The sequence below is a fragment of the Elgaria multicarinata genome, chromosome 16 (genome assembly GCF_023053635.1).
Source record: "Elgaria multicarinata webbii isolate HBS135686 ecotype San Diego chromosome 16, rElgMul1.1.pri, whole genome shotgun sequence".
Lineage (NCBI taxonomy): Eukaryota > Metazoa > Chordata > Lepidosauria > Squamata > Anguidae > Elgaria > Elgaria multicarinata.
This window is the reverse complement of record NC_086186.1, coordinates 12257385-12504110: the sequence shown is the minus strand read 5'-3', so window position 1 is coordinate 12504110 and position 246726 is coordinate 12257385. Positions and strand designations below refer to the sequence as shown.

The 246726-nt window shown below is 45.0% G+C and overlaps 11 protein-coding genes and 2 non-coding genes across 20 annotated transcripts; 11 read left to right on the top strand and 2 right to left on the bottom strand.

Moving 5' to 3' along the window:
- The first annotated feature begins 20065 nt into the window (after positions 1-20065).
- Positions 20066-66453, top strand: AP3B2 (adaptor related protein complex 3 subunit beta 2). 4 transcript variants are annotated; one of them, XM_063142888.1, is made up of 28 exons: positions 20066-20583; positions 27103-27178; positions 28182-28256; positions 29409-29504; positions 31847-32007; positions 36108-36174; positions 36734-36916; positions 37745-37921; positions 39985-40082; positions 41843-41897; positions 42149-42220; positions 43852-43914; positions 45161-45293; positions 46214-46323; positions 46437-46613; positions 47604-47790; positions 47900-48018; positions 48286-48342; positions 50828-50939; positions 52336-52519; positions 53238-53406; positions 55143-55218; positions 55821-55927; positions 56262-56493; positions 58303-58387; positions 59357-59454; positions 64006-64144; positions 65793-66453. In XM_063142888.1, exons 1-28 carry the CDS (start codon positions 20348-20350, stop codon positions 65941-65943), a joined length of 3495 nt encoding a protein of 1164 aa, XP_062998958.1. In that variant the 5' UTR covers positions 20066-20347; the 3' UTR covers positions 65944-66453. The 4 variants fall into 4 exon arrangements, with proteins under 4 accessions (XP_062998958.1, XP_062998959.1, XP_062998960.1 ...); XM_063142889.1 differs by lacking the exon at positions 48286-48342; XM_063142890.1 differs by lacking the exons at positions 20066-20583; positions 27103-27178; positions 28182-28256; positions 29409-29504; positions 31847-32007 and adding an exon at positions 32825-32842.
- A 14943-nt stretch (positions 66454-81396) lies between these two features.
- Positions 81397-114796, top strand: CPEB1 (cytoplasmic polyadenylation element binding protein 1). The gene is made up of 11 exons (XM_063142339.1): positions 81397-81568; positions 81852-82040; positions 96614-96831; positions 97328-97574; positions 99123-99236; positions 101511-101600; positions 104549-104685; positions 109108-109306; positions 110589-110683; positions 113157-113237; positions 113386-114796. Exons 2-11 carry the CDS (start codon positions 81887-81889, stop codon positions 113494-113496), a joined length of 1446 nt encoding a protein of 481 aa, XP_062998409.1. The 5' UTR covers positions 81397-81568; positions 81852-81886; the 3' UTR covers positions 113497-114796.
- A 12720-nt stretch (positions 114797-127516) lies between these two features.
- On the top strand, positions 127517-133787 carry RPS17 (ribosomal protein S17). Its single transcript, XM_063142371.1, has 5 exons — positions 127517-127608; positions 129569-129720; positions 130107-130212; positions 132976-133041; positions 133660-133787. Exons 1-5 carry the CDS (start codon positions 127606-127608, stop codon positions 133738-133740), a joined length of 408 nt encoding a protein of 135 aa, XP_062998441.1. The 5' UTR covers positions 127517-127605; the 3' UTR covers positions 133741-133787.
- LOC134409905 (small nucleolar RNA SNORA71) lies at positions 129771-129902 on the top strand. Its single transcript, XR_010026226.1, has one exon. It is a non-coding gene; the product is annotated as a small nucleolar RNA SNORA71 (small nucleolar RNA).
- Positions 131066-131197, top strand: LOC134409904 (small nucleolar RNA SNORA71). The gene has a single exon (XR_010026225.1). It is a non-coding gene; the product is annotated as a small nucleolar RNA SNORA71 (small nucleolar RNA).
- Positions 133788-136666: 2879 nt separating the features above from the next.
- Positions 136667-144465, bottom strand: LOC134409665 (zinc finger protein 239-like). 3 transcript variants are annotated; one of them, XM_063142519.1, is made up of 4 exons: positions 144418-144465; positions 143943-144015; positions 139475-139564; positions 136667-138239 (listed from the first exon to the last, which is right to left on the bottom strand). In XM_063142519.1, exon 4 carries the CDS (start codon positions 138220-138222, stop codon positions 137113-137115), a length of 1110 nt encoding a protein of 369 aa, XP_062998589.1. In that variant the 5' UTR covers positions 138223-138239; positions 139475-139564; positions 143943-144015; positions 144418-144465; the 3' UTR covers positions 136667-137112. The 3 variants fall into 3 exon arrangements, with proteins under 3 accessions (XP_062998589.1, XP_062998590.1, XP_062998588.1); XM_063142520.1 differs by lacking the exon at positions 143943-144015 and having other exon boundaries at positions 144418-144457; XM_063142518.1 differs by lacking the exons at positions 143943-144015; positions 144418-144465 and adding an exon at positions 143141-143216.
- A 447-nt stretch (positions 144466-144912) lies between these two features.
- LOC134409747 (zinc finger and SCAN domain-containing protein 20-like) lies at positions 144913-151522 on the top strand. Its single transcript, XM_063142646.1, has 6 exons — positions 144913-145265; positions 145721-145793; positions 146199-146325; positions 146989-147269; positions 147411-147543; positions 151476-151522. Exons 1-6 carry the CDS (start codon positions 144913-144915, stop codon positions 151520-151522), a joined length of 1014 nt encoding a protein of 337 aa, XP_062998716.1.
- LOC134409662 (zinc finger protein 558-like) lies at positions 151476-157236 on the top strand. 2 transcript variants are annotated; one of them, XM_063142513.1, is made up of 6 exons: positions 151476-151646; positions 152740-153263; positions 153459-153582; positions 153899-153984; positions 154477-154603; positions 155748-157236. In XM_063142513.1, the coding sequence occupies exons 2-6, from the start codon at positions 152940-152942 to the stop codon at positions 156704-156706; spliced, it is 1620 nt and encodes a 539-aa protein (XP_062998583.1). In that variant the 5' UTR covers positions 151476-151646; positions 152740-152939; the 3' UTR covers positions 156707-157236. The 2 variants fall into 2 exon arrangements, with proteins under 2 accessions (XP_062998583.1, XP_062998582.1); XM_063142512.1 differs by having other exon boundaries at positions 155745-157236.
- A 2544-nt stretch (positions 157237-159780) lies between these two features.
- On the top strand, positions 159781-170238 carry LOC134409658 (general transcription factor II-I repeat domain-containing protein 2-like). Of its 2 annotated transcripts, none has more exons than XM_063142507.1 (7): positions 159781-159868; positions 163383-163902; positions 165138-165255; positions 165575-165660; positions 165920-166046; positions 166428-166625; positions 167857-170238. In XM_063142507.1, exons 2-7 carry the CDS (start codon positions 163489-163491, stop codon positions 169698-169700), a joined length of 2787 nt encoding a protein of 928 aa, XP_062998577.1. In that variant the 5' UTR covers positions 159781-159868; positions 163383-163488; the 3' UTR covers positions 169701-170238. The 2 variants fall into 2 exon arrangements, with proteins under 2 accessions (XP_062998577.1, XP_062998575.1); XM_063142505.1 differs by lacking the exon at positions 159781-159868 and adding an exon at positions 162895-162960.
- A 3293-nt stretch (positions 170239-173531) lies between these two features.
- LOC134409661 (zinc finger protein 3-like) lies at positions 173532-181172 on the top strand. The gene is made up of 6 exons (XM_063142511.1): positions 173532-173608; positions 175281-175756; positions 175939-176065; positions 176916-176998; positions 177245-177371; positions 178340-181172. Exons 2-6 carry the CDS (start codon positions 175325-175327, stop codon positions 179470-179472), a joined length of 1902 nt encoding a protein of 633 aa, XP_062998581.1. The 5' UTR covers positions 173532-173608; positions 175281-175324; the 3' UTR covers positions 179473-181172.
- A 3649-nt stretch (positions 181173-184821) lies between these two features.
- On the top strand, positions 184822-187459 carry LOC134409746 (zinc finger protein 213-like). Its single transcript, XM_063142645.1, has 2 exons — positions 184822-185336; positions 187448-187459. The coding sequence occupies exons 1-2, from the start codon at positions 184923-184925 to the stop codon at positions 187457-187459; spliced, it is 426 nt and encodes a 141-aa protein (XP_062998715.1). The 5' UTR covers positions 184822-184922.
- On the top strand, positions 185542-191184 carry LOC134409660 (zinc finger protein 883-like). The gene is made up of 4 exons (XM_063142509.1): positions 185542-185661; positions 187448-187527; positions 187787-187913; positions 189354-191184. The coding sequence occupies exons 2-4, from the start codon at positions 187459-187461 to the stop codon at positions 191162-191164; spliced, it is 2007 nt and encodes a 668-aa protein (XP_062998579.1). The 5' UTR covers positions 185542-185661; positions 187448-187458; the 3' UTR covers positions 191165-191184.
- Positions 191185-203483: 12299 nt separating this feature from the next.
- On the bottom strand, positions 203484-242539 carry RBPMS2 (RNA binding protein, mRNA processing factor 2). The gene is made up of 8 exons (XM_063142892.1): positions 242022-242539; positions 219817-219894; positions 218139-218177; positions 216603-216665; positions 214830-214980; positions 213675-213823; positions 205151-205218; positions 203484-204897 (listed from the first exon to the last, which is right to left on the bottom strand). The coding sequence occupies exons 1-7, from the start codon at positions 242073-242075 to the stop codon at positions 205156-205158; spliced, it is 597 nt and encodes a 198-aa protein (XP_062998962.1). The 5' UTR covers positions 242076-242539; the 3' UTR covers positions 203484-204897; positions 205151-205155.
- Between the last annotated feature and the right edge of the window lie 4187 nt (positions 242540-246726).

Sequence of the window (246726 nt, the reverse complement as noted above, 5' to 3'; positions counted from 1 at the left end):
TATCTCTCATTATACGGAGAAGTCATAAGCTTCCCCCTCTCCCCCCTGGAAGGGTTGGTAATTAATTGCTTATGCTGGGAGTTGGGTGAGGAGAGTCATGCTCTTTAATTACCACTTTGCGTTGTGCTTCCTAAAACAACTTAACCCTGGGGCTTATTGCATCCAGGGGCTTTATCTGGAGACAGCGCCCTCCCCATATTTTCAGTTTGTTTTTCAGGAGTCTGCCCATGTTCTCATGCATAGGAATGAGGTGTTCTAAAAAGTAGTGGGTGAGTGGAGGCAGAAATGTGCACAGCAGCCAAGTCAATATGTAATTTGCTCCCCACCACCAACCTCCAAAAGATGTTTTGACATAATGGGGAGATGTAGAATTTTCCAGAGACATTTCACTCAGAAACGTGGAATTATCACCCCAGAAGGGTGCTCGAAGATCATCTAGTTCAGGGGAGGCCGATAGTTCTGATGTCAGAACTCTAAAGGAGCTATGCAAGGTCAGTGGGGCAGAATTTCAGTCAGAGCCAGTGCCCTGCACCTTGGATAGCTTCTTTAAAGACCTGACTGGATTCACTGCCCCACTGACATTGGATGTGACGTACCTTGAATAGCTCCTTTAGAGTCACTGCCCTACTGACATTGGAGCATGTGACGATGCCACCTCACACCTCACACACAAGGCTTTGATGCATGCACCTCCTTCAGGCTAAGCACCACCACTTAAATACCTGAGGAAGGGGTAAAAAGAAAAATATAACTTTTCCCTTTTAGCAGAGGGAAAAGGTAAGGAGTTTTGGAAAAGGCTTTTCTGTGAATATAGCAGGCTGAAGGTTTAATGTGTTTATGAACTAATAGAGCAGGAGGGGATCTACACTAGTATATGAAATGTTTTTACAGTCATTGAATGTTTTGTTTTTGAACGATTTAAAACATAGCAGTTTTTAAAATGTTTACTTATGTTTTCTCTTTCCGTGGGAATGCATTCCTTTTGGCCACACTAAGAAAATAAATCCATTTGTTCTATTTCCCCGTCTGCCAATTTCCCCTCCCACTTCCTCTTCTCTCAGAGACAATCCTCCACCTACAAACAATCCACCAAGTAGCCTCCCAAGAGTGAAACTGGAAGTGGCTGCAAAAAAGAGGCTTGAAAGAAAAAACGGCTCCAACTTTGGGCGCGGAAATTACATAAACATGCCCCCCCAGGAATGCGATTGGCTAATTAAGAAATACAGGAAACCCATTTAATATGATGAAATCAGCCGCATCATACCAAATAGAACAACTTATTTCAGATAAGTTCAAAATAAAATCCAGAGAAAAGACAACAATAAAACATCACAAACATCATGTGGCATACTACTACGAAACGGAGACTTAAAAACGGTAAGACACGTTCTAACTTGACTAGCGTAGATCCCCTCCTAGAGACACAGCCAAACTGACATGTGGTTTTGTGGTAGCAAAATAAAGAAAATGTTTGTGATAGTTTACAGTTTTTAGTTCCTTCAAATTCTATTCAACTCCTGCCTATTCTTAAGAATACTGGTAGAAACAAACCTAATAATAACAATCCTTTGTCCTTATGATCTTATTTTCACTCACTCCTCACACAACTCCTGACAAGAAATCACACAGCTAAACCCACCTACCCTCCAAACCCAATCACCAACCGAACCACCCAGACCACTCAGCTCCCCAATATATAGACTCCTCCCCCCCTTTCCACAGCATCACCAGCCACACCCACTCAGTCCAACATTCCGCACTCTCTAGACATACACAGACATAAGGGAATATAAATGTGGGTAACGTCATGGAGCCCCACCTGGCTCCACTGGGTGGTGGGTAGGTAAACCCATTGTATATCTCTCCCCATCTGAAATAGCTGCATTCACAAACATATTAAGGAGGGTCTGAGCTTTACTGAACACGGTGGGTCTCTCTTCTGAATAAATATGCATTGGGTTGGGCTGTAGTGGTGCTTGGCTTTGGCATTCAGGTCTGTGGCATTCGGTGTTTTGAAATGCGCAGACCCAACAGCACGGCGCAAAGGTGAATCAAAACCAAGCCCCAGCAGCCCTGAGCCCCACCCACTTGCAAAGAGCAGCAGGGTTTGTTTCCAAGACACTAAAGCTGTCAAAGCCCTCCAATCTCAAAATGTGCTAGGCTGTCAGACTGAGGGTTACTGTCATAACTCATTACATAATCATCAGGGACACCCAGGTGTGTTTGCAAGGGTTGGGGTTAGAAGATGGGAGAGAGGTGAAGACGGATCAAGCTGGAACAAAGTGCTGGTGTCAGCGCTTTGGACACAAACAAGGCACTCTATATATACACCAGCTTAATTTCACCAAGTCTGTGGCTGTTGATAGCATGCTGGAGTGCAGGTGTTCACATTGATTCTCATTATCATTAAAGCAGAGTTGCAGGTTCGTGAGCAACACGCTCCTGCCGCTGAAAATGGAAACTCTGCGTCACGTTCTCCATTCTGTGTGTGTGTGAAAAATGCAGAACTAGTTACTCCATCTGGATTTTGAAAACTTTCTTCTTTTTTTACATTTCTGTGCTGACCAATAGCTGAAGCTCTCTTCACAGTCTGCTGCGGGTGATATTGCATCATGTCATGACATCACAACTTGCCCAATGGAGTCTTCATTGCAGGAATAGGGAAAGGTGAAATCCCTAACAAACAAGAATACAGTGCTCAACAAAAAGTTAAGGATATATATGCACAATGAAACCATAATGTTTAATATACAAAAATAAAAATTAACAATGATATTGCATTAAATGTGCAATAACATATTGCAGAGACCAATGTGTGCAATAGGTTATTGCACTTTTAATGCAATATCATTAATTTTTATTTTATATTTTTGTATATTAAACATTATGGTTCCATTGTGTATATATATCCTTAACTTTTTGTTGAGCATTGTCTTCATTGCAGGGCCACATCAGTCAGATCCAAGGTGAGACAGATGCTAGAGCTGAGCCAGTCTAGCAGCAATTTATCCTAAGGCTGCCTTCTCCAGGCTAGTGCAGTCCGGATGTTTTGGGGTTTAACTCCCAGCCAACATGCCCAATGGCCAGGAATGCTGATAGTCATAATCCAAAACATCTGGAAGACACCAGTTTGGGAAAAGTGGAAGCCATCCATAATGGAACAAATGCTCTAAAATCCTTCTTGCATAGTGTTGGGCACAGAAGATCATCAGTGGCCTCTTTTGCTGGCTAATTGGGGCCTGAGACATGCTTATATAATGAATAATATTAGAGAGGGGGAGAAATCAGTACCAATATTAAGAGGGTAATCCTATGGTCATTGTCAGCAATGGGCTTTTGAGGGACCTTGAGCAAGACGCCCACAGTGGGCACCTTCCGATTGTCATTGTCACCAGCGGCTTCGGAATTCTTGCAAGGTCCAGTCAAAAGCCAGGAGAAAACGCCTGGACAATCCCATTCCAAGAAGCTCACAGGATGGTTAAGGAAAGTGTCTAATGGTCCAGCCACCATCCAAACTGGTGAAATTGCACTATATTGACAACACTCTCGCCCATATGTTGGAGAAGATGTGGAGAGGAGGACACACGCATATGCTTGCTTCTGTCGCAAGTTTTTGAAAGTCGCTTTTATACTACATCTCAGAAATAACACGAGCTACTCCTCTTAATCCTTTCCCAGCACTCTTATCTCCCTCTCTCTCTTTTTCTAATCTCGAAACCATTCAAACCATTACTTTGTTTTGCTTGCTGCGGTCAGGATGGAAATCGTGAAGAGTTGGAAGGTGTCATCAGAAACACGGACTCCTCACCGCAGATTAGTTACAGGGATTGTGGAACGTGATTTGTTCTCAGAGATGTGGGTTTCTACTTCTTGCTTATGTAGGTGCAGAATCTCCTTGTGGTCACCTTAAATTCTGAAAGAACTGGCTCTCCATAAGCGATGGAGAAGACCGGCTAGGCGATCTGTGTGCCTGCAGTCGAGGTTCTGATGATGGGCAACTTCAAGGTGCCAACTGCTCTCCCTCACCCCCGCCATATGGTTCCTTGACTTTAAAACACAATTGGGCTAGGCAGGCAGCCCATCAAATATTTTGGAGAGCTGGCATATAGTAAGACACGTGGCCGCCCCATCGTGCTGATATTATTATTATTATTTATTTATATAGCACCATCAATGTACATGGTGCTGTACAGAATGGGATGGGGGGTGGATATCTGTATCCACCCCCCATCCCAGCAGTGACTGTGCCTTATCACACAGTAAACTGGGTGCGCCAACCTCGCCTCCTCAATTAGGCCCGCTTGCACCCTATTTCTGACCTACATCCCTGGCAGTGGCCATCTGTAACAGCAGGCCACCACTCCTGTCCTTGGCAGGACAATGATGGCGCATTAATTCAGAGAGGAGTCAGCTGTCAGCTCCCTCTCTCCCAATCCCTTTGATGGGGCTTAGGCACTCTGAGATCATTTAGCACATCCAAGGACCCACAACTCCTCCCTCCCTCCCTCCCTGCTCCGTTCTGTCAAGACCCCGGGATCAGATGCGGGAAGGGCGGAAGAGTCGTTTCTCTTCATCTGACATCAGCTCTGTTTCAGTGTTTGGGAACCACCACTCACTGGCATGAGGATGAGGCCAGGCACGAAGCCTTTGGTCAGCTGCATCCATTACTTCGTGGCACACTTTGTCATGCTCTTTGCCTAGCACAAGCTCACGTTTGGAAGGGCAGCCTAGGCTGGATGAAAAAGAGTTGCATTAAAACAGCGGTTGGGGACCGCAGGACCAGAGGGGGCAAATTCAGACCTCCGTGGTTCCTCAGATGGCCACACCCCCTTTCTCCCAACCACTGATCATTTATGGTTTCCCAGAATTTGTGCATCTACCACCACTGCACCCATTCACTAAGGTTTAGGGACTAGCAGTGCTTTAAATGACAACATGGTGGTATTTTTTTTGGGGGGGGTATTTTGGCTCCACCCCCTTTGCTCCTGGCTCCTCCCACCCCTGAAATGTGTCCCCCCCCCCCAAGAACTTCTCCAAAACTGAATTCGGCCCTCCGGCTGAAAGAGGTCTTCCTTCTCCCTCCTGAATTCCTGCGCTGACCACCAGCAGCAGAAGCCTTTCGCCGTAAGACGTCCGGCTCCGCATTACATGCTGACTTGGCTAATTTGTGCCCTGGTTGATCTCACCTCCGCTCAGTCAGTAAAAAGCCAGCTCGAGAGTGGGGATTTGGAAGGGGGGCCTGGGGATTAGCTTGGCTACCATCTGTTACTAGGCCAATAATCATTGCCTGCAGCAAATCCAATCATCCCGGGGAGGGGGGGGAATAAAATATACAGGTGTCCTTTGCTCCCTCCAAAATCATTTCGTTCACACCACTCGGTGGAGACTTTGAATCTGGTGGGGCAAAGATGTGAGGGGAAAGCAGAGTTGCTGCCAGTCCTCACATGGGATGGGCCTCTTGCGTCCCTGAATGAGTCGTAGTTAATAATGGGACCACTTTATCTAGGGTGACCCTATGAAAAGGAGGGCAGGGCTCCTGTATCTTTAACTGTTGTATTGAAAAGGGAAGTTCAGCAGGTGTCATTTGTATATATGGGTGAAATTCCCTCTTCATCACAGCAGTTAAAGCTGCATGAGCTATACTAGAATCACCAGATTTAAAAGAGGGCAGGGCTCCTGCAGCTTTAACTGTTGTGATGAAGAGGGAATTTCACCCATATATACAAATGACACCTGCTGAAATTCCCTTTTCAATACAACTGTTAAAGATACAGGAGCCCTGTCCTCCTTTTCATATAGTCACCCTACTTTATCTGAAGGAGTGCCTACATCTGTGTGAGCCTGCCGCCCAGCATTAATTAAGGTCAGTGTTAGAGGCCTTCCTCTGGCCCGCCAGCAAGACTCATTAGACTGGCACGTACTAAGGGTAGGGCTTTCTCAGTGGTGGCTCCGCACCTTTAGAACTCCTTCCCCAGGATTATCTGTATGGCTTCATCACGTCTTGCTTTAAAAACAAAAACAAAACTGAAGTCACATATATTCCAGGCTGTGTCTCTCCCCAGCGCTCCATTTTCACTGCAAGCCCGGCAAACAGAGCTGTGCGGTTCAAGGGCTCCTTCCAGGATGCAATACCTGAGTTTGCATCAGCTGACCCCCAAGGGCCAATCCCTGTCCATCAGATGCTATAAAACTCTGGCACAGAGCTCCTTCTTTAGCCTGAGCAACTTCTGGAGGCTGTTGTTGAAGGGCTGCACCTTTCCTGGGTGCTACCTTGGTTCTTGTCTGGCTTTGATGACACAACTGCCTCTGGCCCCTTTGATTCCCTATCATTGCCTTGGACCTTGGCCTCCACCTGGTTTTAACTATGCAACTGCCTCTGGTCCCTCCCTCCAATCTGGACTGTGACCCCCTGCCTCTTTTAGATGGGGCCAGTGTCAAGGGTAGGTATGGTTAGGCGCCTGCCAAGGGACCACACCCCAGAAGGGGCCCACTGACAAGACAGCTGATAGCCTGGAGGCTGAGCCTTTCTGGTGCCTGGCACAGGAACACTGGGTGAGGACTTGGCACCTCTGCTAAGAGTAGAAAGCCAGGACCTAGGTGGGCAGGTTCTTACGAGAGCTAAGTGATACAAAAGGCATTAAAGAAAATAAAAGCTGCAAAAATGCCAGTTCTTTTACCCTAAGCTGCACCTAGACTTCTTCAAGCTGCATCTTTCTGCTCCTTCTTTCTGCTCTGATTTTCCCTGACTCTCGTCGTCTCTGGCCTCTCACTCTTTTATACCCTCTTTCCCCCAAAACTGAAAGTACTGTTCCCACTTTGAAGAAATGCAACTTAACTGGAGAAATGAAACAACAGGAGAAATGAAATGACTCCTCTTACGGATACCCCCTCCTAACCAAAAAATTCCAGGCCTCACCTTTTTTAGTTTGCCTCTGTAGGCCTCAAACCTTCACACCCAGCCATTCTGGTGGTGAAGACAAACATGCATGCCTGTAAGATGTGGTTCCACAGTAGGCAAACAACAAACTCCAGTCTCCTATCTGCTAAGAAGAAAAGGGTTTTGCAGGGGCCATGTGGAGCCCTGGGAAATTCTTGTATGGGAGGGGGAGGTGTTTCCTAGTGGGTGGGTGGGTGAGCTGAGGGTGTTTGAGAGGAGTAGACCAGCATAATCCAAGGGTGAGGCAAAGGAGCAAATGTTAATTCCAGTGGTGGGGGTCACGGTGGAGATTTGTGACAGACTGGAGCAGATGCCGCAGGATTACGGAGCCTAAAACTTCCGAATTGGCTCCTCCGGCAGGCGGAGGACATTTAATTACTAATTTACTAATTACCCGAGGACACAGCCATCGGCTGTTTCAGCACTCACTGCTTGGCCCTGGTGTCACCCTAACTTCAGGATCAGAGAGCAGCAGAATGAGAGCCAGTCCCTGCACAGTCACGGCTGCATGTCCTCGAAAAGCACTTCCTCTTGACTTTGACTTGATTTGTTAGTCTGTAAGATGAGTGGGCAACTTCAGGCTGTCCAGGAGCCGATTTCCAGCCTCCAGAACCACCCAGGGACCAGACTCCTGCGCCCGTACTGCCTGCAGTCAACTTTTCACCAACGAAATTTGATGGCAAACTGCTACGGAGACCCTAAGGGGCCACATTTAGCTTGAAAGCAAGCTAACTTCGGCACTATTGAGTCTCACTGTAGTGATTTGCTGGCGAATTTAGGCAGCAAAGCACTGGGGGGGGGGCAGTTGCCATTTTACTGCCAAATTTCAGCAGGGTGGTGTGGCAGGGAACCACACTCAAGGCCTTGGGGGCTGAATGTTCTCTTCCCATGCTTTAAGGTGCTTCTAGATCAGGGGTCTGGAAACAAAGCCCTGTGAAGAGAGACTGAAAGAACTGAGCACGTTTAGCCTGGAGAAGAGAAGATTGAGGGGAGACATGATAGCACTCCTCAAATACTTGAAAGGTTGTCACACAGAGGAGGGCCAGGATCTCTTCTCGATCCTCCCAGAGTGCAGGACACGGAATAATGGGCTCAAGTTACAGGAAGCCAGATTCTGGCTGGACATCAGGAAAAACTTCCTGACTCTAAGAGTAGTACAACAATGGAACCAATGACCTAGGGAGGTCGTGGGCTCTCCCACACTAGAGGCATTCAAGAGGCAGCTGGACAGCCATCTGCTTCTAGGTAGATTCCTGCACTGAGCAGGGGGTTGGACTTGATGGCCTTATAATCCCCTTCCAACTTTACTATCCTATGATTCTATTGGACTCCTTGTTGCTTTTGCTGCAGTGGACATACTGTATGGTGGCCATGTGTCCACATTTACAGAGGACAAAAGTTTTGCTACGCCATTCAGATATCTGTTCTAGCCTGTATCTATTTCCTTCAGTTCTACTGCCCAAAGCAGCTGATTTGTGGACGGAGCCCTGCTAAGAATTACCCCTCCCTGTGAGAACCAGGAGCAGGGCTTTCTCGGTGGTGGCTCCTATTATGTAGAATTCTCACTGGTGGCCCCCATTCTGTAGAATTCCTTGCCAAATGTCAAACATTCCTCGCCAAAAAAAGAGAGACTTGCCTCAGCCCTTCCTTGCAGATCATTAGGAAAATACACAACCCCTTTTTTCTTTAAAAAAGAAAAAAACATTCACCAGAATATTTAAGTTTTAGACATTTTTATGAATTATGTCATTTGTTGCCAGGGTTTTTTGTATAACTACCAAGGGGCAAAAACAGCTTCCTCCTCCTTGTCCTCCTTTCCATTCTGAAGAGTGGAGATGCCCTCGGTCACCCCAAGCCGGCCCACATGTCACCTGGCTCCTGTTTCATAGATAATTAAGTCTCCCTGATTGCTGGGATCCTTTTCCTTTTGTGCACCTTGCTGTGCAAGAGGCGCTCGCTCCCTGATGTGACCAACGGTGTCTCCTGCACTCCATGGTCACGGAAGTACAGAGGACTGAGGACGGCTGCGGTCAGCTTCGCTGCTGTCACTTCTGGGATCATCGGCTGGGATGATGCCTGCAAGTGCTTGGAATTAAAGTTTCATGTGGCCTCGGCCACGACCCGGTTTCATGCAAACCCAACCTCTGAAGGCAAAGGTCGGCCGGGTGCCGACGTTCCTCTCTTGACTGTATGACCCGGGCCCCGCACAGCGCTTGCTCCCTGCGAGGTGACGAGGAAACGTAGCTGGGCCTGCCGTTGGGTTGCTGCAAAATGCCGTTGGGTTGCTGCAACGCTGACTCTATTCCAGCACCCAGTAAAACCATGGCTTTTAAATAAAGCCTTTAATGGTTACATTCACCTGGCTTGCACATAGTTTTAACTGTTTTAGTTGTTTCTATTTCTTTTAAATTATATATTGGTTTTAACTTGATCAATGGTTTAATTTGTTTTGTGTATAGTTATTGTTTTACGTTGTAGGATTTTCTCTGTACGCTGCCCTGAGCTCCTAGGGATATATGGCAGGATACAAATGTTTTAAATAAATAAATAAAATAATAAACTTAGTAGAAGCTGTAGGGAGCTCAGCAGAGTTGCATGCAGGAGGCTCCAGCTTCAATTCCTGGGAAAGACCGCCAGTCTCAGAGGCTGTGGAACATGGGTGGGAAAATGCTGTTGCACTCATTCCCAGCTTGTGGAGTTCCCATGGGCAGCTGGTTGGCTGCTGCGCGGACTAGATGGAGCCTAGGTCTGATCCAGTACAGATCACGTTCTCAAGCCTGTCATTGGTATCTCTGGAGTGCTGCTGCCAGTCAGTGAAGCCCAGGGGTATTTTCAGAGTGTCATGGGCACTCTCACAAAATGGCGGTCATGGGGGTGTGTGTGACCATTCACAAAATGGTTGCCATGGTGGGCATGACACCCAGAAGGCAAATGGGTGAGATGAAAAGATAAGTAACTTGTCCAACAACCTAAGTGCAAGGCAAAGCTGGGCTCTGAAAAACACTCTTCTGAACCCACAGTTTTCTGTTCCAACACCCATTTCACAGAAGGCCACCCGGGGAGGCTCAGAAGCAATTAACTTTGACCAGAAACTTGTTGCAAGGCAGAGTAAGCTGTTTGCCCCTATTTCACAGACGGCAAATTCGTAGTACCCTGAGCTCCACCAACTGGAGCGAGGCAGGGAATAGTGGTCTAGAGGCATGGACACAGAATTAAGGAACAGGGTGCCTCTGAGCATATTCTTTTCAATCTCATTTGTTTGAATAGGAGACATTTGGACACATGCTCTCTCCTATTAAAAATTCTTAATTTTTGCTGGATTGTTTCCTAAATATATCATTTCTCCAATGGTCTGAACCAAGGAATGATGTGGGTTACCCTTTAGAACACGATGTGTTACTGGAAATTAATCTGGCTTCACACTTGGCTCTGAAATGCGTTGGGATTAGAACTCGGCCGGTTCCAGGTTTTTGAGGGCCTTGGGGCAAGACACCCCCCCTCCTCCCTCAGTGAGTCGATCTTCTTACAGCCGCTGCCATGACCTGTTCCTGCTCCTTCTCTTCTTTCTCAGAATTGCTCCCACTTCCTGGCAGGCACAGAGCCAGGATAGAAGTGGGCAATGGTTACAACAACTGGGATTGTTTAGCTTGAAAAAAGGAGGCTATGGGGAAACATGATAGAGGTGTACAAAATTATACCTGGAGTGGAGATTGTGGATAGAGAGAGATTTTTCTCCTTAGAGCCCAGTGGTGTCATCCCATGAAGCTGATTGGTGGGAGATTCAGGACCAATAAAAGGAAGAACTTCTTCACACAGCACATAGTTAAATTATGGAACTCACTACCACAAGATGTAGTGATGGCCACCAATTTGTATGGCTTTAAAAGGGGTTTGGATAAATTCCTGGAGGAGAAGGCTATCCATGGCTACTAGCCCTGATGGTTGTGTGCTACCTCCAGTATCCGAGGCTGTAAGCCCTGTGTGCACCAGTTGCTGGGGAACATGGGCGGGAGGGTGCTGTTGCATCATGTCCTGCTTTGTTGGTCCCTGGTCAACAGCTGGTTGGCCCCTGTGTGAACAGAGTGCTGGACTCGATGGACCCTCGGTCTGATCCAGCAGGGCTCTTCTTATGTTCCGCCTGCTCACTTCCACAGTGGTCTGGGCCAGACTGAGAGGCAGGTGAACAAGTAGGTTGCAGTGGTGGAGAGGAGGAGTAACTCCAAGGGGCCCTTGCCAGTGTGGGCCTCAGCAGATGCCTGCCCATGACGACGCTTGGTACTGGCCCTGAATTGGAAAGTCATAGCACACATGGCAGAATATGTGATGTGCTTTCTTTCGGCCCTGTGAACTCCCACTTGCAATCTGAAATGGTAAAATCCCCAAAGGGGTTTATTGAATACATTTTATTCCCTCCTCTTCTTCCTCCTTCTTGGCTGACAGCCATGGCGATAAACCACCACTGACTTGTAAGCAACGCCATACCACAGCAGCGAAGGGGTGAAATCTTGGGCCTTTTAGGTTTGGATAAACCTTTTGTCAATGGAAGAAGTTATTGATGTTATGGTGGCGAAGCCTCCCTTGAAATGCGCATGAATGAATGGATCCGCCAATGTGGGATTAGTGGTGGACAGCGCCCTCTGCTGCTAAGGATAGCAATGACCACAATACTTGCTCTTGCTTTTTGAGAACTTGCAAAGCATAATTTACATGCAATCGAGGACCGCTCCCCCGCCCACTTTCTACTGGGGCCTCTAGTGAAACCGGTTTGGCCGGTCTCTGTACCACTTCAAGTGGTAGCTGAAAAGCCCAAAACTTGCTCCCAACATCCAAAACCGACAGTGCTACAACAGATGTGTGCACATTTTGTTGTGCTGGTCACATCCTATGATGGGGTGGAGAACCTAGAGATGTTGTGAAGACCTGGAGAGAGAGAAACGCACGGGCGCGGGGGGGGGGGACGGGGGACGGAGGGAAGAGAGATCAGGGATGGGCCTTTTTTCTTTTCCTTTTTCCTTTTTGCTGAATCTGGGTTCAGTACCTTGGAGAGCTGGTTCTGACTGGAACCCGGAATGGCTTCGCAGCCCCACCAAAACCGGAGCCACCAGGCTCCGCTGCGCGCGCATCCCGGCACACACCGGTGCGTCTGAACGCAAACTCGGCTATCCAGATTTGAAAGGCTTGGCTGGATCTCTGGCGGGCCTTCGCAAATGCCACTTCTCCCCCCACCCCTTTCCCCCACGTCATCACACAGACCCACACGAAGCCCCCCTCTAGGACCGGGGAAGGAAGGAAGGAAGGAAGGAAGGAAGGGCGACGTGGTCCTGTCTCTTTAAGGGGCGGGGGGGGGAGGCGTTTCCAATCCTGGCCGCACCAGCCGCTCCCACATGACACTGACATCAGCCGCAGCCGCATCCAGGACCCGCCGTCGGGGCTGCAATCGGTCCCCCCCCCTCCACCCCGCCGCCGCCATAAGGCGCGCAAGCCAACCCGGCCTTCCTCCGCCTCGCAGCCATGTCCGCCGGCCAAGCCTACAACGAGGAGAAAGGCGGCTCCTTGGGGGAGCCCGAATATGGACACGATCCGGCCAGTGGAGGGATCTTCTCCTCGGATTACAAAAGGTGGGGCTTGGGGGGGGGACGCTCCCGGGGAAGGAGGGGAGGAGCCAATTGGGGGCGGGGGCGTCGCCATCCTCGATCCCAACCTGGGAATGAGCCCCCTTCTCTCCGATGCGTGGGGCGTGGAGAAGCAAAATTGGGAGGGAGGCAGGGGAGGGACCTGCGCGCCCTGATTCATTGCATTGATGCTCAAGCCCAAGGCGGCGTTTTCAGCGGGCCTCTGCTTCGTCCTCTCCCGTCTCTGGGGGAAGGGCTGTCCCCCACCCCCACCCCCACCCCGCCTGCAAATGGTTTTGCTTTGTAAAGGGTGGCCCAGATTTGGCTTCTCCTCCACGGAGCGCCTTTAGTCTCCACCTCCATCTCGAGGGTGACGTGACCAGCCCTCTAAGCCAATCTGGGCCCAAGAAGCGCAGCCTACAGGCCCAGCGGCCACCAAGCGGGACGAAATCCGTGCAGAAGCGGCTTTCTAGGCCAGGAAAGGTTCTTTCCCCTCAAGCCTTGTGAAAGACGGGGAGGGGGACAGAGGCGGGCATCGGGTTGGGGCTTGCACCTGTTTGAAAAGAAGCTCCGCCCCTTTCAAGCCAGGCGCGTGAGGGGGTGGCATTGGGTGGAGCAAGGCTTTCTGCTCATGCTCAGAGTTGCTCTTCCACTGACGGCCATTTCTTAGGCTGACCATATGGAAAAGAGGACCGGGCTCCTGTATCTTTAACAGTTGTACAGAAAAGGGAATTTCAGCAGGTGTCATTTCTATGCATGCAGCACCTGGAGAAAGTCCCTCTTCATCACAATATTTAAAGCTGCAGGAGCCCTGCCCTCTTGACCAGACACAAAAGAGGACAGGGCTCCTGCAGCTTTAAGTGTTGTGATAAAGAGGGAATTTCTCCAGGTGCTGCATGCATACAAATGACACCTGCTGAAATTCCCTTTTCTATGCAACTGTTAAAGATACAGGAGCCCGGTCCTCCTTTCCATACGGTCACCCGACTAGTATGCCACACCAAGCCATTGTGGCACTCAACTTTCTGCTCAGGTTGAACCTGGGGATGAGCTTGCTGATGCCTGCGTGGGGCTTTGCTTGTTAATATCTACATCCCAAGTGCCTGCGTGGGCTTTGTCCATTCATAACTATGGCCAGATGTACACCAAGCAGGATATGACACCTTGAAAACGTTTTGAAAACCGTCTATGGAGTGTGTCCTGGGCCCCAACAGTTGTCACTACTGTTATAAACCGTTTTAAAGCAGTAGTGTAGAGCCTGCCTACATCCCAAATCTCTGAATCCTTACAGTGTTGGCCTACCAATGTATCCCTGACACCCACCTCATGGGCACGGCTTGTGGAGGAGGCTAAAGATTTCAGCTAACTGGTCACAGCTAAGGCTGCAGCACACGTTGCTCAGCCCATGGGGGTTTCTGTGTGGAAGATGTCCTGGGCCGACTAAAAAATGGATGAGCTTCAGAAAAATTGAGTTTCCCTTGGTCTGCTGTGCATGATAGCAGCAGGAGTCTGTAGACATTGTGGCGAGAAACTGTTAATTTGATTCCTCCTGTAGGAAGCTTCCGCAGATATGTGTTTGTGAATGATGACTGGTGATGTGAGCAAAGGAGCAAGGGAAAAGAGAACCGCAGGTTGTCAAAGCTAAATAGCACTGAACTGGATTGCCATCTACTTACAATCTAAACATTCAAAGGTGACGATGCGATTGCTGCACATCTAGATGGACTAGCAGCATCAGCATGCAAAGCAGAGCGACAGCTGTGCTAAAATGGCAATTTAGCTGTAATGCCCAAAGCACCACTTCAGTGATGTGCTCCCTCTTTGTTTCTTGCTGTTGCAGACTCAAACAACAATCTGGGGTCTGCCATAGCTGCAAAAAGTGCTCGGTTCAATCCCTGGCATCTCCAGGGAGGGCTACCTGAAATCCTGGAGAGCTGCTGCCAGTCAGTGTAGACGATACTAAGCTAGATGAAACAACGGTCTGACAAAATATCCGGCAGCTTCCTATGTTTCTCACATGTGGAAGCACTCTTAAATTTAAATTGTGAAGAGCACATGATTGGGGATTACATGTTACAGATGACACAGAGCTGCTGCAGAAAATGGCATCCCTGTGTTGATACCTCTCAAAAATTTCCTACAATGTGTAGGATTGTTTATCCACTCCCCTCATTCTGATATCATGATGTTGTGAGCTTCCCTGTCTGTACCACCAGCAGCAAAAATGTGTGGTGATGGGTGAAGACCTGCACAACGTGATGATATCACACAGTAAGGGTAGAGATCCTACATTTTCTGGGAAAAGCTTGACATAGGGATGCCATTTTCTGCAGCAGCTCCAAGTTGTGCTTAACATGGAGCTCTACTCTGGGGTGTCCTGTAAAAGTTTTTTTTTCCCCTTTGGAGTAGCTAGACACTTCATCTGAAGCTCTGGAGCTCTCCCCTATAAGGGCCCAGTGTTTGGAGTAAAACTTTTCAACATCCATGTTGTATTATTTGTTAGTTTGATTGATACCCCCTAGGCAACATACATTGTCTTCTTCCTCTCCATTTTATCCTCACGATGACCCTGCAAAGAAGGTTAGGCTGAGAGTTAGTGACTGGCCCAAAGTCACCCATTGAACTTCATGAATGAGTGGGGAACTAGAACTCAGATCTCCTGGATCCCAACTAGCTCTTACTGTGTCTGAGCTCCTGTATTTTAGAAGACTTAGGCATTGTCATAGTGCAGCAGCAGCATTTTAAAGCATCTAAGCATCATCATAGTCTTACAATACACTTTATAGCTCATGACAGGGGCAGCAGAGGCTGTGGATAACCCTTGGCAGGTGACATCTCCCAGTGCTGCTCAAAATTTTTCTAGATATGATAAATGCTTTCCAGTCTGGATGTGCCACCTTTAATGGCTTTTCCAATTCAGTTTGATTCCAGCCAGAAAAGTACAATCTCTACAGTTTGCATCCAGGACAATTAGCGTGTTAACAATTATTCAGGATTCGGTGTTGCTTGAACCCAAGTCTGATAACTCTGTTGATAGATGGTTGAAAGAGCAGGAAGACAATGTTGTATTTGGGTTTTAGTGGAATTGCTCTCTGGAGATTTACAGCGGCCTTCTTGAACAATGCTATCCTGCCAGATATGAGCAGCGCTGTTGGATTCTGTGCGAATAGAGAGAGAGATGGAGGTATCAGCACCCAGTTTCAATGGGCTGAATATTGTGAACTGTTGTGATTGCTGAAATTAAATAATACTTAATTTGGCTTCTGGGAGTCCAAGCGTGGAGCAAATGGCTGTGCTTTTGATGTTGTAACTGCTGCACTTGGAATGAAGGCTTCTGGGAAGGAAGGAAGATGCTTTGTATCAGGCCAGGCTATTGGTCTACCTAGGCCAGTGTGGACAGTGCTGGCTGCAAGGGAATCTTCATAGTCTCAGCCAGAAAAGGGTCTTTCTCATGACCTCAACCCAATCTTTTTTTTTGGGGGGGGGGCAGGTATTGAACCCAGAACCTTCTGCATGCAAAGCACATGCACCACCACTTTGCCGTGGTTCTGAGATTTCGTTAACAATTACCTGCACACATTTCTTCTCCTTCTTCCTTCCTTCCTTCCTTCTTCTGGCAGTATTGAGGACTAGAAACTTCACATTGTTTTTAAATAAAAGATGGGGCAGTTAGGGACTCTGAATTTTGCTGCCAGTAACAAATCCTGCACCTACACCAGGAGGAGGCAACCTCATGCCTTCAGATGGTTTGAACTACAAGCCCTAGCCAGCATGGCCGAGCGTCAGGCGTGGGCTGGTCCATGAAGTCACAAAGAGTCGGAAACGACTGAACGAATAAACAACAAGTTCAAAACATCAGGCAGGCACCAGGTTGCCTACACTGTGGAATTTACTCAACATGTGCAGCTTAGTAATATTACTTTGAGTTTAGTAATACGTAATCACCCATTTGTGGGAGGCTGGTTTAGTTAGCCACACTGTTTTGCGTGTGGCACCAGGCTGTTTGTGGTCTGCCTTAAAAAAAAATCCCCAACTCAACCCTTCCAAAATCCCATTCCCGAGTGTAGATTTCTCACCTTTAATTCCCTCGGAGGCTACAGCTGCAAGAGCCGACTAGCCCTTTGCATGGTGTGGGTGAGAGTAACTCTGGTACATTGGACAGCTCACTGCTCTGGCGTGATGCTTCCTTGTTCTACAGCAGCTAAGAAGCTGGCGTTTCCTTTCCCTCCGGCTCTTCTCTTCACAGTTCAGCAATTGAAATACCGCTTCCCTTATGGAACTGAGCTCTGATCCCTTCTGCAGCAAGGGAGGGGGGCATTTGCCCCCCCCTTTCCCCACAACCTGATCTGATTAGCTTTGGAGGCGCTCTGGAGCGTGTGCAACTGCAGACGGATCCGCCTTCATCAACCCCTCCAGGTGGTTGTAGACCAGCCTCACCAACCTGATGGCTCCAGGTGCGTTGGACTGCAACTCCCAGCATGGGATGCTGGGAGTTGCAGTCCAACGCACCTGGAGGCTGCCAGGTTGGGGAAAGGTGTTATAGACCAATGATGTTGAGATCTCTTATTCTTTCACTGGCTAGCAGCATCACCAATTTAGCTGTCTTCCTGTAATAGAAAGGGAAGGAGATACGGGCAGCTCTCCAAGGGCCATCCTCCCCCATGTGGATGCTGCAAGGACACATGCATTTATTTTCACATGGGGGCCAGTGCCATGTAGTGCTGTTACTGCATGGCCCCTCTGCATTGCAAAGAAAGTTCTCCGACCACCATCAGAGGCTTGGATGCGGATAGGGATGTTCTTAGGTCCTTTAAAGATCCGGGCCAATTCAGCCACACCACTGCATTATAAGCAGCATGTGCTAATTTATAGCTGTCTGTGCAAATTTAAAAAATAATTGCTAGGATTTATTTACATTTTACAGGAATCAAAGCCAGCCAATTAATTTCTCAGCCAAACTATCTTGAATAAAATAAATGCTTTGGTTAATTTGCACCTTGTCCCAGATCATCCCAAACCAATAGGAAAAGTACCCCCCCCCCAGCTTAATTACCATGCAGGGGGAAATTTGGGGTGGGTGTTGCAGTTAACCCTTCCCTCCCCAGGGATTTGGCCATTGTTCCCCTCTCCCTGCCCCAAAATAGAGTGCTGCTACCATGTGGCTATGCTATCCAATCCTTACAACAACTCTGTTAAGTACGCAAGTATCATTACCCCCATATTAAGAGTCAGTGTGGTGTAGTGGTTAGAGTGTTGGACTAGGACTTCGGAGATCTGGGTTCTAGTCCCCACTCAGCCATGAAGCTCAGTGTGTGACTTTGGGACACTCACTGACTCTCAGCCTAACCTACCTCACAGGGTTGTTGGCAGGATAAAATGGAGAAGAGGAGGGCTATGTAAGCCACCTTGGGTTCCTTGCAAGAGGAAAAAAAGTCAGGATATGAATGTGATGATGATGGTGATGATAACAATAATAAAATACTATAAATTGAGACCTAAGGTTAATCGAGAGAAGGTGGCTTTCCTTGTGAGTGCTTTGCATAGGAAAGATGTGAACGTCTGGACAAACATTCTCTGTATGAACCATAGTGCCAGTTCAGCCACTTTTTGTGGGTTCTTGCCACATGCCTGTACAGTGTGTTGTCCCATATGAGACTTGAAGAACATTGTGCTATGAACATTTGAGCATATTCGTATGAGTAGATGAACTCTAGGAAGCTGTTTTATATCAAGACAGACTATTTGTCCATCAGGCCTGGGATTGTCCACTCCTGGGGGCAAAATTTGGTTTCAGAGAAGGTCTGTGGGCCTGCCTGCTTTCCAGTTGTGGGCGGAGCTGAAGGCAAAAAGGGGTGGAGCCAAAATCCCAGCAGATTTTACTTTAAAGCTCTTTAAGCCTTAGAAGAGAGGAAAACGTTCCAAAGCTAGAAAACCACTTAATAATCAAGGGTCATGGGGAAGGGGCCACGTGAGGACACACAGGTGGACCAGATTGGGACTCCAGGCAGGCCAGATGTGGTCCATGGGCCTGAGGTGCAATACCCTGGTTTACTGTCCTTCAGGGTGACCCTATGGAAAGGAGGACAGGGCTCCTGTATCTTTAACAGTTGTATAGAAAAGGGAATTTCAGCAGATATCGTTTGGATGCATGCAGCACCTGGTGAAATTCCCTGCAGTTCAAGCTGCAGGAGCCCTGCCCTCTTGACCAGATACAAAATAGGGCAGGGCTCTTGCAGCTTGAACTGTTGTGATGAAGAACATCATAAATAAATGAAGAGGAGATTTCACCAGGTGATGCATGCATACAAATGACACCTGCTGAAATTCTCTTTTCTATACAACTCTTAAAGATACAGGAGCCCCCTGTCCTCCTTTCCATATGGTCACCCTACTGTGTCTAGGAGCATCTCTGCAGGGTTTTTCCCATCAGCTGCTCTCTGAGCCTTTTAGCTGGAGGAGCTGGGCATTGAACCTGGCTGAGACCTTCTGCATGGGAAGCGTCCACTCGACCTCTGAGCTGTGATTCCCTCCCTTATTTTCTGCACCAGCCTTCTCAACCTGCTGCCCAGAAGATGTGATGTTGGACTACAGCTCCCATCCGCTAACATGGATTTTGGCCATGCTGCTAGGCACAATGGGAGTTGTAGTCTGACACAGCTAGAGGAGGCTGGGGTGGGAAAGGCATTGTTAAACATGGGTTCAAATCCCCATTCAGTTATGAGGCTCACTGGGTGATCTTGAGCCGCTCTCTATCTCTCAACCTAGCCCTACCTCACAGGGTTGTTTTGAGGATAAAATAGGGCTGGGGCTGCTGGGAGTCCAAAACATCTGGAGGGGCCCAGGTTGGAGACAACTAATGTGTGCTGCTTGGAGAATATAGTGCGGGATATAGGAATGCAATAAAAACATAAATAAGGCCTGTCCTTTTTTTCAGAACTGTCCTGTTTTTGAACGAAGGCGCGTTCTGGTTTGTTTATTTATTTATTACATTTCTATACCGCCCAATAGCCGGAGCTCTCTGGGCGGTTCACAAAAATGTGATGTTGGATTTCTCCTCCTACTTAAGGGAGGGCACGATCCTATGACCGTTGAAACAGAAAGAAGTCCTACAACTCCCAGCATGCCCCAGCCAGACCAGCATTAGGATTATGCTTTGAGTCCTTTTATCCATGCCGCCAAGCGAGGTCAACTCCTATCCTGCTCCTTGGGTGGCTGAGCGTAGTAGGCGCCTCGGGTTAGATCCCCTCCCTCCGGCCCTTTTCCCCCGCGGTAGCGCGGCGTGAGGGAGGCGGGGAGCAGCTTCTTCGCGCGGCCACCGGGCGGCGCCGCTCCCGGCTTCGTAGCCGGCCGGCGGGCGTCTAGTATCGCCGGCTTCCGCGGCGTCTGGTTTCAGGAGCCAAGGGGGCGAGGCGAGGGACGGCGCTTGGCGGCTGGCTGCGGGCGGAGTGGCTGGGAAGGGCCCCAAGACACGCCCCCGCCCCGGCAAGCCAGCGAGTCGAGCGGGGAGGCGGCGGCGGCGGCGGCAGCGGAGGGACTTGCAAACGTGGCTGGCCGGGCTGGGCGCCTGAGTCCAAAGCGGCCACTTGGAGAGCGCCTCCGGCAGGACTGGACCCGGCACGGTGTTCCCCTGCCTCTCGGAACCGGGGGCGCTCCGCCGGCCGCCTTGCCTGGGGAGCCTCCTCCTCCTCCGCGCCGCCTCGCAACTCCGCCTTTGTCTGGGTGCGCGCGGGCGACCTGCAGCGCCGAAGACGCGCCGCCGTCGGTGGTGCCTGCGCCCCCCGCGCTCGCCTCCTCGGCCATGCAGAAGCTGCTGCAGCAGCTGCCCGCCAGCGCGGCCAACTTGGTGAAGTCCCAGCAGGCGGCGGCGGCGGCGGGCCAGGAGGCCAAAAGCCCCGTCCTGGTGCCCGATGGCGCGCAGCAGACGTGGTACAGCACCCTGGAAGGCGACGAGTTTCGGCTCCTCAAGGCGCCCGACCAGGAAGCCGCCCCCCGCCAGGAGAGCAGCCTCGACGGCGGCGTGGCGCAGCCGCTACGGTAGGGCGGGTGGGCGCAGGGCGCTGCCCTCGACATGACCCTCCCGGCGCTTTTCCCGGGTGCCTTTATGGATTTTGGATTGGTCACAGTTATAGCCTGCCTTTTCCTCCAAGGAGCCTAAAGCGTACATGGTCCTCTTCCTCGTCTCCGTTTTATTCTCACAACAACCCTGCGGAGTAGGTTAGGCTGAGAGCCGCTGATTGGCCTGAGGTCACCCTGTGAGCTTCCGGGCCAAGTGGGGACTAGAACCCGGGTCTCCCGAGTCCTAGCCCAACACTCCAACCACTACACCGCACTGGCTGCCTTTCAAGTCAAAGCATTCAAGATTATTGTTATGGAGTCACCAAATGTGTGTGGCGCTTTAAGGAATGCAGCGGGGCAGCTCTTGCCTTCGGTGCAAGCTCTCTGCCCCAAGCAGTTTACAGTCTAAAAAATTGACCCAGAAGAGATGGAGGCTAGGTTAATCAAGGAAAGAAGACTCATTCCTTTGGGGAGGGGGGTCATTTAAACCAGGTTAGCCACCTCTTAGCTCTCTTTAGGCTGCAGTCTCATGTACGCTTACCTAAGAGTAAGTCCCATTGGACTCCGTGGGGTCCAAGTAGACATACATAGAACTGAGTTGTTAATCACCTTTTGTGGGGTTTTTGTAAAAGAATGGACTCCCCCCCCCCCCTCCTCCATCCCTTTCAATGCATACTGAGTGGTAGTATCCTGAGTGGTAGTATCCTCAGAGTGCATACTGAGTTAATGCGAGGACTGTTGCACCCAATTAAAGAAATCTTAGTCATATGAAAAAGGCAGTAGTTCTACAAGAAAAAAAAGAACGTACTTAGTTTTTTGTGACGGATGCGTCTGTCACAGCAAGCAGCATTTTAGTATTACCGTTCTTTCTCATGTGAGAGAAAGGATGCTTCTTCTTAGATGCACTTTGCCACCTGCAGTTCTTATTAGTACTTGTCTTGATGACTTTTTTTTAAAAAAAATGCTCCCCAGTTAATTGGATGCACCATTTTCATTGTTCAAACTGTTTTTAAATGGATTATGCTGACCAATTGCTTGACTAGGAATGCAATTCTAAACTCACTTTACCAGGGAGTAAATCCCATTGAATGCATTGGGATTCACTTCTGAGTAAACATTCTTAGGATTGTGCTAAATATGTCACAGCTTTAGTTCGTACCTTTTCTTCTTCTTCTTCTTCAAAGGAACAGGTTCTTGTCTGTTTTCTGGAACAGGAGAGGGGTGATTTGTAGAACTTTTTAAAAATTTGTTTTGATGCCTTCCTCCAGTCATTTGGAGCTGAGACCATTAGCTGCCTTCAAAACCTCATTGCCCTGCGTTTCTGTGAGATCACTGGTTCATATCTAGTAGCTCCCTTTTGAGTTGTTTTAGGTTTTTAATGCAGGAGGTACCAGTTCAAATCCCACTGCTCAGCTATGACACTCTGGGTAGCTTTGGCAGTAATTGCTGCTGGTCTTGCTGGTCTGAGAACAGAGTTCTGAGGAGAAATGGAATACGAAACATGAAGCCATTTTGTACCCTGAAAAGTGCTGTAGAAATTAAGACTGCAACAAAACACCAGATAGGTGGTAGCATTGCCAAATGGCGTGAGGTTTTAAGCAAGAACAGACTTGGGATAATGAGAGGATGCACATTAAAAGTCACATAACGTTGCATATGTGCAACCCTTGGCAAATGCAAGGGGAACATGGCTCCGTGGACTTGCAGTCATGAAGACTACAAGAATGGATTTCTGCCTCCATTCATCCCGTCATTCAGTGCATGCCTCTAAGCAGAGAAAGGAATCTAAATGTCCTGATGGATGGTTCACATCTGATTTCTCTTGGCTTGAGATACTTCGCCACTGAAGGTGTGAACAGACTCGTCTCAAAAGGATTCCAAGTGCGCCTTACATTTGTAATGGTTGATTTCACACATTTAAATTATTGGGGCTGTTCACACAACATGCTAAACCACACTCCGTGGTTGAGTGTGGGTTGTTTTGAACCATGGGTTAGTGTGTTGTCTGAATGCAGCACGTTTTCTGCAGGGTGGCTTGTTAAACACCCTGAACAACCCAACAACAGTCAAAGGTTTCTCAAATTGGCTTGTTTGAGAAAATAAGCCACACTGCATGGTTAACAAGCCACCATGACTGTATTCAGACAACACGCCCACAATTCAACAAACAACCCATGATTCAAAACAACCCACCCTCAACCACTGAGTGTGGTTAGTGTGTTGTATGCGAACAGCCCCACTGTTTGATGCCGCACTCGTCCAATGACGAATGTGTGTGAACCGGGCCTTTGTGCCTACATGGAATCAAAGAGCCGGAGCTGTTGTTAATGAATGTCAAGTAAAAGTGAGTGACTCTTTTTGTTTTGTTTAGGGTGCAAGCAGCATTGCTGGGAGTTGTAGGAATTCTTTCTGTCTAAGCATGAATAGAATTGCGTCCTTTACTTTTAAAGGGTCCCGTTTCTGTCCGTAATCCGCTAAGGTTTCCTGTCCATCTTCCATCTTGACTAGGCATTACTTCCAGAGGCGGACTGGGGAAAATGGCAAAGCCAGCCCTACCGTTAGGCAGAGTGAGTCAGCTGTCTCAGGCAGTTGCCATGAAAGGGCAACAAACTGTTGGGTATTGTGGTATCTCTATAGCCAGGGACGGGAGAGATGCTTGTGAGATTTCATGTTTCAGCTGCCAAAATAACTTGACCAGCCTTGGGTACTATGTACCTTGATGTGGGGCGGGCAGCAAGGAAGCAAAATGTCTCGGAGTCACCCCAGCCCTGGGGAAATGCATTGGCATGGATCAAGCATAATGGAACGCCGTCCCCTCCATCACCATCCAAAGGAGGTGCCAAGGAGATGGAGTCAGAATCTGCAGCAGGCATATAGAGGCTGAAACAAAGTTGGAAGGCTTTAATGAGGAAATGGTTGCCACCAAGGCATGCAGCCCACCATTTTGCATTCCCCACCCCCACCCCCGGCTGTGGCTGGCTGGACATTGGCAGCTTCCTAGGGGAGATTTACAGCTGGCTGCATGTGGTCGCACCTAGGTGTTGAATGCCCGGCGTGGACATGTTGGCATGGCTGAGCGCAGGGCAAGTGAAGTGCTTCGCATTGACGTTGCTGTGGCAACTGCCTCTGAGTCACGGCGGCTTCTCCCTTTCATGCGGCAGTGAATGAATTCCTGATGGGGATAAATATTTCACAGGCTGCTGTGGGTTTGGGTTCCATTTGTACAGACAACTTGTCAGGATCAAGTTTCCTTTTGTGTCCCTGTCTTTCTTGTGTCTTCGTTTCTTTAATCACCCCCCACCCACCCTGTGGTGGGGAGCATCTTGTGGAGAACAGAAGAGCCATTACTCTACACCAGGCTTGTACACCAATGACCATGCTGGCTGGGAATGATGGGATTTGTAGTCTGACACATAGGGAGGGCACCAGATTTGGGAAGGGGGCTGTATGCTCATGAGATGTGGCCTACAAGGGGTGTGCATATATGTGGATCACCAGCCGTGTCCCCACCACCATAGTATGTGTGAGAATGTAGCTAGACTTGCCTCCTCCCATGAGCCTTTTGGGTTTTCTTTGAAACTCTTCAATGGAAAGAAAAAGCTGGCTTGGGATTTGTTCTTTTCATACTAATCTGACATTAGTGACAAGAGTATCATGACTGTAGTCTTCATCTACAATTCAAAGTGCCAGATACTACTCATGAAGCCATATTCAAATCTTTATTAATAATAATGATGATAATAATAATAATAAATAAGGCTTGAGTTCACATTATCTGAAAGACCGCATTCTCCAATATGAGCCTGCTTGGGTTTTAAAATCTTCCAGGGAGGCCTTTCTCTCTCGGTCCAGCCAATGGGAATGTGACACAGGGCCTTTTTGGTGACTGCTCCCTGGCTCAGGAACTCCTTGCTGTGGGAAGTTAGGTTGGCTTCCTCTCTGTGGTCTTTCCATTGGCTGGCAAAGATTGTCTTTATTCAGGCAGGCCTTTGACATGTAAGCTTTCACTGGCTGAGTGCTGGCTACATCTTTTACTGTTGCGTTTTTAACTGACTTGTTTTGATGCTATGTTTTAACCAAGATTTTGTTTTAATCTGGATTTTATTTGTGTTAACTGCCTCGGGCACCATTTTTTGGAGGGAGGGCAAGCCATAAATTTAATAAATAAATGTAGGGTTCCCATGCCTTGTTCATAGAAAATTATAGCTTATGGTTTCAACACCTGCCCTCTTCTGTATCTGGTCAAGAGGGCAGGGGTCCTGCAGCTTTAACAGTTGTGATGAAGAGGAAATTTTACCAGGTGCTGCATGCATAAAAATGACACCTGCTGAAATTCCTTTTCAGTACCGCTGTTAAAGATATAGAAGCCCTGTCCTCTTTTCCAAATGGTCACCCTACTCTTCACTCCTGTGCCAAGTCCTGACCAAAAATGACTCACTCCACCCTCCACCCCCATGGGTAGCTTGGAGCTCTAAGAAAAATGTTCCTGTGTAGCGGGGGTGAAAATCAACACCCACACCCACACACCGCATCTGTAATTTATCAAGAAACTGAGACATTGCTAAATGCTACAATAGACTTCCTCAGCTTGGGGCCCTCCAGATGTGTGGGACTACAACTTCCATCATCCCCAGCCATCATGTCCTACTGTCGCGATGGCTGAGGATGATGGGGATTGTGACCCAACACGTTGTGAGGGCCCCAGGTTCGGGAAGGCTGAGCTACACGCTGGTGTTGTTCAGGCCTGAGATTCGTTTAATAAAAGTGGGATCTGGGAGTCTCCATGGAAACCCTCACGGAGCTATAGGGGACGAGAGGAAGAAGGGTCTGAGCGATCCACTGTGGGATAAGATCTTTCTCTCCCCACCTCACCCCGGTCACCATAACAACCACAGATAAAACATTAGGTTTTGAAGTGTGGTAAAATATCCCTCAGGATTTTTGAGGCACAGGAGAGTCATAAAGTTTGTCGTTGAGCCAGTAGGCTCTTCCTGCCAGTTAGACCGATTACTTCGGAGGATTTCTCCCCCCTTTTCATTCTCCCTTCCGTTCTTGGGCCTCTGGTTCAGTGAAGGAGGTCTTTCTCAGAGCTTGTAAGGAAGCCAGGAGCTGCCCCAGTTTTCTTGCGGCTTTGGGTTTCCCTGCAGGCTTTTCTTTCTCCCCATTTGCTTTAGCACCATCTGCTGTTGTTTGGAGACAGCTCTCGTGTATGTGTGTGCTTGCATGTATACGCGCAAACACAGACAAACAATATACCTATATACATACGTACAATCCTTTACCCTGGCCTTCCCCAACTTGGTGACTTAACAGAAGTTTTGGACCAATCCTCCCCACCAGCCCCAGTTTGGTAAAAACGGATATACAGATTGGGATGAGGATGACGGACATTGTAGTCCAACACATCTACTGTGCACCAGGTTCAGGAATCCTTTCACGGTTTGGAAGCTGTGCTGAAGCACAGGGAAGTTCTATGGCTCTCCCACACCTGTATGAGACCCCATAGTATCTGCGCGTGCATTAATGCTTCGGCTATCAGGCGGTATAAAAATGTAATAAATAAAATTTGCCAGGAGTCCCTGAAGACTCTGCCCAGGAGACCACTCAGGGAAGGCCAGGGTCAGAGTCTATTGTTGGGGTAGGCCCAAGGAAAGGCCTTTAAGTCAGGGGTGCTGAACCTAGGCCTCTTCCTTTTTCTTCCTTCCTCTTCGTCTTTCGTTTTCTTCTTTCTCTTCCTTCTTCCTGTTCTCTGTACATAGAATCATAGAATAATAGAGTTGGAAGGGGCCTATAAGGCCATCGAGTCCAACCCCCTGCTCAGTGCAGGAATCCACCCTAAAGTACTCGGAGGTATTTCTTCTTCCTCTTCCTTTTTCTCCTTCCTCCTTTTTTCCTCCTCTTCTCTGGACTCAGATGTATGTACGTATCTCCACGTCATTGTCTATTACATGTATCTAGCAAAGCGGCTCTCCAGCCCATGAAAGCTTCCAAAGGAAGTGAGGCAGGTGGCTACTAGAAGGAGGGCTTTCTCCTCTGTGGCACCCCGGTTGTGGAATGAGCTCCCCAGAGAGGTCTGCCTGGCGCCTACACTGTACTCCTTTTGTCACCAGCTGAAGACCTTTTTATTCTCTCAGTATTTTAACACTTAATTTTAACTTAAATTTAAATTTTACTGTTCTATCTCTGTATTTTAATCTTACATCAATTTTGCTGCGTGGTTTTATCCTGGTTGTGCTTTTTATATTGTATTTTGTAATTGTGCTTTTAACACGTTGGTTGTTTTATGATGGTTTTAATTTTTGTGAACCGCCCAGAGAGCTTCGGCTATTGGGCGGTATAAAAATGTAATAAATAAATAAATAAATAAATAAAGCAAGCTTCTGCCATAATAAACTTGTTTAGTCTCTAAGATGCTGCAAGGTTCTGTTGCTGCATCAACAGACTATCGTAGCTCCCCCTGTGGAATTCCTGTGACGAGAGCCCTTTGTCTTTATGCAGGCATGACGATCTAAAGGAGATGCTGGACAGTAACAAGGATTCGCTGAAGCTTGAGGCCATGAAGAGGATTGTTGCGGTGAGCACCCCCTTGCGACTAGGCTGTGGCACAAGGTTCAGGAGCCTTCCTCTTAGAGGCAAACGTGGAGCCACCTGCCCGGTTTTGCCACTGACAGTCCTGAGTTCAGACAACACGCTAACCCATGGATCAACAAATAACCCATGGTTCGACAACAGCCCACACTCAACCACTGAGTGTGGGTTAGCGGGTTGTGTGAACCCAGTCATCATATTGTTGCTGGGGAAATCTATCCCTGCTCCACCCCAGCTACTGTGAGGATTACAGCAAAGCTGAGAGGGAGCAGGAAAATCCCACGGGGTGGCAGATTCCTCCTCATTAAAACCCACCAGCGCGTCAACCCTATAAACCCTGGCTCCACTGCCCCATTGGACATGTCTTCCTTCATTCTTCATTAACCCCTCCAGACCCATGCAGCAACCAGTACTTCCCCTAGATGTTTAAGGGAATTCAGCATGTTGAGTCCTCCCTACCCAGCTGATGCACTCTTAGAGGGAATGCTTCTTACCAGGAACGCTTGATCCTTTTAATAAACAGCTTTGGTGGTCGGGGTGTTGTGTGATCTACATTTTTTTGTTTACTAGCATCCTGAGGTCTACCAACTGGCACCAGGTGCAAAATAGTGGCTCAAGCCGGTCGAAGTATGTTCTGAATCAAGGAACAGGGTGCCTCTGAGCATGTGCTCAGCCTAGGAAGGAAGCTCAGAGCTCCTTACACACTTCTGGTTTCCTTCCAAACATTCTTTTTCAGAAATTTAATTTAAGAAGAGGGAGACTTTTTAATTGCACTTCAAAGTCAGAAACCCTTACCAATTTGCTGCAAATCACAGAGTTCTACCAGTAAACCGTCTGCCCACCTTTGACTTTAGTTAACGGAGCTGAGAGGATGCCAGCATATACCAAGTGGCAGTGCGACCGGGAAAGAAATGGTTGGTTAATTAAAGAGGGAACCTACGCAGGGAATGCAGACTGGTTACCTCACTGCTTCTTTTCCTAACCTCCAGATGATTGCTCGAGGCAAGAATGCATCTGATCTCTTCCCTGCTGTGGTAAAAAATGTCGCTTGCAAGAATATAGAGGTAAGCAATTCTTTGCCGATGATGATGACAGTTGCCTAGGTCATTGCCTAAGAAGAAGGCCTCTTTTTGTAGGGGTTGCTGGTAGCTTTTAGAGATGGTCTCAGCCAGCTGCTAAGGGAAGAGGGCCTTTTTTGTGATGGCACCCTTGTTGTGGACTGCCATCCCTGGAGAGGCTCACCTGGTGGTCTTTTCAGTGCCAGCTGAAGACATTTTTGTTTCTCCAGGTTTTTCAGTCCTTCAGTTTTGTTTTTAAATAAGTTGTGGTTTTTTATCTATCCTGCTGGTGGTTTTTACTCTGGTTTTGTTCTATTTTAAAATTTTCATGGTTTTATATTCTGTTTTATCATGTTGTATTTTAGGGGTTTAATTTTTGTGAGCTGCACAGAGAGCTTTTGCAATTGAGAGATGTAGTAGTAGTAGTAGTAGTAAAATAGTAGTAGTAGTAATTTTCCCAACCTAGGCGCCCCTGTATGGTGTTCCACAATTCCTGCCATCTCCAGCTAGCATGGGCAGTGATCCGGGATGATGGAAATTGTAGTCCTAGGCTAGAAATAGCTGCCCTAGGTTGAACAGCTACCTTGCCTGTATGAGGTGTTTAGCGAATTAATCTTGTGAATAATAGAAGTGCTCTCTCAGAGGGCTCATGCTGGTTGCTGGAAGAAAAGTTGCAGGATTATTTAAGCTGATATAGCACTGTGGTTAGCATTCAAGCCAGGAAATTCCTTGGCTTGGAAATTCCTTGGTTCAAATCTTGGCTCAGCCATTTGTGTGGCATTGGATGAGCTGCTATTTCTGACCCACCCACCCCAAATCTGTAATAATACTGGCCTACCTTACAGCAATGTTCACTGCAAGTGACTGGTTAGTGAATTTGTGCTCTGGCGGAGAAACGTTTTGGGCCAGCTTTGTATGTAACAAAGTTAATAGAATGGAAACACCATGGCTAGAAGCAATTCTGGGAGCGGGGAGGAGACAAAATGGCAGCCAGTCCTGTCCTGGCCATTGGGAGGTGCCTTGCTGTTTCAGCTCACCTTTGGGTGCAGCCAATACTTCTGTTGTTCAGTAGTGCCGTAAATGTCGGGGAGACAAGAACCAGCAAGTGTTGTGTGAGCTCTGAGAAGGCCCTGACTACTGGTGCTATATCTCTGGCAGGTGAAGAAGCTGGTGTATGTCTATCTGGTCCGATACGCAGAAGAACAGCAAGACTTGGCCTTGCTCTCCATCTCTACCTTCCAGCGAGGCCTCAAGGTGGGTGTTGTGATGCATTCAGGAGGGCTGGTTCACTCTTTTCCTTGGCATCCAATGAGGCCCTGTTGCTCCCAGGGTGAGTGGCTGTGAGATGGACTGCTTAAGTTGCTTCCGGAGGGCCAGATGAGGTGGAATACAGAGGGCCTGGCCTCTCCTACCCTGTAAAGCACCATCCACACCAGTGGAGTGGTATAAATGATACTCTCCTCTGTGGGGCGTTTAGTGGGAGATGCTGGGCTTTTCCAGAGGCAGGAGAGTTGCAGGAGAGAAACCAACTTGACTCCCACCCTATATAGAGTAGCTTTCCCCCAACCTGGTGCCCTCTGGATGTGTTCTACTACAACTTCCATAATCCTCAGCTGGCTGTAGTCCCACAGATCCGGAAGGCTGAAGAAGAGGAAGGGAGGAGTATTTTTCTTTCCCTTTCTTTCCTGGGCTGGGCTTTTCTTTCATTTTCTGGAGGCAGCAGCAGCAGCAGCAATGTGCACCTTGAACCTTCTGCATAAGCAAAGCTAGTGGTGGGTGCCACAACACAGGCTCTGAACACCAGACCCAGCCGAGGCTACTCCCTGCTCAAGCCAAGCACCACCACTTGATACGCCTGAGGCAAGGGATAAAGCCCACCTTCCTCCAAACTATGTGGAGAAAGGGGTTTAAAATGGAGAAGGATTTTAATATATATAATAATGCGCTGTGAGTTATATCTGCAGAGGTGAATGATTGTCAGAGTGGGTGCTGAATGTGTAAACTTAAGATGATAAATGCCAAACAGACACGTGGGACTTTTGTGGTAGTTTAAAAACAAAACAATCAAAATTTATTTTTAAAAGTTCATAAGCTTTGTTTCAAATAACAACATTTAAAAACCTTTTTGAAACCTTTCATACAATCCGGTCACTCATTCACATTCGCGCTTTCCTTTCTCTCACACAATCACTCTTGAACTTTCTTTATTATCAGTATTGATTAATATACTTCCACTACGTGCACACCACACCCTAAAGACACCACTCATTACACTGACTCTCAAATTTCCCAGAACTTAAGTACCATAAACACAGAGAGCACTACAGACTCTAAGAGTCCCTAACAAGTCTCCCTGAAAAGGTTTCCTGAAAAGAACAAGAACAAGAACTCTGAAAAGAACTCCCAATCCTCTCCGTCATTCCCTTATATATACCACTCCTCCCCACTCCCAAGACATTCTAACTCCGCCCACTCAGGCCAACATTCTACAAACCACAGACTTACAAACTGCAGACATACATTTGGAATTCACTTGTGGGGTGTAACGCCACAGTGGGGGAAGCTCCCCTCCTGTCCCTGAGCCTTCTGCACATGTCCCAAGATTCAGCCAAGGGGGGCGGAGTCAGTGGTAACACAAGTACCACGGTTGGCTGACCATTGGGTTGAACCCTATCCTCCTGTGTCCTTTCCTTGGTTCATATATCTTGATGTTGCCTCCTAGCAGATCCACATGAGAAAAGAACCAGATACATATGGTGTATGGATCATGGACAAAGGGGGAAGGAGTTGAACCTACAATTAAAAAGTTCAGCATCCTGATTATTTGCTTCTCCCCTTTTTTTCACCTGGAAGGAGTTGAACACCTCTTCTTTGTGCTGCTTCCCCTGTCGTCGAGGCAGAAACAGGAGGAAACTAATTAGTAAAAGAAAGAGAGAAAGTAAAAAAGGAGAGATCCTAGTCAAGGATTGCATGTGTCATACCTGTTTTGGCCTTGACCAGGGTCAATGCCAAGTTTGACAGGGTCTTGGACAAGGTGCCCTCTGGGGGGGCCAAATCACTACCCTGCTGGACAACCCCCAAAGTGGGTTTACTGAGTGATGAGCGGTGCTCTCTCAATCCGTGTGAAGTGACCACAGCATCTTCATTCCCCCAGAATGCTTCTGGGCCCTGACATAGTGTATGTTGGAGGCAAGGCCCAGAGGCATTGTGGGTAAGCTTGCCTGGCATTTCTCATCTAAAACAAAGAAATAACTGGATGCATGCTCCAGCTGCCACATGCGCCAGGATTTATCTGACCATGCTATTCAGTGATCCCGACAGCAAGGAATCCTCTCTCCCAGGAATTGTCGTATTCATCCATTTAAAGTGGTTTTATCCCTCTCCCCAGCCTAAAGAGGTTCCTGGAGCAAATTATATGCAGTCAGTAAAATGGCTGCACACTCCCCTCTCATCTCCCTTGATACAGCCTACTGGTAAGACTGCTGGTATTGATGCCGCTGTTGCAAAGGAGTGTGGAGGGGAAAGAGTTTGAGCTTTCCTGCTGCAAAACTGCCCTGACCTTTGAGTGCCTGCTCTAAACCTCCCCTTTGCTGCAGGATCCCAATCAGCTGATCCGAGCCAGCGCCCTCCGGGTTCTCTCCAGTATCCGCGTGCCTATCATTGTGCCTATCATGATGCTGGCCATCAAAGAGGCAGCGTCGGACATGTCCCCGTATGTGCGGAAAACGGCAGCTCACGCCATCCCCAAGCTATACAGGTAAGTGGGAGCAAAGGCCTGCTTCTTCTTCCTCTTTAAGAACATCCGATGAGCCCTGTTGGGTCAGGCCAAAGGCCTGTCTCATCCACCGTCCGCTTTCCCACAGTGCCCAACCAGATGACCTCATTTGCTGCTGTTCCCCAGCATACTGCCTCTGATCCTGGACACAGCACATAGCCATCATGATTAGTAGTCATTTGACAGCCCCGCCCCCCGAATTTGTCTTATCCCCTTTCGAAGCTGTCCAAGTTGGTGGCCACTGTGGCAATGAGTTCCGTAGTTTGTGCACTGTGTGACAAGGTACTCCTTTTGGTCTGTCCTGAAATTCCCACCGTTCACCTTCATGGGATGACCCAGGTTCTAATTTTATGGGAGATGGAGAAAAACATCTCTATGTCCACTTCCTCCACACCATGCATGGTTTTACACACCTCTACCACGCTTCCCTTCACTTGCCTTTTTGCTAACCTAAAGAATCTGAAATTTTGTAACCTTTCCTCATAGGGGAGTTTCTCCCATCCATGGATCATTTTGGTTGCTTTTTTCTGCACCCTTTCCAGTTCTACAATATCCTTCTTGAGTTGTGGATCCTCTAATGCCCTTTTACACAATAGAGTAACTTGTGACATGATGTTACAGTTTTGAGTAGCCTTGGGAATTGTTTCTCCTGCAGTTCAACTGGTAACGCACTAACCCTCGTCAAACTGCCTGCAACACTATGTTCAAGTGGTCTCCGCATCACGGTGTGCTTTTGTATCTTTCTGTCCTGCTGTTAAAAACACAGTGAGGCGCACAGGGATCAAGCTGGTGTTTTTATCTTCAAACCGAGAAACATGTAAGCATATGTCTCTGGGTTCACTGTGAGAGCCAGTGTGGTGTAGTGGCTAAAGTGTTGGACTGGGAGTCAGGAGATCTGGGTTCTAGTCCCCACTCGGCCATGGAAACCCACTGGGTGACTTTGGGCCAGTCACAGACTCTCAGCCCAACCTACCTCGCAGGGTTGTTGTTGTGGGGATAAAATGGAGAGGAGGAGGATTATGTATGCCACCTTGGATTCTTTGGAGGAAAAAAGGTGGGATATAAATATAATAATTAATAATAATATATCATCTTAGTGCTCGGGACAGATGTTGTATTGCCCCCCCCCATTAGAAACAGTGAACTTCATGACTCAGTGGGGATTTGAACCTGGGCCTCCCCAGTCCTAGCCAGACACTAACCACTACAGCACACCAGCCATGTTAGTCTGTGGTATGAAAACAATAAAGAGTCTGTGGTACCTTAAAGACTAACATCATTTTATTACTAAGGCATGAGCTTTCATGGGCTAAACTCACATCATCAGATGCAGGAATGGATAGAAACACAATGGAAAAGTCAGTTGCAGGCAGATAGAAAGCAGACATTCCATTTCAATTTAAAGAGACATCTACAAAAACACAGTAAACTACAACGTGGGACTCGAACTCCACAGACTGTAATTTATTTTTTTAAAAAAAATTTATTTAAGGATTTTTATGCCGCCATTCAGCCAAAAAAGGCTCTCACGGCGGCTTACAAAAGTATTTCTTGACAGGCCCTGCCCACAGGCTTACAATCTAAAAGACATGACACAAAAGGAAAGGGGATTGGGAGGGAGGAGGAGGAGGTAATTCTATGGGTTCGGTATGCCAACACGCCACGTACCCTATGTCACTACTTACCCTACAACAACATTGGTGCAACTTGGTTGCTATCCTTAACTCGCCCAGCACAAAAGGGGACTAAAAAAACAACAAGCCATGCAAAAAGCCCATTTGAGCAACATCAGTCACAACTCATTGCGCTCGTTACTGGCTGACATGGCCACGGTGCCCCCTTGTTAGCCAGCTCATCCCCGCACGCTCGCCCCCCCCCCGGAGGAGGCTGCGAGGGCCCCCCGTGCACACTTGAGAATAAGAGGTGCCCAGGTCAGCTGGGGAGCACTATATGGGTGAATAGCTCCTCTGTGGATCACTTGGCCCTTTGGGCTCTGGTAGACCCTCTGAGCAATGTCTATACTGTTTTGCTGCTGGCCTAGCAGGCCGCCCTCTTACCAACTGGCTTCCTCATGAACCATGGTAGCAGCATGTACCCCACTTGTGCCCTCTGAGAGGCTTATCCCCTTACGCTCCCAAAGTTTCAATGAGCAGACAGTGGAGGGAGGCCTTGAACAACCACACCCCTCCCATTCTCTACAGCAGGGGTGTAGTCTTAATGACTAAGCCATTCAGGCAATTGGTTCAAGCCAAGTTCCAATGTGTTAAACTTAACAATGAATGTCAACTCTGAGGTCTCACCCTGAATTCTGTCTTTTTGAGGTCTGTTACTAAAGGACCTGGAAGGTTGAAACTAGGGTGACCAGATGAAAAGGAGGACAGGGCTCCTGTATCTTTAACAGTTGCATAGAAAAGGGAATTTCAGCAGGTGTCCTTTGTATATATGGAGAACCTGGTGAAATTCCCTCTTCATCACCACAGTTCAAGCTGCAGGAGCTATACTAGAGTGCCCAGATTTAAAAGAGGGCAGGGCACCTGCAGCTTGAACTGTTGTCATGAAGAGGAAATTTCCCCAGGTTCTCCATATATACAAATGACACCTGCTGAAATTCCCTTTTCAATACAACTGTTAAAGATACAAGAGCCCTGTCCTCCTTTTCATATGGTCACCCTATTGAAACGCTCCCCCACAGGTTTGTCGATGAGAGGGTTAAAAATTCATGTTCTCCCCGAGCAAAAACTGTGCCCTGGGAAATCACTGAGATCGGTTGTGAACCGTCCAAAGAGCTTCGGCTGTTGGACGGAATAGAAACGTAACACATGAAATAAATACACCCGAGGCTGGCCTGTAGAGATGGTGGGTTTTCCGTGGTGCCTGAGCCAGGTGGCTTCTGCTGATATGGGGCAGGACAACCTAATCATGGCGTGGCCATTGAGGAATGCAGATGGCAACCACAGCGTTGGGCTTGTGTGTCGTACCCGTGTTCCCTCCCAATGTGTACACATAATTTTTAATGCTGACCAGGAAGTAGAACAACTCAAAACAAAGAAGCAGAATTTTAAAGACATTTGCTTGTCAGTGTGCAGCTGACTGGTATGTTGCCTGTGTGTAAGTGGGGAGAAGAGAAATTTGGGGCCTGTTCAGAAATGTAGCTTTCTTTTATTCTGCAGTGTGTTTGTGCATGTGGAGACTTTTCAGCCACTGATATTGCTCTCCAAGGAAAAGAAAGTGTGACTCTGCAACAAAACATTGCAGAATGGAGCGTTCCTGTCAGTGCCGTCTTCTACGATACTCCATTTTATTACCCTGCCCACCTGATTTTTCCATTTCTCGCCCCCCCCCCCCGCCCCAACAGAAAGCTTCATTCCGTAGTGGGCTGTTTTGCAGTGTTTGTGTTTTTACTTCTGCAAACCACAGGGCTCCACCCAGCCTGCTAACACGTCTCTCTTGTGTGTATTTATTTATTTATTACATTTCTATACCGCCCAATAGCCGGAGCTCTCTGGGCGGTTCACAAAAATTAAAACCATTCAAAGTATAAAACAACAGTATAAAACCATAATATAAAATACAATATAAAAGCTCAACCAGATAAAAACAGCAGCAATGCAAAATTACAAATTTAAAACCATGTTATTTAAAATTTATAGATTGTTAAAATGTTGGGAGAATAAAAAGGTCTTCACCTGGCGTCTAAAAGCATATAATGTAGGTGCCAAGCGAACCTCCTTAGGGGGCTCATTCCACAGCTGGGGTGCCACAGCCGAGAAGGCCCTCCTCCTGGTAGCCACCTGCCTCACTTCCTTTGGCAGGGGCTCACGGAGAAGGACCCCTGAAGATGACCTTAGGGTCCGGGCAGGTACATATGGGAGGAGGCGTTCCTTCAGATAGCCTAGCCCCAAGCCGTTTAGGGCTTTAAATGTTAATACCAGCACTTTGAATCGGGCCCGGACCTGGACTGGCAGCCAATGAAGCTGGAAAAGGACTGGCGTAATGTGGTCTCGTCGGCCAGTCCCTGTTAGTAACCGGGCCATTCGGGACCCACCATTTTGGCATTGTGTTCTTGTCTCTCGTTCTTGCAGCCTTGACTCAGACCAGAAAGACCAATTAATAGAGGTCATTGAGAAGTTGCTGGCGGATAAGACAACGGTGAGTAAGGCTGGTATTTCTGAAAGGGTTTTTTGGGGTGGGGTTGGGGGAATGTCAGGAAAAAGAAACAAACCATAAGGTATCCTGTGGACACCACAGCTTTATTATGGTGTAAGTGTTAATCTACTAGCATGATGCTAGTTTTCATTGAAACTAGTCTATGAAAACTTACGCCATAATAAAAATGTTAGCCTTTAAGAAGCCGCGAGACTTTTTGTGGTGGGTGGGTTTTGTTGTACCTGACTACTACCCCTCTGGAATGTTCTTTTCCAGGGATCTCTTCTCCCTGATTGCCAGCCCCCTCCCTTGCTAATTTCCCCAGCAGAGTTTGGGCCTCTACAATTCCCATCTGGTGCGAATTGTAAAAGATGTTCCCACTTACCTATTTGCTGTTCATTTGATGTCAGCTTGGTGCTGTGTTCCCTAATAGGTTGGGATCTCCTTATCTCCATTGCCTAGAGAAGAGTTCTGAAAACAATGTCCCCTTCTAGGGTCACATGAGCCCCACATGATCCTTAATCACTGTACGTCCCCCATCCCTTTTGTTTTTCTTGCCCAGCTGGTGGCTGGCAGTGTGGTGATGGCCTTTGAGGAGGTCTGTCCAGAGCGCATTGATCTCATCCACAAGAACTATCGCAAGCTATGCAACCTGTTGATTGATGTGGAGGAGTGGGGCCAGGTGGTGATCATCAACATGCTGACACGCTACGCCCGCACCCAGTTCCTCAGCCCCAACCAAAACGTGAGTGATGGAGCAGGCAGGGGGAGGAGCCTGCAGATCAACCTTCTCCCACCTGGTGCCCTCCAGAAGTTGTGGACCATAATCTCCAGCTGTTGGCCATGCTGGCTGTGGCTGATGGGAGTTGAATTCCAAAACATCTGGAGGGCATCACACTGGGGAAGGCTGCAGTAGGATTACCTTGGACTGGAGACAGTTTCTCCCATCCTCGGGATGGGCAGAAGGTAGATCTCTAGATGCTTTGGACTTCAGCTCCCAGAAGTCCCTGCTAGCATGGCTAGTTGCCAAGAATGCTGGGAGTTGCAGTTCCAACAACATCTGGAGTTCAACCAGCTCTGCTAAAGATTAACATATTTCCACACACAAGAAAATCCATTCAAAAGAACTGCAATTATACTCCCTCGAACAGTATGATCTCCATCTTGGTTCTAAGATTGTCAGTGGCTTTAGCAAACGTGTTTCCATACATATCTGCCTCTGTGAGAAGGTAGCAAATTTCTGGACCTCTATTAAATCTGACTCTTTGCGTATGAGATTAAATACAAACCTTTCGCTTGGTGCTCTCTCTAGTGGGAAGTGGAGCAGGTAATGCAGCGGCTCTTCCAATCCCAAACATCTGGAGATCTACTTCATGCCCGCCTAAACTGTCATGACAAGAAGCATCCACAGATCTGTGTTTCTGCCCCAGCCTCTTGCCCAATTCAGTGCTTCTTGCCATATTCTGGAAATGGGATAAGTTATATTTTTTTAAAAAAAAGAAGTTGTGCAGGGACCGTCCTGAGATCTAAGCCATTCACCCTGCATGCCTCCCTTTCTCTTGTGCCTGACAAGGAGTCCCTCTTGGAAGAGAGTGCCGAAAAAGCATTTTATGGATCTGAAGACGAAGACTCCAAGGACGACAAGGCAGAGCCGGCATCCCTAGTGAAGCGCAAGCCTTACGTCATGGACCCCGACCACCGCCTGCTCCTGCGCAACACCAAGCCCCTGCTGCAGAGCCGCAATGCAGCGGTGAGCTCTTCTTCCCTGTATGCTTCCGGTCTAGGGGGATCTGCCCCTGAGAGTAACGTAGCTCCTCTTGCCTCACCGTCATTGACGCGGACGAGTGTCAGAGGACACGTCCCTTCATCAGCGCAAAGAGCCAAAAGAAATTGCCCTTTGGGTTTATGTGAATGCAGAATCACAGAGTGGGGGTGGGGAACCTCAGGTGCAGGGTCCCAATCCGGCCCTCGGGGGTTTTCTGGATGGCTGTGCCCCCTTTTATTTATTTATTTTCACCCCACCCAATGACCAACGTTCTCTGAGCAGATTACAAACACTTAAAAGATTCAAAGGCCATGCACGCAGTTAAAAATATAAAATGCAATACAAATATTTAAAAGAATTCGATACAATCCAAAACAAAACAAGACCCTTTGCCCCAACCAACAGTGTTCCTCCTCCTACACACACACACACACTAAAATGTTGAAATGACTCTCCTAAGGCTTAGCTACTGACAGCAAGAGCTCTAAGTTAGAAGATGCTGCTATTTGGGATGTTTTGTTGACCACTCCCTCTGTTGCCTTTAGCCCCACCCCTTTGGAATGTGGCCCCCAAGTGCTTCTTTGTAATGGAATTCGGCCCTGGGGATCAAAGAGGTTGTGCACCGCTGTAGTAGAGTTTTCTTCTTTCTGTCCTAGCCATCTTGTGGATGGTCTTGAGCGGTACGGAAGTTCCAGATTCCTGGGGTCTTCAGCTTGCTGGCACTGTACATATGGCTTTTCTTCTTCCCTCATGGCCCCAGGTCATCTTGGCCTGGTAGATACAGCATATAGGATAGCATGAGAACATAAGAAGAGCCGTGCTGGATCAGACCAAGGGTCCATCTAGTCCAGTACTCTTTTCCCGCAGTGGCCAACCAGCTGTTGACCAGGAACCCACAAGTGGGACACCATGTTCCCTGGTGCCTAGTGTATATAGGCTTTCTGTCTCTGATACTGGAGGCAGCCCATAGTCTTCTCCTCTGGAAAACTGTCTAACCCCCTTTTAAGGCCATCCAAATTGGTGGCCAATACTACATTTTGTGGTAGTGAATTCCATACTTTGACTATGTACTGTGTGAAGAAGTCCTTCCTTTTATCTGTCCTGAATCTCCCACTAATCAGCTTCATGCAATGACCCCATTGGGTTCTAGTATTTTGAGAGAGGGAGGAAAATGTCTCCCTATCCACATTCTCCACACCAGGCATAATTTAGAATTTTGTACCCTTCTACCGTGTCCGTCTCCCTATAACTTTCCTTCACCAACCCACTCCCTTCCAGTTGTCTTTGGATTACGACTCCCATCATCCCCAGCCAGTATGGCTATTGGCTAGGGATGGTGGAGTTGCAGTCCAAAAAGAGAAGAAAAGATCTGTCAGATGCCTGAAAGAACTTTTATTATGCCCAACATGTTTTGCAAAGGACATTCCTTCCTGTGTGTTGCAAAGAGTCTTTCTAATCTTCTGCCTTAAAATGCTCTTTTCTGCTTTGGGACACATAACTGCCTTCCCCTGAATTCTGGGAGTTGCAGTCCAACATATCCAGAGGGCTGCTTTATTTTATTTATTTTTATTTATTTATTATTGCATTTATATTTATATTTTATTTTTATTTAGACTATTTTTATCCCGCACCTCAGCCAAAAGGCTCTCGGAGTGGCTTACAATGTATCAATAAAGAAGACAGTCCCTACCCTCAGGCTTACATTCTAAAAAAAGACATGACACACAAGGAAAAGTGTACGGGGAGGGAAGAGGCCACCTTTTTTCCTCCAGGGAACCCAGGGCAGCATACATGATCCTCCTCCTCACCATTTTATCCTCACAACAACAACCCTGTGAGGTAGGTTGGGCTGAGAGTCTTTGACTGGCCCAAAGTCACCCAGTGGGTTTCCATGGCTGACTGGGGACTAGAACCCGGATCACCCGACTCCCAGTCCAACACTTTAGCCACTACACCACACTACACTTTACACAAATGGATCCTGTTTTCCTGTCTCTTAGGCCTGTGACACCACTCTTTTCCTTCCCCACCGCCTCTTCTCTTTGCAGGTGGTGATGTCTGTTGCCCAGCTCTACTTCCACCTCGCTCCGAAGGCTGAAGTTGGGGTCATCGCTAAGGCACTGGTGCGTCTCCTCAGGAGCCACAGGTCTGCAAATATCCCCCCTCACCTATCCTAATCTACCTCTTCTGTTCTTGGCATTACCTGCTCTTCGTGCAAAGCAAAATGGAGCGTTTTGCTTAGCATCTAAGGAAACTGACTAAGCTCTTGACTATGTTTTGCTGCATTTGCTATGTCTGCATGTTTAGGGCCTGGCAGCGGTCCTTGGACAAGCGGGACCTGCAACAAAATGTTGCAGTGTGGAGTGTTCCTGATACGGTTTCCAGCCAGCCAGTCATCCCAGGATACTCCATTTCTACCTCCTCAACCACAATCATTCCATACTCGTTTCTCATTGGGCTTTTTTTGGCTCCATCCTCCCACTTTAGGTGGGTTTTGGTTTTGGGTAGTTCTGAAAACCCTGGGACCTGCCCAAGCTTGCTCATCGTCCCTCTTGTGTGCAGAAGGTGAAATTTTGGCTACGTAATGAGCCAGACCCAGAAAATGAGATCCCAGAGAGGCTTCATTGAGAATATTCAATTGTACATTTAAACTGCTTGGTCACCCACGTTCCCTGGCCAGTGTTCAGGCTATTAATAGCATAAAATACAAGGAAACATTGCACAAGAAGAACACAGCATGCAAACCGCTCCTTTAGGTACCAGGTGGAGACCGTTTTTATTGCCCCCGTATTTTATCCTTTTACCACTCTAGTTTTTTGTTTAGTTCTGCTGTTTGAAATCTGTATTTTAAATCTCTACATTGCTGCTTGGTTTTATTCTGTTTATATTGTGGTTTTATATTGTGGTCCTCAGCTTCCATAGTTTATATTTTATGCTGTATCTTATGGTTTTAATTTTTGTGAACCGCCCAGAGAGCTTCAGCTATTGGGCGGTATAGAAATGAAATAAATAAATAAATATTCTCTCTGCTGTTAAGAATGTAAGAAACCTGCCATGCTACATCAGATTAAAACTCTGTCTGGGTCAGTGTTCTGCCTCTAGCACCGGTTAGCCAAACGTCAGAGCTAATTCATTGGGAGCCAGGAGTTAGAGGCCAACAACGAGCCAAGAGTCAGAGCAATGCCACAGCTGGGAAAATCTACCATTGCCCAGGCAGTGTGTCAGTCTGAACAGGAAACCTTTATAGTAGTCCTATTGAATAGATCTAATTGCTAGCCAGGGTAGGAGGACTACCTAGGGCAGTCTTCTCCAGCCTGGTGCCCTTCAGAAGTTTTGGACTAAAATTCCCAGGATGCCTGACCACTGGCTATGCGGGGGGTGGGGTGGGGGTGATGGGAGCTGGAGTCCAAAACATCTGGAGGGCACCAGGTTGGGGAAGGCTGTCCTAAGGAAATGCTGCAGCAACCTGTCACCTTGGTGGGTCACCAGGTGGAAACTGTGTTTAGACTTGGGGGCTCCTCGCTCTGGTCCCACCAATTCCTAATGGATGTCTCTGAGAGTCTCCCAAGTAGAGCATGTTAGAGAAGACCGCCCCATGTTGCTTGTCCCAGAACCTATTAATCAGAGTCATGCTGCCTCTCTAAATATGGAAGGTCTGTTTTTGTCTCTCAGGGCTCATTGGTCTAAACGAGCATTCCCCGACCAGGTGCCTTCCAGACGAGTTGAACTACAACTCCCAATATCCCCAGCCACCATGGCTGGAGTGATGAGAGTTGTAGCCCCAACAAGGCCCCCTAAAATTTTTGTTTAAACCACTTTTACCAGTGGCCATCATTTACAGGCCACGAGTCCCACAGTTTTCTTGCCTTGTTGACAATTCTTTCTTTCTTTTCTTTCTTACGGCAGTGAGGTGCAGTACGTGGTGCTTCAGAATGTGGCCACCATGTCCATTAAGCGCAGGGTAAGTGTGTCTCTGTTTCTCCTTTCTTTTGCATGGGTTGAAATATGTAAGTTCCAGATTGCTGGAGGTCCGCCATGCTGCAGCTACGGAACCGTGGCTGGCATCTCCACTATGCCTAGACCAGACCTCTTTTGCACCAGTGATGAAGCAACCCAGGTGCTCCAAAGAGAGTTTGCCTCTGCCCTCCGTGAGCCCAGAGCTTGTCATGAGATTTTCTGAAGGAGCTGATCCTGCTGCCTCTCTCTCTGCAGGGAATGTTTGAACCGTACCTCAAAAGCTTCTACATCAGATCAACTGATCCTACCCAGATCAAGATCCTCAAGGTGTGTTAGATGCTAGGCCGCTCTGGCGCTAGTGGGATGGTTTGTTATTTTGCTATCCGTTTCCAACAACTCAACACGCTTCTCTCACGAACCCCGTGACTCTGTACCGAAGGGTACATCCTTGCTTTCCTACCCTTCGCCCCGTGCAGCATCTGCTGTTGCATGCAGGAGGCTGGTGGTGCTGGAGGGTGGATGGAAACGGCCTCTGTGCAGACCCACAGTATGAGTTTTGCACCTGTGTCGCCCAGACCTCAGAATATTCTCTAACCTATTCTCAAAATTGGCACTTATCTCCCTATTCCATGCAGGGAATAATGCAGGGAGCTTCGGCTATTGGGCGGTATAAAAATGCAATAAATAATAATAATAATAATAATAATATTCCTGATCCGAGCGGAGTTTTTCGCCTACCGCATGTTTTTAGGGGTGGGGGACAAGATGGGGTGAGATTCTTTCCTCCCAATTCTCTTCTGACCAATACAAAACCAACACCTCGGGGCGCTGGGGAAAATAGCTGTGTCTCAGCTTGCCTTGGCCAATACCTTGACATGAAAGAAACATTTCTTAGTAGTGGGATGACCAGGTGAAAGAGAGGACAGGCAGCTGTACCTTTAAGAGTTGTGCAGAAGAAGAGCCAGTGTGGTGTAGTGGCTAAAGTGTTGGACTGGGAGTTGGGAGATCCAGGTTCTAGTCCCCACTCGGCCATGGAAACCCACTGGGTGACTTTGGGCCAGTCACAGACTCTCAGCCCAACCTACCTCACAGGGTTGTTGTTGTGAGGATAACAAGGAGAGGAGGAGGATTATGTACACCGCCTTGGGTTCCTTGAAGGAAAAAAGCCAGGATATAAATGCAATAGATAAATAAAAGAAAAGAAGGTGTTTTAAGTAGGTGTATCTTGGAGTAGCTTGTCATGCTAGCTACACCTATTGAAAGTCCCTCTTCGACACCATTGTCAAAGGTGCAGGAGCCCTGCCCTGTTCACCCTACCGAGTAGCCATCTGCCCTTGTTTGTACACAGGTTTGTGCCTGTAAACAGAATCAACCTCTTCTGCAGTAGTGGTCTTGCATGGAAGAACTGAGTATGGGTTGTATCCCACATTAGTCCTACTTAGAGTAGACCCATTGAAATGAATGGGATAAGTTAGACTGACATTGGGTACAACCCTATGGAGGAGCAATGATGGTATGAAAATAAATAACCGGGAATGTTCAGTAAGGCTTTAGTCTTCACAGGATACAGGGCTCCTTTGTGTTCACAGCCACTGGGAACTATTTCTCCAACCGTTCAGACCCAGACTGCTTTGTGTGTGTGAATGCCAGAACCATGTCATCTCATCCCATCTTTTGGGTGTCTGGGATGAAAATCTTGGGATGCAAGAGACCTGTGAGATTGGCCTTGCCCGTGTGGTTCTGGCATTCGCACGTGTACATATCAGTTTTTGCACCAAAAAGAATTGGCTTCAGGAGGCCATTTTTTTGCTTGGCTTTGTGTGTGTGTGTGTGTGTGTGTGTGTTTGCTGAGGAATAAGAGAACGCTTGCACATAGACTTAAGCACAAGGAATCTATGTATTGGGGTTTTGTGTTACCTCTTAGGAGTCACATCTTCTTTTCTCTTCGGTCCTGCTAGCTGGAAGTTCTGACCAACCTTGCAAATGAGACGAACATTTCCACCATCCTGCGTGAGTTCCAGGTACAGCACAGCCAATGGGCAGGAGGCAGATCTTAGCACAAAACCACTTCCTGACCTATGGAAGAGATCAAACCCATCGCCCCCCAAAACAGTGATGTTTAAAAATAAGCTTTTCTTGCAGTCCATTCAACAACCCAATTAAGATGAAATTCTTGGACCCACACTAATTTTCATGCCACTGAATCCATAGGACCATCTTACTACTTCTCATTTAAAAAACACACCTGAGAATTACTTTGCTAGATCAAACTATGGAGCTGTTTGATCTGCCATAATATTTCCAGCAACAGCAAGCTCAGGTATCTCGCAAGCAGGCTATAATATGATAGCCAGGCCCTGTTTTCTCACAGCATCCAGCAAATTAGATTTATGCTGCTCCAGGTCATGGGGATGGATGTGTGTCCATTTGGCTTATCATGGCTAAATAATTTCATTGGTTTAAAAGGACTGTGAATGAGGCCAATTGAAAGAGTCTTGGGAGAAGGCGTTGTTTTATTTTTTACTCACTAGAGGAAAGAGAGTACAGTTTTATTATCTGAGTCTCCTCTGTAAACTTGAGGGAAGAAGGGCAACTCATGGGAGGAGAAAAAGTGCTGAACAGAACACAGGTATTTTTTTAAAAATAAACATGTATTTATTTGTGTAACAGATCAATATTTAGAACAAAACAGTAATTGATAAATAGGTTTTTTAAAACAATTGTTTATTGCTAACACCACCTCTGTGCTTTCAATAACTTCTCTTCCTCTCTTCCTGTTTGCACCTGGCCTCTGATTCTACTCACTAACTTAACTAACTTTCATGCTGAATTCCTTTCGCTGGCCTGGTTCACATGTAACAAGAACCCAGAATATGATTTGTTATTGAATTGTGGGTTGCCTTTATGTGTGAACCCTGCACTATGGTTTAACTATGGGTTGTTCACCACAAACAACCCAGGAAGAACACCCATGGTTTATTGTTGGGTTGTGAACTCTGGATTGTTTGTGGTTAACAACCCATAGTTAAACCTATTGCAGGTTTCACACGTAGCCCATGATTCAACAGCAACCCATGATTTAACGACAACCCATACTCAACTTGTCATTATGTACAAACCAGATCATTGTCTCTCCTCCTTAACTGTCTCCGTCTTCTTCCTAAGTGACTTCCTCCAGCTGAAACTCCCTCTACCCACCATTCCATTCTGGTCTTGCCTGTCAACCATTCCTCCACTCACTCTTCTCTTACACACCTTTTCCCGCAGACCTACATCCGGAGCATGGATAAAGACTTCGTGGCGGCCACCATCCAGGCCATCGGCCGTTGTGCCACCAATATTGGCAAAGTGCGCGACACCTGCCTCAATGGGCTTGTCCAGCTGCTATCCAACCGAGATGGTGCGAATCCAAAACCTGAAAGCAAATGTGTGGTACAGCTACAGAGCAGGGAGGACCTGTGGTAGACGTGAGCTAATGGGAGTGGGTTGGGAAATTGGGTCTGCCGAAAAAGTCAAGGGCAAAGGGGGTGTTTAATGTAATGAAAAAACTCCCGACACGTTTCAGACCCTCAGGTCCTTCTTCAGAGTACTCTAAAACGTCAACATTTAAGGTTTATACCCTCATATGTCCACCATCACATAAATCAGTAATCAATACATAAAATTATACCTTAAAAAAAAGATTAATGCATACAGAACGAGAGGCTCAAAGCGCACAAGCTATTTACAAACACTCACATATCTGAAAGATAAACTGACTTGTTGGAATGTAACATAATAAAATTATAAATTTATAAAAGGATATCACATAAAGAATGAAAGGGTCATTTACTCCATCTCCTCGGTCTCCTATGAGCCTCTCATTTTTATATTATGATTTATGTGATACACTGTGGTGGACACTTGAGTGTATAAACACTATGTATTGTCTTTTTAGATGACCCTGAAGAAGGACCTGAGAGTCCGAAATGTGTTGGAGTTCTTTCATTATATTCATCATCCCTTTTTCTAGCCCTTTGCCCTTAGCTTTGTTGGCACTTCCTGTGGGGTTCCCCCTTTTTGTTGGCTTTGGAAAATGGGGTACCTGTAGGAGCATGGCTAATGGGCGGATCAGAGCGGATCCTTGCATGTCGCCTTTTGGAGGGGCAGCTTTATGGAGAGGGCAGGGCTTGCAATGCTGAGGGGGCAGAGCCCACGGAGATAGCAAAAACCTCTGCGACTCGGATATAGTGCTTCCATGGGCCGCATGTTGCGCATCCCTGCCTTATGCTATTTCCGCTTCCCTGCCTTATGCTATTTCCATCTTCCACTCTTACTTAGAGCTGGTTGTGGCTGAGTCTGTGGTCGTCATTAAGAAACTCCTGCAGATGCAGCCGTCTCAGCATAGCGAGATCATCAAACACATGGCTAAGCTGACTGACAACATCCAGGTGGGGCCAAGAACTGGAGGGAGGAGGCAGCAGAAGTTCCTCTCTCCTGCCTCCTTGTGGGTGGGGAAGGCAGGCCTGGGAGTCTTGGAAATGCAACACCCTCTTATGTGCAGGTCCCCATGGCCCGGGCCAGCATCTTATGGCTGATCGGCGAATACTGTGAGCATGTGCCCAAGATTGCCCCCGATGTGCTGCGCAAGATGGCCAAATCCTTCACCTGTGAGGAGGACATTGTGAAGTTGCAGGTCATCAATTTGGCAGCCAAGCTCTACCTGACCAACTCCAAGCAGGTAACTTGTCCCTACATGCAGTGCCTTTTCTTTCTGCCTGGTCTAAGAGACAGTCATAAGAACATAGGAACATCAGAAGAGCCCTGCTGGATCAGACCGAGGGTCCATCTCGTCCAGCACTCTGTTCACACAGTGGCCAACTATCTGTCGACCAGGGACCAACAAAGCAGGACATGGTGCAACAGCACCCTCTCACCCATGTTCCCCAGCAACTGGTCAACACAGGCTTACTTCGGATACTGGAGGTAGCACATAACCATCAGGGCTAGTAGGAGGGCCACTGGCTTGCCTGACTCTTGATTCTTTTAATAATTTTATTATGTTCTACAGAGAAATAATAATAAAAAAGACAAGCAAAGAAAGAAAGCATAACAGAACATCACATACTTAACTAACAATATAATACACTACATCTAATAAAAACACATATACAAAACATATAAGGCCATATTCCATTTGAGGCAGTCTTCATGTCAGACTTATAGGTTGTCAATTACTTCACTTTAGCCAGCCCAGTGTTATATAAAGACCACAGATTATATGTAAAAACCACAAACAAATACATCCTTCTTTCACAACTCTTGTATATACACTATCAGAGGTTTCCAGTCCAATACAAATGAGGTTGTTGTTTTTTCTCTTACTAATGCCGTAAATTTGGCCATCTCCGCCTGCTCCAAAACCTTCAGCAGCCATTCCTCCGTTGATGGTACTTGTGCCTTTTTCCAGTATTGCGCATAAAGCAGTCTGGCAGCTGTTGTCATATACAAAAAACAACGTTCCTCCTTTTTCTTTAAGTCGATCATCCTTCAGTCCCAGCAAAAATGCTTCTGGTTTCATTTGTATATTTGTCTTCAATATTTTTTGCATTGACAAATGGATCTGAGTCCAAAAAGATTTGGACTCGGATGTACGTGTATCAAGATTTTGCCTGACTCTTGACCAAAACCCGATGGTTGCTCTCACTGCATGTTGGTCCTCTTCTCGCAGAGCAAACTGCTGACCCAGTACGTGCTGAACCTAGCCAAGTACGACCAGAACTATGACATCCGGGATCGCGCCCGCTTTATCCGCCAGCTCATTGTGCCCACCGAGAAGAGTGGCGCCCTCAGCAAGTATGCCAAGAAGCTTTTCCTGGCACAGAAGCCTGCCCCCATCTTAGAGTCGTCTTTCAAAGGTAGGGGAGGTGCCGTGTCTTAGGGGTAGTTTCAGGCCAGCGATGCCACCTTGTATCCTGGCTTGGGCCTCTGCTGGATGGGCGCTGCTGACCTGTCATTCCTTCCCAGACCGTGACCACTTCCAGCTGGGCTCCCTCTCACACCTCCTCAATGCCAAAGCTGTGGGCTACCAGGAGCTCCCCGACTGGCCCAACGAGGCTCCGGACCCCTCCGTGCGCAATGTGGAGGTATTGGCTAATCTTCTGTCCTTCGGGTGGTGGAAATGGGGATGCCAAAGACCAGGATTGTCCCAACCAGTTGGGAAAATATGGGCTTGGTATTCTGGGCAGTTGACCAAGAATCACCTGCCCTTGCTTAGGGTGACGACCAAGGAAGGAGTCCTGGCCACTGTGTCTTCCTGATGGTGCTGTGGTTTTGGTACCCAGTGGGCATGAGCTGCTCTCTTGTTCAGATGTGGAAGACTCCTTCCCACCCCCATCTTTTTTCTCCCCCAGGAAGAGTGCATTGGCCCCGTGGAAAGCAATATTGGGCTGTTGGGTGAACCGATAGAGGTGGCTTTTGTGGTTGCAGTGATGTTCTCTCTCCTCTCTCCTCCTCGCACTGCAATTTCCCTCCTTCCTGGCATTGTGTGGCTCTGACTGAGCTTGGGGATGTGTGTGCACTGACTGGGACTGCAACCTTTCCCTGATCCATCATTTAAGCTGATCTGACTAAAAGATTACTGGTTGACTAAAAAGCATGCTGCCTTTTGGTCAGGCAGCAACTCTGCTTCCATTGTTACAATTAATGCAAAAACTGTGGGTGGCAAGAGTTACTCCCCCGTCTCTCTCACGTACTGGTAGGAATGCCTCTTATAAGAGGCATCCCCCTTTTTCTCTTACACTATTGGGGAATGCCTCTTCTAAGATCATGACGCTACAACACATGGCTGCATCATTTAAAAACAGTCTGCTTTTGGCTACAGAACTACTCTTTTTACCCGTATGCAAATTTAACTGATAAGAAATAAAACACCTGCAATTAATCAACTAAAATGTATGTTATTGAGTGATACCCTTACTGCTAACTTGGTGCTTTTGCCTCTCTTTCCTCCCCTCCCCCCATGTCGGTTTCAAACAATACCACAATCTGTAGAAGTGAGAGCCAGTTCGGTCAGGTGCTATGGGAACAGGCTTGGCCTGTTGGTGGGACCTATATTCAAGTCCTCACTCATCTACGAAGCTCATGACACTGGCCTTGGAAGGAGTCTCTTTGCCTGACCTACCTCTCTGGGTTGTTGTGAGGATAAATGGGATAGTCTCATGTAAGTCACACTTAAGTGGAGGAAAGCTAGGAAAAACACACACATGAAATGTGTTTGAAGTGTGCACACACCTCTCTTCCGACCAGTCATCAAAGCACACCTTAGCTCAGCACACACCTTGGGCACTTTCCAGCTGTGTCATCCCATTAGTGCAAATGACGTTGTGCCAGCAGAAGCTAGGTCCTGAATGATGAGTCCAACTAAAGTTACGTTTGCACAAACGTGGTTATTATGCAAGCGCTTTTGGATTATGCTTGTGTAACGCATTGTGCAACCATCTGCGCATAAGTCTTGTGCAACTGGTTGTGCATTCTGCTTGTGCAACTGATTATGCCATGGTTTCCCCCTTGTGCAACCCATTATATAACCCATTGTGCAATTGTAATGAGAAGCCACTTGTGCAACGGAAAGATTCAGCGGAGCTTCACTAGCGCTATTTAAATTTGCGGGATGTCACTGTTGAATACCGGCCCTTGGATCCTGCCTCTTGCCTGCAGAAAGTTTCAAGTTCAGTCCCTGCTATTTCCAATTAAAAAGATCAGGTGATAGGAAAGCCCTCTGCTTGAGACCGTGGAGAAACTGTCTGTCGTGTTTCTCTGAAAACTCCTGTTTTCGATGGGAGGCAAATGACAAGGCCTACTAGGTAATTCACAAAGTTTTTATTAAGCCACAAACGTCTCTTCCACCTGAAGAGAGTCTAATCTCTTGGAAACTTCCCCTTAGGCAAAACTGTGCAAACTAAGCGAGACAAGGAGAACGGGAAGCCTTTCCCAAACACCCGTAACTTCAGAGAGCCTGGTGCGGAGGCAGGTTCTGGTGCAATTCTAGCCGGACCAAACTTCTCATGCTTTCCTTCCGCTCTGTGCGTTTGAGCTTCTGGCGGACCCTAGTATCAGCTAGCTTGTCAGGACGCTCTCCTCCGGAAGAAAGCTCACTTCCCACTGAGTGTGTAGGATTCGGCCTTGAGGAGATAAGCTCTGGAGAGGGCTGACTCCCAGCTGGAGAATTGCCCATGAGAGCTTCCTCCCCCACTGGTATAGGCTGGCTGGTGTCTGGCGCTTCCTCCTCTAGTTTCGAATCTGAGTCTGACTGATTACCTGAAACACCTTCTCCCAAAACAGGGGTGGTAGGGTTAGCCATGACACTGTCACAGTCGATACATAATTTGCAAGGTTCTGTTTCTCCAGAGAAGATATATAATACGCCTTCCTTGTTGCACCACAACCTGAACAGGCCTTGTTTTGCTGCTGCGGTGGCTGTTCAGATACCCTGCCGCACAGCCATAGGGTTGAAGTGAGAGGTTCACCCTCCTGTAACGCAGGACACCTGACCTTGGCTCCCTCTTCTAAGGGCTGCTCCATACAAAGCTTTGTTCCTATGCAGATATTGCTTCCGTGTGGGACATACGCACAAGATGCAGTGTGCTCAATTAATGTGCAACAGATTTACGTGTATCTGTTTTGCTTTGTGCATATGAGACAGAAACTGGCCACCAGTTGCAGCAAAATAGACCTGTCCTATGCTACAGTGTGACACCGCACGCTGATTGGTTTCATCTTACTACTTGTCCCGCAGAGAAGTGCCGTCTCCGTAGGAAACCCCTTTTCATGTGAAGTGGTTTTCAGCCTCCTCTTTTCTCTGTGCTCCCACCTGCTTCTCCTGGAGGGCTCCTGGTGCCCTCGCTACACCCTTGTGGTGTAACGTGTGCCCCTTGTTGTCTTTGCTCTGCCCAGGTCCCAGAATGGACCAAGTGCACCAGCCGCGAGAAGAGGAAGGAGAAAGTGGATAAGCCGTTCTACTCCGATTCGGAGGGGGAATCCGGGGCGACAGAATCTGCTGACAGTGGTGAGAGGGGAGTCTTGAGAGCGGGCATGGCCGTAGCTCAGGCTGGAGCACATGCTTGGCATGCCAGAGGCCCAGGGTTCGATCCCTGGCAACTTTGCTTAAAAGGACGTACTCTGGCAGTTTTCGCTGGTCAGAGCAAACGATCCTATGTTCCATGACTTTTCCTTTGTTTGTGTGTCGCTGGTACTTCACCATTACAACTGCAGGGGGCGCTGTTTCTCCAGCCTGTGCGGGCTTCTTTCCCAAGCTTCATCCTCAGCCTGGTTTGGGGGTGTTGCCCACCAGTGGGAGTGGGTGATCAAACCCAGACTGTGCATAGCACAGTAGACATTTGTAATTTCTGGGCCAGCCATGGTTCCTGTGCATGGGTGGCACGTTCCACGTGGATCCTGCTTCTAAACATCAAGGAGAAGCCTAGGGCTCCTAGGCAATTCAAGATCCAGAAGAATGGCAGGTCGGGACTCTGGAAGTGTCATGCCTCACCTTGAAGATTCCTCCTTGAAGGAAGAGGGAGAGGGCCAGCTAGTTGTGACACAGCCAGAGCCAGGTGAAAACTGGAGGATTCAGCAGATGGCGTCTCACAGTCACAGGAGCCTGGCTGTGGCACAAATAGCTGGCTCTCCCCCTTTTCCTCCGAGGAGGAATCTTCCTCAAGGTAAGGCATGACAGAAAGTTAGCTGGATGCTCTGTGGGACACAAGGAAGCCCATGATCGTCCCAAGGCATGGTCTGAAGGCAGCCACCTTGCTGAAGCTAAGCAGGTCTGGGTCTGGTCAGTGCTTGGAGGGGAGACCATCTGGGAACCTTCCATGTAGCCACCTTGAGTTCCATGATGGAATAAAGATGGGATATAAATGTAATAAGTAAATCATGCTCTATCACAAGGAGCTGCAGTGTCTGCCACAGCAATGGAGAGTTTGTGGCCTTCCACATGTTGCTGGACTGCAAGTCCTAGCATCCACCACTGGCTACGGTGGCTAGGGCTGATGGGAGTTGCGGCCCACCAACATCTGGAGGGCCCCATTCTTCCCACCCCAGCCTACCAGGGACAGTAGCGCCTTTTCTGTGTTGGCACCCCACTTATGGGAATACTAATCCCGAAAGAACTCAGCCTGGTACCCACTCCTCTTAGCTTTAGGCTCCATTTCAAAGCAGTGATTTTAACTGGCATTTTTATTTTGCCATTGTGATGTATTGTTTTATCAGTTGTTGTTTTATAACTTATGACTTACTTATTTTTGGTAAGCTGCCTTGTGAATTTCGCACTTCTATTTAAAGACCGAATATGTAAATATTTTAAATAAAGTACATTACAACAGCAGAGGTAGGGGGGCTGCTCACACAGCCCATGCGTGCATGGAAAACCTTGAAATGCTTCTTTTCTTCCTTTTGCCAAGAGCCCGAGACGCTGAGCGGGTCCGAAAGTGAAAGTGCCAGTGAGAGCGGTTCTGGTTCTGGCAGCGAAGAAGAGGATGAGGAAGATGAGGATGAGGAAGAGAGTGAGGACCAGTCGGAAGAGAAGGAGAAGAAAAAGAAGAGAAAGCAGCCTCCAAGGAAAGGATCGTTAGAAAGCGCTGGAAGGTACATGAGAGCGCATGGCAGGCTATAGCATCAGTTGTGGACAAAAAGACAGTTTAGTTAGCCACCTCTAGGGGGCGCTGTGCAAAAAAAATGGAAATTCCTGACATCGTTGTGTTGGATAACACATTCTGAAAGTAGGACTTGCAACAAAATGTTGCAGTATGGAGTCCTCCTGTGCAGGGAGCAGGCCAGCCAGCTAACAGCCCTTTTTAAGGATACTCTATTCCATTCTTTCCCCACATTCTAGTTTTCCATTTTTTCTCCCTCTCTCTAACAGATACTCAGCATTCTGTGGCTATTGGGTATGTTCAGTCCTCACTGGGGCTGTGTGGCGTTCCCCCCCTCCACATACACCCCTCTGGATTCTGCCCCCCTCCTTAAATATTTTTGAAACTTCTGCAAACCTGATTTTCTGCTTGCAAGGTTTTTTTCAACACAGGGGAATGTTCAAAGGGGGATTCCCTCACTTGCAGTCTAAAATAGTACAATCCAGTTCTGCTGCATGTGTAGCGCAGACCTACCCTACGCAAAAATGGAACAGAGGTGAGATCAGTAGGAGAATCTGGTAGCTCCCAAATGCAGTGCTGGAGAATTTGGGCCAATTATTTTTGCAATTTGCATGCTGCAACAGCCCCCCGCCACCCAACCCAGAAGAAGTGGGAGATACCAAAGTACCAGCTCAAACCTTGATCCTCTTGTTCTTTTGTAATTACACCAGTGACCAGGAGGAAAGCAGCAAGAAAAAGCAGCTGCCGCGGGAAGGGAAAGGTGGGTCAGAATCGTCCTCTGAGGAGGGGAGCCTTTCCGAGAGCAGTTCGTCAGAGTCTGACTCTGGCTCTGAACCAGAAGAATCCCAATTGGAGAAGGAGGCGACGAAGAAAAAGTTGGTGAGTGGCCAGACGGGTGGGTGGCCATGAAATCTGTGAGCCCCGCAGCGTTCTACTTTTCTTCTCCTTTTTATTTTATTGATGCAATGCAAGGCAACAATTATATAACAACAAAAACATCAATGCACGCAGCCTGCTTTTCGTTATTCATCATAGGTTCTGTATTATTGAAGAATTGGTGTCCCTGAACATACATTCTCTTGTTGTATACACTTTAAGCTCAGTTGCAGCCTCAAAATCATCATCTTTTCATTTATTAGCCTTGCTCGTTATTATACCCTTCCAAAAATAGAACTGCAGCTCTGCAAATGCTGGTCTTCAGTGAGGGGGAACCGAGTTGCAAAGAACAAGGCCTGCTTGATCATCCCTCTGATCATTCGGTTCTGTTATGTTAGTTTTTCAGCAAGAGCCACCTGCCAGATTTTCAGAAACCATCCGCTCACAGCGTATCCTTTTTTCATTTTCCAGTATTATGCCCTAACCATTCTTGCTGCTGCCTGTAATAATAAAACTAGGTCTTTATATAACAGCTTCTTTTGTGTAGCATTAAAAAATAGAGAGAAGAGGTAATGATGGGGTGCCATGAACTATTATGATTAAGGGGCTGGTGCATCTCCCCTACGAGGGAAGGTTACATCAACTGGGATTGTTTTGCTTGGAAAAAAGGAGGCTAAGGGGAGACAGGATAGAGGTGTACAAAATTATGCATGATGTGGAAAATGTGGATAGGGAGATATTTTCCTCCCTCTCTCAAAATACTAGAACCCGGGGTCATCCCATGAAACTAGATTGGTGGGAGATCCAGGACAAATAAAAGGAAATACTTCTTCACACGGTGCATAGTTAAATTATGGAACTCACTACCACAAGATGTAGTGATGGCCACCCATTTGGATGGCTTTAAAAGGGGGTTGGATAAATTCCTGGAGGTGAAGGCTATCCATGGCTACTAGCCCTGATGGTTGTGTGCTATTTCCAGTATTCGAGGCAGTAAGCCCTGTGTGCACCAGTTGCTAGGGAACATGGGTGGGAGGGTGCTGTTGCACCATGTCCTGCTTGTTCATCGCTGGCCGATGGCTGGTTGGCCACTGTGTGAACAGAGTGCTGGACTAGATGGACCCTTGGTCTGATCCAGCAGGGCCCTTCTTATGTTCTTAGTTATTTTGTTATTTGAAAAATAGAATTGGAAACACCTGTCCAAAATACTTGCACATGTCTGTAGGCTTCTCTTCTCCGGTCATGTTGCAGGCCAATGGCTATGCTAGCTAGGCATCATGGGAGTTGTAGTCCAACACATCTGGAGGACACTGGGCTGGGGAAGGCCTAATAGTAGTTCACATTGCTCCACATATGTTGTTTCAGCTGTCTTAATGACCAGTAAGTTCCTTCATTTTTTAAAATTTGCTTGTAAAACAGGCGGGGAACCTGTGCTCCTCCAGATGTTGTTGCTATCTATGTCCAGAGGTGGTTGTAATGATAAAATGGAGGGATGAGGGATGGAGAACCCCTGATCTCCCTGGAGGAAGAGGAGGATAAAAATATCTTGTATTTTACGTGATGATACGAATGGATACGGGACACTCCATGACTGGCAGAATTGGCTTGAGTTTGTCAATACTTCTACAGATGATGTCAGACTCCAACTCCCATCAACTCCAGCCAGCATGGCCAATAGTGAGGGAGGATGGTAGCTTAGTCCTTTGCTTTCCTAATTTCCCCTCTGTCCTCTGTTCCAGCCTCCCAGCGGCAAACCTGTTCCGAAAGCATCCAAGAAAGGAGCAAAGGAGATCTCCCTGCTTGACCTGGATGATTGTAAGTGTTGCCCATCCGGACCTCCTCATACACCCCCTGGGCGCCCTTTCTTGGTGACGTCTTTGCCATTTTCCCATGGACCCCTAGAGCAGAAGCCTTCCCGGAATCTCTTTCAACCCAAGGGCTGGATTCCATTTAGAGAAACTGTCAGGGACAACTTGCCTAGAACCTCGCAAGGGGTCCATATTTACTTCTTGCTGAGCACTAGCAAAGCTCTCTTCTTGGGATGCTCTTGTGCCCTGGCGCGCAATTTGGGAATGACGGTAGCATGGCCTCCCTGTGGAGCCTAGGACCTGTCCATGGTGCTGGAGAACTAAGCTCTTTTTATTGGGTGGCCATTTCACTCTAAGCGAACCTTCCCCAATGTGGCACTCTCCAGATGTCCTGGGCTGTAGATCTCATCGTCCCCAGTGGCTGTGGTTGATGGGAGTTGTAGTCCAGGGCGCCAGGTTGGGAAGGCCACTCCAAACTGTTTTTTTGTCCATCTCGCTGGTCTTGTTCTATTGATGTTCATGTTCTCCCCTTGCTTACCCACCAACATAGTAAAAGGTCAGGATCTAGAAGTTTAGTAATGCCTTGTTTCCTGCTTCTCTGCCCCACAGTCACACCTCCTCCCCCACAGCCAGTTGCCTCCAGCCCCATAGTCTCTACCAGCCTTGTGACTGACCTTGAGGGGCTCTCGCTGGCCGACACTTCTCTAGGTGCCGCTGTAAGTGACTTCCATTTCTGTTTGTGTGCCTGTCGGTCCGTTGGTTGCTTTTATAGCCCACTTTTCCAAGGAGCTCAAAGCAGCATAGACGGTTCTCCTCCTTGTTTTATCCTCACAACAACCCTGTGAGGTAGATTAGGGTACAAAGATGGCGGCCAACGTTGCCCATTGGGCTTCAGGGCAGACTGGGTACCTGATCTTGGGTCTCTTGCTCAACACTATAACCACTACACCAAAGTTCCATATGGGCCCACCGATGTTGGGAATCCCCTGGACTCACTGCATCTATGGGGTGTTTCCCCCTGCCCCGCTTCCTCCCCCTCCTGCTTTATAGATGATCAGTCCTGTCTATGGGACGGTGAAGACATACGAGCTGCTGCATCGCATGACGGGAGAAGGTCTTTCTGTTGAGTATTACTTCAGCCGGCAACCTTTTAGTCTTGACTCCCGCATGGTGGCCGTGCAGATTCAGATCTCCAACAACACCGCTGCCGAGGTGAAGAATATCCGCGTCCATGAGCCCAAGCTGCTCTCGGGCATGCGTGTCCAGGAATTCAAGGAGATCGGTAGGCCGTGTGTGTGTGTGAGTGGAAGCTAACTTGCCCATCAATGGCTCCCTCTGGGAATAGGTGGAGAACAGCACCTGGGAATCCTACCTCTTCCTCTCTCACCAGTGGCATAATGTGTTTGTTTTTTTAACTTTTTATTAAACATCAATACAAATCAATACAAATAAAACAATACTACATACTACACAATTATATAAAATATACATTTGATAACATATATTCTAACTCAGTGGTTCTCAACCTTCCTAATGCCGCGACCCTTTAATACAGTTCCTCATGTTGTGGTGACCCCCAACCATAAAATTATTTTCGTTCTTCTCTACACAATCCATTGTCATGGGATGGTTTGCTAATGAAAATAATACATAACAATAGCTTTAATAATACAAAAGATGATACATGACATAGTTCAGTCAATACAGTTTCCTAAGACCATCGGAAATATGTGTTTTCCGATGGTCTTAGGCGACCCCTGTGAAAGGGTCGTTCGACCCCCAAAGGGGTCCCGACCCACAGGTTGAGAACCGCTGTTCTAACTTAATTCTATTAACGTAATCATACTTAACAGAAAAGTGTTCTCCCCACACACGGGATCTTATTCATGTTTCCAAAATCTCATTGCTTCCTCTGGAGGCGTTTTCCCTCTCCCCTTTGATAAAACAAATTCTAGAAACTGTTTCCATATTCCCTCAAAATCATTCGTTTTTATCATTCCTCTTCTAACTTTTATATTACATGTTAATTTATCATTAATAGCAATATCCCATATTTCTTTATACCAATCTTCTATAATCCCCTTGAACCTTCCAGTTCCTAGATATCATTAATCTTGCTGCTGTTAACAAATTCGTTATCAATTCTTTTGTCTCTTTATTACAATTCAGTTCTCCATATAATGATAACAATGCCACTATAGGTGTCTCTTCAATCTCCATTCCTAAAATTTCTTTTATCTCATTAAACACCATTTTCCATAATTTTTGTACAAATTCGCATTCCCACCACATATGTAAATACGTTCCTTTCTTTTGACAACCTCTCCAGCAGCTTGCTGAATTCATCTTATTTATTTTATTTAACCTTACCGGGGTTAGGTACCACCTCCATTACAATCTTATAATTAAAAAATTACAGTGGCATAATGGTACATTTCGGAGTGTAGGTACTCATCAAAGGGAGGCAGACCAGAGTTTCTTCAGCATAAGAAAACAACAGGAAATTATTTATTTATTTATTTATTTATCATATTTATACCCCGCTCCTCAACCAAAAAAAGGCTCTCGGAGCGGCTTACAATTACTTAGCAAAAAAGACAGTCCCTGCCCTCAGGCTTACAGTCTAATAAAGACATGACACACAAGGAAAGGAGTCCAGGAGGGAAGAGGGAAAGAGAGAGAGAGAGAGAGAGAAATTAAGTGGACCGGGAACAGGGCTGATGGGATTGTCCTGCTCCCGAAGGAGGGGAAGTCCAACTGGAGCAGGCCCCAGTGTTTCCTCCGCCAGATCCTGTCCCCTTGCTCTTTCTTCTTCCCTGTTGCGTTACCCTTAAGACGACCAGGGTTCCACACGTAGCAACATTCTGCAATCTTCTCTGTCAGCATCCCCTCTCCCATAGCCACGCCCTCAAGGAGAATCAAAAAATCCAGGCAGCTCTGGGTAGAGCAGGCCGTTGTGCAATGCCAGCTGGGAAGCTCTGAGAGCCATTGGAGCGGCTCTTAACATTCTTTGCCTCCTGATGCAGAGTGTGAACCATCAGCAACCGTTGCCATGACGTCTCACTCAGGGCCTTTTCTCCTGTGCTTGCAGAGTCTCTGGCACCTGGTGAAACGGTCAGTGTGATTATGGGCATAGACTTTTGTGACTCCACCCAAGCCGCCAGCTTCCAGCTGTGGTAAGTATCTTATCCTACACCTTCCGAAAAGGGGCCGGGGAGGTGGACCAGAGATCCTCTAGCACGAGAAAACGGCAGGAGCTTTGCTGCTGTAGTCTTGCCAAAATTTCACACGTAGCAATATTTCGCGATCCACTCCATCAGCATCACATCTTCCTTGTCCTTGCTACCTGGTGGGTCCTGTTAGCTTTCTGAGTCAGAAGCTGAATAATATACATTTATTTCTTAAGCACCCAAAAAAGCCAAACCAAGGTACTGTAAAGAATAAAAAATAGCATTCATAGCAAAAAAAAAATCCTCCCTGCAGGCTTACAGTCTAAAGAAACTCATGAGAAAAAAAGAAATGAAAGTGGATGAAAGGAAGGATTATGGAGGAAGAGAGACACCGAGTTAAAATCTTGGCAAATTATAGAAGGCCTTGGAAAAATGGGGGTGTTTTGAAAAGCTTCTGTGTGTGTGTATGGGGTGAGGGAGGGACTGGGTTACATGAATGGTATAACCATTGCAAAGCTAAGATGCTGCCCCAAAAATATGGACAGTGGTGTTGAGATCACAGATGAAATCTTTGGTGCGAGCAAGAGATTGATATCAAAGGCAACCTGAGCTCTGGAAGAACCACTTGGAGATTTTAATATTAAGTGGTATATAAATATAAATAAATAAATGAAAAAGAAGAAGCATAAAGAAAAATTAAAGTGTAAAAAGATAAAATGGGAGAACGAAGGACAAGCATTTGAAAGTAAGATTCTGAAACAAATACTAGAGAAAGGAAGCCGGTGGAAAGAGAGAAACAGAGAAATATTGCCACATTTATGGGAAAGACAGATGAGGTGAGCGGCACAAAGCACAGGATAGATATTGGTGGTCTTCCATTGCTCTAGGCGGGGTGACTTCTTGCTAAAGCCGAGCTGCTCTCTCTGGCTGAGGCCTGCATGTAGCTCACGTGGTCCGGTCTGTTTCTCCCTTCAGCACCCACACTCGCCAGTTCTACGTGTCCATCCAGCCCCCAGTGGGGGAACTCATGGCTCCCATGTTCATGAGCGAGAACGAGTTCAAGAAGGAGCAAGGTAAGGGCTCGAGGGGGGAAGTGTGATTCCACCCTCTTCTCCGCACGCCCCATAACTGCATAGGGATGGAGGGCAAATTTCCACTGCGAGCTCCAAAGCTGCTGTCAAGAAGACAGAATCTCACAGCAACATCCTGTGTTGCCACAGGCAGGGGTCTCCCATGGCCCTTCGAACAGAAGCAAAGCTATATTAGGCAGAGGAGAACCACCCTGGCTCATTTGGGCTTTATCCCCCTCCTGTCAATCCCTTCCACCCCCGATGAAGGCTTCTATGGGGCCCTCAGAAAAGACGCTACTAGACCAATGCCCTTAAATAATTGTAGCTATACCCATTCCCTGGACTGAGCCTCCTCCCACACTGAGGCTGCCGCCCCACACCTCTCTGTCCACAAGCCCTGCTGAGCCTTGTGGGTACTTCTTAGTAAACCATATTCAGGTCACACTGAGCGTGGTGCCCTTTGCCTCCAGCTCTTTGCAAGAGCAGCCTAACTCTGCCTGAGGCATTGGCCCTCCGTTGTCCCACGGCCTGGCTCAGTCCCCACTTGCAGTTTCTCGTGGATTTGCTCTGGGCATCTCCTGTCCCAGGCCAGCAAGAGAAAACGGGAGAGAGGCACCCGTGAGGGTGGGGTGGACCTGTCCTCCAGAAACCCACCTTGTACCTCTCCCGCCCAGGCTCGCCATGGCTGTGGGGAGACCACCCTTGGGCTGTGCCATGCCGGCAGCTGACGCTAACCATGTGTTTTGTTCTCCTCCGCTGCCTTGTGCATTCTCGCTTTTTTTTCTTTAGAGCAACTGTTAAGGATGGGTGTGGGTAAGTGCCAGCAAAGGTAGCTACCTCCTGCGGATGCTGCAGCTGTCTGCTCCTTCTAGTCGTAGTGCGAGCGCTGCTTCCACTGGGTGGTGGTGTCTCTTCTCTTCTAGCCATAGAAATAGCACTGCTTCTACCCTGGGGGTCCTTCCCCACTCCCCCTTTCCTAGCCCTAGAGCCACTAGCATTGCTTTCACTTCAGGCACACGCATCCCTCCTCCTCTTCCTCCTCCTCCTTCCTCATAACTCTAGTATTAGTGCTGCTTCCATCATAGTTACACCTTGTTTCCCCTTCTGCTCTCTGGATCCATACCTTTCCCTTGTCTCCTGATTAATAGACCAGAAACAAGGTCATGAGGAGTCTAGGAGGGTATAAGGACCAAAACAAACATTGCTTTAAATCTATATCTAGCAGCTACGGCTTGTTTTCATTTTTATCCTAGTGTAGGCACAGCCTTCCCCCAATCTGGATTGGGAACGTATCATGGGGGCTATGGGGCTTTGCAGATCTGGATTGCACCCCCGTACACCTATTCTAGTGTAAAAATGAAAAGAGAGAGAGGAGCAATGTAGCTGCTAGATATGGATTTAAAGGAACGGATTTGGCCCAAAATCTTTCTGGATTCCTAGTGTACGAAAGGATCACCTGGGAGCAGGGCTGGCAAGCTTATTTCCTACTCTCTTAGCCAGCTTGGCAAGTGAGAATTGGCTCCAGGCAAGTAGTATAGACAATGTTTTGGAGCAACAGGTGGGCATCAGGCTTCATTGCAATGTGAAGGTTTTGCAGGGCCGGCCCTGACGTTAGGTAGAGTGAGGCAGCCACCTCAGGCAGTGGATGCTTGGAGGCAGAAAGTAGCTTTGGAGGGCAGAGCTGAGTGTGCCCCTCGGACTGCTCCGCATCCCCTAAGCTGGCCTTTTTGCCCTCAGGTGTGGTAGAAGATGAACTCTCGTAGCCAGTGCGGAAGGAGGATTCAACTGCCAGGCCAGTCAGCTGCTGTACATGAATTGGGGAGGGGGCACCACCTTGCCCTTTGCCTCAGGCAGCAAAAAAAAAGTCTTGGGCTGGCTCCGGGGTTTTTGGTGTTGAAGCAAGGGGAAAGGCACTAATTCTTCCAGCTTCTTTTCCTTCTCACAGACCCCTAAGTTCTCTGTCTCTGCCTACCTTCGCAGTAGAGTTGCACGTACTTTGCATGCTGCTCCTGAGACACAAAAGGCACCATCAGATTTCCTGGGTTGGGGGGAGGTGGACCTGCGTTGAGCTCCCTCCTGTACCTTCCCCTCGATTTTCCCTCCTCCTCCTCCTCCTCCTTTGACCTTGGCAGAGCACTTGGCATCCCCCTGGGCTGCTTCTTGAACACCAAACTTTCTGCATGGTCCAGCGAGGCAGCCTTTTGGCATGTTGAACCCGTAGCATCCTCCAAGCACCACCCCTGGTAATACACCAAGATGCACACACACACCCCCACACACTTTTCTGCAGGGAGAGGGCTTGGTGGATAATTTACCCAAAGCCTACTTGCTTGAGATGGCCGTTCAGAGGGCCGGTAAAAATATAACCCCGGAGAGTGTGGAATGATGGTAGGCATGTTTTTTAAAAATGTCCTTGGCTTCTGAGTCTCCCCTCCTTTGAAAGGTTTTAAAACATGATGCCACTCCCTCGGCATGCGAGGCACTTCCAGTCAGCCGTAGCTTTGCTTATGCAGGTGTTCTTACCACCTGCATCCATCCCATGGCTTCCCTTGAGATAGCTCCAGTCAATACCTTCAACGGGGATCTATTTTATATTACATATAAAGTAGGACGGGTCAAATAAGAATTACCCTGCTCTCGCCACCAAGTTGTGGGGCTGCCCCCTTTGTGGTTCACTGCCCCTATAATCCATTTGCCTTTGCCCTATCAGATAAATTGGCTTAAAATTTATTGGCATCGCGCGTCACAGTGGCGTGCGTCCCCTGGGCTATGTCACAAAACTAAGGGTCAGTTCAGACCAGGAATAGGAAACCCAGTACTTTCCAGGTGTTTTGGACTACAACTCCCATAATCCCTGACATGCTGGCGAGGCTGATGGGCATTGCAATCCAAAACACCTGGTTACCTACTCCTGGTTTAGGCATTCAGCAAAACCATCTTGTAAATCTTTTCCTGGAACGTATTGCTTAAGGCTGCAGATGAGGCATTGCATGTTTGAATGTTTATAGTAAAAAAAATCCCCTGCATGTAGAAAACTAGTGTGTTGGGGAGGAAGGTTCAGCCTAGCCTCCTCCCTGACATTTTACTTTTCTATGTGCGGACAACTTTTTATGTTTCTTCATGTGGAAGTGTTCAGTCATGCAAACCAGAAAGACCCCCGCACGTACACACACACACATGCACAGCTGCAACCTGAAGTTGTTCAGCCCAGGAAAGGTTTTCCCACGTGGTTCTTCCCTATGAGTCAGCTTTCAAATCCAGATCAGGGTTGTTGAATTCAATCCTGATTCTAATTAAGATCAGCAAACAGCTTCCAGTGTGGTTGATGACAACCCTAGTCTGGTCAGAAAGCTTTTCTATCCAGTTCCTCCTATTTTCAGAGGGCTAAGAGGTTGGGACAAAATTCAGGATTGCAGCCAGCCTTATTGATAGGCAGGTGCAGATGGCTATATATACCTACAAAGGGCTAGACTAGTAGCGCTACCATGTTTGTAGTGGCTGCTAGTTCTGCAGTCTCTGCCACGTTTATTTGTTTCATATGGCAAACCTGCTTGTGTTAAAAAAAATGACAACGGTATGCATATTTTATTCCAAAGGTTTTATATGCTGCTTTCCCACTTAAAGCAGCTCCCGAAACGACGTGCCTAAAAATCTCCAATTCAAATTATAAAACTAAAACAAAATGTAAACAAAGAAAAAACACATTTTAAAGTGCGTTTTCAGACGTGGGGAAGCAGAGAAGGCAGCTGCAGGCATAGCTGCATCTATCCTAGACCCCAATAGCACCAAGTGGGAAGAATGTCTAAGGCAAGGGTGGGCAACTTGTGAGCCTCCCAAGCATTTTGGCCTACAGCTCCCATCAGCCCTATCCAACATAGCCAAAGGTGAAGGATCATGGGAGTTGTAGGCCAAAACATCTGGAAGAACACAAGTGGCTCACCTCTGGTGTAAGGTCATCTCCTGGACACATCCAGCATTTGACTATGAATCCTGGGAACTGAGATTGCCTTAGCCATTGTAGGCTGCAGCCTTTTCCCTTGAGGGATGGTCAAGAAATCTGTAGGAAAGCACTGCCCAGGCATATCTACTCAGCTGGGAAAGTTGTAGGCTCCAAATCTCGGGAAGCAGAGGAGAAAATATATATATTTCAAATACTTATGCTGCCAGTATCAAATGTTTAGGACAGCCTTCCTCAATCAGTTGCCCTCCAGATATGTTGGACTACAACTCCTACCACACCCAGCATTAGCCATGCTGGTTGTGGATGGTGGGAGATGTAGTCCGACACATTTTGAGGGCACCCAGTTAGGGAAGACTAATTTAGGGCCTGGGAATTGCAGCCTTTCATGTCAGGACAAAAATGGGAGGTGGCATGAAGTTATACATAGCATAACTCTCCCATTCTGGGATGGCTTGCGGCCCAGCCAGCAGGCGGATTTCCCCTTCCTCTTCTAAAACCTTTTCTCCTGAGCCATAGGCTGTCCTTTTCAACAAGAATTTGTGTCTCTGCCCAGATGACTACTGATTCCTCCCACCCCCACTTCTGTCCTCCAGGGAAGCTAACGGGGATGAGTGAGATCACGGAGAAGTTGACTCTACCGGACAAATGCCAGAGTGACCACGTGATTGTGCAGCAAGTGACCGCTGCGGCTAATGTTAGCCGTGTGCCCTGCGGTTCAGACAAAGAATACCGGTGAGGAGAAGACCACTGCATGCCGAGATCATTGCCAGCTCTGCTTCTCCTGATCCCAGCTTTGCTTTCTTTCATTGGCATTCCCCTCTTAAGGGGCAAAGGTTGACATCTCACCCTGTGCTACTGGCTATGTTCTAGCACATATATATTTGCCTCTAACGCACACAACTTCCCAGTTGTAGTTTCACGCTGTGTTGGAGCATAGTGAAGAGGCTGTGCCCAGGCCACCTACAACCAGCATTATTAACTACGCTACACTCTGGGAAGAGGGTTGCGAATAGGCCAATTAGATCGCCGGGCTACTAAATTTCGAACTATTTGCCCTAATTGCACAACACCAGAGCCATATTGAGCCTACATCTTTTCCAGCCTTCTCCAACCTTGTGCTGGCTGGGGGATGCTGGGAGTTGTATTTCAACACATCTGGTGTGCAACAGGTTGGGGAAGATAGCTCTTTAACTGTGGCATTCACAACCACAAGATGTAGTGATTTGCCGCCAATTTGGATGGCCTTAAAAGGGGGATGGGCTATAAATGGTTACCAGTCCGGTATCAGAGGTAGTATGCCTATATTGTTGAGTTGCTGGTGTCCAAAATTATGCATGGTGTGGAGAATGATAGGGAGACATTTTTCTCCTTCTCCCATAATACTAGAACCCGGGGTCATCCATGAAGCTGATTGGTGGGAATTCAGGACAGATAAAAGGACTTCTTCACACAGCACATAGTTAAACTATGGAATTCACTACCACAATGATGGCCACAAAATTGGATGACTTTAAAAGGGGGGGTGGATAAATTCCTCAAGGAGAAGGCTATCAATGGCTACTAGCCATGATGGCTATGTGCTACCTCCAGTATCCGAGGCTGTAAGCCCTGTGTGCACCAGTTGCTGGGGAACATGGGTGGGAGGGTGCTGTTGCATCATGTCCTGCTTTGTTGGTCCCTGGTCAACAGCTAGTTGGCCCCTGTGTGAACAGAGTGCTGGACTAGATGGACCCTCGGTCTGATCCAGCAGGGCTCTTCTTATGCTCTTAACATGTCCTGCTTGTGGGTTTCCTGTGGGCTGTGGCTGGCCCCTGTGTGAACAGAATGTTGGACTAGTTGGACCCTTGGTCTGATCCAGCATGGCTCTTCTTACGTCCCTGAGAGAGAATATAGGCATGCTGATTATTTACTTCCTAGTAAGACACACAATCCTCTCTTTGGCCTCCTAGCATTTCCTATCTCTCTAGTGACTTCAAATTCTTTTGCCTGAACATTTTCTACTAGTTTTTGTTTTATTTCTTATAGCTTTTTAAAATTATTATTTTTTAGCTGGGACTCTAGCATATTACAAAGCGAAGTACCGTCCTTTACCGCCATTGTCATTTGGGTTCAAAAGTCTGTTTTTACACCACCTCTGCCTTGTATTTAGGTTCTTGGACAGGTTACTTTTCTTTTAGTTTCACCAGTTTTCCTTCTGGGAAATGCTTGTTTTGTGATCAGCCATGCTCACCATAATAGCCATTTTATGAATGGGTAGCCATTTTGTGAGAGCACCCACAACACTCAAAATTCCAAGTGTGCCCCCCGAAGAGGTGGTGGACCCTGCTCTACTAACATTTGCACTCACCTCTTCTTTTCTTGGGCTGTTTCCTCTGGACAGGTTTGCTGCGAAGACAGTTAGTAGTGGAAGCCTCATCCTCATCACACTGGAGAAGAAGACGAGCAACATGGCTCACCTAACCATCAACAGCGAGAAGATGCTAATTGGCACCATGCTGGTGAAGGACATAATCCATTCCTTGACGCAGTGACCGGATGGCTTCTCTATCTCTTGTCGCACCCATTTCAGACATCCGACCCCTTCCTTCTTGATTCAGCCACCTGTCTCCCTGCACCCAGGTTACTTTGCTGTGTCTCCCTGTCCCTACATAAAAGTACAGGTTGAGTCTGAGGTAGGGGGACAGATAGGAAACCATTCGGGGTAGGAAATGAGGCCCAGCCTCCCACATAGATAAAAGAAGTTAGCTCAGCAGCAAACAGAGTAGGGCTGGGCCATTTGTGGCCCCAGATGTTTTGGCCTACAACTCCTCTATCAGCCCTAGCCAGCATAGCCAATGACAAGGGATCATGGGAGCTGTGGCGCTCCACATGTTTAGGCCTACAAGTGGGCCAACCCAGAAGTAGAAGGTACTGAAGATCCCTGTGTGACTCTGACATCCTTGTTGTGCGATGGGTCCCCCCTCCTTTCCCTAGTTTTTCTGTTCTGTGGCTCTATTTATTATGGGCAGAGACCATTCAATAAAAATTTGTCCTGAAATTCACTTCTTCTGTTTGCTGTTTCTTCTGTGTGGTGGTAAAAAGTCTGTATAAGAATGACACTGAAACAAGCTCCGTTATGCCTCTTCTTACCACTACTACTACTACTACCCACGTCTCATCCAACATCAGAAGGGTGAGAAAACACCTTCCTGCGAGCACAGACATTTCTGCCTCATCTACTGGCTTAGCCGCCTTAATGCATACTTTTAAAATAGAGTGGACTTAATTGTGTGTGTATAGTGTGCATGTGTGTGACATACACACAAATATGTGTGAATATGTATGTATACATGAACATACATGTGTAAATATACTGATATTTATGCAGGCTTATCAACTCAGATCTATATATTTTTGTCATGTTTTCCTATGCTTCCCTTCCCTCACCCCCTCAAAATAATAAGAGTTTGAAAAGTCTACCATATCTGCAAAAATAAAACTAGGCCGAATTTATTTATTTATTCAACTTCTATCCCACCAAGGAACCCAAGGCAATGTACACAATCCTCCTCCTATCCATTTTATCCCCATAACAACAACCCTGTGAGGTAGATTGGCTGAGAGTCTGTGATTGCTGAGAGTCTGATTGGCCCAAAGTCACCCAGTGAGTTTTCATGGCCAAGTGGGGACTAATTAGAACCCGGATCTCCCAACCCAACACTCTAGCCACTACACCACACCAGCTCTCAGAATTCCCATTGCTATACTTATTGTTCCTTTAGGACAGTAGTAGGCAGGCCCAAAGGTAAACAGGTAGGGTCAAAACACCAAAAAATACCAATATATTTTAGCTTAAATGTCTTACTGCCTATAAATAGGCCTCAGGAGAGGCATTTCAACTTTTTAGAATTGGGGTGGGAGGAACAGCATGATAGCTGGGAGAAAGTGGTTGGGACCAGGGACGGGGAGGCTTCTGGGGAACCCTACAATGCCAGATTGGGAAATTCAGTGGGCTGGATTTGGACAGTGCCCATTCAACCTGCAGGCCAGGCAGTAATGTTTGTTCTGCAAGACAAAGACTTCCAGGAAAAATAATACATAAAGAGGGAGCCTAGGATGAACTCTTCTCTGGAGCATGTGCAGAGGAATTATGGGAATTGTAGTCCAACACATCTGGAGGACACCAGGTTGGGGAAGGCTGTAGGCCCATTCTGGAAGCAAGCAGGATGACATGTGAAATACAGGCTGTCTGGCAACACCACATCCATGAATACTAGTCTAGACTCTGCTCAGAGAATATATGGGCCAGAAGGGTTAAGGGCATCTGCCCGTGTTAATATATAGGAAGCTGCCTTAGTCCATTGGTCTACCTATCATCCACCCCAGTCTGATGTTCCCAGTTTGCTGGACTACTACTACAACCATCTCCAGCTAGTATGGCCTCTGAGGATTGAACCTGGGACCATCCACATTCAAAGCACGGGGTCTACCCCTGAATTACTTGCAAGCCATTGAGCATGTTCAGTCCTCATTAGACTCCGGTTTTTGTCCTCCTTCCATTAAGGAAAAGAGGGAAGGAATGCCAGACTTACAAGGTTCTTAAGGTATTTTAGTACTCTCTGACCCAGGGGAAGGCCAACAGTGATGTCCCGTGAGGCCTTCTCAAGAGCTACTACTGTTCAGCAAAACAGGACAAGCAATGATGCCACAGTAGAAATTTGCCCTGTCATGCTGCAACACTATAATGGATATTGAAGAAGCGCTCTCTAAGCTTAGTGGTTGTTATTATTATTATTATTATTATTATTATTATTTGTATCCCGCTTTTTGCCCAATACTTTCCTTTCCCTGGTACCAAAGTGAGAGCTGGGGTTTTCGGTGGGTGGGGTTGGATAAAGGCCCAGTATTGGGCAAAAGGCGGGATACAAATAAATATAATAATATTAATAATAATATTATAATAATAATATCTCAAAGCTCTGAAACAGTGGGCATCGGTATGGAAGCCAGGTCCCTCATGTATGCCAGTGCTTGAGATGGAAATTCCAAAGTTGCACCTCACTCAGTGGAAGTAAAATTATATAATAAACTCAGTAATTGGCTGTTTGCTGCCTTGTAATGATGGTGTTCCAAAATTTCCCACCTGAGACCGGCAATCTTACACTGCATCTAGGTAATGGTGGCATCTAAATTACGGCTTCCTCACTCAATTTATTTTTCAGGTGACCATGCTACTATAGGTATCAATTAACATTTTTTATTTGCCAAGGTTTTTGATGATCAAAATCAATCTTTGATTTTGATAACCAAGGAGTGATTATCAAAATCAGTCCTTGAAGATACAGAACTAATTTAACACACAATTGCTATTTTCCAATTTTCTACAACTTCCTTATATTTAGTAATCGACTTTTGATAAATCCAAGCCTATTAACTAAGTAGTAAGTCCCACAGAATTTAATGGGGCTTACTCCCAGGTAAGTGGGTATAGGATTGCAGTTTTAGAAGGATAACCGTGGTAAAGTGCAATCCCAGACACACTTACCAGGGAGTGAATCCCATTTAACTCAACGAGGCTTACTTCTGAGTAGACATGCTTAGAATAGGCATGTGCTGTTAGTCTGTCGCAGCTAAAATAGCAGTATTGGGGCACTTTAAGGCGGCAATGCTATTCACAAGTACCTCGGAGTAAGTCCCGCTGAATGCAGCGGAGTTTATTTCTGAGTAGTTATTCATTTAATAGCATCTATAGCATCTTTCAGCCGGAAAGACTCCTAGGTTGCTGAGAGATCAATAAAAACAAGTCGCTGCCCTTAAATTTGCAATCAAAAATCCAGACATGCAACTGCTCTGCTAGTCTTTAAAATGCTATAACAAGAATCCCGTTTATTTTCATAAAATCCAGTAACTTCAATTTTATTCTTTGTTGTAACTAATTGCGACAGCTGTGGCGTAAACTGTTCTACAGCGTAATCCTATTGCATGCTTACTCGGAAGTAAGTCGCATTGTATTCTATGGGTCCTACTCCCTAGTAAAAATGTTTAGGAGTTTTTAAAAATAATAATAGTTGTAATGTGCTGCAGGTCTCCTGCTTCTGATTCCTGGGCTTTTATAAAGCTCCACCAACGCCTTCATAATTCAGCCGCTGCAAATCTTGCTGGTGTGTATTTTTTTTTAACCGCCTCGCGTTGCCCGGTGGCCGAAATAGGCGGTTTAAAACAAATAAAGAACGATACGTTTCCTACTTTTGCGGTTGTGCAATTTCATTTACTTTTGCGGGGCTTCACACGAGCAACGGATGCAAAAGGCGCCGCTCCTATCTTTCCCCCCGACAGTCCTCCCACCACCTCCAGCCCCCAATCCCGTGTCTGCTTTTCCGGGCGCACGTGCTTAAAGCAACTCTCTTCCCCGGGAGAATCGGAGGTGGGGAGCAAAGCGGCGCCTGCTTCTAAGCAGCCTCTCAGCAGGGAAGGGTTGCAAACTCTTGCACGCCGAGGGTGGCTGGGTGGGGCGCGCGCGCGCGCGCTCAGCGACGCGGCCCTTTATCTCCCCCACTCCAAGCCCGGGGGCGCGCGCGCGCCTTTGCATTTCGGCGCCTCGCGGGTCCCGTGGAGGAGGAGGAGGGAAAGCGAATGCCGCGTGCGGATGCGCAGGTATAAATCTCCCGCGCCCGGCGCTTGTGCAGGATTTCCGGAGGATTGGCTCGGAATGGCTTTTCCAGCCCCGGTGAGTCGAGGCCGGGGAAAGCGTCGGCGGCGGCGCAAAGCGCGGGCTGAGGGCGAAAGGGAACTGCGGCACATGTGCGGGGCAGAACTAACCCACCCGCGCTCCTGGAGGTGGGGGGTCTCTGGGGGTCTTGCAGCGCGAGGGGGCAGCCGACGCACGAGGCTTTCTCTCCCCGTCTGGAAAGAGAGCCGGGGCGTGGCTGGCGGGTTGCCTTCACACGACCTTCGAGACGCGCGTGGTTTCTTCCGTCTCTTTCTAGGGAAGGGGGATTTTTTTTTTTAAAGAGTGCTTTTAATGCGAGAGGGAACGTTTTAAGAGAGCCTGCAAAAGGTTGGCCTTCCGCCCCCCCTGCGGGCCGGGGTTTGTGCTTCGCGGGGTCCCCGCGTTCCTTCCCTCCTCAACACGTGTACGCATATACATTTCCCACAGCAGCACACATGAGGAGCGCGCGCTCGCCTCCCCACCTTCCTGAGTTCAGTTTTCGCAGGAGTGACGTGAAGTTTACTTTCCTGAAAAAGCAAAGTTGCGCTTAATTGTCTATCCTTAATCTTTTCAGAGCCGCGTCCTATTTTCTATCCCAATGTGTATCATGGGATAGTTGTCCCTCCCTTTTTTTCCTTCGTATATATTGCTGTATACTGGCAAAACAACATCGAATTGTGTTGCTTTTCTCAACCTCTCTAACTCTCCTCTTTTCCCACTGCCTAATTTTTCTACTAATTCCTCTTTTCCTCCCAACCTCCCTTTTGCTTCTCTTTCCCCCAAACAAAAAAAAATTCAGTATATGTAGTAATAGTTTGCTAATATTTGGCACATTTGACCAAATACTACTTGAAAGCCAATTGGAGTATCAGCTGTTACTCAATCATTGTGGGGTGGGGAAGAGTTCTCTGCTTGTTTTCCCTCAAGGTTTGTTCTATCTGGGCTCATAGCTCCAGGTTTTACTGGGCAGGAGGAAATTCAGTAGTGGAAATAGTAGCTGTTGGAAGGAGGAGATCAGAAATCCTGGAATACCAATTTTAGTACAGGCTAGTGTGTATGTGACTGACTCCTGTTCATCTCACTTGGCATTTATTTATGACATGTTACCTTTCTTAAAAGAGATTTTTTTTACCTCTCTCCCCCCCAGTCCCATTTTCATCCTCTCAGCTTGTTCTGTGTGTGACAAGACTAAGGTGATCTTGTAAATAAGCCTCGAGATGTTACTAGCCTGCAGCTTTTTAAGACTGTCGTTTTACTAGACTGGCAGATAATACTCTAGCTTTCCTCCATCAACCTGCACTCACTGGCCTTGGTTGCTGAACGCTACCAAGCCAAGGTTTATATTTGAGGCTGGAGTTAAACAGAGAGATGGTGATTGTACCAAGATGATGATTATTATTATTTATTTATTTATATAGCACCATCAATGTACATGGTGCTGTACAGTGTAAAACAGTAAATAGCAAGACCCTGCTGCATAGGCTTACAATCTAATAAAATGTTTAGAGTTCTGACTGAAACCCAGAGCGGACCCACCACCCCACTGACACCGGAGTCAGCGCGTAATCAGCAAGTAATTCTTCTGGAAGTAGGTCCTGTGCTTACAAAGAAGCAGGACTTTAACAAAGGCACTACATTCTCTGAGAAGACACACACACACACCCCAAAATCTCTTTGTCCGGCATTCTGGTCATAATCACTGAAGTGCTGTTGGGCCTGAAATACGATATTGGGTATGAAAGGAGGAAGTCCCTATGTAGGAGCTAGAATATTAATACTGCCTCCTAGAGCCTTAGAAAGAAGAAATTTGCTTTTAACTATGCTTTTTCACTGAGGTCTGAGATGGATGTTGGTGATGCTGCATTTGTCTTTGTGAGGAAAATGGCAAATTAATTCCAGAAATGTCTTGTGGTACTCTGGGTGTCCCTCTCCCTGGACTATTTAGGCAGGCCTTCCCTGAACCAGCCTAAAGGACTCTACCGTTTAAGAAACACAGGAGGAAATAGTATGAGAAATAGAGCACTCTAGGTAATTGGAACCAATTACCTAAGGAGGTCGTGGGCTCTCCCACACTAGAGGCATTCAAGATGCAGCTGGACATCTACCTGTCACGTATGCTTTAAGCAGGGGGTTGGACTCTATGATCTTATTGGCCCCTTCCAACTCTACTATTTTATGATTCTATGATCTGTGAGTAGCGCTGAGAACTGGTTGGATGGGAAACCACCTTAACTATACAAGCTGCTTTGAGATCCTAGACAAGAAGTGTGGGTTACAAGTGTAACAAAAAGCAGTTATATTTTTTAAAAAGTAGGGCTCAGGGTTGGAAAAATAATTGTGAAATCCTGGTGTCCAAATCAAACTTTAGGAACAGGCTTCAAATGTTTAATTGCCAGGCATGTACTGTAATGGAGAAAAGTCAGTTGCTTGGCATGTGAATTTTCCCACTTTGCCCTGGGAGTAAATCCTTGTGCCCCAAGATTGCCTTTGGCAATGAAAGAGCAGCACTGAAAATTTTAAAATAAATAAATTGTGTGTCTGTACCAAGTGTATGTAATCATGGAGTGTGTTTGTGGCACTAAGATTAGTGTGTTTTCTGAGCTGAATTGTTTCTGAACTTTAAATGAAATACTTTAGTAGTGGCAGGAGAGAATTTTATTTATTTATTTTATTATTGCATTTATATCCCTCCATTTTCCCTGCAAGGAACTCAAGGCAGTGTACATAATCCTCCTCTTCTCCACTTTATCCTCACAACAACAACCACCCTGTGAGGTAGGTTGGGCTGAGTCTGTGACTTGCCCAAAGTCACCCAGTGGGTATCCATGGCTGAGTGGGGACTAGAACCTGGATATCCTGACTCCCAGTCCGACACTAGCCACTACGCCATACTGGAGAGAATGCAAATTTTAACTTAACTTAGACCCTGGCTTGTAAAATAAGTATTTGTCAAAATATACTAGTCTCTAAAGGTGATGCAGGACTTTCTTAATCAAATTTCAAAACATTTGCAATGAGGATTACTCCATGAAGCTAATTAAGAACATGCATTTAAAAATAAAATTGTTTGCAAATAGTGAAGCTTTTAAAGCCATACATATAGGAATTATTTTATTTTTAAGGATGTTTCGAACCCCTTTTCTTGCTAGCTCTAAGGAACAGAACAACAGCTTTCATAGACAGTATGGTTATAGCACAGAATCTGGAAGAAGGGTATCACATGACTTGGTAAAGTCTGAGTTTTGCCCTGTTGTCTCTCTCATTGGTTATCCCACCTGCGTGCAGGAGTAGAATGCTTTGTGATTGGGCTAAGGACAAAATTGTTGACAGGCGCCATGGGGTAAGGTATTGCTACAAGCAGTTAGGGTACAATCCTATGCATAGTTAGACAGAAAAATGTCTTACAACTCTCAACATGCCCCTGGCTGGGGATTAGGGTTCCTAACTAAGCATGCATAGGATGTCTTTGGGACTTCGGAATAGCTTTGGACCTCTGTTAGAGCAGTCCTTGCCTGTTCCATTCCCAGAGTATGCTTCATCCTGTGCTTTTGACTTGCATTTTTTTTTTTTTAGAATTGTTTACGTTGGAAACAAAATCATATACTGAAATGGAATTTGCTGTGGATTTGTCATCTTGGGAGTGTTCCTGCAGAACTTTTCAGCTTTTCTCCATCACTATGAGCATTTAGGAAAAACTTCTTTTAATGGCTGGTGACTGGTCATCTTGAATTGGAAATTACATCAACCAGCTAGCAAGAGACACAATCTGCATTTGCCATAATGCTTAAACAAGGATTTATTGCTCGTTCACAGTAAGCCAGGAATCTTGGCTTACTGTTACGTACAAATGTGGCTACTTTGATGGATAGCCTTACTTATTTCGTTTATCAAGTTGGCACTAAATGTCATTAGCTGGGATGTCAGAAGTGCTTGCTGGATGAGATGACGTTAACTGCCTCCTATGAATCACCTGTTACTCGTTTCGTAGTTTTCACTAGCTGTTGAAGTGAGCTAAGCTGTCCTTGTTGTGTATTGTGACAGTACAGATACTGTCAGGAATGTGCTGTGTTCAGGTTTCTCCCTTGCTGGTGATGGCATCGTTTATTGAAAATAAGCAGGCGGTAATGTTGGTATAAAGTGAAATGTATGTTGCATGTATCCGCTATAGAATTTAGTATCCTGGATTTCGCTAAATATTCTAGTCCTCGTGGCTGTAGAAAACCTTGGAGACTCAAATATAGGTTGAAGAGGTTCAGAAACTTGTAGAAGACCTACTGTAGTGAGAGTTTAGATTTGCTTCACATGGCTGCAACCTGTATCTTTTCCACCAGTTTGAGCCATCTAATCTTCATATCCTCCTTGCCTGCCCTTGTCAATGTCTGAAACATTGCATGTGGGGACACAACACTCACTCACACTCTCTCCCTCTCTCACACACTCACTCTCTCTGTCTCACACACACACATGCTTGTGCATTTCTGGATGGTGGAGTACGGGATGCTGGAATCATTGATCATTGGCCTGAAAAGGCCACACTGACGGGGATCTAAATTCAGCTTCCACCTCCTATATGTATCTAACACCTACAAATCAAATATTCCAGGCTGTCTTTGGCTTGCAAAAACCTCCCTAGTTCTTAATTGCCCATGTTAACAAATATCCACATATAATAAATAACTGGGTTTATTATTACCCTGTGTGGAACAAAGGATTCCACACAGGGTAAAACATGTATAGATATTTTGAATTATAAATCTCTGGTGGCTGAGGCTGATGGGAATTGTAGTCCAGAACTTCTCTGGAGGGCATTATTTGCTTAACCCTGCTGTATGCTTTCAAATTCTGCTTTTGCTAATATTGTCCCTTTTCTTGCTAGAAGGAAGGTGTTGGAAGAACCACGAAAGATTGCTGGAACAACTCAGACGTTCCAGCTCTCACCACATGCAGCAATGCAGATATTTTCCGACGAATAAATACCTTGCTGGATAATTCTCTTGATTTCAGTGGAGTCTGCACAACACCCATCACAAAAGAAAGGAGGGAGCTACTACCAGGTAGTAGTAAAGCTTTATTGTTTCAACCAGTGGTTACAACAAGCATAGTAAAAGCAATGTTAAAACACATCATACATTCTGCAAGGTCAGAAATTATAGAAATGTAATAAATAAATAATTGGAATTTAGGCAAAGTCCAGATTTTCTAGATGGGAAATATGAGAAATTCCAGGAGGGCAGGTTTTGTTCCCTTTGGAGAGCGAAAATGAACGATTTAACTGAATTTGTGTGATCATCACAGTCCATTGTTGCTCATTTAAGCCAAGGTGGGTTTTGGTGCATTCCGGCCACCCTTTTGTATATTCAAGCCTATGGCTTATTGTGTCGTGCGAATCCAACAAGGATAGCGTATATGAGGGTTAAACAACCTATGGGCTGTTATAGGGGTATGCTAGAGTTGTTTAACCCTTGCATAAACTACCCTACTATAAGTCACAGTGACCGCCATCATTGTTTGAATGCTCAAAATGGCTGCCAGCACACACTGCATCAGTGTGTCTGCATCAAATTGAAGTTTTTCTTCACAGAGACACCTAGATCACATCCTTAACGAGTGGAGGGAGAGGTATTTTTCTTTCAGGTATTTTCCAGCCATTCAAAAGGCCAGCTATTGAGAGAAATCAGCCAATTTTCCTAACAAAAGAAGGGTACTTAGCAACTGTGCTGGGACTATCAAGGCAACCTTCAGCGCCATTAAACTTTGCCTGCTACAACAGTATTAAGATACAATCAAATTTGCACTGCCTTTTAAATAAAGGCTAGCATTTTTAGCTAGTGTTTTAAAAAAGCTTTAAAATTAGTTCTGTACGATGGTTTTCATTACATGACTATTATGAATGGAGGTCAGGGCTCAACTTGTCACTTTATCTACGCACGGAGAGAACACACAATCCAAAGATAATGAGTGAGGCCGTGAAAATAAACTGAATCTTGTAGTAAGCTTTTGTAGAAGGAAGCTATTGGGGATTTGTAAACCTCCCACAGGCTTTGATCTCAGAATGGGAACCAATATTGAGAGAGAAAATCCCAATCTACTTCGCTTGCTCGGCTTCGTCCATTTTCTTCGGCTGCCCCTTACGCCTGGAACGCTCTTCCAGAACATTTGAGAACTACAAGTTCAATCGCAGCTTTTAAAGCTCAGCTAAAAACTTTTCTTTTTCCTAAAGCTTTTAAAACTAGATTTTGTTCTGACTTTTATACTGCCTGTTTGGTGCATTCTCTTCCCCTCCTTATTGTTTTATTATGATTTCATTAGAATGTAAGCCTATGCGGCAGGTTCTTGCTATTTATTGTTTTACTCTGCACAGCACCATGTACATTGATGGTGCTATATAAATAATAATAATAATAATAAAGTCAACCCTATGTGACCCAATTTCACAATTGCCCAACATGGCAGCAATAACTTTGTTGCAACCCATCTGGACTGATACTGCGACCCACTTTTGGGTTGCCACCAACCACTTGAATGCTACTGGTGTCATGGAGCGTGGCCTCATGGACATGCAGCACCCACACTTTTTTATTAGCAGAAATCTTAACATCAGCTCCTCTCCCGCCCTTCCATGTTCCCTCTCAGCTACACTTCTCACCATAACTGGGCCATTAAGACCTACTGGTTTCACAAAAGACTTGCTCCTAGAGGAGATAATACCACTGAACTGGTTTGTTGTCTTTGACCAATCCTTGGACCCTTTGTGTCTGGGGGCTGCCATGATCAGTGGCTGCAATTCAAACATTTACCACTGCTTCCATCTGAATTTATTATACAGAAACATGGCAACCTTTGTAGGTGTCCATCATAGAATCATTGAATAGTAGAGTAGGAATGCAGGAATCCACGTTAAAGCATACCTGACAGATGCCTGTCCAGCTGCATCTTGAATGCCTCTAGTGCGGGAGAGCCCACGACCTCCCTAGGTAAAAATGCAGCATTAAGTGCCAGTTCATTTCTTCTGCTAGTCAAACCACACAAACATTAAATCGGAGTCCAGAAATGTGGTTGCCACAATAGTAAGTATACATTCTTGTAGGAGCCTCCTGATACCCAACCACGTTGTAGAGAACTTGGGGGTGCATGGGAATCATTACTGGGCAAAAGATGGATCTTATGCCTCTCTCTAATTTACTGGCATAAACAGAAAACATGGGAGGTATCAGTCTTTTTTGAGACCACCATGTCTGAACTTACTGAAAATGTGGTGTGAAGTGAAAGACTTCCCTCTGAATTGCCTCATATGTCCAGCGACTTTAAGAGGAAGGTATACTTGTCTTAGGTTTGCTACTAAGGCTTGCCCTACATGTGTGGATCCCTGCATAATCCACTCTGGTACCTTCCTTATTTCAAGGTGGATCATGGGCTCTTTCCACTAGATACACAATGTTCCATCAGTGTTCAATGTCTTCTGCAGTGACACCACCTAAGTCTTCTTCCAATGATAAAAGCTAATAGCAGTTGAAAGCTTGTATATGATAGAGATGAAGACACCCTGTTGGATTGCTAGACTTCCTAAAAGTGCTCTCTTCTTCGTACACTCGTATTTAATTATTTTTACCGTGACATTTCTTGGTTTTTGAGCTTACTTGGTTTTCTGACTGGATTTCTCAGCAATTTTTATCCTGTCTTTCTATTAAAAAGAAATGAACGTGGCAAACTAACACATTTAACACTCGACCAAATTTAGCAGGTTAAAATTACACTAAACCAGCATAAAAAGCAATGAAAACTATTTCAGGCATCAGTAGTCAGAATTTAAAAGGCAATACTTAGGTGAAAAAGATGGGTCTTGGCTGCCTGCTAAAAAGAATTCAATGAGTTCTTGAGCTTCTTGACAAATTGAAAGCTAGCACACTGCTGGACACTGATGATATCCATCCCAAAGAACTCAAATGTGAAATTGCTGATCTTCTAACAAAAATAAGTAACATGTCCTTAGATTGGCCTCTGTACCAGAGAACTGAAAAACAGCCAATGGAAAGCCAGTTTTTAAAAAGGGATTCACAATAGTTTCCCATCCCTCTATAGGTGTTAATTAATTTATTAGCATCGTCAAGATGGTTGTGTTATCATCTGTTAGTGCTACTGTGACCGCTTGCTCTTCCTTTTGAATATATACTTTTTTTGCATTTCATTGCTGTTTGACCCCAGTATTTGCATCTTTTCTCTACACCTGTGTGTTTAAGTTACCTTGTTCAAAAAAACCCTCTTGTCCTCTCTAGGTATGCTTTGTCTTGATCTTAAATTAGCTAACTCTAGTTGCATTTCCAAGAAGAAAGCCAATTTGACTACACAGTTATGCAAAAAGCCAAAACAAAACCCCTATGTTGAATAGCTGAAATGGCCAACCCTAATACATATGCATTTAATTTCAGTCAAAGCCCGTGTGGCGCAGAGCAGTAAAGCAGCAGTTTCTGCAGCTGAAACTCTCCCCACGGCCTGAGTTCGATCCCAGCAGAAGCTGGTTCTCAGGCAGCCGCCTTGGGTCGACTCAGCCTTTCATCCTCCCGAGGTCGGTAAAATGAGTACCCAGTTAGCTGGGGGAAAGGTAGTCACGGCCGGGGAAGGCAACAGCAAACCACCCCGCTATAAGGCCTGCCAAGAAAACGTCAGCGAAAGCTGGCGTCCCTCCAAGAGTCAGTAATGACTCAGTGCACGAGAGGTTCCTTTCCTTTCCTTCTAGAAGGTTAGATGCTCTTGGAAGAAAAAGATACTTTCCTCTTCTCTGAAAACAGTATTAATGTGTAATGGGATTTGGGATTAAAGGAGTATTATCCACACAAGGGGAATCATGTTGTATGAACACACACAAATATATTTCCAGTTTCTTCTCTGCTCTGCATTCTAAGGAAGTATTTGATCATTGAAGGCATTCTGGGGAAGGGGTTGGATACAGCTGTTGCTTAGTTTAAGAATAGGTACCTATAGCACCCTTGTTATTTCTGATGTTTTTGCATTGTTGTACTGACAGAATTTAAGAGGTTCCTGTCTGAAAGCAGTTTGTAGTTTACAGCATACTTAACCAGGGAAGTATGATCCATTGCTCTTAATGGGGCTTCTGAATAAGACAGATGTGACTGTGCTAAATGGCCGTTACAATAGAAGATAGCTTCTGTGATTGTAAGAGTTGTACATACAGGCACCGGAATTCTGTGAGCTGCATCCAGTTTGCATCAGTTCCTTCTTTGTAGCTGGCATATTGTGCTGACATGGGAGGGGCAAAAAGCCATCAAGTCCTGCTTATCTTCTCTAGGGCTCCTAGAAATGATATTCAGCAGCCCTTCTGCTTCTGAAACTTCACCAAGCATTGCCCACACGTTCAAGCATATCTTAGCAACCAAAAGACAGCTTCTTTCTTACTGCAAGCTGATATTCTGAGGAAGCCAGAGTCCTTTGCAGTGTTGCATTCTGTGGGTTTTTCCTGTGCTTTCATGGGACTGCAGCAAAAGACACCATTGTGGCCACTGGTTCAGTCTTGAAATAATTATGACCTTCAATCTAAGACTTGGAATATTAAGCTGAGCTTCCATTATGGACCCAATCCTCCAGGCCATGAAGCATCTCATACAGAGAGCTGACTTAACACAGCTTCCCCCCCCCCCACCCCGGGCTTTAATAAATTTTTTTCATATGATCACAATTTATTGGGGGGGAGGTTCCTAGACATTTGCTAAAGGCTGATAGGGAAACGCAGTGAAATCTTAGCCATTTAGATTGGGAGTTGATGACCAGAGTTAAGTTAGGAAGAATTTGTTACATATCTGATCAAATTCTTTGACATTTGCATTTGTATTTTTTAAAAAAAGTATATACCTCAAGGTTTTGAGACAGGTCGGGATGTAAAATTTGCTTCCATTAGAGCTAGGAAATCCTGTTTTAGAGATCATCGTTTCAGGATTTTATCAGGAGGCTTTGACTTCAGGTTGCATGAAACTGGATGGAGATTTTATCAAAATCTTTAGGTGGGGCAAAAAAAATATACAAAAACATACTAGCCTATTGCAGCAAGAATGCTCTTACTACTAGTAACTTAGTCTTAGGAGAGCCATTTCAATCTTTTAGAATGATGGGGGGAAACAGAGCAAAAGCTGGAAAACTACCCAATGGTTGGTGGTTTTGGAAAGGATGTGAGGCCACTTGGGAAACCCCCAGCAGGGCCGGATCTGGTCCTGGGCCTAAGGTTCCCCACCCTTGAATTAGATGGTTAGTTGCTGAGAGTTTACTGGTGTCCTCTTGCCAATAAACCTGGACACAACACACGTGCAATAGAAAACTGGTCTTTGCATTCCAGACCCCTGACATTTTCCTTTCCCCATCATCCTAATTTGGTCTAACAAAAATCTACCCACTTCTAGAGTGAAGGCCTGTAGGAAAGCAGATGATGTGTCAATTCTAAGCTATGAAAGCACCTGCCTTTTTTTTTAGCACTTACAGAGGTTGTCATAGGAAGCTGCGTTGTGTGCTCCAGCTGTTATAATACCAAGTGTATAGCAAGGAATAAGACTTGCATTTAAAAAGCCCAGCATATTGTCCTGGGGGTGGGGTGGGGGTGGAGGATGCCTTATTTGAGATCTCCTTATGACAAGAACTCCAACAGGATACAGCATTTCTCTGGTCTAGTTCCCACCCTGCTCTCTGCATTATGCTGGAATTTTGGGACTTGCAAAATGTGCTGCATTTTCCTATATACATGTGGGCCATTCATTTCTCAATGTTTTGGGTTTGGAGGGAGCAGTATAGGGACAGGTTGTGCCTTGTAGGTAAAAGAAAAGTAAATAAGTTTTAGGTGCTGTCTGTATCCTTCGTACCCTGCCCATTCCACAACTGGTGGTATTACCAGTACTACCCCCTTCTCGAGTGTGCATGTGCGCATGCACACACCTCCCAACGTAGCTCAACATCTTTTCTTCCTGTTTTGAAGGTTATCCCTAGTGGTAAACAATGCAGAGTCTGTGAGAGGGCACAGGAGCCAAGTTTTAAAGCAAATAGATTATGCTAGCAGAATTGTGAAGCGTTGCATTTTACTGCTTCCAGGGCTTGCACCAGCTGCTGGAAGCATTCCAGGACGAAAGGGTTTTTTGGGAGGGGGGGGTTGTGGGTGGAGAGGATGGATAGGCGGGGCCAGGAGAGCTGGATAGCACCAAGTCAACGGTGTGATCTCTCCCTCCCTCTCTCGCTGTTTGCTGCCGCCCTGCTACTGCTGAAGGGGGGGATGGCTGCTTTTATCCACCTTCCTCTGCTGCTGCTAGCTGAGCTGCGGCTCCCTGTTTAAGCGTGTTCCCCCTGACTGCCTGTGGCCGCACCTCTTCTCGCCTGCATGCTGCCTTGGCTCCCATGGGCACGGGGGCTCTCCACCTCTATCCTGTAAGCGAAGATGTGGTTATATTGCACGGCCGTGTGACGTCTCTGGCAGCACTGTAAGCATCAGCAGCTTGATCACATGCTGACCCAGTCAGTAGTGCAGGCGGGATAGCAAGGTAGAGGAGGCTGGAGGTGGGTCTGGTTGCAGGCCATCTGGTACTCTTCCTCCCCCCCCCCACTACCCCCCATCTCTCTCTGTCTGGGTGTTAGAGCTAGCTATAGAAACAGTCGCTCCTGAGCATCGTGGGATCTGGTTTGGGCTTGGCTCTCTGAGAAACTCCTAAACTCCTGAGTGTGTGTGTCTCTGTGTGTGTCTTCTTTCCTCTCCTGTCTGATCAGACTTCCAGGACTCCGAGGGAGCGACAGCAAGCAGGATGCTCTTCGCATCTTCTGCGCAGGAGTCTCCGCGTGGTCTCCCAGATACCAATGACCTGTGCCTTGGACTGCAGTCTCTCAGCCTGCCAGGGTGGGACAGGCCGTGGAGCACCCAGGATTCGGATGCTGCAGCCCAGCCTAGCACGCAGTCTGGTAAGTGAGTCTGCTGACGCACAGCAACAGTTGCTGGATTTGCCTTTTTTTGCAGCTTTGTCACCAGGAGCTGTTCCTGGCAAAAATAGCAGGTTCTGAAGGTCCCTGACAGCTTCTCCCCCCCCCCCCCCCGGTTTTTTTTAGGTGCTTTTTTCCTCAACAGTAATATCTTGTGAGGCTAAGTGAGACATTTGAAGGAGGGAAGCTGTTGAGAATTAACCCCTACCAGTAATAGGGAGGCATAAGTTTCCCAAATTGATATTGTGCAAAGAAAGTAACGGTTAATGGGGTGGAGAGGGAAGTATTTCTCCCATTCATATATTTAATTATGCTTCTGCAGAGTCAGTGGTTTGGAGAACTAAAGCTGCATTCTCCAAAGTAGGTTTATTATTGCAGAATTGTTGTAATATAGGTGGGAAGGCGTTTAATTGTATCTGTTTATTTTTATCCTGTTCTTCAACCCCCATAGGGTTCCCAGTGTGATTTAAGCTGCCCTATGTAGAGAGGGTAGATACCTCCATATAGGGGAGTCTGGCCCGATAGCAGATCTGTTGCTACTGCTTACTCTGTGTTGCAGAGTCACCAGCTTCGATGTCCAAGCCTTGTATATAGGCAGGCGGGTGATAGCTCTAGCTAGGTCAAAGGCTTGTGAGGCAGGGGAGATCCCCTATTCCTTTTGTTTGCTTATTGATGCAACTGTCTTATATCTACATTTTTAGTATCTGCGTGTGGTTGAGCTAAACTCTTACAGTCAGTTATTCCTCCAAAACCAAGTTTTACCTAAATGTGGAAGGGTATCATTAAACACCTGTTCCTTCCAAGTATTGATCTCCCCTACTGCCCACTTCCTGTATTTTGTCAGTGTCTAATGCTTCAGGAAGATGCAACTTCAAGAAGTCCAGCTCAGCCAAAACAGAATATTTTTCAGAGGACAGTGACTAGACATCTTTGGTAGTTATTGTGTGGGTGTGTCGTTTATAATAACAAATTTTAAAATATATTCCTTTTACTTTGTCAGTGCCTTGCTAAGCTACAGTTTGCCATTACCTGTCCTGAATGGCGTGGCCTGTCAATATGTGGTTAGATATAATGTTTGCAGGGCCAGCTGGGCTGTTGCAATTACTTAGGGCCTCAGTGTGATTTAAGTCAACATTAAGATATTTATCTTTTGTGTGTGGCTTCCCAAATCCCTTATAAGAGTGGCTTTTGGAAAGGTAGAGGTGGGTGTGGGTGTGTCCGTCCTGCACATTGTATGGGAAAGGAAGCTGTTTTGGGGGGAAGTAGAAACTACCTGCAGCAAGACCATTTATGCTGTTGGAATTCTTTCATCATCCTCACTTTTGGCTGTAAGCAAAATGGCACCGAATGCTTTATTCTAGTACAGCTGGTCTCCTGCGGTTTCCATAGAGCATCTTTCCCCACCAGAAGGTTTTGATTTCAGCTCCCATCAGCTCCAGCAAGTATGGGCAATGGACAAGAATGTTGGGGGTCTCAGTCCAAAACATCTGGAGACACCCCCCCCAAGCTTGGAAAGGCTTCCGTAGAAGAGTGAGTGTGAAAGTTGCAGGTGTGAACATCTATCACAGCTAGGGGGCTGTTGTCAGCAGCACCTTCTTAGTTAGTGGCTTGGAACTGGTGTGTTAATTTGTGGTCTCTGGCAACCTACCAGAGGACATAAAAAACGATTTCTAAAAGGGCCTTGTGTATGCAGCAGTTTGCTATGCTGGGCGTAGATTGTTCTCACAGCCTTGACCTCTTGGCTGAAGCTTATAACACAACTGCTTGTCTCGCAATAGAATATGGCTGCAGTGAGCTGGGGCAGGGCTTTGTGCAGACATCTTAAGGTGGGGCAATATATTGGCACTTGCTCAGCTAGAGCAGTCTATAAAATTGTTTTTGCTGCCGCTTTGGCAAAGCCCTGCAGGAAAAGATTGTTGGTTGCTTGGTCGATTAGTGGAGTGAAGTGGTAAGCTGTATGTGCCTGAGAGTCCATTAAAACGGTACAATACAAACCAAGCAGGCATCGCATTAGAAAAAGGGGAAACATGTTGGTAAGGCCTTCCAGACAGCATGCATGCAATGGTGAAGGCCTCAAAGAGGAGAGGCCCAGCCATTTATCTTGTTGGTGATGTTAGGCTGCTCAGACCCTGTATAAGCCATTATTTTGAGCCCAAGCATAAGAACACGTGTGTGGTAGCTGTCTAGACAGAGGAGTATGTTACTATTTCTGTAATATAGGCTTGCTGCACTTGGCTCAATTGTATTCCTAAGTGTGTAGCAAGACGTAGCTAAAGTACATTTTGCATTGCAAATGGCAACTAGCTATATAGCATATTACTGCAAAAATCACTTTCTTACGGATGGCAGGTTCCAGCAACCAAGGCAAATCCAGCTTGAGTCTTTCCAGTAATGCAAAACTTTGTGCCTTTTATCTCTAGAAGAAAACTGCTTTGCTATCAAATGTATAAGTTCCATATTTTGGTCTGGCTAAAAAAGTTAAATGTTATTAACCTGACTGAACGTGCAAGTCAGAGGCATGAGTGCATTGTAGAAGCGGCTGGGATTTGGAGTTTATTCGGACAGTAATATGGCATATGGGGAAAGTAACGACTGCATATGGGCCGAGGTGCCAAATATATATGTGCCTGATGTGTTCGTTAATTTTTTGGACATAGTAAATTAACTCTTCATTGCCTTTAAAATCACTCCACTGGCTGCCAATTAGTTTCTGGGTGAAGTACAAAGTGGTGGTGTTAAACACAAAGTGGATTAAAGCCCTACATGGTTTGGGTCCAGGTTACCTGCGGGATCGACTTCTCCCATACAGTCCGCCCCACACATTCAGTTCCTCTAGGGAGAACTTACTTCAATCAGCCAAAACTAGGCTGACAACTGTTACCCAGAGGACCTTTTCTCCTTTTGTCCCCAGACTGTGGAATGGCCTGCTGGAGGAGATTCACAAAATCAACTCTCTCGTTGAATTTAAGACCACTTTAAAGACTAGTCTTTTCCGGCAGGCCTACCCAGATGAATGTGAAACCAAGAATTTTTAAGATGTGTTGTTTTGTTGTATTAATGTTGTGCCCCGCCTCGATCCAAAGGGAGAGGCGGGTAATAAATAAATTTATCATCATCATCATCATCTTAAGAACTGCCCAGCCAAGAGAGGGGCAAGCTACATCCTGTTTAGCCTCTACCAAGAGATAAGATAGGAGGGCATTGAATCTCTGAACATATTCTGGCGGAGGCTCCGTCAGTAGGCCCCCCAAAACAATAAGGTTTCCAGGGGCTTCATGGCTTAATGCACTGTTGCATCAACTCCTCTGCAAAACCTGAACTCCATGTTTGTGTAGGCTGCAGTCTCGTGATCTTAAGATAAGCTCTGAATCATGTGCCATGAAGAATCATAGAATAGAAGAGTTGGAAGGGGCCTATAAGGCCATCGAGTCCAACCCCCTGCTCAATGCAAGAATCCACCTTAAAGCATCCCTGACAGATGGCTGTCCAGCTGCCTCTTGAATGCCTCTAGTGTGGGAGAGCCCGCTAGGTAACTGGTTCCATTGTCGTACTACTCTAAGAAGAAAACTTTTAATTCTGAATCCAAATGCAGAATTCTACTTGAACTGGGTGCCCTGTGATATTTGTCCTAAGCAAAGAACCATCCTAAGTGGCCTGAACAGAAAGGTAGAGTATTGTGAGTGTCTGGCTTTACATGTTCATGATTTTTATCTCCTTCTCTCCCCCACCTCCATCTGCATTCATGTGTTCCCTGCTTTGCAAAGGCTTGCAGTGACTTTGCAGAACTGTAGTGAATGACAAGAGTTGATTGCCTAGGTATGGGATTTTAAGGGGAAATGCTTTTTTGGAGAAGGACTATATAACTTCAGAACAGGGGAAGTTAGAAAAGCAAGTATCGATGTAGATGGCCTTTCCTGTGCATCATACAGCAGCGGAAGACATCTACTTCAGCAGGAAGCAAAGACAGGATGCTGTGTCAAGAGTCCGGTTTCCAGCAGGCCGTTCCCTCGCTATGTCTTGATGCAGCAGCTGGCATCTTGGCACTAGGACTGCAGTGTTGCCTGGATTGGTCTTGAGGCCTCAGCCGATGGGGTTGGGAAGGACAGGCCCTGCCAAGTACCCGGCTGCACTGTTGTTTCACGGGAGTTCAGAAGCTTCTATAATGACTCAGCTGTACGAATCCACAGGGAGGTGGCTGGAAGTGCAAAAAGTTTAGCAGTCATGCTAAAAATACTATTGCTGATCTGCGCTCTTCAAAGTGCCGGTGTGGACTACTGATGAGATTGGAATCCAGGCATGCATTTGCAGCTGTGACTCTTCCAAATCTGCCTGTAGCTCCTGCATGGCTGTCACTGCATATTGCACAGTGTTCACAACCAGCCCTGCCTGACCAAATGCCCTCCAAATGTGTTGCATTACAACTCCAATCATCTCAAGCTACCATGGCAGCCATGCTACCTGAGGATGATTGGAGTTGTAGGCCAAACTATCTGGAGGGAACCAGGTTGTGGGAACCTGGTTTACAGCAGTGCTGCTTGCATTGAAGTATATTTTACTTTAATTCTATTGATTCATTACATTTCTACTCTTCCCAATAACTAATGTCCTCTGGGCGGATGACAAACAGTTAAAAAACTAAAATGCCATATAATGGTTAAAGATAGGAAATAAAACACAAATATTTTAAACAATAAATTACAATATAATGTAAATGGCACAGGAATCAGTAAAACAACCCTAATAACATAGAACTAGGTCTTGAAATGCCTGGGAGAAAAGAAAGGTCTTTGCCTGGTGCCGAAAAGATAACAACATAGGTGCCAGGCGGACCTCTTTGGGGAGTTTATTCCATAAGTTGGGTGTCACCACTGAGAAGGCCCTCTCTTGTAGCTGCCTCCCTAGCTTCCTTTGGCTGGGAGCCCTGAAGAAAGGCCTCTGAAGGTGACCTATGGGTCCAAGCAGGAGAAAATGTGTCTTTAGGTACTCTGGTACCAAGCCTTTTAGGGCTTTAACGGTGAACATCAACACTTTGAATTGGACTCAGAAGCGGACTGGAAACCAATGCAGCTGACTAAGCATATGTACCTGCCCGGACCCTAAGGTCATCTTCAGGGGTCCTTCTCCGTGAGCCCCTGCCAAAGGAAGTGAGGCAGGTGGCTACCAGGAGGAGGGCCTTCTCTGCTATGGCACCCCGGCTGTGGAATGAGCTCCCTAAGGAGGTTCGCTTGGCACCTACATTATATGCTTTTAGACGCCAGGTGAAGACCTTTTTATTCTCCCAACATTTTAACAATCTATAAATACATTTTAACATGGTGTTTTAAATTTGTAAATTTGCATTGCTGCTGTTTTTATCTGGTTGAGCTTTTTTATTGTATTTTATATTATGGTTTTATACTGTTGTTTTATATTATGAATGGTTTTAATTTTTGTGAACCGCCCAGAGAGCTCCGGCTATTGGGCGGTATAGAAATGTAATAAATAAATAAATAAATAAATAAAATAAGCACTGCCATCACACAAATCATATCAGTCAGTCCCTGTTAGTAGCCTAGATGCTCTGTTTGAAGTTTGTAAATATTAAGATCATACCAGCAAGAATGAGTCTTTGGTAACTCTGAGTTGTGTAAAATATAGCGAGGAAGAGTGCACTCTTTGAGGGGTCACGTGATTAAATCGAGTCTTTCTGAGTAGTGATTTAAATTTAAATCGTCATTTAAGTCATGATTTAAATCAAATTGATTTAAAACAAATCCACCTTGGTGGGTAGAGTACCTACTTTGCAGGTTTAGTCTCCAGTTTCTCCAGGTACGGCTGGGAATATTCCTATCTCAGGCCCTGGAGAGTCATTGCTAAGTCAGCATAGGTAGTACTGTGCTAGATAGACCAATGACTCAGTATAAGGCAGTCCTGATGTATCTCCTTCTCCCAGATCATGAAGAGACAACTGTGAATACAAAAGATTCAGAACCCCTAATTAGACAGGTGGTGGCTGATACTTTACGCTTCAATATAGTGAGAATATTCCCTAATTTTGCTATTCTCTTTCTCAGCTCAAGGGTATCTTATTGGTATGGCAACAGTATTTTTGCACCTCCAGTTTCTCTATGTTCTGTATCAAGGTAGTACAATGCCTGTAGCCAGAAATCTGCAAAGTTCACACAAAAAATGTACAATTTCACAATGCACAACACACTGGGGAAGAGTATAAAACCAAGAATACTTAAAACATGAAAACGGTGTGCTTAAAACAGGTAATTTATATGAATGAGACTTTTGTTGCAGGAAATATTTCAGCTTTGGAGTAATTTATTTATTTATTTATTTTATTACATTTATATACCGCCCCACAGCCGAAGCTCTCTGGGCGGTTTACAACAATTAAAAATAGTAAACATTAAAAGTATACAAAAATTTAAAAAACATAAAAACAGTATAAAAACAACAGTATCCATTTAAAAACAACAGTTCTGGGGTCCATTAAAAACAAACTTAACGTTGTTAAATGCTGTTAAAATCCCTGGGAGAAGAGAAAAGTCTTGACCTGGCGCCGAAAAGATAACAATGTTGGCGCCAGGCGAGCCTCATCGGGAAGATCATTCCACAGTCGGGGGGCAACCACTGAGAAGGCCCTCTCTCTTGTTGCCATCCTCCAAGCTTCCCTCAGAGTAGGCACTCGGAGGAGGACCTTAGATGTTGAGTGCGGTGTATGGGTAGGTTCATGTCGGGAGAGGTGTTCCAACAGGTATTGTGATCCCAAGCATTGAAAGGAGCACATGGTAGTATTTTCCCCTTGAAGATGTGTGATGAACATACAGACCTGGTCCCCAATCTAAAAACAACTGCTTAAGCCCCATTTAAATCAGTGGGGCGAATGAATTATAACTAGTTTGTCTTGCTAATTTCAATGGGACTTGAGTATGACCGGCTATTTTAGACTGGTGCTGCACAGTTCATAGTATCTTAAAACGCTAATACTGCCTTGGAGCAGGAAGATGTTATAAATGTAAACTGAGGACCTCACAAGGCATTGTCAGTAGTACTGCAGTGTGGCTACATCTTGACAAACATTGCACTGTTATGGTGTTAGAAGTACATGCTTTATCTGACTTCTTTGGTTGCTGTGTTGGAATGACAAGCCACACATCTATATATGACAGGAGTTGGCATTTTACCATAAGCCCGGGTGTCTCCACTACAGTGGTGCCCAAAATTGTGGACACTTTTTGAAATTTTCATGTTTTGCAACTTTCCATGCTTATAGAAAACGTTCTGTTTCACGAAATTCAAATGTTATATATCAAATGAAAGACCTGATTCATGTCATACAGCAATCCTGCTTCTTTTCCTGGGTGTCCAATCAACTCTTCTTTGGTAACATTGCTCTGTTTATGATGTACATATGTACACTTTTAATTTGAGAAATACTCCAAATATTCACACAATCTCCAATTGCGCTTCAGTTACAGAACAAACAGCAAAACTGATTTTCCCCAACTTGAAACATGATGTATCACAGCTACTGCCATGTGATTGGTCCCCAGAACAAGGACTGTGATTAGTCAGTAGGGTTTGCAATTCCAATCCGCTTCTTCATTCAATCACACCTGTTTGGTTTTAGACTAAAGTACACATAACTGTTTTTGTCTTGAATTTAGCACTAAATTCTCTTTCAATTGATACATAAACATTTCAATTTTGTGAAACAGAACATTTTCCATAAGCATGCAAAGTTGCAAAACATGAAAATTTCAAAAAGTGTCCACAATTTTGGCCACCACTGTATATATAAAAACGTGTGCTCTCGTTTCAGGTATTTTAGCACTAAAGCAGGACACAGGAAACCTTCAAGGGCAGTGGGAAGCCACTGCAGTTGAGGCCTGGTCTACACATGTGGCAGAATGAGGTTTGTAGTAAACACATTTTGAATACTCTGCAGCGCTAAAAAAATTCCTTCTAAAAAAAGGCAAGCCCAATTCAAAGTTGGAATCCTCCACCTGAAATGGCACAGTCCATTCTGCTATCTCCTGCATGTATTGGCCAGGTTTCATTTACCTTTGGCTGTGAGCAGCAAGGGAATTTCACCTGTGTACCTTACCTTGATGGTGAAGTTAATCAGCTAATGCTTATGGTTTACAACAGCTACTAGTCCTTTTCTCCAGCAAGTCCTCTCTTTTAGCCATCATATGCTTGATATTTAGTGTCAGTCTCAGAGGAATTGAAGAGGCCAATTTTTATATTGCATGAAAAAAGTTATTTCTGTCAAACTGCTCCCTTTCCTTTTGACTGCATTTTGGCTTTTGTGCTTCGGTAGAAGGATGCTGTATTTGTTGTAGTAATTAGACCTGTTACTTTCCATTTGTACAAGGTTTGATTTAGAGGCAGAGCATAATTCAGTCTAAGTAAGTTTCTAGTCCTCATATTTTAGCAATATGCAATCAGTGGGTTGGATCCAGATTTTGCCATACTTCGAGAAGACTCATTGAAATCAATGGGGCAGAAGTTAGCTTTTATTTATTTATTGTTTCCCAAGGTGGCTCACAGTCAGTCTAAACACGGTTTATGCACACCTGGCTGATTTTCCATTGCAGTGGATAGAGGATGCTCCTTCTGTATCACATGCTTTATCCTGCTAGGAAGTTCTCTGTGTTTGCTAGATGCTTTTGTGATAGATGACACCAGAGGCCTAGGAAAGTAAGAATTAACAGCACTGAGGCGTTCCAGTCTATGTCTTCCTCTCTTTTTTTTAAGCTATTGGAGATTAAGAATAAATAACGTGTTTTGACCTCTGAATCCTCTGTGTAGTTTACCGCTAGATCTATGTTTACTGATCTGGTGGTGTGGGGGACTTATCTGGTGGCGTGGTGGCATTTATTCCATAGAGAGAGTCTCTCTCGCATGCTTAATAGAAATGCTGAGTCACAAGTGAATGATCTTTGGGCGGCTGCCAGTTAGGGAGTGGCGGTTCTTGGGCAGAGCAATAGAATTATGTCAGATTATAAAAAGACCTGCTTAATTCTTCTGTGGTGAGATGCCACTCAAGAGTGTGAACCATGCTGAATTAATACACCTGAGACTTTATAGAGTTGGTTTCTCTTCAAGCTTATTCTGAGGCTAACACTGACAAGATTGCTCAAGGTTCAGTCTCCAGGGCCCTTGGGTGTTAATTTCGAACTTCAGCTATATCACTCTACATTAGCTTCTTGCATCATGAATACAATTTCCCTAGGCCACATTAAGAATCAAGGGAACAGCAGTTTTAAGGCTGTGGTTGTGTGTTGTGATGGAAGTGGCAAGCATATGATCATACAGGACATATCCATATCATCCCTACTACCTCCCTGTTATTACCGCCTGTGATCCAGCCAGATGTGTTCCCTATTCAGCTGCCACTGTCTTGTATAGTACACTCTTGAGACTGCTATCTGCCTCACGTATCTTTGTTCTCCGGCTAGCTGTGGAGAATGTGATGATGCTTCTATAAGAGGAGGAAGGCTGCTTCCCTAGGATTGAGCTGTTGGGTCCCTGCTATTAAAGCATTACATTAAACTGTGGGACTGTTTCAAGCTTTCCTTGCGTCCCCTTCCACTTCACCATGTTGATTGCTGAAAAATTAAAGGATCCAGGTCTTCAGCTGACTTTGAAAGATGCCATCATGTAGTCCTGCATCATGTCCCAAATTTTGCTGCCCTATCCTGATGATGCATAGTTAAACTATGGAATTCACTATCACAAGATGTTGCGATAGCCACCAATTTGGAAGCTTTAAAAGGGGGGTGGACAAATTCCTGGAGGAGAAGGCTATCCATGGCTACTAGTCCTGATGGTTATGTGTTACGTCCAGTATCAGAGACAGTAAGCCTACATACACCAGTTGCTGGGGGATGTGGGTGGGAGGGTGCTGTTGCACTGTGTCCTGCTTGTGGGGCCCTGGTCAACAGCTGGTTGGCCACTGTGTGAACAGAGTGCTGGAGTAGATGGACCCTTGGTCTGATCCAGCATGGCTCTTACATTCTTATACTTTGCAGGTCAGAAGGCTCCATGGTCTGTTATTTTCCAGCTTCCGGGACTGGCGCCCCGTCAAAGCCCTTGTTGAACTCTGGAATATGGAGATAGCTAGGGCGATTGACACGATTGCTTCTAAGGAGCACCTGGATGGCTCAGGAGCTTAGGTGATGAAGCAAGCAGGGAGGTGGCTAGAACGCAATTGGGGGGGTGTCTCCTCACAAGTGCAATAGAACACTACAATGTGATTAATGGCAAACCTACTTAATGGCACTGAAGGCATTAAAGAAGCTTTGCTTTACTGCTTCCATTGCACCCTCTCTGCCAACTTGCGGAACTTTTCTGGATAGTTCCAGGCCTATTACGCACTGGCCCAAAGGAGGTGGTTGAACCCTCAGCGGCCTGCTGTGATCTGTTTGCTCAGCATTTTGAGGACAACATCGTTTGCATCTATCAGGACCTTGACTCCACTGTTTTAGCAGATCAGTCTCATGAGGTCTCCAGAGTGCTGTCTGGTCCAGAGTTATTGGATGAGTTTCATTTAGTATGGCTCAAAGACGTAGACAAGATGTTTGGATGGGTATGTGCAACCACATGCATGTTGGATCTTTGCTCTTCATGGCTGCTGAAATCTACCACCGAAAGGACAGCTGTGTGGGACAGGGAGGTGATAAATGTTTCCTTATGAGAGGGAGTGTTTCCAGTTCGCCTGAAAGGTGGCAGAAGCCTTCCAGAAGATCTGGAAGATCTGATCATCTGAAGATGATGCAGAAGATCTGAATCATTTTAGACCAGATGTGCGGATCCCTTTCTTGAGCAAGGTCCTTGAGTGGTTGGTTGCTGTCCCCACTTGGTAGAGCCTAGTTGCACCAGACAGACCAGGGCCACCAGGACGGCTGGCCTCCTGACTTTGAGTGGCTAGAGGGAAGTCTCAAGTGGCAAGGAAGCCTTAGGATTAAGCCTCAGGTTGGGGATTTAGATGCAATTTTAATTATGCTGACTGTTTTATGCTGCTTTTATGATCTTGTGGCTTTTATTTTTTCTTGCATTTATATTTTAATTGTACTGTTCCTTTTGTTAACTTCCCTGGGAATATAATTGAACGGCGGTATAAAATATACTTATAGAAAATAGTGTGTGTGTGAGAGAGAGATACTTCATGTTTCCTGGAAACAGGGTCCTTGGTCTTCACATCCTGCAGTGTTTGAATACTGCCTTGCCCAATCCATGATAAAAATGGAACAAATGAAATCATGCCAAATGTGTAGCTGGATCCACACCAAGACTGATGAGGAGATTCATTGGCGTTATATGAACATTACAGTCCCGTGGTTCTTTGAGGTAGCTGCAGTCTTCCCAAAAGCTTCCTTGGCTCGAGGGACAAACTACACGTTAACGTTAATCTTCGCTTTGCCCATAACTGGGCCGGCCCTACCATTAGGCAGAAATGAGGCAGCTGCTTCAAGCTGCAAAGTGTGACTCAGTGGCAAGGAGTTGATGGACAAAGAACTCTGTGTGCTGTGCATCCTGTGAGTTAGCCTGCTTCCCTCAGGTGTGGTGGGGGATTCAAATGCCACTCTGTACATGGAACGGAGGGAGAGGTGCTATTGGGTCTTCAACTTAGGCAGCAAAATGTCTTGAGCTGGTCTTGTAAGTGCAGGATTTTTCTTTCACAAAGAGCCAGAGCAGGCCTCCTGATCAAGTTTGGAGACTGGGCGGGGGGAGGGAATTCTAACCTGTTGCTCCCCTGCTGTGATCCCAGTATGAATTCGGAGTACATCTCCTGTTCACAAGGGGGAGAGTCCCACCCCTCGGAGGTAGGGTGGGTTGGGAAAGAAGCCATGTGGGTGGGAAGCTCTTTAGGAGTTGGGTTTCTTCTGTCCAGATATGTTTCTCTTGGCAGAACCTAAAGCAGAGCTGTAGCATGTTGCTTGAACGTCTACGTCTAAATGTTCATATGATGCTAACTTAGCAGTTGCACAAGAACCTATCCCTTAAGGATCGTCGAAACAAAACTGCAGTTGTCTGGGTGTATTGGAGATCCTTGCAAGTCCCTCCCCAGGGTTTGCTATAGTTAAGAGGCACCAGGAACTGGCAGGTGCTGAGAAGAGCTGAGATCTCACTGGAGTTTCTATGCTAAGGAAATCCAGACCTGCACCCATGGCCAAAATGTGAATCCAGAAAATATAAAGCAAATATGCTGTGAGAAAATTGGTTTACCAGCTATCAGCATAGTCTGGGATGAGACTAATCGTGGTGGGGTGTGCATGTGTGGATAAGCAGTCCCAGAACAGCATAGGATCTTCTCCATATGATTTGGCTGAGAAATTGTGTTGCCACCACCAGATATGCAACTTAAGCTAGACGTTAAGCAATGAGATGAAACCTAACATGGGCTCAGTAAAGAATGGATTTCATATCTAAAATAGACTGAATGAATTCTTTGTGAGTCCAAACTCACCCCACCCACCTGATTTTGAGGTTACATATAGTTATGAATATGGGAATTACTTTTATGAATGTTTCCTAAAACTTGGTATTATTGGGTCTATGTACCTGCTAAATAGACTAAATTATGTGGGGCAGAAAACTCATTCCATAAGTTCATTATTAACAATTTCCCTTACGACCCTGCCAGTGCTCTGAGATCTTCAGGGGAGGCCCTTCTGTCAGTCCCACCACCATCACAGGCGTGCCGGTGGGAATGCAGGAGAGGGCCTTCTCAGTGGCTGCACCAGGGCTCTGGAACTCCCTTCCCAGGGAAGCTAGACCATCTCCCTCCTTGCTGTGCTTCTGGAGGCAGGCAAAAACTGTTTTGTTCCTGCAGGCCTTTGGAGAATATTCTGGACCTTTCTTTATGCATTGGAATTATTATTATTTTTAAAAAAGTTACTTATGTTTTAAATGTTTTAATATTGCAGCAGGTTTAATTATTATTTTAATTTTAATATTTCCATTTATATGTTTTAATTGTATATGTTTATATTTTGTAAAGCCTCCTTGTGTCCCAGTATTGGGGAAAAGGCAGGATACAAATAAATATAATAAAGAAATTAATAATAACAGCAACAACCATGAATGACTGCCAAGTGCAAATACAGTATTATGCAAGCTTGGCTATAGAACCTCAATTTACTGAAGATTATAGGATTATGCAGGTATATTTAAAATCTTGGAACTAAAAACTTCATTGAAAAGGCAAGGTAACATTTTCTATTTTGCAGATGTTCACGATACCTATTTTATAGCTTAGCATGGGACAATTTCTCTTTTCATACTCTTGCTAGCAGTAGAGCCCCTTGCTATTTGCTTTAACTCAAAACATGCAAGCGTTTATCTCTCTGCTCATAAGAGACAGGCAATGGGAATACTGGCGTTTTACAGAGCTCTTGTTTTTCCAAACAAAGCCGTGCAAGCTTCTGGCTGCAATAGATGGCCTTCAGAATGCAGCTGGTGATTGGCCCATGAGCTTATGTGTGACTATAGAAAGTACAGTGGTGTGTAGGAGGAAATGTGTGGTGAATTTTTGGGGGGTGGAGGAGCAGTCTCTGGAAGAGATGCCAACTGCCCACTTCGGAGGGCTTTATAGCTATGGTTAAAAAATGACCTCAAAGCATTACAGATGACAGTGGCTTTGCTTACACCCCCTTTTAGACACCTCCTTTAGAGCAGTTGTTATGGATAACTAGATGAGGAAATAGGGATTGGCAGCCTTAGCAGTTAGAGGTGTGTGTGTGTGTGTGTGTGTGTGTGTGTGTGTGTGTGTGTAGGAGGCTGCCACATACTACTGAAATATTTGTGTTGATGGGTGCAGCTAACATCTGGGTAATGCAGCTGCTGTGCCTATGCTTGCAGCTCTTGGAGCAAATCGGGTATTTCATGTCCATAGGTCCTGCTGATGTAACTCTGCTGTCTGAGATGCGCTGAGCTTCTCATCAGCGCTCTGGAAGATTTCTTTTGTGTGCTAAAGCACAGATGGCAGGGTGCTGCCTGCGGCGGCTGATGGGCCGTAAGCAGCCACAGAGCGCAAAAAAGAAGAAGCTGAAATTGTGGCTTGCATAAGCTGGCAGTTAATTTATTTTGCATCTGGGAGAACTGATGCTAGAGTTAGGTGTGTTATTGGTGGGGCACCTGCATTGGAACAGCTCAGCACAGTTAGCTAAGCCTTGTGCATGGTGTGCTATGGACAGTGCTCCTGTATCCTGGCACAGACTTGGTGAATTGGATGGTGTTTATTATGTGCATTCAAGACATGCCGAGGTCTGTCTCTGAATTTTCCCTTCTCCCTCCCCCCTTTGTTTTAGAGCAGCCTTCCTCAACCTGGGGCGCTCCAGATGTGTTGGACTGCATCTCCCAGAATGCCCCAGCCAGGCATTCTGGGAGTTGTAGTCCAACACATCTGGAGCGCCCCAGGTTGAGGAAGTCTGTTTTAGAGCAAGCAAAAGCACCTTTTTTTTCTCTTTAGAGCAAGTTAAAGGGAGCAGAGGGTGGTGCCTACCTTGGAAAGGCAGAAGTGTATAATAAATCACCCCCTTTCACTTTGTTTGCAGTTCTTAACATGCTCAGCAATCCCCTGGGGAAAACCCCTTTGGGTTTCCTGCCCCTGGATCCCATTGGCTCTGAGCTGACAGAGAACCTTCCTACCCCGACTTTGAGGAGATCTCGCCTGGACAGTAACCGTTCGCTCCTGTACTCACGTTCCAGCAGTCCCTCAGACTCGGACACCAGCGGATTCAGCTCTGGTTCTGACCATCTCTCAGACTTGATCGTAAGTTTTGGGGAAATCGGTAATACTGAGTTGTTCAGAAACACTGAAGGTTCTGATCTGATTTAACGGAAGAGGACGCCCTCTTCTTGTAGGTTGGGGACTGCTGGGAATTGTAGGACTTCTGTCCGTCTAAACATTGCATAGAATTGCACCTTGAGCATTGTAGAAGCATGGAACTTCCAAGCAGAGGCTTGATAGCCACCTACCAGGGGTGTTGTAGCAGTTGATTTCCTGCATCAGAGTGGGTTGGACGAGAACAGTGGTCTTCAACTGGTGGGTCGTGACCAAAAGAGGCTCGCAAGATCAGTCCAGATGGGTCGCAGCAAAGCTGTTGCCGCCATGTTGGAGAAAATTCTGAAAGTGAGTCCCATGTTGGAGGTTGGGAGGCCAAGGTGGGTCTCGGGTCTGGACCAGTTGAAGACCATTGGACTAGATGACCTTTGAAAGTAAGTACTTGCTCCCCCCAAAACGTGCTCTTTATACCTTTCTCTTGCAGTCAAGCCTCCGTATCTCCCCATCTCTGCCATTCCTGCCTATTGGTGGCATTACTAGAGATTCCTTAAATGGAGCAGGATCTCACCTGGATCAAGATCAAGTTACTTCAGCTGCAGTCACTTCGACCCCAGCCAGCATGCCCAAGCAGTGGCCTGGAGCATCCACATGGCCTTCCTGGAATCTACCAGACTCCCCAGAGGATCCATTCAGTATTGAAAGAGAAGCCAGGCTGCACAAGCAGGCAGCAGGTGAGCCAACAGCTGACCTTGGATTTGGGGATGGGGGCAGGGAAGAGGTTTTAATGCTGCCCTAATCCATCCATTTTATCCCACATGCTATTTAACATATACATGAAACTGCAGTGAGATATTGGGCTTCTCTACATTAAGGGAAAATCCCGCTGCCTTATGGTGGCTTGCTGCTTCTGCATTCTTTGTGGGATTACGGTTGGCTCCATTATACGGGCAGACATGGGCGACTACATGGTTTCAATTGAAACCTTCCATTTCGGTTGTCTCCTTTGTTAGACAACGTCACTTAGTAGCTGAAATATTGCACTATGCTAAGATTACATGCTATGGTTTGTGTGCATTTTATTTTAATACTTGATTGTCTCCGGTGTTTTTTGAAGTGGGGTAAACCTGAAAAGGCATGGGAGGGGGCCTGAATGCTGACGACGTCATGTAATGGACCCACAAACTTCCATGAGTGGCCAATCACGACTGTGCAATAAATCACTGGTGTAGAGAAGCTCACTAAGTGGAGATTTGGAGTTTGGTGCCACCAGTATACTGGTGACACCCAACTTTTACCTCTCCTTTCCATCTGAATCCAACCAAGCTGTTCTGGTTATAAATCAGCACCAGATTATGGGAATGGACTGGATGAGGGTAAACAAATTGAAGCTTAATCCAGACAAGACAGAAGTGTTCCTGGTCAGTCAAAAAGCAGATCAAGGAATAGGACTTCAACGTGGGCTAGAGGGAGTTAACACTCCCCTTGAAGATTCAAGTTTGCAATTCGGGTGTAACTTCTGGATTCGCCCCTGAACCTAAATGCCAAGATCTCAGTGGTGGCAAGGAATGCATTTGCGCACACCTGTGGCTAGTGCACCAACTGCACCCATTCCCAGAGATGTCTGATCTGGCCATGGTCACTCATGCCTTAGTTACATCTCGTTTGGACTACTGTGGGGCTGCCTTTGAAAACTATTTGGAAACCTCAACTGGTCCAGAACATTGCGGTCAAACTGTTGACTGGGCCAGCTTCAGGAAGCACACAACTCCCCTGTTACAACAGCTCCACTGGCTACTACACTGTTTCTGGACAGAATTCAAAGTGCTAGTTATGATGTATAAAGTCTCCCATACGAGACCGCCTGGGTTTTAAGATCTTCGGGAGAACACTTTCTTTTAATAGTACTAGCTTCAGAATCGTGTTTAGTGGTGATACATGAGGGAGGGCCTTCTTGGTAGCTGCTCCCAAGCTGTGGAACTCCCTGCTGACGGAGGCTAGGTTTGCTTCCTCTCTTCTGTCCTACCGGCAGGCAAATACCTTTTTTTTAAAATTCAAGTAGGCCTTTGGCATTTAAGCAGGTCTGTTGAATTCATTGCTGTGTTTTTATTGTATTTTAATGCATTGATTTCCTGTTTTCAAACAAATTTTATTTATGATTTTGTAAGCCTCTTTGAGTGCCATTTTTCTTAGTAGAAAGACAAGAGTACAAATCAAACAAGTAAATAAATCTGTCTCTGGCTTCTGGACAAAGCTTCTCAATCTCTGGCTTTTGTTTCCAGCTGTGAATGAGGCCACCTGTACGTGGAGCGGGCAGCTCCCGCCCCGAAACTACAAGAATCCAGTCTACTCCTGTAAGGTGTTTTTAGGAGGCGTCCCCTGGGATATCACAGAAGGTGAGTAATCAGTAGCCTCTTAAGCCCTGCAGTAAGGCAGGTGGTGCAGTGAAGAACTCCACTTCCTGGTGGCGTTTCCCCCCTGTGCCATCATGGTGCAGGTAAACTCATTTCGTGAGGGCTCTGCTTCTACTTTAAAGGGAATGTGTAGCGCATCATACAGGCCATCCTTCCAATTTGACCAAAGCGCCCTTCCCCAACCTAGTGCCCTCCAGACATGTTAAACCTCAACTGCTAAACAATAATGAAGACAGTAATAACAACCTCAAATAAAATGAAAGCAAAGCAGAACAGAATACCACAAAAAATGAGAGGGTTGCCAGATACAATCCATATTCTCTGAGTAGAATTCAGGAGCATTGCAGCGAATACCACCTCTAGCTCAGGGCTGGAGTACATGCTTTGTATGCAAAAGATCCCCCCGACTAAAGCAAAAGAAGAAGCATGACTGGGAAGATTTTTGCTCAACAGTCATTGCTAGTCCAGAGTAGGCAACACCTGACTAGATGAACTCATAAAAGGGAGCTTCGAAATACACCTCTGTGTTAGTCTTGATTGTTCAGCGGCTTTAATAAAGAATTACGTTGTGCTGTATATGATCTTGATTGCAAGAGATAGAGAGGAACAGGCGTGGGCAGAAGGTAAATCTGGATCGATCTGTAGATCTCTGAATGATTTACACTATATCAACAAGAGTTTCTGACTCCCAATTGCCTATTAATAACAACAACAAAATGACCCCTCCCCTGCCTTAAATTATCCTGCTGAAATAAAGAAAGTTTAGGATAACCTGGAGTGGATTTTGATGTAGAAGGACTTTGAATTCCAAAATTTGTTTTGGAACTCCAAAACAAATTCCTGGCTTCAAAGTTCTTTAATTTGAAGTCAAAATTCCCAGTTGGACAATACCTTTATTAGGGTCCAACCAAAATTCTACAAAAATGCAAGCTTGCCCAACTGGATTTGGGGTTCGTTGGTTTGTTTAGCACGGCTCTATGTTTATTACTAGAATCTGAGGTTCATTAACCATAGTTGATGCAAAACACATACATTTAGAATTAATTTTTTAAAAAGCAAAGTAGATCCCATACAACCTAAAGTCTGTCCACACCTGGTTTAGAGTATTGGATTGAAGAGACACAATGTTCAAGGCATTGCTGGGGTTGATGCTCACTGGGTGACCTCAAGCCATTTCCCGTCTCAACCTAACGCCTCTCAGCTAAAATTCAGAGAACTCCATGCACGTGACTGCGGTGGACTCCTTTACAAGAAGGGGCAGAATAAAGATGGGATCACTTAGAATGAGTGGGCTGAGGGAATAATTCAGAAGCTAGCACCAATTTCCCCTCCACATAATAGCTATTGTGTGTTTCACAAAATACCACTTGAAGCTTTCAGAGCTGCTTTCAGAATTGCATGACGAAGGAACAATTCAAATGTTGCGCAATCATTGGGAAGGCGGGGGAATGCAGGCCTTGTTAGTGAATAGAATTAGGGTTGGATATAGAAAATTGAAGTTCAAATCCCCACTTGCTCAGATCCTGTTGGGTACCCTACTATGCCCCTCTCATACATTACTGGTGCAGAGTTTCACCTGTCTTCCAAAGAAGCGCATTGCCAACCAGGAACTTTCTGATGTGATCTAGAAAAACATTTTCCCCCTATTTTCCATTTATTTATTTATTAAGTGTATTTATTTAAATAGAGTCATAATTATTGGGTTTTCCCGTCAGTCTGCTTGTCCAACCAATGTTTCTGAGATCAGGTAAAGACGTGAAATTTTCATGTTGATTTTATTTTTAATTGGCATTTCCCCCCTCAAATTTGACGTCCCGCTTAACTTGGTGCCCTAGGCGACCACCTAGTTTGCCGTAAATAAAAAATAACATAGGGTATGGCCCTCAACCAGGGGTTTTAACATTCCTAGATGGCTCTAGGGCTCCTTGAACTGCTAAACCTGTATTGAAACGCAGCCACGGTGGCTTGTTAACCATGGGTGTTGCTTGTTTGAGAAAATAAGCCACACTACATAGTTAACAAACCACCTTGGCTGTGTTCAGACAACACAATAACCCACAGTTCAATGAACAACCCACGGTTCAAAACAACCATGGGTTAGAATGTTGTATGAACAGCCCCATATGGCAGTTTTCTATGTTCCTAGAAGAAAATGTACAAAGCAAAGGTCCCTCCCACCCCGTGTGTGTATTGGAGTGTAGGGGTGAGTGATGTTCCTCTTTTTCTCGCCCCTGACTAAATCTCTCTTCTGTGCAGCGGGTCTTATCAGCACTTTCCGTGTGTTTGGCTCACTGAGGGTGGAATGGCCTGGTAAGGCTAGCAAGCATCCCCGCTGCCCTCCCAAAGGTAATATGCCTAAAGGTAATACAGACATGGTAGGAACCCTTTTATCCATGCCACGTATAGAGCACAGAGGTTTGCTGGGCTAGCATGGCTGCATGTTGGTGACTGGAGAGGTGGAGCACCATAAGATGAGGGCCTCACTCTGGCACACTGGTTCTTTCCATTCATGTAAGCTGAAAACTTGCTTAGGTGGGGGGAAACCCACACGCTGGTGGTCATTCAAGAGAAACACGGGGCGGTGATGGTAGAAGCCAGGCTTGTGGAGGTTTGGGGGGGACGGACTGTTGCTGTGGTTACCACTCTTCCCAGTCACCTGTATCAAGGGCAGCATGGTTAAAGCCAGTTAAATCACCAAGCAGAAGACTTCGCATTGGTAATATGGCTGCATTTAGTGAGCAGCAAGCTATGTTACCCGAGATCCATTGTCCCTGCTGCTCAGTCTAGGAATCTCAGGGTGCTTTCACACTAGTTCACCCTTTTTTGAACAATACATTTTATTGGTTTTTCAAATTTAACTGTACATTAAATGACTTAACAGCCTGAGATATCAGTTAGAACATGCATACATCTTTATCTTGATCCTTGTTTCATACAATTGTGTTGCTTGAGTGATCGCTTATCTTTATGAGTTTATACTCTCTTAACTCAATAATTCTTTCCGTAAAAGGTCATGCGACGATGGTGGTTGATTTACCTCTTTGTGTTGCATCATAAAGTTTATAAAGTCCCACCAAGTTGTGTTGAAGTTATCCCATTCTTGCATGTTACTCGATGCCATTTCTTGTGTTGGTTAACTTTTCAGCCTTCATTGTTGACCAGTTCCCCTTTGATGTCATTCCATTACACATTCCTAGGAATTTAGATGACGTTTCACCCAAGGAGTTGCATTCCCAACTTTTCTCAGGTGTTGACTTCTTATTTCGTTTTAGGTGCTGGTTGTGGCAATGTTTGAAGCCTAACCTTTTCAAGGTGTGACCTGATTTAGCACTATTGTGTTGTTTAGGAAATGTGGTTTGTGACAGAGTTGGTCTAATCATGGGTTGCTCTGTTACCTGCCCATTCTGCCACTGCTAACCTATTCCAAAACACCATCTCTCTCTCTCTCTCTCCTGTTCAACTATGGTCAATTGAGGTCAATTTCATCTCAGTAGTGAAAGAGATGTTCCAGATTCTTTTTGAAACCAGCTAGAGTTGGTGCAGATGTGAAAGGGGAGTTGTGATAGAAGGGGAGCCCTGTTAATCTTACGGCTACTACTAAGTAGAGCACAAGGAGGAGGCAGACAGTCATATAATTCTGTCTCTTGGCCTACTAATCTCACCTGGATTCAGACTGTATCAATTGCTAAGCCATGTACCGGTTAGGGAAGTCGGCCGCTTGTGACTGGTGATGTCAGTGCAGGCTTAAACTACATGGAGACATTAAAATTAATCAGTGCATTTTAAAAAAAAACTAACCCTGACGTGCACACTAAGGTCCCCTTCGTACGCATGCCAGGTTTCAGGTGTCTAGTTTTCGTGGGTCTTTGTGCTACGGTGCTGACAGATGGACAGACGCACATCTCCTTTTATTATTACTGATGGGCTGGCACATTCCAGTGCCGGTGTGTGCACACTCACCTTTGGTGGGAGGGAAAACACTCCCCCTTAGAGCAGCAGCAAAAGGCCCTCTGGGAAAGACACAGAGAGGGATATCATTCCCTTTCATCTTCCTCCACTGCCTGCCATGGCAAGCCCTCTAGTAAAGGTCTAGTACAGCCTTCCTCAACCTGGGGCGCTCCAGATGTGTTGGACTACAACTCCCAGAATGCCCCAGCCAGCTGGCTGGGGCATTCTGGGAGATGCAGTCCAACACATCTGGAGCGCCCCAGGTTGAGGAAGGCTGGTCTAGTAGGATAGACTAGTAGTTTCCCCAAAAGCTATCCTACCCTAAAGAATTACATAGGGAATGTATTGATTAGCTCAGAAGTGGGGGCCGGCACTAGTATTGCATTAGTAAAAACATCCAAGCCTCACTTTTTGTAGTTTGGAAGCACCCTTAGCGGCCTGGATCGATCAGCAGCGCAGTCCTTGTTCAGCCTCTGAACGTTTGATGGAAAAGGTTCCTCTGGCAGATGCCTCTGCTGCCTGGGAGAGAGGACATCCATCTGCTGTAACTAAGAATTAATCAGTTGATCTAAATATTCCATCTTACACTGATGAAAATGGTGAAAGGGAATGAGCAGGATATAGCCTCCATGAGCAATAGTACTCGCCTTCAGGACTTGTCTTTCTCTTCCCCCTCCCCACAATAGAGTAATTTGCCTGCCACGTAGGGGTTCAGATTGGTGAAAGTGCAGGGGTGCACAACCTCAAATCCTGGAGCCAAATCGACCCCACCTGCCCCTGCAGGGTCTCCTAGATAGCCTCACCCTCTTCCCCCCCCCTAAGCACCTGTCATTTTGTGGTTTCCCAGGTTTTGTGCAGTTTTCCCCTTTCTAAAAGGTTGTGATGCTTCCCCAAAGGCTTGTAGCTTTACGCTACAATAGATTGGTATTTGGGGTGTGTTTTTTTGGCCTAGTTCCTTTTTTGTTTTCAGCTTCGCCCAGTTTTGAAATGCGGCCCCAGAGTGATTCTCTGAAATGGATTTTGGCCTCAGGCGTAAAGAGGTTGTGCACCCTACCCCGTGCTGTAGGCAAAAGACCATCTTCCCTGATTCTGCATTTTCCAAGCATTGAGAAGAGAGATAATAGGGGATGGATAGTCCTGGATAGATCTAAGTGTGGAGCCTCTCTTGTCGTTGGCAGCGCGCCTCTTCTGATTACCAGATGAGCTGGGGTATTGCTATTACGCATCCCTAAAATTCATCTGACCGGCCACTCTTTGAACTGGATGGATCTTTTGATATAGCAAGGGATGAGGGTTTTTGCATCCATCCCGCTGTCAAGTACATTTCCTGTCATCTTCTGCCCAAGGCTACGCTTACCTCGTGTTTGAGTTGGAGAAATCAGTGCGTGCTCTGCTCCAGAATTGCTCCCGTGATGTGCTGAGCCCCAGTGGCCTGAGCGAGTACTATTTCAAGATGTCCAGCCGCAGGATGCGCTGCAAAGAGGTGAGTCAACGCAACTCTGGAAGGTCCAAACAAAACCCAACTGAGTGGTTGACCCTTGATTGCCTCCTTCGGCATCCTTGTCTTTGGGGCTGTTCGCACAAGACGTTAACCCACGGTCAGTGGTTGAGTGTGGGTTGTTTGTTCAACCATAGGTTAGCATGTTGTCTGAACCCAGGACATTTTCCACAGGGTGGCTTGCTAACCATCCTGAACAACCCAACAACAAACCATGGATTCTCAAGGTGGCTTGTTCAAGAAAAATAAGTCTCACTCTATGGTTAATAAGCCAACTTGTGGGAAATGTCCTGAATACAGACAACACACTAACCCATGGTTCAATAAATAACCCACAATTCAACAACAACCAACACTCAACCACTGAATGTGAGTTAGCATGTTGTCCGAACCCATACGTTATCTTGAAGCATTGGCTGTGTGTGCTCTTTAATGCTTCTGGTCACTTCCTTTGTAGACTACTGTCATAGAATCATAGAATAGCAGAGTTGGAAGGGGCCTACAAGGCCATCGAGTCCAACCCCCTGCTCAATGCAGGAATCCACCCTAAAGCATCCCTGACAGATGGTTGTCCAGCTGCCTCTTGAAGGCCTCTAGTGTGGGAGAGCCCACAACCTCCCTAGGTAACTGATTCCATTGTCGCACTGCTCTAACAGTCAAGAAGTTTTTCCTGATGTCCAGCTGGAATCTGGCTTCCTTTAACTTGAGCCCGTTATTCCATGTCCTGCACTCTGGGAGGATAGAGAAGAGATCCTGGCCCTCCTCTGTGTGACAACCTTTTAAGTATTTGAAGTGTGCTATCATGTCTCCCCTCAATCTTCTCTTCTCCAGGCTAAACATGCCCAGTTCTTTCAGTCTTTCTTCACAGGGCTTTGTTTCCAGACCCCTGATCATCCTCGTTGCCCTCCTCTGAACACGCTCCAGCTTGTCTGCGTCCTTCTTGAATTGTGGAGCCCAGAACTGGACGCAATACTCTAGATGAGGCCTAACCAGGGCCGAATAGAGAGGAACCAGTACCTCACGTGATTTGGAAGCTATACTTCTATTAATGCAGCCCAAAATAGCATTGGCCTTTCTTGCAGCCATATCGCACTGTTGGCTCATATTCAGCTTGTGATCTACAACAATTCCAAGATCCTTCTCGTTTGTAGTACTGCTGAGCCAAGTGTCCCCCATCTTGTAACTGTGCCTTTGGTTTCTATTTCCTAAATGTAGAACTTGGCATTTATCCCTATTAAATTTCATCCTGTTGTTTTCAGCCCAGCACTCCAGCCTATCAAGATCACTTTGAAGTTTGTTTCTGTCTTCCAGGGTATTAGCTATCCCACCCAATTTTGTGTCATCTGCAAATTTGATCAGCGTTCCCTGCACCTCCTCATCCAAATCATTAATAAAAATGTTGAAGAGCACTGGGCCCAGGACTGAGCCCTGCGGCACCCCACTCGTTGCCTCTCCCCAGTTTGACAACGTTCCATTGATAAGTACTCTTTGAGTCTGATTCTGTAGCCAACTGTGAATCCACCTAATAGTTGTTCCATCTAGCCTACTTTTAGCTAGTTTGTTAATCAGAATGTCATGTGGTACTTTGTCAAAAGCTTTGCTGAAGTCAAGATATATGACATCCACAGCGTTCCCACGGTCCACAAGGGAGGTTACCTTATCAAAAAATGAGATCAAATTTGTCTGAAAGGACTTGTTCTTGACAAATCCATGTTGGCTTCTAGTGATCACCGCATTGATTTCAAGGTGTTTACAGATTGACTTCTTTATAATCTGCTCCAGAATTTTCCCAGGGATGGATGTCAGACTGACTGGTCTATAGTTCCCAGGTTCCTCCTTTTTGGCCTTTTTGAAGATAGGGACAACATTAGCCCTCCTCCAGTCGTCCGGCACCTCACCCGTCTTCCATGATTTTGCAAAGATAATAGACAAAGGTTCTGAGAGTTCGTCTGCTAGCTCCTTCATTACTCTAGGATGCAGTTCATCGGGCCCTGGAGATTTGAACTCATTCAAGGAAATTAAGTGTTCTTTGACCATTTGTTTATCAATCTCAAACTGTAATCCTGCCCCCTCAACTTCTGCTTCACTTTTTCCAGGGGGGGTCATAGACCCGCTTTTGGGAGAAGACTGAGGCAAAGTAGGAATTGAGCACTTCAGCCTTTTCTTTGTCATCTGTTAACAATTTGCCATCATTAAGCAGTTGAACCGCCATTTTTTTCCTCTGTCTTTTACTACTCACATATCTGAAGAAAGCCTTTTTATTGCTTTTAGCATCCCTCGCTAATCTCAGCTCATTCTGAGCTTTAGCCTTCCTGACGCCATTTCGGCACTTCTGCGCCACTTGTCTGTATTCTTCTTTTGTAGCCTGGCCTTCCTTCCACTTCCTATATGTATCCCTTTTTGTTTTCAGGTCATCTCTAAGCTTTTTGTGGAGCCACATTGGTTTCCTCTGTTGTCTTCTATCTTTTCTCCTTGTTGGAATTGTTTGTAACTGTGCCTTTAAAATTTCCTTTTTTAAATACTCCCACCCATCCTGCACTCCTTTTCTCATTAGGCTCATTTGCCATGGGACGTTACTTATCATAGTTCTGAGTTTATTAAAATCAGCTTTGCTAAAATCCAGAGTATGTGTATGCCTACACTCAACTTTTGTCTCCTTCATAATCAAGAATTCAAGTATGACGTGGTCACTTTCCCCCAGAGTTCCCGTAACTGCCACTTTATCCACTAAGTCATCCCTATTGGTCAATATCAAGTCAAGGATTGCCGATCCTCTAGTTCCTTCCTCCACTTTCTGTAGGAGAAAGTTATCACCCACACATGTCAGGAATTTCTTGGAAGGGCCACTTTTGGCAGTATTGGTCTCCCAACAGATATGAGGGTAATTGAAGTCCCCCATCACTACTACATCACACTTCCTTGAAGCACTGGCAATTTGTTTCTCAAAAGTTTCATCCTCTTCTTCTCCTTGATTGGGTGGTCTGTCATGAAGGAAGGGTTGGTTTCCAATTTATACAAAGGAGGATTGTTCCACAGGTTGTGTAGTTGTTGGCTTCAGACATGTAGCTTGAGTGTGGAGAGACAGACAGCAGCACCTTATGAATAGTGCTTCTTCTGAAGTCCTCTAAACATCAGGGGGTCAATGAAAAAGATGGACTTCAGCAGCAGCACTGGTTGTGTCTTGTACGGGGTGATAGATGCTGGCCGAAACGGCTTGTAAGCCTGTCTTGTTAGACAGCAAAGCTCCACGTTGATCTTTCTCAACAATGGGCTCTTGTGCAGGGGGTGACTGGATGAGCAGTAAATTCATGAACAATGCAGTCTATTGCTGGTTTGGCTTCTGACTCCCTGCCCAAGGATGTCTCCTTGCATCTTAACCAGGCTCGTCCCCTCCAACAACTAGGTAAAGATAACCCATTTGGCTTCCATGGACTTTCTTTTTTTAAACCTAGAGCAGGATCCAAAATGATCCAGAACTCTTCATCAGGCTCGGTGGTACAAAAAGCAGGGGTTGGGGGAAGAAGCAGAAAAGTCAAAACCCCTTTTCCAAAACAGCTGGCCAACTTTCAGAAATGGAGATCAGCTATTGCTTCTCTATCCCAAAAATGCGTTGCTAGCTGTAATACCTGCAACACCTACCACTGATTAATTCATCCACACTGCAGACCTAAACTGAAAGACCTCATGGACACAACATGTGGACAGATTTTGGGACTTCTCTGTTTCTTCCCCTGCTTTTTGTACTGCCAAGTCTGATGAAGAGTTCTGGAGAACTCAAAAGCTTGCACAGTTTTGTGACAATTTGGGTTGGTCTGAGTTAACTGTGGCTATTACCCTGGAATAACTGTAAGCCTCTCACATAAATGTTGGACATGGGCTGGTTTGGACATGTTGGCTATTGACAGTGAGAACTCCCTTAGAGTTCTGACAGAAACCCAAGAGTGGATTCACTGTCCCGCTAACATCAGAGCCACCAGCCTCCACTGGCTATTGACTGCTTGAAAAGTTAGGACAATTGAGTTCTAGTTGGAAGGCAGGCATGTCAAAATGGTAAGACATTTTGGGTTGGCTGTGTGCTTTGGGTAAAAGCCAACACAAGTCCTGCTTAGGGTAGACCCATTGAAATGAATGGGACTTCACTTAGACCCATTGAAACGAATGGGACTTCACTTAGACCCATTGAAACGAATGGGACTTCACTTAGACCCATTGAAATGAATGGGACTTCAGCTAGACATGATTAACTTAAATCCCATTCATTTAATGGGAACACACGAAGAAGGTCTTAGGTTGGATTTTGCCGTTTGAATCTTGCATTTTAAGAAACTGTTCTTAAGGGGAAGGAAAGAGATGAAGTGGTTTGTGGATGACTTGAACAACGCAGAGCCTTTTTGGGGGTGGCTTCAGGTGCAGGTGATCCCGTGGGTCCTGGCAGACAGCAACTTTGTGCGTAGCCCAACTCAGAGGCTTGATCCTGGCAAAACCGTCTTCGTGGGAGCTCTTCATGGGATGCTGAACGCCGAGGCCTTAGCAGGGATCCTCAATGACCTGTTTGGCGGCGTGGTGTATGCAGGTATTGACACAGACAAGCACAAGTACCCTATTGGTAAGTGAGACCAATCAATAACTTATCAATTCATTCTTTGGTGATATTGGGGAGGGAGCTCAGAGTTTCAGCATGACTGACTTTCCCTGGTCAAAAAAGTGTAAAGTTCTATCCTGAGAAAAGAGGTCAGTCTTGAATGGCTCAGTTTCAAATTTCCATCCAGTTTATTTATTTTTATTACAGTATTTATAAACCGCTCCACATTGAGAGATACCGAAGTAGTGTGCAATCAAGTAAAACAAAGAATACAACAAGTTACAGTAAAAGCAAATAGATAATAAAACAGTGGCTGGGATTGACTCATCAGGCAGGAAATGCTTGCCGGGGGGGGAAATGTTTCCAGCAAACACCGAAAACAACGTAGCGTAGGTACATTCCTGTTCTCAGCTGGAAGAGCATTCCATATGGTAAGAGTCACCACACAAAAGGCCCTACTCCTGGTAGTTAACAGGTGGATCTCTGACCCACGCGGGATCACCAGCAGAGCCCGAGCCAGGATACCACCAAATGATTAGTTTGGTGGGTGGCTTGTGATCACTTTGGCTGAACGGCTTCCCTCTGGCTCGGCTGTTTCCGACAAGGACTCAATGGCTACTAGTCCTGATGGCTGTGTGCTACCTCCAGTATTACAGGCAGTAAGCCTATATAATACACTAGTTGCTGGGGAACACGGGTGGGAGGGCACTGTTGCACTGGTGTCCTGCTTGTGGGACCCTGGTCAACAGCTAGTTGCCCACTGTATGAACAGAGTGCTTGACTAGATGGACCCTTGGTTTGATCCAGCAGGGCTCTTCCAATGTTCTTAAGGACTTAAATGCTTGATGAGTTGCTTTTTCTCCCTGCCCCCAAACCTTCAGAATGGGACAGGCCAGGGTTACAGGATCTCAGGGCTTGGGTTCAAACGTGGCCCTACTGGGACCCCAAGGTGACCATGCCCCGTTCGCCCTCAGCCACTGATCATTTGGTGGTTTACTGTCTCTTGTGCTGTTTTCCTCCCTTTCTAAAAAGTTGATACACCTCTCCTAAGGCCTAGCTCTTGGCAGTCAGAGATGGCTGAATTCCCAGTCCATATTGCAATTTTTTTTAGCCATAATTCCATTCCCGCATTAAGCGGTGACGTGTATTTAGCTCTGAGCACTTGCATTTTCTCTCTGTCCCCTCCCAGTGTGGCAGATCTTGCAATAAGTTTTGCAGCTGCTGACTCATAAATGTTGCTCATGGCTATGTGCAGATGGTTCCTTGGGCTGCATATTTTTTTACTAACGGTCTGGTTTGATTTCAGGATCTGGCCGTGTCACCTTCAACAACCAGCGCAGCTATCTGAAAGCAGTAAGTGCTGCGTTTGTGGAGATCAAAACAACCAAGTTCACAAAAAAGGTACAATGCGTCAATTGAAAATACCAGCTCTGCAGTATGTTTGTTAGCAGGGATACTAAAACTAGGCCTTGCTGCGGTTGGTCTGTATCAGAGCTGAGACTCTTGGTGAAATGATAATGCATCCCGGAGTCCTCAGCAGAAGGGGGAGAGTCTACTAGAATTACAAATTTAAGCTATAAGGACTCTTCTGCCTGCCCCAATTACTGAGGCCAGCAAGGAAGGCTGTAGAGAGTTGGAAAGCAGTGTTGTTGTTTATTCGTTCAGTCGCTTCCGACTCTTCGTGACTTCATGGACCAGCCCACGCCAGAGCTTTCTGTCGGCCGTCGCCACCCCTAGCTCTCCCAAGATCAAGTCTGTCACCTCCAGAATATCATCCATCCATCTTGCCCTTGGTCGCCCCCTCTTCCTTTTGCCTTCCACTTTCCCTAGTAAAGTTTGAAAGGAGTCAGATTACAGGTCCATTTAACCAAGCGCTGTTTTTCTCATAATAAAGGTTGTCTTCCAACTCTCTTCTGACCTGGACATGTTAGCAATTGAGCATGGGACCTTCTCCAAATAAAGTGGACGTGTCACCACTAAGCTGTGATACCCTCTCCAGGATCTAGCCTAGAGAAAACCTGTCTTTAGCTCTGCTTTTGAGCAGTAATAAAAAAATATTTGAGGGAGTGCCTCTCCCTGGTGCACATCTGCCTGAGAATTAAGATCTACCTGCCCCCATGTGATTTCAGAGCCACTATATTTTATTTACAATATTTATATACCGCTCCCCATTCAGGAATTTCAGAGTAAAAACACAATAAAAGTACATTTTAAAAGAAACAAGGTTACAAAATAAACCACGGCTGGGCGCTAAAGGAAGGCTTCCTGGAACAACATTTTCAGGAGGTGCTGGAAGGAATACGAGGTTGGCACGTGCCTGACCTCCAGAGGCAGGAAATCCCATCGGATTGTCTTTCACGCCCTCATATACACAACACAGACTCTCCCCTCCTGAAAAAGCCTGCTGTGTAGCATTTAGGCTTTTTAAAAGCCTCAGTGAACACCAATGACCACGGTGGTTAAGCATTTGGAGCTAAACGTTATGGCTTAGCGTGTCGTGTGAACCATTCCTAACTATGGTGGCTACATAACCACGATTTAAACACACTCACCATTTGCTGCAAAAGGATTAGTTCCCTAACCATGGTTTAGCGTGTTGACTGAACAGGGCCAGGGAAGAAACTGGCAGGCCATTTTTGGTGAATTCTTGCAGGTCACATTTAGTCCATGGGGCAAAGATTCCTCACATGTTATTTATACACTTTTTTCTAGCTTGCACCCTGAATTACATGCAGTGTACTGGTTAGAGTTCAGACAGAGACTTGGGAGACCCGGGTTTTTGTCCCCACTTGGCCATTAAGCTCCCTGGGTAACTTTGGGCCAGCCACTGACTCACAGCCTTACCTACCTACCAGGGTTGTTGTTGTGAGGATAAAATTCAAAGGAGGACCATGTAAGCCACCTGCGGTTCCTTGCAAGAGGAAAAAAAGGTGGGCTATAAATGAAACAACAATTAAAAATAAAATGTCAATTTAAAATGTAATCAGCATTTCTAACAAAAAGGGGGGGGTGTAATTCCTTTTGACAGATGCAACCCAAGGATTTTGTTTGATTGCACTATAAAGTCTGGGATATATATATGTATATATAAGTGAGGCACACAAATGAATGCATCCCGGCTGTGTAGTCTGGTTGCTGCATATCATACGCAAAGTTCTGGTTCTTCTTTTGAATGGTTGTGACATTCTGTCTTGTGTACTGAGGTTGAGGCAGACGCTGCTTTCTTCCCTTGTCAAACCTGCTGAGCGTTAAGCCAGAATCCAAATCTCCCCGTAGATGACAGGCGCTGTGCTGCAGAGGGTCAACTTAAAGATGGCTGTATTCATGCTCGCTCGGTGTCAGCATCATGTCACCTGAATGCATAAATACTGCAAGGGCAGGGCAAAAAAAAAGAAAGAGTATGGGAGGCTGCACCTAGCTGATCTACATATTTCATGGAAAGCTCGCTCGCTCTCGCTCTAACCCCCCCCCACTTGGGGGGAAAGGTATTGACCTTATCCCAGACATTCACCCCTACCGTTCTCTTCTGGAGAAAAAGGGCAGGAAAAGTGAGTGAAGTTTGTCCTATTGAGGTTAACCACAACTGCCCCCTCCAAAATGTGTCCTTGCATTTGTTTCTGCAGGAACATGCAAAACTCTCTGAGCTTTGGCTTTGCTGCCTTGAGTGCCATTTCCTAGTAGAACTGCAGGATATAAATAATTGGCCTTTATTTGTTCCGATTGCAGTGCTTTTCTGATCTTAGCCCTGTGTCCTCCTTCCCCCGATAACTTCGCAGTATGAGCTGTACCCATCCTGTGTCTGCCTCTACCCCTCCTCTCCTCCCTCTAGTCCTTGGTGTTACTTGGCTTTCATTTACTTCTCTCTCCTGGGCAGGTTCAAATTGACCCATACCTAGAAGATGCCATGTGTCAAGTGTGCCGGTCTCAGCCAGGCCCCTTCTTCTGCAGAGACCAGGTAGCGTTCTTCTTGTGATCATTTTTGTGGGCAAAAAAGGATCCCCGTGTTCCTGCTGCAGATCTTTAATAACATGGGAAGCCCGTAGAGCTTGTACCAGACTGATGCTTCTTGCTTCTCTCTCGTCCTCTTTCTCCCTCCCGCCTAGGTCTGCTTCAAGTACTTCTGTCGCTGCTGCTGGCATTGGAAACATTCCATGGATATCTTGAATCACCACCGCCCACTAATGCGCAACCAGAAGAACAGAGACACCAGCTAGAGCAGTGGCAGGGGGGTGGGGGCACCAGAAGCTGCTGCAGTTTGCCGGTGGAAGCTCTTCTGTTTACCTGCCACAGGAAGAGAGCCCAGGGTTGCTTGCCGGTGCCACTCCCAGGTTTAGGGGAATGCCCGTCCGAAGGACTAACGGGGAATCTTGCCTTCACGTTTGCACTTGCTGGTCTTTATTTGTTTCTGCACTTAATGCACAGTGAATTTTTGTCGGGGGGGTTGTTTGGGGTTTTTTGAGAGGGGAGGGCCCCTCAAATGATTCTGCAGTTCCCAGACTTTGGTCCCTTGTTGCTGACAAGAAGCATAAAGGGGCCATGTGTTGAGAAGGTATTGAATGCAGATGCCTTCACCTCGGTTTCTTATTTATCAAGGGCCCTTTTTTACATTCCTTGCAATACTGATGTTAATAATGCAGGTCTCATTGGCTACGTTTTTTTGCAGTTGCCATACAGTGCCTTTCCATTCATTTAACCCCCCCATCTGAACGGAATAAACTGAATGTTCAGTTGGTGTTTTTTACTGTAACAACAAGGAGACTTTGTTCTTCACTTAAACCAAATCATATTTCATATTTTACGCTCCAGGATTTTTACCAGTTCCTTTTTACACTCTTGAAATGGTTTTTAAGTCATTTGAGACTAGATTTTTTTTTCTTTCCTGGCAGCTTTTAACATCATTGCAACTTGTGTCTGGGAGCTGTTAGTTTAAAAAAAAAAAAAAAGTTTCCCAGTTGTGAATAGCAGTATTTGCAACCCAGAAGGATAGAATTTTTGGATTTTGAAACTGGACCGGATAAACGATCTTTGAGCTGCTGTATATAGTTCGTTGCACTTTAAGTTGCACTTCAGGGGGCTTGATAAAAAGGTTTTTAATCACAAAGTCACAAGACTTCAATTTTCTTTTTATAACTGAGCTGATTTAAGGGGTTGCGCTTTGGTAGGGCAGGCAGTGGTTCCTAGGGAGCCCTTTTCTGTTTAGAGGGGAGAGAATAACCCTTAAGGGAGTTACCAAGGAGCAACGTAGCCCACAGATTGTGCCGGGAGTTGAAGTTTTGATTTTGTTTCATTTTTCCCCCCCTCTATTGGAAGCTGTGTGCCAAAGAGCCAGTGTCATAAGCTCTCCCTTCTTTCCTGCTGAGCTGATGTTGCATATTCCAGCTGCTCTTTGTGGGTTTTTGTGATGCAGTATGTGAAGTCTCTACCTCATTGTAGTATATGCAGGCAAGACTGCACTCTCCTACAGATGTGTGGAGTAAGCTGTGATGTAGTTCTTGGCACATAATAAACACGTTGCAGCAGATTGTCGGCTGTTCTTTCTCTTTTAAGGGCAGCTCTGACGTGCATACCTGGGGGATTTCCCAAGGGGCTGCTGAGTGTTAGGCCTGGTTCTCACGTAATGCTAATGGTTTGTTTATTTAATCCATAGTTGGTTTCCCTACCCAGGGTTTATCTGTGGTTTATTTATTTATTATTTATTTATTTTATTTATTTATTTATTTATTACATTTCTATACCGCCCAATAGCCGGAGCTCTCTGGGCGGTTCACAAAAATTAAAAACATTCAAAGTATAAAACAACAGTATAAAACCATAATATAAAATACAATATAAAAGCGCAACCAGATAAAAACAGCAGCAATGCAAAATTACAAATTTAAAACACCAAGTTAAAATTTATTTATAGACTCTTAAAATGCTGGGAGAATAAAAAGGTCTTCACCTGGCGTCTAAAAGCATATAATGTAGGTGCCAAGCGAACCTCCTTAGGGAGCTCATTCCACAGCCGAGAAGGCCTTCTTCCTGGTAGCCACCTGCCTCACTTCCTTTGGCAGGGGCTCATGGAGAAGGACCCCTGAGGATGACCTTAGGGTCCGGGCAGGTACATATGGGAGGAGGCGTTCCTTCAGATAGCCTGGCCCCAAGCCGTTTAGGGCTTTAAATGTTAATACCAGCACTTTGAATCGGCCCGGGCCTGGACTGGCAGCCAATGAAGCTGGAAAAGGACTGGCGTAATGTGGTCTCGTCGGCCAGTCCCTGTTAGTAAGCGTGCTGCCCTGTTTTGTACCAGTTGTAGTTTCTGGACCGTTTTCAAAGGCAGCCCCACGTATAACGCATTGCAGTAATCCAAACGAGAGGTTATTAGAGCATGGATAACTGTAGCTAGGTTTCTTTCCTCAATCCATGGGTTGTTGGCTTTCCTCCTCCTCTGCCCATCTGTTGTGTTTGCTGCAACAGACTTAACAGGGCTACCCCTCTGAAATCTATGAAATACTTGTGTGGAATACAGGTAATCCTGCCTAGGTGATGTTTCGAACTCAGTGAGAGAAGTTGGGAATCCCAAGGCAAATTTGAACTATAGCAGGCACTATGCCAACAAAAAGGTTTCAAAGGGCAGACTCCAGCATGAGCCTACTGACTAGCAAGTCATTAGTAAATTTGACACTTTGGAACTTGGAATCGATAGAGATCTGGAGTGGTTAGCTCTGGATAGAAAGTCAACTCCATTTTTAAATGTGTGTTTGACGCTAGGCAATGAAGAACTCGTGGGACTCCTGCCCCACAAGTTCACTGAGTGTCGCCTGCCTGGTCCTGTTCCAAGGGCCGAGTGCTGCCTGGCTGGCCCTAACCCAAGAGGGCCTTTAAGGCCGCGATTGGCATGGTGGTGGGGAGGCAAACTATGCTTTCCAGAACCCCCAGGAAAGAGCTTACACTCCTTTCTCCCCCGCCCCCACCCCGCACCAATCATGGCCTGAAAGCACCTCTTAAAACTTGCATTAAGAAGCCCTTTAAGGCCCCAATTGGCACAGAGGGGAGGGATGCGGGAAAGCAAGCTTTCTGGGCCTCCAGAAGTGCATCAATTCCCCTGACCATGCTAAAGGCAGGGCTGGGGGAATCTACGCACTATCCGGGGGCCTGGGAAGCACACTTTCTCGCGTCCCTCCCACACCAATCGGGGCCTGAAATGGTCTCTTAGCACAAGCGTTAAGAGGCTTTTTCAGGTCCTGATTGGGAGGGGGAGAAGGGTTTCCCCCCTTCTACTATAATGGTGGCCGCCATTAGAGTGGAAGGGGAAAACCCTTCTCTCCCCCCCCCACCCCAGCAGATGGGGGCCTTAAAGGCCATATTAATAGCGCCTTTAAGGCCCCTATCGGGAGGAGGAGAGAAACACAATTTCCCCAAGGGTGGGGGAAATTGTGCGTTTTCTCTCTCCATTTTCCCCTGCTGTGTAAATGGCCGCCCTACATTAACGCAGAAGGAGAAAGGTGATGTGCAGGTCAGGGCGGAAGTGATTTCCACCCAGACCTGCACCCCCTTTGTCCTGCAGGTGCAGTGGGGCAAAAATCTGCCCGGTGCGTCCATCAGGGCTTAGGAGGGTGGGACGCACTGGGCGTCCACTACCCTTGTGGGCCCAGGCGGATTTTCACCCCATCCCTACTTAAAACTGTTCATCTTTCTGGGCCTACCTATTAGTCACCAATGGCTGCCAATCAGAAGGGGTCACATCCTTTATGGATTTGGCCCTAACTTCCTGGCTTCTCAGAAAGTGAACAAAAGCTGCCAATCCTAGAGAAAAGGGCTAATGCAGAAGCATCCCAAAACTTTGTTTCAAAGCTTGCATGCCCACAGCAAAGCAAACAGTGGCTTTGCTAGCCTGCAACCGCTTCTAAAAGCCTGGATTTATTTATTTTTTACTGTTGAGTAGATCAGCGCACTCTCCCTTAGGGACGGTATCATGTTTCCTTCCGACGAACCTATGAATAATGAACGAAGCACCGGGCAGGGGCAGGAGCGCTCCCATGGTAATGAAACCTGAGTTTTCAGAAGCCCTGTGGGGAAGGGCGGCAGGTAGACCCCCTGCAGAAGAAGTTGGATGTTAACCTGCCCAGTGTGAAAGGCATACTCCATTTTGTGACTATAATTACTCAGTCTCCTGGGGAAAGTGCCCCTGGCCCCTTCCACTGTGAATGCAGGGCCTCATTCTGCACTAAACTGGTTCTCTGGCACTCTGCTATTTTGTGTTTCCAGCCATAGATGACTGTGTGTCCAGTTCAGGGCTGGGCCATGGCATTTTATCTATTTTGGATGGATTAAAATCCTGCCCCAAATCATTGTAAACTGAGCAGTGTAAAAATAGCACGTTGCAACAACGAATACGGCACTTCGGGCTGTTTTTTCCTGAAACTGCCTAACACAGCTACTCTTCAGGAAATGGCACATGAAAAGATGATGGACTTGATGAGGATAATTCCAAAATCCGTATTAGTGTAATACCCTTATCAGACGAACCAAATGACATTAAAAAGGGTGCAAGGTTTAGATATCTCCAGGTCTCTTCGTTGGGCAAGAAGTTACAAAAACCAACTTGGAGGGTTGGGTTGGGGTGGAATTGGGGAGGGGAAAATACCCCTTGATGGTGAAGTCACAGTGTCTGCATGTTCAGACCTGGGCCGGAAGTGTTCTCTGCAGCTCCAAAGGGCAGGACTCGAACTAGAATGGTTGCAAAGAGCAAGAAAGATTTTGTCTAAACGTTCAGAGAAATGTCCTAAGACTAAGAGACGTTTGATATTGTAACAGTTGTCTTGGGAGATGGAGGACTTGTTTTTGCTGAAAATACTTTAGCAGAGAAGTCGGATGGCTATCTGCCAGGGATGTTGAAGTTGAAGGATTCTGGCACTGAGCAGGGCTTGGATTAGAGACGATCTTCCAAACCCCATCTGTTCCTTTCAACCAGTAAGTGTTGGAGGAGGAGGTGGAAGGATCTTGGTACAGGCTACAGAAGGTGCATCATTACTTCTCTTGGATTTTATTTAATAATTTCTATACTGACCAATAACTGAAGCTTTCTGGGCGGTTTGCAAAAATGAAAACCGCAAGGTACAGCATGAAATATAAAATATGGAAGCTTAAAACCACAATATAAAAGTACAACCAGAATGAAACCTAGCAGCAATGCAGAGGTTTAAAATACAGACTTTAAACAGCAGAGCTAAAAGACCAGGATGCTAAAGTTGTAAAATAATATAAAACAATATAAAAGTATCAACCTAGGAATATACGAAGAGCCCTGCCAAATCAGATCAAAGGCTTATCTTGTCTGGAATTCGGTTCCTCCAGTGGCCAATCAGATGTCTCTGGGAAGCCCATGAGTGGGACATGAAGACAGTAGCCTTCTGCTGCTGTGGTTCCATAGCTGGAGGTGGCATGTAGCCATAATGACTAGTGGTCATTGACAGCCTTATCCTCTGTGAACTTGTCTAATTCCCTTTTAAAATAAATTGGGGTCTTCCACCACGTCTTATCACATGCCTTTCAAAACCTAAATCAGATTTTTTTTGTGGGGGGCGGGGATATAAACAGGGTTATAAGGTTTGGGTATAGGTGATCACAGCTATGCCATTTTGCTGAATAATCCAAATTTGAGCCGGTCTGCCTACTACTCGGGCGGGACTTCGTATGCGGCCAAAGACTTGGTAAATTTGCCAATGCTGCAATGTTTCAGGAAGGGTCACCCTTCTTAGTTGTCTTGAATCCAAAAGAAATGAGGGCAAGTTTGCAAGAGCAATAGCCCAGGCTAGCAAATTCTGAGCATCAGTCAACCTGTCTAGGATGAGTCCTGCACCTACAGGCATGGTCTGGGACAGCTTTCCTCAACCTGGGGCCCACCAGATGTATTGGACTTCCAACACTATGATCCACAACCAGCAGTAGCCCAAGACCTTTGGACAATGCCAGGTGCAGAGGTACCAGGTTCATATCCTGGACAAGCCCTCTGCTGGGGTTGGATGAGAGGAGCCAGGCTTTATCTTTCAGGAAGGACACAAGCTTATTATTATTACAACAACAACATTTAAGTAGGTGGACTAATGGCCTTATTCGGTATAAGGTACCTTGTGATGTTCCTATTAAAAAAATGCATTCTCTGATTTTAGCTGGGGCTTCTGCCATTTGAAGCTTTGACTCACCTGTCTCCCAACTGGTGGAGGTTAGGACCCAGAGGTGCTGCCTTTTTCCGCTAGGTCACTTTAGCCATTTGTCTACTGTGCTCTGCCTTGGTTGCAGCACACTTATGAAGCATGCACCGAGCGCACCAGCCTCTCCTACCAGCAACCAACAGGTACCTGCAGGAGAAATGGGACAAAGCAACTTACCAGGAGCACCGACGAAAGGTACAAATAGGAGCTACAAAGGGGGTAACGTTGGGGTGTCTTGTTACAGGCAGCTTATTATACTGACAGTGCAAGCAAAGGTGGGGGTGAGAGGTGAGTAAAGAATTCAGTTTGCGATCTGTCAAAACATCCGATTCTCAGAAAGAATTCAGGTGAGATGAATCATGCATAATTATCCTGGCTGCTGCCGGCCAGAAAAAAATAGGAGTTGATTAATCATGCAAGTCAATTGATTAATGGATATACCAAGATTTGTTAGCTATCTCAGATAGCATTGTATTTTTTATTTATCACATTTCTATGCCACCTCCATAGCCAAAACACCAGGCAGTTTATAAAGATTAAAAACAAACATACAGTATACAAAGTTTTTGTAAAAAAAACCTATTTACCTACAAGCTCGCAAACAGACCATATACACAGAGACAACATATATCTAAAGGATGGCCAATTATGTATAAGTATGTATTGCTGAGTTCAATGGGGCTTACTCCGAGGAAAAGCTTCGGCTATGGGGCGGTATATAAATGTAATTAGGGTGACCATATGAAAAGGAGGACAGGGCTCCTGTATCTTTAACAGTAAAGTGGAAAAGGGAATTTCAGCAGGTGTCAATTGAAGTGGGTGAAATTCCCTCTTCATCACAACACTTAAAGCTACACTAGCTATAGTAGAGTGGCCAGATACAAAAGAGGCCAGGGCTTCTGCAGCTTTAACTGTTGTGATAAAGAGGGAATTTCACCCTCTTCAATTGACACCTGCTGAAATTCCCTTTTCTATATTACTGTTAAAGCTACAGGAGCCCTGTCCTCCTTTTCATATGGTCACCCTAAATGTAATTAATAAAATAATAAATAAAATGGAGATAGGATTGGAGTCTAAATGTTGCAGCCCTAATCACTAGATATTCTTCCATCAAGAAAGTTCAGAATGGCTTAATCAGCTCCCAGGGGGCTTCTATTCAGCCACTGAATAGATGGCCTGCTTAGCTTCTGGTGTTCCCAGATCATTTACAAGCCTCGACACTTTCTGTATCCGTGTTGGCAAACTCCAACTCTGAAACCTTTTGACTCCAATGCTCCATTTTCTTTCTTTTTTGCTATATTCCATGGCCATATGATCCAGTATTAGTCATGGTTACCACCTCCCTCAAACTCCCACCTATAGCTGCTTTGCTGGATGATATCCCAGCATGAGTCATTTGTGGTTTTGTTACTTATCACTGTGGGGGTGTCAGAGCATGATTTGTACTGCCAATGTGTGATGTGATGTGTGCTGGCTGGAAGAAGCAAGTGTGATGTGAAGGTCCTCAGTTGTGTTGGCCCCGGTCCATTATATCAATCGAAAGATTTAAAATTGGAGTCACTGGCTGGGTTCACACAACACACTAACCCACACTCAAGGTTCAGCTTGGGTTCTTGTTGAACCAGGAAATACTTCCTCACACAGCGCACAGTTAAACTATGAAATTCACTTACACAAGATGTGGTGATGGCCACCAATTTGGATGGCTTTAAAAGAGGGTTGGAAAAATTCCTGGAGAAGAGGGCTACCAATGGCTACTAGTCCTAATGGCTAAGTGTAATCTCCAGTATCAGAGGCAGTAAGCCATATACACCAGTGGCTGGGGAACATGGGTGAGAGGGTGCTGTTGCACCATGTCCTGCTTGTGTTCCCTGGCCGATGGCTGGTTGTCCACTGTGTGAGCAGAGTGCTGGACTAGATGGACCCTTGGCCTGACCCAGCTTGGCCCTTACGTTCTTATATTCATCGATGGTTGTTGAACCATGAATTATCGTGTTTTCTGAACACAGTGTGTTTCCTGCAGGGTGGCTTGTTAACCATGCAGTGTGGCTTATTTATTTTTCCGAACAAGCCACCTTGAGAACTCATGGTTTGTTATTGGGTTGTTCAGGTTAATTAAGAAGTCAACAATAATGAGCTAGATGGGCCAATGGTCTGGCTCCTGTCTTTGAGTCTGATGGTCACTAAAGATCCAGGTGTGTTGTTAAAAACAATAATGGTGGTGGTGCTCTTGTGAGCCATGTCAACATGGTCATGATGGCTGAATTGACCAGTCAACGAAATGTAAGTATCAACATTCATTCAGAGTCCTTTTGCCTCATTGTTCCTTGATCTCTCTTCTCCTTGCAGGTAGAGCTAGCTGCCCCTGTTGTGAACACCTCAACCCTGCCAACACCTTTCCATCTACAGGTGAACCTGAAGAAAATACAGGTAAGAGCTCATTGTACTTTGTTGGAAGCTCAGTGGGGGCTGATTTATGCCAGTCAGGTTTCAAACATTAACATTCAAGTGCAGATACCTTGAGATAACACCTACCCTGCTTAGGTTTGCCACCAACCAGACGTCTTGGACTCCAACTCCCATCAGCCCTAGTCAGTGTGGCCAATGGTCAGAGATGATGGGAAATGTAGCCCAAAATTGCTGGACTGCACCAGGTTGAGGAAGGCTATTTCATCAAACTCTGAATTCCTCCCATTAGAAATAACCTTGCTGCTGGTCTAGGTTTCCCCAACCTAGTGCCCTATGGATGTTTTAGACTGCAACTCCCAGCATTCCTGACCATTGGCCATGGTGTCTGAGGTTGATGGGAGTTGAAGTCCAAAATAGTTTGAGGAAGGCTATGAGCTAGAAAGGTCTCACTTCAAATCTCAGTAGAGCCATGTTGGATAGCTGTAAATAACCCGAACCCTGACCCCTGTCCAATTGCTGCACAACCCCAATATATGAGCATTCATGCCATTCAGTACCCATCACCCTTTTTAAGATGACCACATAGCCTATTTTGTGTGTTTCAGCTGGAAAGAGAGCGTCAAGCTGCTTGGGACCGAGATAATCTCCATCACTATGCCAAACTATGGGGAATCAAGCAGTCTCAGGGGCGTGTAGACAATTGGAACTTCTACCCTGGGCACAGGTCTGTAAGCAGGGGGATGAAATAGGGTCTGGGGCAGGGGTAAGATGAGCAGTGATTCCACCGTGCTCCCAAGTTCCCTTCTGGTAGTGGTAGGGAACTGATTACCAGAAGAGACCAGTTGGCACCAGTGGGGTTTAAAGCTCTTTCCAGTAAATCTTTTAAAAACCCGGATTGCAGCTGGGGAGGTGACGATCACAGCATTGAGGAGTGAGCACTCTCCTCTCCATCAGTGATGCTTCACCCTAAGTGCAGCACTTGGGGAAGCAGGGAAAACCTCTTTTCTCTGCAGAAATAGGAGACAAGAGATTTTTAGCTGGGAAAACCTCTTCTCTCTGCAGAAATAGGAGATAAGAGTTTTTTAGTTGGGAAAACCTCTTCTCTCTGCAGAAATAGGAGACAAGAGATTTTTAGCTGGGAAAACCTCTTCTCTCTGCAGAAATAGGAGATAAGAGTTTTTTAGTTGGGAAAACCTCTTCTCTCTGCAGAAATAGGAGACAAGAGATTTTTAGCTGGGAAAACCTCTTCTCTCTGCAGAAATAGGAGACAAGAGATTTTTAGCTGGGAAAACCTCTTCTCTCTGCAGAAATAGGAGACAAGAGATTTTTAGCTGGGAAAACCTCTTCTCTCTGCAGAAATAGGAGACAAGAGATTTTTAGCTGGGAAAACCTCTTGTCTTCAATCAGGTCTTCAATCAGCTGCTGATCAGAGATAAGAAATTTTCATCTGGGGGATGAAGAGGCCCCTGTGGAGTGGGGACAGGGACTGGTGGAAAGCTGACAGGCTGGCTGGGGATTCCTTGAGGGCCATTTTTGGCCCGCGGCTGGAGGTTCCCCATCCCTGCAGGAAGGGAACAGGTCAGAGGGAGGAGCCATCTGGATCATTTTGGATTCAGGTCTGGATGGCTGGGGGTCAAAGAGGGTGAGGGCTGAGTACAAGAAACCTGGAGCTGGCAGAAGGGGTTTAAGAAGGAAGCGCTGCCCTGTGACCCACTGTCACCCATACAGCTTGAACTGGGAGAAGCAACGACAGGATCTCGCCCACATCTGCTGGGAGAACCAACAGCTAGTGAAGCGCCTGGAAGGGAGGAAGTCTGAACTGGCCCAGGAGCATTGGCAGCAGCATTGGCACAAGGAGCAGCAAATCCGGAACATCATAGCCCGCTATCCTCGTGGCACAGCGAGCTGCCAGGTGACAAGGCCTGAGTCTGGACTGGTTGTGGGGGAGAAGGAAAAATGGGGCATCGAGGGGAGCCCAGGCACAATCACCCCTTACTAACCCTCTCTCGTCCAGCCCTCTTCAGCCGGGCACCCTCCAGGTGTTTTTGGACTACAACTCCCATCAGCCCTAGCCAGTATGGTTGATATGTAGGGGGGTGATGGGATTTGGAGTCCCAACACACACACACACCGGTTGAGAAAAGCTGCTCCAGCCTTTAAAAATGCTTCTGAAGAAGGGGGGATATCCAGCCGTTTTATAAAATACGTCTTAGGTTCAGTTCTTACATTACGTGGTTACCTGTGGCTCCATCCTGTGCACCTGAAGGAGTGCAGGATTCTATGATAAGAGCAATCCCTTTGTCAAAGGCCAAATAATTGGTTGTGGGCAGCGTTCTTTCCACATTATCCTGTCCCACCCATTTGGTTTTTACATCCCTCCATCTACCCATTCCAAAGAATAATTAGGTTTTCCTCTTCATACTCTTAAGCCCTGCAGAGAGAGATGCACATGCATTCACGCCGAGTAGCCTTCAAAATCAAAATTGATTGTTCGGTTGGCAATCAGAGTTCACAAAATCAAATCTAAAACGCACAATGTTCCAACAACAATAAAACATTCATGAAAGGGGATCAGGAGAAAAAGCAACCCTGTCATTCACAGGATCGCTAATACTTTGCCCTTATCAAACTGACTTGAAGCAGTATTCATTTCCAATAAAGCCGCTCCAAATGTAGTTGCCCAGCCAGCCAAGCAAACACTGTCCCCCTCTTCACCCATTCAATACTTGATTTTCTTTGGAGATGGTGAAAACTTCAGTCTGGTTATAAAACCAGGCAACCATTTCTGTCTGATCCGCCTGCCTCCGAGGTTGTCTGACCACGAGCTTTGCATTTCCCAGGCAAGCAAGGAGGGATGGAGGCAGCGGACAGGTGGAAGCAGCATCCCCACCTCAGCACCTGGCAGGAGCCCCAGCGTATCCCCCGGCAGAACCCGTGTGCCTTGCAGCCGCAGGAAGAACAGCGTGATGGGGAACAGCTTCTGGGGAAGTGGAAGTGAGTCCACTGAGGAAGGGGAGGCCTCATCTGCCACCGCCTCTTCGCCATTTCCGTTGAGGAAGAGGGATGTGATCCAGCCACCTGGGGCTGTGGTCCAGCGACCTAGCAAAGGGGCTTTAGGATTGGCCAAGATTGTACCTGGGAGCTTCTCTCGCAGGGATACGGATGAGGATGGCTTGTTGGTCAGGCCAAATTTGCCAGGAGGAGATTCTCTTGAAAAGCCCCAAGCAGACACAGTAATGGCTGCCACCCAACCTCACGCCTCTTCATGCTCAAGGGAAAACCTCAGACCCTCCAAGAACCATCTGATGCCTGCTTCACGGGACTTGGAGAAGAAGCCTGAGCTCTCGGCAGCTAAGAGCACTCGAGTTTCCTGCAGAAGGACCGAGTGGGCACCCAGGTTTGATGGGCAAACGATCCGGTGGACTTCAAGGTCTTTCAAGTCCTGGAAGCCGGCTCCTCAGAAGTCTCCAGAGCCCCCAGAGAGGGGTTGTGGCAACAGCCATCCTACTTCTCCATGCTAAGCAGATCCTGCGTCGCCTCTGCCAAGTCTGTCGAGAGGTCCCAAGGCTTGGCCGAGGCCTATGAAAGCAGCCCTAGCCCATAGCCCACTGCCAGAGCACGTGCGTTGCATGCAGAACGTCCCAGGTTCCGTCCCCGGCATCTGCAGTTAAAAGATCATTTAGGGGGTGATGGGAAGGAAAGACTCTTTTCTTCCTGAAACCCCGGAGAGCTGTTGGCAGTCAGAGACAATAACTTTAGGGTGCAATCCTATGCATGTTTAGACAAAAGGGGTGTGTGGAAATCCTACAACTCCCAGAATTCCCTGGCCAGCATGGCTGGCTGGGGGATTCTGGGAGTTATAGGAACATAAGAAGAGCCATGCTGGATCAGATCAAGGGTCTGTCCAGTATTCTGTTTACACAGTGGCCTACCAGTTGTCATGGGAAACTGCAAGTAGGACATGAGTGCAACAGCACCCTCCCGCCCATCGTCCCCAGCATACTGCCTCTGATACTGGAGGTGGCATATGGCCATCAGGACTAGTAATCCTTGATAGTCTTATCCTACATGAATTTGTCCGACCCCCTTTTTAAGTTCTCCAAATAGGTGGCCATCACTACCTCTTATGGAAGTGAATTCCACAGTTTATGTGCTGTGCGGAGAAGTGAATTACTTTTTTATGTCCAAACATGCATAGGATTGCAGCCTTAATGGATTTTAGTAATATTCAGCCTCTCCCCACCTTTTATTGCCTTTTGGCTGTTTTCTTTATGCTTTTATCTGGGTTTTTAATTTTCATTGTCTTGTATGTAAGACTGTTTGGGTTTTTATAGTGCCGATTTGTTTTTATTGTTTCAGTGGAAGGTGGTTTTATTTGGTTTTAAACTTATGGTTTTTAATATGATGTTTTACTATGTTGTTGTGTTCAATGTTTTGTTTTTGTGAACCACCCAGAGTTTTGCAGAGCTGTGGTATTCCCTTTCCAAGGAGCTCAGTCACGCCTCCTCTCTTGCAGTCTTTAGATGTGGAGTACAGACTTCTACACTTGATTTTATGTTGGTCTTTACATTGTACTGCTGCACTGAATCTTATATGTTTCTAATGATTTGTAATTTTTTTTGGGGGGGGCGGTATTTTTTTTAGTTTGCTGTGAACCATCTTGGAAGAATTTTATTTCTATATAATTGAACAAAAAACTAAACAAATAAAATGAATATTTTAATACTTAGATTATTATGTTACATTCACGACACAATCCTATAAATGTTTACTCTGAAATAAGTCTCATTGAATTCAATGGGGCTTGAAAGAATACTTTATCTGCAGTCTTTCAAAATATGCACAATCAAGATAATTTCTTAGCACTTTGTCATTTAATTCAGGTTATAAAAGGGTGGAGGAGTTAGGCTGCAATCCTATACTTATTTACCTGGGCGTAAGCCCCACTGAGCTAAATGGGATCTACTTCTGAGTCAAAGTGTTTAGGATTGTGTTAAGAGGCTCCCTTCTGTTGCATTCCTTTGAAATAATCACTCACTCTGCCCTCCTAAAATGAAAAAAACACCTTTCATATGTCTTTTTTTCTGTAGGGCACCTGTGCAATTAAATATCTCATGATGTCCACTGGCTTGATGGCTTTTTAGAAAACAAGGCAATATATAAATGTTAGCAATAAATAAATAAATATAAATCAAGTGAGAAATAGCACTTAAGAACAGAAGAGCAGCCCTGCTGGATCAGACCGAGGGTCCATCTCTGTTCACAGTGGCCAACCAACTGGACACAGGACACGGGTGTAACAGCAGCCTCCCACCCATGTTCCCCTGTAACTTGCGGGGCAGAATAGTGAGCAATTTCAAGGACTGCAGCTAAAGGGAGATGTTAACCCTATTCTGTTTTGCAGTGATTTCTATAACTTCCGCCACCCTGCCTGTGGAGAATTCAAGCAAGGAACCGGAAGTGAAGGTTGCGTGGAACGCTTTTGTTTTACATCTATCTCTTTGTTAGACCTAGAGAGAGGCTTTTTCGGCTGCGCTTTTTGCCCCCGCCCGCTCGCTGGTGCCGCCACACCCGCGTTTCCTTTCTATTCCCCCTCCACGCAGCTAGGCGGCGCTGTAAGAAGCGTGACGTCGTTTTACCCGCCTGACCGTTCTAGCTCTCCTCGCTTTATAGTTCCCCTCCCAGCATCCTTTGCCTTCTCTTCGACCGGCCGCCGTCGACATGGTGAGTGTGAGGGCCGCCGAATCCGAAGCCATCCGCGGCCCGGGGGGCTTCGGGAAGGAAATGGCGGGTGGTCTCGGTACCGGTGGAGGGGGCTGTCGCTAGACGCGTCGGTAGTGGAGGGGCCTGGTCCCTTGTTTCCTCAGGCCGAACCCTACTGAAGGGGGGGGGGCGTCCTATTCCTTCCCGTGTAAATATGGCTGCGTTAAGCCAAGGCGCCAGGGCCAGCGGGACTTGCATGTGGTAGTAGTGAAGGCAGGCTCTGCCTTCCGTTTGCAGGCCTCTGCCTGCTCGCTCTGCGAAGGGAGAGAGGAGGAAATACTGGGAAGGAGCGGGCGTTAAGCCGGCCGCCTTTTTCCTTGGCAGGCTTTCTGCTCTTTCAGCAGCTGCGGGACAGGGAGAAGTCCAACAGATGAAGCTTTTCCCTGGAGAGATTCGGGGGTGGGGGACGTGGAGGAATTGTACCTCTGCACATGCATATTAGGGAAACTTCATCTAGAGCAAAGCAACGTGGTGCGCTTTAGACATGTTTTGGAGTACAACTCCCATAAGCCTGAGCCAGTGATCAGGGATTATGGGAATTGCAGTCCATAATACGTTGCCTATCCTTGACCTAGAGGTTTCATGTTTATGATTCAGATATTGAAGGTACAGGACAAAAAGTGACAGCTCCAATGGTAAAAAGGTATTGTGTGTCTTAAATGGGGTGTTATCGCCCCCCATTTCCCTATATTGGTAACCTGTTTTTTAAAAAAAAAAAATTGCAGAAAAGAAACTCATCTTGGCTTTTTTTCTTCTTTTTCTGTGCCCCAGGGTTGGGTCACTATTTCATTTGAATGTGATCTTTGAGGATTTTAAATTGACTGGGACTTTCCTGCACATGCCATAAGATGTCCTTTCTGCAGAGCCTATGCCTGAATTAGTGATGGTTTTGTTTTAGAAGCCTGGCCTTGTGTAAGGAGGGAATTCCTGAAACTGTTCCCTATGTTTAGAGCAGGGGTGAGGAACAGGTGGCCTCCAGATGTCATTGGACTACAACTCCCATTGTCCATGACCATACTGGCTGGGGCTGGAGTTGGAGCCCAATAACAATTGGAGAGCCATAGGTTCCCCACCTCTAGTTTAGAGGCTTCTTTCTCATCCTTGGTAAACCATGACCAGTTCAGACATTTCTTCCTGCCTCCAAAACACTGGCCTGGTTCAGACAACACGCTAAACCATGCTGCTTAACCACGAAATGGTTAAGGGAATGCATGCATCTATCCATTTTTGTGGTTAAGCAGCATGGTTTAGTGTGTTGTCTGAACAAGGCCAATGTTGTGTTCTTTCTCCTGTTTTAATTATGCTAATAGAATGTAATCCCCATATGCTGGATTAAATACCATCAGACAAAAGTGTGTAAAATGAATGATGGAATTTTCTCTATTGGTCATACAAATGCACCTGACCCAGAGTAACAGGATAACTGGAGGGGATGCCTGTAGACAGTCACCCTTAGAGGAATTAACACTGATAGTATGTGTGTGTTGTGCTGCGGTGTGTGTTTCAACCTATTTCCTTATTTAAGTAGTTAATAAATATTACTAAGTGCTGTTGTACAAACTCCTGAGAAGAATTGACAAGATTAACATTTCAACATCATTAGTTGTAAATATGAAGCCGCAAAGGGATTGTACAGAGATTGTTTCCAGCGATGCCAACTTTCTTGAAGTGTCTTAGGGCTGGGCAACCTATAGTTGCCAACTTGTTTCTACTGCTTATTTCTAGTGCAACGTATTACAGATTCTTAAGTCTTTGCTTTGTGTTTATAGTAGAGTAGTGGGGATGGAATCTGTCTCTGGGTTCTCCTCCTCCTCCCAGAAAATAACAGGTTTAAGATTCTAAATCACTTGCAAAATAAAAAGCGCTTTAGGAAATCTGTTGCACCTTGCTGATCTGCCTTTCCCCCCTTTGGACTTTCTAGGGACGTGTGCGCACAAAGACGGTGAAAAAGGCCGCCCGGGTCATAATTGAAAAATACTATACTCGCCTTGGAAATGACTTCCACACAAACAAGCGAGTGTGTGAGGAGATCGCCATCATTCCTAGCAAGAAGTTGCGCAACAAGATTGCTGGGTAGGTAGTTTGGTTCTGCTGCATTAGTGCATTCTAGTGACTTCACAGAAACCTGCATCGAAAGTGATTTTGGTCTTGTTTGTGGCCTGGTCATTGATAGTGCAGGAAGATAATTCTTGACAGCATTTCCCGTGTTTGGAGGGTCAGTTTTAGTCCCTGCCAAACCCTGAGCTTTTCAGACACTCCTACAGGAGGAAAATTCAAGGAGAGACAGACAGCAGAGCTTGACTCATCTGTGCTTAGCTGCCCAATTTGACACTGCAGAGTTAAGAGTTGAGCATTGTTAGATGAGTTCTGAGTTTATCAAAGCTTTTTTCTTGTGTGTCTTTAATTTTTCTTAATGAGACTAGAGAATATCGCAATCAAACATAACTATCTTTCTGCAGGTATGTTACCCATCTGATGAAACGCATTCAAAGAGGGCCAGTTAGAGGCATCTCTATCAAACTGCAGGAAGAGGAAAGAGAAAGACGGGATAACTACGTCCCTGAGGTAAATTTTGCAAACGTGAATGGGTTTCTTGTGATGTGCAGATTCTTCACTGTAATCAGGCAATTGGGAATTTTCTTTCCTTCCATGCTTTGAGATACATTTTTTGAAACAAAAGCATATTTTGCTCTACTATACTTTGTGTGCCAAACATCCTCTCTAAGAAGGCTTTGTAGACTAGCCTGACTGCAGGGTCATCTTTCTACCCAACAGACCAGGATTCTAAAACTGTTGCTGTGAATTAATTAATTTCAATGTGGTCTTGGGAAAGAAGAGTTGAATTTGGACATGGAGGTGTTGGGTAGTGCTGGACCACTTGCTAATTCCTTAGCCATGTTTACTCATTCCAGGACTGTTTCAATAAATGAACAGGACAAAGATTCTGAACCCGTTCACACACAAAGTTTTTAAAACACTGTCAACTCCTAAGCATAGAGGTCAAAGACAACTTGGGGTGCCTGAAATGGGTAAGAAACTAGCAGGGCAAATATGGGTCTCAAATCTGGCCTAGGGGTTTTGGTGGGGGAGCCTTGTTTGATATGGTCCTTGAAAATTGGACACATTGAGGGAAGGCTGTCTGTAATAGCATGGAAGTTTAAGTTTTGGTGCTGAGAACCTTGTTTCCAATACCAAGGATTGCTGTACAGGTTCACTCAAGCACACCCTTCCCCAACTTGGTGCCCTCCAGATATATTGGACTGCAACTCCCATGATTCTTGGTCAGTTGCCATGATGGCTCTGTACAGCACCATGTACATTGATGGTGCTATATAAATAAATAATTTTTTGGGGAAGGCTGCTGTAGCATATGAAGGAACTACCATAACAGGCGTTCGTTAACCTGTTTCTCCTCCAAACCTGCATTCGAAAGTGATTGTGGTCTTTTCCCTGTGGCCTGATCATTGATAGTGCAGGTAGAGAATTCCTGAAAGCATTTCCCGTGTTTGGGAGGCCTGTCATCCTTTCCAAACCCTGAGCTTTTCAGACACTCCTTTTTTGTGTGTGCTTAGTGTAAGTGTTGAGTTTTGTGCTTCGGACTATTCTAGGAAATGGGGTGCAAGGCAGGTGAGCATCCAAGATGTACACAAAAGGGGAGAGAAGTCTCAGGATGCTATAGGAAAATTTTATTATACAAAAGCCCGATGTGTTTCAGCCTCTTGTTTTTTTAGGCCTTCTTCAGGGGCTTGTTAAAAAATCTGCGGAAACGAATTGTCTTGTGATGGTGACTAGCTAGTCACTATCACAAAACAATTCGTTGTTATTCATTTCTGCAGACTTTATAAACAACCCCCTGAAAAAGACCTAAAAAAACAGGCTGAAACACTTCGGGCTTTTGTATTATAAAATTTCCTGTAGGATTCTGAGACTTCTCCCTTTTTGTGTATTCTAGGAAACAGTAATCACCATTGATAAAAGATGTTAAAACTATTTCCCCCTTTATATTAGGAGGAAACAGCACTTTTCTGTGCTGTTTTTCACCTGTGTGGTCACAAAGCAGTTATTCTCCATTTTCAGAAATACAGAAAACCGTGCTTGCTAATCTTATGATGGATGTAATGTGTCAAAACAGCTTGTGTACACACCCCTGTAAAAACACAGCACGCACTTTCTGGTAGTCTTTCTGTTCTGATTTTTTTAAGGCAACGTATTTGACTATAGCTAAATTCTAGAATAGGCCTCCTAACAGACTAAGGTGAACAAGTAAGTACCAAGACATTGTAATAGGTAGTCCTTCTGCAGTCTCAGAATAAATCAAGAGGCGGAACACTTGCTGGGGGCTTAAAATGTTGCTTCTGATGCATTGTCCACTACTGATATAATTTGAGGACATAGTAGGGTGGTAAAATAAAATTTGAGGGGACTCTATTATGCATCTCTAACCAGTAGTTTGCTTCTTTGTTTTGAGGACTGGTGTTCTTGTGTGAATAATATGGCACACTTTCTTCTGCCAGATTGTATGGCAGTATTACTGAGAGTATATGCACATGTTTTTCCTGATGCTTCTAATTAGAAGTAATTTTTGGTAAACGTGAACTTATCTTTTAAATTTTGAGCAGTCTCCATGGGAGATTCCCTACCTGTGCTCTAGAGCCCCAGAATCTGGTTATTTAATGTAACAGCAGAGGTCTGGCCACCAGTGAACGAATGTCAAAAGCTGTTTAGTAGCCTTTCAAGTTAACTGGGTGAAGAATATTTTCCTAGCCGTCTTACTGAGACTTGTTCATGTGTGACAATAAAGTTCTCTTCTTTTCTGCGCTCTACCTTCTCTGCTTAGTCTTAACTGATCTAGCCTCTAGAGCTCTACCTGGTGGAGGTTGGCTTTTTTGAGGAAGGTGAGCCATGTGAATAGTTGTTCCTCTGACTGCAACTGAAGTGTCAGTGCAACCTGGAGAATGAAGTACAAGGAGCCCCAAATCTTCAGGTGGCTGTGCTTAGCCTGGAATCAGTAGCACTTTATTGTTGCCTTAAGCTATTACAACCTCTATTCAGGACACTTTACACTTATTAAATGGTAATTTATTTATTTACAATATCCCTTGGACAGTGTTTTGCACAACTGCCTTTGCATACTACTTTGGGGCGCAGCTCTTCCCCCTTGCATTTTTTACCTAATGTTTCTTGAAACCAGGCAGGTTGCAAAGACAATGTTGGCATAATATGCCCATCACAGAAGTGCTGTACTAATCTGTATTCACACACGTGCTGTGTTCATAGTCTGTGCTTGACCATTTCAACCAAATCGATATTTTCTTCTTTCCCCATCAGGTTTCTGCCCTCGATCAGGAGATCATTGAAGTGGACCCCGACACCAAGGAAATGTTGAAGCTGCTGGTGAGTGGGGAAATTGACATGACTGCTGTTTTACAGCCAAGTAGTTGCTGCTTGAGAGTGTCTGCCTTGGTCTTGTTTTCAGGTTTCATTTATAGCAACAGCAACACACTGCACAGCAGTCTCAGAGGCAGTTTTCTTGCATGCTTTAAGTGTTTGATGGGTCACTGACTCTTGTTAGCTAAGCCATGCGCCCCACAGATGCAAATGGTGATCATTTAATGGCTCAGTTTATTTATTGTATTTTTATACTGCCCAATAGCCAAGGCTCTCTGGGCAATTTACAATTGAGACCATAATATACAAAAGTCAGGATTAAAAACTTGTAACTATCATATAAAACCAATATAAGTTATACCAGGGAAAGCTTGTCTAAAACAATATGTTTTCAGGAGTCATTAGAAGGATATTACATTTTCCACCTCCGAACCACACAAGGGAGGGTTTTCCAGAGGGTGGGTGCTGCTACAGGGTTGGCTTTTGCACACATAAAAGTTGAGTGTGTGGGGTAGTTTGATGCAGATAGTTTAGCATGGATGAGGGAATACCCTCTTCAGCTATTGCACTGGGTTCTACTTGGTATGTCTCGGCTAAGTGTTCTCTGTTCTGCATTTCTTCTAGGACTTTGGCAGCCTGTCCAACCTGCAGGTTACACAACCCACTGTAGGAATGAACTTCAAAACCCCAAGAGGCGCCATCTGAAGCCATTTCTGTAACTGTCACTTTTACAATAAATATATAGAAACAAAGCCATGATTTCCTTGTGCTTATATTTCACATATTTGTAGCTAGGTTTGGGGAAATAGTGCTATGTGGAAAGACTCTGCCATGGGCATTATCATCCCAGGCTAAGATCTGGTTTAGGGAGGCTAGTGAAGAGGCTTTGTTAACCTTAGTATTTGTAAGGAAAGGAACCTCTTGTGCAAGCACTCGAGTCATTGCTGAGTCAGCAATGTCTGCTTTCGCTGACATTTTCTTGGCAGACTTCGTAGCAGGGTGGTTTGCCATTGCCTTCCCCAGTCGCAGTTACCTTTCCCCCAGCTAGCTGGGTACCCATTTTACCGACCTCGGAAGGCTGCCTGAGAATCAGCTTCTGCTGGGATTGAACTCAGGCCATGGGGATAGTTTCGGCTGCAGTAACTGCTGCTTTACCGCTCTGCGCCACACGAGGCTTGAGATACCAACAGTCGCGTGTATTTTGAGTTTCAGAAGGAAAAGTCAGCAAATCCTTTCCTTAAGTTGTCTGCAGACAACTTAACGAACTCCATAACAGCCCTGAGGAAGAGCGCAGTTTGCGTTCGAAACGCGTAGGTGGCACCTTGGCACTGCAAATAAACTTTTGTAAATATTCCGTTTTGAAGATTGCCTGGTTCTACCTTTGCCTTTGGCTTCTTTTTACTCCCCCACGGGGTTTTCCTTGCTTTTGCGCTTACCACTCTGTGCCACACGAGGCTCTGTATTTGTAAGCACACACAAATAAGCACATATCCCATTGTATTCAGCAGGAATGGCCTCCAGGGGTTAAATGGGAGCACCCTTTCTGCCAGCAAGGCTTTGCAAAAGAGAGTAAACTCAGTAAATTTGTAATGATTGTCTGAATAGATTTAGACTTAGGGCAGCCGTTTTATGACGGAATTGCTATTTTAATGCACAGTCCTAGGACTCCATAAAGAAGAAACAGCCTACAGCTCCCAGCATGCCTTACCTGGGAGGGCTGAACCTACCAGAGTCCAGGAACTGTGGGCACTTGTGTCCTTGCTGCTGCAATCGCCCTCTCCCCGCCATGGTCCAGCATACTCCAGTCCATGGAGGAGTCACCGTGCGTTCCCCATGACCACCTGCTTCCCCCGAGTGCCACCTACTTCTGGTAAAGTTTTAGCTGGTAGCTCTTGGGGGAAGCAGGCGCCTGCAGAATGCGCGGCGACCCCTCCAGTGATTGTGCTGTGGAGCGGGCGATCGCAGCAGGGAAGACGAGTACTCACTGTTTTTGGGCTCTGGTAGGTTCAGCCCTCCCAGGCAGTGCATGTTGGGAGTTGTAAGCTGTTTCTTTACGGAGTTCTACAGCTGTACATTAAAATGACAGTTCCGTCATAAAATGGCCTCTGTAATTCAGATTTCCGAATCCGAGGCTTACACAGCCCTAATTAGAACTACATTAAATGACTGCTACAGAAGCAGAACTATAAAACAAAACCCAAACTGTCACGAATGCACATTTAATGTCAAGAATGCACAACGGTAACTAATCACACACTGGGAAATTTGAATATAAATATCCGTAAAATATACTTTAGATCAATAATTTTAGTAAGGAACAAAAGAACTAACAATGCTGGAAATCTTTCAGAGAGGATTAAAAAACCATTCCCTCCCCCTCCATAGCTACGTTTATTTTCAGACATTTTACATCACTAGTCTTTCTATAAAAGTGTTATTACAGCAGAGCAGGGCTTGGTGAGCACTCAGGAGGCTTTGCCTCCCCCAGCACCAACTGGGGCCTTAAAGGCCTTCTTAATGCAAGGTTAAGAGGGCCTTTAAGGCCATGATTGGTGTGGGGTGATGGGCAATTTCCCCCAGTCTAGGGCAATCACGTATTTTCCCCTTCCACTCTAATGGCAGCTATAGAGTAGGGGAAAATCGTGTTTCTTCCCCCACCCCCACCCAGCTGATGGGTGTCTTAAAGGCCCTGTTAATAGGGCCTTTAAGGTCCCCATCGGTGTGGGGTGGGTGGGAGAAAAACAGAATTTACCCAAGGCTGGGAATTGCATATTTTCCCCTACTGCATTAATGGTGGCCACCATTAATGCAGTGGGGGGAAAGGATAAAGGTAAAGATAACAAACGTTGACTTACTATCACTCATGAGGCACCTAGAATGTACAAAAGAACACAAACCGAAAACATGCTTTTGAAGATAACAAGATAAGAGAAATGGCATATGAAGAAAACCCCAATTACAATATGAGTATTCTTAACAAACCACACATATGTATTCAGTACTGCAATATGTATCTTTATATGCATGTATTCCCCCCCCCCCGACTGATCTTTATTTAAAGTATTTTATATCCTGCTCCTCAGCCAGAAAAAAGTTCCCTGGAGCGGCTTTCAATCAATCAGTAAAATAAGACAGTCCCACAGGCTTACAATCTAAAATGATGCAACATACAAAGAAAAGGGGAAGTAGATGAAACAGAACAAATAAGTAGACCTTCAGCAGGACTGGTGGAATGTTACTGCTTTGCGTCTCATCTTCGGTGTTTGGGGGCAGTCCAACATGAGCAGGCTGTGATGTTCCTTGTCTCCCTCACTCCTTCTTTTACAAAAAATAAATAGAATAGTTATCAGAGATTTGTAACACAGAAACACTATCCCACTTTTGCCTAACAGTTGTTCAATCCCTCTGATTCCAAAACCCCTCTCCCACTACTCTGATCTTAAGTCTGTATTTTATAATAACATTTAATACTGGCAAAACTCCTTAGAATCACCAAACAACTCCAGGACTGATCTCCACTTGAAACAACAATACAGAAAATGGGAAGAGAAGTTATGAGCAAAGGGAAGCTTTCTGTACCTCATGCACCACTCATTGCTGAAATCACTGCAGCCAGAAACAATTTTTAAAAAAAAAAAATCAGTGGGCAATTTTGATAGTTTAGTTCAAACTGAATATTTACAAGAATGAGTCGTTTGGAATGGTTGATAAGGCCCAAAAGAGGTTCAAAGAAACATTACTCATATCTGACATAAAAGTTCAAAAGTAAATACGATTTGGCTAAGTCTGAAATACATATAGCAAGTTAAAACCTATTTGACAAAAATGGAGAGGAAAAGAACATGGCTTTTCCTTTCAAAGTCTGGGAATATCTGCGCTTTACAAGTCAATTATTCCCTAACAGACATTAATGTAAGAGGAAAGAAGTTTCTTGTTTTTGCTACAGTACAAGGTTTTTTTGTGGCATTTATTTAAACAATGCATATCCTAAGTGGCTTTTCCACCTGTTTTTATTATTCCATACTCCAAGCAGTAAGGTTTATTTCTTGACAGAAGCTTTGACCACACTCCAAACCTTTATATACCACACAATGCCACTGCGTGGGTTCTCTGATGAGTAATTAGGTGTGTGCTTCTACTGAAGCCCTTCCCGCACTCCACACATTTATACGGTTTCTCCCCTGTGTGGGTTCTTTGATGGGAAGAGAGGCTTGAGCTCACACGGAAGTTCTTTCCACACACTGGGCATTTATATGGTTTCTCCCCAGTGTGGATTCTTTGATGGGAAGTAAGATCAGAACTCCGACTGAAGCTGGATCCACACTCCAAGCATTTATAAGGTCTCTCTCCTGTGTGTGTTCTTTGATGGTATGTGAGGCTTGTCTTTACGCTGAAGCTAATTCCGCACTCCAAACATTTATATGGTCTTTCCCCTGTGTGAGTTTTTTTATGGTAAGTGAGATGTGTGCTCACACAGAAAGATTTTCCGCACTCCAAGCATTTATATGGTTTCTCTCCAGTGTGAATTCTTTTATGAGAAGTAAGGCTTGTGCTCACACGAAAGCTCTTTCCACATTCCAAGCATTTAAATGGTTTCTCGCCTGTGTGAATTCTTTGATGAGAAATGAGACTTGTGCTCAAACTGAAGCTAAATCCACACTCCAAGCATTTATAAGGTTTCTCTCCTCTGTGAGTCCTTTGATGGTATGTGAGGCTTGTGCGTGTACTAAAGCTCTTTTCACATTCCACACATTTGTACGGTTTCTCTCCTGTGCGAGTTGTTTGAGGGTTGTTGAGGCTTGTCTTTACACGGAAGCTCTTTTCAAACTCTAAACTTTTATGTGGTTTCTCCTCTGTATGATTTCTTTGATGGTCAGTAAGATGTGTACTCAAACTGAAACTTCTTTCACAGTCCTCATCTTTAAATAGTTGTTCTTCTGTGGGGATTTTGCAATGTGCAAAAGTGTTTGATTCGGAATCTATTTTTTTCTGACACACAGGGGACTGGCTTTTTTCATTTCTTTTATCCAATTTTTCTTGAATTGCAATTTCATGGTAGTCACTGCCCAGAGAAGAAGAGGGTTTATTCCTCATCTGATTCAATTCAGCTTTCCTTCGCTGCTGCTCTCTTTCTTTATTTCTGTCTCGTTTCAGTGACTCCCCAAATTGTTCTTCTTTATTCTCCATTTCCCACCTGTCACTTTCTGCAATAAATACAGGAAACTGATAAGTCCTTGAGTTAGAAATTGACCCTCAAAGGATTAAACAACCTCAATTAATCGTTGCAGCAAAAGAAAAACTGAAAAGTCTTCGATGGGACACAGATTTGGCCATGCATTTAACAACCTATACTGACTAGCATTAATTGATAGCTGGTGTGATATACAAAGAGCATGAGATTGGGACCATGGAGACCTGGGTATAGCTCATGAAGCTCATTGGGTGGTGACATTAAGCTCATTGGATAACATGAAGGTCACTAGGTGGTGTTAGGCTAGTATGAGAGGGAATGACTAGCTTATCTCAAAGGGTTGTCTTGTAGGTAAATGGAACGACCACATACATTGAAGTAACGGGGGGATTCAAATATGATAAAAAGAAAAAAGCAGATGCCAAGTCATTCCATGGCAGAGCCTGTCTCCCTGCTGGAACTTATGAAAATGGTGTGGATGTAGTGGTAAACTCCACCCTGGCTGGTTGTTGGAGGGATGTCAACATCCAATCCAATTCCCCCATATAGGCTACCAGAGGCAATGCCTGGGCTGGGAGAGGGCTGGGTTTGAATTCGAGGAGACCTGTGTGTGTTGGTTGTTGTCCTCCCTTGCCAAGCAGCTGCAAGCAACTTCTGCTCTCCCCTCAGGTATTTAAAAGGAGGCTACCAGAGGCAACGCCTCGGCATCACACCAAGTACGACGCTAAGTGCACACTTAGAGAGGCACTTGGAGTCGCACAGGAGCCGGTATAATGTTCAGGACTCTCCGAGGAAGGTGATAATCACACCATTTCCAAATTCATTGGTGCATGAAGTCTCTTCTTAAGTTATGTGAAGACTCCTCTATGGGACTTATTTGGTGGTGAACTCCACCCTGGCTGGTTGTTGGAGGGATGTCAACATCCACTCCAAGTCCCCCATTTCTGGTATGGATTCTGATTTTATTACCTCTACACCAATCACGAGTCTGTCTCAATTTCTATCTGGCCATAAAAAATACCCTATTTCTTCAATTCTAAGATGCACTTTTCCCCCCATATAAACATCTCTAAAAATGGGGTGCGTCTTAGAATCGCGGGTATGTCTTAGGGTGTTTTTTTTCTGTTGGTGGTACTGAAATTAGTGTGCGTCTTACAATCGATGGCGTCTTACAATCGAAGAAATACGGTATGTGTGTAGATGCTTAACATATTTTCTCTTTTTTTGGTGGGGGGGAATGATCATTACCTGAGAGTATGTAGACTCATGGGGAACCCAAAACTCTGTAGAGCAGGGGGACCATTAAGACTTTCCTCTGCTAGAGTCCAATGGATTTTCCTGTTAGAATGAGATAAGGTTAAGGTTAGATATAGTAGAAAAAACATGACTCTTACGATATGCTATAAATAGTTCAAAGCAACCCAGCCTAGCATGCAAAATGACCATCAGTGTATTGCAGAGGTTCTTATAATGTGCATGTATGGACATACATGAAGAAAGATAAGTTGCATTAAATGATGTTAATTGCCCTGATTGCATTTGCCAGTTGGGTGGTATATAAATCTAAGTAATTAACTATGAGCCTGTTCCTTCAACACTCTAAGCCATGATTAGGCCGCTAACCCTTTTGCAGGAAATGGTTAATGAGCATGTATAAACCGTGGTTATGTGGGTACCACGGTTAGGAATGGTTCACACGACATGCTAAGTCATGGTTCACATGACACGCTAAACTATAATATTTATCTCAAAATGCTTAACCACCATGACTTAACATGTCATCTGAACAGGGTCTATATAATTAAAATGCTGGCTTTGAGATTAAATTTACACAGATCTTGGGAAGGCAGTTAAGGCTGCAATCCAAAGCACTCTTAACTGGGACTGGCAATTGAACATAGCAGGACTGACTTCTGAGTAAACCTGCATAGGATTATGTGATAAATCCTAAAAATTGGCACAAAGCAATGCCTACAATGGATATTAACAATTCAATGGTTGAACAAGACATCAACTTGCTTCTCATTTGCACCACCCATATGCCTCCCATCTTTTTCATGATTATCAAGATGTGAAAGAAACTTTGCTATACAATTTCTCCACCACCCCACCACTTTAAAGCAGGAAAAGGCACCAATTCTAGCCACACTTACTGGGGGAACTGACGTATTACTGTGGCCCTGTTCTCCCTTCCTCTGCTGAAAATTGTGGGAATGGAATAGGAAGGTGTTTTAGCTGGCTCTGGATGCTGGTGCCAGAGTCTAGTTTGGAGAACTGCCAAGAATAAGTTTAGCACCGGGGTTTTAAGGATGATACAGTTATGACAGCTCCAAACCTCAGTTACCTAACCCTAAGTGGGGGGGGGGCAAAAGTAAGATCACACAGAAGCAAACTGAGGCAGCAGGCAATTAGAGTCAATGCAAGAGAGAGAGAGAGAGAGAGAGAGAGAGAGAGATTGGGTTATCTAACTGCAACATACTAAGTTCCTAGAACCAACAAAGTGAAGGCTTTTCCCCCCAAGTGTTTTAAAAATATATTCAAATTTATCCAGGATATGGCAGAATAACATGGACTAACCAAATAACAATGAGGACGTACTATGTAGGGTAAACCAGTGTGGCGTAGTGGCTAAAGTGTTGGACTGGGAGTTGGGAAATCCGGGTTCTAGTCCCCCCCTCGGCCATGGAAACCATTGGGTGACTTTGGGCCAGTCACAGACTCTCAGCCCAACCTACCTCACAGGGTTGTTGTGAGGATAAAAGGGAGAGGAGGAGGATTATGTACGCTGCTTTGGGTTCCTTGGAGGGGAAAAGGCAGGATATAAATGCAATAATAAATAAATAATAAAATAAATAAATAAACCAACAGAATTAATAAATACCTTCAAAAGAAGAAAACTACAATGTCTTGGTCATATTATTCGAGGAGAAAAATACACAATTCTAAAAGATCAGTGGGAAGAAGACGAACATCACAGCCAAAGAACTTGCGCGAATAGTATAGCTATACATCTATACAATTATTTAGAGCAGTGGCATCAAAAACAAAAATAGCTGTAATGATAGCTAACCTCCGATAGGAGAAGGCACCCTAAGAAGAAGTCGCAACACAGAGAAAGGCATTTATAGAAAAGCCCACTTCTCCAAGATTTAAATTAAAGGGAGATGGGAGACCAGGAAACCCATTTCACACATAGGCAAACTGAGGCAACAGGCAAATAAGAGTCAATGACTGCAAGTGAGAGAGTTTGGGTTACTTTTGTTTGGGCCAGATCTACACCAAGCAGACACTTTGAAAGTGGTTTGAAAATGGTATATATAGATTGTGTCATGGGCCCCAACAATTGCCAATACCATTATAAACCAGTAGTGTAGATTCTGCCATAATCAGTTTTTAAAAAGTGTGCCCCATCAAACAGGAGGAATTTAGCCAGAAATATATGTTAACTTGCACCATGAAAATGAAAGAAAGGATGTTTTAAAATCACAAGTACACAATATGACTGAGATGCAATATACAGCAAAACAAAATGGATTCTAGGCCAAATTTACAAACAGTTCAACCCAGCTACCTTTCTCCCCCCCCCTCCACAACACTGAAAGCAAAAGGGGGGAGGGAAAACACCCATTTGTCACACAGACATGCATGTTTACATGCAACTAAGTCCTATTGAATTCAGTGGGACTTACTTTTTGAGCAGACCTACATAGGATTGCTGTATATAACCCATCATTTAAAAGCACAATGAATACTTGGCACATACAAGCAAATAATCAATGCCAATGTGTATTCTATCATAATAACATATAACAGTAAGTGTTGTCTTAAGTTGCAGCACCATAAATTGAGAGGCATTTATATTAAGGATAGAATCCACCCATACAAGCAAGCAAGCAAGCAAGCAAACACACACACACCAAGCCTGAATGCATTTTTACATAGCATGGCAGCCCAGCCTTAAATGCATTCCCTTAACCCCTATTTATTCAGTCATAATCCCATGAAAAGACTTTCAGATGAATTTATTGGGCTCTGATAGGAATGGATTTTGTTGAAACAAAATATTTGCGCTGAGGGAAATGAACCACCACTGCAAGGAAATTATTTCCTTACCCCCCAGAAATGAACAAAGGTCAGCAACCAGCAGCAACAAGAAAATAAAAAAAATAAAAAGCAATAGGATCATACCAGGATGATGATGATGATGGTAATATTCTTGAAACTGTCTGACCCACCCCCACAAAACAATGAGCTAGGGTGACCCTATGAAAAGGAGGACAGGGCTCCTGTATCTTTAACAGTTGCATAGAAAAGGGAATTTCAGCAGGTGTCATTTGTATATATGGAGAACCTGGGGAAATTCTCTCCATCGCAGCAGTTAAAGCTGCAGGAGCTATACTAGAGTGACCAGATACAAAAGAGGACAGGGCTCCTGCAGCTTTAAAAGTTGTGATGAAGAGGGAATGTCACCAGGTGCTGCATGCATACGAACAACACCTGCTGAAATTCCCTTTTCAATACAACTGTTAAAGATACAGGAGCCCTGACCTCCTTTCCATAGGGTCACCCTAAATGAGCCTCCAGGAGTGCGCGCACACAGCTGCTGATCCCCCACCCTCTGCAGCCAAGCACTCACACACCTGCTCAGACTGAGCTGGCCAGGCAGGCAAAGATTAATTGAGCCAGCTAGCCCACCACACTAGCCCTTTCCTTGGCCAGTTGGGCCCCTAAGACCCACAAGTCCTCCTGACCCCCTCCGTTTTAGGGGGAGCAGGGACTGACTGCCCAGCAGTGCTCCCTCCAAGAAAGCACGCCGTTTTTCTTTTATTTATTTTTTAAACTAGCGGCAGAGGGGAAAGTCCTGCAGCCACAGGGACCCCCTTCCCTGAAATACACGGCTTGGGGACCACTCACCGGGTCACAGAAGGGGCCCTGCTATGCATCCATTGAGAAGACAGAAGCCTTTGGTGGAGGAGCCAGGCAGGAAGGGATTGGGGCGGGGGCGTTTGCTCTGGAGGACTTCCCCCTCCTCTTCCTCCCCAAATTCCCTTCCTCTCTAGGAATCAAGCTCAGGTCATTCAACCCTTAGAAAGCCAACCAGCCTTCCTCTCTGGGTCTTCTGGCCTAGGATGCTGCTTTGAGAGATCTAGAGCTATTAGCCTTGGTTTTCTAAGAGTTAAATGGACTGAGGTTGATTCCTAGGGAGGAAGGAGAGTGGTGCCTGCATAGCAAATGCTGCCTCCCTCCAAAGTCCCTTCCTGCCCTGCCTCTTCTCGCAGAGGAAAGTGGCTGCAGCTTTTACGAGTCCTGCAACGGTAACCCCTTCGTGGATCTGGTGAGCCTCCTAATTAATCAGCTGTACTTCGATTAAAAGTGTATTTCCATTAAAATTAGCACCCATATTAATCAGTACCGCCTTCTACTCCCCAACCCACGACACATGTTAACTGGTGTCCTGTGATGCATTTTTTGCATGTGGCTGGATGGTGCTCAGAATTATTATTATTATTATTATTATTATTATTATTATTATTATTATTTCTTACCTGCCTCTCCACTTGGATTGAGGCGGGAACAACAGTGAATATAAAACACATAAAACTGATTAAAAACATACTATACACGATGAAAACATCCTAAAATTCTAAAGCGTTTAGGGATACAAATGTATTAAAATATGAGCATAAAAAAATAGAAAGAGAAAAGGGAAAAACACCTTAGCAGAGTAGAACTGGATCCCAATTGCATATATATTTCATTAGTGGAATCCTAATCTCTCGTTGTCATTTCTGCAATAGTTACAAATAAGTTATATTGTACATATTGTACAATATGTACATTGATGGTGCTATATAAATAAATAATAATAATAATATTCAAAACATTACAAGAGACATAAATATAGGCAGGCCCTTCATGGTGTTTGGGGAAATATTATCTCAGCGAAACAAATATGGATGTTACCAGAAATATATAAAGGCTAGTAAGATACGAGGATCAACAGAAGGGATTCTTTAAAACAAAACAGGGACAGAGGATTAAATATTATTATATCTGATATACAATGGAGTTATGTTTCTAAACATTCTGTAAGATTCATATTAGAAGTAACTTCAATACGAAACGTCTAATAAAGAATATATAGGTGGTATTTTGCCCCAGTTAGAATTTCAAAAATGTTCCAACTTTACCTCATTTCTGTTGGAAGCATAGGAGAGGAAGCGATATTTTCATTCATATTTGATGTAACCTATAAAAGAACAATGGGGAAAATGTTATCTAGGATATTAAAGATATCACAGGTTTTGGAATTGGAATAAAATAATTTACTAATCCATTTGGCATATTTAAAGGATCAGGTGTCAAGAGATTATATTGTGATAATTATATATATTTAATATGTTGTGCTGATCACATATATGTAATATGAAATTTTATTTATTTATTTATTACATTTTTATACCTCCCAATAGTCGAAGCTCTCTGGGCGGTTCACAGAAATATACAGTATACATTTTGAGCAGAAGCAAATTGTTTATGTTATCTCTTTTTTTCTGTGAAGGTTTTCTGTAATACAGAATACACAATATTTTGCTTGGCAGGACATGGCTGCACCACAAATTAGGGCCATATTTGCCTTGAGATAGAAAATGGGAGAAGAGGCTCTCTCAGAGCACAGATCCAACATGAACCAGCAAGACTTAATCAGCCAGGAAATAATCAGGCAAAAGAGCTTGACTGAAGACACTGTTAGCTCAGATGTACAGCACCAGTGCTTTCAGCAGTTTTGCTATCAAGCAGCTTTGGGGCCCCGAGAGATTTGCAGCCGACTCCATGAACTTTGCTGTCAGTGGCTGAAGCCAGAGCAACACTCAAAGAAACAGATTCTGGACTTCGTGATCCTGGAGCAGTTCATGATGGTTCTTCCACCGGAGATGGAGAGTTGGGTCCATGAATGTGGAGCAGAAACCACTTCTCAGGCGGTGGGCCTGGCAGAAGGTTTCCTCCTGAGTCAGGCAGAAGACAAGAAGCAGGAAGAGTAGCAGGTGAGTGCATTTCATCCTGATAGTGCTAGGGCAGGCACAAAGGTGAGGAAGAATATCCTAAAATATACCTCTAATTACCCAACACTTTCTGGAAATCATCCAAAGGGGGATGTCCCAAATTCCCACGTGCTTTGCCTCTATCCTTCCTTTTCTAATCCTTATCCTCACTGCTGATTCAGGAGCAGGGCCTGTTTGCAGATGAGGACATTAAATTCCCTAAGGCAAGGAAGGCTCCATCAGGCACCAGAAAGAGGTCCCTACAAAGAGGGATGAAGAAGGAGGTTGACACAGGTGCCAACTTGCAAAGTAAGGTGCACAGTTCAAATATTTGAGGACTTTATACATGGAAACGAGCACTTGGAATTGTGGCCAAGGGCCCAAGTGAGGAGAGATGAGCTCAGTCTCATCTCAGAGGGTCCTTCCTTCCCATCGCCTTTCTTTCTCACAGGGGATGGAAGAATGTCGGCAACACATACTTACTTCACGGTGAACTCGAAAGCATTTCTATGCAATCAAATCAGGTAGGGAAAAGGATCACTGGGGAGACAGACAGGGGCAGCCTGAGTGCCTTTGTCCACTGCTCCCTTCCTTGGGCCCAAACAAATCTCTCTCCTCTTTGCTTCTGTCAAAGCTGCCCAATAGTTAGGCTTTGAATGACACTCATGAAGGTTTGGACCTGGAGGCTAATAACTGGCTGCTTCACTTTTACGAGCCTTTTGGAGTTTGCTTATCGATCGAGGTTGGCAACTTGTAGCCCTCTGGGTGTTTTCGTCTACAACTCCAATCAGCACACCACAGCATGGCCAATGGGGAGGGATGATGGAAGTTGTAGGCCAAAACATCTGGAGGGACGTATGTTGCCCAATTCTGTTGTGGATCATCTTTAGGTCACTTCTGAGGAGGAAATGTTTTCCATTATCTTTCAGACTCCGGTGACCTTTGAGGACGTTGCTGTGTACTTCTCTGAGGAGGAGTGGGCTCAGGTGGATCGTGACCAGAGAGCTCTGCACAGGCAAGTCATGGAGGAGAATTGTGGAATCATCGCCTCGCTCGGTACGGCTCCTTCTTCCCCTGTTTTTTTGATGCCGTTTAGAAATACAAAAACAATGTTTGCATATCTTGCTCTATATTATAGCACTTCAAGTCCCCTTCTTTGGGTCTACTAGGACATATCAGTTGTCTTAATTTAACTATTGATATGCTGCATTTCCATTCCACTCTGCAATCTGGGATTCTGCTCCCTATATCACCAAGGACTTGCTAATGCCCACGTGGCTGCCTTGTTCATCCCAGCCTTCTTCTCAATTTCCCAGCTGTTTTTGTTTTGTTTCATTCTTTGCCAATTTCCTGTAGACTGACTTGGTATTTACCAGTTCTTGACTGCCACTTTATGACAGTCATGCTGCTATAACTCTAGCTGTCATGTTCTGGGCCGTGGGTTGACCTAGAAGTGAGAATAATATGATTCTGTGTTGTGACCTAGCCCTTAATCAGTAGCTGGCCCAAGTCCACCCAATGACCTTCGTGTTTCATCTGCGAATTGAAACCAACTCTTTATGGGCAGAATGCACTGCTGTATTTTAACTACATGGTAATTAATACCTGCCTCCCATCTAGGTTTTCTCAGTTCTTTAATACAACTATTAGCTAAGTTCATACAATGTTTTGAGTGTCCTTTTCGAAGTCAGATTCTTAACAGTTTTCCATCTGTTGCAGAAGCTGACAAGTGTGGAATGGAGAATGAGGGAGAACGACTTGGGGTATCATTGAAAAGAGATAGACATAAAAAGAAAGAACAGAGAAGGAAAACTGAAAGAAATCAGAAGAGGAGGAATGAATCCCCTCCTTCTCAGGGTGACTCTCATGAAATTGCAATCCAGGAAATAGTATTGAATACTAAATCAAAACGTAGAAGTTATTGTAATAACCACAAAGTGGAGCAACCATTTAAATGTGAAGAGTGTGGAAAGTGCTTCAGTTCAAGGTCACCTCTCACTGTCCATCAGAGAACTCACACAGGGGAGAAACCATATACATGCTTGGTGTGTGGAAAGAGCTTCAATCGGAGCTCAAGCTTTAAGTGCCATCAAAGAACTCACACGGGAGAGAAACTACATAAATGCTTAGTGTGTGGAAAGAACTTCACTGGAAGCAAAGACTTCACTGACCATCAAAGAATTCACACTGGAGAAAACCCATTTAAATGCGATGAGTGCGGAAAGTGCTTCCATACGTGCACACAAGTCACTGTCCCTCAAAGAATTCACACTGGTGAGAAATCATATAAATGCTTGGACTGTGGAAAGAATTTCAGTTTGTTCTCAAGCCTTAGGTCTCATCAAAGAGTTCACATTGGAGAGAAACCATATAAATGCCTGAAGTGTGGAAAGAGCTCTAGTAGAAACTCATACCTCACTGTCCATCAAAAAATCCACACTAGGTAAAAAAATTAAAATGTAAATGCTTGAAGTGAATTGATCTTTTTAGCTGAAAACATCATGAACTGAAGTTTTCAGGAAAGGTGTCTGAGGAACTGGGATAAATAGTGGTGACAAGTGATGTAAGTTTAGACCTTACTGACAAATTGAAAGCTAACAGTTATCAGGCCCGGAAGGTATGCATCCAAGAGTTCTTAAAGAACTCAAATGTGAAATTGCTGAGCTTCCAACAAAACTATGTAACATGTCCCTAAGATTGGCCTTTGTACCAGAGGTGTGGAGGTTTGCCAATGTAATGCCAGTTTTACAAAGAGAATCCAGTACATTACAGGTCATTTAGATTAATGTTTATTCTGGGACCCCAGGCCTGAGATTCCCCACTGCTGGAATAAGAGGAGAGGTCCTCTTATAGACTGGTAAGAACATAAAGTAAAGACTGGAATAAATTGTCACAGTGGAGAGATGTAAACAGTGGGGTCATGCAAGGATTTGTATTAGGACAAGTGCTTTTTAACTTGTTCATAAATGATCCGGAATTAGGAGTGAGAATGATGATACCAAATTACGTTTGCAGATGCTACCAAATTATTTCAGATGTTTAAAACAAAAGGGGATTGCAAAGAGCTCCAAAAGGGTCTCTTCAAATTGGGAGAATAGGCATTAAAATGGCAAATGCAGTTCAGTGCAAGCAAGTGTAAAGTGATGCATGTTGGTGCAAAAGAAATCCCAACCTCATGTATATGCTGAACTAGCAGTGACTGACCAAGAAATAGATCTTGGAGTAGTGCTAGACGGCTGGATGAAAATGTTAACCTGTGGTCCTGCTGTGAAAATGGCAAAGTCCATTTTGGGCATAATTAAGAAAGGAGTCGAGTCAGTTCCTCTGCCTATTTTATCAAATATTTTAGTTCAGATGCATAGGAACGGAATCAAAATTCCTGAAGCTGCAATTATTTACTGAAGAGGCTTGGATCTGGGATCGTCATGTATCAAAATTATGATTGGAATACTGAATCTGTTGTTTCAGGTTTTGCGTGATTTTTAACAACTTGCATGTGGTGGTGAGCTTGTTCATAAATAAATGATGCCAAAGCCTCCAAAACCAAGCTGTGATGTGTAAGTCCCCTGAACTTTTTCTTTGTATTTTAGTTATTGCGCCTGCTGCGTATAATATATATAATATATACACACTATATATATAATTATTTTACACGCTGCAGGAGCAATAACTAAAATACAAAGAAAAAGTTCAGAGGACTTTTTATGATAAAACATGCTAAAAGAAATGACTGAGCACACAGAATCCTCATACATGCCTGTACTTCATTATATATATAATGTAGCCTTACCATCTACCTACAAGTTTCAATATTGATTCCTTAATCCTGGCTGATGTTAATTTCATTGCTTCTGAAATTTCAGCCCCTAAGTGGGCTTCCATTTATGCTTCTTTTAAATCCATCAAATCACCATATGTTTTCATCACCAGTACAATATCCCATTCATGTAAATCCTAAGTAATATCTCTTTCACTGTGATTAACTGTGAACATAATGCAATGAATAAATAATTTCTCAAATCTGCTAGCATTCTCATTGTTTCCTGCAAAGTTACAAATTTACCTACAAGTGGTCTCACCTACGAAACCACTTCCCCTCTATTTTTCAACAATTTTAACATCAGTTAAGAGCTGTGCTCCCACAAATACATCCTTCAGCTAACAAGTCCCTTTTGTTTCCCAATGAAGGTAAAATAAAGTTTTGATCAGTGTAACCTGTAAGTCTTTTGGGGGGAAATACCCAGAATTGGAGTAATGATGTCTTGTTGGTGTTTTAATTGATAATATTGTTATTTTTTTGCCCAAACAGTTCTACCAGGGGACGTTACCACCACATGTACTCCACCCTCTTCTCAACTTCCAACATTTATCAGAAACAGTTCTGAAGTTCTGTTATGCCTTGGTTGTGGTTAAGTGCCCAGGAGAAAGTACTTTGAAACCTAATGCCCTTGACCTTGTTTGGGTACATCGAGTTGGTGTACTTGTCCCTTTAGAGTAATCTATTGACATTCCTAAATCCACTTCCTAGGATGCTTTTTATATTTCACATAACTCACAAAATAATTCAGTCAACAATCCGTATAGTGTGGATACCATGGCTTTTAAACACTAGAGATTTAGAACTTAAAAGACATTCAACATTGGTAGGTCTGTGTGTTACAGCCCATGGTTAAAAATTGGCTGCTGAATTAGATAGGCCTTTGGTCTGAACCCAGAAGGGTTCTTCTTAGGCTAACACATGGGGACTGTGTAACAATAGAACATTTGGGGATACTGAAACCAAGGAAGAATTGTACCTTCAAGTGTATTTACTGCACATCAGCATTTTAACACATCATTTGCATAATGCAACAGATTGAAGAGTGCTCCAGTTGACTGTGGGAGGCCTCCCAGGAGGACTGCGTAATGGAACTAAGGAGATTGGACAGTGCTTTACATTAGATAGGGTGACCATATGAAAAGGAAGACAGGGCTCCTGTATCTTTAACACTTGTATTGAAAAGGAAATTTCAGCAGGTGTCATTTGTATATATGGGGAACCTGGTGAAATTCCCTCTTCATCACAACAGTTAAAGCTGCAGGTGCCCTGCCCTCTTTTAAATCTGGTCACTCTAGTATAGCTCCTGCAGCTTTAACTGTTGTGATGAAGAGGGAATTTCACCAAGTTCTCCATATATACAAATGACACCAGCTGAAATTCCCTTTTCCATGCAACTCTTAAAGATACAGCAGCCCTGTCCTCTTCATATGGTCAGCCTACATTAGACTGCATGGAGAAGAGAGCCTGAAGATTCTACAACAAGGGGGATGGGAGGTTCCCCCTCTTTCAAACCACTTTTATTTCCCCTCCAATATTTTTCAATCCTTAACTCTGCTCCCTCCATCTCCTTGCAGAAGAATCTCCTGAAAACAATCTCCCTTTTTAGGTGGGCGTAACAGGAAGGTGCACTCACTCTGGGCCATAGGTACAAACGAAAAGAAATACAATGACTTTCATTCCCGGTCATGTGTGGGACAGGAGCATCATGCACAATGAGCGAGGGGTGTGTGTGTGTGTGTGTGAGTGAGTGTGTGATGCCACCTACAAACAGCTTTGGCTCCCTGTCCTGTTTGCAAATGTGCCCTCTGTGTAGCCATTGCTGACTGAAATCTGCACCCTTAGGACAGGGGTGGGCAGAAGGCAGATCTCCAGATGTTTTGGATTTCAGCTCCCAGAAGCCCCTGCCAGTGAGACCAATGATCAGGAATGCTGGGAGTTGAAATCCAAAACTTTGGGAGATTTATGTTCTGCCCACCCCTTAGAAGACGAAAAACAGCAGAAGCGTTTCTTCTCGCATTAATCACTGAATTAAGAGGAGTCCTGTTGGGTGGAATCAGGAGAGGCTTTCCTGCTTCTTGGAGAGAAAAACCAGTTATTAAAAAGCACAAACAGATCAGAGTCTTCACTGCCAACTTCCTAATAGTTTTGTCTGGTGGATGACAAAGTCCCGAACACCCCCACAAGAGGCAAAAAACCCGATCTCTGCACAGCAATGCATGTTTCATCGGATGCTTCTTTGGAAGACTCGGAGAGAATATTGTTGCTTGCTAAGGGTTAAACGAACTGAGCTCGATTCCTAGAGTGGAATGGAAAATAGGGCAGGAAGGGGGGGGTGTCATCCACAGCAAATGCCTCTCCAATGCCTCTTCCGGCCTGCCTCCCCCAGTGGAGGAAAGTGGTCTTCTCAAGCGCCCCATAGCTGAGATCCGGTGAGGACCACCCCCCTGGTGCATTTGGACGAAGGGGAGTCCAGTGGTTGCAAGGGAAAGTTGGTTGGAAGACTCTGGAAGAGATGCCCAGGATCAAACCTTAGCCAGTAAATGGAGAGAAAAGGCAGGTTGGTTTCTGCTGGCTGAGAAAGTCAAGGAGAAACACCCACCCACACCACACACTTATTTTACCTGTGCACCCATCATCACCCTGCTTCAGGGAACGTTTTTCTTTCCTCGCGTTTGCAAAACTAAGATGCCCGTCTGATTTGTGGGAGTTGAAACCGGTGCAGCAATACTGAGTCGATAAATGGAAGTGAATTATCCATTATACTCCTGCACTTCAATTATTAGAATTAGAACCCCTAATGATCAGGCGGTGCCTTGTTCTTAATGCATTTTTGCAAACTGCCAATCTGCATTCAGAAGGGAAGACTGTCAGGACACAAAAGCTAAAAGACGGTGCGGAGAGGTTGAAAGAAAAGGGGGAGAGTCATTCAAAAAGCAAGAGAGGAGAAAAAAACTACACAGCTGGTAGATCCCAGATGCTTTAGGATACAACTGGACTTCTCTGAAGCAACAGACGGCTAATGCAAGTAAGAGCTTGCCTTTGTTCTGTTTCAGCAAGTCAGACCTTAGCTGAGAGAGAAATAGAATCGCAATTTAATTGAGGTAGTATCCTGGACCTCAGATGCCGCAGAGAACTGTTGCATTAATTTACATTAAAGAAATAGGTATATCTTTAATTGTTTAATGTAAAATAAAGTAACATTTCTCTGCGGCATCTGAGGTCCAGGATAAAGTTATGCTTTAATCATAAACCTAGATTTTAAGCATGTGGGATTTAGTTGATTAATCCTCTGACTTCTCAAAAAAAGTATTACTCAATTAAGATTTCTTAAATGGAGTGACAGCCTGAATTTAAATCCATTTCAGGGTAATGGATTTAAGTGTAAGTGATGTTGAATGGAAGGAGCCTTAAGAGAAGGCTGAGAAAGGAAGCGTTCACAGAGGGGGAATAATTATTAAAGAAAGACCAGTGGTGGGAATGCTACATCTTCTGGCCTCAACTAGATGGAGGAACTTAAAGTCTTGGAATCTTGGCATTCATCTTATTACGTTCTGGGAGAAAGCCTGGTTGATTTCTCATTTGTTTGGGGAAAATCCTCCTGTCTTAACAGTGTAATAATGTACTTACAGAACGGTGCCTTGGCTTTGCAGGACTTAGTAGCACCACCAATTATCCCGTCGTTGCCTTGAGTCAGAAATTAGCCGACGAGGAAAGCAATTCTTTGGCCCTGTTGGGTGCTTCCTTGGAGCACAGATCAAAGAAGGACAAGCAAGATTCAGCTGTCCCTGAAGCAGGAAGAGGTCTGGGGACAATTAAGACTGAGAACAGTGTGGGATCCGGCGAAAGAGCTATGCAGAAGGTCCAGAATGAAGACAGTGTCAACTCAGAGGTACTGCGCCCGCGCTGCCAGCAATTCTGCTACCAGGAGGCCGATGGGCCCCGGGGGTTTTGCAGGCAACTTCACGATTTTTGCCATCAGTGGCTGAAGCCAGAGCAACACACAAAGAATCAGATTCTGGATTTGGTGATCCTGGAGCAGTTCCTGACAGTCCTTGCACCAGAGATGGAGAGCTGGGCCAGGGAATGTGGAGTGGAGACCAGTTCCCAGGCAGTGGCCCTGGCAGAAGGTTTCTTCCTGAGTCAGGCAGAGGACAAGAAGCAGGAAGGGCAGCAGGTAAGGACATTTCATCCCTATAACTGCAAGGGGCCAAGAATGTAAGGGAGGGTATCCTAGAACTCTCTATTGTCTACCCAACTCTTTTGGGAAATCGTCCAGGGAGGGATATCCGAAACCTCCACATCCTTTGCCTCTATTATTCCTTTTCTCATCCTCTGCAATCCATGTCTTGGATCCTCATTGCTGTTTCAGGAGCAGGGCCTGGTTGCAGAAACGGGCACTACATTTCCTGAGGCAGAGAAGGCTCTATCTGACACCGGAAAGAGACACCTACAAGGGGGGATCAAGCAGGAAGGTGGAGATGCCACGTTGCAGGGTAAGGATTAATGGGCATATTATAACTTGGTCTCCTTCCATTGATTATGCCAAAACTCCATGGTCGCTTTTTGGGGGAGGGGAGATAACTTTCCTGTAGCCCTTTTCCCCAGTTCAATAATGTGTTTAGTTTGAACACTTGAAGACGTAATACCTGGAAAGCAGCACTTTGGTTTGTGGCTAAAATCCCAAATGGGGGAAGAGATGTGCTTTTCACAAAGCTGAAATATAAAATGAGTATCAACATCCAAAATGCATTACTTAATCTCTGAGACGTGCACATGCTACTGGGGTCCCATCAGATTTGTCTCTTGCAGGCCGTGGAGTGATGTCAGTGATACATATTCAGTCATCATCTCTGTTTTGCGGTGAAGGGAAAACAGCTTCAGTACAACCTCATCAGGTAGGGGGAAGGATCACCAGGGAGACAGACAGAGGCGCATTGGACCTCTATCCCCTGCTCACATCTCACCTCTCCTTGCTTTTGACAAACCTGCCACTACGGAGGCTGTGAATTTATTTATTTTTATTTATTATTGCATTTATATCCCGCCTTTTTCTCCTCCAAGGAACCCAAGGCGGCATACATAAACCTCCTCCTCTATGTTTTATCCTCATAACAACAACCCTGTGAAGTGGGTTGGGCTGAGAGTTTGTGACTGGCCCAAAGTCACCCAGGGGGTTTCCATGGCCAAGTGGGTATTAGAACCCGGATCTCCTGACTCCCAGTCCAACACCTTAGCCACTACAGCACACTGGCTCTCGCTCATGAATGACACTCATTAAGGTTTAAATATGGCAGAATGATACCCTCCCCCTCACCATAATTAGCCTGTCAGACTTTGCTAGTAGATCATGTTATCTGTGAGAAAGAAATGTTTTCTTTTTCGTCCAGGATCTGGTTACTTTTGATGAGATTGCTGTGCATTTCACTGAGGAGGAATGGGCTCTACTAGATCCTGGCCAGAAAGCTCTGCACAAGCAAGTCATGGAGGAGAATTGTGGGACGCTGACTTCGCTCGGTAGGGCTCCCTTTTACCTTGGTTGATGATAATATCTGTCTTCAAAAGCAATCAGTGTTTGTGTATGTAATATAAGTCCTACATGGCTCAGGTCCAGGTTTTCTGAAAGACCATATTCTATTTTATAAGCCTGCCCATGCTTTGAGATCTTCTGGAGAAGCCCTTCTTTCAGTCACACCATCTTCATAGGTACATTTGGTGGGAACACGGGAGAGGGCCTTCTTGGTGGCTGCTCCAGTGCTCTGGAACTCTCTTCCCGGGGAAGCTAGACTGGCTCCCTCCTTGATAAGCTTTCGGAAGCAGGCAAAGCTTCTTTGTTCCAGCAGGCCTTTGGCAAATAATCTGGGCCTCCGTCTATACTAAGGACTTTTAAAATTGTCATGTATTTTAAACATTTAATGTTTTAATGTTGTAATATAATTAATATTTTTTTAACTTCTGTATATTTCTTTTCTTTTTTCATATTTCTTTTCATAGGTTTTAAAATGTATATGTTTTAAATTTTGTAAGGCTGCCTTGAGGCCCAGTATTGGGCAAAAGGCACGATACTAATACTAATACTAATACTACTAATAATTATTATTTATTTATTTTTATTTCATTTATATACCGCCTCACAGCCAAAGCTCTCTGGGCGGTTTACAAAAGTTAAAAACAATGAACATTAAAAACGGATATACAAAAAATTTAAACCATCACAAGCATAAAAACAATATCGATTTAAAACAACTATTCTGGAGTCAATTAAAAATTAATAATAATATGTGTGCATGCAAGTTTTGTAAATTACCTATATTTTAGACCCTTGTGTATCCTTCTAACAGGATTTCTCTATTTCCCCCTTAAAATATTTATATCTTGCCTTTCTAGTTAACAAAAATCACAAGGGGACTAACAATGAGTTGGACACAGATTTAGTCTTACTTGAAGCAGAGCCTTGAAATAACTGGGTCTTAAGTTAGTCATGCCTCTCTGTTAGTTCCTACCTCTACAGTTGGCCGTCTTAAACTTCTCATGCCTCTGCAATGTTCTGGTCTTTCTCTTATCTAAATACTCTCAGGCAATAATCTGCCCATGACAAAGAATTTATTTTTCAAGCACGCATTCTAAAGTGCTTATCAGTTTCCCCTCTTCATTCCAGAAGAGGATCGGTGGGAAATGGAGAATAAGAGAGAACCCCATGGAGTGTCACTGAAACGAGACAGAGGAAAAAGGAGGGAACAGCAAAGAAGAAAAACTGAAGGAAATCCTAAAAGAAGGAGTAAATATCCCGCTTTTCACAGCAACCATGAAGTGGCAATCCAAGAAAAAATAGAAAAAAGAAATGAAAAGAATAAGTGTTGTGTATGTCTGAAACAATTTACTTATAAATCAAACCTTAAAGCTCATCTCAAAATCCACACCGGGGAAAAACCATTTAAGTGTTCGGAGTGTGGGAAATGCTTCAGCGTAAAGGCAAACTTCACATATCATCAAAGAACTCACACAGGGGAGAAACCATATAAATGTTTGGATTGTGGGAAGAGCTTCCTTGTAAGCAGAAATCTCAACAAACACCAAATAATCCACAAAGAGGAAAAGCCGTACAAATGCTTGGAGTGTGAAAAGAGTTACAGTTCAAGCACAAGCCTCATGTACCACCAAAGAAGTCACACAGGAGAGAAACCATATAAATGCCAGCAATGTGGAAAGAGCTACAGTGTAAGGAAAAGCCTCACATACCATCAAAGAACTCACACTGGGGAAAAACCATATAAATGTTTGGAGTGTGGAAAAGGTTTCAGTAGAAGCACAAATCTTACTTGTCATCAAAGAATCCATACAGGGGAGAAACCATATAAATGCTTGCAGTGTGGACAGAACTTCAGTAGAAGCACAAACCTTACTTCTCATCAAAGAATTCACACAGGGGACAAGCCGTATAAATGTTTGGAGTGTGGAAAGGCCTTCAGTAGAAGCACAAGCCTCACATACCATCAAAGAATTCATACAGGGGAGAGACCATACAAATGTTTAGAGTGTGGAAAGAGCTTCACTTTGAACACAAGCCTCACATATCATCAAAGTACTCACACTTGGAAGAAAGCATATAAATATTTGTAATGCAGGAACAGCTTCAGTCAGAGCTCAGAACTCATTTCTTATGAATTCACACAGATGAGAAGCCGTATAAATGCTTAGACTGTAGGAAGCGTTTTGGTGTCAAGACAAGCTTCATGTACCAAAAAGAATTTGCATTGGGGAGAAGCCACATAAATGACTGGAGTGCGGAAAGAGTTTCAATAGAAGCACAAGCCTCCGTAAACATCAGTGAGCTCACGCAAGGAGGACGTGTAAAATACTTGGAGAATGGAATGGGGAACTATAGAAGTGCTTAAGAACATAAGTGCTATCCTGGATCAGACCGAGGGTCCATCTAGTCCAGCACTCTGTTCACACAGTGGCCAACCAGCCGTTGGCTAGGGACCAACAAAGCAGGACATGGTGCAACAGCACCCTCCCACCCATGTTCCCCAGCAACTGGTGCACACAGGCTTACTGCTTGGGGAATGGAATAGGATTCAATCACAATGCAATCAATATTTCTCATTCCAGAGTGCAGTTATGAAAAATTCTGTATAAATAAATGCTGTGCATGGCGCCATAAAAAAGACAAGAAAGAAGAATAAATCCTGTTTCCTTTCTTTTAGTCTTACATTGGTATCTTGTGAGAAATAATGACCAACAGAATAGACCACAGATATTCCAAAACCTGGAGAGGAATAACAATATTACAATCCTCTGCCCAGTTTATCAAATAGGTTTTAGCCTTTTACACTTCTCATTTAACTCTTAGTAAAATTCAGGGTTGCCCCCCATGTCAAATTTCATAATACATATGAACAACAGGTGCTCACCTTAACCTAAAGTTAAAACAATGAGTGGTTTTCATTTACCTTTTGTGAACTGAACATTTATTTTAATTCTAAACCATTTGCATAACTGTTCTCATGAAGCACCTGTATTACAACAGGCCCTGATAACTTTGGGATATAAGACAAACCAAGTGAACTGTTTAATATGAGGTTCCATAGAATGGTTCCAGGTGGTAAACCTAAGACATTGTTAAAAACCTGAAATAGATCTACCTGCTTATTTTAAACATTTTTAAAAGGAAATGAATTCAATTATTTCTGTTTGTCTATTTCTTTTATACAAAAAGGCTGCAAAATGTTACACACTCCAGGTTTTCAGGCACAATTCTTTCCTTGCCTTACCTGGAGAAGCCAGGTATTGAACCAGGGACCTTCTGCTTTCAAAGCATGTGCTTTATCACTGAGCTATGGCCTCTTTTCTAGTTTTATGGGTTAGATTCCACTTCATCAAATGCAAGATGTTCCATTCTAAGTCAGAATACACATCCGTACTGCAAAATACAGCTCATAGGCTTTTAAGGTTTGGATCCTATTCTCAGCGCTTGCACAGTAGGGTTTCTCTCCCCCTTTTTTTCTTGGTCATTCGTATGCATGCAGCACCTGGTGAAATCCCCTCTTTATCACAACAGTTAATGCTTCAGGAGCCTTGCTCTCTTGAGCAGATACAAAAGAGGACAGGGCACCTGTAGCTTTAACTGTTGTGATGAAGAGGGGATTTCACCAGGTGCTGCATGCATACAAATGACACCTCCTGGAATTCCCTTTTCTATACAAATATTAAAGATATAGGAGCCCTGTCCTCTTTTTCATATGGTCACCCTAAAATATTCCAGCTTCAGTAACCTAATACCTAAAATGGGATAAAAACTATTATTGTGATTGAGGCAACAGTTGATAGAAATCACAGGGAGCGGTGCAAAATATTCAGGAAGGTTGCATTGTGATTATAAATCCTTCCTGCATAGACAGCACTCAATTTAAATTCCAGATAAAAGCACATTTAAAACTGCTTCTCTGTCTTCCACCTGTGCATGCCAACAGCAGGAGAGAAACTCAAAATGCTTTGAAGTGGCATGTTTGAAATCATGTCTATGGAAGATGAAAGACCTTTCTCATATTCGTTGCTTGCTACCCTGACCTTCCTTGACTACTTTTGATCTGCAGTCAAATTATACGCTCATTAGAACAGGAATCTGTGTAATATGCTTTTATTGCTCTTTACTGCATACATTGGTGACACTATATATAAATCACAGTAATTGATTATAAAAACAACTCAAATTCCTGCAAAAGACATGTGGCTGCTTTTATCTTCACCCGAGTGAAGATAAATTGAAAGGCTTTTCTCCAGTGTTTAAAAAACTAAAAGGAGACTGGTCAATTTCACACAAATATAATCCTCTGTATTTTCCCTCCCCTTTTCCTTACACCCCTTCCCCCCAATCCATTAAGGAAAAAAGGAAAGAGTGCAGAGAATGCTTTTTTTTATTGGGTGAGTACTAGGAATCTTCGCATCTGGAATCACTTAGACACACAAAGAAACTTCATTTAGGACAGAGGGGGAGGAGGGGAGCTGACCAATCTCCTTAAAACACATACAACCAGAGAGGTATGATGGAGAGGATTGCAGGAGGATTTGTACCCATGGAGTTTGGGTGCCACTTTCTCCCAGAAAACGGTTCACTCTATCTCCCTACTTTCAGCTCCTTGTTAAGGATCTCACTAGGGCGATTGCAATACCTTTATTAAGCCCACCTACAGTTCACAAAATAAGTGTGCAAGCTTTTGACTTCTCCAGAAGTCTTCATGCTAGATGGTCATCAGAGCAAAAAAAAAAAGTGGGAAGTGAGATTAAGATGAAATGAGGGAGGAGATTGCGGACATTCAAATTGCTTTGATGGCTTCTGATTGCACCTAGGGGCTACTGGGATAAACAGTGGTCGACTCCCCCATTTTTGAAAATATAAAACCCAGCTGTTATCCAGATGTCTCCATCGTTAGGCAAAACACGTAGGTCCCTTTGCAGTTAAAAAACAGAAATGGAGATAGACTGGGCAGCTTTTATATTAAAACAGCTGGCGATTGTTAAATTTTGCCTTTTCCCCACCCCTCCTGATGACCAACATGGCTAACTTTGCTTTTTGTGTCAAAAGAAACATGCAACCTTCACTTCCGGTTCTCCTTGGACTGCTGCCATGTGCCGCGCAACGGGAGCATCATGTACAAGGAGGTGGGATGGGGGGGAGAAGGCATTGCTCCATCCCCACATCTCTTTGCCTTGCCACTGTCGACTGGGAATCTGAACTATTCAAACAGCAGAAACGTTTCTTCTCACATTCTTCAATAAACAGTGAGTGGATTTCTGTTTAGCTGGGAAATGATGGGATTTCCTACTTTTGGAGGGGCGGGGTTATAAGTAACTCGTAAACAAAACCAGGTCTGAGCTCTCACTGCCAGCTTGTTCCTATTTATGTCAGGCGAGGGGAAATCAACTAAAATGATTAAGGGGCTGGAGCATCTCCCCTCTGAGAGAAGGTTACATCAGCTGGGATTGTTTAGCTTGGAGAAGAGGAGGCTGAGGGAGGACATGACAGAGGTGTACAAAATTATGCATGGTGTGGAGAATGTGGACAGTGAGGCATTTTTCTCACTCTCTCAAAATACTAGAACCCAATGGAGTCATCCCATGAAGCTGGTGGGAGATTCAAGACAAATAAAAGGAAGAACTTCTTCACACAGCGCATAGTTAAATTATGGAACTCACTACCACAAGATGTAGTGATGGACACCAAATTAGATGGCTTTGAAAGGGGGGTGGGTGGATAAATTCTTGGAGGCTATCCATGGCTACTAGCCCTGAAGGCTATCCATGGCTACTAGCCCTGATGGTTGTGTGCTACCTCCAGTATTCGAGGCAGTACGCCTGTGTGCACCAGTTGCTGGGGAACATGGGCGGGAGGGTGCTGTTACTCCATGTCCTGCTTGTTCATCCCTGGCCACTGTGTGAACAGAGTGCTGGACTAGATGGACCCTTGGTCTGATCCAGCAGGGCTCTTCTCATGTTCTTATGAAAGTCGCTGCGCCTTGGAGAGGCCGAAGAGCCGCCTGCGCAATGCAGGTTGGCATTCGGCGCTCCTTGGAGAGAGACTCAGAGAGGAAATTCTGCAGAGAAGACTAAGGGTTAAACGAACTGAGATACATTCCTAGAGAGGGAAGGAATTTGGGGCCGGAAGGGGAGGGGTTGTTCCCCCCCCCATAACAAATGTACCTCCCCCCACGTTCCTTCCTGCCCCACCTCCTCCGCTGGAGGAAAGTGGTCTCTTGCTCGCTCTGCCCTCCCTTCCCGAGCGCTGCATCGGAGCCGCCTTCCTTCCTTCCTTCCAGGTTGGGTGAGTCCCCCCCCCCCACTGTGCATTCGGGTGAAGGGGGGTCCCAGGACTGCAGGGGAGGAAGGAAAGAGGGGCTTGGGGAGGTGCTGAATGCAGAGAAAAGGCGGGGGTGGCATCTGCTTGCTGATCGAGAGGGTGGATCACTTCGCTGAGAAGAGCCAGCCAGACCCTCTTCGCATTTCAGACCCCCTCAAGAAACGCCTTTCTTCCCTCTCCTTTCTGCAAAGCAGAAAAGAGATTCATCTATTGCACCTCTGTACTTCGATTGGGATTATGCCCCTTGCCTCCCCCACCCCCATAAATCTGGGTGCTCTGGTGTGCGTTTTGCAGTGGCTTGAAGGCAGGGGGAGTATTTAAGCAAAACGCAAAAGTATTAAATGGCAGGAGAAAGAGTATTTAAGCTGAATTCAGAAGTATTAAATGGCAGGAGAAAAGAGTATTTAAGCAGGATGCAGAACTATTAAATGGCAGGAGAAAAGGGAGTATTTAAGCAGGATGCAGAAGTATTAAATGGCAGGAGAAAAGAAGGAGTATTTAAGCAGGATGCAGAAGTATTAAATGGCAGGAGAAAAGGGAGTATTTAAGCAGGATGCAGAAGTATTAAATGGCAGGAGAAAAGAGGGAGTATTTAAGCAGGATGCAGAAGTATTAAATGGCAGGAGAAAAGAAACACAATAGAGAGGAATGTGAAAGAGGAAACAAGGAAAAACATTGCAATGGATCCTTCTAGGCTAGATCCCCTCTACTGCTTTATATTTATTTATTACATTTATATACCGCCCCATAGCCGAAGCTCTCTGGGCGGTTTACAAAAGTTAAAAACAGTGAACATTAAAAACAAATATGCAAACATTTTAAACCATCAAAAGCATAAACATAACAATATCCATTTAAAACAACTATTCTGGGGTCAGTTAAAAACTCAGCATATGTTGTTAACTGCCTGGGAGGAAAGTCTTGACCTGGCACCAAAAAGATAACAATGTTGGCGCCAGGCAAGCCTCAATGGGGAGATCCATAATTGGGGGGCCACCACTGAGAAGGCCCTCTCCCTTGTTGCCATCCTCTGAGCTTCCCTCGGAGTAGGCACTCGGAGGAGGACCTTAGATGTTGAGTATAGAGTACAGGTAGGTTTAAAGCGGTATTGAAGTGCACTGATAACTGTTGGGGCACATTACACAGTCCATATGCTGTTTTCATAGTGTTATTTTCTACATTTTATTTGACATCCAAAGTATTGCAATAATTGTCATTGTGTGTCCTACGAGGAAGACATGTGCAGGAGGGTAGCATTACCATGATGGGATCATAATGATTTGACAAAAGGTGTAAACTTGGCCTTAGTTTCTGTGGGGCCCAAAGGTTGTGGGCTTTTGGAAAGCAAAGCCTGCCAGTGCTGGAACAAGAGGTTTTCCTATGTTATGCTCCAGCAAGGTAGCTCTTAGATGCAGGAGGAATGGAACCTCCCTGTATAGGGGCAATATATCAATCACAGATGCTACAAAGGAATGTTACTTTGTTTTACATTAAATAATATATGTCTAAAATAACGAAGAAGTTAATAATAATCACCACTCTGAAATTCTCGAATGGGGAGCGGTATATAAATATTGTAAATAAATAAATTTCCGTTTAATGGAAAACTGTTATAAAATATTTACCAGATAGTACATGACTTCAAAGAGGCTTAAGCATTTTGAAGTTTCTCTCTGCCCGCTCCCTCAAAATGCTAGTGGCGTAAATATAAAAATGCTGCTATTCTCTCTCTATAGTAGGATTGTCCAACACTTCGTACAGAACTGACAGATGGTGATAAAAATTAAATGGAAATGGAATGGAAATCCCATTAGATCCAAAAATTATTCTATTACGATATTTGTGAGGAACAGGATCATAATAATACATTAAATAATATTATTTATTGATGGCAGAAAGAATATTACTGTGCAGTCTTATTCATATCTACTGAGAAGTAAGTCCAATTGAGTGCAATAGCACCTATAAGGGTGTATAGAGTTGCAGCCTTACAGGATGAAGAAAAGAGAAAAATGAGGTAAGCATGGAAGGAGGATGAATTTTATAGAAAAATACTTTCATTACTGTAATATAGCCTCTATGCTAGCTGCAGTACATTCAATTAAATTAATACATTAAATAGAGGATCAATTTTATTAGAATTCAGATAAATGTAAATTAACGATTACAAAATGTTAAGAATTGTTAATCATGAAATTCTGGTTTTGTTTGGTTTGCATACATGTGAATTTTCTCTATTTCTCTATTGCAGTATTTTTCTGCCCTTGATATAACTGTCTGCTTGATATATTAATACATTCCTTTAAAAAAAAATTGTTCACAAGTGACAGGATGAATCAACCAAGATTTATTTAATCAAATGAAAGCCGTCCACGTTTGTTTGGGGGAAATCTTTTTGCCCTGACAATACACTTACATAATTATGCTTTGGCTTTGCAGGACTTGGTGACATCGCCAACTAGGTCCGCCCTTCCCTCCATCAAACAGAAAGCGGCAGAAAACGAAAGCAGTCCTTTGCCCTGTTTGAGTCTTCCTTGGATCGAAGATGGATGAGCAAGACTCAGCTGGCCCTGCAGCAGGAAGAGGTCCTGAGACTATCAAGACTGGGAGTAGTGGAGAATCCTGGGAAAAAACGGTGCAGAAGATCCTGGGTGCAGACACTGTCCGCCCAGAAGTACAGCGCCAGTGCTTCCGACAGTTCCGCTATCAGGACAGCAAGGGCCCCAGAGAGGTTTGCAGGAAACTCCAGGATCTTTGCCATCAGTGGCTCAAGCCAGAGCAACACACAAAGCATCAGATTCTAGACTTGGTGATCCTGGAGCAGTTCCTGACGGTCCTTCCAGCGGAGATGGAAAAGTGGGTCAGGGAATGTGGAGCCGAGACCAGTTCCCAAGCAGTGGCACTGGCAGAAATTTTCCTTTTGACTCAGGCAGAGGACAAGAAGCAGGGAGATCACCAGGTGAATATGTCATCCTGATAGTTTCAAAGGCCAAGAATATGAGAGAGGATCATAGAATCATAGAATCGCAGAGTTGGAAGGGACCTACAAGGCCAGCGAGTCCAACCCCCTGCTCAATGCAGGAATCCACCCTAAAGCATACCTGACAGATGGTAGTCCAGCTGCCTCTTGAAGGCCTCTAGTGTGGGAGAGCCCACCACCTCCCTAGGTCACTGGTTCCATTGTCGTACTGCTCTAACAGTCAGGAGGTTTTTCCTGATGTCCAGCTGGAATCTGGCTTCCTTTATCTTGAGCCCGTTATTCCGTGTCCTGCCCTCTGGGAGAAGAGATCCTGGCCCTCCTCTGTGTGACAACCTTTGAAGTGTTTGAAGAGTGCTCTCATGTCTCCCCTCAATCTTCTCTTCTCCAGGCTAAACATGCCCAGTTCTTTCAGTCTCTTTTCATAGGGCTTTGTTTCCAGACCCTTGATCATCCTGGTTGCCTGGATATTCTAACCCTGTCTATTAAGTACTCCAAAGAAAAAGGGGGTGTGGGGGGAGAAACCCTACTATAAGAACGCTATGTATAGGATCCAAACCTCAAAATCATGTGAGTGTAATACAAGAGTCAGTGGAGAGTTCTACTGTGATAATAAATGTATATTCAACTATAAAGATAACAATAGTCTATGTAAATCATCTATTACTACACGTAATCAGGGTATCATGAACACTTCAATGAGGTGCAAATGAGTGTTACAGCACAATTAACACAAGAATACACATCCATTTACAACATATTTATTTTTAAATTCAATGTCAGAAGTAAACAATCCTGGTGCTTTTCTTATCCTAAGACCTCTTGGTATCCTTGAAGTGTCATGATATTCTGCCATAGTCGAAGCATGAAGGTCCATTCTAATGGACTGTTTATGTAAATAGACAAAATCATGCCAAGAATACGACTCATTTTCATTTTCATTAGGGCCCGATTCAAAAAGGGAACTGTTGGCCGTAAGGCGACCGCTAGCATGTTCATCGGAGGCGAAAGTTTGAGTCCAATCCATTGTCTCTTGTATTACACTCACATGCTTTTGAGATTTGGATCCTATACATAGCGTTATTAAGCACTCCAAACATACTGGAAACCATGCAGGGAGGGATGTCCCAAAATCTCATGCCCTTTGCCACTATCATTTCATTCCTTTTGTAACTCTTCTCTTCATTCTATATCTTGGGTCCCCACCGCTACTTCAGGAGCAGAGTCTGTTTACAGAAGCAGGCACTAAATTACCTGCTGCAGAGAAGACTTCATCAGGTACCGGAAAGACTCCCTTACGAAGGGGAATGAAGCAGGAGGCTGCCACTTTGTCAGGTAAGGCTTAATGGGGCATATTTCAACTTTATCTTCCTCTATTGATTGTACAAGATATCTGTGGGCTGTTCTTACGTTCTCTAGTCCTTTTCCACAACTCAAAAATGAGCTTGCTTACTTTCAACGTGAAGATTTTGATTAATGGCTAAGAGCCCAAATGGATGTGTTTTTACGAAAATAAAATATAAAATGGCTGTCAACATCCAGAATGCCTACAGTGGATGAAGAGAGCTTATTTAAAAATGCTTTAAATCAATAAATTACTCTTTTTGAAATGCCTATGTGTACTTACACGTGCATTGCCATTATCTTTCACCAGGTAGTGTAATGATGTCAGCAATACGTACTCAGTCATCATCTCTTCTTTGTGATGGAGGGGAAAAAACTGCCATACAGACCGACCAGGTACGAGCAAATATTACTGGGGAGCCTGATGGGAACATTATGGAGACCTCTGTCCCCTGCTCACCTTCCTTGGCATGGATGAACCTCTTTCCTTCTCTTTGCTTCTGTCAAAGCTACTCATTAGGAAGACTGAATGCAGTTCATGAAGGTTTAAATCCAGCATGATAATAATTAGTCCCTTAACTAACCTTTTGGATTTTGCTTTCAGATCGTTATTATGTTATCTATGATGTGGGATTTGTTCCCCCTTTTCAATCAGGGTCCAGTAACTACTGAGGGGGTTGCTGCACATGTCCCTCAGAAGGAGAAGGCTGCGCTGGATCCTGACCAGAAAGCTCTGCATGGGCAATCCATGGACGAGAAATGTGAGCTTGTCACCTCTCTCGGTAAGGGTGTCCATTCCCTTTTTGATAATAATATCTGTTTATTAATGGAAGAAGAAATACACCTCAAATGCCCTTTTGATATTTTGAATGTATCTATTTTTATTTATAGAAACATTTCTGCCCTGCCTTTCCATTTCACAAAAATCCACAATGATTATACCTCAATACGAAAAGTTACAACCACAACATATTGAAAACAACAATTTATCAATTGGTATTAAGTTGTGAAAACACCAGGGAACATTAAGAGCTGCAATAAATAGAAACACAGATTGAAGCTATGTCGGTAGCCTGATAGAAGAGCTTCATCACAAAGTTGTTCAATGATTTGGGGACCTATTTCTAACTCAGGCTTTTACCAATTTCCTGTCTTCATCACAGAAGGTGGCAAGTGGGAAATGGAGAATAAGGGGGAGCTACGTGGGATGTCACCAGAAAGAGACAGATACAAAAGGAGGGAACAGCAGAGAAGGAAAGCTGGACCAGTTCGGAAGAGGGAGAATGAATCCTCTGCTTCCCAGGGCAGCGACTTCCATGAAAATGTAATCCAAGAAAAAATAGGCAAAATAAGCAAAACTGGTAAGTGCTATATGTGTTAGTTTACGTTCTAAATCAAACCTTAAAACTTAGTATAAAATCCATGTAGGGGAGAAACCAGATAAACGCTTAGATTTCTGGCCTTACTAACTAAAGCACATACACACACAAGCAACTTTGCATGCTGATGTCAGCAGTGATTGGCAGTAAGTAAGGAAACTCAGCCACAGTTAGGGCAATGGTGCACTGTGCTAGAAAAACCGAGGAGGAGGCAAGGAACAGGCATCACTCCAGCACACAATATAAATGGGAGACCCTTGAGGATGGCAGGGCATTGCATTGTCTGCTCTTAATAGATCACTTCTGGTTGGACTGCAACTCCCAGCACCCCCCAGTCAGCACATTAAGAACATAAGAAGAGCCCTGCTGGATCAGACCAAGGGCCCATCTAGCCCAGCACTCTGTTCACACAGTGGCCAACCAGCCATTGTCCAGGGATGAACAAGCAGGACATGGTGCAACAGCACCCTCCTACCCATGTTCCCCAGCAACTGGTGCACACAGACTTATTGCCTCAAATATTGGAGATAGCACACAACCATCAGGGCTAGCAGCCATGGACAGCCTTTTCCTCCAGGAATTAATCCATTGCTCACAGAAACATGCCATAGCACCGCTGAGACTTTTTGTTCCCTCCTCCTGCACCCCCACTTGGTTGCACCATAAAAACTGTTGTTTTTATACTGTTTTATATGTTTTTGATGGTTTTTAAACTTTGTATACTTTTAATGTTTACCATTTTTAATTGTTGTAAACCGCCCAGAGAGCTTCGGCTGTGGGGCGGTATATAAATGTAATAAAATAATTAATTAATAAATAAACAAATAAATAAAAAAGTAAGTGTGCAGCCACCCCTTTTGGGCAGGCTCAAGTTGCCTTTTCCTGCCTGTGAGATCTTGGCCAGGTAGCTGCAATTCCTCCCCATGCACAGACTAGTAAATCCTGAACTCCAGTGTGGCGTTGCAGCCCCATCTTCCTGATGAATTTAAACACAAGTTTCCTGAGTGCGTTATTGATTTGGGGCTCTTCATTTTTCCATGCAGTGGGGTGTTTTTTGGCTTTCCTGCTGACTTTGCTGTTTTCTATGGGTTTGTTTTGTTTCTACATAAATAGCTCCAGGACTAATGACTTCTCTGCTTGCAGTTTTTAAATAAGGGTTTTTAAAAAGTTTTCCTTACGAGTAGAACTGAAATTCTGTTTTTCCCCCCTTTAGTTGTCAGAATTACCGAACCAGCCCGAAAAAGACAAAGGACTTACCTTTTCCACAAAGAGTGGGAAGAGAAGTATTGCTTTATGGACGTGAATGGAAAATCTGTGTGTTTAATATGCTCTTCAACTGTAGCAGTTGCAAAGAAACACAATGTCCAAAGACATTTTGAGAGAAATCACAGTACCTTTGCGAAGAACTATCCACTGGATTCTGAGCTTCGGAAAATGAAGGTCAACGAAATGAAATCTAAATTTGCAATACAGCTGACGGGCTTTACCAAGCCTGTGGTCCAATCCAAGAATACTACAATTGCATCTTTTAAGATTGCAAGCTTGCTTGTTAAGAGAAACAAACCTTTTGAGGACGGGGAACTGTTGAAAGAAGTGTTTTTGACTGCTAGCGATGCCATTTTTGAAGGTTTTTCCAATAAAAAGGAAATAATTGCAGCAATTCAGAAGTTGCAGATGTCTGGTAACACGATTACCAGAAGAATTCAGTCCATTTCAAGCGACTTGGAACATCAGCTGCAAAGCGATTTACAGAAGTGTCTTTGGTTTTCACTTCAGCTTGATGAATCCACAGACATGACAGACACTTCTCAGTTGGCCGTCATTGTGAGGATGATATTTAGTGACCTTTCTGTGAAAGAAGAGCTACTCAAAATACTATCACTGAAAGGAAAAACAAGGGGTGAGGATATATTCCAGACTTTTAGAAGCTATGCTACAGAAATAAATTTGCCTCTTCACAAACTCTCATCCATCACCACTGACGGGGCACCAGCCATGGTGGGTTGCATTGATGGATTCATTGCCCACTGCCAGAAAGATGAAACTTTCCCAAAGTTTGTTTCCTATCACTGTATCATCCACCAAGAAGCATTGTGTGCTAAAGTACTCCAGTTTAAGCACGTCATGGATGTTGTCACAAAAATAATCAACTCTATCCGTGCGGTCTCCTTGCAACATAGGCTTTTTAAGGCACTTCTGAAAGATGTGGATTCAGAGTGCAGTGATCTCATTTTGCACACTGAAGTTAGATGGTTGAGTAAAGGAAAGGTTTTGGCCAGATTTTTAATCCTGATAGAAGAAATAAAAGCGTTTTTGAAGTCTAAAGATCAACATATTGAGCAACTTTATGACAGGTTTTGGTTGGTGGACTTGGCTTTTCTTGCTGATTTGATGCAAGAACTGAACAGTTTGAACATTGAGCTTCATAGAAACAATAAGCATATTTCTGGGATGATCACTTCAGTCAATGCTTTCAAAGGTAAACTGAGGCTGTGGAAGTCGCACTTGCAGATTAAATCCCTTATTCTTTTCCCTTCAATGAGACAAGTTGTTGGTGAGAGTGATTTCAACAACCTACCGTTTGTGAGCCACCTTGAAACACTTGAGGAACAATTCCATGCTCGATTTCAGCAATTCACTGACATTGAACCAGTTGTTTCATTTTTTGAGAATCCATTCAGCCCAGTTGATATCACAGAAACTGCAGTGGCCATTGGGGAACTGTGTCAGACTGGAGTAGAAGAAATAGAGTTGGAGATTGTGGACCTCCAAAACGACTTGGTTTTAAAATCAAATTCAAGTCATGACAATTTTTGGAGTCTGGTTGATTCACAAAAGTTCCCTTTGTTGAGGAAGACAGCTGCAAAGATAAAGTCTTATTTCGGATCAACTTATCAATGTGAGTCAGTCTTCTCCACAAGGAGATTTATCAAATCGAAGAACAGAACGCGAATGACAGATAAGCACCTGGATGAATGTTTGCGAGTGGCGATTTCGTCATACACCCCCAATTATAGCAAGCTTACAGATGGCATGCAGTGTCAGGCATCTCACTAGTCCAAAAAAAAGTTGTGTCAATCAGGAGTTGGTAGTCTTGGGGTTTCCTGAATCTATTTTGTTTTTCACTAGAACTCCCAAGGACCAACGCTGGAGCCAGGTGCAACATAAAGGCTCTATAAGGTGGACATGGTTTTCAGTACCACAACTGGACTCTGCATACAATTCTTGTTATTTCCTCCCAAGCTTTCTTGATTTCAGCAGGTTAATTTAGGAGAGGGGAAAGCTTTTTGTTGCTATTATTAAACAGGAGTTGGAAACCTTTCCTGTCTGCCCCTGGTGTAAGTAAGGTGATGTGTGGCTGGTTTGCACTAATCATTTGCTTAAATAGGGCCATCTTCAACATGGCAAATTTCAATAGTTTTCTATTCTGTGTACTATAAAATAGTAAAATTATTAGTGTTAAATATATCATTTTATTTGTAACTGAGTATATGTTTATGTAACAATAGTTTAGGAACAATTGTTTTATGTCTTATTATTTTCTCTACAGCAATCTCTACTATGCAAATGAATAAATGCTCTTTTAAATATGGAACCTCTCAGCATTTTGTGACTGTCCCACCTTACACCATGGTAACCATTTTGTGACCAGGCATGCCCTTTCACAGCAGCCATTTTAGTGTTGACACCCACAACACTTATTCAAAATCCTATATGTACCCTTGGGCCCATTTTGTGCCCCTTTGCAGCACCCACAACACTTATTCAAAATCCTATATGTACCCATGGGCCCGAAAATGTTGGGGATCTCTGCATGTTAGCATGAGCCCTAGTAAACATTAGAAAATCCGCACAGGCATGAAACCATTTAAAGGTTGGAGTGTGATTAAGAGTCAGAATAAAATGGGCATTTCAAACTGGAGAACCCACTTAGAAGACGGCATTGAAAAAATCATAGAATCATAGAATAGCAGAGTTGGAAGGGGTCTACAAGGCCATCGAGTCCAACCCCCTGCTCAATGCAGGAATCCACCCTAAAGCATCCCTGACAGATGCTTGTCCAGCTGCCTCTTGAAGGCCTCTAGTGTGGGAGAGCCCACAACCTCCCTAGGTAACTGATTCCATTGTCGCACTGCCCTAACAGTCAGGAAGTTTTTCCTGATGTCCAGCTGGAATCTGGCTTCCGTTAACTTGAGCCCGTTATTCCGTGTCCTGCACTCTGGGAGGATCGAGAAGAGATCCTGGCCCTCCTCTGTGTGACAACCTTTTAAGTATTTGAAGAGTGCTCTCATGTCTCCCCTCAATCTTCTCTTCTCCAGGTTAAACATGCCCAGTTCTTTCAGTCTCTCTTCATAGGGCTTTGTTTCCAGATCCCTGATCATCCTGGTTGCCCTCCTCTGAACACGCTCCAGCTTGTCTGCGTCCTTCTTGAATTGTGGAGCCCAGAACTGGACGCAATACTCTAGATGAGGCCTAACCAGGGCCGAATAGAGAGGAACCAGGACCTCACGTGATTTGGAAGCTATACTTCTATTAATGCAGCCCAAAATAGCATTTGCCTTCCTTGCAGCCATATCGCACTGCTGGCTCATATTCAGCTTGCGATCTACAACAATTCCAAGATCCTTCTCGTTTGTAGTGTGCACAGATGTGCAACCTGCAGGCCCAACCCACCCATCAGCTGGGTGTCAGGTAATAGATCGCTGTTCTGGCACTGCTATTGACAGTGATCTGGGTCTCTCTCTGTAGTAAATGGGTGTGTGTCTATGGGGAGGAAGGACACACATGCACAAAGGCATATCTATCTCTTTAGAAATGAATTGCTTTTCTGAGTGGTCATAAAAATGCAAAGAGATTGATTGGGATCCTGCATAATTGCACTGAAAGATCCATCAGAACCCCCAATATCAGTCAGAAATTGCCCAGACTTGTGTGTGTGCTTGCGTACATGTGGAAGATCTGGGAGCTTTATCTTAGCCGTTATGTAGGCCGGGCTCTCTGACATCACCTGGGTCCCTGGACCAGGAGGAATTGGGGTTGTGAAATTGTTCAAATTTGACAGCCTGATGTTCCTTTTGTAACCAATAGTAGAACAGGAGATGAGAAATATGTCATTTGTCTCTTCTCCTTCTGTCATCTTTTAGCTGCCATTCCATCAGAAATGTTTCAAATATGGACCTGAGACTATGGGGATGATGTGGTAGAACTATAACTTGCTGGTATTGAGAGCATTTCTCTGGCTTCTAGTCCTTTTTCAAATCCAGTCCATTTTCAAATACAAGTGGAAGGGGCCTATAAGGTTAATGCAGGAAACCACCTTAAAGCATCCCTGATAGATGGCTGTCCAGCTGCATCTTGAATGCCTCTAGTGTGGGAGAGACCACGACCTCCTGGCCCTCCTCGGTGTGTTAGTGCTTACCTTTAAAGCTCAAAAGCTTCAGACCCAGGTACTTGAAAGGATGCCTACTCCCATGCCTATCTCCCCATGCACCAATGTCATGTTTGAAACCTCTCCAGGTGTCCCTGCTATCCAGCATAAAGTGGGTGTTCACCAGCGATAGAACCTTTTCGGTAGTGGTAACGCATTTGAAGAATCTCCTCTCTAGGGAGGCTCACCACTATTGTTTCCACAGTGGCCAACTGGCTGCCCATCGCTCACAGGCAACAACGCAACACAACATTTGAAAAAGTTAGAATCAGAGACATTAAGAACATCAGAAGAGCCCTGCTGGATCAGACCAAGGATCTATCTAGCCCAACACTCTATTCACACAGTGGCCAAGCAGCTGTCAACAGGAAACCTACAAGGAGGACGTGGTGCAACAGCACCCTCAAACCCATGTTCCCCAGCAAGTGGTGTATGTAGGCATTAGTGTTTGGAGCAGAAAATCTAAATGGTGTTCCGCATGGGAGTAAAAATAATAAACCAACTAACAATTAGATGCCATTTATCTTCAAAGTTAGGAGGTGGGAGCCAGGATGAAGGAGAAAATGAGAATACAGAGACTTTAGTTTTTAAGATCTCGTGATTTACTGTTAGAAATAAAGACCTGGATCAGTAGAAGGCTTCAAAGTATTTTGAGGCGGAATTGATGAGTGAGATAATGCTAAGCCCTAATAGCTTGGGTAAGCCAGGTCTACCAAAGCTACAATGCTCTGCACATTCCCTGGGGGTAAGCCCCACTGGGCACAGTGGAACTTGGGTCTAAATATACATGCACAGGACTGTATTCCCAGAGGATACACAGCGCGCGCGCGCGCACACACACACACACACACACACAGAGGATTCCACTGCATGGCCTTCTAAGGGTTAAATGAACTGAGCTTGATTCCTAGAGAGGAAGGGAATTTGGACCGGAAGGGGACGTGTCTCCTTTTTAACAAATGCAGCTGTCTCCTAAGCCCCCTTCTCATCGGCTTCCTCCATTGGGAGGAAAGTGGTCTCCTTGTTTCCAAGTGCTACGCTGGTGATCCTTTTTGGGATCTGGTGAGCCCCCATGTGCATTTGGGTGAAGGAGAGCCCCAGGGCTGTAGAGGAAAGGCAGTGGGATGGGGGAGACCAGAATAATGTTTACTGCCTTGGTTGCCCTGTGGGATGACCTCTGCCGGGAGAGAAACAGGGGGAGTGCGACCCTGTTGGTTCTCCTGGACCTCTCAGCGGCCTTCGATACCATCGACCATGGTATCCTTCTGGATAGGTTGTCTGAGCTGGGAGTTGGAGGTACTGCGTTGCAGTGGTTCCGTTCCTACTTGGATGGCCGATTCCAGAAGGTGGTGCTGGGGGATTATTGCTCTGTGCCATGGCTCCTAAGCCATGGGGTTCCGCAGGGCTCTATTCTTATCCCCTATGCTGTTTAACATATACATGAAGCCGCTGGGGGAGGTTATCTGGAGATGTGGACTGAGGTGTCATCAATATGCGAATGATACCCAGCTCTACCTTCCCTTTTCATCAAACCAAGGTGAGGCAGTGGCTGTTCTGAACCAGTGCCTGGGCACGGTAATGGACTGGATGAGGGCTAACAAACTGAGACTCAATCCAGACAAGACGGAGGTACTGTTAGCGGGTGGTTCATCTGTCCGGCGAGGTGATGTTTGCCCTGTCCTAGACGGGGTTGCACTCTCCCTAAAGGATCGGGTCCGTAGTTTGGGGGTGCTCTTGGATCCAGAACTGTCACTTGAGGCACAGGTGAACTCAGTGGCAAAGAGCACCTTTTATCAGCTTAGGTTGATATACCAACTATGCCCTTATCTGGACAGAGATAGCCTAGCTACAGTTATCCATGCTCTGATAACCTCTCGTTTGGATTACTGCAATGCGTTATACGTGGGGCTGCCTTTGAAAACAGTCCGGAAGCTTCAGCTGGTACAAAACAGGGCAGCCCGTTTACTAACAGGGACTGGCCGGCGAGATCATATTACGCCAGTCCTTTTACAACTTAATTGGCTGCCAGTCCAGGTCCAGGCCCGATTCAAAGTGCTGGTATTGACATTTAAAGCCCTAAACGGTTTGGGGCCAGGTTATTTGAAGGAATGCCTCCTCCCATATGTATCTGCCCGGACCTTAAGATCATCTACAGGGGCCCTTCTCCGTAAGCCCCTGCCAAAGGAAGTGAGGCAGGTGGCTAATAGGAGGAGGGCTTTCTCCGCTGTGGCACCCCGGTTGTGGAATGAGCTCCCCAGAGAGGTCCGCCTGGCGCCTACACTGTACTCTTTTCGTCGCCAGCTGAAGACCTTTTTATTCTCTCAGTATTTTAACACTTAATTTTAACTTAAATTTAAATTTTACTGTTCTAACTCTGTATTTTAATCTTATATCAATTTTGCTGCATGGTTTTATCCTGGTTGTGCTTTTGATACTGTATATTGTATTTGTGCTTTTAACCTGTTGGTTGTTTTATTGTGGTTTTAGTTTTTGTGAACCGCCCAGAGAGCTTCGGCTATTGGGCGGTATAAAAATGTAATAAATAAATAAATAAATAAATTTACAACTCGAACGTATATATGCAAGATCTAAGTTAGAAAGATCATATTCTCCTGCTTTTGCTGCTGCCTGTTGTTTTGCGGTAGACTCACTACTGCTCTGTCACAGCTACGCTAAAATCCTGGGTTTCTAAAGTGTCTTTTTATGGGGCAGCAATTACTTCCCAAAGCCCAAAAAGGGGAAACCCCACAGGAAATGTCAAAAAAGGTTTTTTTAAAAAATTCAATAGAAGGCTTTAACAAGTCACAGGATTAGTCAATTAAAATTTCTTTAACGAAGTGACAGCCTTAATTTAAACCCGTTTCAAAGTAGTTTAGTGTAAATATGGCTTAAGGAGAACATGGCAGAAAGGGAGAGGGGGGTTTTAAGGGAGGAGGAGGCAGCTTTGGGAAAAGATGGATCAGGCTCAGGAAAAGGCTAAGAAAGGGAGGGGCAGGGGAGGCAGATAAATGGATAGGAATAGGCAGGGGAGATGCCACATCTTTAGATCTTCATATCGAAGTCTGATCCATGGCTCTCAGGTGAAGAAACCTCCCCACAAATCTGTACTTCATCTTAGAGTTTTAACATTTACTTGCCTTTCCTCCTGGCAGAAGACCTGCCTTGATAGTGTAATAATGCACTTACATAATTATATCTTTTCTCTGCAGGACTTGTACCACCAATTAGGGCAGAAGAGGAAAGCATTCTTCTGATGCTGTTGGAGGCTTCCTTAGAACACAAATCAAAGATGGATGAGCAAGACTCAGCTGGCCCTGAAATCATCAAGATTGAGAACAGTGTGGAATCCTGCGAAAGAACTGTTCAGAAGTTTCTGGGTGAGGACAGTGTCAGCTCAGATGTACACTATCAGCATTTCAGACAATTCTGTTACCAAGAGGCTGAGGGACCCCGGGAGGTTTACAGCCGGCTCCATGATCTTTGCCTTCAATGGCTGAAGCCAAAGCAACACACAAAGAATCAGATTCTGGACTTAGTGATTCTGGAGCAGTTCCTGACTGTCCTTCCACCAAAGATGAAGAACTGGGTCAGAGAATGTGGAGTGGAATCAAGTTCCCAGGCGGTGGCTCTGGCAGAAGGTTTCCTCCTGAGTCAGGCAGAGGACAAGAAACCGGAAGAGCAGCAGGTGAGAGTGTTTCATCCTGATAATTCCAAGGGGTCATGAATATGAGGAACAATATCCTAAAACTCTCTAGTAATTGCCCAACTCACTCTGAAAATCATCCAAATGGAAGAGTGTATCAAACTCCCTCTATCATTCCATTTCTAATCCTTCTCCCCATTCCATGTCTCGGATCTTCATTTCAGGAGCACAGCCTATTTGCAGAAGTGAGCATTCATTTCCCAAAGGCAGAGAAGGATCTATCAGATACAGGACAGAATCAACTACGAAGGGGGATCAAGCAGGAGGATGGCATAGGTGCCACCTTCCAGGGTAAGGATTTGGTCTTCTTATATTGATTTACAAGAAAACTGTGGGCTCCTTCTACCTTTCCTTGAGACTTTTGGGTGGAGTAGTTCATAGTACAGAATGTGTCAGTTTCCGACACTTGAAGACTTTATATATGGCCAATTGCCCATGTGTAAAGAGGGGTCCATTGTTGTAGATCGCAAGCTGAATATGAGCCAACAGTGCGATATGGCTGCAAGGAAGGCAAATGCTATTTTGGGCTGCATTAATAGAAGTATAGCTTCCAAATCACGTGAGGTACTGGTTCCTCTCTATTCAGCCCTGGTTAGGCCTCATCTAGAGTATTGCGTCCAGTTCTGGGCTCCACAATTCAAGGACGCAGACAAGCTGGAGCGTGTTCAGAGGAGGGCAACCAGGATGATCAGGGGTCTGGAAACAAAGCCCTATGAAGAGAGACTGAAAGAACTGGGCATGTTTAGCCTGGAGAAGAGAAGATTGAGGGGAGACATGAGAGCACTCTTCAAATACTTAAAAGGTTGTCACACAGAGGAGGGCCAGGATCTCTTCTCGATCCTCCCAGAGTGCAGGACACGGAATAACGGGCTCAAGTTAAAGGAAGCTAGATTCCAGCTGGACATCAGGAAAAACTTCCTGTTAGAACAGTACGACAATGGAACCAGCTACCTAGGGAGGTTGTGGGCTCTCCCACACTAGAAGTATTCAAGAGGCAGCTGGACAACCATCTGTCAGGTATGCTTTAGGGTGGATTCCTGCATTGAGCAGGTGGTTGGACTCGATGGCCTTATAGGCCCCTTCCAACTCTACTATTCTATGATTCTATGAACTGGCTTTGCACCACCTTTGTCTCTTACAGGCAATGGACTGATGCCAGCAATACATACTCCGTCATCTCTTCTTTGTGGTGGAGCAGAAATGGCTTCTCTGCAGCTGGATCAGGTAGGGGAAAGGTTCACTGAAGAGACAGGTAGGGTTTGCCTGTCTCTGCTTTCCTCTCTGGGCCTGAACAATTCTCTCTCCTTGCCTTTCCTTCTGTCAAAGCTCCCTATTAAGAAGGCTACGAATTCCACTCATGAAGGTTTGAATCATGAGGCCAATACCCAGCAATCTCAGTCCTTTGGATTTTGCTTGTACATCATCTTCCCTTTTTACCTCTAAGAACGAAATACTTTCTCTTTCTTTCAGAGTCTGGTGACCTTTGAGGAGGTTGCTGTGCATTTCACGGAGGAAGAGTGGACTCTCCTGGAACCTGACCAGAGAGCTTTACACAGACAAGTCATGGAGGAGAATTGTGGGATCTTGGCCTCTCTTGGTAAAGCTCCCTATTTTCCTAGTTGATATTTATTTATAAATGTGAATATTTAGAAAAATCAGGACCTCAATTCTTCCTCTTCTGCAACAAAATGTTGCAGTATGGTGTTCTCCTTTCAGGGTTTCACAGCCATGTCCTTTTCTCAACTCTCCTCAACTGTTAGTCAGCATTCAATGCCCACTGCACATGCTTGGTCCTCATTGGGTATATTTGGGTCCCATCCCCTGGGAGTTATATTTCTATAACATTTTTTGTATTTCTGCAAACCTCAGGGTTTCCCAAGTCAGTGGATAAACTTCCTCTTCCATATAGTTGGAGCCATCTTGGCTATAATCGCCAGCACCCGCACTTGAAAATTAGAAATAGAGGAGACCATGTTGAGTAAACCATGAAAGATTAACTTCACTGTCTGAGCTGGTTGCTGAGCCCAGGTTTCCATGTTCCCAGTTCAACACCCCATCCGCTGTGAGTTATTCCCAGTCAATATAAGCTGTTAAATGCATGGTCAGATCTGCCTCCCCATCTAAGTCTTTTGGATTCTTGAGGGCCTTCTCTGCAGTGGCCCCACACTTTTGGAACAAACTCCCATCAGAGGTCCGCCATGCACCATCCTTGCAGGCTTTTAAGAAGGCCTTGAAAACATTTTATTTTACCATGGCCTTCTTAGGAGTACTTTTATTGCTGCTATTGCCATTGCTGTTCTTGCTGATTATACTGTTGGTTTTTATTGTTTTTAATTGCCATTTTGTTGTGTTTATGTTTTTATTGCTTTTAATAGTTTAAGTGTTTTTATGTATTTTATTGGTTTAAGCTGCCTTGTTAAGGACTTCTGTCCTGAAAGGTGGCCAAGAAATGTTTTAAATAATAAAATAAATAAATTTCTTTAGTACGACTTACTTGACCTTGTTTAGTGATTTGAAGCTCTATTTCTCACTCAGGTTCTTAACAATTTCATGTCTTCATTCCAGAAGGGGACAGAGGGGAAATGGAGAATAAGGAAGAATCCCCTGGTGTATTAATAGAAGGAGTCAGAAGTCAACAGATGGAACAACAGGGAAAGGAAACAGAAGCAATTTGGAAGAGGAGCAATGATTCCTCTGCTTCTCAGGGCAGTAATTACCATTTACTCTCAATCCAAGAAAATATAGATAAAAGAAAAGAAAAGAGTAAGTGCCATGTGTGTCGGAAAATGTTCAATTTTACATCAAACTTTAAAGCTCATTTCAAAATGGAGTCAGATAAACAACCATTTAAATGCTTAGAGTGTGGAAAGTGCTTTAGTTGGAGCTCACAGCTTACTAACCATCAAAGAACACACACAGGAGAGAAACCATATGAATGTTTGGAGTGTGGAAAGAGCTTCAGTACAAGCACACACCTCATTTGTCATCAAATAATTCACACAGGGGAAAAACCTTACAAATGCTTGGAGTGTGGAAAGAGCTTCAGTTGGAGCTCACACCTCAATGACCATCAAAGAACGCACACAGGAGAGAAACCATATAAATGCTTGGAGTGTGGAAAGAGCTTCAGTAGAAGTACAAATCTTACTTGTCATCAAAGAACTCACACAGGGGAGAAACCATATAAATGTTTGGAGTGTGGAAAGAACTTCAGTTCCAGCACAGACCTTAGTAGACATCAAAGAATACACACAGGCGAAAAACCATATAAATGTTTGGAATGTGGAAAGAGTTTCAGTGTGAGCACAAGCCTCACATACCATCAAAGAACTCACACAGGAGAGAAACCATACAAGTGCTCAGAATGCGGAAAGAGCTTCAGTGTAAGTAAAAGCCTCAAGTACCATCAACGAACTCACACAGGAGAGAAACCATACCAGTGTGTGAAATGTGGGAAGTGTTTCAGCGTGAGCTCAAGCCTCGCTGCTCATCAAAGAACTCACAAAGGAGAAACCATACAAGCATTTGGGGTATGGAATGAAAACAAGTCACAATACAACCAATATTTCACATCAGAAAGCCCACTTAAGGGATCCTCCAATATGGAGGGCAGTGACTTAGTAAGGTCTTCAGCACCTGAAAAGGTGTGGCTGGATGAGGAGGAGGTAGACAGTCAACTACCTCCAACTCAAGGCTGAGTTGGATTTGCTGTAAGTCAGGAGTGGGGATCCTGTAGTCCAGCAACATCTAAAGGGCCACAACACCCATCATCGTTGGCCATTGGCCATGTTGGCTGGAACTGATGGGAGTTAGAGTGCAACAACATCTGGATAGTCACAGGTTCCCCATTTCTGCCCCTAATTTAGGGCAGAAATAGTTACATTAGCAGCTCCTGCACCACTATAATGCCCTGCACAGTCACACAATACGTCAGACATCTCTGTTAAGTTTAAAGTTAAACCTGCAACTCTTGTTGATCTTATACAGGTGTTTCATCTTATTTCTGGACGTGGGTGCAGCAATTGTAATATCTACTATTAGGGCAAAATCCAGGCAAAGTTGAGTATACTAAAGTCCCACTGAAGTCAACAACACTCAAGCAGTTAATTTATTTATATATTTTTTTAAAATTCTATACCATCCTTTATTAAAACAGATTCTATGCCAGTTTTATAACATGCACAGAAGTACAACCTAATACCCTAAAACAAGCCAATAATAAGTAAGCTAAAATTACAGTAGTTAAAATGCCTTGATGAAAAGGAAATGACACCTAAAAGATAAAAATGCTAGATCGGCCTCCTTGGAAGGAAGGCAGGAAGCACTCCATCATGGTCAGCTCAGCCATCTGTCTGGTTGACAGCTCATTACAGAACTTAAGCATGAATTCAGCATTCCCCCAACCTCAGATATCAAGAAGTAGAGATGAATATCCGCACAGACAACCAATAGCTTCATATCCGTATTTAAAAGCATGGGGGACAAGATGGAGCCCCACAGGACTCTAACAAAACAGCCAAAGCGCCAACGAGAAATCCTCAAGGACCAACCCTGGCCAGTGACCCAAACAGGAGTGGAATCATTGTACCACATGCCTCCGACTCCCAACTTCGAAGGCAATTCAGAAGCATATCAAGGCCATAGAAATGCATTATTTAATTACAGTTTTCAGGTTTTCAATCTTCGGGGTTCCCCTTGCGATTTCTGGTTTTAGCTTGTTAATAGTTTAATATGTCTTTTGCAGTGTACATTATTTATTGTTTTATACTGTTTGAATTGATTTGAGCTGTATGCCGCCCAGAGATCCCAATAATATAGGGTGGGATACAAATGTTTTAATAAATAAATAAATGCTTGCTGAGGATCTCCTTTTTTGAGAAGGGGGTGATATTCCATGTTATATGCTCAGTTCATCCATGGGGCTGGCCTAGGCCTAATGGATATGGGGTTATTGGAAAATATCCTGTACGGAACATCAGAAATTACTCAAATATTTTTAAAATAATATTTTTCATTGTTGTGAACCGCCTAGAAAGCTTCGGCTACTGGGAAGTATAGAAATTAAATAAAGAAATACCTGAAGGAACGTCTGCTCCCATGCTTTCCTGCCTGAGTACTGAGGCCATCTTCAAAAGTTCTCCTCTAGGTGCCATCACTATCCAAAGTAAAGCAGATAGTGATTAGAGACAGAGCCTTCTCAGTAGTGACACCCTATTTAATGAACGCCCTCCCTAGGGAGGGAAAAAATCACTCCGCGCGGCATTTTCATATAGCGTTTCTACTCAGATGAAAGCATCAGCCAAAGGCGCCTGATTTAGGTGGACCTACTTAAGAATACAGAAAATTATCCATTCAATGGAGATTGGTGTGATGGGTAAAGTGTAAATTTAGGTATTGAACTGGCTCATTATCATTTTTTAATCTTGTTCCCTCCATGTCCTTGCCAAGAATCTCACCAGGCTAATTTCCCTTTTTCAGATGAACTGATTAGGAATTAGGAAGATGCAAAACACTGGATCATAGTGAAAAAGAAAAGAACCCGGAGACCTTCCCCATACATGAATTCTGTATAGTCCAATAGGGTTGGGGACGAATTGCTCGACCTTCAGACCTCTTTGTTTCCCTGCCCCGTACTTTTTTATTGGTGCTTTCCCCCCACTATGAATTGGGAATCTAAAGTTTAACTGAGCTTTGGAACCATTCAGCTCATTGACCATTAGTGAACTCGCCAAACGGAGGACCATGTAGTCCTACTGTTAAGGTGGCCAAAAGACCCCCTTTCTCTGTCCCACCATACCCCTCCTTTCCCTCTGTTCATTAATAAAGAGTCGTCAGAATGCAGCTGGCCAGTTGCTCAAGGTTGCCCTGCACTTTCCATCCCCGCAGAGCATGTCTTTATCTGCCTGGTCAAATGTAGCAACTTCCTAAACCACAGCTGCGAAACCTTGGATCCCTGATCCAAGTTTCTATGATCCCAGACACTTCGGCGCACTTGCACCTTGTTATCACCAAAACCACCCCAATGGTCAGCAATGTCAGCTCTGGCTGCCCTTGCAATTGGGGGGGGGGGGAGAGCTTATCTGGTACAGTAAGTTACATAAATGGGACATAGTTGTAACAATATCATGTATCGTTAGTTGTCAGAAATAGTTTCATTTATGGAAAATGTATAACTCTGCAATCAATAAGGTATGGGAGGAGGGATGGAATGTTATAAAAGATTTTGGTTGTGGATGATGGGTAGAGAATCTTGCCTTCGACCCGTCGAGGGTGAGTTATTCTTCTTCTACATGTGTAGTTCAATAAAGAAGTAGTCACTGCGTCTGGACTTGTCTAGTTTTCTGTTCTCTCCCTTCTGGTTGGTTTTTTTTTAACCTTACACTACATTGTGGCGCCATGTGAGGACTTTGTATTTTCTCAGGCTTTTTAGCCTTTCAGTTTTAAAAATGGTGTTAGCCCCCTTTTAGACTTCTGCACCGCTAGGGTCCTACTTCTGTTTCATTTCCCGTTTTAAATTTATGGGTTTTTAAAATATTACTTTGCCAACATATTTATATATGTTAGTATGTTATTTACGGCCTTAAGTTTTGTTTTGTGTACCGCCCAGAGAGCTTCAGCTAATGGGATGTATAGAAATGCAATAAATAAATAAACTGTTGCAGAAACTTATTTTCCCCCACTCACTCACTTGCATCACTGAATGGAGTTCTGGCTGTTTAGATGGATAGAAGATGAAGGAATGTCCTCCTTTTGAGTGGGAAAGAACAATATTTTTTAAAAAGCAAATGCAAATTAGAGCCTCCATGGCCATCTTCTATCCTAATTTTGTCAGGTGAGGGGGGAAAGCCAGGAAGAGCCAAAGAGGCGCATTCTGAGGAACCCGGGGGGAGAGAGAGAGGAAAGCTGTTTGGCCTTCTAAGGGTTAAACGAACTGAGCGAGATTCCTAGAGAGGAAGGGAATTTGGGCCGGAAGAGGACCAGGTGTCCACCATAGCAACTGCATCTCCCTGCAAAGCCCTTTCCTGTCTGGCTCCTCCTGCAGAGGAAAGAGGCTTTTGTTTCCCCAAAGTGCTACATTGCTGGCTCCTTCTGAAATCTAGTGAGTCCCCCTTCTGCAATCTAGTGAGTCCCCCTTCTGCACTTGGGGGGGGAAAGGGGAGCCCTAGTGATGCAGGGGAGGGTCGGTGGGGAAATGAAGAAGGAATGGGGAGACCCCAGGGGGAGATGCCAAGACTCAGCCCGGGAAGGGGAAGAAAAGGGGGCGACGCTCGGGTGACCATACTGGAAAAGAGGACAGGGCTCCTGTATCTTTGACAGGTGTATAGAAAAGGGGATTTCAGCAGTTGTCATTTGCATGCATGCAGCACTTGGTGAGATTCTCTGCAGTTCAAGCTGCAGGAGCCCTGCCCTCTTGACCAGATACAAAAGAGGGCAGGGCTCCTGCAGCTTGAACTGTTATAACGAACCGGGGATTTCATGCATGCAAAGGACACCTGCTGAAATTCCCTTTTTTATATACAACTGTTAAAAGATTCAGGGGCCTTGTCCTCCTTTTCATATGGTCACCCTAGGCGACGCTATCTGCTGATTGGGAGGGTAGAAGGGTGAACCCTCATCCATTTAACTCTAGGAGGGTTGGTCTGTGCACACACACACACACATACATGCATGCACTTCTCCCAGTCAAAGAGCTGCTTCCTCCCTTGAATTTAAGTCTATTTACATGAAGGTGGCAGCTCTGGGGCAATGAATGCAATTTATTTATTTATTTATTTTATTGCACTTATATACCGCTCCCATAGCCAGGGCTCTCTGGGCGGTTTACAGAAATTCTAAAATTAAGATTAAAACGAGTATACAAAATTTAAAATTTCTAAAACATAGAACATACACACATAAAGCATTAAAAACCATTAAAAAACTAAAACATGTGGGTAATTAAGATGTGCTGCCATATGCCTGGGCAAAGAGGAAAGTCTTAACCTGGCGCTGGAAAGATAGCAGCGTTGGCACCAGGCGAGCCTCGTCAGGGAGATCATTCCATAGTCTGGGGGCCACCACCGAAAAGGCCCTGTCCCTCGTTGCCACACTCCTAGCCTCTGTCGGAGTAGGCACCCGTTGGAGGACCTTAGATGTTGAAATATAAATGATTTCTATTTTCCCATCAGGATTAGTGTCCCCCTCAATCAGGCACTACCCTCTCCTTTTCCCTATCCTCTGGTTCTCATGCATTATTGCATGTGACCAAACCATGCTTAGAGGAGACACTGTTCAAGCAGGACGTGAACATGTTAAAAAGTAATCTCAGAACAAACAAAACATAAGGGGAATGTGGGGGGTGGGAGAGGCAAAACAACAACAGCTCTTCAACACAACACAGCTGTTGTGTGTGGTGGGTCCTAGTGGCTGTGGGGCACTGCTGGGAACCGGATGCTTCCCTATGTGAAGCTTTGATATGTTCCAGCAAGACAGGTTTTAGCTGCGAGAAGAATACAACCCCCTTGCATAGGAGCAGTATAACAAATATCAGATGCTGTGAAAAAATACCTTGTTTTGTTTTAGTTTTAGTAATTAAAGTCTAACAACCGAAATGTAGTTTTTATGTGAATGTAATTTATTAATATATAGTGGGCTAATGAACTAAGGTTTTTTCATGAAGCAACAGCCTTAATTTACACCAGTTTCAAAGTAGTTTAGGGTAAGTGAGGTTTACAAAGAGTATGGCAGCAGCAGAAGGGGTCAAGGAGAGCAGGTTGAAGGAGGAAAGAGGGGGAAGAATAGATGGGCTGAACAGAAGGCTGGAAAATTGGGTGCAGAGAAGTGAATATGAAAAGATTATAGGGGTGGGGATAATACTGCCTTTTCAGATCTTCATCAAGATTGAAGATTTAAATTTATGGGGTTCAGGCAAAGGTACCTTCCCACACCCTGTAGTTCATTTTAGAATCACCTGCCTTTCCTTCTAGGAGTAAACTTTGGAATAATCTTCCTAACTTAATAGTATAATAATGCACTTACAGAATGGTGAATTGGCTTTTCAGGACTTGGTTGCACCACCAGTTAGAGCCATCTTTGCTTGAGACAGAAACTGAAAGAGGAAAGCAATCATCTACCCCTTTTGGAGGCACCCTTGGAGCACAAATCAAAGATGGATGAGCAAGACTCAGCCAGTCCTGACCAAGGAAGAGGCACAGAAATCATCAAGAATGAAAATAGCACGGAATCCTTGGAAAGAACCAGGCAGAAGATTCTGGATGAGACCACTGTCAGCTCAAATGTGCAGCACCAGCGCTTCCGGGAATTTCACTACCAGGAGGCTGAGGGCCCCCGCGAGATTTGCAACAAGCTCTACGATCTTTGCTGTCAATGGCTGAAGCCAGAGCAACATACAAAGAATCAGATGCTGGACTTGGTGATCCTGGAGCAGTTCCTGACTGTCCTTCCACCAGAGATAGTGAACTGGGTCCGCGAATGTGGAGCGGAGACCAGTTCCCAGGCAGTGTCTCTGGCTGAAGGTTTCCTCTTGAGTCAGACAGAGGACAAGATACAGAAAGAGCGGCAGGTGAGAGCATTTTGTCCCGATAATTCCAAGGGCTCATAAAGGTGAGGGAAGATAGCCTAAAATTGTCTACTAATTGCCCAGCTCTTTCTGGAAATCATCCTAGGATGGATGTTGCATGCCCCTAAAGCTTTTGCCTCTATTTTTCCTTTTAAAATCTTTCTCCCCATTCCATATCCTGGGTCCTCATTGCTGGTTCAGGAGCAGGAGCAATTTGCAGAAGTGAGCATTCATTTCCCTGAGGCAGAAACGGCTCCCTCCGGCACTGGAAAGAGTCCCCTGGAAAGGGAGGTGAAGCAGGAGGAGGATGAAGGTGCCAGCTTGCAGGGTAAGCATTAATGGGGCATATTTAGTCTCCCTCTATTGATTGTGAAAGAAATACACAGGCTGTTTTTATGTTCCTCTGAGTTTTTCCGGGGGTGGGGGGAGGAATATTTGTCTTCAGCTGGTTTTCCAGTGTTAATTTTCCCCCTTCATTTAAATATCATTTTATAAAAACAGAAATATATATTGGTAAATTTTGTAAGTCCAGTAACATTTTACAAGAGTGGTAAATATTCCAGTACATACACTTAGTGATGTGGCTAGTGTTTCTGCATAATGGTTAAAAAAAAAAAAAAACTACAAATACTGTTTAATTACTATCAGCATGTTTAAATTTAATCCTGTTTTAACCATGCTTCTAATCTTTAAATCTCACCATTCCTTAATTTGTCTTATATTTACCAATATCCCAATTCCCCATATTTTAAATAACCAGTGGGTACTTCGTTGTTTCTCCCTTTTGGTGGCTATTAATATTTTGACTGCTGTAAATAAATTCCATGCTAACTCCTGATGCTTACTTAACACAACCTCTTTCAAATATCCTAATAACATAACAGTTGGGTCTAATGGCATCTCATAATCTAACACTTGTTCTCAAATTTGTCCCATATGGTATCAGTGTGTTAATTTTCAACACTTGAAAGCCCTACGCGCACGTGACTTGTGTGGAGAGGGTAAGCATTTTGAAAAATGCAGCGGGGCTGCGTGTTTAGCCCTGCCCCCAAAGTTGTACTGCTTTTCCTGTCACCAATTCAACATAACGAACACTACCCAAACACTACGTTCGACATCTAAGGTCCTCCTCTGAGTGCCTACTCCGAGGGAAGCTCGGAAGGTGGCAACAAGAGAGAGGGGCCTTCTCTGTGGTGGCCCCCCAACTGTGGAACAAGCTCCCTGACGAGGTCCGCCTGGCGCCGACATTGTCATCTTTTCGGCGCCACGTCAGTACTTTTCCCTTCTCCCAGGCATTTAGCAGTATGTAATGACCCTGTGTCTGTTTTTTTGGCTCATCGTTTTTAAGGTTGTTATAGTGGTTTCAAATGTATATGTATTTCCTTGTTTTTGTGGTTTTTAATCTTTGCATATTGTTTTTAAGTGTTTTATCTTATGTGAACTGCCCAGAGAGCTTCGGCTATGGGGCAGTATACAAACAACATCTGAAGCAGGGAGCCTTTTGTACTTGTGGTGGCTCCCCACATGATTTAGAACCCGGGCAGGGAGCCTCTGCAACTACTGGGCATACAAACCTAGGAAACTGCCTTTTTTCATGTTGGACCAGTGGTCCACCTGGCACAGTAACGTCGACACAGATTGACAGCAACTCCTCGGGGTTTCTGGCAAGATTCCTTCCTAGCCCTACCTGGCAATACGGGAATTGAAGAAGGGATGCTTTGATTGCCAAACGGCTGCTCCGCTACTGAGCTGCATCCCCTTGCATTTCAGAAATTAAGCCAAACGTGGCAGGGTGAGGGGAGAAGCAGTGCAATTTTGGGGGTGAGGCTAAATGCCTGTCCCTGCTTACCCCTATGCGTTCTCCATTCCCGCGAGAAATGTGAATACAGCTGAAGACTTTATACATGGAAACCAGCACTTCAATGTATGGCCAAGAACCCAGATGGGAGAAGTGGAGTTTTCACACAACTGAAATCTAAAATGGGTAGATCAACATCCAAAATGCGTATGACAGATAAGACATTTTGTAACACCTGTGAGTATTTAGACACGCATTCTTTAATATCTGAGATAAGCTTATGCTACCGGCTTTCCCCAACCTTTGTCTCGCGCAGGTAATGGAGTGATGCCAGCAATACATACTCAGTCGTTCCTTCATGGTGGAGATGAAACTGCTTCTATGCAACCAGATCGGGTAGGGAGAAAGTTCACTGAGGAAACAGACAGGGTCTGCTTGCCTGCCTGTGTCCCTTGCTCACCTCCAAGGACCCGAACAAATCCCTCTCCTCTTCGCATCTGTAAGACGCCCACTAAGAAGGCTGTGGGTGTCACTCACAAAGTTTTTAAACCTGCAAATAATACCCAGTTCCTTCACCATAACTACCCTTTCGGGTATTACTTGAACTTCCTTTATGTTATCTCTGAGGAGGAAATGTGGTTTCCTTCCCTTCCAGAATCTGGTGACCCTTGAAGAGGTTGCTGTGTATTTCTCTGAAGAGGAATGGGCTCTGCTAGATCCTGACCAGAGAGCTCTGCATAGGCAAACCATGGAGGAGAACTGCCAAATTGTGGCCTCTCTCGGTAAGCCTCTTTCTTTCCCTGGTTGATAATACCTGTTAAGAACATAAGAAGAGCCCTGCTGGATCAGACTGAGGGTCCGTCTAGTCCAGCACTCTGTTCATACAGTGGCCAACCAGCTGTCGAGCAGGGACCAACAAAGCAGGACATGGTGCAACAGCACCCTCCAACCCATGTTCCCCAGCAAGTGGTGCACGGCAGGCTTACTGCTTCGGATACTGGAGGTAGCACATAACCATGAGGGCTAGTAGCCATTGGTAGTCTTCTCCTCCAGGAATTTATCCAACCCCCTTTTAAAACCATCCAACTTGGTGGCCATCACTACATCTTGTGGTAGTGAATTCCATAATTTAACTATGCGCTGTGTGAAGACGTCCTTCCTTTTATTTGTCCTGAATCTCCCACCAATCAGCTTCATGGGTGCTGAATCATGATGGGAGATTTGTTTGAAATCAACCAAATGGTCTTGAAGTAGTATATCTTTTTTAAAAATTGATACGCCTTTTTGGCTCAAGATAGTGGTCGAAATTTTAACTGTGCTTAAAACCATCGGTGATAGAAGTAGAACAAATCCTAAAACTTTCATAACAAACAGTTTTCAAGTCCATCCAGGCCATAAAAACAAACACTTCCTTTTATTTATGTAGATGAAAACAACAAGTTGATCAACATCATGTCACTGCAATGCACTCTATGCAGAGTTTTCCTTGGGGTTAGTCTGGAAACTGCAACTGTGAAAATGTTGATTTCACCAGCAATGGTGAAACCCATCTGTACGCTCACACCCATTCTGTTGGTTCAGGCATGGATACTGTTAAGCCCTGGGATTGTGTCATGTACACTAATGGAATCCCTGTTTTCCATTGAGAATGCAACACCACGTACACACTCTCGAAAGTAGGGAATTGCTCGGTGGATTGAATTTCCGTTGACTACACCAGTGGACCCTTCTATTGGTCTGAAAAGTGGGACAGACACAGCCTGACCCTCTGCTCTCTATGTCCACCCAGCTACTGGTAGTTTGCAACAGGTTATCCAGGTTGCCTCACTCGTCACATCAGCTGTCAGTTAATGCCAGTCAACAGAAGCTGTTAAAGGCAAGAGAGGATCTGTCTTCCATTTTTGTGTTGAATCCAGGTTTAAACTGGATTAACTGCACTTGCAGCAGTGAACTTTCCTGCCCCCTCCTTCCCAAAGCTGCCCCTCCAGACCCCCCCCCCCCGCAAAATGCTACACAGGGTTGGGAGAGTAAGGTGTGGTGTGGTGTGGTGGTATCCCAAAAATTGGGAAGAAGGACTTTCCATAAGCGGAACTCTTCCTCTCAAGGAAGGCAGATCCAAACATAGGTCTTTCCAGTTGTCACAACTTTTACTTGAGTTTGTTGACTGATTTGAGGTTCCCCTTCTCACTCAGGTTCTTACCAACGTCTTGTCTTCATTGCAGAAGATGACAAGTGGGAAATGGAGAATGAAGGAAAACCAGAAAAAGGCAGATGTAAAAAGAGGGAAGAACAGAAAAGGAGAACTGAAGGAAATCAGAAGACAAGGGGCAAATACCCTGGTTCCCATAGCAGAGCTTACAATGAAGTCGCAGTCCAAGAAAAAATAGATAAAAGAAATAAAAAGATCAAGTGCTGTGTATGTCGGAAAAATTTCAATTATAAATCAAATCTTAAAGTTCATTTCAAAATCCACATAGGAGAGAAACCATATAAATGCCTGGAGTGTGGGAAGAGTTTCAGTTCAAGGGCAAGTGTTGCATACCATCGGAAAACTCATACAGGGGAGAAACCATATAAGTGCTTGGAGTGCGGGAAGAGTTTCAGTTTGAGCACAAGCCTAATTTCTCATCAGAGAATCCACACAGGGGAGAAACCATATAAATGTTTGGAGTGTGGAAAGAGCTTTCGTGTGAGCACAAGCCTCACTTCTCATCAAAGAATTCACACAGGGGAAAAGCCATATAAATGCTTAGAGTGTGGAAAAAGCTTTTGTGTGAGCATACACCTCACTTACCATCAAAGAACTCACACCGGAGAAAAACCGTATAAGTGCTTGGAGTGTGGGATTAGCTTCAGTTTGAGCACAAGCCTTATGTACCATCAAAGAACTCACACTGGGGACAAACCATATAAATGCTTGGAATGTGGAATGAACTTCCATAGGAGTTCTGACCTTGCTTCTCATCAAAGAACTCACACAGGGGAGAAACCATATAAATGCATGGAGTGTGGAAAAAGCTTCAGTCAGAATGGACACCTTACTTCACATGAAAGAATTCACACAGGGGAGAAGCCATATAAATGCTTGGAGTGTGGGAAGAGCTTCAGTATGAGCACCAACCTCATATACCATCAAAGAACTCACACAGCAGAAAAGCCGTATAAGTGCTTGGAGTGTGGAAAGAACTTCAAAACAAGCACAAACCTTAGTAAACATCAAAAAACTCACACTGGGGAGAAACCATATAAATGTTTGGAGTGCGGAAAGAGCTTCAGTTTGAGCACAAGACTCACATATCATCAAAAAACTCATACAGGGGAGAAACCATATATGTGCTCGGAATGCGGAAAAAGTTTCAGTTTGAGCACAAACCTTAGTAAACATGAAAGAATTCACACTGGGGAGAAACCATATATGTGCTCGGAATGCGGAAAAAGTTTCAGTTTGAGCACAAACCTCAGTAAACATCAAAGAATTCACACTGGGGAGAAACCATATACGTGCTCGGAATGTGGAAAGAGTTTCAATTTGAGCACAAACCTCAGTAAACATCAAAGAACCCACACTGGGGAGAAACCATACAAATGCTTGGAATGTGGAAAGAGCTATAATTTGAGCACAAGGCTCACATACCATCAAAGGACCCACACGGGGGAGAAGCCATACAAATGCTTAGAATGTGGAAAGAGCTATAGTGAGAGCACAAACCTAAGAAAACATCAAAGAATTCACACAGGGGAGAAACCATATAAATGTCTGGATTGTGGAAAGAGCTTTAGTCAAAAATCACACCTTTCATCACACAAAACAATTCACACAGGAGAGAAACCACATAAATGCCTGGAGTGTGGGAAAAGCTTTAGTGTGAGCACAAACCTGAGAAAACATCAAAGAACCCACACAGGGCAGAAACCATTGAATCACATATGGGCTACCCACAGCCCAGAGTCTGCATGTGGTTCTTGGCCACTCTCTGCGTGGCCATCAGAGACCCCGGAACGCCCTGCCCCCTTTTCTCCACCACCCAGCTGATCAGCCAGCAGCTGGAGGGTGGGACAGTGCTGTCTCTGTGCTGATAACAGCAGCAGGAAACAGCAACCTGGCCCGGGACCACAGAGGGGGACGGAAAGGCTTTAATCGTGTCCCTGTCTCAGTGATTCCAATCCAGAAGTGGCTGTTTTCTCACTGTTATTCGAGCAGGGGAAGAGCAATTGTATTTTATTTATTATATTTATATCCCAGCTTTTTTCTTCTTGCAAGGAACACAAGGTGGCTTACCTGGTTTTCCTCCTCTCTATTTTATCTTTGTTACCTAGCTTGGGATCACTGGGGAGAGTGAATGTCTTTAACTTCACCTCCCATACATAGTTTACTGCACCCTCCGAGCGATCAGGATCACTGGGGGAGCAGCGCTGAGATGTGGGTGGGTGTTTGGAAGGTGCGTGCGGATAGGCGGAGGCATGTCCACCCCCTAATCCACCACCCTACGCTGTATGCAGTCCTTGGGGCCCTGCACTGGAGTATGGAGTAAATTCAATCACAATTCTTAAGGAGAACCCCCTTAAGAGATGCATAGCATAATTGCACAAAGAGCCATACTCTGTGCTGTAGCAAAGACAAGAAAGTAACTTAAAGAATGTTGAATGTATTTATTTCACATTAATGCCCAGTGAGAAACAATGAGCTATAGACCATAGGTACTCCAAGACGGAAAGAAATAGCAATATTCCAATCTTCTGCCCATGCTGTCAAATAGGTTTGATAAAGCAATTCTCATTTAAGCCCAAAACATTTTGCCGCCTGAGGTATGGCAGCAAATGGCGCACTCCTCCCCAATCTAGGTTTATACTATCTTTGAATATACATCTACTTGGTTTTAAAGGAATATCTTAGTCCTATAAGGGTGCAATCAGTACAGCACATTAAGTTTGGTCTATCTACTGATGTGAAATAAAACATAACGTGCTGTGCTACATGCCCCTCTATTGGGCTAAGATATTGAAGCCCAAAGAATGGAATTCCAAAGAACTTGAGGGGGGATTAATATTAGCCATAAGGTACAGTATATTCAATAGCAGGAATGGGCAGCTTCCAGGGATCTACCACACTGCGCACCCAGATCCCACTGGGAGCCACACTCCATCCCCTGCTGTCGTACTGGTCGATTTGCCACTGAAAATTCAGCAGTGGCAAAAATAATAATATTGCTTTAAAGTAAGGCATGTAATCCATGTTTCGGAGCAAAATTGTGCTCCTGGGTGGTTTTGAAAAGGGTAATTCTGCCAAACCAATCTGTAGTGGCTTGGTCTGAATGCATTCTTATTCTTTTTTATTCATTGTTATAGCTGTTGTTGCCTGTCTTACTTTGCCTGTTGAAAAACCACAATAAATAGTATTTATATGCTTGTTCATTAGTCTGTTATGATTGTACCTGAGCATCTCGACATTCTCAAACAGAGATGTTACATTTGACATCACAAATAGGATGGAGCAGTCTAAAGCAGAGGGCAGCCATCCACAAGGCATCATGAACTTCAGTGGAATTGATGATGAAACTACAAAGATATTAACCTTGTAGAGGAAACCTTGGGGTACTTCACACGAGCAAAATAAGGTGCGCTCCGGAGAAGTTTGCGGGTCCATTTGACAACGTCAGCAACCTTCTGCACATCTCCTGTGACTTCCCCTGGTAATTCCATTTTTAAAAAAAACCTAATGATATCCTGATTCTGCTGAAATATCTCGTAATTTCCTGTGTACAGCGGAAGTTGCGCTACAAACCACCCACTAGAGGGCACTGTCCCATTCAGGGCTATGAGCAGTGAGAGAAGGGTTAGTTTTCCATTAAAGACTATGCAGTTGCCCCTATGCAGCTGTGTAATGCAGCTCCATTACGATTGCGCAAGCGAAGCAGGAAGCAAGGCCCTGGTAAGGAAACGTGATTTCCCCTTAATCTAATGAAATCCCTTGTGTCTGCTGGGTCTAAAGCCTCCTAATCCTCCTGACATGCCTCCAGCAAGGACAAAAAAGGAGCACCAACCCTACAGCAAAGTTCCCAGCCAGCGGGAAGATTCTAGTACATGGTACAACAGCACCCTCCCATCCATGCACCCCAGCAACTAGTGTATACACGCTTACTGCCTCTGATACTGGAGGTAGCACACAGCCATCAGAACTAGAAGCCATTGATAGCCCTCTCCTCCAGGAATTTATCCAACCCCATTTTAAAGCCATCCAAAGTGGTGGCCACCCCCACATCTTGTGGTAGTGAATTCCATAGTTTAATTATACGCTGTGTGAAGAAGTCCTTCTGTCCTGAATCTCCCACCCATCAGCTTCATGGGATGACCCCATTGGGTTCTAGTATTATGGGAGAGGGAGAAAAATGTCCCCCTATCCACATTCCCCACACCAGGCATAATTTTGTACACCTCTAGAGTTCCACTAACAGGCCTCTGAAACAGCCCCAGAAACATCTTAGGGTGAGAGACTATACATTGTTGATACAAAACCAGCTGCCCCTCCCCACTTTCGGGCTAAGGCAGTGTCCTTAATTGGCCTTCATCCAATACCTCTTCAATTGTTGAATGGAAACCTACCTCCAGATGGCACCAGAGCCATGTTCAGAATTCTCTTGTAAAACCAGAGCTCAGAAAGGAAGACCAAATGATCCAACAGAGATAGAGGAGGAAACTAACAACAGCCAGGCCCAAGTCTACGCTAGTGTTCTGCTTTGAGAAGGAAGCAGCACCATTTACTAGTGAATGTTTGATTAAATTAATAATAATTCACAGCTGTCCATGTCTTTGTGACTCTCTTCAGAGGTTTAAGGGGGAGAAATACCCTCCCTTCTAAGCCAGGTAACAACTACTGCATTGTAGTTGCAGTAGTTCTGCATTGGGGAAGCATCTAACCTTACATGAATAATGCCTGTCCATTTATACTCAGCCATGGTTCAAACAGTGTATGCCAATAATATACAACCCCTTTTACTCTTGGCTTATACCAAGCTAGTTATGACACACAAGATTAAGAAAAGCAGTGCTCGTGTCTAGCTAGCTCTATGCGCACACACACACATCTACTCTACGGCCAAGTCTGTTGCATTGACCTACTTTGATTATGATGAGCAATGTGTGCGCACATGCGCAAGAACCCTATGTAAGCACAGGGTGTGTGAATTATTCATGCTCAGCCCATGTTAATGCAGGATTTAAACAATCTCGTCTATAATTCAGAGGGCAGGGTGCTCCCACTCTTGGTTCCGGTGCTCCCCAGGGGCCATTCATGCTTAGGTGAGCAAAGTTGAGTAATGTGGCTGGTTTGACAGACGTGAAAGGAAGGGAAGCAATTCAACTGGAATCAAGGCAGGGACCGAGCAGGTGCTGATAAGGAGAGAGGCCACTGGAGTCAAAATGTGGGTGGTAGCACAAAGGGGACAGAGGTCTAAGGGGGAGGAACCACAACTCATTGGTGGAACATAAGCTTTGCATTCAGGAAGTCCAATCGCTGACATCTCCAGTGAAAAGGATGAGGTAGTGAGAAAGACCTCTTAGGCCATCTACCGGTCTAGATGGACAAACGACCTATGATAAGGCAACTGCCTATGTTGGCAAGGACTGGGGTACATTGGGAGAGCACCTGCTTTTCATGCAAACAGTCCCAGGTTGAATTTTTATTTATTTTACAATATTTCTATAGTGCTCCCTATCCGAGGATTTCGGAACAGTGAACAAATAAGGTAAAAGAATAAAAACACATTAAAATACATGTTTGAAACAAAGTGCAAATAAAACTGTGGCAGGTCATTAGGGGAAGGCTTCCTGGAACAACGTTTTCAGGAGGTGCTGGAAGGAATACAAAGTTGGCACCTGCCTGTCCTCCAGGGAATTCCATAGGAAGGGGGCTACCACCCTGAAGGCTCTTCTCCTGGTGGACTCCAAACGGACCATAGGTCCATGCAGGACCACCAGGAGCATGCCCTCAGATGACCTCAGTGCAGGTGGATAGGGGAGAAGGCGCTCTCTCAGGAGTCTTTAGCATCTCCAGGTAGGTCTGGGAAAGACTCCTATCAAAATACAGAGAGCAGCTGCCAGTCAGTGTCAGCAATACTATGCAAGATAGATCAATATTATATGCCTGATAGAAAACAGCTTCCTCTGTTCTGTGCTCCTGGAAAGGTAGTAGAAAGGGCATAGGAAGAGCTCCCTCAAGAAAGTTGACCCACAGACTGAGGATCTTTCTTTCCAAGTTAATCCTTTATTTTATAACACAGCAACTCAAGACCAATCGGTGGTGTTTGTTTTTTTAAATTAATGTTTCTATTCCTGTGGACTAGGGAAGCTCAACCTAAGGTCTACGGGCTAAAGCTAGCCTGCCTGGGATCCCAATTTGACCCTCTGAGATTCCCCCAAAGGCCTTACCCCTTTCCACCCAACTCCCTATTATTTGGTGGTTTCTTGGCTTTTTCATAGTTGTAAAGTTGAAATGCCTTTTTCCTACAGCTTAGTTACTGACAGTAAAAATTCTAAACTAAAATATGCTGGCATTTTTGGGATTTTGACCCCATCCCTTTGCCCCATCCTGTTTTGCCTTATGCCCTGCCCAGCAGCTTCTGAGATTGGAATTTGGCCCTTGGATTGAAAGTTCAACACCCCTCCTGCGGACATACACTTTGTAGGGTGAAATCCAAATTTAGGTGCCTGTAACTGGGCTGGCAAAAGTGGATGCCCCCCTCCTTTTCACAGCAGCCCCTCCAGCCCTGTGGAGATGCTACACAGAGGGTGTCATCTGTGGTGTATGGGGGAAAGGGGACCCCCCAAATTAGGCAGAGGCACTTTCTGTGGGTAGAGCCCTTCCATCAATGGACAGAACCTAGATTCAACCCCAGGTCTTCAATGTTTTCAGATCCAGAAGTCGCTTTAATCCCTTCTTGTACCATGAGCCTCTTTTAATTAATATGTAGATATATCTTTCTCCTTCTGTTTCCTCCTCTACTTGCATTATTTACCTTACGCTATCACTCTCCTACAGTCCTAAGGATAAATATGTTGGTGATGCCATTACCCACGGACTGGGATTTGACCCACTATAAAAAAGACTTAGCAGTGTGAATGTCCAAAGCATTTCACATACGCTATCCTATAAGCCACACAAGAACTTTATACTCTAAGACAATATTGTCCCTCTGGTGCAGTTTTCCCCAATCAGATGCCCTCCAGGTATCTTGGACTACAACTCCCAGCATTCTTCACCATAGGCCATGATGGCTGAGGCTGGCAAGAATTGTAGTCCAAAATATCTGAAGGCTGCTCTAAAACTTGGGCCGTAGCTAGACCTAAGGTTTATCCCAGGCTCATTCCGGGTTCGTCCCTGCCGGAGCGCTGGATGCCCTGTGTGGCACTTAGATGAACAGGTTTGACCCCAGGACAATCCTGGGATAAACCTTAAGTCTAGCTACGGCCTCAGTCTCTCTCGGCTAAAAACCCTCTAAGCTTTGCAATGGGGGTTTAGATTAGGGGGGAAAAGACATCCCCCTTCCCTGAATGTTTACACCTACAGTCTCATCAGCCCCACCACACAAAACACAAGACAAAGGCTGGAATCTCTGCTCTATATCACAAGAAACACTGCTGATTGCAGCTCCCTGAGAAGGACCACCTCTCAGAGAAAGAGCTTGATTCTCTTTAGGAAGGGGCATGACGTGAGACCCCAGAACGGCAAGATACAGGAGCAGGCAAATCAATCGCCTTTTGTCGGCTTACACACCGATGACAGATCTTTTGCAGGAAAGGGTCTATTCTTAGAGATGACTCAAGCTTTTTGCTCCCATCATTGCCTTTATTAAGACGTCTCACTTGGTTGTCAACACTGCTCCTTTGTTTTTCGTCTTGGCGGAGAGGTGCAGGGGTGGGGGAGAAGATAACTGGGGTGGGTGGGGAGCAGATGGAGGCCAGATCCATCCATGGTCAAGAGGGAATACAGCCAAGCCAAATCTGATCGCATGCCACAGAAGCTTTTGGGCAGGCCCAAGCCCCATGAAGCCCCACAAAGCGAATTCGTGACTGATAAGGATGAAATAGAAGAACAACTAAAAGCACAAACTGGTTCAGGTATTGCATCAGGGAGGGAGGCCTTTGAGTGACACAATAGGTACTACTACTTATTTTTCTGGGAAAGGGAGCCATGCAGTTTTACCTAGGGTGACCATATGAAAAGGAGGACTGGGCTCCTGTATCTTTAACAGTTGAATTGAAAAGGGAATTTCACCAGGTGTCCTTTGTATATATGGGGAATCTGGGGAAATTTCCTCTTCATCACAACAGTTAAAGCTGCAGGTGCCCTGCCCTCTTTGAAATCTGGTCACTCTAGTATAGCTCCTACAGTTATAACTGCTGTGATGAAGACGGAATTTCATCAGGTTCGCCATATATACAAATAATACCTGCTGAAATTCCCTTTTCTATGCAACTATTAAAGATACAGGAGCCCTGTCCTCCTTTTCATATGGTCACCCTAGTTTTACCTGCACCTTATAAAGCAACCTGGACAGCACCCAAGTCAACTTTTCACTTGCCAAAGCCCGACAACCCCCCTTCCCACCACCTCCCACTGCTAGGAGATGCCCTCACTGCAGCAGGAAAGGAGCTTCTTCTGAGCTCGGGAGAATGCCGCTTGGTTGAGCAGTTGCTTCAACATGACTGATTAATTGTTATCATTTATTCATCAAAACAGCCCTTGCCTTTTGAAGACTGCGGTGAAACTCGCCTGTCTAATGGAGCAGGTGCAGGCACGCAGTCTTCCTCCCAGCAGGCAAAAAGGAAAGGCCAGCCCCGTCAGGTGCAAAAGCTTTGGGGGCAGGGAACAGGGGGAAGAACCTGGTCCTTGACCGCTTGTGTTGATGCACAAGATGGGGCAAAATGGCATGTGGAGATGAGGAAAAACAGACTAGGCAAGGAATAGGGAAATATAGTCTGGGTGGATGTCGATGCCGCTATAACCCAGGGCAGAGAAACACAGAAGCGGAAACCATTCAAGAAAAGAGGAGGAATTCGAATTGGTCAGTGATTAGCTTCAAGACCCCTTATTTATTTATTTAAGATATTTCTTGGCCGCCTTTCACGGCAGAAGCCCTCCCCAAGGACAATGCTAAAACACATAATAAAAACTGATGATGTATGAAAAGCGATAAAACACAGTAAGAACACAATAAAAACAGCAACAACAGCAAACATATCAAGGGAAAGCCAGAGTAAAATAGTTTGCTTTCAGGGCCTTCCTAAAAGCCTGCCATGATGGGACCAGGTGGACCCAGGTGGCAACTTATTCCAGAGGTGTGAGGGCATTATGGTAAAAGCCCACTCTTTTGCTCATCTTAAAGTGCGGACAAGCTGATATGGGTGAAGACGGTCCTTCAAGTAATTTGATCTTGAACTCTTTAAGGCTTTAAAGGTCTAAACCAGCACTTTAAATTGGCATTGGAAACACAGCTGGCATAACAGCCTAAGCTGGTAAAACACACTCCCGGACACCGCAGCCAACCCGTGCTCTTGTGAATGCAACTTGAAAGAGCTTAGCTACAGCCCACCTTGACAGCCTGGAAAGATCAACCCTTTCAGCTGTATACCAGATTTAGGGTTCTTGAGTATTTTACAAAAAAGCAAATGGTATGTCTAGGGTGACCCTATGAAAAGGAGGACAGGGCTCCTGTATCTTTAACAGTTGTATTGAAAAGGGAATTTCAGCAGGTGCCATTTGTATTTATATGGAGAACCTGGTGAAATTCCCTCTTCATCACAACAGTTAAAGCTGCAGGTGCCCTGCCCTCTTTTAAATCTGGGCACAGTATAGCTGCAGTATAGCTCCTGCAGCTTTAACTGTTGTGATGAAGAGGGAATTTCACCAGGTGCGATATGCATACAAATGGCACCTGCTGAAATTCCCTTTTCTATGCAACTGTTAAAGATACAGGAGCCCTGTCCTCCTTTCCATATGGTCACCCTTTCCATAACAGCTGGATTTTATATTTTCAAAAATGGAAGTGGGGAGGGGAAATCAACCATTGTTTGCTTCATTCTTGTTCCTAGCAGTCCTAGGGGCAGTTCCAGGTGAAACTTTAAACTACCGTATTTCTTCGATTGTAAGACACCATTGATTGTAAGACACACACTAATTTCAGTACCACCAACAGAAAAAAAAACAACTAAGACACACCCACGATTCTAAGACGCACCCCATTTTTAGAGATGTTTATATGGGGGGGGGGAAGTGTGTCTTAGAATCGAAGAAATAGGGTATTACATCACCAGGTAGAGCCCATTTTGTGTATCTGAAGATCTGCTCCCTAGACTCTGACCATGCAGGTATCATAACTTCCAAACTTTTCCCCACACCATCCTATTCTCCTCCTCACCACCATCACCCCTGCCTTTTTTATAACATCTTGCCTTATGGAGAAGTCTTGAAATCTCAAAAGCATGCACATTTTCTGTGACGTTTGAGTTGGCGTAATGGATAGGGTGACCATATGAAAAGGAGGACAGGGCTCCTGTATCTTTAACAGTTGCATAGAAAAGGGAATTTCAGCAGGTGTCATTTGTATATATGGAGAACCTGCTGAAATTCCCTCTTCATCACAACAGTTAAAGCTGCAGGAGCTATACTAGAGTGATGAGATTTAAAAGAGGGCAGGGCACCTGCAGCTTTAACTGGTGTGATGAAGAGGGAATTTCACCAGGTTCTCCATATATAAAAAAGACATCTGCTGAAATTCCCTTTTCTATGTAACTATTAAAGATACAGGAGCCCCATCCTCCTTTCATATGGTCACCCTAGTAATGGAGGTATATGGCTTTGGGGTTTTTTCTTACAGCCATAAGGACATAAGAAGAGCCATGCTGGATCAGACCAAGGGTCCATCTAGTCCAGCACTCTGGTCACTCAGTGGCCAACCAGCTGCCAACCAGGGACCCACAAGCAGTACACAGTACCCTCCCACCCATGTTCCCCAGCAACAAGTGCATACAGGCTTACCGCCTCTGATACTGGAGGTTGCACTTAGCCATCAGGACTAGTAGCCATCAGGACTAGCAGAGCAACTACTTTTGCTACCCTCTCTACCCCAAATCAGGAACCAGGGAGATCTGTAATTTCTGTTTGGAAAAAGAATCAGCTGTATGCCACTGGCTGAAGTATCACAAAAACCATGTAATATCTGCATCAATAGGCCGTGGGCAGATTGTGTGGTGAGGAAGAGAAAAGGTGCATTAGCCTGCCAGAAGAACCTATGAAGCCTGCTCTTGCACTTGGATCATGTCCTACAAAAACAGGTGAAGTTAATCTTCAAACCAGATTAACTGATGCAAGTATTAAAGAACTCCAACTGGAGGAACTGGAGGTGTTGAGTTTCTTAGTGCTCAGACACTATGAAAGATACTTCTGTTCCGGACTTTTAAAGGAAAATTTGGAACGGCACAGAGGGTGGTATGAAATTGTAATCCACACATGTATGCACCACACACTGCAGCATTCTTGTGTATTTTGCTGATGTACATGCAGATACTTTGATATTTAGAAGCCTACATAGAGAAAGAGAAAATCCTCAGAACCGGGAATTTGACTACACCAATACAGAAGAGTGTCATCTTCACATTTCACACAAGAGGCATCATGGACTCCAACAAAACTTTATATGGAGTATGGGGTGAGGAGAAAGATAGGTACATACAGTAAACAGACCCCTACTCACACCCTTCTTAGTATACCAGCTACATCAAAGGCTGAAACACCCAAGAAATCAACTGTTAAGCAAACAATAATCCCCAAGCCCAACTTTTGCCTCGTCATATGGAAGGAGACCAAGAGCATGTCTTCACCTAGAGTGATCGTGAGGGATGTGAGAACAGATACTTCCCAAGTGTCTCCTTGAGGTCAATATGTGGCTGCCTTCATTGCGATTTTAACAGATTTCTCTCTCCTGAAATCCCAATAATTTTGTCCCTGAGAATTGTCTTATGGAATTTAGTGAATCTTTAAATTGCTGTGATAACTTTCAGACACAAATGTTTCATGTAGGTTTGCCCCAGTGAGATCTTTATTAAGAGTATCATAGTGGATATGTTCTGGCATTACCACCCTTTAACACTGGCAACTTCACATGACATAAGGAGCTCCCACGTTCTAGAATGACTTCATCTTTGAAAGGTTGGTGAACACTCTGCAGAGAGTAGCAATGGAATTTGCAACTACTTTTCAGTGGCGGCCCCCCAATTATGGAATGATTTCCCCAGTGAGGCTCGCCTGGCGCCAACATTGTTATCTTTTCAGCACCAGGTCAAGACCTTTCTCTTCTCCCAGGCATTTAACAACATATGCTAAGTTTGTTTGTTTAATGGACCCCAGAACTGTCGTTGTTTAAAATGGATACTGTTTTACACTGTTGTTTCTATATTTTTTAATGGTTTTAAATTTGCATAGTTTTTAATGTTCACTGTTTTAACTTTTGTAAACTGCCCAGAGAGCTTCGGCTATGGGGCGATACATAAAATTAATAAATAAGTTTAACCCTTTGCCCCAGCCTCCGTTCCAATCCACATAGGAGACTATGCTGTTGTTTACATGGGCACTAAAACTGAATCCAAAGTTGGGGGGGGGGGAGAGAGAACAGAAGTCCAAACATTAAGCTCCAGCCTAGAGCAATGACATCCCTAACTCACGTACAAGGAACTAAGATATTTTACCTATACTTTTTTTATTCCTTGTTTCCAAGTTACATCACAGATGAAAAGCAATTATGCAGAGCATAGGAACAATAGCAGGAATGTGGCCTTAGAGCGGTTGTGGAGTTTTTCCCTTTTCAAAGGTTACAAGGACAAGTCGGTGTACTAATGCAGTCTACTATCATTCATGTTACATGCTGCGATCCATTAACCCTGGAACAATTTTCACAAGGAGAATCTTGTATCTCCCTAAAGAGGTGCTACAAGCATTTTGTTCGAAAGATGAACACTTCACTCTTCTTCCACAGTGTTCCTTGCCCTCAGCTAAAGATTTAGTTGATAGGTTAAAACAAATAAAAAAATAAACACTGTTCCTATGAATTAGGGACTGAGTTAAGGTCATACTTCTTTATGTTGGGGTTATTTTGGTTCTGGCATGTAAAGGTTATTGGAATAGAAAAAAATAGTGAGATGGTTACTTTTGTATTTCCTTCAGTATCTCAAGAAGGTACTGACATCGATGACATGCAAGTTCAAGAGCTGTTCAATTCATTAATTAAAAGACAAAGCAACCAGGTTTTGGTCATGTCCCTAGCCAGTACTTAATTTTGATGCTTGCTATTGCTACCTATAGTGATTCTGAGGAGGCTGCACCATTTGAGATGGCCTGTTTGAAATTAAGCTCTTTGTGAAAGACAGAAATACCCCACTCTAGTATGCCCTTCTAATACTTCTTTTTTTAAATCTATTTTAGATATGGACTGATATATAAATATTGTAAATAAATAAATAAAATAATACTTTGTGTTTGGAAACAACCATTTCCTACTGGTTCTCTCCATTCCACCAGGTTTCTGTTATGCCCACTATAGGCCTGGTTAATGTCACCCCATGGTATAAAATGTTGAATTCTGCGTTGTTGTGATATGTCATGCTGGTTTGTTAATCACAAACAACCTAGAAAGAAATCTCATGGTTTGTTGTTGGGTTTTGAACTCTGAAGTTGTTTAAACCATGGCTGTCATTATATGCCAACCTAGAGCTATGGGTTGTTTGCAGCGGCCAAGAATGGTATATAAAATAGCCACCTGCTCTATATTCCAGGACTATAGCACCACAAAGGCACTTGGGATAAAGAAGCGAGTGAGTGAAATAAGAAAAGGAAACCAAGGACTGAGAAAACAAACAATGGTTTGTTCATCTGTCAGCCAGACAAACCCTGGTTAGGACAACAAACCATGGGTTAAAGAAACCATGGGTTAGTGTTATGTATAAACCAGGCCACTGTTTATGTTTGTCCTTAAAACCAAGCATTTCAGCTCCTCATCTTGGCTCAGAGGCTTTTAGTATTAGCATAGAAACCCCTATACATGGTCTCCAAATGTCTGGCTTGTGCATTTCCCCTTTTGGCTATTGTGTCCTCCTCTCAAGTAAACTACCCCAGTGTGAATAAGGCTCATGGCGGGCAGAGACATAAGTTCAGGAACACATGTGCTCATTCTCTGTCTCTCGTATACACACACACACACACACACACAGCCAAGGCAAGACCACGTTGTGAACTCTTTATGAGCAAAGGGTAAGTACCACTTTAACCACCCCCAATGCACACACAGTGAAGAATCAACACAACACTGAGTACAATTCATATATTATCCAGTTTCACATTCTCATAGGATATAGCAACTTATTCTCAAGAATCTTAATACAAGCGAGACAGCCATGGTCCAATATAATACTTAAAGCACTCCCAAATACCAAGCAATAAAACGTCAACAACAAAAAAATTGCACAATTTCTTGTTACTATGCCTGACTGAATCAGTTACAGAAAAAAGTCTTTTTTTCTCTCTTCAAGCTTTTAACTAAACATTAAACTTATCTTACAGATTACAGTTTCTCTTTAATAATAATTAATTGCACAAAAACCACACAAAATCTTTATGATGCATAAATATTTCCTTATTACACATGGTACAAAAATACTCGTACATCTTTGTTCGGTTTTCCCATAAGGATGGCTGATTATTTGGCAGGACTGGATTCTCTCCAATCAGAGGGATGTGGAAAAAAAGGTTAAATATTTTACAGCTGTTCTATATATAGAAGTCTGACAGAAAAACAAAACACAAAAACAACCCTGACTTGAACTGGAGAAGGGCAAAATGGACAAGAAACCCCAGTGCATTGTACTTTTGAGAAAAACTTTTCTTTTCTTTTTTTCAAATTCTAGTCAAAGCAGAAAATGGAAAGGAGAGCCTGAAAGGGGGAGAAAAGAAAACAGAAAAGGGAAGTAAAAGGGACAAGGGCAAAACTAGGATAGTGTATTTTAGAAGCCAAGTCTTCACGGAAGCAAGATGAAAAACTTCAGTGATCAATAGCTAGGCCAAGACCTGTCGCTATGGTTACACAAATGCTAGAACAAAAACAAGCTTTGCACACTCACACACGCACACACCCACCAAGTTAAAGTGTTTTAAATTCATGCCAGAAAACATGCAAAACAGATTGTCTTTTGCTTCCTGCAGTGGAACTGCATAAACAATGTTTAGGATAAGAAAGGCCTGGATATTGCACTGTACACAGCTCGACCACATTTAATGCCAGCATCCCAGCTGGGAACAAACAAACGAAAAAACGAAAAAACGACTCTATCACCAAGATTGAGCCTCTCCAACTAGGCCTCAGCGTAGCAGGAGGAGAAACTCAGCAATGGGAGGTTGCTGGGAGTTAGCGGAGCAGGTGGGATGCAGGCAGGCAGGCAAAAGGAGAGAAAACAAACCATGCAAGTCCACTGAGGTGGGGAGGAAGAGGAGGAGGAGGAGGAGGAGGAGGAGGAGGAGGAGGACGGGCAGTTTACGTTCACAGTCTTGGACAGGGAAGCCCACAGTTTCGTTCACAAGGAGGGCGTGTTACTGCAGTTGGGCACCTTGCCGGTGTCCACAGGAAGGGTTTGGAGGGAAATTTCCAGCGATCCATAGACTACTTCATCCCTGGCACATCACTCCATGGAGAGACAAGAAGAGGACATGTGGGCCAAGAGGCGGCTCTTGGAAAAAGCAAGAGAGCATTACTGAAGTGAAGTTCAACATACCCTTCATCGCGGCCCTGCTATCATGCAAGGAAGGGAGCTCCCATTTCCCCCGCCCAGTCCCTTCTCAAGCACGGCAGCAAGCTTCATGGCTGAGCAAGGGGTCTGAAAGTTAGCACTATCCTGTCATCTAAGAACCCAACTATGTAGGGCAGTTCCACCCCCACACCCCCGCTCAAAGCTCACATGTGCATCAAAGCCAGATACTCACTAAAACTAACAGAACTGACGAGACTTCCATCCTTGTTGGGTAGCTTCAGAGGGAGGATACCAACGCATCTAGAAGAGAAGGACAGGGTGTGATAGGAGAGGAGCAAATAGGTGAATCCAATATAGGTACTAGTGCTCCTGAGTATTCTACATGGGACACTTCTCCCAATTGTCCAATAGCATTCAGGACCCTCTAGAAAGTCAGCCTACCACTCTTCTAGCATCAGAAATCGCTCATACAGCCTTTTTAAAAAATATATTTTTATTGCATTTATAAACTGTCTTTTTGTCTCCAAGGAACTCAAGGCAGCAACCTTAATTTTCCTCCTCTCCATTTTATCCCCACAACAAACACTCTGAGAGGTAGATTGGGCTGAGAGCATGTGACTGGCCCAAAGTCACCCAGTGAGCTTCCGTGACTAAGTGGGAACGAGAAACCGGATCTCTTGATACCCAGCCCAGCACTCCAGCGCCTACACCACACCAGCCTTCTGCATAGTAAGATAGCAAGTTGCACATGACCAACCCTAAACCTATCTCTCCTGCAGGATCCAAAAAATTCTCCTCACCTGTAACATGCCACTGAACCGTGTCCCATCACAGATTCTAGACTAGCACTACAAAGACTTGTTTAAAAAGCCTTTAGGTCACATTTTATGGATCAACTGCTAGATTGTCGATTGGGTCACTATATGACATCCTAGCCATCTCAAGGTGCATCCACAATGGTTCTTTTCATGCAATCATAAATAGCAGCACAGGAAGCGGGTGTTGTCTCCTCCTATGTCCCTGTCTGTTATGGGGTCCAATTAGCACTCCACGGCTTAATTACTTCATGCGCAACCTGTTCAGGCCAATGGCTTGCAACATCTTTGCATCACAGCTTCCCCTTTTGGTTTAAGCATATTGTGAGTAAATGCTCCCATCCACCACAAACCACATGCCTGGACTGAACAATAAGGGAAGGCATTTCACTTTGTCCAAGTACCGCACTTAAAAAAATTGATAACCTACCTTGAAAGGAGGGGATAAGTTAAAGACGACAACAACAAAGGAGCTAACAGTCTCTCACTAGTGTAGCATGCTTGATTAAAGAGGTGTTTGCATTCCTACGGGCGCAATACTATTTAGACAGAAAAACATCCTGGCTGGGGAATGCTGAGATTTGTAGGACTTCTTCTTCCCTGTCTAAACATGCATAGGATTGCAACCTTGGTTAGAAGCTTGTCAGGATGGGATGCCCAGTCACTTCCATGTGACCCAGTCCTAAGTCAGATCAATGCCTATTTCGAAAAGAACATGAAAGCTGATTTTGAAACTTTCTACCTCTTCCTTCCCAATACCCTACTGAATACCTGGAACCACACAATACAACTTTGCAGTGATATCACATCCATTTTCCCTAGGCTAGCATATGCTCCATCTATCCGTATTTACAGTGTGCACTCAGATACACCCATTTCCCTTCCATCTCTCACTGCTGCCGCCCCCCTTAACTACCTATTAACAGTGACCCTGTTCAGACAACACGCTAAACCATGCTGCTTAACCACAAAATGATTAATGGAATGCATTGCATTCCGTTAACCATTTTGTGGTTAAGCAGCATGGTTTAGCGTGTTGTCTGAACAGGACCAGTCAATGCTGCCAGTAGTGTTTGAGTTGTAGCTAGAAGTACAAGATCCATATCAAGATTTAAAGTTTTTAAGGAGTGTCTAATACAGCAACTAATCCATTGCAGTTTGTTTACTTGCACACACACACGCACGCACATACACACACCTGTTTCAAAAGCATGTGGAGAACAGACTATTTCAGGTAGATCAACACCGTAGGCAGAGAGGAGCCCGTGGCAATGTGTGATAGTGTGTGTGTTTGTGTGTGTGCACACGCGCAAGAGAGAATTGTGTGCTCGTTCAGGCAGTGGACTTTGGTGCGAGAATAGAGAGATAACATACCTGTGTGTCCTTATTTATACCTGTGAAACGATGGAAGGTATGGGGCTGAAAAAAAAGGTAGAGGACGGGCAGCACCTGGGCTTGACCAGTGTTTGCTTCTGAACCAATCTCACAACAATGACCTTATTATTATTATTAATTATTATTATTTGTATCCTGCCTTTTGCCCAATACTGGGCCTCATTTCTATACCACCCAACAGCCAAAGCCCTAAAACGTAAAAGTTTGAAAGAATAAAGTAAAAAACTAAGAACCAAAATAATGCGATGCAAAGATTTCAGATACTCTTAACATATTTAAAACAACAGAAACTGAAAGACTAACCTGCCTGGAAAAATAATACAGTCTTCACCTGGCACTGAAGATGTTTACAATGGAGGCACCAGGCGAGCCTCTCTGGGAAGCTCATTCCACAATTGGGGTGCCACAGCAGAAAAGGCCTTTTTTTTAGTAGCCACCCATGTCACTTCCTTTGGTGAGGGCTCCTGTAGAAGGACCACTGAAGAGTATCTTAAAGCAAATGTATTAAAGCAAATATGATTTCTCTTCTCACTGCATAGACACCAAGAAGAACAGCCCAGAACTACCACTTCCTCAAGAGATGGCTCTCCAGCCACTATCCCCCTGGCTCAGTCTTCCCCAACCTGGTGCACTCCAGATGTTGCTGGACGTCAACTCCCATCAGACCCAGCCAGCACGGCCAATTGTCAGGAACCCTTGGAGTTGTAGTCCAAAACATCTGAAGGACACAAGGTTGGGGGAAAGTAATTGCTCTAGATAATTGGTTTCATTGCCAAACAAAAGTATTGTTGACACTGATTGGCAGCGGCTCTCCAAGGTTTCAGGCAAGAGTTTTTCCAGCCCTGCCTGGAGATGTCAGGGACCTTCTGAAGGCAAAGCAGGTGCTCTACTACTGAGCCACCAATAGATGCCTTGAGGACCCTCTCATTGGGATTCTCAGGCCTGTGGCATTGTGCTGGTGTTCTATCACTATGGCCAGAAGCCATTCGTCCCACGCCTCTCATGCTCCATTTGTCTTATCTTTACCCTTCCTTGCAAGCCAAATTGCATTCAGTTATCCCGCTTGATAGCTTCCTAGATTGCCATCCTTCACATTTCCTTTCTCTTGTCTCCATACACACACACACACACCCCTCGCCTCCTTGCTCTAAGCTGTGGGTAATGAGCATTTCCTAGATCCCTCTCCCCCGCACATCTGGAATTAGTTTTGTCCATTCTGCTCAGCAGCTGAATGGGAACAGGAAGCACCATTTGCCAGGCTGCACAATGCTCTTTAACCCTGGAAAGAAAAGCCTTAACGGCTGGAGCTGGAGCATCCTGCCGGAGGAGCAAGTAACATCCACTCAAGTTATGCACGCAGCCCAATGGCAGAGGAAGAGGCTGGCCGGCTGCGTGTGCTAGAGAACATTTGCTCGTCGGTCAGCTGCTTTGAGATTTATTGCCGAGTTTACAGGAGAGTGGCCAGTCTATGGGCGCTTCTCTCCAGCGCATCTACTGCAGCCAGCTGCTTTGAAACAGCCTTGCATGATACCTGGGGCCATCACATCATTAAGGACATCTCAGTTTATTACATTTGCATAGGAGGAAGCAATAGTTCTGAAGCAAGAAACACACTGGCCTGGTTCAGACAACATGCTAACCCATGCTGCTTAACCACAAAATGGTTAAGGGAATGCAGGGAATGCATTAAGGTTAAGGGAATGCATTGTGGTTAAGCAGCATGGTGTTTTCTGAAACAGGCCAAAAACAAAAAATGGGCTGCAGTTGGAAAGATACAAGTAAAGACACCCAACTGCATACACTGAATTCAGTTAAACACTTAACCAAAACCGAAAGAATATTAGGTGTCTGTGTATGCTCCTATAAATTATTATACCAAATACAGATTGAAGTTGCAAAAGTTTTTAAAGCAAAAAATATTTAAAGCAAAACAGCCAATTATATTAACACTCAAAGTGATATATCATAAACTTAACAAATTGCATATAGACCTAATGGAATTCCTATACATTAAATGGAATCATAAACATAACAAATTGCATATACACATAACAGATATCAAAAACACATGAACCCAACAAGGAGTTTTTTCCATTGAATGTATAGGAATTCTGTTAAGTGTATATGCAGTTTGTTAAGTTTATGATATATCACTTTGAGTGTTAATATAATTGGCTATTTTGCTTTAAATATTTTTTGCTTTAAAAAGGTTTACAACTTCAATCTGTATCTGGTATAATAATTTATAGGAGCATACACAGACACCTAATGTTCTTTTGGTTTTGGTTAAGTGTTTAACTGTATTCAGTGTATGCAGTTGGGGGCTCTTTGGGCTCTGTCTTTACTCGTCTGAACCAGGCCACCATTTCTATATACCTGTTACAACACACAAACTTTAGAAGAGACATTCTTTCCTATGTATTTTAAGAGGAATGCCTGTTCTAAGATGACACTCGCTTTCTGTACTTTGTATAAGCACTTGAGTAATATATATATATACACACATATATATATATTAAAGATCAGCTGCTCGATCAAGGCACGTTTTTATTCTAACATTGCAATCCTAGCCACTCTCACCCTCCAGTCCCTTCCTCACCCATTAAGTTCCCCTACTAGATATATACACAGCAATACTATCAGACTGAAGTGAAGCAAGAAAAGGGAAACGAACTTTTAACAAAGTAATCAGGACTTTACTAATTTGTAAAGACAGAGAGAAGAGGGTGCAATAGAGGGTTCTCCAGGCTCCTGTAAAGGAAGATGTTGCCTTCCTTGACAAAGCCCACAGCGTGACTGATGTGCGCCAGTTGACTGTGCGGGAAAAATTAAATCTGTGTGTGTGTGTGTGTGTTGTTGTTGTTGCTGCTGCTGCTACTACTACTCCAAGCTCTCCCCCCTCCCACCACGTGACTGTGGTGAGTGAAACAAAGTGGACAGGAACCCACCCCACCCCACCAGCAGCATGTGCCAGGATTCCCTCATTGAGGCTCCTTTCCTCCCACGGGCAGGACTAATCCGTCGCTGCTCAGTGGGAGCCTTTTGAACACGAGAGGTGCCATGCTGTGGTGCCATGTCATGTGCGTCAAGTTGGCAAGAGGTGGGTTAGAGAAATGCCTGGCATTTCATTTTGCCTGGGCTTTGATGTGTGGATAGCGTGGAGGCCCATGCACTGGGTTGCTTAAGGAAGAGATGGGGGCAAAAAAAAGAAGAAGAAGAAGAAGAAGGGGGAAAAAGCTTGTGGGGGAAAAAAAACCATTGTGCCCCAAATGGCAGAGAGATGTTTTGTTACCTTACCAGCCTTTTCCAGACCATCCTTAAAGGCTTCTAGGAATGAAGCTGCTGTACAGCCAACTCCACTCTAGCAGGGATTAGCCAGGACTAGGGTGTCCCACACCTCCAGGGCTAGCCTGCGTAGGCATCCTGGCTGCAGGTCACTGAAGACATCAAAGGAGGGATCGTTTTAACCACCAGATGGCCACTGCGGGAGCCCCTGGGGGGCGGGGGCAAGAGGCATTTCATTGGCAGCTGCCAGCAGGGATGGGGCGGGGCTGGAAATCAGCATTCAGAGGCAAACACAGAATCTGTAGGTGTCGCTGTTCAAGCCATTAGGACAAAAAGAAGCACCATGCTGGATCATACGAAGGGTCCATCTAGTCCAGCACTCTGTTCACACACTGGCCAACCAGCTGTCGGCAGGGGCCAACAAAGCAGGACATGGTGCAACAGCACCCTCCCACCCATGTTCCCCAGCAACTGGTGCACAGAGGATTACTGCCTCGAATACTGGAGATAGCACAATCTTACTTGAGATTCCATCCTGGAGTCCCTTCCTTCTCTAGCTGCAAGTTGGACTATACAAGGAAACGTGGACCTTTCTTGCTTTGTTGTTTGGTAGATCATTCAGGAAAGAGATTTATTTTCAGTAGTGGGCAATACCAATACTGGAGATGTTCCAGCAGGTTTGTCGCCATTGGCAAGTGCCTGCCCTTCATGGGCCTTTGGACAAGCAGCTTCTGCATAACTATTTCTTCAACCCATCTCATCACCACTTCTGACTAGGGTGGAGCTGACAGCGTGGGGAAGAACTCAGTGACACAATTTCTTGGCAGTTGCCCCAGAAAGGTTATGTGTCCCATTGGCTGTTTTTGTCCTCAGCAGAGGCAAGCAGACAAATCTAATTGTCTACCTAGAATTGCGACAACATCCCATTCACTACAGGATCCCTGGTTGGCTGGGATCTGCCATGTGACTAATTGAAGATGACGACTCAGGATTCAGATAAAAGGTGTCAAAGCAATCACAAGCATGAGAGCCAACATTTAAGATGTAGGCCTTGATTCTCCCTTCCTAAGTACCACTTTTGATCTAAAAACAAAAAATTAAAAATAAAGTGGTAGACCATTGAGCACAATCCAAATTGTGATTCAAGAAAGGCTGCCTTGTTTATGGAGGCTACCTTGGGGAAAGCATTTGTGTTTGTTGTACTACGTAACATTGCAACAGAGCACATCAAATAGCTGAATTAGCCATGTAGGCAGGAGGGCTTAGCAAATCTCCCCAGGTTACGCTTCTTTCCAAAACTCAAAAGCAACTCCCTCCCTCCCTTACATTAACACACTGGACTTCCAGCCTACGTTTTGGGTTGAGTTTTGAGCTGCCCAGTTGCTTAGGAAGGAGGGTGAAGTAATGTTTAACTCTATAAAAACTTTATTAGTAACACATTCATTTGTTTTATAAGAGCTTGCAGAGTTCAGCTTGGGGAACCGCCTCTCCAAATGGACAGCAGGAAACCAGAACCACATGCCGCTGTTACGATCTCCCCAGGTTAGAGGAGCAGGAGAGAGTCCCCTCTGAACATAGCCCATGCTGATCACCTTTAATAGGCACAGCACTCTCTCAAGCAGGAGTTCCTTAGCTTCTGCACCCTTTGCTTGCACAGTCCACCCCATATAGCCAAGTGTATTTAGTCTATGGGAATCATAAATGTGGAAGCACAACAGAGAGAGAGAGAGAGAGAGAGAGAGAGAGAGAACAAACGAGAACAGAAGGCAAACATCAGACAACAGGAAGTGCATGCGCATCAGAGCAATATGGTGGGATTGGTCGGAAGTTAGAGTTATCCCACAACCCTATCTTAACCAAAATGTGCTGCTGCTTGCTTTGCTAAATGGCTGATTGAACTAGATCCTGCTTAAGGAATGACTCTGTCCTACTGGAACTGAAGAAATAGAATCGGTTCTTTTAGACTGGAATTTGTAGAAGGAGCAGAGAGAGAGACCGATTCTCTCTTCATTAAGAACTCTTACCTGGAAGACCTAACAAAATGCTGATATCTGTTTAAGTGATAATTCCACATTATTGAAGAGGTAGCTAAATTCTTTTAATCCTCAATAGAAGTTGAGAAGAATGCCCATTTGGCTTCTCTATGAATTTATTTGTATCCTTACATATATTATCCTGTTGGTATAAACTTTTATTAGTCTGTAGCCTCAATAAATTCCTTCTTTCCATTTATATACTGTATTTTAGTGCCTTCATACAGCAAGGCAATATTAGACTTTCTATAGGATGTGGGATCCCTTAAGGAGAAAAGAGGCAAGTCACCATGGGAGGCGATGCAAGAACATCAGCAAGCTTTTTTTTTTTTTCAGAACAGGGAAAATGTGGTATTTACTCATAAAAGTGAAAGAAAATGCCCTGTCCCTTGTGAATTTCTGCTATTCTGCTACAGCAAAGTGCCACCTAGAGGTTACGTAGCAGAAATGCTCTCTGTGTAGTGCTCAAATGTCAATTCTGCAACAAAACTGTAAGTAGATACGGTGGATTAATAGCCTCGTGTAGAAAAGCTCAGTATCTCCATATGCGTGTCAACTCTCCTCACTTCAATTCTTTTTAAATTCTAGGAGGTCAGCTCCTTCTCATGAACCCTACAAGAGGCCAATATGAGCATTTTCCTCTCCCTCATCACTGCTGCACTCCGTGATTAGACGATGCATTCCAACTTTCTTCGATGCTGAACTACAACTCCCACTATCCCCAAAAGGCCATGCTGCCTGGGGATTATGGGAGCTATAGTCCAATACATCTGAAAGGCTCTAGGTCAGGGGAAATCTATTCTGATACATTACTTGTAGCTGAAGGGCTTGGTGTATGTTGTTGTTGTTGTTGTTGTTGTTGTTGTTGTTGTTATTATTATTATTATTATTATTACTACTACTACTACTACTATTATTATAGAGCAGATTCATTCCAGCTCTCTACCAGACTGAGCTTTCCTTTAGTGCTTGGATCTCTTGGTTAGTATCCCTAGCAAGTCAGCATGAAAGGCAGAAGGAAAATTCAGCACACTTATTAAATACCAGCCAGGCTTCGAGTCCGGAAGCTTCCTGCAACAACATGTGCAGGGCCCAAACAAATGCTCCACCCTGGAGAAAGAAACTTGGCACGGTTGAGTTTGGCAGCATAACTATCTGGACACTTGCAAGAGTGGGGGAAATAATATCCTGCCCATTTGGAAACGAAAGGGTGGTGATACAGACTCACCTGAGCATGAAGGGCGGCAGCAGCAGCGGCGGCAGCAGGATATGTGAAAGCAGCATGTGGGATTGCAGGGGTTAACTCCGTGGTGTAGAGTGGATAGGGAGCCCAGGCCTCTGGAGATGCTGGGATCAGGGCCGCTCCAGTCAGGTCATCTAGGCACGGGGAAGCAACAGCAGGTTAGGTATTGTGAGGCATTGCATTGCACTGGAAGAGGGGACACAACCATCTGGACTCCAACTCTCATAATCCCCAGCCAGATGGGAATTATGGGAGTGACAGTCCCAACACATCTGGTGGGCGCCAGCTCAGGGAAGATGGATCTAGATCCTGTAGGGGTAACAGCAACTCTAGCTGGTGGAAGAACAAGGGAAAATGCCTCATGCACACACACAAATATATCATCAAGAACACACACACACACACACAGGCTCTGTTCACAAAACATGCTAACCCACACTCAGTGATTGAGCATGAATTGTTGTCGAACTGTGGATTAGCATGTGGTCTGAACCCAGGACATTTTCCACAGGGTGGCTTGAACAACCCAACAAAACATGGGTTCTCAAGGCGGCTTGTTTGTGAAAAAGAAGCCACACGGCTTGGTTAACAAGTCACCCTGTGGAAAATGACCCTAGGTTCGGACAACATGCTAACCCAGGGTTCAACAAACAACCCACGGTTCAACAACCACCTACACTCAACCACGGAGTGTGGGATAACATGTTGTGTGGACCCAGCCACTCACACATGTGGGCCACTAGCCAATTCAGCACCAGAGAGGAAGCAGCCCACATACCCTGCATACAGCCATCTCCTGAGCTGCACAAAAGAGGGGAAAATCTAAAGGTTCCAGTTCTCATAGATTCACTTGAACCAAAAGCAGGCACCAAGCAAGGTTGCTTCACGTTGTATATTCTACTGGTACATGTCATGTATACACACTCACACTCATACTAACAAATGCACTACATAGCTATGCTCCCCAGGGTTCCTTTGGCTGCAACTGCTCCCCACAACTGTTCACTGGAAAGACGTTTTCTGCCATGGGTGAAACAGCCCTAAGTGAAGCAGGAAGTGTCAGCTCCACCCATGATACAGATCCACCCAAACCCAACAAGACCTCCTCCCTATTTCCCGCTGCCCCTCAAGCCTTCTCACAAGGGTCCCGTGCGATGAAGTGCGCTCCTAGGGCAGGGTGGAGGTTGGTGGGATTTGGTGTGGCCATCAGCTTGCTTTTTGCCATCTTGGTGTTGGCTTTAGCAAACTCTAACCGCAACGTCTGAGGATTCTCTGGGTCAAAGCGGATGCCCTGCAGCAGAGGGACAGAAGAGGACAATTGATTATAAGAACAGAGTAATAACCATACAAACAGTCCCAGGAAATGGTTAGACTGACCCTAGGAATCAGGTTGGACTGACATCTGCTGCAAAATTGGGTGGTAGAATGGATTCCACCTCTTCAAACTGCAAGCAAAGTTTCTGAAGGCTCCCCGTAAAGAACCCTCCCCCACAGCAGAGAAGAGGTTCTAGCTCAGTCTTTTCCATGCTTTGCAGATTTTCTGCTTGGACCATTGTTGTCATTGTTGTCCCCTGCTCTGTACATTCAAAAATGTGATCTGCCTGCCTACAGCCTGAAGTGGTCCACCAATTCGTTCGACCACCTCATTCCATTGCTTGTTTCAATTCAGCCACCAGTGAAGAGAGGGCATGCCAGACACAGGACAATTTCACAAATGGTGAAAACAAAAATAAAATAGCTGTAGCGGAAAGCACCGTCATTGCATTCAATCCGAAAGTACAGATTCTGCAAGCTTGAAGTAGAAGCTGGCTGTGCGTGGCACCAATTGGCTGATTCCACATTATATCAAAGAACTCCTGCCTCCCCATTCCCTGGATCAATTTCCACTTAATGTTCCTTTTTAAAATAATAATAATAATAATTAAAGGGATAGAGGAATGGTTGAATGCACAACTGTTCATGTAACAGTTCTTAAAAGGCTGAAATCATTCTTGCTGCCTGAAACATTGGAAGGGGGCACAAAAGTGATTTCTGAACTATTGTTCTATTCACTGGTATGTCCATTTAACTTGTGAAGCCACGCTTGCCATACAACTGAGGGACATACTGTGGGTTCTTTTTAGATTACATCTGTCTTCAGCCCATGAAGATTTTTTTAGATTATGTCTGTATTCAGTTCATGAAGACCTTTTAGATTATGTCTGTCTTTGCCTTTTCAGTTTCACTTCTGAACATTAATGGCAAATAAAAATTTTCAGATTTGATGTACAGCCTTAGATGTCACTTCCTATCACCACCTGTGCAAATGCCCAGAGCAATATGCCAGTTTTCCCCTGTGACTGCAACATGCAAACTGGTTCACTTGCTCAAATCAACTGGAGCTACTTCCTTTGGCACAGGGTGCCTTGTTTGCTTCCGTTTGGCATTTGCGATCCATGTGGGTGATCACACGTGGCTGGTCCTTTCCAGCCCTACTAGTTAGGGCTCATGACATAGTTGCCAGCTGAGAGCCAGGAAAGGAAGATTTGACCCCGCAGGTTAATGTACCACCGAATCTCAGAGATTGCAAGGTTTTCTTTCGAAGGGTACAAGGCACATGGTAGGTATGTCACCAGGGCTTAATTGGTACAACACACAGAGCATCAATACAGATGACCAGTGCACTGGGCTGAGCTCTCTCCTCCTGGATTAGGTGTGCTTGAACATCATGCTTGCCAACTGGTAAGGAAGACTGTAGCACACAAATGCAAATACGTGACACAACAGCCATCTGTAGGTATTCAAAGTAGGCTACAGATCTGCAGTGCTTCCATTCAACTAACTACGTGTGGGGAAGACAGCATGCTGGGGCCCCGAGGCAGCCTGGCTCTTTGGCTTTGCAGGCACATCTGCTGCAGGGGCCTCAATACTCACATTCAAAGCATTCTTCGCAGCTTCCGCACCAGACCGGCTGTCGAAGGTAACAAAGCCTACCGGCTAGGGGAAAAAGAATACACGGTTTGAGCTACACAGGCTGTATGCTCTGGCTATACAGATCTTAGGTGGTGGAGAAGACTCACACCCACCCCGAGACTCCCTTTCCAGGCCACCCCTGGCACGACTCTGAGCTGGTGCCTCCATGCAGGCATACAAGCAAAGGAGCTGGGTGAGTGAGGTCCCTCTTCACCTTCCAATCCACCATGCTTCCATTTCAGGGGATGGGAAAAGGTGATGAACTTTCTGTTACATTGGCCAGGCCAACCCGTTCATTGCTACCTTTCCTTCTTCCCCAAGCAGCAGAGGTAGACTGCTAAGTTTCGGTCTGGCTGGCAGAGTATTTAGCAGTCATGCCCATCACAACAGACCCCCTAAAATAAGTTCTCGTACCATGCCCCTTGAGGGATGGGTGCATTTTGTTTGTCTTTTCCAGGCTCTCAAACGCAGGGCTGAAACCTAAGGTTGGCATGGCTGGGCACGTACCAAGGGCCCACACCCCGGAAGGGGCCTGATAAGAGCCCCCTCCTCCTCTTCACCATCACAACCTGCTTGTTTACCTGCCTCTCACTCTGGCCCAGGGAGCAGTGGTGGTAAGGAGGAGGAGCAGTAGGTGCCACTGTTTGCTTGATCCCTGGCTCTCTACCTTTCAAGCAAGCAAGCGGCAGCAATGCCACTCCTCCGGGTGCCTTCTCCAAGGGAAGCTCGGAGGATGGCAACAAGGGAGAGGGCTTTTTCGGTGGTGGCCCCCCAATTATGGAATGATCTCTCTAACGAGACTCGCCTGGCGCCAACGTTGTTATCTTTTCGGCACCAGGTCAAGACTTTTCTCTTCTCCCAGGCATTTTAACAGCATTTAACAACGTAAGTTTGTTTTCTAACGGACCCCAGAACTGTTGTTTTAAACAGATATTGTCTGTTTTGTTTGTATTTTATGCTTTTTCTGGTTTTAAATTTTGTATATTTGTTTTTAATGTTCACTGTTTTAACTTTTGTAAACAGCCCAGAGAGCTTCGGCTATGGGGCAGTATATTGATGATGATGATGATGATGATGATGATGATAATGAGCAAGAGGAGGAGGAGTGATAGCAGCTCCTGACAATAGTGGTGAGACGGTGGGCTCACAGCGGGACCGAGACCATGAGGGTGCCTTGCCCAACGGCCCTCAAAACCCAGGACCTAGCATTGCTCAAAGGGCTTGCTATTGCGCTATGCAGAAAGTTAGAAAGTGCCAGCCAGTGCTTGTGTCACAAATAGGATGATCTGGCTGAACGTCCTTCTGATAGGGGCTCTAGATGGGTTAATAGAAGCATCGCAAATGCAAATGCAACTGCCCGTCCCTTTTACTGTAATCCCAGGGCTAGGAACTGCTCCCCTCCTTCCCCTTTTCCTAATTAGGACATCTGATCTTTGACTGAGGTAGTTAAGAGTGGAGTTGGGCAGCCGCCAGGATGAGGGCTGAGGGAGGCATTACCTGTTTTGATGTTAGTTTGATCAGCGATCCTTCATAACCCTGGAGAGAGAGAGAGAGGCAGAGAGAGAGAGAAGCCAGCAAGTTAGCGATTGGGCTCCTTAAAAGGAAAAAAAGGCTGCGAGGCCAGCTCAGTGCCCTTAAACAGCACATTCAAGTGCCAGAAATATTTTTGCAGCCCTCTGGAACAAGTTAAGACTAAGATACAGTTACTATATTGGCAACACTCCCCCCCCCGCCCCCCATCACCACTAATTACACCACAGATGGGGCACACGAAACCTCCATCTACATCTGCTTTACACAGAGTCAGGCCATTGGTACATCTAGGCCAGTACTGTGACTTGCAACCCTATCTCCAGGGGCTCCGTCAGAGGTATTTCCCAACCCTACAGAAGACGACTGATTAAATGGAAATGCTGAAAACTGAACCTTAGGGGCTCCTCCGCTGAGCTATGGCTATGGATGTCTGGACTTTGGAAAATCCATTCCATCTGCATTTCACGGATGGTCAGGTGGTTTTCTTTCCGTCGTCTGCATATGGACAGAAGCATTTCCCTCCCCAAATTCTCAAATGTGCATTTGTGCAGATTCACCTTCGCAAAAATGCACAAATTCCCCTGAAATATAAAAAAAACCCATGGGGAAATGCTCATTTTCAGCCAGTGTTTTATCAGCCAATGTTTTTTTTTTATGTATGTATTGTTCTATGACTAAATTTACATGAAATTCCAGGAAGTAAACCCCCCCCCCACAAAAAACAGTCCGTAAAATCCGTGTTATGCGGGAAAAGCTGGTCCGCTGCGGAATCTATGGTTGGATTCATAGAAATACAAACTCATTTAATTCTGTTGTGGATTCCTCCAACAGCCCTTGCTATTGCCTCTTCCCTGGTGGTAATGTGGGACCTAAGTATTCCTGCCCATCTGTTCTGGCATAGTCAGCCTAGTATAGTAGATGGAGCGTTTAGAGATGGATTAAGGAGACCCAGGATTAAACCCTTCTTCAGCCATGAAGATCTTGAGCACGTTACTGTAAGCCTAAGTTATGTTTCAGAACTGTGGATATGAGGAGAGGAGAGAGAGAAAGGTAACATGCATACCATCCCAAATTCCTTGGAGGATAAAATCAAATATAAATAAAGCCTTTGTTTCAGACAGAAGTCTTCTCCTCTGCCCCACCTAAAAGTAAAGATGACTGAACAGGATACCTGGTTGTCTAATCAGTGGACTAAGAAAGTTGTCTTATATCAACTCAGAACGTTGATCCAACTAGCTCCATATTAGGCCTATTCAGATAACATCCTAAGCCATGGTTAGCTGACTCTTTTGCAGCAAATGGTTAATGAGCATGCTTAAAGCATGGTTATGTAGCCACCATGATTAGGAATGGTTCACATGACACAGCAAACCATGGTTCACATAACATGCTAAGCCATAATGTTTAGCTCAAAATGCTTAACCAGTGTGGCTTAGTGTGTCATCTGAACAGGGTCTTTGCTTACACGAATGGCTCTCCATGGTTTTAGACCGGGTTTCTTTCTCAGCCCTTTCTGGAGATGCCATGATTGGACCTGGGACCTTCTGCATGGAAAGCGTGTGCTCTACCACTGAGCCACAGCCCTTTCCTTCTTATAGGATTCAACAAGCAAAGGCACAGTGTCTCTTTTGCACCCACTCACCTTGAATGGCCGGAAAAGCAGGTAAAGCTCTCTGGGCTTGATATCCACAGGAAGGCCACTGACAAAAAGTGTCCGTACCTAGGAAAGATGAAACAATGACAAGCTGGTTTAGAAATCACTATACCACCAAGTCATTCGACTAACGAATCCAGGAGTTTAACAGTTGTTCAAGGAAGCCATCATGGCCTGGGAGGTGGGCTGATTAGTTATGGCACCTAATGGCATATGATTCCCATACTGTATGAAACCAAGGAGGCTTTGGGGCCAGATGTGGAATCTCCTTGGACCAGATTAGGCCTGCAGGCGAGATGTTCCTCATCCCTGAATTAAAGGAAATAATGGAGGGAAGGAATTAAGTAGAGACAGCAGCCAACAGAGTTCTCCAACACAAATACTGGATGAAAAATAAAGTGTGCTTGTTGCATGAAGTACGCAGAATGCAACTAAGTCTGGTTGTTGTTTTTTAAGTTTGAATAGCAAGCATGTACACCCCCACCCACAATGTTCATCGGTCCTATAATGCATGGGAAGGAGATGTTTAACCCTTCCTTCCCCAGCAACTCTTTCAACAAGAATTTTCATACTAGCGTGTGTAGCAGAAGTTGGATCAACGCTGCTTTAAGCTTTACTGTCCTATTTACCATTTTTGGTCAAGTTTCCATTTCTCAAGTTAAAATCTGTCATGCTATTTAGCCCTTAATGCATTCTATATTTTAAAGAAATAGAAAGTATCTAACTACATAAAATATCCAAGAAGCTCACTTCACACAAAAGTAGAGCCAGGTTTTAAGAAGCTAAATATTTTAATATCTGCCCTAATATTTAGATTGTTTGAAGCTAATTTCACCATCCATGATCCTTTCAAACAAACAGCATTGCTCCTTCTCCTGCACACCCCTGTTCCAATTACATCAGTATTCTTAGGTTTTGGAATAAAAATGGTCTTAGATGATGGAGCAATTTTGTATTTTTGTAACAACTTAAGCATCCTAAACCACCCACTCACAAAGGTTCATGTTACTTTGACCCATGAATGCTCAGAAGGACCACACTGGAAGAAAAAGCACCGGGCCTCTTTTAAAAGATGACGTGGCACAACACCGGCTCAACTTCACCGAGTTGACCTTGCTTTGCTCTCTGGAGAGGGCGGCCTCCCAAATTCAAGAGGTTCAATCCCTACAAAGTAGGAAAACGCCGGAAGGGAGTACAGTTTGTCTGGAACAGCTGCACAAGGGCTGTCTAGATGTTACCAGATTAGGGTGGTCATTTTACAGAGGACAGTCCTCCATTTTGGAGAGCTGGCAGAGGACAGTCCTCTATTTAAAGAAGCGTTCAGCTCAGATCCAGTTTAAGGTCAAAGAATCATAAAGCGGAAGAGAGCAGAGTACGTGAAGTTGCCCATCAACACTTCACACCTGGACAGGAGACTGAGCAGGTACACAGGCCACCTAGTCAGTCTTTCCCATGGTAAGCTATATTGTATTTCTATTTAAATTATAATTCTTAGTTCCAAATTTGCACCTATATATTTCAATTTGCTATGCAAATTGGTGTCCTCTTTTGCCTTTTTGGGGGCGATGGATTTTGTCTTTGGGGGCAATGCATAAGTGGCCACCCTATACCAGTTTAAGATTCTCCACCCCTCCCCTGCCCACCAAGGTCTCAGAAAGACATGCTCTCCTCCTATTGCAACCAAGCCCCTGAAGGGAGAGAGTGGTGCCCAAGCCAGGCTGTAACATATTTGAATACATTTCCCCAACAGCGAGACTCAAATCCTCCATTCTTTCTAGAGAAAGGTTGAGGTGGTAGGTCAAAGAGGCATGACTTTTAATCTAACACAGTACAGTCGGGATCAGAATTCTCACTGCAGTGAGGCAGAAAGGGTGCAAGAGCACCCCAAGACTTTTGAATTGAGATTTCTTCCCAACTAACTGAGCTCTGGATCAGCCCACATGCTCCAAGTTAAGAATTTGGCAGCCTCGTACATGGCTTTGGAGATCCTCTCAACATTGGAGGCAAACGAAATGGGGGCAGGCACTCAGCAGCGCCAACAACCTCCATTGGCATCCAAAAGCTTTACATCATGGTATGTATCATCACCGCCTAATAGCTTCAGAATGTGCCACTTGTTTGCATCTTAGGAACTGTCATTTTGCTTACAGCTTTCTCAGCAAGGGTTTACTAAAAAGCTTCTGCCACTCCATATTTGGAGGCAGAAGGAAACCAACAAAGACAGCATAATAACCAAGCTGTAGCTGAAGTAAACACATATTCTTTCCTTGCTTACTCATGCCTCCATTTCCTCCTTCCTCTGTTTTTCTCTATCTATGTTACATTTTAAGCCCCTTGGGGTAGGGACCCATCACACCTGCTCTTTGTGAAGGGCCAGGGACACACATGATGCTAAAGAAGCTAATAACGATAACAACAAATAATGGGTTTTGGCTTTAATTGATGCAGGAAAGTGTTGCATTGCAGAGTAGACCTGCTTGTAGCAGGTTTGATAAATTCCACCCCTTTCCAGACAACAAACATTTGTGAAAGCACCAACACAGTAAAGCTCAAAAGCTGAACAGCTCTCAGAAATTCCTATTCAGTGCACCGTTCTGCTGGCAAGCGCTGTACATACATGAAAATGTAAGGCAGACACAGCCCTAAAGCTTGCAAACTGGTAGGGAGAAACAAGGGAAGGAGAAAACAAAGACTAGCTTTTATTCTGGCATTGTCAAAGGATAGTTGGCAGGTATTTATATCCAGTTGGGACCAGGCTGACCTTCCTTTTCTTTCCTTTCCCCCCTTGACCTCAGAATGAGAGGATCAAATCTAATAGTATCTTGGTGCTTAGAAGCAACACGAGAATTCTTATCAGGAAGAAGGTGGTGCAACAGCTACCCAGCTGCCCTTAGTCCACTGGCTGATGACCAAGACCAGAGTGACCTTGCAGCAGCATGAGGTCAGCTGGAGATTCTTCTAGCTGGGATGAGTAGGAAGCAAGCAATTAAGGTCCCTATAACTGTTCACCCTTTGGCTGATTTTTTGAGCTAGGCTGTTCCTCCAGAGTTTCAAGAGGAACGGAACCCCCAAGACTAGTCAGGCACAAGCGCTTCCCTTTAGGGGCCGTAGCTCAGTGTGATAGAGCACATGCTCTATCACACTGCAGAAGGTCCCAGGTTCAATCCCCGGCTTCTACAGGCAGAGCAAGGAAAGAATCCTACCTGAAACCCTTGAGAGATGCTGCCAGTCAGTGTTGACAAGACTGGGCTAGATGGGCCAACGATCTGACTCAGTATAATGCAGCATCCTATGTTCCTACTTTCTCCATAGGAGAAACAGCACCTTCGCCCCTGCAAGGTTCAATCTAACACCATAGCCCAGTCATTTAATGCAGGTTGGTGTTCGGCACCATAAAGCATTTTACATTTATTCTAAATTACCATTATTCTTCAAATCTTTCGGAGGTTAAAACTAGACTGCGTACGTAATAAGATGTTATAAGTATCCCAGTGCCTGTAGAGCAGAAATGGGATCAATAGCTGCTAACAAGGTGCATTCAAATGTACGTTAGGGCTAGATTTCCCAATTGAAAGTAAATACTATTTGAAAGCTCAGAACAGGCATCACCAGATTAATAATGGGAACTAGGGCATATAAAACCAATTCTAGCCTGCTTGCATTGGCTGCTTGTATGTTTCAGAGCCTGGTTTAAAATGCAGATTTTAACTTATAAAGCCTTACAAGGCTCAGGACGGCAATATCTGGCAGACTGCCTCTCCCAACCTGAACATACCTGGACGCTATGATCAACATCTAAGGCTTTCCTCCAAGTGCCACCTCCGAGGGAGACTCAGAAGGTGGCAACAAAGGAGACGGCCTTCTCAGTGGTGCCCCCCCCCCCCCCCGACTCTGAGCTCCCACTGAGACCTGCCTGACACAGACACTGTCATGTTTCGGGGCCAGGTTAAGACTGCCCTCTACTCCCAGGCATTGAATGGCATTTGACAAAGGCATAGGATGGTGCATTTATGTCTGCTGTCTTGAAAAAGTATATTATTAAAAAATTGTTTACTAAAATTGTTTTTACTGGTTTAATTTTTATATGTTAAAAAATTAGCCTGTTTTTATTGTAATGTTGTATTTTGTAATGCTGTTGTATTTTTTATGAATTGCTGTAAACTGCCCAGAGAGCTTTAAGCTATGGAGCAGTATAGACTTTTCAGCACCAAAGTACCATTAGTCAAATAGCAGCTCTAATTTCCTTAGAGACATTGTACCACATGCTAGAAGTCAAGAGAACCTACAGAATGTGGACAAAATGTCAGCGGAGTGAGGCAAGCAAAATATTCTACGATGGGCCAACAGCTAAGAACAGTAAGTACGAATTGTTCTGGATCTGATCGTACCCTCTAGTTTGCAGTAGTTTTATGATGACACTTAACGAGTGACAGAGGATGTGGGGAATGTGAGTCTTAAATTTGCATTCTAATTAGCACAAGTGTTCCACGTTTCTTCAGCTCTTAAATGCCATAAAAACCCAATCACCAGCCTCTGTGTTGTGCCACACAGTCTCTCATTATGGAAACAGAAACTCAGCAGTCTGTTTGCAAAGGAAAGCTTTAAAAAATTGCTACAGGAACAGTTTACCTAGGCAACTCCCTTGCTTATGTGTAACAGTAATCTGAAGTGACACTTTCCCAGCCCATTAACAAACCACAACCATGGAACAGCTAAAGAGACATTTCTACTACCACATCCAGTTATCCTTAATCAGTCAGGAAGCATCTCCATCAGATTAAGTTTAATAAGGAAGTTTGACAAACTGGCCATCTGAAGTGCAAGTTTGGCTAGCTTTGCTATTTTGCTTCTGTTAGGCTGCTTCCAACATGCTTAGCACAATCGGCCGTGGTTATGCAGGATCTTGAACCTAGACATGGCTTATTCTTATTTCTACACAAGACATTTGTGCACTCCTGGCTCCAAACTGTTACTCACAGCAAGTAGTACTATTTAATACCCCCAAATCTAGTCTATGACAAGGAAAATCTTGGCCACGTTGAAGATGCAGCACCGTGGGAGTACCCTCTCTGGGCCATGTTGATAGGATAGGATAGGGTAGGGCTAATGTTGATCAGAAAGAAGAGAGTGGCTAGCTGGAAGGGGTAAAGATGCTACAAGCAGGCCAAGATCCTTGGGAAGGAACTGCTATGACTGGCCATTATACCACCGCTAAGAACAGCTGCAAGAGAAAACGACCATCCCTTCCCTCCAATTCTTAGCTTTCTTAATTTGTAGCTGAATTGGCTTGTAAACCACTCTGGAAATTGAACCCTGCTATATAAATAAAATAGATTCAACTGCATAGATTCAACTTTGAGAGGGGGAGAGGGAAAATACACACATTCTTCCTTGTATGAGTAATACATGCAAGTACACACCCCAGGAAGAATACGTTAGTGTTCTTGGTGCAAGGGGCTATTTTCAAATTGGTGACCTGTCCATCGCCGATTTCCAGCTGTATAATAACATGATGATTTTGAATCAAGGAATATAGTCATTTAATCTGTCCAACCATCCTTGCATCCTCTCTCAACCTTTGATCTGTAGGATCAAAGTCTAATAATTTACAGGATATGGTGGCAGCATATTTAAAGCCAGGACTTGATTTGTTGGGATCTGCAAAGTTCTAGGCACCTGATTCTCATAAGAAAAGGCAGAACAAAAATCTAGCATCCCTTTCCAACAGTGGTCATCCAAACACCTCCAGGAATACAGTAAGAACACAGGATCTTTTCTCGATCCTCCCAGAGTGCAGGACACGGAATAACGGGCTCAAGTTAAAGGAAGCCAGATTCCAGCTGGACATCAGGAAAAACTTCCTGACTGTTAGAGCAGTACGACAATGGAATCAGTTACCTAGGGAGGTGGTGGGCTCTCCCACACTAGAGGCCTTCAAGAGGCAGCTGGACAACCATCTGTCAGGGATGCTTTAGGGTGGATTCCAGCATTGAGCAGGGGGTTGGACTCGATGGCCTTGTAGGCCCCTTCCAACTCTGCTATTCTATGATTCTATGATTCTAAGTATAGTAAAAGCACTTGCGTCATTTGGCAGCAGCATCACGTGGTGAGGAGTTGCAATGTTTTTACACCTGGTATTTTCATCTAGCTGTCATTTTATTTTATTCTGTAATCATGTTTTTATTATATTTTAATGTATTTCTAAACAATTTTAATTGTCTCTGTAAACTGCCCTGAGTACCATTTTTGGTACAAAAGGATACCAAATCAAACAAAATCAAATCAAATAAAGAAATCAATATAATAGCTAACAGTTGCTGATATTTTTAAAGCCGATCGTCCATGAATTTGTCTAGTTCTTTGTAAAATCATCTTCTACTACTACTAGCCATCCACACATTGTGGCTGTGAGTTCTATAAATTAACCACACCAGCATTTCCCAACCTGGTGGTTTCCAGATGTGCTGGTTTACCATTCCCATAATCTGGAGGGTTGGGGATTGTTAGTCCAACACATTGGGGGGCATTGGGTTTCACTGCAGATTCCAAGGGTTAAACCTAAAGACTTTTCATGTAATTTGTGGGCTCCCAATATTTATAGGGGTACCAAGCTCAGACTCCCACCTCCCAGATGCTGCAGGAAGTAGAATTAGAAGCTGCCACCCATTCATCCTCTCTCTGGATGAAAGCACAATATTTAATATTCAGACCCACACCTTCATAGGTAAAAGTATCATCTGTCAGAGAAGTGTTACAAAGATTGAGGGGAGATCAAACATCAAGGGCTAACAGGATGCTGGCTACTCCTCAAAATGCCTTGATTTCAGACATGTTGAAGGCACTAGTCCTTGTTTCGCAAATTGAGTACCTACTTCTGTTCAGTGTTTATAGACCTTAAGTCTGACGTATCTAGGCCATTGGCTCCTGACTTATGCCTTGGCATTAATACCATAGAGCAGCCTTTCCCAATCTGATTCCTCCCAAATGTTCTGGATGACAACTCCCAACATGCTGGCAGGGACTGATGGGAATTGAAGTCCAAACATCTGGAGGGCTTCAGGTTGAAGGCTGCCATAGATCAAAATAGGTTTTTACCCTACCCTTGTGCTAGTGAGTGAACATGCCAACCTAGACGAATGAGATGTTGAACAATCAGAATACCAACCTGAGATTTTGTCAAAGCACTTCTATTAGTGTGATCTAAGCAGCTTTGACCTGACAGCCTCCCAAGGCAAGAGAGAGGGCTGGAAGATGGCAAACATAATCCTCTCCAAGGAGGTCTTAACTGGGGCAGAACTTGGATGAACGTAAGAACATACAAAGAGCCAGGTTGGATCCATCTAGTTCAGCATTCTGTTCACACAGTGGCCAATCAGCTGCTTCTGGGGAACTCACAAGCAGGACCTGAGTGCAAAACCACTGTCCAACCCATGTTCCCCAGCAACTGGTCCACATAGGCATACAGCCAGCAGGACTAGTAGCCTCTGATAGCTTTCTCCTCCATGAATTTGCAGCTGGAACAAGCCATTCCTGGATGCAGCTACTCAAGGCCTTGCAGCTGCCGCCGCTGTTCTCCAAAGCAGCTTGTCAGGCTGATCCCAGAACACAGGATAAGATGCAGCTGGAACTGTTTGACGTGAGCCGGATGGAATGCTACGGCTGCATCAGGCAGCTTTAAACACCGGACTTATAAGGCTCTGAGCAATCTCAAAACACACACAGAGCTTGCAAAACAAAGTTGTAGGAAGGGGAACATTTGGAACCTTCAAAAACAAAGATTAGCTGCTGACAGCATATTTCTAAACTGCCAGTCCCAAAGAGTATAGAAGGCTCATTAAGCCCCAAATTCATAAAAGAATGAACCCGCCTGTCTAGCTATTAATCAAAGGAGCTGGATCTCATAAGAAGTGGGAAATTGGAATAGTGTAGTGACTGAATAAAGGTTTGGGGTTACTTGCTAGAAAATATTTCTCTACTCAAGATCATAGATGACCCATGTAACAAAGACCTATTTCTGGGGGGATCATTTTTACTGTTGATATATCTAGTATTTAGTAGGAGAAAAATAAAGTTTAGCATTGACTAATTTATACGTCTCAGATTTGAAGTGGTTCACAGCACCCTTTGTATATATTCTATAAGCTTGTTCTTTCTTCAGATTTTACATCCTGATCGGTAGCAAGGAATATATTCTCAATTTATTTCTTTTTACTCTACACTTTGGCACATGCAATTCATCCATGGTCCTTAGTAGCGAATTTACTCAGTTGCATTCTGCAAGTGTAAAAAGGTGTTTTTTTTTGTGAAAACTTATAAATTTTTATGGGCTCAGTGCCAATGCACCTCCTCAGATTTTGTAACTCATTTAATACTGGCAACAAGAGAGTCCTTTTTAATCTCTTTTCCAAAGTCCAATCAGGTTCTTTGCCTGCAGGCAAGACTAAAGCAGACCCAAGTAGATGGCCGGCAAGGCTGTCAAGAAACCAGCTGCATCCTGGGCTCTTGCTGTTTTGGCCAGTACATGTCCTGGGCAGATACACAATCCGACAGCAAAACTCAAGAGCTAAATTCTCACAATCAATTGAATAGTGTCACCATCTTTCCCAAAAGTTTTATGTAGACCTTAAAGAAAGTCCCGTGCTTGTTTGCATCTGCTAATTTTGATCAGCCCTGTTAGCACACATCTGGAGTATGGTAAGAATTGCCTCCAGATGGCCCAAGCACTTCCCTACTTCTACCTAACAGAATAGAGAAATATACAGCTGATATGGAACTACTCCACTTGCCTAGCTAAACGAAGCTAGTGGATACCACATCTACCAGTCTCTCATGGCAGTCTGGAGGTACCTAGACCAAGAATTACAGTGCTTCTCATTCAAGGGCTATAATTTGAGGGTTGATCACATGCTTTGGATGCAGAAGGTCCCAGGTTCCGTCTCCAAGAAGTCCCTGGAAACACCTCTGCCTGAAACTCTGCAGCACAATACACTACATAGAGCTAGATAGACCAAAGACACAATTTGTTAGAAGGTAGTGCCCTATCCTCTCACCCTTTCTACTGCAGTATGTTATGACTGTTGCATGAATGCAGACTCTGTTTGTGGAGAAATGGGGGCAAGTTCACATGCAGCAGCAAAAGGCAAGAGATTGCCAATTGTTTTCAACCCTGGCTTGTGACAAGAGATTTAAGCCCATTAAATATCACTGAACTGAAAGACGGATATAAGAGGTGTCAAGCTTGGTTAAGCGGGTACAGAACTGGCTTCCTCCAGGGATGCAATATTGAAAAAGGAAAGGCATTAAAGTTCAGCAAGCAAGTTTGATTGCCACTGGGAAACTGTCATCTATGTTCCCTAGATCTCAGTGCCAAAGGACAGAACAGGCCCATCCTGTGCAAATCTCACCACCAAGAGCAAGTGTTCCCTGTAATCAACCATTTCATGTTTCTAGTACGCTGCGTCAGTAGTAACACTGATGGGGCTTATGTGCTAGCACTATGCCATTTGGCTCCTTTTACGAATGAGGATGAAGAAGGATAAGGAGAGAAGCAGACTCTGGGCAGACATCAGTGGCGGAATCAGAACATGGCGAGCCAAGCATGTTTCAGACTGCACATCCTGCCTTTATGACTTGCGACAGTCGGACCTTTTCGTGCAGCCAGGCATGAATGACATTTCAACACGTTATGGGTAACAGTGGCAGACTGGGGGAGGATGTGAGCCCACCTCTCCTACACAGACATCCTTAAGAAGCATGCTACTTTTGGGGCTCCATACGGAGTGAAGACATCACCAGTGGAGTTGAGGTTGCTTCACAGGGAAGCATCTGCTTTATATCTGCCACCACCAAAGGCTCAGAAAAAACCCAGCTAAGAGAGCAGAGACGGCACAATGCTTTCCTGGCTAACATTTCCTCCCGTTGCAAGGAAGAGGGCAATTCGAGCACCTGTGCTTGGTGACTATGTTTAGGACAGGAAGTGTACCCTCCAATCAACTGGGAATATTAAGATCAACAATGGTCTTTGCATGGAGGAGCAGGAAGCACATTGGCCAAGATATCCTATGATCGGGGCTGCTTGAATCTGGTGCCAGAAACATATTTATTACATTTATATACCACCCCATAGCCAAAGCCCTTTGGGCGGTTTACAAAAGTTAAAAACAGTAAACATTAAAAAATATACAAAATTTAAAAACCATCCGAAAAATAAAAACAACAGTATCCATTTAAAAATAACAGTTCTGGGGTCCATAAACAAACAAACTTAACATATGTTAAATGCTGTTAAATGCCTGGGAGAAGAGAAAAGTCTTGACCTGGTGCCGAAAAGATAACAATGTTGGCGCCAGGCAAGCTTCATCGGGGAGATCATTCTACAGTCAGGGGCCATCACCAAAAAGGCCCTCTCCCTTGTTGCCATCCACAGAGCTTCCCTCGGAGTAGGCACTCGGAGGAAGACCTTAGATGGTGAGCGCAGTGTACGGGTAGGTTCATGTCGGGAGAGGCGTTCCATCAGGTATTGCGGTCTCAAGCTTTGTTGTACCAAGAATCTCAACTATTGCGATTTGTATGATGCACTTATGTGAGCACAAGCACTCATGCTCTTAAAAACAAGCATGCTCGACTAAAAACGTTGTTCTTGAATGCAGAGAAGTGTATAAAGACTTTAAATTATTGCAGTGAGGAATATAATAGTGGGAGAAGATATAACCAGAAGTTATGGGCAGTATGTCTGTACACACCCTGGGATGGAGGGAGATGCATGACTGCAAATTGCAAGGAAGAGGCAGAACAAGCCTCTTGTTAGCTACTAAAAATCCCAAAGGGGAGGGAGAAGAGATTCCAACCCACCTGCAGCTTCCTGCTCCAAGATATGCTTCACCAATATTTTTGCAGCCGGAGTAATATATGAGGGGGTGGGGGAGAGAATCCAATATGCTACAACCACTATCCCTATGAGTTGGCATAATTCTGGCAGAATGTGTGATTAGATAGATCCTTGGTCTGATCCAGCATGGCTCTTCTTATGACCTGGAATCAGGTTTGGGTGATCCATAAAAATAGAACTGGTTAAGCAGAGACCAGTTAATGAATTCACTTGGACATGGCTTTATAAAACCCATATTAATGAACACACTTGAACATGTCTACATATAGCTACTTTGGTACTAGCAAGTCTTATCCGAGATGTGGGGTGAAGGCATTTGGACCACATTGTTTGCAGTAGAGACTTGTTTCAATGCACCTCAGACAAATATACTCAAATTTTTAACATTGAGTTAGACATGTATATCAGACATTTTGCAGGGCTGCTGTGTAGAGATCTTATAATGCAAGAATAATCCTCTTACTTTTTTTTAATAAAAAAAATCTGCAATCCTGCTCAAGACTAACTATCCATTATCTTGTTTAAAAAAATTTCACGCCTACATGCTTATGAGCTTTATCATCCTGTAGAGTCAGCATTTACTCTTCCATGTGTGTCAGTAGCAAGTTATGTAGGCGGAGTTAGAATCCTATTTCATTCCTGGAACAAGTAGTGTAAGGGTGCTTCCAGATGGCGGGATCCTAGCAATAGTAATTTGAAGGTGTTGTGCAGTTACTCTGTCTTTCCTTCCTTTACAGATTTTCCATGGTTAAAAAAAAAAAAGACAAGCAGCAGTGGGAAAACATGGGAGGGCTATGCGTGGAAGATAAATGGCTTCTCTACACAGAAGCTTTTTATCCCACAATTTTACCAGAACTTCTGTTTCTGTATTCTTTGCAGTATTAAGCTCATCCCTTTTCATGCACTTCTGTTTCTCCGCCCCTTCCCTGGAGCTTCTTTATATGATTCATTATACCGCCACTAGAGGACACTGTGTTATAGTGCCATTTCCTCTTTTCACTGAGAAATTCAATTCCAGTTATTTAAATAACTTATTTTTAAAAAGGGATAAAAGTCAGAAAGCATGGGAGAGGACTGGAGCTTGACATCATCATGTAAAAGTCCTGCAAACTTCCATGAGTAACTAATCTTGAGTGGCGGATAAAAAAAAGCCCCAGGTGGGGAAGCCAAATGTCATTTGGACTCCCTATAAAACTCAATGAATGAGGCAGAGCGATGGTGCCATAAAAGCCTGAAAGCACCTAAAGTTACTTGCTGCGCTCTACTGGAATATGTGGACTTTGTGCAACAGCCTTCCCCAACCTGCTAAACTCCCAATGTGTTGTTTTACAATTCCCATCATCTCAAGGCAGCATGGCCAACAGATGAGATCAGTAGTCATATTTGCTTGCATAATATGCAGTGCCTGTATCCAAGTGTCTTCTAGACTGAGGCAAGATTGCTCAATATGAGCAGGGGCAAAATTCTCAGTTGTACAGAATCTTTGGATGGTACTCTGTAGCTATAAAAATTATGAATGCTAGCATGGGCTCTAATGTCTTCTTAAGTATCAACTTCATGCCAAGACGTGCTTGTGCCTCTCACATTTAGACTGCAGTTTAAGTGTGGAATTTACTATTTAGCACAGAGTTCACCACCCCCTCATTTGAAGCAATCCAGTTTCTAGCTCATACGACTCTAAACGTATTGAAAGCTTGAGCAATGCAGATGAAGTTTCAAAAACTGAACAGGGGAGTCAAGGCAGTAGGATGAGACCATGTTTCTAGCACCACATCTCCTACCAACACCCTAGGCAGCCCCCAATCCCAGAGACCGTCCAATCTTTCCCCTTTCCCATTCCTTACAGCTATTAGTGGCTACTAGCCCTGATAGTTGTGTGCTATTTCCAGTATTCGAGGCAGTAGGCCTGTGTGCACCGGTTGCTGGGGAACATGGGTGGGAGGGTGCTGTTACACCATGTCCTGCTTGTTGATCCCTGGCCGATGGCTGGTTGGCCACTGTGTGAACAGAGTGCTGGACTAGATGGACCCTTGGTCTGATCCAGCAGGGCTCTTATGATGTTCTTATGTAATTGCCAAGTCTTTCGAAAGAACTTTGCAGTTTGGGAGCAAAGTTTTTTCACTTGGTTACTTTGTATGATTTACTATATATTTGGAGAATTGGTTTCACTATGGTACAACACTTGTGTTATTTCACGCAGCAGACATACAAACCTGTGTGCAATAATGGAGTATGAAAAAATTCTGCCAAACAAGATTGGACAGGAAAACAAGAGTTCCTCCATTCTGATTTCAGAGAAGTTCTCAGGGGTGGGCAGGGCTGAAGGTTTCTTTCTCAAAATCTGAGAGAAAAACTATAGTATATGGCATGATACAGCAACTCTTCTACTCTATGCTTCATGCCAGGGAGGAAAGCATTCCCTACACATATTGGGAGCAGGAAAATATCATTGCAGAGGAAGGAGAGACTCGGGGAAGGAAAATCCATTAAGAAAAGATGGAATAGATGTACAACGTCTTCGGATGGTTAGTGCTAGGAGCCCTCTATCTGGAAGCACCCTAGGTCAACTTAGGCCATGGCTAGACCTACCCTGTCTAGCATGACGGAGGTGGTATAATCTCGCAATATTGTTATCGCAAGATCTCCCCCTCTGTCTATACGCGGTGTGCAACGTCCTACGAACAAGAGGACGTCACACCCGCCATTTTGTTTTTAAGAGGAAGGAGCGCACGAGCACTCAAATGGCAAGTGTGTGTGTGTGTGTTTTTAAAAAATCCCACTCCCCCACCCCACCCCTGATGGGCACAGAGCTCCTGAGGACCTCTGTGCCCCATGCCTGGGTCCCGGCTCCTCGCGGCTACTCACGAGGAGCCGAGGAGCCGGGACAACCCACAATGCCCGCCCACATGTTCCACAGTCTTGGGATTATCCTGAGACTGCGGAAAAAGTGGGATTAAAGGCTATGCCGACATCCCGGGGCAAGGGAGGGATCATCCCTCCCTGCTCCTGGTATCCCCTGTGCACGGAGATGATCCCTGGGTGATCCCCGGGATATCGGCAGGTCTAGCCATGGCCTTAATAAGATCCATCTATGGAAAAAGCCACTTTCATTTTTCCACATGCCCATCCAAGGCACCACCACAAAGGCATCTGTCTTAGCTGAAGTGACCATTTCAGCCTAGATGCTGGATGTTAACCAATTTCCATGCTCCTCGTATTGCTTCTTTTTTTTTGGAGGGCATTTACTCCTCTTCAGTAAATATTGTCTCTCAAAAGCATAAGGTCTTACGGGGAATGTTAGTGCACCTCGCATTATATGGGGTATAATACTAATGTTCCTCATAGAGCTATTAAGGATTATTGAATATATATGAAGTTCTTTGGACAGTAGATATAAAGACACGAAGTAACCTATCATATGGAAGCTACAGGTAGCCAACAGGACAGGGCCTATAAGCATTTGTTTCTTGGATTAATATCTCAGAACAGCAGGGATGTTGTCTCTCCTCACTCCCCCATTTTATCCTCTCTGCCACCCTGCCAGGTATGTTATGCTGAAAGTCATCATATCTGGCCTAAGATGACCAAGTGAGTTTCAAGGCCAAAAGGGGTTCTGAACTTAGGTCTCCCTGGCCCAACACTCTAACCATTGTTCTGGAACACTATAGAATTATTGGGAACAGATTTAAGTGATCCTGTCACATTCATTCACAATTCTCATACTCCAGAGCTTTTCCTGCATGCCCCACAATTTGTATTCCTACGAAATGGCAAATATTTTGGCTTAAAGTTCCTGTAGGACACAGATCGCCAAGTTGTTGCATTGCTTAAAATGCTCTTGTTTAGCTCTTCTTGCCCTCTCCACCTCCTTCCATGGATACTTAACGAAGCTAGATCAGCTTTCTCCAAAGACATCTTAGACTACAAGTCCAAGTATCCCCCAGCCAATCATGCTGGACAGAGTTTCTGGGAGTTGTAGCCCAAAACATCTGAAGGGCACCATGTGAGGCAAGACTGCTGAAGAGTCTTAGGTGACTTCCAGATGAGGCTTTTATTATGCAATCACCATGCCTCAGTCACTGAATTTTACTGTGTGTAGACATCATCCCATCATCTTTCACTTATAACCCTCCAGTGTCTTCTTGTTGCTTCTTCAGTCTTTTTTCTTTCCATATGTCAAGATTATTCTTTTGGAGAAAGTTGTGGGAGTTGTAGTCCAACCATTCTGTAGGGCCCCAAATTGGGGAAGGTGGCTGTATCAGTTTAAATTGTTAATACCATAAAAACTGTTCTCATCATAAAAAAACAACAACCTCCATCTGGATGCTTTCAGATACTTCGAGATGGAGGCATTTTAATAGTAACAATCAAAAGGCGTTGTGCAACTCCTCCATTTTTGCCTCCTTAAAAGAACTTATGCAAAGAAAAAAGATGGAAGTAGCAGTGGGAAAACACAGAAGGTTTACAAATGGAAGATGTCACCTGGACCCCCTGTAATATCCTGTGAATGAAGCAGAGCAACGGCACATTAAAAAATCTAGTCTGGAGGCACATGTGGTGCAAACCTCTGTAATCGAAACATCTGTAGACCATAAATGAAAATCTCTATACAGGCTTGTTTGCTGGAGCTCCAGATGCAGTACGAGCAACAAACCCATAACAGGAAAGCATTTGCAACCAAATTATCTAAAGAATTTCCAGGCCTGAACTGCCAACTAGTTTGACAGCTATATGGAAAAGGATAAGGGACATATATCAACTGGAGCAAACATCTACTGAAAGACAGCGTTAGCTACGGAGCCTATTTACTCTGAGTCCTACTGTTGGCCTAGAAGAATAGCACATGGCTTCTGTGTGGCTGTCAAGATGCAGGTACTGGGTCTACATGCATTTTTTCTTTCATGATGTAAGGCAATGGGTGGAGCACCAAGCAAGTCACTGATAGACAATATACTAAACTTCATCCCTAAACAATCCCACATGAGGTCTCTCTTTCATGAACATTCATAATGTATAAGCTTCCAGCAAGAGATCGTACCTACATTGATGCTTGGACGATTTGAGCTACAGTCCTTCTCCACCGGCAGATCATTGCTTTGTATGTAGAATGTCCCTGGTCAAATTCTTGGCATCTTCAATTAAGAGGAAATTAGGTAGCTGCTGCAAAGCATTTTAGATAATACTGGACTAGATAGACCAACAGCCACCAAATCCATATGACACAGTTTCATATGGAAGCCAAAACGGTATAGCATGAAAATTGTGTTGCTGTTTTACTCAACATGTAGACTTAAACAGTTGTCTTCATCCATACTACAAGTTCCCTGAAGCAGACAGTGGATTCTTGTAATTGCTTATCCATTCAACTTTTTCCAAAGCAGTAGAAAGGTAGGATACAAATCAAATAAATATATATATTGCACCAAGATAGAGCAATGATATAATATCCTGTATCAAGAGAAAGCAAAATTCCATGACTTGCATAAATAGACAAGCATTCAAGGCAACAAAGCCCTGTTTTGAGTTGCTGCAACAGGAATTGCCCAGACACTCCAAAGTCTTTCTTTGCAGCCATACTTTCTAGATTTGCAATCAGGTATTGACATTACATGTGAACCCTGCACTATGGTTTAACTACGGGTTGTTAACCACAATCAAACCAGGAAGAGAACCCATGGTTTGTTGTTGGGCTGTGAACTCTTGCGTAGTTCAGAGTTAACCCTTAGTTACACCATAGTGCAAGGTTAGAACATGAAGACAACCCACACTCAAGCTCCAGGTGTGAACCAGGTCACTGAAGGAAAGCTGAGATTCTCAGAATGGTCGTAGCTTTTTTGAATTTCGTAATGCACTCTGTCTTGCTAAAACATCAGTCTGCCTCTGCTGATCTTAAGAACTTCCCTGATCACACACTTTAGGGAGGGTGGAAAAACAAGGAGGCCACTACTAAAGCCTTATATGTTAAGGTCGATGTGTTGGAATACAACTCCCATCATCCCCTGGTTGGGAATGCTGGTAGTTGCAGTCCACCACATCTAGGCACCACCAGGTTGGGTAAGGCTACATGATCGTATTTTATATTGTTTCTATTTAGTTTGATTTAATTTATATGTTGTCAAGACAGCTAGGTTGGCAGGTGACTAATAAATGCAAATAATCGATAGCCACAGGTAACGAGGAATTCCATGCAGACCAGTGGATGGACTGGCAGAGGGTTTCATCTCCCATTTAAGCTCAGCTTAGAAACCAAGCAGGACTCTAGAGGAGGAAAACCACCACCTCCATGCCTAGTAGCACCAAAATGCAGTGGGCTACAGGAGAAGAGACGGAGTATTCGGTCCCTCCTATGCTACATCCAACGGGCTACTAACTTGTGTATACAACACTGCACTAGGACCCAACACAGCACTGAGGTAGGTGTTTATTATGTTACCACCCTTTTTCTCCTCTTGCAAGAAACCCAAGGCAGCTCCTCCTCTCTATTTTATCTTAACAGTCCTCGAAGGCCCAAGGAATTTAATGGGAGTTTCTTTGAGTAGACATATATAGGATCCTGCTGTCTAGTAATTTTATTTATTGCATTACTATCCTGTTTTCCCCCCTCTTGCAAGTAGCCCAAGATAGTTTACATGGGTCATCTTCTTCTCCATTTTATCCTCAAAAGTCACCTGGTGAGCTTCATGGCTGGGTGGGAATTAGAACCCTGATCTCCAGAGTCCCGGTCCAACCCTAACCACTACACAATACTGGCTCTTTTCCCTTTCTTCTTGGCCTCCTGCAAGAACCATAGGTATGTCACCTTTCCATAGAATGGGAGTAGACAGCTTGTGGCATGTTAAACAGCTTATGCTACCATCAATCTTGTGTGGACCAGAATCCACTTCAGATGATGTAGTCCACAAAAGCTTATTTATGCCACAATAAGTCTTTCAGGTGCTACAAGAGTCTCTGTACAGCAAACACAAAGACACAGGGATCCTTCCAGAATTTCTTTCCATAGAAGGCACTTCTTACAGTAGAAGGTTTACCTCTCCCTCCAACCGTTCTGTTGAAGAGTCCTGTATTTCCTGGGACAACGGAAAAAACGTTTAATCAGCCAAGTCCCTTGGAAGGATATAAATATCACAAGGGGGCCAGTACAGGACACCAGGAATGTGATCTTTAGACAATAAACTTTTTACAGGCCACTTCGTTTTTGGTACCCACTTGAACCAGGGCGGATTACATATTTGGGGTGGGAAGAAGCTGTGCCAAACTAGCTTATGGGTCTTAAATTTGCTTTACTGGTAGTTAGGAACATTATAGGAGATACCCTTTAACACTGAAAGCTGCATGTGGAGAGTGCGGCCATTCTGTTCCTTGTGCTGTATACCAGTTGCACTGGATTTTCTTGAAATGAAGGGCATTGCATCATGAAACGGGACAAATTCATCTTTCTGAGCTATGACACCACCACTGCTCCCACTGAGGTACACAAATTGAACAGAACAGGCTTACTTTGTAGAGAAGCATGACCAGCAACACTACAGGGAATAACCTATAGCACAGCTTCCCCCAAAATGGCGCCTTCCACATGAGTTGGCGACAACTTTGATCATCCCCAGCCAGTCTAGGCATTGGCTGGGAACGATGGGCGTTATTATCAGATACATATGGAGGACACCAGGTTGAGGAAGCCTGCTACAACATATTGAACATCACGGTTAATGCTACCTTTCCTGGAATCATCAGTGCAACTATCTAGGGCTGGTTCCTCCAACTTGATACCCTCCAGACGTGTTGGACTACAATTGGGATGATGGGAGTTGTAGTCCAACTTACCTGGAGGGCACCAGGTTGGGGACAGCTGATCAAGGGTGAGCATAATTTCTGATGCCTGAATTAATACCAAAGTTAGCTGCTCATTTTCCAAGGTGGTCATCTTGGAACCCCAAAGGGCAAGACAGCACCCAAACGGCCTCCGTCCACCCCTTTGTTTAAGGAAGTGCAATGTGACTGCATCTACTTGACTACTAGTTATTCATCAAGCGTCTTCCTGTTTTTCATCATTAAATTATATCACTAGTCTGTGTAGCCAGGGAGCAGAGAGTTGGATGCACTCAGTGACACAGGCAGTCTCTCTGCAGAAAAGATGGCTGCATTGATTTAAAAATGGACTCCGCGCTTTTTATTTGTCCTCTCAAATTAGCCATGTTTGGGGGCTATATGTTGCATCTTTTCTTATACAAGGAAACCCCCCCAACATCCCATTCCCTTCCTCCCCCAAATCTTACAATCCCTATATAAAAAAAGCAATCATAGTAACAGGTGAAGCCATACGAATAGTTACCACAATTGTCATCTTAATCACAGGGTATTCACTAGATTACACTTTTATTACAGATTAAGCAAGTAATACACAATAGTGGCATATCACTTCGCAAAATGGCTATTTCACACTTTTTAACATGCATGGTTAAAAGAGGTTACCCCCATATGCACTTTGTACTTTAGTTGTTGAAGATCATTCTCAAACGTATCAGTCTGTTTGAATCTTTCTGGATTTCTATACTTTAGACACCTTCTAAATAGAACAACATATTTGGATGATCAGGTTTGTTAGCTGTAGATATAGGGGTTACAGTGCAGAAAACACTAAACTACCATCTGCTCTTAATGGCGTAGTTAGATATAACAGGTCATTGTTAAACCATGCTAGGATAGAACTGTTGATGTGCCTAATGTAGCAAAACTTACTTGAGCAGAAGATTTAAGCGTCTTGTTCACCTTCCCCTAAAAAACTTTCTTCAGTTATATGATTCTCTGCAGAGAAGGTGATACTTTTAATTGCAGAGATGGGCAACTTTATGTCATGTGCCAACCTATTTTGTACTAGAATGTCTGTGGCCCTCCAATGAATTTCCATTTGCAAAGCAAAAAACTGCACATTCAGGAACTCATAGCAGTTAAAGCATAACTAATGTAGGTTAAGGACGAGTGTGCACTCAGGGTAAGATATGAACTGCTTTACTGGACCAAAGTCAAGCATTATTATTATTTTTTGAACCAGCAGGCACTTGGTATTCTACTAGAAACTGCCCCATTGTCCACCAGTACACTGCCATTTATATTCGCCCCAACCCAGCCTCACTGCACCGAGAAAACTACCTGCTGAACTAGCCATGGGGTTAACACGAAGAGACCACAATTCGAAGTGCACTTCGTGTATTAGCGATGTAGCAAAGGACCTTCCTCTTTGCCAAAGGGTTTGTTTAGTGATTTGCAAGTTCCAGGATCTGTCACTTCATCAAACCAGCTCATTCGCAATGGAAATTGTTCAAGGCTTTAGTGCATCCCTCGAATTCCAGTTATACTGGGCTACTCCTGAGGTATTTCGTGGGCTTCAACCCAATCCATCATGCTACGGTAATCAAAATTATTCTGTGGACCTAAACACACACCAGGCATGCAGCTAGCTTAGCAATGACCAGCTGAATTGCAGACACGGTGGAGACATTTCTTCCACCAGTAAAGCTAAGCACACAGAAGGCATAGAAAGCGACCGACCATACACCTTTCAGGTTACCACTGCAAATTAATCCAGGAGAACTCCATGTCACATGCAATAGTGCATAAGCATCTAATTAAGTCATAAAATTAAGAGACAAGGTACAATAATGCTTTATTAGTATTATCCACCTATGATAGAGAATCCTGCCCATGAGAGCACACTAGAGTAGAACAAGCACTCTATTGAGGCATTTCACATAATGCAGGTATAATAGAGAATTTAGGGGGGAAATCTAGCATTATTTTCAGTTTTCAGATACAAGCAAAGTGTTGCCTGTAGGTTAGCCCCATTACTGCTGTATGCATTGCATATTAAGAACTTGCAGTTCTTTATGCAGCTTGGAAGGAATTAGGACCACAGTGGCCGCCATTCTGCACCAACAAAGCTACACGGCTATTTTTCAGAGGGTTGGTAAAGGGACAAGTAATCAACTGCGTCCCAAAGGGAATTGAGGTTTCTCGGTATTTCAAGAGCCGTGGATGGAAAATGGAGGTAGCGCAGCCCTAATAAGTCTGGCTGGTTTCAGTTCATGCTATAGCTGCTTCTTTCGTACTGGACAGATATAGGGGCAATATGTGAATACAGGAATTTTCACAAGCAACCAATGCTACATAATAGGCAGGCATTACAAGATTATGAGATCTATGGTGTCCATTCAACTACATAAAGTCCTCTTCGCAAGGAAGTGGTGATGCAGGCGGCAAAATGCATGAGACTCTTGACTGAAAGAAGCCAGGAAGTCAGTTTGCTCCTGGCTCTTGTATGGAGCTGAACCATGATAGGTGCCATAACCAAACCAGGACTGATGTCTTAATATATTCATATCTGCATTGATTCTGACAACACGGTGAGGACCCAAACAACATTTGTGTCTCCAAGAGAACAAGCAGGAGGAAAGGAAACCAAGCGTCACTTCTAAGCTACACTAACCTCCAAAGCAGCAAGCTCTAAATCAGCAAAGGCATCCATGCAATGTCATTTAAGAGGCAGGAAACTCGGCTCTTTGGCTCCAAAGGCCATGTGCTCTCTAGGTCAGGGCATCCCATTAGTAGATCAAGAGGAGCACCATATAGGTAAGCGGGAAGATGGCAAGCATAGGGACCACTTTAAGGCATCCTCCCCCATTTGACAATCAACCCATCCTTGGACAATAGTAGCCACCGGCAGCATATACCAAGGAGAGATTTCAGGGCCGGAACAGCTTTCCTCCTCTCCAAGAAGAGAAGGAGCAAAGCATGTCTCCATATTTGTGACTCCCACGCCAGACAGATTTAAAAACAAACAAACACATACACACCCAACTTCACCCACCCCACCAAAGGTCTGGAGAGGAAATGTGTGCAGCAGAGTTAGAGGCGCACAAGAGGCACCTTCCTTGGCAAAGGAAACACCTCGCCAGAGAGAGAGAGAGAGAGAGACTTTTCAAGGCAAACCAACAGGAACACCCAGCAGGCAAGCTGGCTTCTTAACTCGCTTGCAGACCAAAAAGAAAGGTCAGAGCGGTTAGGGCTAGGTGCACCCGAGCCAGAAGCGGGGCTAGCAGAAAGGCCACCCTCCCTTGGAGCCATGAAAAGAAACCGGCTACTGCACTAGGCGCCTCATGCCAAAGTGAGCGCCGCGCAGCCTCCGAGCAAGCGGGGCGTCCGGAGCTCCTGCAAAATGGGCGCCTTTCTCCTGCCCTGAGGGGAGCCCACAGACCCGGGCCCGGCCCAGCCATGGAGCATGCCCGACGGCGGGGCTTCCCGCAAAGCCTACCTCTTCCTCGAGGTTGTTGCTGCTGTGCTCGTTCTCCTTGGGCAGGTTGCTCATGGTGGGTGCAAGGAAGGGCGCGAGGAAAGCCGGGGAGGCGGGGGAAGGGGGGCTCGCGTGCTGGTCCTAGGTGGCTGCCTCGCCTTTTCTCGCTCGCTCGCTCTCTTCTTCCCCTCTTTCCTTCCTTCTTTGCTCCCTCAGAGGGGCGCCGAGAGGACGACGACGGCGCCGAGGAGGAGCGGCGGCTGCCCAGGCGAGCCTGGCGTGGGATAAGGTGGGGCAGGTGCCTGGTGCGAGCAGCCGGGGAGGGGAAAGCGGTGACCGAGGGGTGGACGGGGCGAAGGGGGCCCCCGACGTGCGCTGGTGCCGTGCAGGTGGGCAAGGGGGAAAGTGCGGCTTATTTGACGCGCCCCAGGCTCACATCCAGCTGGCTGGCGGCGCCGGCCAATGAGCGGCGAAGGGGGCCAACGAGCTGCAGCTGCTGCCGGGCCCCGCGCAGCGCGCGCCTCTTCGCTGCGTCCCTCAATTGCACGCGCCCACAGGGAGCGCCCTGCCCGGCCGGGGCGGGGCCGGCGGCCCAGCCCCTCGGCCTGCATCACCGTCGCCAGGGGAACTCGCCAGCCAATCGCGGCCGCCGCCGCCGGCTGCAAACTTTCTTCGGCCCTCGACGGGTGTCATTTTTTCCCCCCTCTCTCTCTCGCTCGCTCGCTCGCTCGCTCCTTCCTCCGCGAAACTTTTTAAACTTTGATGAACTTGCCTGATTGAACTTTCTTAAAGGGCTCTCGCGCATTTCCGCCTCTTCTCTCCTTTCCTCCTTTCCTCTTTTTTCTTTTTCTTTCTATTTCTCTCAATCTCTCCTTCTCTTCCTTTTCTTTTCCCTTTCTTTCTCTCCTTTTCTTTCTTTCGTTCTTTTCTCCCTTTCTTTCGTTCTCTCCTTTTCTCTCTCTCTCTTTCTCCTTTTCTTTCTTGCTCTCGCATTTCCTCTACTTTTCTTTCTTTCTCTCGATCTTTACTGATTTTCTTTTTTATATTATTTTATCTTTCTTTGATCTCTTTCTTTCCCTTTTCCTTTATTCTCTGTCCTTTTCTTTCTTTCTCTCTCTTGCGCATTCCCCCATCGCTCCTTTTTCTTCCTTGTCGCCTGAAACAGGGATTCCCAGTTCCCACTCCCACGCGGTCCCGACCCCAGCCCCAAAGGAAAGGGGGCCGTCGCGGGCGTTATTTTTCTTCTGCATCCCGGCGATACACCCGATTGTATCCTCAGAGGACCCGGCGGTTGAGATCCGAGAGAGGCGGAGGTGGGGGGCCGGGGGAGCCCTTCTGGGCCGAGGTGGGGGGCCGGGGGCGCCCTCCCCCAGGGGTCCTGGCGGCGTTTGCGCTCAGCCAGCTCGACGACCGCGGATTCCCCCACCCCGAGCCCCCGGCCGCCCCGACGGGGAGGGCGAGGCTGGCAAAAGGGGCGCCCCTTGCCCACCTTGGCTGCCGGGATGTTGGAAGGCACTTTTTTCATCCAGATGATGATAACTAAGTCAGACCCCGGGGAGGAAAAAGCTAGGCTGCGTCCTAAGCAATGTCTCCTGGAAAGTTAAGGGCGCAATCCTATGCTTGTTTAAACAGGGAAAACAAAGTCCTGCAATTCCCAGCGAGTAACAGGCATAGGCTTGCGCCCTAACTCTCTTAAAATATGAATAAATAACTTGCTTCACAAAAAGCCTATTCAGGGTTGGGAGTGCATGTTAAATATTAGCGTCATTTCTCCTAATGCTGCCCCCCTCTCCCACCCCAGGAATATATTTTGGTACCTCTCTACCCATCTCCAGTGATTTTTCCCCCTAATGTTGCAACGCCACGGGCAAGATCGCTACGACATCGGCCGAGTTGTGCCGTCGTGTTTTCTATCGGACCTTCCCCAGAGCAAAACCGTCAGCAGACCACTCTGTCGCGGGGCCGGGGATAGGAGCTTCTGGACAACTATCCCCCCCCCCCCGCCCCGGTTTCAACCCCCTTCCAAGACCACCATCCCCATCCCTCCACCCTACGTCCTGTTATTTAAGCGTGTAAGTCCCCTTGAGTTCAACGGGGCTGACACTTAGGAAAGTGTGTGTAATATTAATGGTTTCATTTGTTTTAGAATCATATATTTAGCGTTCTATTTCACAGGTGTGATTGTATCTGTATGCCGCCCTGAGATCCTTGTGATATAGGGCGGGATATAAATGTTTTAATAAATAAATACATGAAATAAATAATAGGATCGCAGCCTTGAGCTACTCCGTGTACTTTTCTTATGTCCGTTCCTATCACAGGAGCCAGTGAAGGCTGGTGGCTCTGCTGTCAGTGGGGCTGTAAATCCGCTCTGGGTTTCAGTCAGAACTAGTCAGAACTCCAAAGGGCTATCCAAGGTGCTGATCCCGGTTTGGGAGGAGGGAGCTCAGCACTTTGGTCAGTTCCTTTAGAGTTCTGGGTGAGACCCACAGAGGATTCGCAGCCCCACGAGCATCAGAGCCACCAGCCTTCACTGTCAGGAGCTGAAAGACATCCAGCGACGTCCGCCGAACCCAGTTCACTGTGGAAGATGCGATTTGGGCCAATCTGAAAATACGACGAACGAGCGCTGTATGCAAGAGGAGCAGAGAATTTTTTCGGATGTCCTAAAAGTATCTAAACCCCGGGCCTCAATTGGCCATTGCTTGGACTGCAGAGAGGAGAGTGGGAAGCGCACAGTAGTCCTTTTCGAAAAGAGGAGGCACGAGGCTTTAGGTCCCGTTATTCCATCAGGTATCAAGTGGTACAGCTACTCCTGGACCGTCGCACTTCACGCTGTGGGGGTGTGGGCTTCTCTAAAACAAACGAAAACATTCACGTAGAAAACACGGCAGCTGTCAAGCCTAAGTTTCCCCCATGGCTTGCTATTATTATTCTGTTTTCCTTGTGGGAGCGCTTTCGAAGATGCAACCCCAGCGTGTTACGGTATAGTCCAGGGAAGACTTTATATGTGCAATCTGCTGATTGTATAAACTGGCGCGTATTTCCTGGCACAAAAGGTTTTAACCCTAGCTGCGAGTGGCTGCTGCTGACAGCGGTTTCAGCTTTGAAAGGGGTGGGAAGCACTCTGCACATACTCAGAAGCACGGTTGCCATCCAATATACCGGGGATAAGTACGAACTAACCCCCTGCAATGGCAAAGATCTCAGAGCTCTGTGTAATGGAGGGCGAACAGCTATTATTGGGAGCAGCAAAATCAGTAATGTAAAAATAAATAAATCAGATTTTTATTTTTATTTTTATTTTAAAAATGCTTACCCTTATATATTTTAATGTAATTGTAGTTGTTTCATGTATACCTTTGTTTGTATGTATTATATGTGATGTCTGTGTAGGTGCTGTTAATTTTTTTAAAAAATAATGCTTTTTGCATCTCATTGTAACATAATTGATGGGATTAAGTGTTAGGATCTGAACAGGTTCTTTCCTTGTAGTCACGTGATCAAGATAAAGACGTACAGATTTTTTTTATTGATATCTCACGTTGCAAAGTTATTTAATGTATTGCAAATTCCAAAAACCAATTAGATATCTTAGGAGCACACATTATCTCCCTATATACGGCTTTTTCTTTTATTTTACTTTCCTTGGGAAAATTTTGGTCTACATTTTTCATAGATGCGAAATCTTAAATTTCTGAACTTTCATTGATTAACAAACGAACCAAAGAGGTGAAGGCTACTGAAATCCATTACAACCTTGCGAACATACCTGGGCATAAGTCCCATTGCACTCAGTGGGACTTACGTCTGAGTAAACACGTATAGGATTGCATTATAAATATGTACAGAACGATTTTTTAAAATTCCCGTCTCTAAATGCGTGGGAACGGGGTGGGGGTGGGCAGAATGAAAAGGTTTCTGGCAGATTGATTAATTGATTGATTTGTAGGTAATTTCCGACTACAAATAAATCCTCTGCAGTGAAGGCATCAAGGAAAGAAATATATTGGCAGGGGTATTGAGAGAGCAAAGTGTACTTGGGGGTGGGGTGGAAGATATTAAATTTTTGAAATAGAGAAGAAATTTTGGGGATGGGTAGAGGGTCAAGCTATTTGAATTCTTACTCCCTCACCGCCTGTTTGAAGCCTCCCTTGTCTTTAACCCCTGTTAAGGGTTCCGTGTGGAGCAGACAGGAGCAGTGGATGCAGCGATCCCCAAGAGAAGGTCTCCTCCTCCTCATCTTGCATAATAATAATAATAATAATAATAATAATATTTCTTACCCGCCTCTCCCTCTGGATTGAGGCAGGGTACAACACAAATACAAAACACCATAAAATACATATAATTGATTAAAAACATAGAAATCTTATACATTATTAAAAGGCATCTTAAAATTCAACTGGGTAGGCCTGCCGGAAGAGATCAGTCTTTATGGCTTTCTTAAATTCCGCAAGACTGTTAAGTTGAGGAATCATTCCACAGCCTGGGAGTGGCAGAAGAGAAGGTCCTCTGGGTAACGGTTGTCAGCCAAGTTTTTGCTGACTGGAGTAAATTCTTTCCAGAGGACCTGGGTGTGCAGGGTGGATTGTACAGGAGAAGGCGATCCCGCAGGTAACCTTGGCTGAAACCATGTAGGGCTTTAAAGGTGATAACCAACAACTTTATACTTCGCCTGTAAACTAATTGGCAGCCAGTGAAGTGATTTCAAAGCTGGTTCCAG

Bases quoted from the DNA above. Each gene is read 5' to 3' on its own strand.
- LOC134409662 (XM_063142512.1), top strand. From the start codon at position 152,940: ATGCAGAAGGTCCAGAATGAAGACAGTGTCAACTCAGAGGTACTGCGC. The intron at 153,985-154,476 runs GTAGGGGGAAGG...TTTTTCGTCCAG, and splicing joins CTTCAGTACAACCTCATCAG to GATCTGGTTACTTTTGATGA. The intron at 154,604-155,744 runs GTAGGGCTCCCT...TCTTCATTCCAG, and splicing joins TGGGACGCTGACTTCGCTCG to AAGAGGATCGGTGGGAAATG.
- LOC134409746 (XM_063142645.1), top strand. From the start codon at position 184,923: ATGGATGAGCAAGACTCAGCCAGTCCTGACCAAGGAAGAGGCACAGAA.
- CPEB1 (XM_063142339.1), top strand. From the start codon at position 81,887: ATGCTCTTCGCATCTTCTGCGCAGGAGTCTCCGCGTGGTCTCCCAGAT. The intron at 82,041-96,613 runs GTAAGTGAGTCT...CTTTGTTTGCAG, and splicing joins CCAGCCTAGCACGCAGTCTG to TTCTTAACATGCTCAGCAAT. The intron at 113,238-113,385 runs GTAGCGTTCTTC...CCTCCCGCCTAG, and splicing joins CCTTCTTCTGCAGAGACCAG to GTCTGCTTCAAGTACTTCTG.
- LOC134409658 (XM_063142507.1), top strand. From the start codon at position 163,489: ATGGATGAGCAAGACTCAGCTGGCCCTGCAGCAGGAAGAGGTCCTGAG. The intron at 165,661-165,919 runs GTACGAGCAAAT...CTTTTCAATCAG, and splicing joins CTGCCATACAGACCGACCAG to GGTCCAGTAACTACTGAGGG. The intron at 166,047-166,427 runs GTAAGGGTGTCC...TCTTCATCACAG, and splicing joins TGAGCTTGTCACCTCTCTCG to AAGGTGGCAAGTGGGAAATG.
- LOC134409747 (XM_063142646.1), top strand. From the start codon at position 144,913: ATGAACCAGCAAGACTTAATCAGCCAGGAAATAATCAGGCAAAAGAGC. The intron at 147,270-147,410 runs GTCCATCAGAGA...GTGTGTGGAAAG, and splicing joins GTTCAAGGTCACCTCTCACT to AACTTCACTGGAAGCAAAGA. The intron at 147,544-151,475 runs GTGAGAAATCAT...TGCCTCCCCCAG, and splicing joins CCCTCAAAGAATTCACACTG to TGGAGGAAAGTGGTCTTCTC.
- AP3B2 (XM_063142888.1), top strand. From the start codon at position 20,348: ATGCAGAAGCTGCTGCAGCAGCTGCCCGCCAGCGCGGCCAACTTGGTG. The intron at 36,917-37,744 runs GTGAGTGATGGA...GTGCCTGACAAG, and splicing joins TCCTCAGCCCCAACCAAAAC to GAGTCCCTCTTGGAAGAGAG. The intron at 46,324-46,436 runs GTGGGGCCAAGA...TCTTATGTGCAG, and splicing joins AGCTGACTGACAACATCCAG to GTCCCCATGGCCCGGGCCAG.
- RBPMS2 (XM_063142892.1), bottom strand. From the start codon at position 242,075: ATGAGCAACCTGCCCAAGGAGAACGAGCACAGCAGCAACAACCTCGAG. The intron at 214,981-216,602 runs GTGAGTATTGAG...CCTCTGCTGCAG, and splicing joins CTGCGAAGAATGCTTTGAAT to GGCATCCGCTTTGACCCAGA. The intron at 205,219-213,674 runs GTGAGTCTGTAT...CTTCTCTTCTAG, and splicing joins CTGCCGCCCTTCATGCTCAG to ATGCGTTGGTATCCTCCCTC.
- LOC134409660 (XM_063142509.1), top strand. From the start codon at position 187,459: ATGCCAGCAATACATACTCAGTCGTTCCTTCATGGTGGAGATGAAACT. The intron at 187,528-187,786 runs GTAGGGAGAAAG...CTTCCCTTCCAG, and splicing joins CTTCTATGCAACCAGATCGG to AATCTGGTGACCCTTGAAGA. The intron at 187,914-189,353 runs GTAAGCCTCTTT...TCTTCATTGCAG, and splicing joins CCAAATTGTGGCCTCTCTCG to AAGATGACAAGTGGGAAATG.
- RPS17 (XM_063142371.1), top strand. The intron at 129,721-130,106 runs GTAGGTAGTTTG...ATCTTTCTGCAG, and splicing joins TTGCGCAACAAGATTGCTGG to GTATGTTACCCATCTGATGA. The intron at 130,213-132,975 runs GTAAATTTTGCA...TTTCCCCATCAG, and splicing joins GGGATAACTACGTCCCTGAG to GTTTCTGCCCTCGATCAGGA.
- LOC134409665 (XM_063142519.1), bottom strand. From the start codon at position 138,222: ATGGAGAATAAAGAAGAACAATTTGGGGAGTCACTGAAACGAGACAGA.
- LOC134409661 (XM_063142511.1), top strand. From the start codon at position 175,325: ATGCTGTTGGAGGCTTCCTTAGAACACAAATCAAAGATGGATGAGCAA. The intron at 175,757-175,938 runs GTGAGAGTGTTT...TCTTCATTTCAG, and splicing joins AGAAACCGGAAGAGCAGCAG to GAGCACAGCCTATTTGCAGA. The intron at 177,372-178,339 runs GTAAAGCTCCCT...TCTTCATTCCAG, and splicing joins TGGGATCTTGGCCTCTCTTG to AAGGGGACAGAGGGGAAATG.